The sequence below is a fragment of the Toxotes jaculatrix genome, chromosome 9 (assembly GCF_017976425.1).
Source record: "Toxotes jaculatrix isolate fToxJac2 chromosome 9, fToxJac2.pri, whole genome shotgun sequence".
Taxonomy (NCBI): Eukaryota; Metazoa; Chordata; class Actinopteri; family Toxotidae; genus Toxotes; species Toxotes jaculatrix.
Genome location: NC_054402.1, coordinates 16079225 through 16352163, shown reverse-complemented (window position 1 = coordinate 16352163; position 272939 = coordinate 16079225). Strand labels below are relative to the sequence as shown.

Genomic DNA, 272939 nt, shown 5'->3' with positions numbered 1-272939 from the left:
CTCAAAATCAGTAAATGTTTAAGGCCCCATTGCACTTAAGCTAGGAAGAATAATACCTTACAGTGACTGTGGCAGTGGTCAACAGTGATTTGCTGCACAGAGATAGTGAACGCAGACATTCAAATGCTTGTGTGGTTTACTCAAACCCCCGTAACACGAGGGAGGGTTTTGCTGTTTATAGTGCTATATAAACAGGTAAACTTCAGTGTGATTACAGACTGTATAGTCACCCAGCTTGGTTGTCACTGTGCTATGATGAGGTCATGGAGAATTGTAATGAGGTTGCCTCACACATTAATTAAGTTATTGGGCATTTTAATGAGGTCAGAGCACACAATGATGAAGTCATTAAACTCATATACACACACACATTAACTGCTTCCTGTAACACAATAAGGACATATCCTCTTGATGACTGCTGATGATGGACTCAAACTTGATTAATTCTCATTAATGCATTTTATGCAACAGCAAAGTGTATTAGTATAACACACGCCGAGATGTGAACTGAGTCCGAACAAATCAGTTCAGTCATTTACGATAAGTGAAGGAGAGGTTAAGATAAGCAGTCATCAGTTAGTACTCTGCTGTTCTTATGTACCTGCTGGTATTGCATGTTGGAGGCGACAAAACATGAGGCTTTGCCTTAGGACACAACTGTTTAGTGTTTCCTACCAACTGGCAACTTTGGTTTATTTTACCCATGACCATGATAATTCTCTAACCTTAGAGTGGTTATTATTGCAACTATGAGGATGAATATCCCTTAACCTAAACCAAGTAGAAATTTATATCCAAGCAAAAATATTTTTCTAACCTTAACTATTTATTTAAACTAAAAATATCATGTTTCCATAACTTAAAACAAGTCATTGCTGTGACTAAACCTAAACAATAAAAAACAGATCCTACAGTGGTTTGAAATGATTGTGGAGGGCACAGACAAATGATGCTGTCCTGCTGATAGGGTCAACAGATCAGAAAACACCTCTGTGTCATCACAGAGGACAGTTACTGGCCATATATACAGTACACTACATCTTGAATTGAGTATCTTAACTTATGTCATCTCACTGCCATCTTTCCACCTCACTGGTGTGGAAAATAAAAAATGCACAGAGAGCAGCATATACATGAAACACTTTCAAAACACAACAAAATAAATCAAAGCCATTTTAATTTCAACCATTAAGATGACATACAGTAGAATATCTTTTCATTTGGAATAAAAGTTACATTATTGTGGCACTTAAACCTTAAATTTCTAAATTTGATTATCAACCATGCAAAACATGAAACTGCCCCGAGGGGACTGCAGAAGCCCTGCAGTAAGCTCTAAGCTTTCTTTGCGCCCAATGAACTGTGCTAATTTAATTGAAAATTTGTTTGGTAAAGCATAATATTGACTGACTGAATGATTTAATACTGTCTTGAAGAAGGCTGCTGTGTCAAAATTTATTTTTAAATGTATAGAAAAAGAGACTAATAGGGGCCCAGCAGCTCATTTAGGCCTGGGATCCTTAGAAGTTATCACGACCCAGGTTAAAACAGGATGCCTTCAAGCTCTGAACAGACATAAAACATACATGTTACATCATCAGAGTCTGTTCCTCCAAAAGGATATTACTGAAAACACAGTATTGCATTCTTTAACATCACCATCAGCAGTGAAGGTACAAACTGAACAAACTTTTTCTTTTCTAGAGAATATGCCTTATTTCTACTCAAACAGCACCAGATAATGGCTTCACAATGCATCGGCACGCTCTCAGTAGCAAATCGCCACTGCTGCACCACATCGCAATCGTAACAAACATCTCAGCCTCATCAGACAAGACAATCAGCACACAGACAGGCAGGCGGGCCCTGACTGGCCCCTTCAGCCGCTCTCTTCAAGCAGATCTACATCACAGACAAAAGACAGATTTGATTGCTATCTCCATGTGCAGCTAGAAAGGAAAGAAGAATTGACTTGTGTTGCTGTATTGATCCCAGCAGGAGACTGTTCACTTTGTAGCATCTTGCTCAAGAACTCTTCAGAAGAACACAGCTCCCACTGTGAATGTGACCACTTGTGCAATGCTACGTCAGCCGATGTCAATCCAGTAGCACTGCAGTACCATATTTTTTTTAATCTATTTATTCTGTCTGTTTCACCTCTGCACTCCATCTCGACCATTAAATAATGCAAATTAGGGCATAAGGGATGCTGCTTTTACAGAGGAACACATGAAGCAGGTTGCTCTCGGCGACAGTTCTGATGTCTTGTTGATTTTAAAGATTAAATCTGTATTACCACCAACTCTCAGCCTGACATCACCTCCTTGACTGCAGCCTTTCTTCTTCTATTGATGGAAATGAAGTGGTAAGCTCCTAATGAAACTACAAATGGATCAAAGCAGTAGCATAGACAGAGAGAGCGAGAGAGAGACTTTCTTATAAGAGGTGTATGAGGTCCCAAGGCAGAGGGTTTTGGGTAATTTGAAATGTTTCATGTGAGGGTGAAGATAAACATCAAGAGAAGCGATCTTGCTTTGATGGCAACTCTTTGATCTTATCCAGTGTCCAAAAGCACTTAAAAGGTTTGGGGAGAAAGGTAGAGGAACATTTAAAAAAGAAAAACAAATTTCAAGACCATTTCATTATCCTGTGTTCTCTCTATTTCCTCCTGTCAGTCTGTTCATTCATCTCATGGATGGACAAAGACTGATGAAACAAGCAGGCGAACAACTGCAGTGTGACGGAAAGTGAGTGGTGGCACAGGCTCTCCATGATGGCTGATAATCCTTGCTGACTGACCACATTTAATCAGCACAGAGTAACAAGGTGTGTGTATGTAATGTGCGTGTTTTCAGGCATCTCTCTGACGGGGTCATCAGAGGCAGAAAGGCAGAGGGGTCAGTGGGACTTAAGTAAAATACAAAGAGCAAACAAATTTAACTTCACACCTGACAGTAAATACAACTGACATCTTTACTTTAGCAGCATTAAGGATGTTCTCTGTTAGACAGTGTACTCCAGTAGCTAGACAGCCCTATAGTATAATTTTGCTCTCTGAACGATACCAGCGCCATGTTCCAGCATACAAAAACATTTTCTGCTGAGCCATTAGAGAATAGAGCTTCATCCTGTTTTCTGCAACAGTGGAGACAAGCTTATGTTGCATTAGGAATTCCTGGTCAAATGTTTCCAAATTCAATTTTTTTACTCTAAAACTTAAAGGCATGGACTGAGGTGCCATTGGGAACGCTGTGATATGAATCTATAATGTCTGCTCTGCTCCAGTGGTTTTACTGACTTCATTAGATATTGAGGACACCCTGCTCTCCTCCCTTCCCACCCAGCCCCCCACCTTTTTTTTCTCTCCTTATATTATTGCTGTCGTGTCTGTTGTGTTTGGTAGTTGAGTGAAAATCTCAATGAATAATTTATGACATTTTAAAAAAAATTGTTCAAGTGATGCAACATCAACAACATTTAAAGGGTAATTCTGGATTTGGCCACCATTTCCATCAGTTAACACTGTTAAGACAGATTATCTGGCAGGTCAATACTGTTGATTAAAATTCCTCATTTGTACAGGACTGAACTGTACTCCATGTACGTGCACAACTAGCAATAACCCAGCCTAACCTGGGGTTAGGCTGGGTTATTCCACAATAGTAAAATTTAAAAACTTTATTATTGGCTGACTGCTCATACTTCATGGCCCACTTTTTAGCAGTGAAGCCAAATTCCCATCTCAATCAATTGTAACCTGAGGTACAATGTTTTTATTATTGCTTAGAAAGACCCAGTTTGTAATAAAACTGTATTGATCAGTGAGTCACTATATTTTTGCATACTATTAATTGGCATTAGGGCAAGTTTGTTCTACTACTTTCCTTCAAGCCATTATACAGTACAGATTGTTTCTCTCTGCTGAATCGCTGCCTGCTAAGTGCTGTGTGCATTCTCACACACAAGTATGTTTCAGATTCGATTTTGCCAGTGGAAATATATAGTAGGGTTTTGAGACCTATCATATTGGCCTTGTCAATAGAAAAAAAACGATTTTAAAGGAGATAGAATATTCATGAGACACAGATTATAGATTCCACTTGCTTGTCATGATGCCTATATTATATGTCTTTTTCATTGTATGTTTTTGATTACACAGCAAAAGCAAATAACAAGGTGAAAAAAGGTTAATGAGCTGTTCCACTGTCTGAAGCCATCTCCCACAACACTGACGCATGTTCTAATTCACGTCATGAGTTTTCACACATCACAGCTGTGACAAAGCTCAGTGTGTCTCAGGTGTTATATCGCACAGGCGCAACAGGACGTCTACACCATGCCGAGAACAAAAGGAATTGCAGATAGCACTTAGCATTTGCATTAACATGCTTGGAGAGACATATGGGTGGGATTTGCTACATGGGACAATTCAATGCAAAGTTTAACAGTAGATGTTAATGTTGTTAGACAAAATTCATTGCAGTTGAATGTGTTGAGACTGATGACTATCAAATAATCAGAATTATCTTTAAAAGGTGAATACAACAGATGTAAATCCAAAACTAACATTTAAGTCAGATCGGAGGAGGATGAAGGAGAGGACTTGAGGTAAGTGGGGCCAGGGGAACAGTGACTTGGGTGAGCATCACTTGTTCCGCTTTTTCATTAGGTGAAGGGAAATCAGAATGGCAGCTCAGCATCACTGAATCAGCCACGCAGCCTTTCTGGCTGTTTATGTTTTAGCTGGGCTTCTCAATGGCGCCAGGTCTCTCTGCAGTGCCTGCCAGAAAGCTTCTCTTCTAATTGATGAAACCAAGGAAAACAAGAAGAGAAAGGGGAAGAGGAGAAAATGGGAAAGGAAAATAGGAACAGGGAATTGTGCTGGCGTGTGTGTGTGTGTGTGTTAGAGTGCCAATCACTGACAGTACACCGGCAGCAGGGATTGAAACTCATCTCTCGTTGAGTAACCTCTGCTGACTCAACTACTCCATCTTGATGAGGTTTGATAACCTTCATTCCTCCATTCTCCCTCCTTTCTTCCCCTTGCATATGCACCTCCATCTGTGTGCTGTCGCATTTGTTCACATCTGACTTTACTTACGTGCTGCATAGCTGCTTTTTCTTTTTTTTAGTTGCTTATACTTTAATAAAACCCCAATCATACTGCACGTCTCTACAAACAGAGAGAGGATATTTGAATATCTTTAACAAGACAGCACGGTCAGTGGAAACAGCCTTCACTCTGCACTTACTGTGATATTTTCTGCTTGATTAATATTGAAGTCTCTTTAAACTCTGCATGTGCACAATACTAAGAGCAAATTCAGTCATTACACTAAAAGGTACTTTGTTCACTACTGCTATTTGTAATAATTACTGTGCTTTAATCACTGTAGCCCCTAACTCCTATTTTACAAATCAACAGTGCTTATATAAGCAATTATCTGTGGTTGCATTCATTTAATGCAGAATTATAAAATAATGAAATTATTATAAAATTTCATATGATGAATTACACTTAAATCAGTAACTGATTAATAGCTTATCCCTGTTTTACTTTTTAAAAAAAAAAAAGAAAAAAGAATAAAAATTAAATTAAGGTTTAGTTCAAAGCCCGTCCTCACTTTCACACACAAAATATTCCACATTTCTCTGGTTGTGCTCCTACATGGGGTAAATAAATAAATACTTGTGATGCCAGATGTGTATATGTTTTGTGAACACCATTAACTGTTTACAATTGCAGACATTCAAGATTTAATACTGCATAAAAACCCCCAAATATCTACAGATCAGAAATGTAATTTTAGATGCACAGAAGCAGTCCATAGCAACACCATCCATATCCATCCTTGAAAAATCAGTTTTCGACCTCTGGACCCAGGCATTTAAATCAGTGACCTTCTGGGAACCAGCCTCTCATATGAATGTCTGTAATACACGTTCAGGTGGCAGCCCTCGAGCTGTCTTTAACCACTTGCTTAGCAGGATCATCTGTGGATCACATGCTAAAATCAGCTCTGTAGGTTCTCAGGTTGTCAGGGAGTGACAAAGTGGCTTCAGGATGGAGGGATGGGAATGTGGAGGGGGAGGTGAGATGGTGACAGGCAAATGAGTCATCAAGAGGAATAACCTGCACGGGGCGCCTTAGAGCCTGTCAGTTTGGAAGAGTGCACCAGTGTGTGTGCGTCGTCACGGTTTGGTGTGCAACTGTGTGAGCGACAAAGCAACAGAGAGAGAGAGATGAAGGGTCTCTGTTGGTTCTGTAAAAAGCTGCTTTTTGTTGTTGCTTAGACTCGGGGAGCACCAGGTACAGTCTCCCCTTTATGTTTTGTTAATGGCTCATTATTGGCTCCAAGCTGCAGTGTGACTGTGGAAGTCTTATCAGAGTGAGACACTGGCTAAGGTGACAGACTGGATCCACTACACTGCTTTTCATTACTGCTGTATACAAGACAACAATGCAAAGGAATAGAGAGACCACTGGCTTTCCACTGCAGCCAGTGGAAAAACGATGTGGGAGGTTAAATGAAAATGTTATTGTTCAGGCTCATGGATTGCTTCTGCAGCTGCATAAAAATGGCAGGTAAATTAAAAAAGACAATAAAAATCCATGCTCATATAAAAACTTAGACACATATGTAAAGATAACATCCTATTATGATTGGAAAAAGCAAAACAACAGTACTGGTTTGTGATTTCATCTTCGGTGCGAGCGAATGGCTCCAACAGCCACCAAAAGCCCCACGGAGAAGCAAAAAGGAAAGGAGGAGGTAAAATGACGCTGGAGGGAAGGGAAGGTAGAGGGCACGGACAGATGCACTGACATTTCCCACCCATTACCATGGTCCACAGAGTGCGTGCTCACTCAGCCCGCAGACACTGCTGCTCCTGGCTGCTGTGTGCATCGGTGTGGAATATGGACAGGCTGTAAATGGGCACATGTTTGCAGAGCAACTTTACAAGACCCAGACAAAGTTTTGAAGAAATGGAAGATTCGCTTGAAGCTATTTTTAGTTGCTGCGACTGGCACCACATCATGGGTGACAGTTGGTGTTTCAATAAAGAAAAGCTCTGACAAAATAAACCATAAACCACAAAATAAATCATGTGGTAAATTTATTTATGTAAATTCACCAGGAGTGAGGAGCAGGCTGTGTAAATGCTCCACATGTTGAGCCACTGTCATCTCACCGTACATTAAAACTACAGCTTTGGTAAAATTGTTGTGTGGTAAAACTTATCCACACTTCACACTGTTCAATAAAACAGCTGAGGGGATGAGTCGGAGCTAGTTTCTTCTCAGACTAGAGGTTTTATAGGCACAATGACAAAAGTCAGTGTTTCAGAGTTAGTCAGTCCCAAAAGTCTTGCCGTTAGCCAAGTTCAACCTGCAGGAGTTTCTGAAGGCTGGCGTCATGGAGGGAATAAATTAATGACAACTTTACTGCAGAAATGGAGCAGGCCGAGCAGCCAAGAATTACAGCTGTCACGGAAGATGAGCTCAGTCTGCATGACAGACAAACTATCACCCACAACACACGGTGGCAAATGTGAGCAAAATGATTTATTTATCATTTGCCCAAGAGGTTCCTTGTTCAAATCCTCAAACCAGCAGAGGTATGAGTGTGGGAACTGAGCAGGGCTGGGCGATGTCTGCAGTAAATCATTATAATGGATGATGACATGGAGCATGGGTGTCATCTTATGGGCTACTCCTATAAAGGTACTCTATAATTTGTATTTATAAGCATTTTGTATGTATGATTAATTGTATAATTTCAATCGATTGACATCGGCTGAAATACAACAGATCAAAATCACATCCTTCCATTATTTTCCTCTGCTGTGGTTTATCCACCTCTACCTGATCGTGTTGCAGCTCCTCCCCTTTCAGACATTCGGCCCCTACTGTGCAACAACCCGCTGCATAAACCAGTGAAAATTAGTGTTTATGAATGTGAAAAATTATTTGGGCACAGCAGTGAGTGACTCTGAGTTCAGATTCAATAAGCTCTGATGCTAATAATCACTAAAGCAGTATAGGAAACATTCAGATGCTGCTGCTGCTTCTCATTTTTAGCCGGTGCAGAGCGTCGTGTTCAATAGTTAAAGACGACAAATGTCCCCGGTGGTACGTCATGTCAGCTGTCACTAATTAATGATAATTCTGTGACAGGCCTAAATTAGACTTGGCTGTTGTCAGTTTGTGCGCTCTCTGCGGGCCCCTGGCAGTCTAAGATAGTTTGTGAAGGAAGAACCTGCACTGTTGAACACTACTGTACAACAGTAAATGATCAAATGTACGGTTTCAGCAGATGCCCAGTATTAAAGGACTTGGATCAAGATTGGGGGAAAATAAACTGATCAGGATATCACTTGAAATAGATAAGAAATAAATAATAAATATATGGCTGTGAGTGAGACACTGGAATCAGAGTATGTGAATCACGATGGACCAAACTTAAAACTGAATGAATAACACTTAATCCTCCTTCAAGCACAGCTCTTCTGACAAGTGCCAGGGCACTTGCCAATCCCAATCCCAATCTCAGCCTGGCCTTTTGAGCTGCTCAGTATCATTGACTTCTTGATTACATCCTCTGTGGATGGTCCGTCTATAAATGACGATCTATAAACATCTCTTTATGGCAGCGATGTGAAAGCTGTACCGCAGGTGAGACGCCGTATGTTTTAACAGCGCCAACACGAGATTAGCATTCGAAGGGTGATATAATTGAAACCGTAGCCATCTGAGAAATGATTCTGTCTTTAGCAGCGACAGATTCTCTTTGCTTGAATTGCCTCCTGAGCCTCAGTTGCTCCTTATGGCTGCCTGTCATTTTTTTTTCCACTATCTCTCTCTCTTTCCGCACTCTTCAGTGACATACCCCCCCCCCCCCCCCCCCTCTCTGCAGCATGCTCACTGCATATTTGATAACTTAGTGTGTGTTTGATTCCACGTGCCCAGCCTGTCTGTCCTGCACTGTACTGTACTGTACTGAATAAAGAGATTTCTAAATTGGCCTATTGATTTTTGACTCCTTGAAGGTTTTCTGTATGTGGGTCCAGCTTTTCTGAGTAAAACATTACACCCAGAATGTTTGTTTTTCTCTGTATTATTTAGTCATGCTGTGTGCTCCTTTAGGAGAATTTAACTTCTTTGAATATGGATGTGAGTATGTACCTTTCAGTGTCGGTTGAGGAGGCAGAAAAGAAAAAATAAATTAGACACAGTGTAGACAGGCTAATTGTAACTGGAAGGACCTGTGTGTTTTTCAATGATCAAACTATCAGTGAGTCAGTTAATAAACAAACCCATAAATTAGTGCGGGTTTCATTTGAAGCAAGAACAAAAAACGGTTAAACATGGCTCAGTGCTTGCTGGAGGGCGACGCAACATGCAATTGCGCATTACTGATAGAATATCTAATAGTGTAAATGCTGTAATTTGCGACTGAGGATAAAATGAAAGTCACAGCGATAACTTTCCAGAGTGTATCACAGCTGGTTATTGTATTCCAAACAGCTGTGAAGTGTTTTGGTGTCTGATAAGCCTTAAAACTCATCTCATCTCATCACTTTCACTTACAATTCTTGTTGTATGCTGACACTCTGATCCCACTGAACATCGAAAGACAAAATTATCTTTGAGCTGAGGGCTGATTATATGGGCTTCAAATATGCCTGTTACTGTATTGTGTCTCTCTCTTGCCATAAGCTCAAGAAAGGCCTGAAAAAGGCCTTCAAACTTAATTTAAAGAAGAGAAAGAAAAGGAGGTAGAAAGGTAGCAAAGGAGAACTTATTTTCTATTATAGCAAAAATGAATTACCAGCTGCCCCTTGTATTTTCCAAATTGCGCTACATTGTCAGGGAGACTGCTCAAGGATCAGATTGAGGTGTGTTCTCACATCACCAAGGGTCCACTACTCAAAAAAAGATTGAGAACCACTGTTTCAAGGAACGTCCAGCAGCAGCTGAACTGAACTGATACACCACCTAATAAAGCTGGTGGTCTTTTAGCTTGTGTCTGACACTGTTATACAGTCATGCCGTCCTCTGTATCAGGGACACAAATGCTAACTGAATGACAAATCGTTCTTTTGGAGCTCTGACTCACACAAGCCCGGTGTTTGGTTCTTTGTCTATTTTTCTGTGCTCCTCTGCTTCTTTATCTCCTCTCCCACTTGTGTTTCGCTCCCAGCCCACTCTCTCAGTGGGGAGGAGGGACAGACACTGCTTAGCTAATGCTCCTGCTGGCTCGGTGTTAGTTTTAGTGTCAGTTTTTAACTTGTAACTGCAAGTTGAGTAACAAAGGGTCTTTATGAAAGAAGCAACCAGCACATCACTGGCTCACAGTGGGATATCTGGAGAACTTGACATACTGTAGCTTAACAGTTGGTCTGGAAAGGATTTGTCATCATTCAAACAAGTCAGGTTTTGCTTGAAAGGAGCTTAGCACTACTTTACTTCCATGCACTGAAGCTGCTTATGACCAGAAACTTTCTTTTGAGACGATATGGTTCCATCAGGGACAGAAAACTTCCCCTGGGTTTGAAATTTGCAAGTGCTGTTCGAGAAAACAAGTGAGAGGTGCCTCTTGCAGAAGATTGTTCAAGAAGAAAAGTTCTTGAAAACAAGAAGCCAATCAACTTATGACTTTCCTCTTTGTTAAGTTTCCTTGCCGACATGAGACGACGACAGAAGCTTAAGAAAAACTCTGCTTAAATTGCAAACTCTGCAAACAACTCAAAATAACTTACTCCTGCCAGTGAAATAAGAGGAAGAGGAAACACAGTTTTGTTTACATACCATTTTACACCACACTGCGCTGTGCATATCTTTAGGATTTAGCTAAGATGTTGAAAGCATTTTTCTACCTCATAAAACATTTGCAAAGACTTCATTGCCTTGGGGGCCTTACTGTTGCGGCGCTCCTTCTTACGGTACATTACCACCGAGTGGTGTCGATATGCGTAACTGCCCTCTGCAGTCAGCAGAAACATACACACTCACGCTCATGGTGTGCATGTGTGTCCTTGTGCACATTTCCTCTCTCCGCTGTGTGTAAAAAGAGCTGACGGGGTGAAAGTGGATATGGATGTTGTAACTGGTCTTTATCAACAAATACCTCACACAGACACACATAACACCGGGCAGACCCTTTAGATGTGCCACGCTGTTACAGTGTCTCCTTCAAAGTATAGACATTGCAGGTGCAGCATGTTATTTCTTAAGTGTTTGAACTTATGCATCTACATTTCCTGTACATTATGTGTATCCACTGTGTGTGTCTTAGTGTGAGTCTATATATCACCAAGCAAGGTGACTGTCAGTCACCTTGCTTCTCCCCTTTGAGGCTTGCATCCTTCACACCAGTGTGTCCTTTAATACGACACAAGTGCATTTCCCTTCTCAGCAGGATTCTGACCTTTCGAATAGTATTTAGACCTTCCAGCACATCACTGGTCTTAGTGAAAAGGGAAAGTGGCCAAACAGGGTGTGTGCACGAGGTGAATTTACTTAAATCATGCCACATTTTACATTTGAGACGAGACACAATAAAGCAGTAGAGGTTCGTCTGAATCTGTCTCAATCTGTGAATGGTAAACAGTGATGTTTCTGCCCATCTGCTATAGTCTATGTGGTCTGTGTTACAACTGTGACGAAAAAGTGACAATTACACTTTATACTGATCATGAACCGGGGCTTTAAGAACACCTCCTGCTAAATGAATGGTGGCGAATCGATCTGTTCAGCCAGAGTTTGACTGGGATGAACTCCCTGTCCAAGCGGGCACAGATCTGACAGAGATGGATGCATGGGTCTCATCACTGAATAAGAGTATTCAGACAGACATAATGGCCTCACATTTAGTTGAATGAGTATTTTACTCTATCTACAAATATTGAAAATAAAGTGCTTTCTTTGGTGGCCATCTCTGTGGACCAGGCTTTGAGTCTCGACCTGCATGTAGCTTGTTTAGTTCATTCCTGTTTCTGCCAGCAGAGGAACATTGCTAAACTCAAGCCCACTGTGTTCTTAACTGAGATGGAGATGACTATTCATGTATTCATTTCATCATCTCTTGAGTACTGTAAATCCTTTTTCACCTGCCTCAGCAAGACCTCCATGGATTTGCTGCCAAGCATTTGACCAAGTCCTCCAAAAAATTTCACATGACAGTTATTCTTTACACTGACATTCAGAATCCAGTTCAGGATTCTTGTGATTACATGTAGAGCCTTGCACAGCAAATGTAGGAGCTACTGCATTCCTACATCACCATTAGGAAAGGAGCAGACAAAAGGAGCCTGTGCTTTTTGAGGCTGTAGCTCCTAAACATTGGAACGCTCTCTCCCACTGGATGCACCCACTTGTTTAGATGTTTAAAAGGCGCTTTTGTTTGGTTTCACGGGCAAAGCTAAAAATAGAAAACTTGTAATTTTCATGCTGCGTTTTAAATATTTTAAACGTTTTGAATTCACCTTAGCTGATCTGGGTCCAACTGTCTGAGTCACCTCAGTTCACCAGACACATGTATGCATACACATGAACTCTTGATATGTCACACACAGACACACATTAGTTTGTTTGTAAAGATATGGTCAAATGGTTGTGTGTATATGTGTGTGTGTGTGGATGAATGGGTGGGTGAGTGTCTCTCAGTCTGATGTGGCCTGTCAGGTGCAACCATGCAGTGCCCAGTGGGAGACGACTGAGGTGACTCAGACGGACACAGTGGTCTTGTTTCTACCTCTGGAAAAGAGCGGGGTGTGGACTAGAGAGAGAGCATGAGAGACAGATGACCGAAATGGTTTGTGCGTGTGTTAGTGTGTGCGGAGAACCTGAGGGTCTCCATGCACACACTCACTCGAACGGTTCCTCTGGCTGTTGTGCTGCTGTGTCCACATTAATACAAATGCACTTCACACTTGGCTGGGCTGTTTGTTGTGTGTATCTGCTGGCAGGAGAAAAGAAAACATAACTTTGTGTTTGGCATTTGGTGTGTCTGCCCACGCCACCCGGAGCTGCAACTGTAATTAATGCGTTTTACTCCAGCTGTTAGGTGATATATTTATGTGTAAAGAGTAAGCTTATTTTTCCCCATAGTGTGGGGAAACTGTTAGCACACGTGTTTCTTTGTATATGTGTTGCAAGGCAGCAGTGGGTCTATTTTTAGCACAACCTGGTGATGTATTTATCTGCCGGTTATGGTCATGGGGCTCAAGCAGCACAGGTCCGTGAGGCACCTAGGAATAAACAAAGCCTCAGCACAATGCTCCAATCAGGGGAGAAATTGAGAACAAAAACAAAATCATCAAGGGGCATTTCTCTGCGTCGCTTTCACCTCGTCATTACACCTTGTCGATGCAGGACATGTATCAGAGGTACATTTTAGTTTTCTGTTTCATGTCCATCTGACAGAGCAGAGACATTCTTACTTTAACCAATGTATCCGCTGTTATCCATCTGTCTACGCCAGCTGCATAACAGCAGGTAGCACAAGAGTAACTTTGACCTATAGCATCTTTTTATTCTATTTTTAAAGTCTATTTTCTTCCGATTTACGCATGTAAGTATGTGATTGTGCATTGGGCTGTGACTGCTGTCAGATGCTTTGGAGCACACAGCAGTACTGCAGCTGTATGGATACAGCGTGGACACAGACAGCAGCTGTTGTGCTGATGACATGCTGCTGCTTTTGTTTTTTTTTTTGGAATGACAAACGTTTTTAGTGAGGGTCTTCCGGATCAATGAAAATAAAAATGCAATACTGTACTCAAAGCAAAGTGACCTTCACAACATGAAGCAGAATCTGCATGTCAGTGTAAATGACTACAATATTTGGGCCAGTTTAGATCAGCCAGTGTAGCCCTGCTAAGATTAATCATGTTCTTAGTTCAGCCTTACTGGACTGGATACCCAGTCTCTTTTTTGTGGTAAATGACTGACCAAAAAAAACAAGGTTAAATTCCTTTAGAAATATTACAAGTGAGAATGACTGTTGGCAGAAGAGCAAATGGCAGTTTTTAATTACTTTGCTTTGCATTATGCAAAGCTAACTAAGGGAGTCTGTCATGAGACCCCCTAGTTGGCTGCTATAAACATTAAATCATGCTTGAAAAGGCCAATGAGAGCCGTGGCAGATTTAAGGTAGCCAGATTCTGCTGCATGTTATGTTTTGGACCTAAGATGCAGCAGTGAGCGCAAACCCTACACATACATAATTATCAAATTTGCACTGATAACAACAAACAACGACAAAAGGCAGCATCTCAGTGTGGTACCAGTGTTTTGACCAAAAGGGAACATGATTTTTTTGGATACACCCATCGTCCCCTGAAGGAAGGACACCCGTAGTTTGCCCTTTTCCAGCCTGTCCTGTTCTCAGTGAACAGCAGCTGTTAAAATGAACCCCAGCAGGTCTGAGCCTCCATAAACCTGCCAGCGGTCATCAGTGTCTTCAGGCGTGACCAAAATTATCTTAATGATGAGTCAGGGACCTGTAGTTATTGCTGTAACCTTATGTCTTATGTTGTATTGAGATGTAATTGTCAAGTTGTTCTTTCAAATGTACTACAAGGTCTATAATAAAATATTTAAAATGAAAACCTTTACATTTTTTAAAAACTTTTTATACAATGTCTGATCCATTCAGATAGAGACAAACACAAACTACTCACACTAACATTTCCCCCCAATTTTTATTCATCTACACCTTCATCTCACCATTGATCCTGCCTCCCTCCTCTCTCCTGTTTGTTTTAGCCTTCTTTAATGGCCTCTCTGCATTATTTACATCTCAGAGCTATTTTCAGACACCCCGAATTATGTACATACAGCGTCTAAATGAGGCCTGCAAGCAACCAGGAAGTGTTTGATAGCTTTACTGACTCCTTGCATGTGCGTTCAATTCCATAGAGAGTACATACTTTGACAGCACAGTGTGTTTCCCGTTTGTTCTTTCTCTGGACAGATGTGTGGGGCTGGATGCATGAATAAATAGTGTGTGTAGAGTAGAGTTGATGTGTATATGCATCCAGTGTATTTCTATGTAGAGTATGTATATGTATATTTTTGTACATCTGTGTGTGTGTGTGAGTGTGTGTGTGTGTCAGTGTGCCTGGCAGCCTAATGCCATGTGTTCCAGTAATACTGTAGAGATCAATTCTCTCTGTGTCCATTAGTGAAGCAGTCTGACCCTTTGGGATAACCATGGAACCGGATGCCAGCACTATAGCGGCCTGGCATAGCATGTGTTGTCATCCATTTAATCCCTGTCTGCCCCTTTGTCTCTCTCACTCCTTCCTTCTGTTTCACCCTTTCCTCACCCTCTTACAATCTATATCACAGTGCATTTATTAAGTTGCCCCCCACCCCCTCCCGATCTCCCTCATGTGGGTACACTTCAGCCTTTTTAACTTACACATGAAAACAGTGCAATGCACAATCAATGAACAGATAAGAGTAAAAGGTCTCGCTCGTCACTTCCTAACAGGATTCAAAAAGCATGAATCACATCACTGGCACATCTGCTGTGTCAGTGAGGTTGATAAACTGAACTGAGATGCGCTGTGACACCGTGCAGCTGAAGTGGGCTATTTTTGTAACGATACAGTACATGTGCTATGTATCTTGGATTCAGCTTTGTTCAATACTTACAGAGCACAAATAAGGTTCTCTCTAAAACAAAGCTCACACGATTACTGCTGTCACATTTAAAAAAAAAATATGTAATGATACTTTGAGTAATTCTGATGAGCTTGTATCTCATATGTACATGCTTGATGTGTTGGTTTAGGTGCACTAACTCTGTCAAATAGTGGTGACACGTGTCGAGGGACATGACAAAAACCTGTGATGATTTTTTTTTTTTGGCCATAGCACAAAAAGCTGTTAACACAACACTGACACAGTATCATCTTATAAAGTTGTTACTGTGCTATTAGCAAACAGCCAACATGGAGCAACATTATCATGTATTTAGGTCAAATGCAATGCTTCTATTTATTCTCCTTTTAGCTCTCATTTTGTCTCCACCGACTCCTGAGGGAAACATCTTTAGCTGCTAAACGCTCCACTATGTTCACCAGCTAATCGCTAACTAGTCTTTTCACTGAAAACAGCAGCCTGCTGTGACTGGAAACAAGGTTGGTGAAAGCACAGAGACTAAACTAAAACAATAAAATGTCAGGTTAGAAAACCAAAACAATGACCTTGAAGACACTAAAACTCTAAAAAAAATTATTAAAGCAGCTTTAAGTAAAATGGTAACGCAGAAATTTATTTGTGATTGACAATTTTTTATTTGGGTTAGGGTTAGGTTTGTTAACACGTCGGCTTGAAAGATGGGAAGTTTGATTCCCAACTGACAAATGCAGTTGAAGGATACAGTTTTCAACTATATCCTTCAGTTGTTTTAGTGTTAGAGTGAAAAAACAAATTATTACTAGCTGCGACAGAATGGCTGATGTGATCCCATCGCAAGATGGTTTCCAGTATTTTTGTAGCTGTAGGAAACGGAGAAAGATCTAATTCAGCCTCAACTATCTTGTGCTGCATTTGCCAACATCTGCACATTCAAAGTCTCTTGAGCTTAAATGAGGTGAATACGACGACCACTTCACATGAAATCATGGTGCATTAAATTGGCTGAGTGATGAAAAGGAGACGTGTCCTGCGAGAATGTATTTTGATAATGACTGTTATTAGGTGAGAGTGAGGTACAGAGACAGGAAACGACAGACAGCATTCATTACTTGCGAGCCAAAAAGCAGCTCACAGCTGACTAACAGCTGAAACTAATCCGTACTAATGTTTAATATCACTTAAAAGCCTGTTGAGGAAAGGAAAAGTGAAAGAGAAAGATAGAGTAGGGGAGCAAAGGAGAGAATACAAATGATTAGATAGAGACAGTGATCGGAGTTGGTCCAACCCAACTGTTATTTCTGTTCTTTCCCACAAAAATTAAGCCACTGATAATGCTAAATGCCATGTGTGGAGACATACATGTAAAACTGCTGTTGAACTGAATTCATTTATTAAGGTCCGACATGACATTAAAAGCGATATGTTACAACAGACACATGCTACTAAACGTGACTGTCGTCCTCATTAGGTTCAGTCACTTTGAGCGAAAGAAGCCAACCTGTTTTTGAGTTCTGTACGGCTGCCAGAGGAAAAAATAAACATGATCATGAGCCCAACTCAACATCACATGAACCCCCCCCCCCAAATAAAAAAAAAAAATCAGTCTTTGCTCTCATTTCCCATTTCCAGCTCTTTCAAAAGCCACGTCTCCCTTTTTCTGTACCCTCGTCAAAGAGATTAATTGATTACATACTGTAGATTTGGCTCATTAGCGGGCTACTTGCCCACACATGAGGCTTAACGAGCTCTGCAGCAGGGGAGCTCAGCCAAGAGCTCGTTAAGGTTTGTCAAGGCCTGTGTTAATTGCTCCAGCACGCTGTTTGTCCAGTTTCTGTGGTGACGTGCTCCTTCATTGACTCAGCCAGGTATCACGTTGGACACTGCCTCTGTGATTTAGCTCTTTCTCTCTGTCTCTGGCCATATTCACTAAAAACATATAGGCACACATCTGCTGTATATATCTCATATATAAGATATATACATATATAGAAAGATTTATACATACATTTGAATTTATGTGCTGTGATGCACATGCATGCACACTTAAATGCACACTTTTGCAGTCATGTCACAATCACAAAGGTAACAAACAGAGCCAGCAATTAAAAGGAAGACTTGTCGGGTACAAGTTATACTTGGCTAGAAAAAGTGTTACAGGCCAAGCTAAATCAAATTCAAGCCAAAACACAAAGAACTCAGTCATACGCAAATATCTACCAATGCATAGCACACAGGTTAACATGTAACTGATGGTATGTTTATTTAAGTTGAGTCTTACAGATGTGTTTACCCTAAAAACAGCATGTGAATGCAGTGGGGTTTAGCTGGCAACTTGGATGCCCTGAACTTTGGACCTTCCAAGCAAGTGAATGCAGCAGAAGAACTCTGCCTGAAAACAAACAAACAAACAGAAAAAAACAAAAAAACAAAAACAAAACATCCAGTGGCAGAAAGCCCAGGACTGGCTCACCATCAACATCTAATCAATGATGGGATTTTTTGGCCAATGGCTATCTGTCAACTGAATTTCAGCCAGGGTTGTTGGTAGGCCTAACTTTGTAAGACAGACAATTAGGCAGGAACAAATCAGCTTCCTTTTTGAGTAACTGGTTCTTTAAAGTGACATGATGCGACCTTTTACTGAACAGCAGCCACTGTGGTTGCAAGTGGTAATTACAGGTTAATGCATGTTGAATTTCCCTACATTTCCCAAGATTCTTAAGTCAGGTGCTAAAATCACAGAAGCTCTTTTCACTGCAGGTTTTGATTTGTCATAGTTGGAAAGTCACAGGTTATTAATGTTATTAATAACATAAATAGCGACTCTGTTCAGTTCAAGTGTCCCAGTCAGTTATGACACTGTGACAATGAGCAAGCATGCACAGTACCTTGACCCTGAAACTGAAGAAGCTAAATGGAATTCAGCCATCATTAATGTATGAGGAATCCCATTTCTTCATTCAAAAGGTGCATCAGCGCTTTCACTCTAAATGTACAGCCTACTAAAATATACTGAAATGTCAAAACAAGTTTATGTTTTTTGTTCCATTTATGTGTTCAGGGAGTCAGCCGGCTCAGCCAGAGTCAGACTATGATGCGTATGTGCTTTGGGACCAAAAACATTGGCGTGAGAAGAACTTTTTTGATATATGCATCCGCTGAGCAATTTTCATGGGAATGAACGAAATGCCATCACAGAACATGGTTCTCATACAAAAACACATCCGCTACATTGTTAGTTAACCAGGAAAGGGTCTCAGTGAGATTGAAAATCAGTTTTACATGAGTGTTTGGACTTGAACTCTTGAACTGTTGGTCTGACGACTCAGTTAAGAGCAGGTTAAGCAGGCTGCAGATTGGTGATGGTGACACTGATGGTGTCTGTTGGAAGAGTATCAGCTCTACGGTCTATGTAAAATGTTGCTGTGGGGCTGAGGGATTAATCGTATTAAAACTGTGATTTTGATTCATACCTCTCAACCGTCTCATTTGTAAATGACGATTCTGCCACATTTGCATTAGTGGGGAGATCAGATGAATCAAAGCAAGCGCAGCTAATTTACGCCCAAAGCTGCATCATGACAAAATCCCACATGAGGAACTGAGGACTAATACTGTGAAAGAAGCAGCTTCAGACAAACAACTATGTCTATAAACCTGTTTTTTCTATAATTATGCAACTTGCTGTTAAACTACACAACATGTGAGCAAGGCTTTAATGTACTACATCCCTCTGGAAATTATTAAGGAGGACTACAAATTAGGGAAACATAAAATAATAAAAGGGTAAACACTTCCCAAAGTGTAGCGTATGGGCGCGGACGTGTGTGTTTTTCTAAGACAGAGTGTGGTGTGTGTGTGTGCGCGCGCACACATGTGTGTGGTTGTGCTGCAGGAAGCGAAGAGAAAACACTGGGGAGGAAGAGAGTGGAATTAAGGCTTCAGAAATGTGACATCCCTTATTACATACAAATCAGTAAGACACAAAAGCACACACAGGCGTGCACATATACACACACGCAGTCAGAGTGATAAACAGTCTAAATCCATAGATTTGCAAGTTAATTTTATGTGTATAAAAAAAAACAAAAAAAAGCAGACACAGTGGATGCCTCGAGGCTTAAGTTACTCCACTGACAGGCCAAAACACCCACAACAGCAAAGATTTGTGCAAAGCTCAGTTTGTGTGATGATACAACCACAGGTTATCAAAAAAATAAATAAATAAATAAAATAAAATAAAATCAAAACTGATGATTTCCTGCTTAAATGGGAATAATGTAACTATACATTTTCATGGTTCATCAGCTCTGAATATATTCAATACTCTGACAAATCTTTGGGGAATTTTACCCATAATTCTCAGGACATACTATCCAAATCCTAGCTTTAATACCTCAGTTACCCAATACAGGCTACAAAGGTTTGTTACTAGACATATTTCCACACAATACAAGAATAAATGTGCTGACTTTAAGCAACTGAAACCAGCTTTAAAGAGCAGTTTATGAATAAAGCAGTTTATGGCCTAAGAGAAATAAAGTTCATTTATTACATCTCCTGAGTGCAAACATTAAACATCAAGTTTCCTTTGAAAACGAGGCTTCTGGTATAAAATAACAACTTTTTTAAGACCAAAGGGGGAAGGAAAACCCAGAGGCTGATTATTAGGAGGCTGACTGTACAGCAGAGGAACAAAACCACACGTTTAATCACTGCAAACTAGAGTAAAGGCAGCATCGCTTTCTTCTAACACACCAGCACAGTGGAGGGATATCATCACACACAGGCACACACACACTGTGGAGAACACTGTTCATAGAGAAAGGGAAAAGAGCTAAATTGATTGGCCATGTTTGAAGACAGGCCCACCTATTGAAAATGTCCTGCTTCTTTTTCCCAACTGTATCAGTCTTGCCATGGTCTCTGGCCGATGAAAATAACAGTTCATTGCCACATCTTGAGCAAGTGCACCCTACAGCCATTATTCACATAACCACAATCTGAAATAAAACAGTACTTTGATATAATTTGCCCTTTCGCCACATACAGTTTCTTGGCTATAGCCCAGTGCATATGGAGGTCAAAGCATATGGTCAGCTGCACTCTAAATACTAGTATGGTCCAGGTTCTCCCTGCTCACTACACAAACCTGCTCCACCTAATTATGTTTTGGACATCTCCAGTAATGTGCTTTTGATAGTGCGCACCACACTGCGCCTTGGTCTTGGTATTAGAGCTCTAATTTGATATAGCACACTCGCCATCACCCAAAATTGCCATTTAACAGCCTTCTAGCTCTGAGCTTTTGATCTGCCACTTGATCAATTTTCTGCCCTGTCAAAAGCCATTAGCCAGTCACAGCCTCTTACATGGGCGTCAGAAACCAGAGAGGGACACTGACAGTATCACTGAACACAGATCATACGCCAGTGTAAACACATGGACAAGACAGACGCGGCATGACCAACACAGAGCCACAGACAGAGAGCAGCACAGAGGAACTCAATCTTTTTCTTTTTCTGCGTGCTGGGTATTTGAATTTTTTTTCTCTCCAATATTTGACAAAATATTTAAAAACATACTACAGTGTGGGATCTAGAAATCTTACTGCCAAAGGACCTCACATTCCCCACGATGAATGCTGGAACAGAAGGCATGAACAAGAAAATAATAAAGTAGATAAAGTGATAAAAAAGATCAAAAAAATAAAAAATCAAACACACTCTGGGAGCTGCTGCAACAGGCTGCCACGCAGCAAGGTGCCATCTCTGAATGGAAATGTCTGTTAGTTATTTCCTTAGTTGTCTGACCTAGTTTTTAACTCATGTCTGGGATTTTATTGCTTATGTTGGCTTCAGTTTATTATTGCTTTATTGCCTACAAAATATATAAATTGAGTGTAACTCTAGAAATAAAGCTGCACTTGTTAAATTTCTTGACAGTAACCCATAAAGGCAGCAGAGAGCACAGTCATTAGTTATCTTTAGATTTTGTTTATTTGGATTTAAAGTTTCTCTGATACTCCCGTGCTGAGTGACTTTTATGGGTGTAAATCCATGAAAACTATTGCATATAAACAACAAACTCAGCCACCTTGACTTTCTGTGTATATGGACACAATGCAGATAAAGTGTTGGGCATGATGCTGCATCTAACTTGTGCTGTTTCAATGGACTGTTTTCTTCAGTTTAATCTGAACCTCTTAAAGCAACACAGCTGAGCTCTGGGGGGGCTGCTCCCTTCCAGACAATGCTAGCAGTAATTGCACCCACTCTGGGTACCTAGAGTGGGTGCAATTTGTTGCGTGTTGCACTTAAGACCTTTAAGCTCTGGGCATCCTGGTGGTCTAGTGGTTAAGACGCATGCTGTGACTGCAGCGTCCATTGTTTGATTCTAGCCACAGACTTTTGTGTCATATCATTCTTCTTTTCTCTCTTCCTTTGGTTCCTGACCAAGCTTTGCTCTTCTGATGAATGAAATGTTTTAACCAAGATGATGTTGGGTATTTGTGATCATAAAAGGGGAAACTACTCAATATCAATACATTTTGAGGGGAAAAGGTGTTTAAATGATGCAAGCATCCATATTCCATGTCTTCCCACTGCCACATCTATAGGGAAATTGTTCTAGCTGTGGCAGCAAGATGAAAATTTGAATGTCACTTTGCAAAAATACACACAAAGTAAACAGTCCCTTTATGTTGGGCCTTTATACAACAGGAGCTGAAATCCTTTTCTGTGGGAGGAACACATGATAATGACAGTGTACCTAATGACGTACCTTTTCAGAGTAATGAGCAGAGAATGCTTAAGCTTTAATCAGATGGCAGTTTAATTGTCCAGTCGACCTGAAAAGACATGCGATGGAGTAACTTAATGACTCTGATGAAGACTTATTGAAGCATTAAGTGTTATCACCAACGAGGTTAGAGGACTAAAGTGGAAGGAAGTGTCACTTCTCTCTTTTTGGAACTTACCTAATTTGGTGTCATCCTTTGCTTTATTACACAAACATGAACTACTTAATGCAGATTTACTTTGCAATAAATCTAATCTGGTTGAGTTCCTCTGCGCCACATGCATGGTTAAGTCTTCTTTTTTGGTTATCCAAACACTTCAGTTTGATCATACGCTGTAACAAGGACTGAATTTAATAGCCTCACTGCAGTTTACTGCAGAGGTCACATTGGTAAAAAGTTACTAGGCTTCATCCAGACATTGAACCATTTCCTCTGCTTTCTCTCTCACTGCTAAAACCTGAGCAGCTTCAGTCCTCCTCTCTGCCTCATTATACATTCATCAGATCATTCACTCTGTCTCAAGGCAGAATGACTCTTTAATGCACAAGGCCCAAATTCTCATCAAATTTTTTGCTTCAGTAATCTTAACACTCCTATTTGATGTCACTTGTGTTGTGAATAAGCAGGTCAGATGGTCACATCATCAGCAGGCTGACGTCATAGCTTCAGGCACTTCGCCAGCTTTCTTCTTGAATTTCTTTTGTTGGTTAGTCTTTGATAATTGATTGGGTAATAGAGGGCAGAGATGTAATTTGAGAATAGTACAATCAAAGAGGTGAGCCTGAAATTAATAAGCAAGAAATAGTAGATCTCACTGATTGGTGCCTTAAATAGCCTTTTACACAGAGCTTCACAAACTTTGTGTGATGTATGGTAGCCAATGCTCACAACTTAAGATGATGATTCCTGACAGTCAACACTGGTCAACACCAAACTAACAATGAGATCACATGAGTGGAGACCACAGACCAAACTAAAGTTTCTAGTCTTCAAGACCATGTTTTAGTTTTGGCCATTAGATTTATTAATTGTAAATCTGGCTGAGGCCAGCATCAGTGCTGGACCTTTTAATGCTCTGTTGTCGCATCATGTGCAGACAATCTCGTATCTTGTTTCATGAGAAAGAAAGGAAACGTGGCACCAGCACTGTTACTTGTCAGATAATGGATCTGTAAATGATTCAGTTGCGGTACGGTATATAGGTCAGTGCATACATGTTTGTGTTTGTGTGTGTGTGTGTGTGTGTGTGTGTGTGTGTATGGTAAATCAGACGGGAGCCAGCCAAAGCCACACATTTGCATTACCCACAAATCAATAGACCTCTGTCTCCTGCTGCGAAGGTGAATGAAGTACTGATATTACTGATAGCAGAGTCTCCCCTGGATACTGACCACTGTGGTGCATATCTGTGATTTTACATGTATAAGAAACCTACACACACACACACACACACAAAGGAAATAAGTGTGTGTGTATCTGTTTTGTACCTGCGTGTCTTGTCATCTCAGTGCGTGTTAGTCAGGCTTATGGGGGTTCTGCAGAGATTGTGCATATATTCTGTATTCAGAGATGTTACAAAGGGACCTTCTCTGTCTAGCTGTTGGCTGATTATATCTGTATTGATGTTCCAGCCTCACGTGATTCCCTCTGATTCTGTTTGCATGTAGATAGCAGTAAATCATGTCAGCCTGAATTATGCCTGACTGCGAGTGAATATGGCAAATAGCTATGGCTATATTTGTACTCAGGCTGCATTATGTATGTATGTATATGTAAGTGTCTGTTTACAGAGCTGTGTGCGATGTCACGTTCATAAGTTTAAATGTACAAGAAGCAGATGGATCTCTGAGGCAGAAAAAGGCAGAAAAACTGCAGCGGGCCAGCACAGAAAACGGATTTTCCCCTTATGGCTTTTGACGCAAATAATGCGAGGTCAGTGCAGATCAAATCCATTTGGTCTCTGGAAATACTGTGTAATTAACTGCCGTAATTAGGGATGGCACAGATGACAGGTTGTAAGATGAAAGGGAAGAAGGGCAATGTGGGCGTATGGGGAGAAAGAGCCACTTAGAGAAACAACATATAGAAAAGAGTACAAGCGAGTGAAAGCAAGAAAGGAAGACAAAGACACATCTGAATAGTCGTAACATCTGATAATTATAGTGGTACATCATTTATGCTGCTTTTGTCTAAAAGCTTTAACAGTTAGATATAAATATCCATCTATATTTTATAAGTATTGCAAAATTCATGAATTTTCAAGCAGGCACATTAGAAAATGGACGTATTTAGGTGTCTCTCCCTCGCTCTCTTTCTCTCTCGCTTCCTCAACTGTTATTTGATGCCAGAGTCCCATCAATATAGGCTAGGTGATGTGGGAAAGGTGACCCTAATGGAGAAATCAAAATGTTGCCTCTGTCTGTGGAAAACAGTCATCTGACCCCTTAATGTAATTAGTCCTATCTGGCCTTGATGATTGATGGGTTGTGTAATCCGTGTTTATTTTTTCACTCTAATAATTTTATTAGAATAACTGAGTGATACATAAAGGAGAGGAAATATAAAGAAATTAGATACATAAGCATAATTTTGGGGAAAAATAAAGCAAACTTCTGGAGGAGCTTTTTATCTCCGGATCTTAGGTTTTGCCATCATGATAATCGCAACTATTATGCTCACTATATCATGCAATACTCTGCACCTGTTTCCCATAGCAGCCCATTAAACTCAGCTCAGATATTCAGATATGTGTTTCATTAAATCTGCATGGTTACATCACACTAATGCAAAGACACTGCAGTACATGCCGTGACAAGGCTCTGTGATAGGCCGGCCTATTTTCTCCACCTCAGTTTGTACATTACAGGACTTTGGTTTTGTGTTACTTTTTCATAGTGAGCCAAGACAGAAACCGTGACAAGACGCTGAAGGTTTGGAAATGCACATTTTAATTGGGTTTTAGTTTTTATGAAAAAGATATTGAAAATTAGCACGTATTTAAACAAACAGGCAAACTCTATGAGGGGAAATCTGATTATACAGTTACCATTTGCAACCCAAGCATCTATATTGTAACTGTCATGCTAATTATAAAGTAACATATAATTACTTTGAGAAATTGTGGCTGTTAGAGGAAGTTATTGTTGTGACATAAGATGATGTATAGCACACCCTGAGAATCTGTCAGATATTCGAGATTTTTCCATTCCATTTTACACTGCAATATCTATCCCTTTAACATCCCTGGATGTACTGAAGCAAGTATTATCGGTGGATGTTTTGCAATTTCTTTTATAATTAACTGATTATCAAAATCGTGGGTCAATTTAGTGGCTACAGTGTTGCACTGTACAGACAGGTATCTCTATTATTTTGTCCACACCAGTTATATCAATCAGGGTAGGCTAAATAACAGCAAGAAACAACTCTCAGTATGATGTGATATAGTTGACAAACTGCATCTACCAAAATGACTTCAAAGTTGAACCACATTGCCTCCTCCGAGCAGAGATATATATGCATAAATGGGCTGTCCTCCTTAAAGAAAGAGTCCTCTCTTCAATAAACTGGAGTGAGGTGGTGCTCCCACCAGTTAATATCCACTATAAGCTTTATTTTTATAACAACCCAGACATCAGTATGTACAGACTACTGTCATTGTTCTTCTCTCCATCAGCAGCTCCATCTGCACCACACAATAGCGTGTTATCCCAGCTAAATTACACTCTATTTACAGCTGAGAATTGTAGAGGCCTGATTACAAATACCACTGAAGCTATAAACACAAGGCTGTCGTGATTTAACTAATTTATATAAGGGTTAATAAAGCCTCCACGTTCTCTATTGTGATGACAGTGGCTCAGTTTGTGTGTCGCTTGCAAAAATGCAGAGCATGTATCCAAGATGTGTGACACAAAGAGGGAGAAAAAAAAAATGTGAAAAATGCCCTATTTCTGTATCATGGCTGACTCATCAATTGTGTGAGCCTCTAGCTAGGGAACAAAAACTGTCACTGAGATCTCCAGTGAATTTGTGCTCCACGAGGCGGGCTGACTTGAAGTGTACTTTGTGTGTATGTGCACAGTATATACTGTATGTGTGTGCATGGAAACATCAGTGTTTCTCTGCGCAGTGTGTAAGCCTGTCTCCTTTTTTCTAATCCAGGAAGTGTGATGGTCCTAGGCCACAAACAAATTGTAGGGAAGAGATCAGGAGGGATGGTCGGGCATACCAATGGCAAGACTCTGACAACAGAAATGCAGGTCTGTGATCTGAATCCCAGGTGTTCTGTTTACACTAATAAAACACTTTCTGGAAGGTTAAAAAAAAAATCATTGCTTGGTTAACGCAATACTTTTATATTTTGGGTAATATGCTATTTGCTTTCTTGGCAAGAGTTGGGATGAAGATCGATACCACTCTCAAATCTGTCGGGTAAATATGAAGCCACAGTCAGCAGTCAGTTAGCTTAGCTTTGCATAAAGACTGGAAAGACGCTTCAAAAAGTGACTGTCCCCGACCACGGGTTGAAACTTTGTTGTGACTGGCAGCACGCTCTCTTGCGCACCCCAAATGACAGGCATGCAGAGAGAGTTAAAACTATAGATATTGTGATGGTGCACCAGCCCGCTGAAGCGGCAGTGCACCGGGATTTGTCCAGCCTGACTGTGGTGGACAGACCTCAGAGAGTTGAGTTGAAAGGCATGAAGACGGATGCTGAGGTCGCTCTGTTTCTGCTTGACAGATGGATAATGTTAGCTGTAGAAGCAGGAGAGTTGTGAGTATCCCTGTCTGGAGCTGGTTTGCTGGCTCTGGGAAACTGTCTCCTCCTCTCTTCATGTTAGCTTTGCAGCAGCACCTGTAGCCACAGTTTGATGTCACATTGTTTGTTCTATTTCATGGTGTCTGTCCGTAAAACATGTGAAGGGTTTTGTAGCCACAGAGACCTAACAACACAAGTTTGCTGACACAGTAGATTGATTTGGCTGGATTCATAACTCAACATGCCAGGTGGTGTTACCTTAAGCTTAGCTACAAATCTACGGTCCTCTCTTCTGTTATTGCAGTCTTTGCTTTGCCTCAGCTGTGAGAAAGAGGATCCACTTCCATGTCTCATGAGACACTCTGGATTCCTCTGTTTGTGTCGTTGCCTTGGCAATGCGCATCCATGAATTTGGGGAGCGGAGCTTCTGAAGGAGACATGAGGACAGCAGCTATATTTGTTTGTCTGTTGAGTTCAAATATCAACAGTATTTCTCCAGAATCACTTACTCCTGCTTTAATCTCATAGTTTGACAAATGGTTTCCTTCATAGACTTGATTTTCACCACTGGTTCCAGCACAGTCTATGACTTGCTCCATTTACTATCTTCATGCACTAAAGAATGATTAGCTTTGCAAGACTGAGAACGGAGAGAGACAGACAGACAGACAGGAAGGGATCACAGACAGCAGAGAGCAGCAGATGCAGAGGGAGAAAAAGACCGAGAGCATCTGTCGACTTTGCTCCCGGCGGAAGAATGTTTGTTACCTCAAGCTGCTCAATATGAAACTAGGAGTCAATTACAGTTAATGGCAAAATGAAGCATATGCTTAGATTACATTGCTGTTCAATTCCTCCCTCAGAGGCAGAGACAGAAGCAGGGGGCGGAAATGATACTAATTTACGGTCCAGCCTGACCCATCCACACATGGCTCTGAAAGTTTACCTGCGCTGCATGGGTCACTCGGTACACTTCCCCTTTTTGGCTTGAAAAATACTCAGTAGAGCCATGAAGCATAATAATTAAGACTACTGCTGCCTGCAGGAGGAAGTACATTGACTGAATTTATGTAACTCATCAATAGCTGAAAAGCATTCAATTTTCATTTTGTATTGTCTAAGTCACACGTTTATTTGACTACAACAAGTCAGGTACTCAAGGTGGTTTGCTGTGTACTGTATGTCAACTGTTCGTTTAGAGTACAAGACAATTAGTCTAATTAATAGATTGTCAGCCTGCATATAAATACAGCAACTGCTGATTAACCTATTTACAAAACACTAATTCCCCATCAGTTACAGCCACGACAAAGTGAGCGTGAGAAGCACTACAAGACGACCAACAACCACAAGACAACGAATACATGAGCTATGCAGGCAGTCATGGAAATTATGAAGACCCCGGGTTATTAGACATTCAGACGGAGAAATTATGTAAACGCGTGCTGAGACCTCTGGTATTTCATGCATTCATAGTGTCACTTTTTCCACAGTTATGAAGTTAAACTTTTGACTCCTTAAAAAATGCCTGTTAAGGCTGTGGATGACTGTGACAGAGGGTGAATACGGTACATTTATCTTGTAGAGGTTTCAGTGTGTTGCTTTCTGTTAAAAAGGAGACCAAGTGTTGGCTGCTTCTTTTATTTTACATATCTGGATATTCAGGGTTTTAGAATCAGATGCAAAATCAAATCAAGTGTTTAATTTTTTCTGACATTCATAGAATTAGTTTGAACTTCAAGAAAAAAGTAATAGCCCTAGTACCCATACAAAACAGACATGACAGACAGGATTTGAGATTCTATCAACATCAATAGAATCCGCCATGCTAACGGCTCTCTGCAGACAGCAACGTCGGCTGGTTGATCCACCACTTTGGTCCAAACTGAAATATCTGAACAACTATCAGATGCAATGCCATGAAATTTTGTACAGACATTAACGATCAACACAGGATGTTCCTCAAGCGCCACCATACAGTTGACATTTGTGGTTTTGAGTGAAACGTCCTAACAGCCACTGGATGGTTTGCCATGAAATTTTGTACACACACGCACACACACATACACTCTCGGGATGGACTGTAATAACTCTGGTGATCCTTTACTTTTCATCCAAAGGCTTCAGGTCAAAATTTTAATTTGACTTATGACTAACTTGCAAAAAATAATCATATTCTCATCAGCCTTAGCTGTACTGATGAAGAAATGACAAACTCCATTTTACTGTCAGTCACCAAGCAGCAATGAAGCAAATGACACTACCTGTCCGTTTTGAAGACACATAGATCAGCAAACAGGATTTACACATGCTAGATGTATTAAAATGGTTGTAAATTGGTTTAACTTATTAGTGTGAATGATGAAGATATGTTTAGTGGGTCTGTTTAGAAGCACTACCATCTTGTAAAGTTATCTTGTCCAAAAAACATGTTTTAATCATGAAATTTTTTTAAAGAAAGGCAGCCTGCAATCATCTCATGGCCAGCTGACATTGTTTCACACTGAGTCTGATGATTCTTGACAGATTCTCAACACCTCACACTGCAATTTGTCACGATGAGTTGTCCAATTAAAGTCTGAACGAGGTTAAAAGAGCATAAAGAACAATTACAATCAAGAGAGTAATTTTGGTTTTGAAATGGCTGCTGATGAGAGACTGATACTGAGGCTGGTTGATGTGAAGGGGACGGTGTGACAAACAGCTATAATAGCACTGACCTTTAACTACGTAAAAAAAAAAGAAAAAAGCTGTCTTTGATGGGGAAAATTCTTATTTACAGAATTAAATTCACATAAATTAAAAACGAAAACACTTTCCAGTGACAACAGACAAATGTAATGGAGTTGATTTTTCTCTCTGCTGTGCTTTGTTTACAACCTGCAGAACAGAAACATTGTCACTTAAAGGCTTCCTGTTCAGAAAAAATGATCCATTTAGTCATGTATTACTACTGTTGGCTGTGCTGGGTTTGATTTTTGCTCCTCTTTCTCGTTCCCTCGTTCTTAATCAGAACCTCTTTATTCTCTCTTTGAGCTTCCTGTCTTCACACCAATCTTCTCCTGCTTCTCTCATCTACTGTTTTTTCTCACCTAATCATGTTTGCACTCCTCTCACCCTTCCTTCCTTATCTCCTCTTTATTATTATTATTATTATTTTTTTAAACGACTATTGTGTTTGTCACTTAAATATTGCATTTACTGTCTTCACCTGTGTGTCCTCCTCCAGCCACATACCCTCTGCTCCAGTGTGTGTGGATGTGTGCGTGTGTGTGTGTGTTGGTGCAACCCTCAACAGTACTAAGATGAATTCACACTTATTTCGCGAGTAAAAACTCTCACTTTACTTGCAATGCCATGTTTAATCCTCACAACATCCTGTGCTGCTCTTTAACATTTTTCTCTCACTACTCTCTGCTTCCAGTCATTTCACACTCACAGCTCCAGTTTTAATGCTGGATGCACAGTTTAACCCTGTGAGCCCGTACGTATCATATATGATACCCACATTTCTGGGACTCATTGCATCACCATCAAGCATAAACTTTGCATTTAACCCTTTTAGATGAACTCTTATGCTCGTATACTGACTCCTGGTGGACCCCCCTCACTTTTCCAAATGTTTTGACATGTGTGATACAAACAAAAAATATAATTAGAATTTATTTTTTTAATTATTTTTTTTTTACATTTTGTCAAAGGGACAAATAAAGAGTTCATATTTGAAAAATTAGAATTTTCTGACCATTCTTTCATAGTTCAGGTCTCACAGGGTTAAATGTTTGCAATTTTGTGGCTACATACTGCAATACCCATACTGCCTCTATGTCAGCGGTCCATCTTTATGTCTATTTTAGATTTAAGATAAGCCATTTTAAGGATATGTCAAAGTGTTGTCACTGAATATGAATTGACTTTATTACTGCAGTTTGTTTGAGCCTGCTCTTGCACACTAATCTGAGACAGGCTCAAAATAACTTCAGAGCCATTTTTTTTCCTACTTTCTTCTTTTTCCCCCAAAAATGCATAAGCTCTGTATGTGTGAGTAGGTGAGCGCTTTGAATCTCTTCCGTTTTAGTTTTTTATTTTTTTTTTTAAATTGAGCTAAAGCTTTTGATTCCAGTTAACCGTTAACTGTTTGAGCTATTAATAGTGTGTGTCTCTGGGTTATGTTAAGGGAAAGGATGGAGGCAGAGAATGGGAAGCATTAGCTGAGGATGGAGTAGCCAGATGCATTTAACATTAGAGCTTCCTCTCCCGAGGGGCCTCAGTGAAATCATACACATGGGCCGTGAAATAAGCAATCTGCAGGGGATCTTTGGAGGCTTCCAAAAAAAGATGCACCGTTTTGAGGCTGGGGTCATCCATTTTGGACCAGAAGCCAGGATAGGCTTAGATGATAACTCGTTGTTTTATGTAGCGGCTCCCCTACACAGTTACCAATCATTCGGTGTATCTGCTGTCACCCCACTTAGCCTCCCCATATGGGCCCCTCTTAGAAGTAATGAAGAAAGATAAAAAGATTCCTGTGCTGCTATTATAGCGACACAATGCTGTCTCCCTTTTTAAAGAATGCATTTTAGTGAAGAAATGAAGGTAAACAGCAGGGTTTCCACGGAGTGGATAAATATTACCCATACGCTGTATCTGTAGCTCCCTTCACTCGCGCTAGATGATGGTCTCACCTCAGGACATTCAAGACAATGTCCCCGATCTGCAGGGAGATAGCACCATTACTTGCCTACTGGGGAGAGGGAGAGGAGGAAAGAGGGGGGAAAAACAGGAATTTAATCTCCTTTTAAAGCCTGGTGAGTCACCCTCGCAAGAGTGTTTTCTTTATTCCTGAGTGAGATGCAGAATCCACTGGGAGCAAGAAAAGCCCATTCTGACCTTTCACTAAAAAGACATGCCTTTTGGTTTGCTTTCCCCTCTGGTGGACTCACACAGGCAAAATAGACCATATCCCCCAAGTCAACCCCCTCCTTCTTCTAAGGAAAAGAAATGTTTCAGAAAAAAGGACAATAAAGAAAAAGCATTTCCTTTGCCAGCTGACTGCTGTGACAGGTGGTAATTTTTTTTTTTTCTTTGCTGCCGCATGCTAATATTAGACAGGATGGGAAAACATGAAAGCTAAAGGGCTGGTGGTTAGACAGGTTGCACAAATATACATATTTAAAAAGGTAGCTAACAAATTTTACAGTCTAGAAAATATCTCAAAGTAAAAGGGAACGGATAAAAGACAATTTACGGAGGACTAAAATTAAGTCTGTCATTTGTTGCTTTCAAGTAACCGAACAATGTCCTATCACACAGCACTGATTATTTATCATTCACCAAGTGCCGCAGCCAAGCAAAGCAGAGACTTGGCAAAGGATGTAATTACCAAAATTCTCTTTCCTGTTTAGTACTTCATTCTTCACTTCCCTCAGCCACGTGTATGCCTGAAAATCCATGTGTTAAGCTCATTTATGGCAACATCCCATAAAACTGCACAAAGAAAGAGACAGGATTTAAGAGTGTGTGGTTGTGTGAGTGTGTGTGTGTGTGTGTTTGTGATGGATTAAGACTACATAAGTCAACCTCTGCTCTTGACCTGTGTTGCAGGCAAGGTAGCTTATCACCAGCAGGAAGAGCAGCTCCGGTGATCTATTGCATTGTTCACTCACCATATCAGTTTAATTAAATGCCATTGATTCCACAGACTCACCCTCTCCAGCTTTCCTTTGTGTTCAGGTCCCAGCTAAGTCCTTTTCAAACCGCACCCAGATCAAGAAGCTTCTCACCATCGGAGTCAGGGTCCTTTAGCCATTTATCCTCTACAGTTCTCTGCAATAGAACAATCAAGAGTGGGCTGGTTTAGACCTTTAGCTTAGAGCAGGACACTCTAAGGAATGATGAGGGAAAGAACTGTAAACTAGATTTAGAAGATGATTACATCTCAAACATGGTCTGACTGGCATGAAATTAGTTGTGGATAACAACGCTCCCATAAAGAAAGCTGTAGATTTTGATCATCTTTGTGATTTTGGTGCCCTTTGATGACCTTTCCCATGAAGCTACCATAACCACACACTTACATAACTGCTCCGTCTGCAACATAGCGTAATGCTGACCAAGAAGGTAAAGTATTAACTGGTGAGGATTTTAGGCATTGGCTCGGGTCTGCAGCCGATTGAGTGTTGTCTTGCTGATAAGCTGAATCTTTTACGTGTCTGAATAAGGCTACTGAAAGGAACAGGCCAAAACTTTGTGAGTGAGTCGTTTGGAGTCTTACTGGGAGTTAGACGAGAAGATCAATATTAATATTAATATCAAACACTGACTCCTTTTAACATTTGGCTTATTTATATGCAGTGTTCATCCTTTTATTCGGTAAGCCAGTCCCCAGTACATCCAAGGATCAACTGGTTTTTGTTCAGTAAAAGACAAAGTCAGTGACTCTACAATGAGTGGAAGACTTCTGAGGAGCTGGATGCAAACACCTGGCACAGCTGCTCTTGGTCAGAAAGCTGCTCACTGAAGGAACAGTTTGACATTTAAGGAAATGCTTCATTTGATTTGTACGACTGATTTGATCAGTACATACGTCAGATTTGGAGTTGTTGAAAGTCATCTTTGGCAGACTCAGGCTAGTGGTTTTTTCTCCTCCAAGAATAAACACTGGAAGTGGTTTATGCATGTTGTTACACTGTAAATAAAAGCACATTTCCTACAATGACAGGCTATAAAAGAAGATTTTGATTTATCCTCCTAGACACCCCACAAAAGTTCATTCTAAGGTTTGTAAAAGAGACAATCTCTCTCTGCTTCTTCTAAAAAGAAAACCACGAACCTTATTTCAGTCCATATCAGCAGCAGCACTCACTAACCATCTAAGCAGCACATCTGCTTAGTGAACAGGCAACAAGTGGAGCCAGTGTTGTGAAACACTTGTTCTAGCCTCCATGACCGATGCCAGAGGCGGGACGATGTCCTCCATCGAAGGGAGAGATTGAGCCGTGGTTTACAGAGATTGAGTGCACACTAGAGGCGAAATCATATATTCATGACATTTTATATTTTCCGTGTTGCCGTGTCATTTCTGCCTTTTAAACTGGTGGCAAGTCAGAAATGTTTTTTTTTTCTTCTCTCTCCTCAATCACACCGCTTTCTCCCTCCAAATGCAATTCAGACTGAGTCGTGGTTGGAGGGCATTTGAAATGAACTCCTCAGAGGCCCTGCTTAGGAAATGAAATTGCCTTGGCTATGGCCTTTTGTCACGTAGCTCCACAGTGCATATTAATGATCAGTGGCACGTGGCATAGCACTGCGCTGCAGGACTCACACAGCAGCACAAGTCTAATCAGACTCTCCACACATTTACCGTCACTGTCTGTCATTTGGCACCTCTGTCTCTTTCTTGCTTGTTTTCTTATTGGCCTGCCCTAATTCTTTTTTATTGTAAAGATCCTACAAGAGCCAGTAGCTATTAATATGGCTTTTACATTCACTTTTCCAAGAGTATGCGAATGGCACAATTATTAGAAATGTTCTACCTTTAGAAATAACATAATTTACATTTGGTGGCAACTTCACTGAAACATGCCTCCTCAAGGTTTCTTTAAATCAGCTCTACTGTGGATTAAGAGGCTTCAACATTTGCAAAATTTTATGTAAAAACAGCAAATAACCAGTGCCAAAATATCAGTGGTTGAAAGTTGCAACTCTAAAAGCTTATAAAGTAGAATATTTGCACTGACTATGGATGATGTGGGTGTTGATTCACTACTAACAGGGCCTAAAACAGTCCACATTACAGCAGCAATCAACACACCATGTTGACGTATTGCTCATATTTCATGTCATCACTACTGAGCACACCAGTAAGTAAAGCAATTTGTCAGCGTTGAAGTACACTGCAGGCAGCGAATGCAAAGCAAGCTACCTGATGTGTAACATTAAATTACCTGCCATGAGTGCACAAATAGTGAAACATAATCATCTCATTTACCAAAACTGATTTTAATAACATGACTTTAAAAAAGTAAGAAGATGACCATTATATCTGAAGCAGTCAAAATTGGTGCTGTAACTTGTCATTAGGACTACAAGTAATTACTGCTGCCAACAATGATTAATATGGTTTTTTTTTTGTTTTTGTTTGTTTGGTTTTTAAGTTAATCAATGATATAAAACAGAAAAAAAACTAATCCACACATATGAGAGGCTGGTGCAAATGTTTGGAAGTAAAACGTTAATTGATGATCAAAATTGCTGCAGATGATGAATTTTCTGTTAATTAACTTATTGGTTAATCGACTCTAATTGTCTCAGAACTGCGTGTCCCTGCACAGAGTGAAGACAAACTGTGCTGAAGTTCAGTTCTTTTCAATAATTTAAAACATGTAAAACATCCTAAAATGCCTCAATGCACAAACTAATGTCTGCATACATTAAAACTTCCAATGTTTTCTAAAATACCTGCTTTCTTGAGACTTGACAAAAAGATTCCTCCTTGCTTGACCAAACACAATCTGAGGTAAACCTCCACTGTGAGAGAACATTATTTCACCGTGCTCTCCATCCTAATGCTCCTTCGCTCCACTTAGTGTGCATGCCTCTCACAGGAGGCAGGGGAACTACACAGAGAGAGAGAGAGCACTGTGAAAAAAAAGAGTAAAAAATGAAGGGTAAATTACTGTAAACCTCAGTGTGAAATATGAAAATGATAGTATCTCTGCCTCTCTCAGTCCCACTGTGCAGGGACAGCAGCACCAAAGCTGAAGAGAAACACAAATGTTAACACACACATATAAACCATACTTTTTTTTTTAAAGTCCTCAGTGTCTTAAAAGACATAAAAAGACTACTGCATTGCATATCTGTCTCTTTTATTGCCTTTTAGAGGCTGTCTCTTAGCTAAAATGTATTATCTAGCAGATCCACGTAGGACATCAGAGCCAAGGAGAAAGTAAAAGAAGTGAACAGACCCTTAATGATGCTAATAATCCCTCACCACTCTGGAAAACCATGACTGCGTACAAGTACAGCAAGCTACAGTTGAACCAGAGAGCTGGGCTGTAAGCTCTGATGGTTTGGGTTATAAAATACTGTTCGCCTTTGATAAGTTTGACTAACCTGGGGGTTTGTTTACAGCCCGTATGATTATCTGGCTGCCTGTGTTTGCTTCCCCTGTTTGAACTTATTCTCAGAAATAGATAAATACAAAAACCCAAGTTGCAATAAAACATATTTTTTGAGTGTTTCATGTTGTTCTTGGTCTGACACGATGCTTTTTTTCTCTTAAATCATCAAAGAAAGGGCAAAGAGAAAAAAACGAAAGAAAGGGAAATTGTTTATTTTATAGTTAATGGCTCCTGCGAGGGTAACTTGTGTGTCCCTGTGGAATAACAATGACCACACATCAGTCTGTCTTGTCATCAGTCTGTCACTCTGGACAATCTCTCCTATCGTCCTGTCAGTGAAATCCGAGGCAGCTTCGGCACTGTTGACCTATGAAGCTGGCAATCACGGCAATCACTCCCCCACCCCACGTGCACACGGATACACGCACATCATGTTACACACTCACTCAATAATGTGCACATGTCCTCAAAACCCTAGAATGTGGATCCTTTGAGGTCTCGAAGCATATCGGAAGTACACAATTATATCTGACAGAAATAAATGAATTCCTTTGCTGCTATTTCACATGCAGGAGCAGCGTTACTGTTCTGCTGCTGATACATGGTTATATTCATGCCTGAGCATCACCTTTGTAACCACAACGTTGTGTCCATTGTTAGAGCTTTTCTGGTATCAACCCATGGAGCTGAGTGTTGCATACAAAGTGTGCACGCTGACAGTACCAGGGATCAGAATAACAGCTGATGTTTCTCTCCAACCAATCTGCTGCCCAGTGTGGTCTAATCAGCCTGAATCAAGCGTCCAGTGCATATTTCTACTGGCGAGTACGATATGGTTTGCACACATGGCAAAAGACAGAAAAACAGAACTGATGTCAAAATAGAAGTTATTAATTATGATACAACTTATGGTGTATTAAGATGCTCTTTCAATGTGAGAATGTAGGAAAGAATGATTGACTTAAACGACAGTTGGTAGCAAAGTAAGTAGTTTAATGGTCACAAAAACTGGTTTTCTCCATCAGCTTCTTTACTCTGAGTGATAGAGTCCTACATTAACACAAAATATTCTGCTCAGGTTGAAACAGCTTTGCTTATTTCACATGTGAGATTTCTGTCTGTGCTGTGCTCTCACTGGTGTGATGTGGGCAGGGCGCTGTTAGAAAAAGGTGAGATCATTTATTTCCATGCCAGTTATGGAGGTTTGTTGTTTTTTTTTTGTTGTTTTTTTTTTTTTTGTAATACTGCCATTATTGTCAATCAAATCTGATCAAACCACACTCACACAGTTCATAAATGAAGCAGATTAGATAAGTTTTTTTATTCTTAACAATCCCTAGCAATGGTTTTTTTAATACCTTAACCTTGATAGTTGTGCATTTGGTAATGAATATTTATGTTGTAGAAAAAATACTTAAAATCACATTTTCAAAAGCTTTGAGTGTTGATCAAGCAACACTAAACATTTGCTGCTTTTGAATTTCATATTATGATGAATCGAATGGGTTTGCTTTTGTTTTGGGATCAAACTGGAATCTTGAACTTAGTGATGGAAATAATTCACCATTTTCTTGGATTCTTCAGAATAAACAATAAAACAGATTAAACTGATGATGAAATTCATAGTAGTTACTAATCAAAGTATAAGAAAAGAGTTTAGGGAAAACAATGTTTGTGGTGCTCCTTGTATATTTGAGGTAATGTAAAACAAACGGTGCAGATTCGATGCAACTGTGGAGGGTAGACCTTAGAGGATCAGTCAATTAATTGATTATTCAAATTATAGAAATTAATCAACAACTATTTTGATTGTTTCATCTATATTCCAGTTTCTCCAGTGTGAGGATTTGCTGCTTTACTCTGTTTTATATTATTATGAACTGTATATTATTAGATTTTTAACTGCTGGTCTGATTTAAAAAAAAAAAAACAAGCAAGTCACTTTGGGAAATTAAAACATTTTACACTATTTTCTGACATTTTATGGATTAAACAGCATATGGAATGATCAGTAAAAAAAATTGAGAGATGGTTCAGTTTAGTTCGGGTTAGTTGCAGCCCTTGTGGATAGAAATAACTTTAACACATTTGCTTTCTTGGTCAGTTTCAAGCTGAGGCGACTGGTTCAGTTAAAAGTGGCTGTTTAAATAATCACTGAGCCAAAGTTACAAAGGTAACATTAGGTAAACAAGGCAGGGCCACGGACATGTCAGTAAGAAAAGAATATTTATTCCCTCTGACAGACAGGTGTCTCCTAGGTATAAGAGAGGAAAGTAAAAAGCGGGAGACAAGGTGACAGTGTGAGTGCTTTAGAGGGTCCGGTGGTGACAGAGAGAAGAGTGAGAACAGCAAAGAGTTGTGGCATGAGAAACCCCACCCACAACAATTTGGTGTCAACCTAGAGGCCGTGACCTTTCCTCATGCAATATATTTGGAAGCAGCCAGCCATGAGCAGACAGACCCCACTCTATAGCAAAAGATTAAAAATCCAATTCCATACTGCTGAAAAAGAGAGAGGCACAGAGGTAAAGACTGTGGGTGTGGGAGAGGGAGAGAAAGAAAGACGGAGTAGTGGAATAAGAGAATAAAGTGTTTCATTTATCACCAAGTGAGAAATAAAGCCCATTCATCTATAATCCATTAATCTAGGACACTTGTGAGAGCCTCGTTCGCATCTTTCTCTCACTGTCTTATGACAAACGGAGCTAATCACTGAGAGCAGAGAGGAGAAGCACAGGCAGCTCAGCCCACACTGTAAAAAATACTGTCTGCTCTCAGCTCGGACATTCAGGAGTGCAGCGTGCTCTGAAAAATGCACCATCACACGTTCCCAGAGCATACGACGATGTTTCAAATGTTTAGTTGACCCAAAACATGAAGTTAACTGAGACATAAAACTGTTAAAAACTGCAAATCCCCACATTTGAGTAGCTGAGCCCTGTAAATGGCCATGTAAATTATGGCTTTTTTTGTCATGTGGCATGAATTACAATGTTGTAAAGCAGCAAAACCACTTATGAAGGAGGTCAGGGTAGATGGATGGGTTAACAAAGCATTATGATCTGGTATAGACACCATTATTCGAATCCCATGCCATATAAATGGTGGATTCTTTTAACCATAGCCACAACCTTCATCTAAACCTGATTATACTTCTTCTTTCAAATTTTTTTTTTTTTTTTTTACCCCAAACTGCAACTACTTAACCATGAAGTTTTTGTTCCTAAACCCAACCAAACCTTTACCATCACTATCATCTACTATCATCATATTCAGAAGACGCTGACAATGTTATCTTCCCAGTGATGCCAAATCAGAAAGTTTATGCAGAAAGGCTCATCACATCCTGTCAAAACAATTCACATTTACAGAATGACACTCCTCCCTCTCCACAGATATACAAAATTTACTATCCTGTAGGAAACCACTGCACCCTATATTTGCCACATATATTCAACAACTATTCAATTGTCAAACACATCTAAAGTTTACTGGCTTTATGAATTTTGTTGTAGGTCTATTTCAGGCCAAGATGCAACTACACTAATCATGAAAATATATATTGGGACTTGTTAATGGCAGATCCTCAACATTAAATGGCACGAACAGAAGAGGGGACGTGAAAACTCTGATTTGCAGCTGGGACATCCCTAATAGGTCATTCAAAAAAGGACATCTTTAAATAAAAGCAGCATACTGTATTAATCTACATAATGAAAACTGTTTTCTTTAACCATCCCCTCACAGGGAGGTTACAGGGCACGCAGGGTTGCCCCTGGTGTTCCAGTGTCTAATTCAGGGCAGGCACCTGGCACCTTTAGTTACTGACCAGCCTCCCAACAAATTACTCAACTCCTAGCCTTTTACAACCTTACAGTATATTCCTGTTAAATACGTTTTAAAGTGAGCTCAAATTTCCATCACTTTTATCAGTGCTGGCTCCTCTGTGTGATGTAAAAAGAAAAAAATAAAAGAGATTCGGGGGAAGGTAATCGGCTGCTGGGTGATGAGCCAGGGGATCCAGGGGCTCCTTGGCCAGCTATGATAAGGCCACACTCATCCCACAACACCCACTGCTGCAGTTCAGGCTCATGCATTGGCTGCCATGTGAAAATACATTTGTTTCCACACTGAGGGACACTGCCAACTCACAAAAATCATCATTTTCACAGAAACATTCCTCTCGCCAGAGAACTGCACACACGCGCGCACACACACACACGTCCATTAGCACAGAGAGAGAAACAGAAAACTGAGACTGAAACCCAGCTCTACAACAAAGTGTCACAACATCCATTGACTGCAAAATCACATAAAGTCATATCTCTAAAGAACACTTAAAAGAAAACATGTTTCTAAGCACATTTCTGTTGAGTTTACGCTGGTGTTGAATGAGGTGGTGTGGTGTGTGTGTGTGTGTGTGGTGAGGGATCTGGTTCATGTGTAAGGCCTGGTCATTTTATATATCTTCTCCCACTGCCGCTATCAGACCCTTAAGAGGGCAAGCATCTTCTGTTTTCCTATTCTAGTGAAAAACCCACAAACAACATACATACAGTGACATCACTGTTTAGTAGTCCAACATAGGCTGTCCACGAGGCTGGTCAGTTCTCTCAGGAGAGCTGGCATTCAGCAGTAAGTTAGACCTAACTATTTCTCCTAATGGAAAGTCTTTTACTGGGCTAATTTCTTTGGCAAAGGAAGTAGACACGTAACAAGGTCCAGAACTGAGTTAAACAAAGTGAACTCTTCCAAATTTTCTCAGTGACGTGATTATTACAAGCCAAGCCAATTGGTTACCAGTTCATCCTGTTAGACATAAACACTGTTGCATAAACACTGTGCCGCAATATACACACATTTCACATTAATTACTTAGCGGGTCATGTAATTAAACAGATGATTACTGACGTGTGTGGGTAATACTACCAAACATTGTGTAAACATTGCTCCTCCGGATTAAGACTATTTAAATACATTTGCGTTACTAATTACTAACACACGCAAAAAAACTGTGCTTGAGCACTTTGAGAAATTAAATATTGAAATTTTAAGCATAGGCCTGTTGTGTCAGAACCCCATTAATGCTCATGTGACCCCAAGGTTGTCTCATTTGTTTGTGTAGGTTTGTGCACACATCTGTGCTTCATTATTATCAAGTTATCAGTTTATACATCTGATGTGCAACGCTCACAGCTTGAGCATCTTTTGTGCACAAACAACATGCAAACACTGAGTCACCACTTTGGAGTCATTTGGATGTTAATGGGCTGCTGAGGCCTTTCTGCCTTTACCTCTCTGTCGAGGGACAAATCATTTAACCAGTTAACTGTTCCAGCAAAAAAAAGACACGGCCAAATATTAAAATTACCCTTGAAAGTGGTGTGTATGCATACACACACACACACACACACACACACACACACACACACACACACACACACACACACACACACACACACACACACACACACACACACACACACACACACACACACACACACACACACACACACACACACAACACAAACACAGTGTGTCCTCTACCAAGAGCAACAGGAGATTAGCTCAGAAAACACCTGCTTATAAGGAGCAGGCTAATAGTGACACTGCAGAGGGATTTAATTAAAGGAAATCTATGGCATGTTGTAACATTTTTCAAAGGCCAGAGAAGAAAATCTCTTCAGAGTGACAGCAACAAACTGCCAACCCGAGCTCCCCCCTCTAATAGGATTACTAAATGGACACCACTCCTCCTCCACCCTCTCCCCACTCCTGTTTCTTTATGCCTCCACATCTCTTTCCTGCTTCCTCAGACACTTTCAGACTCCTTTCCTCCTTCTTATTACCCTCTCTTATCACCCTCTCTCCCAGACAACTTCTCTTTCCCTTTCCTCCGCTCCATTTCCACTTCTCCCTCCATCCCCCTCTTTTTCTCACTCTGACACACTCTCATTCTTGTCAACATGTTTCCTGTCACCTCCTGAGAGCTGATATAAAGTCACAGGCAGACAAAGGGACAGGAGCAATGACCCAGGATGAATCACCCCCATTTATGCAACAGAAATGCACAAGAGGAAATAGCAAAACCAGCGTCTACATATTGACCACATTTCTATGATGTCCTGGGTGTGGAAGGATCCCCTGAGGATTTAGGGTGTAGCAAATCCTAGAAATGCAGACAGAAAACAGGCATTTATCCCTCACTCATGTGCATTTGTTAAATTGCAAAATATAAACACAAGCCAGGCTCACGAAGTACGAGGAAACACTTTTGGTGGGTCAAACACTATATCCTTAAAATTTGTTCCTTGTAGGGCCTTTAATTTGAAAAACCTGTATATGAAATACTTTATTTTTGAATTATTGTTTGCTTCCAAACCCACCTACAGTATTACACACACACACACACACACACACACACACACAGACACAGACATAACATCCAGCTCCCTCATCGTTACTGCAAACTATCTTTGACTGACACAGGCATTAACACTGCACATTGTCGATTTAAACAAAATTAAGGCTCATGCCTCATTAGCATGCCTGGGCTGGTATCCTGTTTATTCCTGCCTGTCCAGGCGGCTGCACTCTGGAGAATGTCAGCTGTCAAACTGGTGCTCATACTGGTGAATCCCCATCACTGTCCTGACAGCATCCTGCACAACCCTAGTCCCCTCTGTACACTGTGGTGTCCCCCGGCAGGCGCACATATATTCACACACTGACACATACACAGCAAAAAACACACACAAACATATGCTGCTGACATACATGCAAGAAGGTGAAAACATGCTGTCTGCCTATCTGTAGTTGGGCATATGATGGATGGTCCCGTGAGGGACCATTTCACCTCTGAACGCTCTCTTGTCTCCACCCATGTTGCCAGGATACTGTGTTCACATTCAGACCAGATTATTGGGTTAGAAATAACACCAACCTCAGAGGATAGGTGACATATGACATTAATAACAATTTTCCTTGCACTGTGGAGATTTTGGTCAAATTCAATGAGCTGGAGTAACCTGGAATCTTATTTGTTTGCTTGCGCAGTAGGCGAGTATAGATTAACTGATACATAATAAGAAAATCAATACAGTACTCAGGGTTTCAGTCCTTCAACCATACACTGGGATCAAATTCAGGAAGAAATTTGTCAAAAAAAATCAATATGGCTCTCAAAAAATTAGCCCCTGTGCTCCTGTGACTCATGTGTGTAGATAAGTGAGACTCACTAGTCTTCCGATCACACACACCTATACTGAGCCCTTCTACCGAAAAGCTTCCACATCGATAAACAAAAAATATTTTAAAAATATATATCTACGTAGTGCACAAAAGATGCTGGACACATTGCTTATGTCAGCTTTTAATCACACCCTCCATCTTTGCCAAGGTGTTCTTGGAGCTTTCTCCTCAGCATTAAAACTCATCAAAAACTTTCTATCTACACTGTGAAAATGGACAGGAAAGGATCATGGTCTTTGTACTGCCCCGTAAAGTCTATAAATAAACACTTGTGAATGGAGGCTCGTAAGTTTTGGGTTCATTGATGGTGACACTTTCTGCCAGGAGTCTGAATAATTTAATACCAAACGTTCCCTCCTCGTGTCCAGGCTTGTGTGTGTGTGTGTGTGTTTGAGAGAGAGAGAGAGAGTGTGTGTGTGTTTGAGAGAGAGAGAGAGAGAGAGAGAGAGAGAGAGAGAGAGAGAGAGTTTGCAGTTGTAGTTCTGAGGGACAGAAGGGGAAAGAGATAAGTAAACAGAAAGAGGTGAGAGAGAAATCAGATGAGAGCATCAGTGAGTGGTAGATACACGAAAACAGTGAGAGACAAAGGCGGACAGAGATGAAAAGAGTCCTCTGTTGTTGTGCTCTGTTGTCATTATCCTCCATTGTTGAGAAAAATATGAGAGCGCTGCAGCAGGGAGCAGAAATTGGCCAGAGAGGGTGGACTGGTGATGTAGATGCCATTGTTTCCTAACTATTATTAACTCATTGTTCCTGAGATCTGCAAAGGACATTATATTACTCTGTACAGTAGCATATTATTGGCCTACTTAGTAATTTCCCTACTCTGTAATTGTGCCAGGGTGTTCATTAAGCTACTTGCACATTAGTACTTCATGTGAAGATTAGAGCAACAACTTGTTATTTAGAGAGACTGAGAGATAAAGAAAAGAAAAAACAGAGAGAGAGAGAGAGAGAGAGAGAGAGAGAGAGAGAGAGAGACAGAGCAGTTGGACAGCGAAGTAGAGATGGATTTATGAAACTGTGGGAATTACTGTGAGAATGCCTGTAACTAGGTTACACATTGTCTTCATCACTGTGTGTTGATAAAATCACCGGAAATCATTTAATATAACGTTCAATATATATTGTTTTAAATAAACGCAAAACAACAACAACAAAAAAAATTGCAAAGTCCTTTCTCCTTTTATTTAATCTGCAAGCAAAAGTGCAAAGCATTCACTAGTTCCAGCCTCATTGTGGAATAGATTTGCTGCTTTTCTTTGTCTTATCTGATAGTAAACTTAGCAACAGATACATTCAAACAAAAACAATCAATGATCACGTCAGCCTTAGTAGACTGGGGTGTGCATTTTTCACAATTTTCTTTCAGAATAGTCGATAAAGCTTTCTTTACATATGAGCAAACTTAAAGTTTTCATCCTTGTAATTTTCATGAAACAAAACCCAATTTTTAAAAATACAATTCATAAGCATGTTTTTTTAGCAAGAGTTGCAGACTACAAGCTGCACACCTCCTTAATATCACTGTTTGCTGTAGTATTAAACTGCACCTACTGTTTCCAACAATAACCACAGAACCTTAACCAACTGAAAATAACCCAGCTACAGTAGCTACAGTAACTGAGGTTACAAACTCACTGCAGCTTTCAGGTTGAGAAAGTTGCTGGCTGTTTGTTTTTTTTGTTTTTTTTTTTCCAGATCAGTACAAACAGACATTTTGCCTCTCAGTGAAACCGGGGAATTCATCCTTTCTTCAGCATTTTGACAGCCATAGATTAAGAGACGCAAGCATGAATTTTGACAGCACAAACAGCAGAGTTGAAGCCACGCACTGACAGTGATGGCTGACATACACATTAACTCGCTCAACCCCTGAGGTGAAGCATCTTTTTATCTAATAAACAAGATCATCATGTTTAAAAGCCCACATTCAGCACTCCTCCAGTGAAAGTGAAGCATTGTCACAGGAGAGCAAAAGATTTTTCAACTAATTATATAGTTGAATACAAAGTGTGACAATTCGTAGCAAAGCACATGTATTGGAAATACTGGATGTGGAAAAACCTCCTAAATTATAACGTTACTTCCCAAAACAAGAACCAGTTTGACTGTGACAAAAGTCAAAACCTGGATTTTGAGAGCAGTGCCACTTTTCTCCAGTACTGAATCAGTAGGACACAACAGGACATGCGTCTTGGGTAATAAAACTTAGTTCAACTATGAGCAGCAAATTTCAGGTTGTTGTTTAGCTGTGAGGACCATAAAGTTACAGTTTTGGTTCACTCTCACCGCTCTCATAGCATTAAGCACAAGTGAAATTTTAAGGATCTATCCGAAAGTGGATAGATGTTTTTGCATAAATGTAAATGTGAGTGTGATTTTTTTCAGACATGCATCAGACATGCAGATTTCAGACATGCATCATCACCTTGGGCTTTATTCAATCTTCCTCTGTGGACTCGGTTTCTGTGTGCACAAGCTGAAGCACTGAAGTTTTGCTAAAGCAGCAGTGAGGCAGCAAATTAAGCAATCCCCGCTTGGATAAAGATCAAAGGAACAATATTGGCAATCTGAAGTGAACAAGCTGAACCTTTGGCCTTTGGAGCTTAAATTAGAGGAACTCTTTCTCCACTTCATTTTCCCATGTTCTTGATATGTTGTGGGTGGCAAAGAAAGTTGAGTAAAGGCCAATCACAATCTTTTTCTTGCTTTCCCTCAGAAATTTCTCTCTTACTCCTTTGAGGAGAGTGAAAATATAATACTGCAAATATAATGACCTCTGTTCTCATGCGTGTGTGCTTTGTTTTGATGTAGCCCTGTTCTCTCTAATTATGCCTAATTATGCCTCTTAAGCTTGCATGATATGAGGCTGTGTAATATGACCAAAGTCTCATATCCTGATATAGGTCATTTAATATCCAGATAACAATACAAATCATTATATAGCACATTTTCTGTAAATTGCATTAATAAATAATTGTAAAATAAATAAATGTGGATTTCCTCCTTTGACTTGATACTTACAATATAAGTGTGGCAACTTGACTTGAGAGGAGAGTTTTCGACTTGGCATTGCGTGCCTTGGGTCAAGTGTTAGCACCAAATCATTTTTTGAAGTGAAAAAAAAAGAACAGACAAAAAAGGGGACTGTGTCAGTGTTTCCTCCTCTGAAGCTGCAGGAAGCCAGCTAAACCGCCTTACACTAATCCAGTTAGCTCCACCATAATTCCTCTTTGTGTTAAACAGTTACAGCAGTCATCAGCCATACAAACATTCAATCCACTCTCTGCTCAGGTTATACATCTACACTGCCAAGGTCTCTGGAAACAGGAGAGACATATTCTATGCTGTGTCCCAGTTCTATACAACATGACGACAGTATATGTAATAATTGTCATAGCAGACTGCACTTGTCTGTACTCGTAAGTAAGCTTGCACAAGCAGGAAATTATGCACTGTTATGCATTGTGCACTGATCGACATCAGTCAAATTACGACTCAGGAATGCCACTACCAATTAAAGACAAACAAAAACACTGCTCCAAACACTGACTCTACTTTTTAGCTAGCAGTGTGGCTATAGGGATGACAGTGTCGATAAGCTGTTGCTTTGGTCCAGACTGAAATAGTTCAACATGTCGTTGGTAAATTGCTATGTCATTTCATACAGACCGGCTGCCCGATTAGCTCAGTTGGTAGAGCGTGAGACTCAATCTCTCAGGGTTGTGGGTTTGAACCCCACTCCGGGTGGCACCACCCCACTCCGGGTGGCACCACCTCCCATGGGCCCACTGTCCATGGGAGGTGCTATAGGATTTCGGTGCATTGTGGACTGGGCGGCAGTCACCCCCGCGACCTGGGCCCGGACCTAGATACGCAGCAGATGGTGACATGCTACTTCCTGTGTCTTGATGCTCAAGTCTGTAACATGGAAGATTAAATAATTTCTCCCGGGCATGGTGGAAAGTGTTGTGTCGTGCAATTTGGGTGCAGAGCACAAGTGTCAATCCATCTTTTGACTACTGCCACATGCCAGCATTCATCAGTTAGAAAGAGAGACAGAAGGTGAGAGAGAGAGCACGAGTATTCAGCGTGACTGATAGCTGCTCGCATGTCTGCCGAGCTCTGAGTCAGCAAACTTAACTTGGCACTCTGCTGTGCACAGAAGCCAGAGTACTGTTAGACAACATTACAAGCGCACAGATGAAGCCCAAATATAATTTCTGACAAACAAATAAAGAGTGACTGAAAATCCATCATGGCAGGTGTACAGTGCTGGGTTAAACCTGTGCTGTGTTTTGATGTTTTTGATGTTGAGACCTTCTGAATACAGACAACAATTTATGTGTCTATGCAACCATGTAGAACCATGAGATTTGTTGTAACATATGCCAACACAGCACTCTTGTTGTGCAATAGGGATGTCAGTGAATTCAAGCTGAACATAATTGGGTTTGCCTGAATATTTTAAATTAAACCGCTGGGGTGCGAGGAGCCACTGTTGCAAGAAGAAATAAGTAATTGCAGCATTGTTCACAAAAGACCTTTGATATACACACACACACACACACAATACAAACACACAAAATAAAAAAAATGAAAGGCATATGTGCCCACCCACCATCCACATATTGTTGACATCCACAGAGGAGGTACATCAAACAGCAACAGGTATTATTACAACATGGCCAAAAGCACTCACCACACTCATGAGGGTCGATCACATCGCCTTTGTAGAGAGAGGTTACACTGCTCTCTCTCTCTTTCCTTCTTTGTAAGTGGTACGTTTTTTAAAAATCAGTCCTTTCTCTCCCGTTGTTTCTATCGCTTCAACCTCTCATTGAGGATCAGGATAGAGGGTATTTGGCTTGTGTGTGTGTGTGTGTCTTAGTGTGCCTAATCCCTGCTGAGTAGAGTGGGTGCTAGGCAGCAAATGTTCACTGGAGAGTTAGACACACAACAGGGGTTAAATTAGGATTTGTTATGTGGTGGGGGACCTGTTTTATCATGCTGGCTCCAAGGGTCCTCATTGCTTGTTAGCATTACAGAGTCATTGTGTTTTACATGTACATGTTAGGTCATTTACATAATCAAGAAATACCCCAATCTGTAGCTGTATATCCCACATTCACCACAGTCAAATTCCCTATAGGTTGATGTTACATAATTTATTTCTCTGTATGTGAGTGCAAACTTTCTAGTGAGTACTGATAATCAATAATCAATAATCACAGTATCACACAAATTTGAGAGGCAAACGTGCCCACACTTGATCATACACATTGATCACATAACTCTGTGCTTAAACTGAGCAGAGTAGGTGGCGAGGGCTGACTTATTTGAACATAAATGCAGTCTAGACGAGTGTGCATCAATTTTCATGTTACCGTGCAAGTAATGCTCCTGCAGTCTCAATAGAAAGATATGAGTTCAGTTTAGTTAGGTAATTTAATAACTGAATGTAAATATGTTAGGGCCTGGTTCTGCCTAATGACATTTTAGTTTGTGTGTATGTGCTGGACCCTAGGTAACCCTGGTCCAATTTAACCCAGCGTGTCTGTTCTGAGGACTCTAACTAGCAAATGTCAGTCAGAAACCTAAGTGATGTAAATGAGCAGTTGTTTAGAGATACAACCTGCGATTAGCCCATAGTCATTTCTAAGTGGCACTTCATGACACTTCAACAACACAACGTATTTTTTTCATTTTCTTAGACAGCCCTGAAACCTCACTTTAGCCAAAATACAATGGCAGAAGCAACAGACCTTATGGAATACATACCAAGCACATGGTTAGACAGTAGAGTAGGCCACCATGAGGTCAGACACATTATGGTAATGAAGCTAGCTGAATAAGGATGGAGCTGATTAGATGTATTTACATTTTTCACTAACAAGCTGTCTGCTGTCGGCAGTCTATCATTAACAGCCACACTTATTCTACACGTGTAAAGGACATCAACCTACAGGATGTAACCATTACTTTATTCCTTTGTCCGGTTCTCCAGGTCAAGCCATTCCTAATTAACACAAAATCTCACACTCATCCACACAGGCACACCTTAAATGTTAAAGTAGATTAGTGGGCCATATGATGAGCTCTTAACAGGAGAAGTCCTTGACACAGAGGCCAGAGGACAAGAAGCCCAAACCTTGACAAGGTGCCACACGCTACTAATGCATTTAGGGATGGTGACCTGCAGCAGCGCTGCCTTCTATACTCTACTGCCTTTAATCTGTCCTTGAATAAGGTATTTGACCTCTACATGCTTCAGCAAAATTGAACAGCAAACTGCAGCAACACTGGGGCTGAAAAAAATCCCACTTTAAAACAAAACAAAAAAAAAAAAAAACCCAAACAGGTCCAAATATGAACTGTTTTCAAAACGGTAATAACAAAATTATATGGATTGTTTTCTTTTGTCATATTTTGTTTGTATGTTTTCCCTCTGTGGGTGGACATGTAGACCTGAGGCGTTAATCAACCAATCATACTTCCCAAGAGAGTAAAGCCAGGAACTATTTCAACCCGTGTTCAACCAGGTCTGTTGACTAAGGGAAAATTCATATCAACAGCAACAACAGACTGTGAGAGCATTTGCAGTGACTGAAATGCATACACACACACAAATATCTGGGGGCTACACACTACCATCAGATAGTGTGTGATTGGCCTATGAGCAGCTGGGTTTTCAGGGCATCAGACAACTTCAGCTGCTGCCTTAAAACCCAACTTAATTTACTAGACTCACGAACGCAATCAAAACTATAGCTTCTCATTCAATTTCACCTCCTCGGGGTCTCAATATTTTCCATTCTAGAGGAGCACAAAAATTGATTGCACCTGAATGGGAGCCTGCAACCTCTCTTGCTAATGCTAATTACCGGGTCAATCAAGCAGAATGTGCTCTGCAACTTCAAACTGACCGAAGGTCAAAAAATATTCAAATAGTTATGTCAATCTGGATGTGCAGCTTGGAGTCTAGCCCTCATCTTCATAAAGCTATGCAGACATAAATCTTTCATACAGACAGAGATGTACACACACAAACACATGATATATAACCAGAGGTCGGGAAAAAGATAAATGCAGTTTCTTTTGCTGGTTTAATGGGAGTATGGCATCCAGCAATCAAGCATGAATAAATTTAGGGGCATAAAGTGTAAACACTCGACTTTGTCTATGTATTGAAGGAAACCAAAGATACTGTAAGCTCTCAGTTCTTTTTGATGTAGGCGTACATATGAAAATTCCTCCTTTCGTGGCTGAGTCAGACGATGTGCAAGTAGACTTTTCCAGTCAGCTTCTTTGCCTTGGAGGAGACATAACGACGTGTTTTCCATGTCTCAGTTCAGAGCCTAAATTCCCCTGCATCCTCTAAAATACACACAGATGTGGGTTGACTAATTGGGGATAAATGTACCTTATGTTTGTTTGTTTTATGTACCCCTTGTTTGACCAAAGAGACTGCTCTCTACACCTCTTGACTGACAATTAAATCATCGCCTGGGCCACTAGCTCACAATGGGCCCACAACGGATTATGGTACACTGGGATCTTAAAAGATACACTGGTTTTGTCTCAGTATTAAAACAAAACTTGAACAAAACAAGCCCTTTCAGACACATGTAACAAATGATGGTGGAGTTTTGTACAGTGTTTTGCATGTCTGAAGCCCTCATCTGGCAATTTGAACATGATTTGGTCACAACAAACTCTGGACGAGGACTTCCAATTTCTTCTACAAGGATATTTGCAAATTACTAAGGCAATTAGTTAAAGAGCTTGGCTAATATAAGGCATTGGCATTGCTTTTAATTTTGATAAAGATCAAAGATCAAACAAAACCCAGGTGATTCTGGGTGGATTAATGACAGCATTATCTTTACTGGCAATAGTGACTTAAGACAATAGATCATCTTTCTGAAATCTGGCTTCATCCAAAACTACAGGGACCTTCAGTCAGAGAGCCGTGTTTTTCCAAAAAGAATATAGCTAAGGGCGTTCTTATCTTATCTGGCAATCCAAATAGGAGCATGTGTCAACACAAAAGGACGTGTTGTTCTGTTTTCTGTTTTTATTCAACCTTTATCTAACCAGACAGAACAATTAAGATTTTTTTTGATATGTAATTGATCCATTCACACCAGAGACAAGCGAGTTCAAAGATGGGCTCTTTATCTCCTTTATTTGCTATAAAATAAACATGACTTTTGTCAGTCTAGGGAAGAGGAAACAGCCACACTCTGACCAAAACACTCCTTGACCCCATCATCTAATTCATCTGCCGCAGCCCTCGCCGGCAGTCTTTTTCTGTTAAAAGAACCTATCAGACATCTGTCTTCTTCTGCCTGGAGGGATGAAACACACACACACACACACAAACACACACACACACACACAGCAAGAAAAGTTAAGGGAAGGAGGGAGAAAGGCTGAGGAGAGAGAGACAATTGAATACTGAGGGAAGACGATCAGCAACACAGCAAGGCGGCTGGGCGTACAAACACATTATGCATAGTGCGCAGTAAATTAGCAGGTAGAAGCAAAGATGAAAATTAGGAACACGGTTCTCTGAACGTACTTTTTTCTGATTTTTGCGGTGCATCACGTTAACAACAATCATTTTCGGTGCTGTGGTGAAGATGAATTTTCTTCATCTGTTCAACCAGCTATAGCAAACTTGCATTTCTGATCAATTTGCCTTTCCATTTATTCCCAGCAAATCCTTATTGCATGTAGGATTTCTTGGCAAGAAAATACATAGCAGTGTACATGTGATTCGAAAAGCTTTACAAATAAGGCAAGAAATTATTCTTTTCACACAGTTTCTCAAGAAAATTCTCATACTTTAAAACTTTGTAAGGAACATGCAGATCTTAACAGTGTTATATATATATATATATATATATATTTTTTTTTTTTACAGACGTATTGTATGAAACTAAAATGTAAGGCTTTTTTTTTTAACTGCTTCATCCACAGCAGGTATATTAATTGCCTGGTTTATTGTGCATTTTCAGCCACACATTTTTAAGCGCAATTTCAGTTTGATCAATAAAAACACATCAGAAATTCAAATGAGAAGTTGCAATATTGCAAAAACATTTTACACTTGGCTGAGGGGGAAAAGTTGGAGTGAATACATCAAGATGTACATGAAGCATGAGAATTTAAAACAGCAGATTTGTATGGACTGTAATACTCCTCAGATTAATACATGAAGCAAACAAATGCTGTATTTCCATCATCGTTTGAGGTTTGATTAACTCTTTTTAAAATATGTGATCTTGTTCTGCCCTCTTCCTCTGAAGAATTAACATTAGCAACTGTTTCTTGATGTTCCCAACATGTAAACACACACCCGATGACCCATATGGTCTCAAAGTCTGCAACACCTGCCTTCCCCTCTAATTTACATTCAGCATTTAGGAGATGAAAGCAGCGTGCTACAGGTGAAGCTAATTGGATAGATAAATGGGATGGTGACTAGTGAATGGCTCCTGTGTGGGTAAATGAGAAGAGTGTTAGCCTTAGACTTAATTGTTTGGATAAGGTGAACCAGAAAGGAGGTAATTTTCAAATTTAAAACAGAAAGGATAATTTTGGAAGGCATGGTGATTTATAAAAGGGAAACTAGCATGTAGATAAGATAGGTTTTAAAGATTGGAATTTTTTTTCAGCATATCCTTTTATTTTATTTTATTTTTTTTTTATGTTTGCCCCACATCCTGGTAGCCAGTAGCAGTCACTAGTGAAGCGACATGGACCCCCATCAGCAATTGTTTTTGATGAAACACTGAGCCAAGCCCATAACACTGCAGCCAAAAACTGAAACTGGATCTCCGCCGTGGTGGACAAGTGTTTTTTTTTTTCTCCTGCACCATCCAAGCACCCCCGGTTTTAGCCCTTTTTTGTGTGCAGAAACTCTCATGCACAATTTACACTGGATATTATGAGAGCCCAGGCAAAGGGTTTGATAAATTGCTTTTTCACTCATTCACTATTATGCAAAACATCTCTTGATTGTAGGAAAATTGTGGACTTTTATCCAAATTGGACAGTTTTGGCAAAACAGGGCTCAAGGGACGTGGGCACACAGATAAAGATACAGGGAAAGAAAGAAATGCCATCAAAGTAGAGAGGCAAAGAGCAGAGGGGGAGGGAAGGAAAGACAAAAGAGGCAAAAGTGAGTGACTCACGGCAGCATCTCTGAAAATGGGGGTGAAAGAAAGGTAAACAGACCAACAGAAAGTCTATGAAATGAATCGGGGGAGAAAGAGTGAGTAACAAAGAGAAAGGTCATGGCCATAATTGGGGCCATTCATCATGGGACAGCTTTAGGAGTAGGTGTTATGTGCCATCTATCCATTGAGCTACCAGCTCTCTGAGTGGCTATTGATAAGACTGTCTGGAGCCAGGCCAGCCAGCTAATGGCGTCCGTCCATTAACTGCTGCATAAAATTTCAAAAGCGGCTCATATATTCTCACAGTAAGGACGTTTTAGCATGTGCAGCATTAGACCCCATTAACGCTTGTTATTTCAAGTGTCTCATATCCAGCTCAAAATGAGATTTAAGACACGCTTGTTTATGCTTTGCCACATATATGCGTCTCTGTAGGGCAGATCACAAACCTGACTGCAACCTACATTCGTTGTGAATATGCAAGTCTACTATGGTCTACTAATCATTTTCCAAAACTGACAATATGAAAACCATAGTATGAAAGCTGGTGCTATACAGCATGTTAAAGGTGTGAATTTGAGTAGAACATAGATATATAAGGTGTAAAGCTGAAAGCCATAACAGTTGAATATCTCTTAAAGAAGCAGAGATTTAATTAGGTACATCATTTTAATATCAGTAAAGCCTTTATCAGCAAAGGGAATGACAGGGGATGACTACAGCCAAAAACAAAAAAAAGGAAAAAACATTTTTTTTCTTTTTTAAAAAACAAACAAACAAATATCTATAAAATCTATAAAATCCGGAAGTGTGATCACTCCTTCCCTTTCTTTGTAGAACCTGAAGGCCACACTGGCAGGGTTGAGAACAGAGGGAGCTGAAGCTACTGCTGTGTCCTGTGGTGGGGCAGGTTAATAGATGAAGCTCTGAAATCCAAACGCCACATCAATCCTCCATCCCTGTTCGATGCCGCTAAGGAAACAGTGGTGAATTTTCCTCCACCGCAGACTCATACAGTAAAATAGGAGCCTCTGGAGAGACCAAGCCAAAAGGCAAATGAAGCCAGAGTATTGCTTTGGAGAGAGAAAAAGTGGATGAGAGGAGGAGGAAAAAACTGGAAAGAGAAAAAGGAAAAGAGCAGAAGGCTTTAGACAGAGGAAGGGAAGAGAAAGAGGGGGAAAAAATGGGAGTGACGAGATACAGAAGCAGAGAGATGGGAGAGAGACTGAAGCTAGAGAGTACAGGTTTTAAAAAATGTAACAGCCATTTTCTGTGTAAAATAGAGATATATAGTGTAGCAGTCGTCTTATGGGATGCTCTTTTTCCTGTTGCACTTTTTTTAGTGACAATAAGAAACTACCAGAATATTTACTTTCACAATGTACTTTGGATGTTAGATAATGGTCACACAGTGTTTCTATAACCAATGTAATTTGACAACATATTAGTATAAATTACTAATATGAATAAATAAATTATAAATAAATTACTAATACTAATATGTCATGTGACAAACTGTGTACAGGGCCATGGTAAATACCTCACAAATAACCTTGGAGGATATGATGCTGGTCAGTACAGAAACATCTGGACATAATACACTTTTAAACACACTTGTATACAGTGTAATGCAGTTTGTCTGCTCATATGGTTTAACCATGTAAGTTAAGAGTTTATATAAGGTGCCAACCTTCCTCTCCTGTTATATATAATATATTGTAATATATTATTAACAAAAATCAACACTGTGTAGCCACAGATAGCTACCTTCCTAATAACCCTAAGATTAATTAGCTCGATGGTTTACCTCAGACTGAGAGAGTAGCAGCACGAGTCTCTCGAGAAGTGATCCCCTGCAAGAAGCTTGCTGCATATGAAACAAGGTCATATGAAAGTCTATCCAGGGTATCATATAAGAGGTGGTGCATTCTATTGTAAGTACTTTACAGCAGCGTTTCCATACATTGGCTCTTCTCAGGTAGCCTGCGCAGGTAGATAAAAATCATTCAGCTTCAGCTTAAGTAGATCTCACATTAGAATGCCTTATTTTCCCCTTTTAAAACGAACTAATTTTTCGACACACGTCTGAGTTGAGCGTGCTGCAGCAACTGAGTAAAAGAGGCTTCTATTTGCATACCCGCCAGAGAGGTGTTTAGGGGATGTGTAAATTGGAGCAACAGAAAATAACCTGGGTTACACCCTCCCCCTCTAAACTGAATGAGTCTCTGCATGCATATTGGTCACACGCCATGCCACCACAAGTATATTCACAACCTGTGGGAGACACTGTTAAAGTGTATATGCATTGTGTTAGTCTACTAATGATTTAGTCACAGCCTCAAATTCCTTCATAAACTCTTCTGCAGAAAATTTGTTTTTGCTTCACAAAATTTTTGACCAGATGCAAAATCACAGATGTAAGGAGACAATTTTTCACAAGTGCATACAAACACAAAACACAAAAAGTCACATGTGTGTTTCTTTACTTTACTCAGAGAGTAAAGTACACACAGAAAATACATCAGAAAAAAAAGCCAAATCCTCTGTGGCTACTCACACGGTAAGAAAAAAGCAAAGGCAAGAGTCGATGCCAGCTGAGCATACGGTGGCGTTTGACCTTGGCAGTGGCCCTGAGTGAGTTCATGCGTGTGTAGTTTAGGCCTCCACAGTTAGGTGATGTGTCACACCCTTGAGAAAAGTGATATAGCTAACATGATAATGGGAGGGCCGTGGAGGTCATGTTAGAAACGATCCATTATGGAGGAAAACAGACACAGTGAAAGCTTACACATCATTCATGTAACTTCATCCACCCAAAAAACCCAAATATGTGAAATAGTTTTGGTTTTTCTTTCCCCTTCTCCTTACAGAAAATATTATCTGTCAACTTCTCTAATTTGTGATGCCAGTTCAGTGTTCTGTAACCGTTCTGAGTTGTCCTTGGACCTTGTAAGGCCCCTCTTAACCTTGCTGTCAGCATTCCCTGTGGCGCTGCAGTTCCAGAGGCCTTTTCACAGCAAGCCCACACTGGTCTCAGTAGAGCCAACCCAATAAAGTTTTATAACATGGGCTCAGACAAACCACTGGTGTGCACAGCATGGAGGGCAGGACTGGTCCTGCTGTTTTTGTCCTTTTAGTTCCTTTTTATTTTTGAAGCATGGAGTGGTATTGCTAAAAGTGACAAACCATAAGTAAAGTTAATTCTGTCCAAAGGGCAATTATAACTCATCAAATCAGTATTGTCACTATATGCAGGCTGCCCAGGCCTGGCAACACTCTGAAAACATTAGTTCCCCTCAACCGCACTGATACAAGTCAAAAAAACCCCACTCTGTATGTCCTACGGTCCTACAGTAGTTACTACGGCAGAAATGTCCAGTCCAATTCTTCTCATGTTAAATGAGTAGTCTGAACACACAGACAAAATGTTCCTTACACCTCTTGAAGAAGCATTTAAAGCAAACACAACATTTTCACCCACCCACCACAAAACTGATAGCGTCTTTAGGAAACTGTAAAAACAGTCAGACTCCAAAAGCAGAACTGTGACAGTCTTCTTTCTCTACTTTTGAACCCTGCAGTACATAAAGTAAGGTCTTTGTAACCTGGTGAACCGGCGTTAAATCCTTGTCAGAGCACCTGACCTCAAAGAGCAAGACATATAACACTACACTGTAACTCAGCTTTCTACCTCTAATATAATAGAGCTGTACCAGCTTGGACATGGCCCAGATTAACAAAATTCAGGTCAGATGTTAGACAACCAAGGCTATCTGAGGTACTACACGCTTGGGGAAAACAACAAAATCACAGACCAGTCAGCTTGTAAACTTAGGACAAAGCCCAGTGAGACTGTGACTGTGTATGAGACATCCTGCAAATATACAGCAATGACATCAGGAAGACATCAAGACCACAAAAGTTTAAGCAAATGCTGGCAAAGACGGCCACTTGATAAACATTGCATCAACATCCAGATTCCTCCAAACAAACTAAAGTGTCAGTTTAATAAAAAAAGAACGAGATCCCAGCGACATCAACACGCACGGCCGATCATCAGACATCCAGCTGGTAGACTAAGCTGGCTAAGAGACCAAAGGCAGGCTCTTGATATCAAGACTCTGGATCTCCTCACAATGCAAGCAGGATTTTTCATCACAAATCCAGCGCCATGAGACTCTACACCAGCCAGAAAAAAAAGGGGAACTGGAGCTTAGTGAGTGTGATGGCTGCAGTCCTGAATGAAACACAAAGCATGCAGCAGTTAAATGGCTTGAATGCTGGTTTAACTACTATACCACTAATGCTATTTCCAACAAGAATGGTCTCTTGAGACCAAGAATCTCTTTTGAGAAAGAGCTCTGGCAAAAAAAAATATCATGTATCATGAACCAACACAGAGCCAACATACAGTACAGGGAGAATTATGGAAGGAGGGAAGCATAAAAGGCACTGAGACACATTTAAAAAAGGGTGGGGGGAATGAGGAACAAAAGTAAAGCTAGGTGTATGTCACAGTTCAAAATCCCCTGAAATTAGTTTTTAAAAATTGATTTCTTCCCCTCCTGCTTCTGAAATGCTCAGGCCCTTCCTGGGGAAGCTCTCATGTATAGAGTTCCTCCCCTGCTGCTCAGCCCATGCTTATGAAAACATACAACTTTTAAAAAATTTCATACTTCCAAAATATCACTCGTAATATAAATATTTTATGTGTTCAATATTATGCAAAAAATCCATTTTGACAGTAGCAGAGCTGCATACCCATTAAATAAGCATTTCATACTGAAGCTCTTTTGCTTCAAGCTGTGGAAAGAGGGAAGGAAAATGTATTTTCTATCAAGCCAAAACAAGGCCAGGGATCTTGGGGCAAACCTACAAAGTGTACAACATAATCCCACTAAGCTATTTCTACTGTATGTATTCAATGAATTACACATTACAGGTGTTGTACAATGACATATGAATGAACAAATAATTTGCATTCATGTTTGGTTGTGTTCATTTTCTTTTTATTTCCTTCCTATGAAAACATCAAGAAGGAAAGGCGAATGAGAGAAGGGTCTCCCTGTGTGAAGGACGCACCAAAACCCCCTTTTCATTTGTGAGTGAAAATATTTAAAAATTTTTAGGTCAAGGGCGAGGTGGAATTTTGCATTTCTCTGGTGGTAACACACTGTGCCATTTTTGGAGTTTGCTTTGTGCAGTGCACAGTTATAGCAACAAAGGAATAATCTTGATTCCACACTGAGGAACACCTGTTTGTTGCTTTAAATAAATAAATACCGATCATGCTCCATTATGCATGTTTCTCTCTCTTCCTTTCTTTTATCTAAAGCAATACCAGGCAAGATTTCTAAAAATGCCTCTGGCTTAAAACCCTGAACTACAAAGTAAAGATGGGATTTAAAAAGAGTTTCCCTACCCAGCGATTTGATGCTGCGGATTTGTTCTGTTTACCAAAGGTAAATTCTAGTGGATCTTTGTAGAAGGTGAATAGGCCTTTTTAGAAGGAAATATAATAATAGCAAGACTAACAACTTATTTTTGGACTGAAAAAGCTGTCTACTTATTTCAAGGACCTTGCAGAACATGGCAGTCATCATTAAACTTTTAATTGTCAGAAACAATTAAAAAAATTCAAAACAAAAACATAAAAAAAACACGAAACAACAATTGTTTCATCTTACAAACGGAACTATTTATGTTTGTATAACCTGAACCTACAAAAGCAAAAAAATGCACAAGTGATGCAACAAAATCCAACTTGCTCTCAAAATAGAGCAGCAGCAAATAGTCTTACTGTACATGTGACGTGGATGACCTCTGCTGAGAAACCACACCGTAAAAAGCAGCCAGCAGAATTTGTTCATGTCTGATCTTTTACAGTATCATAACAAAATACAACAGTTTAACACATTTATCATTATTTTGTGTGTGAATGTTTAGAATGAGTGTTTGTGTCTTTCACTTAGAGAATTTCAGTAAACAGATTAATTATAAGGATTTAGAATATGCGTAGAGATTAAATTTGCTGTCTAGGCTCTGACCCCGTGAGAGGAGGCACCAAGCTCAGCACAGCAGAGTTGGTCATATTAGATACAGAGTGCGCAGCCAGCTATTATGTATAATCTACTATGTCTGGGGCTGGGCTCCTGCCACCATGTGGCCATTTCCAGTCTATCCATCTCCAACCATTGTGGGGAACATCCAGAGAATTAAGATCTAAAAAAAAAAAAAAAAAAAAAAAAAAAGAGGCAATCCAACTGATGTGCAAAAGCAGATTACAGCACACTTAATCGCTATTAAGCATATTAAAATCCTCAAAGTGTTATATGGCAGATGACCGTCAGCACAGCAGTGTGATTTTAAGGTTGCAGTGAGTGAGTGTAGTGTAGCCGCAGTGTAATGTTACACAGTAAAATAGGAGCTCAGCAACTTAGATGTAATTATGATACAGGTACATCAAGCAAGCTGTCACAAAAACCTGCTGATTATGAGTGAAATATTTCTCTAATGCTGTGGGGGAAATAGGAGTATGATGTCCTATGAGAGAGAAAAGCCAAGCTGACTTTCCCATGAGGACTTTTTTTTTAAGGAAACCTTTTCACAGCAGATATTTTGACATGTTATATGTCACAACTGGCTCACAAAGATTGAAAAATTGGGGAGGCCCCACATAGTCTCAACCATTTTTACCATTTTTATTGAGGAGGAATAGGTAGGTGAACACCAACAACTACCAGGCCAGCAATGTCTAGGGCAAATGCATAGGCATGGCTGCAGCAGAGCCTAGCTGCAGTCTAAGAAGGCCAGGAGGAGAGAGAGCGAGGCAAGCCTGCTGGGCCCTTATAAACCTTCTCCAACTTGCCAGCTCGGGTGTGCTGCATAAGTGCAGGATCAGCTCCACCCAGCAATCACCTGCACACACAAAGCAAAGGAAAACAGCAGCAACACAACTCCCTGAAAGGCCAACACACAGGGCCGTAACACATAGCAGAAAAAGCACAGGTGTAATCTACATTACTGATGGCTGCATCCCATTTAGGAGGAGGTCCTAGTACTGATTAGGACACCACATGGGGACTGAGGCATTGTTGACAAAATTATTTCCACCTGTGCAGCTATGATAAGTAAAAATGTCTGTTATGTGAATGGGCAGCGTGTAGAACAATACTCATGTTTACATCTGTACAAGCCAACAACATGACCTGGTAACAATACTAGAGACCTGCTAGCAATGAGTCAACAAAACAATTGGAATAGCCTAAAACCAATGAAGCCAATAATACTCATGATACTCAGCATGAAAGCATAATAATGCACATGTCAGCCAACGGAGTGCAAAGCAGACAGGAAACAAGCAGAACAATTAGCAGCCACAAACAGTAGCTTAGCCTGCAGCTGCTGGGCTACCTAGCTTGCTAACATAAACAAAGCACACAAACACAACATAACAGAGCTAAGATATTCACTCACTACGTGCATGTTAGCACAAGCAGCAGACACTTACTCTGTGTGAGTGTAGCAGTGGTCCCTTGGTATCTCATGAGTGAGTAAATCCTTAGGGAGCAGAAAAACTCCAGCTTCTGGTTTGAAGTGACTGTTTGAAGCCCACATTTGACATAAAAAAAAAAAAAAAAATAAGTAAATAAAAACCAAGAGGAGCTGGGAAGAAGGTGTGAAAACAAAATTATTCCACTGCAAAGCCACTGGAAGCAACATAATCTGCTGGAAACAGGAACTCATCAGATGCCACATGAACAGCAGAAGCTGTAACCACCATGACAGGGCGGGTCACTAAGATTTTAAATAGCCCGCCTCACTGCAAAGGGAGCGCTTGATATATATTCTCTTACGCCCTGGAGCGTAACCATAGGTGTATATATAAAGCCCTTAACTCCATTTAGTGACAAAATAAATCACTATGAATGTCACTATTAAAATTATTAGCAAAATATTTAAAATGAAATATAAAAAAAACTACTGTATTTGTTTTTATCTCAATGCTGCTGTATTTTTACCATCTTTATTTTAAATTTACAATTATATACTGTGGCTTTATCATAAAATGAGATAAAAACGTGATCTAAAAACAGGTACAGCACATTGCCATATGATTCATAGGTTTTACTTGACCTATAAAAGGAACCCAAATCATGGCAAGTAGAGATTCAGGGCTGAGCACAAAAATGGTCATACACCTCTCCACTTTCTTCAAAGTTAATCGAAAACTGTGTTATACCTAAAGGAAGTGTGGCCTTGAAAGACTTTGTCACATCAAGCTTTGATCTACATATTCTCGCCACATATTTCGGAGCTTTCTCTGAGTCTCTGGCTGCCTGAGTTTCCAGACTTTCCTTATGCACGTGGAGTTTGACAAAATGCAGAAAGACTGGTGACCTGGGGCTGTAAACTCACAAACAGTAATCAGTTGTGAGTGGTGGTAGTGAGAGTCAACAGGAGAGGGGGATGGTGACAGAGGGGTGGCGTGGGTGACGGTGCGAGCTCGTTAAAAGATGAGTAATCTGCCCTCAAGGATTGCTGGCCTTCATTAACCCTTCAGCTGAGGTCTCTCCTCTCCTGTTTTCTCTCTCTCTGTTTTCTCTCTTTCTCCGCCTCGCTCTCCATCTCCGTGTGCCTCTCTAGCTCTCAGCCTCTCTCTCTAACCATGTGGATGACTGGCCTGTCAGAAGGCTAACTGCACCACTCAGATGGAAAATGAATGGCTTTTCATGTGGTGTGCTCACTATAGTCAGGGAGGCACGCTGGCTCATTCAAACATCCCCAACAGGAAGATTCCAGCCGACAGTGGAAAGTCCACCTATGTCTCTGCTGAATGGTGGAATAAGTATAAGCCTAAAGCCAGAAACATATATTTCTAAGTGGTAGGGATAGTGTCAGGCAACATTACAACAGTCTCTTTATTTTTCTGCCCAAAGGTAATCAGAACATTAAATTAGGCCTTACCTCTCCCCACATTTATCTTGTTTTCAGCAAAAATATAACCTCTAGCAAGTTGAGGAGAAGTCTCACACCAGTATTTAACCGTGTTCAGACAGAACCAGAGCTAATTTTGGAGGCAGGGCAGTTGCCTACAGAGTCGATGTAAAGACACAAAAACATGAATTCCCCAGAGGTGATGCAAACCTATGCAAAGATGCAGCCGCCTGAGTTGAAAATGTTTGGCTTGAGTGAAAAATGGTGTCCCAGGGCTTTACGAATCTGTTTCACAAATGCACATAGACGAGAGGAACACGGAGAGAGGCTAGAGGAAAATAAATGGAGTTTCTGGTGAGCTCTGAGTTCAGTCAGAGGTTGAGCTCAACAAAAACACACAGGCAAGATCCCACAGTGAAGGTCGGTGCATCCTTTGCTAGCCAGCTTACAGCTAATGTACATTGGCTGTTCGGGGTGAATAAACACCGACAGGTCAAATTCACACAAAGTTATAGAGACAAATCAGACATGAAAATGTTCAGTCGTATCTGACTCTGTACCTTGATGTGTTTGTGTGTGCTTAATGCAACAGTGACACAGATTCACTTTAATATTGCTTTGGCTGCAGCACCTCTTCACCTGATCTGACTGATTTCTTGGACCAACTGTGTGTTTCTTGTACCTCCACATAGATGATGTGCATTAAATTATCCAGCTAGTGTCCTCACAGGAACACCTCTGCATTTATTAAATTTTATGATTTATGCTCTTACGTAAAGTAGCTTTATGCTCTTGGCTCTTTCAGTATGTCTCCTCCTTATCACCAAGCGTACCAATCTTTTCATTATGAGCGAGCAGCTGTGGATGATTTCTCTCCGGTCTATCATAGAGGATGAGTGAATGACCCTTGACACCAAGACACTGACGACAATTCAGGCACTTTAGAGTCTGATGTTCTCAGGATAGTACGACTGCGCTCAAACGTGTGTTTTTTGGATTTGTGTGAGTGAGTGTGTGTGTGAGGGAAGGATAGAGACTCACACAAAGAGAGATAGAGAAAGAGGAGTGTGAGTGATTTTTAGAGCTCGTGTTTTTCTCTGCAGACATGCCTCATATCCCATCAGCGCTTCCATTTCTTACTCTTATCAGGACCTCATAGGGCATAAAATATAAGTCTGGCCTCTGGTTCTGTAGATTTGGTACCCAGACTTTGCACAAAAACCACTAAGCATTAAAAATAAACAGAGGGAATTTTTTCTTGTGCACAGATTCAAAGTGCATGTGAGGGTAGTGACAGCCTGAGGACACTGTGAATAAAATACTTACCTGTTCATTTACATTGTCAAATCATCAGCACATTCATATTTAGAGATTGTAGTGAAATATAATGTTTTTGTATTAAACATTAAACAAACACCCTACTTCATCTATCTTTATTTAGCAATTGTTTTATGCTTGCGAGTATTCTTTTACACCTGTGTAATGTTTTCACTTTGATTGATTGATGTTAATGATATAGATCACAGACATCCTTTAGGCAGTGTGATCAGATGTAACCCTGTGACATTTTCACATTTGCTGATTTAAAGTATCTGAAAATTACTCAGTTAAGATCATCAGTAAGGTCAAATGGCTATGTGATGTTAAGATGTTAAGACGACAAATACTACATATTCTCATCTGGGGCTCAGAGGGCATACACACACACATGGTTCTGTCTAAATTTAATAGAGACCTAAGATCAGTGAAACAGCTTTTCGAGGCTTTTTGCAAGCAGTTCAGCCCTTTTAATTCCTTTTGATTGTTTCCTCATTTCATAAACGTCTAGGATAGAAGCACTTTTGTAAACTTAGACTAGACGTGATGATTTTAAGGACTGGACAGGATTTTGCATGAAACACTCTCTATATGGACTCTCTATATAAACACTCTATAGTGTTTTATATGACTATACAGTAATATTTTACTTAGCTTGACTTACTGTATTACTTTGAATATGTCAGGGACAGGGTCACGGAAGAAAAGATGAGAGTGAATAAAGCCCTGCAGCTTTAGTAGAAAATAAAAAGCTATCATGATCACATAAGACAAATGCGTCATCAAAAATACATTTGCAATTCAGCTGGAAAGCAGCCTGCCCTTCTTGTAACATATCAAAAAAAAAAAAAAAAAAACTCTCATCAGCTAGGTGTTATATCATCACTTCTCCACCAGCACTTCCTCCTGATTCAAACTGTCAACATCTTCATGTGATTTTTATTTTGCTGCTATATGAGAGTGACCTTGAGTGGTGCTGTGCTTTCGGTTCTGTAGTTTACAGAGTCTGAAAGTAAATAGCTTTACTGAAGGAGTTACAGTGCAACCTGTGTGGAGCCATTCTCAGATGAGTAATAAAATAGATAGATACTGTGAGATCCTCACTCAAAAGGCCCACACTTTTGTGATTAGACCCCCACCCCGCCCAGACACTGCATCATTTCAGGTTAACCGCCTGAAATCCATCAGTCACACTAGCTCAGTGTGAGTCAAGCAATGAATAAAACGCTGCCAGTGAAGATCAGAGATGTTGTAACTCTTAAGAATTTTTCAATGCCAGTATGCACAATGTCTTTTTTAATTTAGTTGCTAGTATATCCATCAGTGTGCTACGGTATTGTAAAACACTCAAATCATCATTTAACTCTGGGTGGACAACACTGAACTGTACAAATGAAAAGAAATTGGTTTGTTGTGGCTTGTCCTGTTTCAACAATGCTGATGTTGATGATGCTGTTTTTTAATATAGTGGTCTTTGCCTGTCTCGCTGTCATCCTGTGTTCTCCCGTCCACTGAGGACATGGACATCACAGAGTTTCTCAGACCCATGAAAACCAAACGGATTTTCCCCCGTCCTTCACCGGTGCCACCACCGTTTGAACGTGGGCCAACCGCCTGTTTTGGCCTCTGAACTCCCCAGTCTTGTTGTTTGCTCCCGCGAGGCCTGTAATGAACACAGAGGATAGGCAAGGAAATGTCAGAGCACTGATGGGGAATTGTGATGTAATCACAGAGAAAGGTCAGGATGAAGGAGGAGGGAAGCAAGGAATCCAATATTATTAAATAAGTGTAGTGAGACTGAGGAGTGGAGATTGGCTGTCAACCAAAGTAAAACTAAGGAGGGAATCACACAGACATTCTAGTCAAAGGTTATGTGATTATATTTGGCTGGGACTGCAGCCTGTCCACATTTCACCCTGTGACACCACACATTTACATACACATCCTTTTTTTTCCATAGTCATAGACTGATTTGACTTGTATCTATCATTACAGTTAACAGTTTACAGTTATCTCTATCACCATAAAATATATATTTATAGAAATTTGTTTCTTTTGTGTGAGTCCATCTGATAATACAGTGCGATTCCTAATGCTGGATTAGCTTCCCTTGAAGCTGCTGAAACCTCTCATTACCACCAGAGGTGAACAAGGTTTCCCTATTTGATGGGAGATTTGTCTTTGCCTGTACACCCTAAATTATCCACAAAGACATATTATTATTCATGAGAAAAGTCCATTTGCTTCAAGTGCTACCTCTATATTTTCCTGTCATTGTCTACTGCCCTAAAGCGGTTTCCATGCCTTATTTATTCATGTGTTGAGCGAGCTGTGGCACCTGGGGACGAATCCAAGGACAATGTCTCGTTAAATAGTCATATGTAATGTCAAGAAGACCAACTGCAACTCCTCAAGGACTCCTGCAGTTTTAGGGGTAAGAGTCTAACAATGCAATCTGTTGATCCATGACAGAGGTGTAAGAAGTGTGAAATTGTGTGTTTGAAGATACATGTTTTAGTAGATAGAGGTGGACTTAACACAGTGTCCTGACCCAGTCTGATTTCTCTGTTGGTCTTTACAGTGGGTCAAGGAACAGCAGATACTGTTACTGTCCTCAAAGTGCCCTTTAAACCACTGTTTTCAGCATGTTGGTGCAGCGTAGACGCAGCAGCACAGCGCTTTAGTGTAGGATACGTGCATATATCTCAATTTGTATATTAGAGGCTGGGATTTGAATGTATTTGCACTACTGCATGTGTTATGTACATTTTACATTTGTCATTTCTGACAAATGCGAAGGATATTTTTAAGATTCCAGTTTCACACATGCACATATGCAAAAACATACACCTCTGAAAGCTCATCCTTTAACACCAGCCCTGCCTCCCCAAGAACAGAGCTGTGGTGGGATGTGACATGTTGACAGGAAAGACTAGAAAACCCAGAGGGGGATGGAAACTAGGAACTATTTAGGCACATGCAAGCAGAACACACACAATACACATGCACACACAGATGTCCTTTAATAAAGGATAAAGATAACTGACAAGGAGTCTTGTTACAGACCCACTTGTCCTTTCTCGTGATGGAAACAGTCTTAAACTCTCCTGTTCTCCTTGGTGACTTTGACTTTGAGTTTTACCCTCCTCCTTTGAGATTTATACTTTTTAGAAAAAGTTAGAATTCACAAGAAATTAATTACCAAGTTCATTTTTATCTGCACAATAGTATTTATTGGTGTTGGGACTTCGGAAAAGGACCTATTGTAGCTCTGATGGTGGAGAATATTGCAGATCTTGAGGTTGGAGGAAATTCACCATTCAACTGCAACATTAAAACCAGTTACCAGTTTCAGTGTTGTCACAGATTGGTATGTACAGCTGGTCGGCTTAGGATGAGCCACGACCACTGAGGCTGATTAAGTGAGTCAGTGCTTCTTGGCGAGCAGCAGATGTTGCTCAAGTATGGAAAAACTGACCAAGGAAATTTTGAGATGCTCATCTGGACATGCTGAGAATAAGAGAGGAGGCCAAACAAGGCAGCCACATGGCAGGTTAACAGAGGGACTAAATGTGATGGATGAGGGTTACAAACTCAGAGCTTACTTCTTTAGTTAGAATTATGAGTTCAATTTTTATAAAACATTTATTCTAAGACAGTAAAAGTGGTAATTACTACACAGGAACTCAGCTTCTGAAAACACATCCCATTCATTTTTAAGGCTCATTGAAGGAAAAGAAGGTTTGACTGACCTAAAAAAAAAATTTAAAAAAGCCTAAATCAATAAGTATACCAGTAACAAATGAATGAAATTAATCAGTGTCATTACAATACTCTATTTGCCTTCATTAAATAAAATGAATTCTCATTTGAGTAAAATAGTATAAAATCCCATCATTAAACATCATTAAAATGATTTATGATATGAGATGTAGTGCCTACAGCAGAAAGTATATATTATAACTGTGATAAGATTATTATTATTAGTATGAGCAAACATTACATCTGCAGAGGTAAAAGGTATTTTACGATTAGATTTTGCCGTTTAACATGCCTTGTGCTAAAACTGCCATGAAGTTTGACTCAACCTTTCAAACCCAATGTGTAGAAATATTTAAACAGAAATATTTCAAATATTTCATGTCTCATTTCAAGGATCAGACATCTGATTTTATCAGTGCCACCTCAGTAATTGGAATATAGTAGATGATGAACTGAAACCATTAACATGACCAGCACCATTACACATGCATAACATATATTCAGTTTGAGATTGTCTCAAATGTCTTAGTCTTACGTGATGATCTTTATTTTGGGCCGAGGACCTTGCTCTGCCTGGTTAAGTGTCTCTCTGTTACTGGCAAATGTTCTTGAGAACCAAGTGCACACAGTTTTTAGCACAAATACAGAGAGTTTGCTGCCACAGCAATGTCAGAGATCTTCACATTTAAGTGTTTAGTTTCGCCTTTATGATGGTTTAAAGTTTAAAGACAAAGATGTTTTTAGAAAGCGAAGGTCTACAAGATAGATCAACTCCTGACTCTCTGAAACCATCACAAATGGGGCTGTTTCTCTGAATTCTCCAGTCGGTTTACAGTAAGAGCAGTAATAGGTCGAAGGAAGTAAATCAGATAGCAGATGTTGTTAAAACAGCTTGAAGGATTTTCACAGCGTTGCCTCATCAGTGTGCAGCCTGACCACTGACCTTTGATCATCTTCTCCCAGTGAGTACATACTTCTGCATCGTGTTTCTCTGGTTCAGACTGTGGCTCCAACTAAATCTACTTAGGTTTTCAAAACACAGGGCAGGGTATTTTATTTACTGCAAGTGGACATCTATTGTGTCTTTGAAGGGAGAATCCAAAGGACATGGGCATGTCTGAGTACACCAAAGCCGCTGATACTGTGAGCTATATCCTTCTGAGCCACATGGATTGCAGTTGTGTGAGCCTCAGTTCAGCTCCCAGTGTTTTGTGAGTCTTTTCAGAGACTGCAACTCTTCAGTTTTCATAGGGCATCTCTCTGTGAGGCGATCCTGTGCTTTGTGCCACTGAAACTGTGAATGTTCAGTGTGGAGCTTTAACATGAGATCGCCTACCCAAGAACTCCTGCCACCTGAGGATATGATGCGGGAAAGACGTAACATAATATCCCAGACCGCAGACTTGCTCTGTTGAGTGTGTTCATTAAGATTTTTGCAGACACCAGACAACGTCATTTCAGAATGTATTACATTAGCTAACCATAACAGAGAAAAACAGGTTTATTAAAGCCCTCTCTGGTATAACTTCATCATGCTGATGCTCAAACCAGACAAAACAGGAATTGCAGGCAGGTCTCTAATGTCTAAGAGCGAAGAATTTCCTTGGTTGTTTATTTATTTATTTCTTCTTTGGGTGAACTGCAAATGACCTCACTGAAAATACCAGTTAGCATCTATTCAATTCAATTCAATTTTATTAATATCTTTATTTATATCATCTGACAAAAACATAACTGGGACAGGGGCTCCCACATTGTCATAGTGTTGATAAAACTATAAGTGGTAACAGACCCCAGCATTGGTGAGGTGAGAAGAAGAAAAAATGATTTTGTTCATTTATATTTACTAAAGTACTGTACCTAGATACAATTTTAACCTTTCACCTTACTTTATACTTTTACTCACCAACATTACAAAAGGAATACTTTTATGTTTGATTATTTTTCATTTTTGATACTTACAGTGCATTTTGCTGCTGCTTCAAATAAATCTTTATTTTTCAAATATCCACAGTTATTCTCCAAAAGAAAAAAACAAAACAAAACAATGCCGCCATATGTGAAGCTAATAAGAGACTTCAACAGTAAGATTTGTTCAGGATTTGTAACCCTAGGACTGAAAGGGTTAGAGTGAGACTGTAATGCTCTTAAAAAAAGAAACGACACATTCTCCCTCCTCCAAAGTAAAAAATAATGTTAGCTAACATGAGCGAGCTTTGATAGATATTGCTAAATAACTGACTTTACGGAGACACTTGAAATGCTTTGTCCACTTCTGTAGATTAAACCAAAACTTACGGACTCAGTTCTGTCAGTATAGCGTAACATATGTAAGGTTTCACATGCATACCAAATCACATATTGTAAACCATCTTTAGTGTGTAACACTAATGTAGTTATGTAACTAGCAATCACAGAAAAGACCTGAGATCAGACTGCAGAGTACATTGAGAATGACAGGAGTGAGGGTCCTGAGGTTGTAAATCAAGGCTGATTTTTCTTTCAGTAGACCCCCCTCATCTAGAAAGAGTGACCTATGACCTTTTCATTCCCCATGTAGCAAAGTGAAGAGACAGGGTAATTATCCTCCATAAAGTGTGCAGACAGACGATGAGTAAGGTTATTACATCTGACTGCACTTTGCTGCTCAGCCTTGTGTTCTGACAGCAGACATCCTGTACCTGATTACAGAGGAGTCAGTGCGCATTTTGTTGTACTCTGGTTTGCTCTGGGCCAGATGGCTGTAAAATAAATGGCTGCGATGCTCCCACACAGGACCCTGTATGGCCTGTGATGCTTACAATAGCGTGTCGGCTGTATTCAGTCTTGAGTGTACGCTTGGAAGTAAACTGACCGATCACCTGAATTGTTTTCAGTGTCAGTGGACCACTCAGAAGACAGTCAAAAATAGTCAAACAATCATCGCTCACAGTGAAAGAGAAGAGGAAAGAGTTGGCGGGCCTGCTCGGTCAGACAGAGTCTTCATCAATTTCACTCACTGCTATCACCAGGGAATCTTGTCAGCACCTTATCACCTTGTTCCTTCTGAGACTTCTGAGCCAACGCCTATTTATGCACCACAGCCCTAATTGAAAATGGCATGACAGATCTTGTTGTGCAGATAATTTGAATTCAGTGGCACAACGGACAGTGAGAAGCATGAAGATGAAACCCTTTCTGACTTTGCAATCAAATGTATTGGCAATCAGATATTTTCTAAAGAGTCAAATTACTGTAATTACACTAACTTATCTGAAACCACTGATCAGAGGAAGGTTTTAAGATCCCAACCAAGTGCTGCCCAGTGAAGGCACTTCTAAACAACACACTCACCGAGCACCTAATTGGGAACACCATACTAATACTGAATAGTTCCTCCCTTTGCTGCCACACAGCTTCAGTTCTTAGTGGCTTGGATTCCACAAGATGTTGAAAAGTTTCCTTTGAGATGTTCCATGTTGACATGACTGTGTCCCATCATTTCTGCAGATTTGTCAGCGGCACATTCATGGTAACAATCGCTATCACATCCCAAAGGTGATTCATTGGATTCAGACCTGGTGACTGGGGAGGCAGCTGAACTAAACAATACTCAGATACTGCAGACTGTGTGAAACCACTGGTTTGTATTAACAGGCCCAAGGTGTGCCAAGAAAACATTTCCCACACCATTACACCACCACAAAGACTCTGAACTGTTGGCACAAGACAGGTTAGCTCCATGGATTCCAACCAGTCTGGCCTTTCTCCTCTGATCTCTCTCATCAACAAAGCATTTCCATCCATAAACCGTAGAGACTGCCATGGTTAAAGTCATATTACAGTTTTTCTCCACTCTGCTGTTTGATGTGGACAATAAGTGAAGCTGACCTGACCTGTTTCTGCATGATTTCATGCATTGCACTACTGCTACATGATAGGCTTGGACAATTGCATGAATAAGTTCAGCATGTAAGCCAGTCTATTTGCATGTGTACACACATTTTGGCAAGCTGTTGGTATATACTGTTCTTGCTGCTAACAATGAGTGTGGGTGTACATTTGTGGTATGATAATATCTTACAAGTCACACGACAGGAGGAGAGGAAATTCATGAGATAAAATGGTATCCCTGGTATCTACTGCTGTGCTGGACAGTATTTCAGTATCATATAATTTTAATTGGAAGAAAAGAATGATTATTTTGTTGGCGTGCAAACAACTAAAATAAATGTTGACTCCTTAAAACATTCTGTGTTATAATGATGACAGTTTTGTATGAATGCATGAGCCAACATTCACAGCAACCAAAACAATTGGCACTTGATACAGTACCAGAGTGCCAGTAATTTGTAAATCCTATTTTTTTCTGGTCTGATTATGATAATCACACAGTTGTTCAGTTTTGTTCCACAATTCTTCAAACAAAATTTAGTTCACTTGTATTGGATTTCTGCCTTATGTTTTGTGAGGGTTTCAAAACATATGTATTTCTTATTCAGCTGTAGGCCCATTACCCATTATTATGAAAGCAGCAGACACTGAAAACAGATCCGCTAGGACACAAAATTCAAAGGATCTCTTACATGACAGTAAATGACAACCTGGTTCCCAGTTGGTTTTTGTATAATTTCTCATTGTGACATTAGTTCTTTGTTTTATTTAATAAGCAAGTCAGCTCAAAACACTATGAATGAGATCTTCCAAAGGAAGAAATATTCAGCTGCTCTGTGCTTCATTCTTCATTCTTGCTTGATTCTGCCTTCAACATTCTGCTTCATTCAACATGCACAGGATTTCAAGTCATGGAGCATTCAGAAAACACATAAAGCCAACAGCGTAATCTCAGTTAACGTGGTCAGCTCTGCTCTAAGTCCTCCTTTCTTTGACACACAGTAGTGTGTGCATACAGTAATGCACACACTACTGTAGGCATTTAATATGCTGATCCTATCACTAATCCTTTTCTCTCTCTCTCTCTCTCTCTCACACACACACACACACACACCGTCAGATGAACCAATAACACGGTGCTGTGAGATCGACTCTGTGTTCAGAGATGTTTTGAAAAATAATCTCAATCTCCCTCTTTCCCAACAACCTTCAGAGCTTCTGGGATTCAGGATCAGACCACAAAGCCACACAGGTGGGCCGCTACTTCAGAAAGCAGAGATAAATGTCATGGCTGAAAAAGTCATTCTGCACTTTAGGGAGCCGCAGAGGCTCATGTCACTGCTTACACATGAATCTAATCTTTTTAACTTCACTTCACAACATGGCCTAAAAACTTAAGTTTATTTACATCTTTGTACATAAGTGACAGTGTTTATAATCTGGCTCCGTGCTGAATTCTGGGTTAAAAACAGGATCATGTGTAGAATTCTGACCTGCCACCATGATACGCGTTCAATGCTCAGTGATCTCATCTTTGTGCTCCTCTCAAAGGCTCTGACATGTGGGAAGGGAAGCAAATGTGAAGGGGCATCCATCCAGAAATCACGACATTTCCAATAAAGAAACCCTGTGGTGACTGAGAAGAGACTGAAACATTTCAAATATCCTCTTGGCACCTCTGTCACTTAGAGCAATTCCAAGGGATGCTATTCACACAGGCCACATTTGTGACTTTTATTAATGTCATTTTTAAAACACCCTAGTTTGAGGAAACATAAAGAGGTCACATTGTAATGAGGGATGAGGGGAACAAAGAGAAATGCTTCTGTTTCACTCTAATCTCCCATTAAAGGTCAGGTTGCCAACTATAACCAGTTCAACAATTAATACTTTTGCAAATGCTGCCATCGGAAAAAATGTAATATTCAGCATTTGTGCAGTTCAATTACTGCTATCTCGCTGAAGGCACTCCCTTCTTCAAACAGTGTGCAAGCCAGTTTGTTTTCTAAATCCTGATCTATGGTGACACCAAGTGGACAAAGTAGGTAACATTAGCTGCGTGTCCTCAAGTCTTGAGCTTTATTTAGACCTTTTTCACATAGTTGCAAAGGAAAAAGTGCTGTTTTTTTTTCAGTCATCTGTCTATTTGTGTCTGTGATCTCATTCACAACCAATGAAACTGTTTGGTCGGTTGTTTATTTTTTGAGCTGTTATTCTGGCCAAAGCTGCAGGATGTGATAGAGCTGGATTATCCAGCTCTTCCCTCAACATCTGGGTGCAAGATGCCCAACCAGATGAGCCATGTCCTCACCCCTGTCACCTATTCAGCCTGTGTCTCTACGCATGCATTCCTTTCCACTTTCTCCTACTATCCTCTACCTCTGCTCGCTGCTTCTTTCCCGCTCCTCCCATCCTCCTTTGCCAATAAATTGTCCAAATCTGTTTTTGTCTACATGCAGAATGTAGTTCTACAAAAAAGCAGACAAAGACAAGAATCTGCTGCTCACCAACACAAAGGAGTGAGACGAACTGCATAAAGCATAAGAGAATAACTGAAACTGCCTAGTTTAGTATAGCAACATAGAAAAAATTACTATGTCCGCATGCTGGTTAGCTTAGCTTAATTAGCATAAAGCTACGCCTGACAGAAACAGTCACGTAGTGAATAGGTGTTTACCAAAATGTCAAACTATTATTTTGATGTGAGAAAAACCCAACACAAAACCTTAAAATATGTGTATTTGTTGTCAGATCTCAATTCATTAGTGAAGCATTTCACTACATTTTTTTTCTTTACTTTACCCTTAATTCAGTTTCTATCTGAAACTCTAATTTTAAATGTGAAGATACAGTTATTAATTGATAAAATACACACACACACACACACACACACACACATATATATATACTATATATAATGTGGGATTTTTTTACATGTAAAACATATAAGGTAATTTACTTTAACAAAAATCCAATTAGTTGATTGTTTTTCAGTAATGTTACTTGTATCAAACAGTAACAGGTATTTAAGTAACATCAAAACAGCGCACAGTAGGACTTGAAAGACAGAGCCACTGACATTTTTCCAGGATCTGTTTTAGTTTGTTGTTCTCTCAGACTCTTATCCCTTGTTCCTGACAAACCAGCGCCTCCTGGATCACAATCCAGACATTTCCTGTCCCCCAGGGATTCAGGGCCGCCTCCCGTCTGTATTTGACTGTAGGTGCATTACAATAGCAATGTGCTTTGAATCCTTAGGGCTTAGGTTAACAGATGAGATGAGAGAGTCAGGAGTCTTAGTCTGTGATGGACGGGCGCAGAACCCCCTCCCCACCTCCCTCTTCATTCCAGTCCACATTTCATTATGACAGGAATCTTAAATCATATGAAAGCTTCGGGGACCAGTCCAACAGGAGCGATGAGAGGGATCTGGACATGATCAGAGGAAATGCTTTGTATGTCAGAAAGAATGAATCTAACTGAGGCTGTCCTCTTCATCAGTCATCCTCAGGTCTGGAAGACACATTACCCTCAATACTTCAGATTTTCAACTACTTTTCTTTCCATTATGGTAATGTTTTATTTTATGGCCCTGTAACAATTTCCCAATAGTTTCCTCTTAAGTTTCCTGGAAAAAACAAAGTCTTTTTTCAACTACAGGGAAACAGGCAGACACAAATGTGGAATTTCTGTACAAGCAAACATACAATTTAACATTTCTAAAGAATAATGTTTTCAATGATAAATCCGTACTGAATGAATATTTTCTTGGATTTCGATGGAGCAGTTGTTGCAAAGAAGTTCCTATTTATCCCATAACTAGTACAATATTGCGAAATTCTTTCCAGGAAATTATTGTGAAATTATTACAAAAATAAGGGACCCATTAAATAAAGCGTCACCCATAGTATTTCTCAATTTTGTTTTCTTTCTTAACAAATTGGTTTTGTCATCTTTCAGCAAAATGACATGTTGACTCAAGTTTTCTGTCAAGCTAAGTTTATGATTTCATTCAAAACAGTGGCATAAAGTTTTCAGAAGTTTCCTAACGTCATGATGACAGAGGTCTCATGCTAGAGTACTTTTGTGCACAAAATTGAATGTAATGGCTGTACCAAATTAGCAGTTGTTAAATATATATCTATATCAATCACTGCTAATAGAAAACGTATGCTTACTCTCACCACAAATGATTTTTGAATGTCTGAAACCTTGAATATTGTTTCACCATGTTGAACTATTTGCCTCTTTTGCAATGTAAAGCGCACTTTATCAGTCAAGCCAGGGGCAGAAAGAATGTGTACAGTTCCTGGTCCATTTCCCACATATGTTGCACACATATGTTTACAGTACTCCACCACGCTCTCTCTCCAAGAGGCCCGGGCCCCCTGCTTGGGGAGCAGCAGCAGAGGAAAACAAAAAGAGAGTAAGGCAGAGATAGTGAGTGAATACGAAGAGCCTGATCAGAAGCCAGTATTGGCACTGCTCCCCCTCCCCAGCCGAACCTCAAGCGTGTGGGCCCTTAGCGGGTGGATAGACAGGCGGTTCAGGGACTTCGAGGAGGAAGAGCAGCCAGCTGGAGCAGTAACAGAGTGGTATTATGAGCTGACTGACTGACTGACGCCTCAGTGGAGCAGAGACGCAGGCTGCCCGGGTGGCCTCTTTCTGGGCCCCACAGGGCCCCTCTGTGCTGATGCACTGCTGGAAGTGGGTCAGACAGACACAAGAGAACTGTGGAGAGCAAATCGAGAGTGTACGCTCAGAGGAGATCCAAGACAAAGAGGCATCTAAACAGTGAAGCTTGTGTACAGTGAGCTGGAAGAGAGCGGGGCAGAGGGTGTTACAAAACTTCAAGTGAAGAGATGCTTATCAGTTTTGTGGTAAAATTATCTCACATGAATGTGGTTGATGGTGGGAATAACAGAAAATGCTGCCTCTGTTCAATTTAACCATGTGTATAAAATATAGACAAAAATGAAACCTTCTCAATATACATTCATGTGTAGCACTATTTGTAGAAAATTCATCAGATTGCACAAATTCAGCCACTGCTTCCTTTTATTTTTTGAAGCCTAGATCAGCCAATGATCTAACAGCAAAACAATCTGTTTCCTTCCTGCCTTATACAAAGTAATGATTAGCATTATGAGGATTTGATTAGTCTTTGAAAAAAAAAAAAAAAGTTCAGAGCAGAAGCTGTAGCTCCTCTTGCCAGAGGGAGGCAGTGTTCTCATTCAACGCACATTAACATTCTTCACAGCATCCATTTTGCCTCCAATTCTCTGCAGCTCTTAAACTGCAAAATGATCGCCAGGCATAGAAGCAGAGAGCAGCTAGTTATCTTGTTATTGATGTGGGCACTTTGAAGAGAAAGGGGTTTGCCACAATCTGGCAGACAAGAGGCCGGAGCACAACAACACAATAAAAAAAAAAAAAAAAAAGATCTGAGGAAGTCAGAGGAATGTGAGGAATGGGAGAGTAAAAACCTCCTTCAGAAGATGGACAAAGCTGTGGCTGTGTCACACTTAAACCTGAAACATGCCTGGAAATACCATAAAGTTTATGTTTATGAGTGTTTCATGGCTTTGTGACCACACGCAGAGGAGGAGTGATTGTAGTAGAAGTGCTAAAATGCTCAAACCTGGTCACAATGCAGCATGAAAGACGCTTCAAGTATTTCAACCCCACCTACACTCAGCAATTATGATCCTATGAAAACAGAGAAAGAATAGCTTTTGTGCTATATTGTGGCTTTAAGTCGCATCCAAACATTTCTTTAAGCACACAAGACACACCAAAACAGATTTTATACCTCGAATAGTTTGCGGCAACATGTGTGTGTGTGTGTGTGGAGGATAAACCGACAGTGTGGTTACGCTTTACATCTGTCCTGGCACCCTGTCAGAGCATCATCTGGTTACCCATTCTGTTTGTTCTGAAACTGAACATGCTTTATATTTATCCTCCCACACACAGCCACAGCAGGGACTCCAGCGAGTTAAAATCAAGCAGCAGAGTTTAAAGAATAAAAACTTCTTTCAGCCAGGATCTGGTGACAGTGGGGAATCAATGACGGAGGCGACAGGAGATGTGGATTTGAAACAAAAACAGACCACACCATCACACGCTTGGTCCTGGTAAATACTTTATATGCAATTGTTTCTTGATCTTTGCAAACACTGTATAGAAAACACTTAAGTAACATTTTTCGAACATTTAAAGCGCGTCTGAGCTTTCAGACAGACATGACACAGTAATCTACAGCTTTATAAACATTCTCCCCCCCTCCCCGCCCCCTCTGTCCTGTCCACACACACCCCTCACCACACTTCTCACCACATACAATCCCTTCCAAACACACACACACACACACACACACACACACACACACACACACACACACACACACACACACAGACACACTCGCACACACATGCTCACACAGCCGCAGCTATCAGGCTCTCCACTTATTATTCACAGTAGGCTTTATAACACTGTTTCTGTATCGTATGATGTTCTCAAAGTTTGTTTTTTTTATTATTTAAAATAGCTATCAACATTTATGCTGTAATATTTGGAAAGTGATACATTTGTATTTACATAAGCTTATTGAGCGAGATTCAAATACAATGTGTGTGTACATATGTGTAGTTGTATGTAGGTGCGTATATGTGAGAGTGTGTGCTGATCAGAGCCATCTGATCGCTTTTTTTTTTTCCACTGACAGCATCCAGTCTGTTCAACACAGTCCAGTTAGAAAAGAAGACAGTGGCGAGTTTTTGCCCCACAATGATGCCTCAGTCGCTCAGGGAGCAGCAGAGGAAACTCATCACCGGCTCGCTCTGTTACAGCTGTCTGTGAGAGCATGAGGAGATTATGAGAGACTGAAGTGACTGAAGCGAGATGGCATGAGGTGCTCATAGCACGTCGGACTCATCATACATTCAGCAGAGGCCAGGACGTGCCAGTCGTGTTCTTGGACGGCTGTGATTTAAGGTTCTACAACCTCAGTGACCGGCACATTCAGACTCTCACGCTCATATTTTCATTTCACACAAGATTAAAGTAAGAAAACGTGGCAAATGGTCACAGTACCATGTCTGATTTTAAAACGCCTCCTTAAGCATCAAAAATGGATGCTTCCGGGGCGATGAGAAGTCCCCCCCTCCCCCCACCCCTTTAATCGTACTCTCTTACTATTTCTCTCTCACACACAGAGATGCAAGCACTCACGTGTACATTCATATACACAAAGTACAGAAGTAAGCAATTACACCTACACACAGAGAAACACATACACACACACACACACACACACACACACACACACACACACAAAAAGGCCAGCACACACACACATGGCCACACATACACACTGGGACCTGGGTGAGAGACCAAACTAATGTGAGAGGAAAGTGAGGCACATAATCTGACAGGCAAAATCCAGCCTGAATTTTGGTATACTCAGAACAAAAGTCAGATGTGGATGATTAAGGTGTCTGAGACAGGCCCAGGCTTTCAGCCTGGAGAGAACTTCTAAAATGTAGAATCATTTAGCACCTTTATCCTCCCAGGTGCCTTTAACATACTCAGGATCTTTAAGTACCTATTAAACGGAGACAGAGACAGAAGCTCTGGCTCCATCGCCCACATGAGAACCAGCCGTTCCGGCGAATAATTTTGGGGTTAGACTAAGGTACTATAGAGATGATGCGAGTAGTGCTTAAAGGCTGAGCTTTTCTTTCACATCCTCATTTGCTATTACCAGGGTTGAAGGCATTGTAACAGAGATCCACATAATTAAAACATTTAAAGAATTTATGTGCTTCAACAGTCTCATAAACTCTGGGTTGGGACCCAAAATAGGTCACAGGCCTATTTCTGCTGGGTCCCTACATGGCAAGAGTAGCAATAGGTTTTCATGAGATGGGGTCAGAAGAGCAGGGACTAAACTTTGTTGTTTTCCTAGATGAAAAAGCTTAAGAACCACAAACAGTGTTTCTGCTGGGTGCAGGAGTGACAGTGGTTGAAAACGGAAATGCTGAGTCAATCTCTTGAGGGCGTTTACAGAGGTGCTTAAAAGGCCCCTGCGGGTCTTGGAGGACCATTTATTCAAAGTGGCAGCACTTTGCTATCCCTGTATGTAAGTGTAGGTCTTCAGTAACTCCTTTTCCATCTACCTTCCCTTTACAGTATTTAAAAGCTACTTCATTATCCTGGGTGTGTCGGTTCACAGGGTCAGTTAATTTTATTCCAAATTGATAACAGAAAGAGAGATAGTGGGGGAGAATGAGAGAAAGCAGGTAATCTGTCCATCCTTCCAGTCACCCCTCGCTTTGTTAGGATGGGGATCAGGAGCTTAGGTGAGTTTCAGTTCAACCGTCGTCTGGGGTCGAGTCTTCAGGGGTGGATGAGTCCTCAGCAAAGTCGTCCGATGAGCCACTCTTGTGGATGCGACCATCGCTGCGCATGCTGTGGAAAGTCTTGCGGAAAGCCTCCATCATTGAGTGTGCCAGCTTCTTGGCCTCCAGCTTGCTCTCGCACTCCACGGCGTGGCAGTCCATCTGGAAGGACAGGTCGTCATTGATCTCCCTGTAGATCCAGGCAAATACGTTGGGCCTGATGCTATGGTCGGCTGTGCAGTAGGCGATCCGCGCCACCTGGTAGGTGTCCATGGTTACTGAGGCCTCGCCGTGCTCGTCCAGGTGGTGAAGGCGCACCTGGAAGGGCCGAATCTCCAGCAGAGAGTTGTCCGCGGGGCAGGTGCCCTGCTGCTGGGCCAGAGCACGACGTTCCACCAGACCGACCACTGCTGACTCTGTGCAGCCAGAAAGAAACTGGGTCCCAGAGATAGTCACCTTACCCAGGTAGGTCACCTGCAGGAAAGGAGACACACACAGTTACTATTAGACTCATCTTTTCCACAGTAACAACAAATGTAAATATGCGGTAGGCTATAAATACGCCACAGCATTTTCAGCTGCAGTTTTTCACCAGATGTAAAGAAGCTGCAAATGGAAAAACAACCGGGTGCCATCCAAAACACCTTAAAAATGCCAAAAGATCATATGTCTGCTTAAATATACACTGAGTGACTGGAATAACAGAATCACTATATGTCATACTGTCATGCTGAAAGAATCCTATTATTATGATTTATTTAAAGCCCCTTTTTTATTTTTACAAAGTGACAGAAAAACCAAGATTAAAAATCAAGTAACAACAAAAAATGTAATCATAAGAAACAGAAATAATAAAGTGCTGTGAAAAGAGCGATAAAACCAGATGAAACCTATTAAATATCCACCCAGGTTTTCTTGGACAAAAGCATTTTAAGAAGTGATTTAAGAGATGTTACAGACATAGACTGTCTACTCTCAATAGGAAAAGTGTTCCAAAGTCTGGAGGCTTTTACTATGAACATGTTGTAACAGGTTAGCAAATCAGTGAGATTTTTTCATGCGAGGCCACTGAATGCCCTAAAAGTTAGAAGTAGACTTTACGAATCAGTGCAGAATCTAACACAGAGTGTTAATCCAAGTTGTCTGGGACAGAGACAATACATTCAAATCTCTCGGTGCCAGTAAAGATCTGAGCAGCAGCGTTGTCCACCAACTGGAGCTGCTGGAGGGAAAACTGACTGATTTCACCATAAAGTGCATTACATCAGTCCAGGCAGGAAAAAATAAAAGCATGAAAACCTTTATGTAAGTCAGCAATAGGACAAGTATGGATTTTGTCGTCATTAAATTTGACATTATTGAGACAAGCAAGACGATGGTTTGACAGCTAAATTTGTTGGACAACAGCGGAACAAATAACGGTGTGCCAAGGTTTTGTCTTATCTAACTGAGGGGAAGCAGATAAATTGAAAAAAATGGTGGGACCAGAACAGACACGTGGGGAACACACAATTAAAAAAACAAAGGTCAGGAATATTTAGGTGAAATGATTTAGTGAGTGTTTAGTGATATTTTAGAATATATAGCAAAAAGCATCCACCTATTCATCTTGGAAAATTCTGCAAAGAACTGATGTCTGCATGGTCAAGTTTAACATCAAGATACTACAGGTCCCTTGTTATCAGGGTCCAACTCACGACTTAACAGGTCTTTACGTTTTTCTGATGGAGTTTATTGTCAGTGTCAACCTGAGGTAACTGAAAAACAACAGTGGACCCATTTCCATTTCAAATCACCTCAGGCGGTTTTCACTATTAAAAACATTACTACATGAAAAGTACTGAGAGCTAATCAATGTGGAGCAAATTAAAAAATAATGTTTCACTGTGAACTAATTAATTCTGTGTTCGGTTTATATCTTTAGGTTAATTAACATCAATAAAAGGGGAGCTTAAATCGCTGTATTGAGAAAGATGTTTTAAGAACCAAGAGCGGTGATGAGAGGCTTCTCTAATTTTGTGGTAAGTGCGTTGACATGCTGAAGACTGTGTATGTGTGTTATTTCACAAAGAGAAGCTGTGGTTGCAACAAGGACCATAGAATACCATAGTAATGACACTGCATACCAGGAGAGCGATAGACTGAGGAGATGGAGAGGGATAAGGGGAGAGAGAGAGTTAAGAAGTGAACAAAGCTGGAGATTTCTATGGGAATGTGGCCAATTGGAGTGCGGTCCAGGAATAATGGCTGACTTGTGTGCTTTCTCTACATGGTGTTCTTTATGGCTTTATAAAAATACACAGAGGAGGAGCCTGCTACGAGTCAAACACTCAAAGAGTTTTCACTCCTGTCTGTGTTTATACTGGGGCAGGGGGAATACTCTGCGCTCTCAAGAGTTCATTACAGCTGGCGTACATGCAGCACACATTCGACACACGGCTGCGGATAACATGAGCGCAATGATAAGTGTGAATACTAAAGGAAAGATGTGTATCATTTAACAGTCTGGAGCATTTACAGAAGGTGTGGCCTGCATTCATGGCTCAATGCACATCTGCCCAATATCAAGCCAGGCTGTGGTCTCGATAACACTACTCCCTTCAGAAATTTAAGCGAACTATTCTCTGTAAAGTCTTCTCAATTCTGAAAATGATAAGTCCATTCAGCAACAAATACCAATGCATAAAGCACGACTGACTGGCTCACATAAAGGAGCTGAAAATGATACAAAGCAGAGGCCCTGTTTTATTCATCACTTGATCTGTTTCTCTTTTTTCCACAAGTTTTGATTAGTGTGCAACCATCAAGTCTGCCTGCCCTCATTCTCTGCTGTGATTTTGACGGAACTGGATCTTTCAGAGTAAGCATGTAGAGCAGTCAGCCAGTCACTAGCCTCTCGGTTAGACAGGCAATTAGTCTTATGTAGGGTAGGTGCAGCATTTACCATAAAGGTACAAAAATGACAAAACCCACACAGCCACCAGTATCTTTGATAAGGATGCACTCAAGTTGAATAACATGAAGTGCCTTGCCAAATTCCTTTGTAAATATCACATACTTTTTTGTAATCCCAAAGCTGTGGAGCCCACAGCTGTTCTTTTCATCTAAAACATGCAAAACCCTTAATTATACACAAACACAAATATAAAAGAATTAGAAGATCCTTAAAAAAAAGAGAGGAGGAAATGGAAGTGAAAGAGACATGGAGCAGCAACAGGAGGCAGAGAAAGAGGAAGCTAGTGAGAAAATAGAAAATAATGTAATACAGAGAATGTTAAAGGATGTTTGCCATACAATTTCCTTTAATAAGAAAAGGCCAACTTATGAAAAATAATACATACAATACAAACAACTCCAAGGGTGATTTGCAGTGAACTTTATCCACATATACACAAGCAATACGATCCCACCACTCTGGTGTACTGGCCCCTGCAATACCCTGATTGCAGCGCGACACGACACTGATTTCACAGTTTCCTATAGGCAACAGTAAGAGATCCGGGCAGTGAAATCAGCTGCCTCCTCATGAATGGTTTTCATTAGCGGTGACCACAGGGTGGGACATAACAGCCTTTGCACCGGATCCATCATTCAGCTGAGTGCCACAGGTCTGCAGGAGCAGCCTGGAGTCTGGGCGGTTTGCGAGTCAACCACACTGACACCCTCTCGCAGCCAAAAGGCGGTCAGTCACTCAGCCAGCCAACAAATCCAAAGACTGAGCCAAGATACATCAACCATCCAGTGTGCTGGTTGTATGTCAAACATCAATAAAGAGTTATTTTGGACTTCTTTTCTCTGATGCTCCTATTTGGATCTTAAGTTACTTGTTTAAATTGTGATCGTTTCTACTGATTGCTTGCTTCCTAGCTGAATGGAGGCTGACTGCATTCAATTCTCTGACAGAAGTTGGGGGTAGGTCAGTGTTTACTCTTAATCTCCAGATGTCTCTGTTCTGCTTATGTGTTCGAAAATTAGGAAGTGATATAGTTAATGTGCCTAGATAAATAATGTTGGCTTGGTGAAGAGTTGCAGCTGCCTGATATTCAGACTGAATGACAAGAATGATCTATCCAGTCTGACATTCCCTTCATTTCTCCAAGGGTAAGATTTGATTTTGCCCTGACTGATCATTAGTGACTGTCGTGTCCACTACAGTTAGCTGGCTTTAAACTGTTCAATAAACACAGAAAGGTAAAAACCCTCCTCTGATAACCCAGAGGTGTTACGGAAGGAGGAAATGAGCAAGAGACTAGCATAGCAGAGAGGTCAAGAAAGGGGGAAAAGATGGAAGCCGGTTAGAGGAGAATGAGTAACTAAAGGAAAACAATCATCTTCAGTGGCAGTAGTTTAGGAGTTGAGTCCAAAAACACATTGGATTATCAGAGCAGCAACTTCACGGTCTGCATATCTGGCCAGTTTGAACAGTTTTTGCCTGAATATTAAATTTCCCTCCGCAAAGCTTATACCAGACATGAAGAGATGAATAAAAATGATATAAACATGTATAATACAACAAGTGTGTGTGTGTGTGTGAGGTGAGGAGGTCACCAGACTGAGCAAACGTTAGACTTCGTGTCTTTAAAGTCCAACCCAAACATGCAGCTGAAGAGGAAATTGTTACAGTGCAATGAGGGATAGATAGAAATAGAGAAAAATGCTGCTTAAAAAGCCGTGTTCATAAAAAAACAAATACACACTAACATTTTGGATGCACATGAATTTTTTTGGTTTGCAGTGCATGAATCACCTACTTCAACCGTGCTCACATTTTTTTCCTTCAGGCCTAAGACGACACTGAGTCCATTTACAGCGGGTATTAAAATGTGGTCTGTAGGTGAATTTAGCATCTATAGAGGGAGAGTTGAGCGTTCATTTATGTGAACTAAAGTATATTAGGTTTGCCTCCTGACAAATGGCAATGGATAGACAATATTTAAATTATTGGGTTACAACCAAAACTAAAAACAAAAAAGCCAAACAAGCACAGGTAGATTTTTGATTGAATATACAGACACCGTTCCAGCAACATATGCTCAAATTTATTTATGACTGTTGTATAAATTCAGATACAAAAAACATCTGTGGCTCATGGTTATTGTGTCACTGTGTGCATTTCGCTGAAAAATACTCTGGCAGCCAAACTTAGTGTGAAGCTTTGTGAGACTTGTGAGATTTAGCTATGGGGCAGAAACAGTATTACCTTAGGTATGAGTACCTCTGTCAGAATAATGTACATATAACAGATAATTGTGCTCCCTGGAACCAGCAATTGGAGAGAGCAGTGTAGAGTGACAGAGCTGGAAAAACTCGACAGGTGCCACTGAAACAGACACATTTATCACCACCAATATCCGTTGCCTCCAAGTTATGAATCATGGAAGACGAGATCTGCTGAAGCTGTGCGCTCACAATGCGATTCCACTTCATCCTTGACATCATCCAGTCTGTTGGACCACATGAGTACAATAAACTTTTAATTTTTTTTTTACTGTCAGTATCTGACTCAACAGGTGACAGTGATCCAGTGGAAAGTCCTGACTATCGTAAGCCCGCTTTGCAGCAATTAATCAAAATTATATGTTGCAGTATTAAAGGAAAACATTTGTTTTTCCAGTCAAAGACGCTGGAGGCAAATGACTCAACCTTTCGCAATCAAGCAGGAATTTGAGTCACGAACAATGTGATGCACTGGAGGGTAAAAGCAGCACTGCCTGCACTGCGAGTGTACTGTGCCTGTATCCTGTCATTGACAGTCAAACTGTCAATGACAGGATACAGTCACTGGTTATATAATGTATAAGAGAAATAGATAAGTTACAAATTACATTTTGTCAATGTAATCACTTCATTTAATTTCATTTTCTAGTTTTAGTTAATGCAGAAAGACAATTAGTATCTATACTTTGTTTTTTACCTTGATTACATCAAATATTTTAGCATTTTGAATTTGCAGAGAACACACATGTAAACTTTACAAATAAGCTTCCACTACCTCAAAAAAAAACTCATTTCAGGCTGAGCCATAAACTTATAAAGACAGATAATCTTGCAGACAACAACAGAAGTATGTAGCAGCCAAGATACCGGATAATAATAAATCTGTTTTAAAATGGAGAAGTTGCTTTGATACTTCCTTCTACAAATTCCATCCTTTCTTAAAAATAAGGTTCAGGCTTGAAACTACAAGCTCTGATAGAATAATACTGAACATCATTACAGCCTGAGATGCACATTGTCTGAGTCTTATGCGGGCTAAAATTAGCTGGACAGAGATCTGGATGATCAACCTAAAAATTAAAAGCACAAATTTTTATCTAACATCTGACACCAGCTGAATCCCTGAATTAAATATGAGACCTTAAAGCAACAGCATGAGGTGGTTCTGTGCACAATGTGTCTGGAAGCAAACTGCAGAGGTGGACCTGAGACAAGTTAGTGGGTGACTTTTAACAGCTAGAGTGTGTGTGTCTTTGTGAGAGTGTGCATCAGGAGAGTTTCCAAAGGTACAAATCACGGGTTATGATTGGAACAATGAAGAGACACACTGACTCAAATGATCGTAAAATTCATGGAGACGGAGGAGAGACATGAATCAGGTTGGACTCCCTGACGGAGCAGAAACGAGCTGCTTTCAGAATCTCCAAGCCAAACCATAAACGCCTGCATGAGGACTCTGTCAGTGTTTGTGCAGTGCATGAAGCAAACTACTTTAGCTTTCTACGCATCAAGCTCAGGGCAAAATTGATACGTCAGTCTGTCTGTCCTAGACCAGTGCACATCTGCTGTCCTGTGCTCTGGCAGCCTGCTCACCAGTCGTCTTTGCGCTGGCGAAGTCAGGCAGGCAGCTTAAATCATTCCAGAGATCTACAGAGTCCTCCCCTTTGTTTCAACTTTCCATGTGTTTCTCCTCTGTCTCCTCCACTCCGAAACTCTGTTGTCTCTTCTTCCTTCCACTCTCGCTTCTCTTTTTCACCCGTTTCTTCCCTGAACTCCCATCATCTGTCCCCCATTTCATCTCTCCTCTATCCTCACATCCCCTCTATTGTTCTGCACTCCCTTCTCTGGCTAATTGTTAACAGTTCTATACCGTCAAGCTAAAAATATTGATTCCATGTGAAGTAATACAGAGACAGAAATAAAGATCAGTTTCAGGAACGAAGGCCTTGGGGCTGCAGAAAAGGAATGCTACAAAGCAAACACTGACAGAAAAACAGACAGACAGCAGACGTGCAGGCTGAGGGAAGAAAGAGAAAAAAAAAATCAGGGTTTGGGAAACTATATTGATGTCAAAATGAAATTTAAAGTATCTGCTGGATTGCTGCACCAGAAAAGAAACTATATGTGTTTGTATACCTGCTTCATAGGAGAGAGATAAAAACAATGAAGTGCAGTGAGAGTGTTTGTGAGTGTGAGGGGGGAGGAGTGTGGTTAAACATTTGCATGTGTGGTGAGACATGTGGCCACCATTACTGACTCTTGGTTTATGGAGGTTATTGTCCTTTTCTATTCTTTCTCTCTCCTATGTAGAAAGACTCCTGACGAACTGCGAGACCTGCAAGCAACAGGTCAAAAGACATTCCAGAGACAGCTGAAGTCATCAGTAAGCTAGAAGTTAAAAGAATAGTTTACATTTTGGGAAATATGCTTATTCACTTCTTTGCCCAGTGTTAGATGCGAAGATTGTTACCATTCTCACATCTGTACGCTAGATATGAAGCTACAGCCAGCAGCTGGTTAGCTTAGCTTAGCCTGGAGAATGGCAGACAGGGGCAAACTGCTGGCCTGGCTATGTCCAAAGGTAAAAAAAAAAAGTTATCTACCTATCAGAGCTACTAAAGCTCAGTGATTAATACTTTATATCTTGTTAATTAGTTGACCCTGCCTAGGGGCCCATTGTGAGTCTCCCCTCTCACATTCACATCACACATATGCAGACGCGCATTAATCAGTATGCACAATCCTCCATGTGGTACCAAGATAAACTTAACTGGTCAGAAGAAGAAAGAAACGAAGAAGAAAGAACGTACATGTACAACGAGGTCCAAAAGTCTGAAACCACTTTGCCATTTACTTGAATGGGAAAGTGGTCCCAGACGTTTGGACTCTGCGGTATATATGTATGTGTGCGTATACAGGTCCATCTGTGCTAAGAGTAAAGTACAGTAATCATCAGGGAGGTTGTGCAAATGCTGGCTTATCAACTTTATCTGCATGTTTACAAAACTGCACAAGATTCTTCAGCTATTACTCATTAAAAACATACAGTATATTATAGTACATGCATGCCACCACAGTGACTCTGCCACTGCTACATGAAAGCAACAATCCTGTCTGAGTTTAAAAATGAATAAGAAAAACAGATTTTAACATTTAACACTTTTTGATGAATCACTGGATGCAAACCCAGCAATGCTTGAAAAACCACAATTATGGAGCAACAAAGGAGAAACAGACAGACATGCAGAGAGAAATTTATTGTTGTAAACAGATGGGGAGAAAAGACAAAGAAGCTGACAGAAAGTAACTGAATGCAAAGAAAGACAGGAGAAATTGAGGGATACACAGAGGGAGACAGGAAAAACATCCGCAGCCCAGCAAGCGAGCCGGTGGGAAGGAAGACAGTAACATCCTGGTCCACTCACGCACAACACACTGTCTGTGTGTGTCTGTTTCGGTCAGTGTGAGTTTGTATCTACGTGTAAGCACCCAGGCATGCATGTGTGTATGAGAGGAGCAGAGCGAAGGCAGCTGCTGCTGCTGGGGCCACAGCTGGTTCGGCTATCAGCAGAAGAAGAGGAGGAGGAGGTATGGGAAAAGGAGGAGGAGTAGGAAGGGGAAGAGAGACTTAGAGGAATCAATGAGGAGATACCTGTCCCAAAGGAGAAGCTTTGGGAACATGGAGACAGAAGAAGAAAGGGGCTGAGATGACAGGAAGAGGGGCTGAGAGCAGAACAAGGAGGCAGTTGTTGAGGAAAGCAGTTTGGTCCTGTTGGATCAGGTCTGGGAACTGGCTGTGATGTGAAGATACAAACAGTCAGCAACACTTGTGGAACTTGTCGTTTCAGCATTATTCACTTTCCCAGACACTGGTCCAAGGATAAACAGGTGCCGCAGACAAAAAACCCATCCAAATTTTTGTATTCTTTTCCTAATGGCATGAGATGAGAATGTGAAAATACAGGCATCTCATCTCATGCCAAATTTATTTTTGTTCAAACCTCACAGCTGACTATTTGGAATCATATTCGGTTTGTATGGCAGTGGTGATTTGATGTTGGCTGCCCAAAGTAAGGAAAATACCCGTTATAATAAGTGTTCAAAAGGAAGCTTGTAACTGTCAAAAAAACTGACCTTTCAGGTAAATTAGAAAAGATGGCGACAACAGGAGTATTGACATATTTTATATGTCTGCTAACGTTAGTGAGAATAAACTGCAGTATCACCAAAAACATATTTTAGGTACAGTATAGCATTAGTGAGAAAGTGAGTTTGACACAGTAATCTTAACATAAAATTTTCTAATGTAGTTAAAATGTCAAAAAAAAAATGGTAGTAAGTGGACCTTTAGTTAAGATTATTTTGTCATACTGCAAGGTATTTTTTTTTTTTTTTTAGGTAAATTAGAAATGTCAATAATAGGAAAGAAAAACAAATACTGACTATACATCGTTGTAATTTATATATTGGGCTCCAGTATCGATCAGGTTATAATCAGTACCTTGATGCTGGGACAAACACAGTTACAGAGTCACATACAGAAATGATACAGCATGTTATAAAGGTAAAACACCCCCCCCCCCCACCCCCGACTGTCGGAGACGAAGGTTACCCTGGAGTTCTCCCTCAGTAGGCCCCTGCGTCTGTTGGATCCCCCAACATAACTGGAAATCCACTGCTTGGGAACGCAGCATTCCTGAGGAGGTTGTTAACATTCCTCTAAACTTATTGAATCAGCAGAGTACAGCTGGCTCCGCTTGCCACGGCATGCAAAGATGGATGAGTTTTTTTTTTTTTTTTTTTTTGTAAAAAATGCTGTGTGTATTTGCTTGCTTGTGTTGTGTAGTCAGAAGAAGGTGCTGCTGTGTGTATATGTGTGTGTCAGTGCAAAACAGAGCCTGAGTGTTTCAATGTAAGTCAAGACAGGAGCACCTCAGTGTATATGAAAGAAGCTTTCACATTCACAGCCCCTGCCATACAGCCTACTATAGGGTAAAATTCTCCATGCTCCAATGACGGTAATAAAACTTGTCTAAGTTTTTCACTCTAGTGACACTGGAGCCAGTTACTTTTTCACTTCCTGGCCACAAAATACGGTCTCACCCACACACATTTGCAATGCAAATGCAAAACGGTATTTTGTGAACGTTTTTTCCATTTACAAACACGTGCTATTTTCTGTAACTGTAACTGTTCTGTACATGAGCCTCACACTGGGTGCATCAGGACCAGCCTACAGAGCACGCTGTGGTTCATCTAGTCCAGATTTTTGGACAAAGAGTGATTTGTACAATGCTACACAAATGTTATAGGCGGCAGAGTGTACTTTACATACGCCCAGCAGAGATATTTATCAGGTCATCATGATTCAAGTCACAACATGGTTAGCGGAGCATTTTGGTGGAAATGGTACGATTTTAATTTGCATACAGTATGTAAGAAAAATGGTTGCACCCTGGAGTGAAAATGAAGTTTCCTTTAAACAAAACAAGTGGTTCAGCCACACCCTTTAACCCAGGTTGATTTGTTTTCATGTCAATTTAAGTCCCTGACCGGAACTGATTATGGTGACTGTAACCTGTAATCAAATATCACAATATTTTTTACCTACTTGAAACTGATATGTAACAAAATGAGAAATTTATCAGTATAAGGGATATAATAACAGGTACAAGCTCTGACACCAACATTGAGGTTAATCATATGCAAGTAACCAAAATCCTAGATTATATTTAGTCTCTTATCATCCATCCATGCAAGGTCAGGGGGCAGCTGATGCATATCCCAGCTGACACTGGGCCAAAGGCAGTGTACACCATATAAATATTACAGTATATGAAGGTATAGGTCTTATATTAACAGAAAGTTTGTTTTTCCAACTGTCAGCTTAAAAACAGTCAAAGTGAGTGAGACAAAGAAAAAGATGACAACTAAATTTTTGGTCTGACTATCCAGACTTTTATCTGAGAGGAGCCAAACAGCCGGGGTCAATCAGTGGATCTGTCCTGAACTGCAGCCCAGTCTGGCTCCCCACCGGTGAGCAGCAGTGCCAGGAGAGACAACACACTAGTTAACCTGAACCAGAATCCATTCAGAGCACCTCTCTGCTCCAGTTTCTTGCACACAAACAAATAAAAAAAAAACATGCAGTGCAATACTTTAAGTGATGCTTACAACACATAAAAATGACCAACATAAACAGTGCACTGTCCAAATTCTGTTTGATCATCCCGTCATGCTTCCAGAAGATCGGCTAAGCCCTACTTAAGATCACGGGTAGCAATGACTACTCCAAATATGGTGACTGCAATAAAACTATAGACATAGAAAGGTACTGTGCAAGTTCTTTAGTTGTCGTAGTTCTCCAGCCATCTGCCCTTTTATCCATCTGCACCCCTAGAAAGATGCACACAAATATTCTGCAACCATAACCAAACTCCAACAGTAAACTGGCACTGTACTTTACACACTCTGTGAGGAGCATCGTCCTGCTGACTGTGGTCAAAGGTAGAATCCACCTCTACACAGAAACGTGCCTGCTTGCTCCCATTAGCTGAGAGATTCGGCTGCAAAATCACTGTCACTGTTAATACTGGGAGGTAAGACACAGCCCAGGAATGTTTGCACATTATGGCAGAAGACAAAGCAAGCTAATGTCCGAAAACACAAATACAGACATACACATTCATACATTCAGCAGGGAACTGGCAACCCTGGAGGTTGCTAATCATCTAAATGTCATCACTGTGCGTTCTGTTCTCTGTTCACTGGAGGAGAAGTGACGGTACATCGGCACGCTGACTGACATCAGCATAACAATTACAGAGAGACAAAAAGCCTCTCTGCCTGACAGATAAGATGAAGACATCGTAGGACCAGTCTGCCCTGGGCTGCTGGTGTGAATAACGTCAGTGTAGGAGACACACACTATCACTGGTTTGGTTTAAATAAACATAAGTGAGATTTTGCCGAGCAGAAGGAGACGAAACAGTGATAACTTGGGCTGCAATTGAAAATAGGCCCCATTTCACAGCAGACATTTTGACTTGTCATAGCAGGAAAAGCACACGTTACTGATAATGTTAACAATGGCTCTGTTTTCTTCAAGTGTCCCCATTAAATAAACAGTTTGACATTTTGGGAAATACACTCATTTCCTTTCCGAGAGTTAGATGAGAAGACTGTTGCCGCTCTCATACCTGCACGCTAAACATAGCCAGCACATGAAGCTGGTTAGCTTCGCTTATAAGAAAAGAGGTTACTGCTCCCGCCGAAGAAATAGTGTAGTTAATAAGCCCTGAGAAAGTTTAACTTCTCGTTTCTACACTTTGGTTTTTGTACAGATTAAACAAACAAAATATAACGTGCTAATTATTGAGATTTAGCGGTGTTGTCGGGAGATTTTGTTACCTTTGGACAGAGCGAGGCTAGCTGTTTCCCCCCTGTTTCCAGTGTTTGTGCTAAGCTAACTGGGTGCAGCCGTATATTTCCCAGACAGGATATGAGTGTGGTAACAATCTTCTCATCTTATTCTGGGCATGACAGTGAAAATACATATTTCCCAAAACGACTTCAGAGCACACAACATAAGACAAAGAAAAGCAGCCAATTTTCACAACTGAGAAGCTGGACCTAGAAAATACTTGGCATATTTCCTTAAAGAATGAAAAAGATTGATTAGAGAGCAATAAATAATCCAAATATTGTTGACCAGCTAATTGATTCATTGTTGCAGCTCCAGTATTAACAACTTCAACATAAATGTGATCTTTTAGCAGCACTTTGGTGGAGGAGTTTTCACTCTGCATCCACAGTAACACTTCTACAGTCTACACACTGTCTCACCACTGGGCTGTTACAAATGAAAGGCAGACCTGAACCACATACTTGTGTGCACATTTACCATAAGCAAGTCATACAAGCATAGCCAAGGGGCAGAATGGAAAAGTACACCTTTATAAAGCCTAAACTGACTGGTTAGTGTTCTGGCCTGAAAACACAGAGAGAGAAACACAGAGAGTTAAAGGTGAATACCAACTCTAACCAAACTGCATATTCCTTAGGGTGAATGTCTTGATAACTCTCTTTTTTGCTCTTTGAAAATAGGGAACAGATTAAATTCAAACACAACAAAGTCATGAGTAGGGAGCAGAGATGTATTTTGAGCGGCCTCCAAAGAAATTTCACCATTGTTGTGGAGTATGACTGTGGATCTGGCATGGCTGCAAAGTGCATTGAACTCGTTTTCTCAATGGACGTGAAGTGGACTGCTTTGACAGCAGCAGGCCAGGCAGGGCAATGAGAGGTGGCCTTTCATCCTTGCTAGCTGTTAGCTTTGGCAGGGGCACAGCAGCCCTCTGCCAGCCTCCCTGCCTGGCTGTAAACTGGGAGAGCACACCTGGGGGAGGGGTGGAGAGAGAGAGAGCGGAGTGAAGGAGAGAAGGGTGGGAAATGAAAGAGAGGGAATATAAAACAGTCCATGAGGATAATAAATTGTATCATATTGTATTGTAGCATGTAAAAGCCAAGCAGGAAGGAGGGCAGGGATTGCAAAAAAGATCACTGTTTCCTTGGTTTTCTCCCTTGAAAAGAACATAATGTCTCTTTGAGGTCTGACAGTGGAAGCAGAGGTGCTGAAGCAGGTGGGCAGACAGATATGCAGACAGGCAGGTAGTGACTCAGACAGGAAGTTACACAAGCCAATGCACAGGCCAACAGATGCAGGCGGAGAGGCAGACAGACTTGCAAATAAGGAGTTCGCAGACAGATGAGGGAAATACATTTTTTTTTTCGTGCTTGGTATTCTGCAGAATAGCTGTAGTGGTATCCATGGCAACATGGCTTTGGCATTCTCGGCAGCGCTGGAAAGATCAGCGGGTACAGACAGAGAAGCGGGCAGCGAGTGGACGCTGGTATTCACACTAGACAGAGAGGGATACCAAGTCCAGCTACGCGCAGCGCTCACCTAGGCGATATATCAATATTTATGTCCTATCACAGCAGCGATCGCCAGTTGGATGATACGAGAGGCTGCGGTGTGTCACTGTTACCCTGATTCCCACAGAAAAACTATGCATCATTACACTGCAGAGCAGTGATAAACATCTCGTCAGATCTGGACACTTCTTAATGCCATCTGACAATCAAAGCATTTTCCAAGGTCTAAGTTTAGGTTTGACATGCCAAAAAAAAAAAACATTGCCAGTGCCAATTAAGTATGACACACTGAAGCCTGGGATGCTGATGAGTCAGAAACCCGTGACACATTACCTCACTGAGTTTAGTATGGAGTAAAAAGTCTTAAAGACACAGAGAAACACAAACTACATTATCCATGCTCTTGTGTTTCTGTGTTGTGTCACATTACACGTAAGAGTATTTATAGGCAAATACTTAAAGGTCACTAAACCCCTGTTTGACACTACAGTGTTTGATGATGCATCCTGTATTTGGGGGAATATACACACATTTATCCAATCAAATGTAATTTGGAGTGACCAGCTAACCCCCAGCCATCATAAATAACCACATCAGCTTGCTACAACAACCCATATCTGTTAGCTAATGTAGCTAAAAGAGCAATATCATGGGTTTGTAAGTGTGCGTGTTATTTGGAGCAACTTGTTGTGGTCTACTTCTCCCATGTAACAACACAGATGGCTGGAGCATCTTCAAGCTAAAGATGCTGCCATTTCACTTTCAGCACAAACTGTTACGCTGCTGTGCCAACACTTAACACCTGTACATCCACTGCAGTCAGTCATCTTCAGCCTTTGTTTGTATTATGGAGAAGTATCATAAAGAGGAAGGTTGTTGGTTTTATTTCCAGTCAGGACACTGAATGTTGACCAGTTTCCATGGAGACCCAAAATTTGAAGTGAAACTGGACTGTAAGAAACTGGGCATTAACAAGAGGACAAAGTCTTGCTCGATTGGATCGGAACTGGCAGGATAACAGCTGTCTTTAAGATACATGGAGACGAGCAAGAAGCACAGTGTAACAGGTAAAAGGATTTATAGTAAATAATGCATCAGCTAACAATGTCACATCATCAAGAAAGTTTTTTTTTAAACAAAATAGATATATGTCAGCTCTCATCACAGACCTCTCATCATCTTAACTTACTCCATGAATTCTTTAATACCTCAGCCTTATTTCCACTTTTATGAGTCATGTTGTTATGTAAGATTTTATAATTCCTACAACAAAGCTCAGTGCGCGCCAAAAGGGGGTACAGGGCAATTTTTGCCACTTTTACTTGTTTATGAATCAATGAAAACCCTGCAGATTAACATGTTTTTTTTGCCATGTCTGCGTGTGTGTATCTCTAGACCAAACTTCTCTGCTCTGCCAGTAACAGCCGTCTTCCAGACTTTCACTTCATGTTCACATTTGAACTTCAGGAGCTTTTGGGAAGTGCTGATGAGGACTCAGCACTTTTGGCCTCTTAGCTGCCTCTGGAATGTTTTTTTTTTCAAGACATATATGCATAAATGCATAAAAATATATCTACAGTATATGTCTCTATGTGTTTCTATTAGCTCTTCTGTACAGGGGTCCAAGAAACACAGACAAATATCAACAGCAAACGTGGAGACTGTGTGTTCCATGTGTGTGTTTCTTGGCAATAAGTTCAAGAGGGAATTACGTTTTTACTCCACATTTTAAAGGCAATTGCCAGATATGAAATGTTTGTTTTAGTAAAGTTGGAAAATCTTCAACTCCTTATCCGACATGCTTGTAAACGGTACAGCACGGGTGACCAAACACAACATTTAAAATACAAAAACTAAATCCTCATACCTACACAGCCGCTTGAAGCTACCTCACATGTGCCCACAGTCATCTCACTTTATTTGTTATGCTTACAATGCTGTGGTACAAGGCAGGCAAATACACAAAGACGCACTCAGTTACTTGGTTGGAAGTGTTATGTGTAATAACAGAGCGTGGCTGCTATTTTAATCTGTAGCCATGTTTGTTTTCTGTTTTGAGGACAGAGAGGAGAGAATAGGCTGCGAGTCCAGCAGCTCATTGGATCAAACCCTACATCTGACACTTAGCGGAGCCAGGGAGAGGAGGAAAACAAACACACCCGTGCCAGAGCACACACACATACACGTGTGGCCACATACACACATTTAATATTGATTATTCAAAGATGTGATTCAGATGCAAAAACTTCAAAAAGTGCGTTGGGGGTGGTGCACACGGAAATGAATTTAACTCGTGTGTCCAAAAAGAAAAGGAAAAACAGTTGGATTATGATTCTATTAATGCTATTATGGTTGGATTTAGGGATTATTAGGCTCATGTGATCCTACCTTGTATCCAGCATGGGTCCTGTTCTTTGCGAGCGGTGTGGTGGAGCACAGCTCAATGGCCTCAGGCTCATGAAAGATCACCGTGGGCAACGGTTCCTTCCTCAGCGTCAGCACATTTAGCTTGGTCTTCAGCATGGTCTGAAAGTGCTGATGGAGAAAGAGAGAAGCACATTATGCTTTAGGCAAACTTACAATCAGTACCAGACAAGTGCATACTTGGGTCAACATTTGTAGTTTCCCTGTCAACACTGCTGGAAGCTCAAAAAATTGCAATCCTGACAACACAGGATTTTTTGTGTTTTTGTCATTGTCAACAGCATAATAAAGTGTAAGTCCAGAAATATACGATAAGATTTATAGCCTACTACAGCAGGAAATAAAGAAAAATGCTACTTGGTGCTACATCAAACTTTAATGAGGTTCAAAGTGTTAAAATTCTGACAAAAAAGGCATCATGATATTATTTTTTATTTATTTATTTTTTAATGCATATCAAAAAGAAAGCAGTGCAAAATTTAAGGCACATGTATTCCAATTTTATCCACAAACACACACACACATACACAACTGGAAAACTGGAGATGAAGACTGAAAGTGAGATGGTGCGAGAGGTTTATTCTGCAGAAAGTGGAATGTGAGGGGCAGAAGACGGGAGCACTGCCTTTCGCTGCCTCCGTCAAAACAAGAGTAGAGAGCTGCCTGCTCTCATACTACAGTCCACGGCCAGTGTTTCCTGAAGCGAAGCAGAGCCACATGGCCAATCTGGCCCCTGTGCTTTCCACCCTGTGGAATTTCTGGGCTTCCTCGAAACAGTCAAAGACAAAACTGAGCAGCTAATGAGATCAGGACTTTCGTAACTAAGGCAGAAAAGGCCGCCCTATGGCACGCCTGCGGGGCTGGGTGTCTGCAGTCTAACCTCTGTTATTTAACGTTGTCTAGCTCTGGCAATCTATCAGCTTAATCCTGAAGAAGCAATTCTTGTACAACATTTGAGAGGTCCACCTGCAGGTGTTTTGAATCTACTACTATTGCTATTTGTTACTTGTGTGTTTCTTTGCAGCTTCTCTGTCATGCTGCTAGAGTGGTTAAAAACCAGCAACAGAAAAGGGGCAGAGACAGATCACACTGGCACCCCCCCTACAGAAATAATGAGCCAGAAGATCACAGTGGTCCTGAACCACGTCTACACTCCCTGGACCTGTTCATCTTAGAGGCAACAAACTAAATATATCTCAAAATCATAGCTATTTTGTTACAGTTGTGGAAGGAAGGAAAGATGTTTTTTTCACACAATACTGTTGTAAAGATCTGCTGTAATATAGCATAATACACAAAAAAGAATCCTTGTGATTATGTGTGTTCCTGTACAGATTACTTTTACAAATGCTCCCATTCACATTTTCCCTTTTCTCTTTGGTGCTTCAAAATTGTGTTCCATGTTGGACCTGCACAATGTCCATTTTTTACGCAACAGATGGTCCACATTTTCAGGCGATGAAAACATTCAATCCTGCCAACACAGGCTATCATCAGTCTTCACTGTTCTGTTGGTTTGGTAAAGCCAAGTAGACCATCCTCAATCAATTTCAAGAAACAGGTTTGGTGTCCAGTTTCTAAATTCCACCAGCACCACTACATCAAATGTTAGGTGCATATATTACACATATTCAATTCTACATATGTTAGAGTATTCTAATGTATTTCCAAACATTTCCTTCCAAACACCTGTCATTTGTCTGGAAAATAATAGTATTTTTACTACATTATATTACCATTATCCTGTTAATCATAATACCGCGAGCTGCTCTTGAAAATGTTATCATCGTCGGCTTAAAGCAAATAAAATTTGGGGGTTGGCAAGCGTTGATAAAATGTTCAGAAATAATGTATGTACAAATGACACCAAAGGCCAATTTAGTGCCACTCAACTACCAGGCCTGATACTATGACTCTGTGCCCTACAGTGCAACCTGTAGGAGCAGAAACAAGACCACTGGGATCCTAGGTAGGCACACTCACCGTAACGGACCTTCATGTGGAGAAAAGAATAATAAAGAGGTGGAGGGGAGCAAAGACAAAGATAAGGCGAGAAAAGAAACACGGAGCAGATGAAGGAGAAAAGGAGAAAACGCTAGATGAAGTTGTGAAAGTAAAGCCACATGTGTGTAAACGCTCGCTGACCTCCGCGTCAGCACTTTACAGCTTCCTGACAGCGGCTCACATTCCTGTGGTTGGCCCCAGTACGGAGAGTGGTGGGGGGGCTGTGGTGGGCTCCCCAACTCCTCCGCCCCCCACCAGGAGCAAAAAGCCTGAGCTGAGGGCCGCTTGTGGAGTAAAGCTGGAATTCTATTCATAATATTTTCTCTGAATTTTAATGTTTTTTTTATTTCTCAATTCCCAACAGTGTCCTCATCAAGTTACTGCTGTTATTGATTCTATTTCGGACCAGAACTTGGATCCAAGCAGGTTTTCTGTCTCCTCCGTCAGGCCACTGTGGGTTAGACTGGTTTAAAGCTGGTTACAAGACAAAGGTCCTGTCTACACTTAAGATCTAAATGCTAAACAATGGCTGCTGTCACAAGAAAACCTATAATCTCTAAGTAATGGTCCTCTTAAGGATTATGAAAAACAGCCTTGTTTTAAGGCTCCATATGTACGAAAACCTCTATGTCAACTATTTATCTGATTGGCACACTCAAGTGAATTTTGATGTCAGACTACTAATCAGCTATTTGGCCATTAATTTAGCTATAACTCACGAGTTTAGTGGTAGCAGGTTCATCTTTGCAACAACCGACAAAAGTCACTGAGGGATCTGGAGGGGTTGCCAAAGTCCACACATATCAAACATGCAATGGTAGGGTCCTTAAAAATTTCACAACTCTTCCAGAATTTATAAGTGACACCCAACACACTGATTGGCTTTAGGTCCTCAACACCACCCCCTGTGCACTTAGGGTCCTCTCTGCAAAAGCCACCAACATCCTTGGATGACTTTCATAGTTTCATTGTGGCATGTCTCTGAAAGGTGCCCAACGATTCCCCGTCAGTGCTGATCTGCATTTTATACCTTTGTGAATTACGTACATGACCTCTGATCTCCAGTTTGATTGATTGTATTGATTGGAGCATTCGAAACAACTACTGAGATGTGACTAAGCCAATTTTAAAGCAGAAAGAGAAACACTATTTGGTTTTCACTCTACAGTCACAGTAATGCGTACTGCATTAAGAAGAGGCTGGGCTACATAGTATAAAACATGTCAGCAATGTACGCATTCATTCCTAGCTTGTAGATTTCCATTATTTATGAAAAAATATATAATATTCTATAAAGTGCATGCACATTTAAAGGTTGAATGATTTATTATGACCAGTGATTGACGAAAAAAAAAATCCATGCTTATGCTTAAAGCATCCACACTGACTCACTGCTGACTGTGCCCATGTGATTAATTTGTATTTATAGTGCAAAGAAGTTACAATAAAAAGGAACCGGACCCAACATTGCCAAAACTCAAACAGTGTGACTTTTACAATATTTCAGCTATTTATATTTTATGGCTCTCGAGGCCCATTTAATGTGTACTTGCCTAAAATCAGTACTTCTAATAAACTACATCCCACAATATTTGACATAGGCCTAACTTCTTTTTCTGAGGGAACTACTTATATTTAAGCTTTGGCGGACGACCAAGGTCAAATCTGGATCTTAGCGCCGCACAGACCCAGTGTTGCCAGCTAATTCTGAATGACTGCTCTCCAAGTATGTGGCTGATTACTGCCGGAAATCACAAGTGTCATCAGGACAAGTACACATGCTAATTTCTCGAAGAGCCTCCACGAGCAAATATCCAGGAAAAATACTTGAACAATCACGTCCATGAGAAATCAAGCAGACAGGCCTTGGAGAGTGTCTTGTGCAGTTTGCCTCCTGCAGTGATGAGCTTAACAGATCACAGATGGTAAGTTAAACTTTTGGCCCTGAGGGAGCATTCTTACAGGAAAGAGGTTCTCAGGTCAATCTCATGGTAAGACACTGCTCAACAGGGTAAAAACAGACCTCTGCCACACCCACTGAGACACACAAAATAGGGGTTGTAGGGATGTGATCACGACAACACTGCAGAAAACAGCTGGAAATGATGTTAAGAAGCCAGCAGAAGGAAAAGGGTAGATGTTCTGTGTCTAAAAAGCATGATAATCTGAAAAAATACAGCCCTTGGATACACAAATGGCTACTGGTTCATCCCAAAAACTCAAAACGTGGTCAGTGATATAAGGTATGGTTGGGAGCGTAACACAGACCTCAAGACCAAAACAGTTTGTCAACAACATTAGCTTGTCTGAGACACATCTGCACACACCAGCCCAGACGCACTTGATGAGAGAGTGTGTAGAACTCTGTACCAGATGTTGTACGTCTGTCTGGTGCTGGCACAGAGCATGACAGTAGGACATGACTGTTATCTGGTCATCTGTTCTGCATCTCGTCTTTTCATTTTCAAAGGAGAATCACCAGCCTGACATTCAAGTGTAGAGCCACACATGGTCCAGGTTCAGAATCATTTCAGTGTGCATTTACATGAGCAACAGAAAAGGCCTAGAACTGCGATATTTGGCTTTAGAATATCGCCATAAAACTGTAGGGAATCAATAAATAGTCACTAGGTTCATAAATACAGCTGTTTTGTGGTAGGAACAAATATTTGGTACATAGATTAAATTCTGTATCACTGTCACAACCCTGGCGTGTCAGTCTCAGGGTGATAACTGCAATCAGTGTTGCCCCTCATGACTCATGCCTCTCACTGCTTGTCTCAATGATAAAGTGGGACAAGGCCACTATGGAGAGAAACAACTGAAGTAGTAAGAGCATCAGGAATCTTACGTTGAACTGCACACTGATCCTCCTAAATTAGCTGACAAAACATAAAGGTGTCCTGTGGCGTTTTCTTGTAGGCAGAGTCCTGTTTACATCTAGTATTACTCCCCAAAATGAATTGTGTGTATGCTTGAGGCCTAACAAACATGCTGAATGCATTTCCTTCCTCAGGAAACATCTGAAAAGCCACATCTTTTTTTAAATATTTTGGAACCTGTGTTGTTTACATCGATCGTTTGCTTGCTAGCAGTCTTCTTCTTCCCTGCCTTTTGGTGGTGTATTCCTACATTTCTTGGCCTGTTATTCCCACCTGTTGCTCAGCAGGATACTGGGAAACCATTGGCAGGAATGTGTATTATCTCATGCATCCGTGAGTGTGTGCATGAGACACTAACCACACGGGGACAAAATTATAAAAACATTGCCCAACTGCTTTTCTGGTCCAAAACTCCCCGGGTACCTTTAAAGCAGTACCAAAATATTTTTTCTTCGAAAACAACAGACATTAAACCGACATCACCACGTCCCACACAGAAATATTTTGTCAATGGGTGAGGGTAAAATGGTTCCTTCCTTCAAATGTGCCATTTGCCAATGAGTAAACAGCACAGGAGCTAGAGTTACATGTCGAACTGTGCATGAATTTGCTCCTCAAAACAGAGCAGAGTTTAACCAACAAAACATGTCTTTCTAAACCATGACTTTACTTTGAGGCCTAACAAACCTTGAGTCATTTTCTGCTGGCAACCAGTTCTATCCTACCCTTGTTTGTACCTCAGACCCCAGTTGTACACACAAACATATCCTTCCTTCTGTAACCATACAGAAGGAATACACACTATGGTCTACAGGTAGGGCAGGAGGAGGTCCACCCAGCATGTGGTGGCAATTACTTCCTAAAGCCAGAAGGAGGATGCACCCCTCCAGTTCCCTGCATGGTAAAGGACTGGGCAGTGTAACTTTCTAAGCTGTCCCTCCATGTGTTTACAGCCTCCCCCTCTGATCCTGGCAGAGTTTATGAGAGGAAATATGTCTGAATGGGCTCAACCCTGAGAGGACTGTGGGAGGTCCCTATGTAGAGAAAACCTGTTTTTCTCAACCGTGATTGGAGCACTGGGGCGTGTAGGCGGGAGAAGGTCAATGATCGGATGTTATGACTGGTGGGTTACTTCTGCAGGAGGAAGCGGGTATTAAAGTACCCAAACCTCAGAGCCTGGGGGTGGCAATCTCCGTCTGGCAGTAAAAACATCAACAACTGTTTGACGTAAACAATGAACCCACCATAACATCTTAAATTGTCTACACAGATTCAAGGCATGTGAAAAAGACCTGCTAATGACAAAAGACATGGTCCGCTGTCAAACTCATGGTCTGGGGAGTCTAAACTTTCTCAGTCTGCCTTCTGTCCATTCATTCATCCAAACCAGACAATCTCAGACAGCATTAACTGGTTTTGGTAAGCCTTATAGTCAATCAAGAACTTTTTAAAATTGCATGTGGATACTACATCTTCGCTTCATTCACGCCACATCTAGTAGGTTATCTTAACAACACTGATCAGATTATTTTTTTGTACCAATAACTAAGGCTGTAGCTGACAATTAATGAGCTCATTACTTGTTTAAATATCAGTCTGGATAAAGTGAAAAATACTTCTATACTACTAGAATCTCACAGAGCCCAAGGTGACATTTTCCAGTTACTTATTTTATCCAACCAATGTGACAAAACTCAAAGACATTCAATTAATAATTATGAATGGTGAAGAAAAGCATCAAATTCTCAGAGCTGAAAGCTGGAACCATAAGATGTTCAATATTTCTGCTTGAAAAAGGACTCAAACTATTGATCTATTATCAAATTAGTTGCTAATTTATTGTCTGTTAATTGACATAATCGATTATTGGACTAAAATTTTGGAACTTGCTACACTTAGGCGAATGTGTACAGGGGTTGCTCTGAGACACCCCCGTGGCTTGTTCCTTTAACATGTGGATGGATTTTGAGCTTAACATTCATGTTTTTTTTCCTTACTAGATCAAATAATCAGCTTGTTTAACACTCAGGTCCACATGACACGTTGCTGAGAGTTGGGAGATGTGAGAGAGGCTCTGTAACCTATGGTTAACCATAACACACTGTGTGGACATGCAGAGATGTTTATGTGCACCGTTGCAGTGCCATAATTCCAGCCTTAGGTCTAATCTAGCAAAGACAGATCTGAACCATGCAAAAAAAATCAAGACTTTACAGGAAAAGGAAAGCAAGGCCTCAGAGTACAATCTATGGAAGTGTTCTGTATGAAACACAAATGAAAGCTAAAGAACAAAATACTAAATTATGCAGCTGAGACAGTTCCATTTTGATCAATGAAAAGGATAAAACTCTCTGTCAAATGCAAACCTAGAAAAATTATAACTCCCGGAAGCAGATCATGCCCATTCATCAAATACAAAGAGCCACACCAGTGAGCCACCAGTCATTTGTTCACAAGAGGCAAATGTGTGCTGGCTGCAAGAAAAAAAAAACTCAACCAGTTGAGGAACCATGGGAATTTTGTGCCAGTCTGCTTGTGATTTCCTGATGCCACAGTCTCAACAACATAGCTGTGGCTACAAAGCAACCTCAGACAGACAAAGAGACAGACAGACATGCAAACAAATACAGGGAGATGGATATTGAGCCACAGAAACAAATGAAGATGAACTGACAGTGGCTTCTTTTGACCATGTTTAACCTCAGTCAGCTATTTCAGCCCTGTCAGGTCCACATCTTTTTCTCTGCTCAGTCCTGTTTGTCAGTGTCATACACATTAAAGTGTCAAAAGTGGAAACCATGGCTAAATAAAGAGATGCTGACGGAGGAAAAAAATTGGTAGCTCTAAAGACATTCAAAAAGGAATTTGTGTATGTGTGTGTATGTGTGCTTAACCTGCTTGCCTTTGCATTTGAGTGTATATGCATATGTGCATTTGTGCCCAGACCACTGCATGTTGTGCAATCTGTCGTTGAACTAACGTGGCCTCTGCCTGGGGAGGAAGGGCTCCCGAAACTGACTGAGGGATGAGGTCAGCAAGAAGTTTGAGGGATGGGGAAATAGACAGAGAGAGAAGGATGGACAGAGGGAGAGGAAAACAGAGAGGCATAATGCAGCACCAATACACAGCCTTCGCAACACACACTTTGTTTCCAAAACACTTATTTTCCATGTAAACGCAGCTGGTACCGCTGGTACTGCGGAACTCCAACGCCACGACCTGCATCTCTTCACCCCCACCGCCTCCATCCATCCCCCCCCCCCCCCCTTCCAGCCTGAGCGGGAGACAAAAATGCAGCAAGACATCAGGTGTTGCTATGGCAACAGAGGACAGTACAAGTGTGGACGGATGCCATAGTGAATGAAAACAACAAAACAGAAGATAATAAACACTTAGTATATTCTACAGCAGCTACCTAACAGATTCAGCTCCAGAAAACCCCACTGTTCCCGATTCAAAAGAGGTGAAAGATACCAGCTGAATGGCCGTCGCCATGGTTACAAAGCAGGGAATAGCCAGGTATTGATATCGTTCTATAACCACTTTTAAGGGTCGTTCATTCTTTTTTATAGTGTTATTTGAAACTATAACTTTTATTTACTGATCCGAACGATCCTAGCAGCTCATGTGAACCATGACTAATTCATTATGGCTTCTGCTGTTTACCCCAAGAACAGAACAACCTGGGTACACTTTGTTAATCCCATTTCTCCTCCAAAGTCATCCATCAAGTTAAATATTGCCATTCAATGTTTCATAATTTTGAAGTGGACAGCAGAACCATGCCAAACTCCTTATCAAATCTGGGCCACAGCTGTTCTCCAGGAGGTAAGCTGACGTGAGCCAAGAGCTGCTTATCAAAACTAAGTTTTCTTTAAACACAGACTCCTACATTTTCCCTCCACCACCACTTCCAAAAAGCATGTCCCATAATGCAACTCAGAGGCATCTGTCATTCAACCGTCCCTACGTGGTAACTGTGTTCCCATCATACGGGATGGATAGGAGACATGGGACCGATTCCCATGTTAACGATTTACGAGTGCACACGTCAGCTCCTGATAGCTGAATGAATACAGAGTTGGTAAAGACAAGGCTACAGTGCACCGGCAATAAAACACAATATCCATTAAATTTGAAGTTAATCATCTTGAACAACAGCCTTTGGTTGACATGACACATCCCTGTTAGCTTAACTTTCAGGCACTTCTGCATTAGGAAACTCCAAGTCTGATTTACCAAAAAGTTTTCCAAAAAGTCTGAGTTTCCAAGTCATAATTACAATTTGGATGTTGAATGCGTGAATGCTATTTGCAAATCAGAATCTCACACAATTCCGATAACTCCTAAATGATATGAATGCAGCATGATAACATCATCATCTGAGTTGCACTCCCCAAGATGGGTAAACTAAGCCTTATGTATAAAATTGGCGAAATGCCTCTTTAGAGAATACCTCTGCCTTCTGTTTTATATGTGAATAGGTTCCATTATCTAAATCAATTCACTCTAATATGCCCACTTTACTGCTCACATTTGTCACTCTGTTTTGAGCACTAAGTATGTGGAAGCGCTGGGATGAATATGGCAGCATAAATGTCAATGTCCACTGAAGAAACAGAGGATAACTCATTGGACTGGGACATTGTGCTGGAAGCAAGTATGACTGTTACTGTCCAACACATGAGATATGTAGACTACAACCTGCATATGAACTTACATAAATTACACTTTGTGTCATTTATCATTGTGATAGAAACATAAAATAATAACTTTACCATTTCAACCTTTCACCGCATGTCTGTTCATGTGGCTGCTTTTCATATGGCGTAGTTGGCCAAGCACGCGCGTCGCATGCACTAAACCCAAATTAACTTAAGCGACAAGTCAGGGAAAATATGAGATCTATGGCGACTTTATGACACTTGTTGAGCCTGACACTGAAGCCCAGTGGCCCCGCAACAGTCTCGGTTTATCCAAGGAAAAAAAAAAACTACAGCGCAGTGTTCAATGAAGCTTTACCGACATCAGCTCATTTATAAGTTATAAAATGTCGCGTTACTAGGTGATAGCACTGAATGTGTTGCTGGGCAAGTATCACCGGCGGTCGTAACCAGTACAGTATGGATGTTTAAATTAAGTTTGTGGGGGGGTCCGTGCAGACGTGTGTTTATGGGATCATTTACAGCGGCCCCTAAGTCCACGTCTGACTGGAGGACAAACACCGGAACTCTCGGTTTTTAATAATAATTCGTGATTCCATCTTCTTGACGCCTGGGCAGAAGAGGGGATTGTGCAAGTTCACTTGGCAGGCAGTCCACAGGCCCGACATCTGGAGAGCATTACGTCTGCAGGAGACGTGAAGCCAGGCTCGGTGCGCGGCTTGCCCCTGGATATCAAACTACGTGTCATTAACGGTGTGTGTGTGTGTGTGTTTCCATTTCTTAACAGGTTACAGGCGGCAGGTTACTGGCCAGAGCCTGCTTTTTATTTCTTGGCAATTTCACACAAAAACGAGGATGAAAACGGGGTGTACGCATCCTGATGTGGCAACATGAAGGCAAAACAGTGTCAACAGGAGGAGAAAGGCCTCCAGTTGCACTCAGGTTGGATGTGAAGGTGGTGTGTTGGATCACACAGGCCTGTGGGCCAAAATAGCCATTTCATGCACTGCTGGAACAAGCTGGTCACTGACATTTTAAGAAAAATCTGGAGCGGTGGATCTGCGCAGGAATGAGGTGGAGGTTTAAATTGTTGCACGGTACCCCCGGCTTGCGTAACGTGAATATAGGTGCGTTTAAACGCAGCACCGAGAGGGAATCACACAGAGACAGAAACTGGCAGAAAACGATTTGTTTGAATGTCTAGGGCTGATTCCCGTCATTTAAAAGACGACTGCCGACAGCCAAGTGAAAGACTGTGCACACGAAACATCTGTAGATGCCCACAAATCGTAAGCAAGTCTCTCCAGGCTGGAGCCATGCACAGCCCGGCGGGTTTCTGTAACTGTTAACGCGGCTCAATCGTTTATTTACTGCTGCCCTGTCGACAATAAGCGTTTCACACACACACACACACACGCGCGCGCGTATCTTACCTGCAATCGCTCCGACGCAGGTTGCCACATATTAGCAGAATCAAAGGTTCGTCTTTAACTACAGCTTGTTCTCTTTTCGTAGTCCGGTTCACATCTGTTCGCTTTCACGGCTTGACTCCGTCCTCCTTCGATCTGGACTGGTCGGCAATGAAGGATGTGTTTGCTCCGCCTGGCTGTAGTTGTGAATCTGTCCAGCAGGTGGCGGTACGTGCCCTCTGTGTCTGCTCGGCTCCTGGTGCCGCGTTCAGGTGCTGTCGGGAAACGAGGCGCCAGGTAGACGGTGACGAGGTAGATTTGAGCAGAAACAAGCAGACATCTGTAGCTATGTTAAGATAAGCATGTTTGTCTGTTGCGGTGGAATTTAAGATTTTTGTAATGTTTGTATAATAAATGTATTTTATCAGACAATCACATTTATAATTTTCAAGTTTTCTTATAATTTTCTTAAATAAAAAAAAAATATTAAAGCTGCACTAATCAATGTGTTTATGGTAACAGTGGGCAAATGACTACAGTGTGAAAGAGTTGCACATGAACCCACAGAAAATTGCAATAGAACTCTGCAACTTGCTTTCCCCATGCACAGCAATTTAGCTCCTTTCAGCTAATTGTTTTGGTTTTATGGGTCACAAGCAGCTAGCTGGTGATTACAGTGGACCATTTAGGACTGTCTTCTCTAGTGATAGCACCCTGTCTACTGTGGCAGAAAATTCACCGCTAACATTAGCTGCTGATAATTTCTAATAAAAACATATACAAGTACACAATCTTCATATTCATCCAATGTAATGATCAGCATAAAAATGAATGATTTTTCTGCTTGACACCAAAAGGCGCCCATAATGCTATTTAGCACCATTAAAAAGAGGACTTCAAGGCCTCAGAAGATTAGCCATCCAGACCAGGGTAACCAGCCAGCACAGGAATGTAGTTAAAATGGAAATGATGATATAAAAACCAAACATAAATGGCCCGAAAGACAATTATTTCAGTGGCTGGTGGCAATAAAAATGTGGTTGGTTTAAATGTTCTGTTCTCATAATTCCTAAGTTTCACTAAGGCAGCTAAAGACAAAGTTTATGGAGGATTGTCTCATTTAGTCATGCCCACACATTTTGATCTTCTTAAGCTTCTCAAAAACAAGTTGTAACAAAAACATTCAGTCCCTCAGACTGTTTTGAATTGTGATTGGGTTGGTATGACCTTGTTATTCTCAAAGTGAGGTCTGGGAATCCACAAAAGTACCATCCATTATTTTGTGGAAACTGTTGAGTGCATTGTTTTTACTGCTGGGTAATAATTAAGTATTTATTCTTTCAAAGGGTACAGTTTTGTAATGAAACCACCGCACAACTACTGAGAGAATCTCAGTTTATTAAGGTGGAGGCTTTGAAAGCCAACAACAGCGAGTTGTGGGACCTATGTGTAGCAAAACAGCAAACAGACTGACCCTCCTGGGTCCACAGAGGGCAAAGGCCAAGCACAAGGCCTCCAAAGCAGACCATAAGCCAAGGTGAGAGCCATCAATAACATCTGGTGCTCTTGCAATGTGTGTGTATGTTTGTGTACACATGTAATATGTGTAGGTGTGTTGAGCGACATGACTCTGCAGTCCCAGTCTGTATTTAGAGATGTTTACATGGGGAACATCTGGATAAAGCCTGAGGTCACTGAGGGTGTTCGTATTACCAACACTCCATAAAAGGGATTTCCCACGGTTGACGGTTCAGTCTGGTGGGTATGACCTTGGGACATTGCAGAAAAACAGACACTCCAGGGAATTTGCTGTTTTGTTTTTCACACTTTAAAAAAAAAAACAGGATCCATGTCTCCAAAACAATTTAATCATTTCAGCCCAAATCCTATTGTGCCAGCACACTATTGTGTCATCTCATCATAGCATAAATTAAGGTAGCTACTCACTTGGTTTAAGTGGAACTGCTGTACATCCTTCCTCATCATGCTAAAATTTAAGAAACAGTCAGCGGTACCACCCAATAAATAAATAAACGGTGACTTAAATTTTCTGATATTGTCTTGTCATTTATCAATTTAAACTGATGTTGGTGTTTTAACAAGTATGACTGAAGCTGGATATCAAACCCAAATACTTTTTTCCTTAGCAACAGGAGTTGAAAACTGTCAATCAAAGGTTGCAATCCACTGTCTAGTCAGATTTTTATTATTACCAACTTAATACTGATAAGTCTAGATACTTTTTTTATGTTTTTATCTGTTTTTTTTTTAAATCTTTTTTAATGTTCAAATGCCTCAAAGGAAAAACTCTAGTTTTAGTATGAGTACTGAAGCCCAGTTATTGAGTAGTAACTTTAAAGCACCCAGCCACATATTTTACGCATGCAGTACAATCCAAATGTGCCACACAGACACTGAGAAGAAAAACAGTCCCTGGAGCTTTAGATAGTTTGCTGCACCCAACTACAGCCGAGGTCAGGAAAATCCTGCTTGCAGCTGTGATAGATTGATTGCTGATAGTTCTGCACACATGATTGGAAAAAGAACCAGATCCAGTTGTCACTGCAGGAAACAGGTTTTAGCCAGAACTCACACAAGGCACCAAAGGAGTACTGTAGATTATATTCACTTGAATCTTTATTGTTTACATCATTCAACATAGATAATAGGTAATCATGTGGTTGCTGTGTTTAAAATGAGAGAAAAAAAATCTGAGGATTAGCTGAGCTTATTGATAAAACACTGCTTGACCTCGAGCGGAACAATACAGCTGCACAGACAGAGAGTTTTCCATTGGCAGGACACACAAGCACATATATTCTGGAGTAGATACCGTCCCTCTTCCTCCTCCTGCTCCTCCTCTTCCTCCCTCTTCTCCACCCTAAAGCCAGCAAGAGGCTGCACTCTCATCCAGAAACTATTCAACACTGTCAATACTAGAGGTGAATTTGTACACTGGGATAAGCAGGTACACTGAGTAAAACCAACTATGTTGCTGTGCATTGAGAAATATACCTACCTATTATCTTAAATATCACTGAAATACATACAGTAGCATGGTAGGGTCACAGTACTCCAGTAAACCCACTTTCTTTACTATTCGTACACTTGCATGTAAAGAACAGGACGATATGTATTTTAAAAGGAAACTCCTGTGACTAGTATTTCATACATGTTTTTGATCTACCAACCACAAATTTACCCAAAGAAAATATTTGGCACAATCTTGACAGAGAGAAATACAATGCAATGAAAAAAACAAAACAAAAAAACAACCAACAACCAAATACAAAAGATTTTAAAATAATGCAGAGAGAACATCAAATCTAACCATGCACGAAGTAAGGCAACCTACTGCAGAATTTATTTTTTTTTTTGATATAGAAAAAGATACAGTGTATGCACCATGAGGAGTGCACCTATTTCTACAACACCTGTAAGAACTGTTTTTAGCACTGTCAGAGTTTACACTTAGAAATTAGGGCTCCTGGGTTGTTGGCCCCACCTACAGACAAAGGGTATTAGTAGTGTCGCCCATCTTTAATAACTTAAAATAATGCAAAGTATGCTCTTATGCTACAATAAAGCCTTATCATGGACTTTGACAGGAAAATAGATGTATCAAATTCCAGATTTGTTCTTTTTAAACTACAGCGTATGTTTTGGATTTTTTTTTTCCACTTTACATTCAGTTTTGTTTTGCTGTTTTTATTTTTTTCTTAAGAAATACTTAAAGATTTATACTGACTTTCTCTATGCATGTGTGTGTGTATGCACATGTGTACATGTGCAGTTGTACATGTGCCGCTTGCGACGGTTGTGTTTTTACAAATCCTTCGTCTTGATGAGGGTAACCAAAGGCTTGTCATCAGGGCTGTAGTCTTCATAGGCGATGGGAGTGGCATCGTACATGGCAGGCCTGGACTTCTTGCCAAATCTAATAAGAAAGCATAAACACCAGCTGTGCATCAACAGTTCATCAGAGGCAAATTTGCAATGGATCCTATCCTTTGTTGGTAGTTTTATTAGTCCAGTAATTCAGTGCTGAATTCAGTAATTCAGTGCTGAGTGCTTAAGTTAAGTGGACTCCCAAAGACAGAATATAGTAAAATAAAGACCAAATTAAAATGGACAAAATTTGTCCAGCAGAGGCCAAGATATCCTGGCTTTTAACTTGAAAAACACTGAATCCTACTCCTTCCATAATGCAGCTCAGTAGCATCTTATTGTCAGACAGTCTTGCCACACAGTCCTCACACTAAAGAACAAACGAGTACGTTGAGATTGTTTTACCAACTTAGTAAGCTGACCTTTATGTGCACAATCAGAGATCCTCTTTAAAAAAGTGCAGTGTTTAGTGAATGTAAAGCAATCATGAAATCACTTCATTTAAATACAGCCAAATAAACAACACATAATAAACGCATAAATTAAGCTTTTTAGTGGCAATTAATGTCAAACTATAATATCTGAAGTGTGACACTGCATAAGTAAACTACTCCTTAACAACAGTTTGTTAAATAGGGTTTGTGTACAAGTCACTGACCTGGCGTGGCGGATGGAGGCGATGGCGTTGCTGAACTCGCTGTCGATGCTGCGGCAGTTGTAGAACTCCTGGTATGCGTGGCGTGACGAGCCCTGGTACTCGATGCGGCTGATGCGGCAGATGCCCACGATGAGGATGATGAGCATGAGGACGAAGGCCACACACAGCGCTCCGATGATGATGTAGAGGGAGTGGCGTGGCATGTTGGTCAGGGTGTCCTCAGTGTGTGCCGGCTTCCACTGCAGGTCTGAAACACACACATACATAGAAAGGCAGAAAGCTTTCCACACGTCTCAGCTCAGATTAATAGCTGGACAGATCTTTTCTGAAAGGCGGACTTACGGATCTCACAGCTGGGCCCCACCCACCCAGGTGGGCAGTGACAGGTGAAGCCATTTGATTGGTCAATGCAAGTGCCTCCGTGGTGACAGGGGTTGCTCTCGCACTCGTTGATGTCGACTTCGCACTTCTCACCTGAGTGGACAGGTGAAGTTATATTAAGTAACAACAAGGGCAGCAAAGCAAGGAGCAGAAACTGAGGCTGACAGGTAAGAGCAACCAGAAACAGTAAAGTCTGATCTTTCTATTTTAAGGTAGTTTATTAAATGCATCATTTTCTATATAGTGACAGTGCCTTTACCATGAGTCATGAAAGTCACATTAACAGGCAGCTTGCCTACTGGTTGCCAGGCTGATTATGGTAGCGACGCTCACCCAGGTATCCAGGTGGGCAGGCACAGGAAGCGTTGAGTCCTGCACTCTCACAGCGGCCTCCGTTCTGGCAACGCAGCTTCAGACATGGATCCTTGTAGATTTCACAGTGTCTGCCTGCACACACATTTACACACATGGAGAGCAAACACGTATCTTGATGCATGTTTACTATCTACAATGAAACATGTGCCTGAAATTAAAAATGATCACACGCTTATTCACATACACAAGCACATACCTTCAAACTGTGGTGTGCAGACACACTCGTAAGCATTGATGAGATCCCTACAGGTGGCGTAGTTCTGGCAGGGGGCAGACAGACACTCGTTGTACTCCTCCTCACAGTACAAGCCATGGTAGCCTTAATCAGACACACAGATACATATGGTGTATTATAATGTTAGTGTCTTCAAAGAATGTGATTCTGCTGCATTGCCGATGCACCCCATCTGAGGATGTTTCAACCTTTTTTTGTCAAGGAGGGGTTTTGCTGAAAGTGCATATGCATTTTTAGCTGTAGTCAGCAGTTGGTATTACTCATTCTGATTCTGATGGTCAGCTGGACCCAAAAAATTCAAATAAGTTTGCTGTAGATGGGGCAATGCAGGACAAAGCTACAAAGACTGTGCAGGTTAATTTAATTAGAGACAAGCTGTAGGTTTGTAATGACAGGATTTCAGCTGTGTGATCTTGAGTGACTATTTAATGCTAACATTCATTTTTGCGCCTTCAGTCTAAGTCTCAAATCTACTTGTGGTATTGAAAACACGTTGCACCTCTCTCTCTCTCTCTCTCTCTCTCTCTCTCTCTCTCTCTGTAGATGTGTATGTAGCTTTCCGTTCATGCATAAGAAACAGAGGGAAAGTGTGTGTATTTGTGTAATGTAGCACATTATTGGCAAACACTATTAGTAGTACTGCAGCAGCAGAAGCAGCAGCAGCAAGCAGTAAACTTGGTGAATGTGGTCATAACTGAGAAGACGTTCCTAGTACTGTATAAGCACTGCAGTGTTTTATCCTCTCATTCACAATTCATACCACCACGTCACAACAGCGCAACCATAGCATGAATGTGTTGCACTAAGGAGCAAACAGTGTAGCCTCACAGTTAGTGCCTTCCTCATTTATTGTTCTTGCTCAGAGTGTCTCTAGAAGATTAAGAGATTTCAATCAGTGACCTTTTAGTCACACTTTACACTTTGTGTTACCTGTGCCTGATCTTTTATTTCCTGTACACCATACATTCAAAGAGGAATTATTTGATAGCCTGTACAGTACATAAAAATATTATATTGTGATGGAGCTCCTACGTCCATGTTTGATTCACTTCATTTGATCCACTGGAAGAAAATCAGGCAAAAATGCACAAAACAAAACACTGGCCAACAGTCAGCAACACCAAGAAACAAGTGAGTGACTGAGCTTCGATGGGACTGGGCAAAAATGGGACTGGGGTCAAATGACATGCAGTGCACTGTGTTTTCCATAGGATGGCAGCTGTGTACTGAGGCAGAATAAGCCTGCAGCATCTGAAGACATGGACAGTGCATGAGTTACAGACAATCATGCCTCTTCTCCTCCTCTTCAATAATAGAGGTTAAAAAACAAAGTGTAGAGAATGTGGTTTAGCTGATTGTATCTGTTTCACTTGCACGGCTACAGTATGTGCAGATACAGCTTTAGGAACACGGGTAAAGGACTGGAAGATGAAGTGAGTGGCAGTGTTTTTAAGTCTGTGTATGTTTTTAATACTCTCCTACAATAAAACTGGCTTTGCTGTGGATTTAAATCAGCAGTAATTAGTGTGACAAGCAGCTGTAATGTTTGTATATGGACTGATTGGATGTTTGATGTACCTTCATACCTGCTCGTGCTCCCAACTGAAGTACTGCACTTCAGAGAAATGTTCCACCATCTACAACTGAGGAACCCAAAATCACCAGAGGACCAATGTCTCTTGAGTCCTTCCATGACTAGTGTAGCAATCTGTTTTCATTAGCTCCGCTCCCACTCTGACTGACTGAATTTCTCAGCTGGGTCCCGGTGCTGACAAAATTTCAACAAACCCTCGCTGGGCCACAGCTAACGTGTGTTTGGGGAAGTAGAGAGGGGAAATTAATGAGGAGCCCAGTTAGAGCCTCTAGGGTCCTCTCTGTGAAATGCCAGTGAAATGTCAAGTGCCTTTCCAAGACTGTGTCTGCTTTCTGTGGGCTGGCAGCCTCTCATGTGAGCTGGATTACAGGAAACTGGAGGACGGATCCTTCTACATATCAGCTCCCCAGCAGCTTTCTTTCAGACAGCCAGCAGGCATTTACGCAACCCTTACACACATCCACACACGTATATAAAGCAGACCAGCAGACAAACTACATTCGTACACACACAGTGAGTTGCAAATGTTCATACCCAGCATACACACACACACACACACGTACACTCACACCTCAGACACCAGCTGGCATTCTGATGAGGTGTAGAAAAGGTCAGTTCTGGTCCAAAATGTTGAATATGTGCGTGAATATGTGTGTTCACTGTAATGTCTGGGATGCTAATTACAAATCACCAATTTCACCAATCCCATTAGACAGGGTCCTCTGAGTAGAGACATTTGATTGGATGGCAGCATCTGCCCAACCAGCATAGTCATAGACACAGACAATGGATTGGGAGCCATACGCACACACACACACACACACACACACACACACAGCTTCACCATGGCAACCAGACAACAGAAGATGAGAGGGAAATGAGGTGAGGTAAACGGCAGGAAGATAAAGACGAGGAAGGACAAAAGGACATGCAGAAGAACAAAAAAAAAGAAAGAAATGCAAAACAGAAACAAAATAAGACTGAGGATGTGGTGAAGAAAATGTAAGATATCTGAATAATTGGAAAAAAAAAAGTGGACGTCTGCTGTTTGACAGGACACTTCAAGTGAAAGCATCTGAATAAACATGAGGAATCTGAAGTATGGAGAGATTATCAACTCAAGCAATAACTCTTGTCAGTTCAGATATTTAGGAACCTGTTTGTTTCCAAGTTTGGAAAAACAAAATTTCAATGCTCAAATGTCATTCCAAATCCAAACCAATAAATGAAAGACCATCTGTGTAGCAGTTCATTTCAGTCCTGCAAGAGACTAAACTATCAAGAAATGTCAATAACATAAGCAAACAAACACAATTTCATTTCTGGATATTTTCCCGGTTAGAGCCACATAGTCATAGAAGTAGCCACACATGCTCCTGATGCAGGAGAACGAACGTAAACATCAGCTAAGAGATAAAGACTGGCTTACACATTCGACTGACAGATGGTATAAAGAGAGAGCAGCAGGGGCGGAGAGTTTGTGGACCAGTGGGACAGTCATCTACCTCACTGTCCCAGCAAGGTAATTGCAAGACAATGGATAATGATAAGTCATCATTCCACTCAATTGATTTCATCACAGAGGCATCAGCACAAGCGGCACGAACACCCAGCCTAAAAATAACTCATCATTCAGCCAGAGCATATTTACTGCTCCTCTGAGCCTGAGTCGATGCTACAAGTCCCCGTGCCTTTAGTTATCATTAACTTTTAAATGTAAGGTCAGATTTAGAGTGATGATAGAGGTGGTGTAAAGATTCAGCAGGTTTCTAATGGAAATGACATTTTTTGTACTATTTTGTGTAGTAGAGAAGAAATTTGCTGGTAAAGCACAAGGATTCATAGATGATTTTAAATTTGACATCTAACACATTCTCTTTTTAAAACTAAAATGAGGTGAGTTGTCCCACCTCTGTCTGACTTTGGCTAATATTGGCTCTGTGATGTCCACAGCGCACTGACATCAGAGGTAAGCAGCACCCCAAGTCTTTGTTAAAAGCATCCGTCCTGAGATGTCTGACACCACAACTCACCTGGGACACACAAACACCTGTAGCTGTTGCCTATGCTGCGGCAGACCCCATGGGCGCAGGGGTTGAGGGCACAGAAATCCACCAGCTGAGCACATGTAGGGCCGGTGAATCCTGCAGTGCAGCTACAGCCGAACCCGAGGGGGCCGGGGCCCTGGGCGTAGCATGTCCCGTTATTGTGGCAGGGGCTGGAGGCACACGGGTCCACCTTCTGCTCACATGTAGCACCCTGATAGCCTGTAAGAGGGGGTAAGGCAGAGTTGAGATCAGGAAACTGTAGGGCAGTGAAAGGAAATGAAAGAAGCTCTGGAAATATGGAAATGCCGCCAGTACCCTTGACGTTATTTACAACTGTTTCTCAAAATCTCATATTGTACAAGTGTCCTTATCTACAGGACAACTCTTAGAGCACAAAGCTGAGGTGTAAGTGCAGGCAGATTGCCAATTCTGCAGGCAAAAGTCAGATGGAACTCTCCTCCAGATTGGTTTCAAATGAACCCACTGGCAACGGGGGAGACGGAGGGCAGAGTGGCACAGCAGGGGTTGTGTTTATGCAAATCGGGTGTTGCAGTGTGATATGTGACATCCATTATGGCATGGAATTGCATCCACTCCTCATCCCACTAAGACCACCTCTTAATGCAAAAAAGACCACAGAGGTTTTTTTTTTTTGTGGGTTTAGTTACACACAGAGACTTCTACCTAATATATATAGTGAGTTGTGAAAGCAAATAAGCCTCTTTCTCCAAATCTTGAACTGTTACTATTACCTCATGAGTGCCCAGTTTTGTAAAAGCAGACGCTGGTAGAGTAACACCTGTGATTAAAGATAATATACTGAGTGAAAGACAGCAAGTGGTTCGAATGTGTCATCATCTACCACACAAAATCACCACCTCAAGCAGTTTCTTTCATCCTTTCCTCTTTGCTGTTAAAGACAAAGACAAACAGAGTGAAAGTCTGAACGTCTAACTATTGTGTTACACCAGTGTCTCTGGCAGAGGGAGAATGTGTTTCTGTCATGCTTTGTGTGTGATAATGCCCTGCCTTGTGTGCACTCAGTTTTCCTTTGTGGGTGACTGGCTGTGTGCTGAAGCCACTGATTTCTTCTTCACCTCCGCTCATTATCTTGTGAGCCTCTGCTACTTTCACCTATCCTTCCCATTCTAAAAATAAAGCTCTTTTCTTCACCCCCTTCCTCTCCTCCTCTGACTTCACCTCCCATGAAAACTGCCACTGTGCTGCAGAGGAAGACTCTGCGGTGTATGTACACATACCTTGCTGTGATACAGTGTGTGTGTGTGTGTGTGGTTCGCTCTGATTTACAGTAACAGTAGTAGTAAATCCCTGAGCCGGCTGTACCGGAGCACACACTCCATCGAGCTAATGAAGAGATCTCTTTCAAGCATCGATTGATCCACAAGACTTTATTTCACCGTCTGAGGAGGATATTTATCATTCAGCATCAGAGTAATCTGCAGCAGTGACGGGAAAATCTCACCCAAAGTTCTCTCTGCCTCTCTTTCTGTCCACTGCCTCGTTCCCACTCCATCTTTGCCTTTTTCATCTCTTCTTCCTTTTTCCCTTTCCTCCCATTGCAAACACACACAGATGCTAGCCCACGCACACACTCACACAGGCTCTTGCATAAATTAAATTTTATGATTTGTATTTGTTCTGTCATGCTTTCATCCCCTGCTTTCCTCTGTATTTAGCTTCTTTGCTTTGTGTAAAAACTTTTTTTTTTGAAACGCACATCCACATCCTGAGTCTTTCTCTATTTCCAACTTATTTGCTCACACATCTATCTACTGTATCTAAAGATGCACACACACACACACAGATTGTGACATGAGACCTGGCTGACATAGAGGAGTCTGTTCATTCCTGCTGCTGGCATTGAAACCTGCCAACATTAAAAAAGTGTTAACAGTTTAAATTTAGCTTGCCCGCTCACTCCCCCGCCCTGCTAGTTCTGACTGGAGGCAGTCACAGTACTGCCACTTACACTTTCCCCTCTGTCAGAGTGTGTAAGTGTGTGTGCATGTGTGAACGAGAGAAAGAAAGAGGATTATAAAGTAAACTTTATATCAGCGTGGAAAGCAAAATTCACTCGAGCACATTCATGAAATTCATTCAGGTGTGGCTTCTTCATCACTTTTCCTTTACCTGAGAGTGTGAGATTAAAAACTAGATGAGAGAAGACAACCCCCAAACCATTATGATCAATTTTTGAATATTTAGGTTTTATTCTGAAGGGGAGTGTTTATTCACAGAGCTGGCATCACAGAGTTACAACTTAGATTCAAGTCTCTGTCTCAGTCACTTTCATGATTATTGGTTAAAACCAGTGACGACCTGTGAAAAGATTTCCCAAACACCATTTTATTTGTTGCCTAGGTCACGTTCTCTCAGGAAATCTATTGGTTTTTGAGAAAAATACACAGAGAAACAAATGGGAGTGAAACTATAACCTTCTGGATTCACCTACAGGGTGAATCTATATAAATATATCTGCCTCCATAAAGACGTAGCAAATAAAAACACAGCTTGTGCTCTCATCATTGGCCAAGTGATCACAGAGCTGATGTCTCTCTGATGACAGCTGCTTCAGTTGTTGTGCCTTCAGTCATTTTATATATTGCTTGTGTCTGTGCAGGAACATTGCAATAAAATTTGGTTGTGATTTATGGGGGTGGGAGGGCTATGGAGGACACTGCTCTACAAACAGAGTCTTAATTATCATCTACTGTGAAGTATTTTCTACTTTTGTCTCTGCCTGAGACAACATAAGCAAAAAGACTGGAAAGAACTTGTGACTTCTGCTCCAAAGAAAGAGACAAGTGCTTTGTCCTGAGGGAAAGAAACGACAGAGAACAGCAGATCTAATTTTTTTTAGTTTTTAATTTTTAATTTTCTAGCTTTTTAGTCTCCTCTCTCTTTCTACTCCTCTCGTTATCGCTTCCTGTTCTACATACCGAAAGGTTTTACACAAAGGATATGTAAAGCATTACTGGGCTTGGAGTGTTAATGAAATCATTTTTTTCATGAAAGATTAAAAGTTATCCTGCACTGTAACTGGTCTCCTGTACTGTATCCATTCTGAGTGAAAAACATCTCTCCTACTTCTGATTATTTGCCCGGAGGCTGTGTATTCAAACAGGCACTGAAATCATCCTCCCCTGATATGTTCATCAGTATGGATGCACATCTCTCTTCATCTCTCAAACACACACATGCATATATACACTTAAATGGCTAACATGTCTTCCCTGGAGTCTTACTCCAACATTAACCAAAAACTGATGTTCATCTTGGAACAGACAATAAGACACAGTGGTTTCATTTAGCAGCTTCTTAAACCCTAACTTCAACCAAATCCTAACTTGTTGTAAAAAGGAGATTATTTGTTTGCAGTGTGTGCTTTCCTTGCAGAAGCGTGTGAGCATTGTTCAGCATCCTGATTCAGTTATTGATCGATCACTTGTTAAACAGTGTCTCCTATGCTGAGACATTCCTTTCTATGGATTTCCTATTTTCACCTCGCATGGGTGGAGCGCTTCTGTTTTTTTTCTGGTCAGCTACCGATTCTAACTGCAGACTATTTCTGTGTCTATTCCAAACAAACTGCTGCAATGTGAAATGCACTACCAACCTCATCTACTGACAAGTGCTTTTGTAGCATTTGTAGAGAAAAATGTGGATTATTTCTTCATCTTTTGTTATTGAATTATTTCATAAACCATGGCTTGTATATGTGATGTTGTAGTCTTTTTTCACAGCAGCTATTTTGACTTGTCTTAGTATTAACAATGGTTTTGCTCTATTCAAGTGTCTCAACAATTAAACAGAAAAACTGATCTAATGCAGCATTACAGATTGATTTACGCTGCTGCTACCTGTAAATAAATACACAAATTAGTAGTTTCTCCAAAAGTCGAAGTTTCCAGAACAAGCCCATGAAATTTTTAAAGTCACTCTCTCAACAACATCTCCTCGCACTAATTAAGAGGAGCTGGCATGGTTCTCAGTGCCGCTCTCAACACTGCTTCTCTCATTTTTATGAAAACAAACACACAAGCAGTGGATTATGAATTCCTTTCTCCAGTGGAGACCACAGGGGTTTTTTTTTTTTGTTTTTTTTTTTGGCAGCTTCAGAATAATAATACAGTCAGATGTTGCAGTGTGAGTGAGGCCTCCTCCAGTTCAACAATGAACTGACCACTGGGAGCTGTACCTGGAACAATGAAACAATCCTCCAGCCAGGTTTTACATCCATCTGCTGATTCTTTATTTATGTGGTGAGCTCCATTGTTACCTAATCTTTTCCCTGTATTCTGTGCGTGTGTCTGTGCATACACGGTCTGTATACACTGTTGTCGGCACATGGTGTGCGTTAATCGCAAACTAGTTTGTTCTTTTTGAGAAATGCTGTTTCGGCAGACGTTTTTGCAGTGGCAGATTTCCCCAGAGACGCTGATGCAGGTCATTGAGGCTATGAAGACTAATTAGAATAGAGGAGGAAGGTTTAAATTAGCATCTCGGTGGCACAGATACTGTTAAACTTGCAGCAGACATACAGAGTGCATGATAACTGGAATCAGACAGCTGAAAAACACACATACACACACACCATTTAGGGTGTTCGCGTATATTACAACCTATATGTTTCTCACTTCTTCTTTTTTACCACACATCACAATCTGTTGAAGGATAGCTGAGTAGAAACACAGGTGTAACCCAGATGGAGTTCTGTATATCTGATTTTAGTTATCATCTTGCAAAGTGTTGAATATAAATTGAATTCATATTTCAAAACAGATAGCAGACAAAACTGACGTTATATTACTGTGCAGTCCCTTCTGGCACAGGCACACAAACCATATATTTCTGGCAGCTGCACTCATTTACTGCAAACAGTAAAAACCCCCCCCAAAAAAAAACAAAAAACAAAACACACAGAGATTGGTTCCTGCATTCAGTGATGGGTTTCCTACCTTCAGGACAGTAGCACCTGGGTCCCACGAGGCTGCTGAAACAAGTGGCTCCATTTTTACAGGGCTGTGAGAGGCAGTGGTCGACCAGCAACTGGCAGTGCTCCCCTTCATAACCTGAAAAACACACTTTCAAATCTCAGACTGCTCGATTCATTACATTTGGTCAAATGCAGCTAAAAACAAACTGTTCAAGATAAAAATAGAGACTGGCAATGGTTTGTGTTAGTTGACAGCCATATTACAGCCTGCTCTAAAATACACAATATACCGTGGTGCAACATACAGAAACTGTCTTACATGGCAGGTAACTAAATGACATATTGTAACCTTGCAACCCAGAGCAACAAGTACAAGACTAATCTATAGAGCCATGAAATTATGGCATAGTTTTCCAACCACCATCACAGAGACACATAGTGAACAAAGGTTTAAAAGTTGGAATTGTGTTTGTTTTTCTTGTCTTTGAAATATGATTGATTGTGAAAGATTTTATTTTATTGATCGCATGTATTGTTTTGTGTTGTTTGATTTAAACAAGTCATCACCATGACCTGATTTAAGCCACCTAGTTAAACTAAATTTGACAATGCTGTCTATTGTCTGTTTACACCTTTTTTTCTCATTAGCCACTCAGGCAGGGCTTGTTAGCACAGTTCCCTAGAGGGATGTGATGGACCATCAGTAGTCACCTCTGACATTTACCTACCTGCCAGAGGCCCTCACTTCAAGTCCCTGTCCTAAAATAAATCTGACAAGACCAAAGGTTCAATACACACTCTGTTCTTTTTGTTCTTATTTAGAGATTTTCTCAAATAAAGAGAAAGAGGGCTTCATTCTTCACATCTGCACGGTTCTAATCAAACCAGCAGACACCCCACAAGTCTGAGATTCTTCTTGAAGCCTTAAACACATGTAAAACAGTGGATCACAGACAGTCTTGAAATAAACACATCTAAGGGCCTGACAACATTTAAAATGGCATAAATATAGACACACACACCTGGAGGGCAGCTGCATGTGAAGTTGCGTCCTTCACCCCCCTGTCTAACGTCAGTGCAGGTTCCGTTGTTGCGACAAGGTCGGTGGTGGCAGGCGTCGAATTCCTCACAGAAGATTCCAGTATAGCCGTCCTCACACTCGCAGAAGAAAGTGCTCTGCAAAACACAAACACACAAATTTCACACATCAAATCAATGAGCCTTGTAAAACAATTCAGTAACATAATGCAACAACAAGCGACTCAAGTGACTCAAGTTTGATTTTCTCAGAAAGCGAGGTGAATGATAATGAGACAGAGCTGAAAGAGAAAAAAAAAACATGAAAAGTTCTCTGTTAAAACCTCCATCTCTATACATTTGTTGATTATTTAGCAAGCAAGAGTCACACCTGCTGCATCTATTTTAGTTGGACATGTGTATGAAAGTAAGTCATCAGCTTATTCACAAACAGACCTACATGCATTTTTGACCATCAGCAGCAGATAATGAAAAAAAAAGGAAAAAAGCGCACGTTTTAATCACGTTGCACTGCTGTAATTTGTTGGCTGTGGCATTGTGTTGTGTTGTTCTGCTGTTGTGGTGTTTGTTCTTTTGTTTTCTGCTCTGCACTGTTTCTGTGAAATCCAGGGAGAATTTTTTTTTCTGCTATACATTTGTGAATAATGATCAAAAGACTCTTGCATCACTGAACACAATAATGAAGCTGCAGTGATAATGATGAGGGAAACTTTGCTTTGCTCTGCTTGTTTTGCAGGTGTGAAGAGAGTGGCTGCTGAAACCACGCTTATACAAACAGCAAAAAGAAAAATGAACATGCAGGGTATTAGTCAGTGCAAGTCTAGATGCTTCAATTTCTATTTAGATGTGTTGCCTTGCAAACAAATTTCCATGAGATGACCCCTGGTCTCTGTAAGATCTTCTATTCAGGTGGAGAATAGTACCATAGGCTTTTTCTCTTGTGTCTCTCATCTTCATTCACACTAAAGCTCAAACGTTGTCTCGATAAGAAGAATCATCCTGAGTTTAGAAGTTTATTATTCCTTTGATTTCTCACCTCAGAGGGCTGTGTGATACATTTGCCTTTCCCAGAGCACTGAGGATCACTGAAGCTGCTGCCGGGCTCCACGCAGCTGCTGGCCTTCACCGTCAGGTTGAGACGCAGGGTGACCTCTGGGGCTGTGGGGGCGCCCACACGCAGCACACCTACCGCAGAAGAGTTGAGGGCTTTATGAACTATTCATGCAGAGTTATTTTTAATAATTAATACTGAGGGTGGAAATGTGGGTCTGTGAAAAAATATCTCAAACTATCAGATAGATTGCTGTAAAATTTTTTTTTTTTTTTACAGACATTCATGGTCCCTGGAGGATGAATCCTAACGACTTGGCAAATGCCAGTTTTGGGTGAATTGTATTGACCTTCCCATCGCCCTCAGCTATACTCTGTTCAGTGCTAACAGAGACATTGCAAACCTTTCACCTGCTGAACATCAGCATGTTAACACTATCATTGTGAGCATGTTAACATCCTGTTGTTAACATTCAATATTTGGCCTGCAGCCACATGGAGCAGCTAGCATGGCTGTAGACTCTTAGACTTGTAAGCAAATGTTGTAGAACAGATTCAGCAAGGTGTACTGTTCTGCTTCTGAACAGTACACCTTGTTGCCAAAAAGACAAACAAAAAAACAATAAAGTCCCATGTGGCTAAAAGTGTTGACAAAAGAACTGATGCAGGCAGCTCTTTGTTGTGACCAAAATACAACGTGTGTCTCTCCGTCTTGTATCTCTCTGGGTCTATAAGTTCAGAACATCTTATTATATCTTCAATCAAAGCTGACAGCCACACGGCCACTTGGATAAAAATAGTCCCATAGTGAATATTAGCTGCCATTTTTAGAGCCTGATCTGAGGCCAATGAGCTGCGAGTCCACCAATGACGAGACGCTGATGATGTCAGCTCCTCAGCCAATCAGAGGGCTCTGGTAAAACAGCGCGTGCTCTACTGTCACACCTGACCAAATCATCGTCAGCCCAATGACAACGAACGTTGGACCTGCAGAGTCGCCGTTCCTTCAAAATTGTGAAAGCACATCGGCGACGCTCAGACACAGTGACGTGTGAGGAAGGAAATGCACTGTCACTGCACTGCTCCTCCCTCCTTACTGATGCTCTGCACAGATTTTCCCAGCCTGCACGCAAGGTCACACACCTTCAGGCCTACATGCCATGCGCTTGAAATTGGGTGTAAATGCAAGTTTGCGCTTGTGAACATTACTCATTAATTATCTAGCCTGACTGCAGCAGAGGCACAAAGAACAGAAACAGCAGGAAAACAACCACGTGTCTTCATCTTTCTCCTGCAGTTTGACCTTCATTCTTCCCTCCTTCTGCATCAACTGTTCCTCTGTCTTTTTCTCTAATCCCTTTCTGTCTTGTCATCTCTTCTTTCTTGTCTTTCTCATTCCTTATCTGACTGTTCCTCTCTCCCACCCTCCATTATCCTCTCTCCCCTCTGATTTAACTCCCCAATGTCATCTCCCCCTGTCTCTCTCTCTCTCTCTCCAGTGAGGCAGAAGCCGTGTTGCCACAGACATGTCAAGGTCAGCAGACAGGCAGCGTAGTGAAGACAGCATCAGGTATGTAGAGCACACTCAGAGGTCAGCTAGCCCTTCAGTCAAAGAGTGAGACTATTATCCCCCCTCCAGCCACCACTGCAGCTCTCCTGGCTCACTTGCGTGATTACTCTTATCAAATCCGTGTGTGAAGCTCAGTATGAAAATACAGATGGTAAATCAGCATAAATGCATTTTTTTTTATTTAATTTAAGATATTCTGACTCATATCTACAAATATTTCTGTGATTCTTCCTGATGAAATGTCAGCAATAAACAGACCGATCAAAGTATTAATCCTCAGATGTTTTTGGCTCAGTTGTAAATGAGCTATTTGGAGATATTTTAGGATGTTTCCTATTCGGTCTTTGTATGGTTGTTGGATAACCATCATACAAATTAAACGATAAAAGCTGAGATGAAAAAAGTACAAACTTAAAATGATACTTTCTCTTTTCTGTAAATTTCATCTAATTTAAACAGAGATATGACTGATTTTACTTGTGTAGTGGTCAATTTGTCAATTTTGGGAACCCCAATCATAGACAGGGGAGTGGAGGTGTCTTACTGAGGAAGTAGTTCTGTCCCAGCGGTAGCGAGTGGTCTGGCACCACCAGTCCATCAGGGGCCTGCAGGAACCACATCATGGTGCCGTTCACAATGGACGAACGGAGGAAACCCTCTTCATTCAAACGCCAAAGCGCTGGAGCTCCGCTGGCATTCACCACCACCCTGGATGAAGAGGCAAAGGGGAGCGCAGGGTGGAAGAGAATCAGAAACAGAATCTGATTTTACACAAGTTTTATACCAATTGCTATCAGCTGTTATTAAGCTTTGGTACTGCAGGTTTGCCATATTCACAGTGTAAATAATGCACGGTACTAGACTTTGAGTATTAGAAACAGAATCCTCATACTTCACCCATATTATGTAGTAAACAGTATTAACATGTCAACAAAATCAGCTTCAGCAAGTTAAATGACCTCATCCTCTATGTCAACGTCTCTCATTCTTCTAATCCTGATTTTAGTCAAAATAAGAAGCTTAATAATATATCATCCTCCTTTCTCCACATACGGTCATCAACAGCAGCTCAGCAGCCATGACACTGACAGTCAGTTTCATACTGATGGACACTTTGTCCCTTGTTTGAACTCAGAACTGTTGATCAAAGGACGGTTCTCCTGTTTGATGTTTCACTGTGGCATCACGTCAGGTCTGGTGAGTAATGGCTGCCAGTGGTCTGACTCAATGGGGGGACAGGTGGTTAATGTGTTGCTTCCTGTGGAAACACTGTGATCCTCGTGATGAAATACAGGCAGTGTGGTTGGTCACGTGGGGGTGATCATTCATCAGGATCAAAGACAGTTGGTCCACAAGAGAGAAAGATCAAGATGGACCACAAAAACTGAATAAAACCCAGGATTGAAGGGAGAGCCAAGAAACAAAACACAACCAATGACCAAAGATGTCCACTTAGGAGAAAACTCAAAACAAACAGGAACCTGAAGGCAACACCGGCTCTACTTGCAAAAACAACAGCAAGGAGGTAAGTCCATGAGGAAAACAAGGAGAAAACACTGGAGGCAATCGCAGGTACAAACCACAGCTACAAACCCAGGCAAGACAAGTGGAGCAAACTCTAGAACAACAACTGAGGAACTGACACCAAAACAGGGGAGCAGCAACACTTAAGTACACTGGAGGTAATTGGTAACAGGTGATACACATTATAGGGCGGGGCAGACAATCAGCAAAGGTGGGAAAAGACAATGTCACGAGGAGCTGATCACAAAAGATGGTTGAAAAACTACTAATTTGACTTATACTGGATACGTTTAAGTGAAGAAACCTTACTTATTACAAAGAAGTCATTTGTGAGACGAATGTTAAAGGGAGGAGCTATGGTAGTTAAGCGCAGAACATGCATTAGCAGAATTTTCTGAGCCTATAAGAATCAAAATCTTAAAAAACACAAGTGATTCAGGCAAAGCTAAATGGTGATGACATTCATTAAGAGGACAAACCATCTGGCTGACTTGTATTCCCGTCAACATTCCCCACATCCCTAATGATATTGTTTTCCTCTATCTGGATACCCTCTGTGACTGAGCATCATGGAGCCAGAACGAGGATCTTGAGGAGGCTCAGAGTTTTATCTGTGAACATCTGAGGGAGAAGAACAACACAGCCCATGTTTCCTGCCAGAGAAACCGAGCTCCAACAGCTCCCAGTCTGCTGAAGAGTTACGGTGAAAGAGCGACAGTGGGGCAGAGTGGAACCTGTGAGAGGGATGCTGAACGGTTTCAATGAGGCTCCTCACCAGTTAAATGCTTCTGAGCACCTCTCTAACCTCACTCCCACACCTGAAATAATCATTTTCATATTAACGAAAACAAACAAAAAAATCAGCAATTATCCTCTCAGCCCTCGCCTTTTGTGCATTTGTTCTAATGCCTGCTTGCATAACTAACAATAATTATTATCACCTCTACAGTGCTTTTCATAGAAAGAGATGCAGCTGAAAGTACTTTACAGAGAAAATGACGATTAAAAACAACAAATGTGTGATGTGGTAAACTCTTAAGTGTGTTTATTACACTTAAAAGAATCAGATAGAGGATGTCTGACAAGTAGCAACACACCAGTGCCAACTTGCCCTGTTTAAAAGAGGTATAAAGACAATCAAGAATTCTTTATTAAAAGCCAACACTTAAAAGTGACCATTGCAAAGAAAAGATCCATCGAATCAAAAACTTGACATTGCTCCTTACCTGGGCCATTTTCAGACCTACAGAAAAGACCTGGCGGGCACAATTCAGGATGTATGAGGATATATTTTAGGTTGTGTTCATGAGTTTGGCCAAATTGCAGTGTCACAAGTGGATCGACGATGAATGGATGTCCCAAAAAGGTTGAGGTGAAGAGGGAACTGAGTCTGAAGGTGAATATATGAGCAGGGACCGAAATAATAAGATGGTGGACGGTCTGCTCGCAGCTGAAATGAATTTTCCTTTGCAGGGACTCTGGGCTCATCCAGGGGGACAGCATGAGGAGCTCAGATATCTGGGGAACTACAGGTTGAAAAGAGTCCTATTTGATATGGATGGTTCAGTAAAATGATGCGTTATGTTGGTGAAAGGCTTCATTAAATTTTATTTCGTTGATATTTTTAAGTCTCTTGTTTTTTAATTGTTAAAGTTCCTGAAATGGCCAATCAGTTACAATAAACTAAATGAACTATAATTTCAAACCAATTACTATCATTAATTAATAATTTAAACATGTTCATACTCTTGTGAGTAATTTTTGTCACTGCTGTCGGCATTGTTATCTATAAAGCTGCTTGTATCCGTTACTGTTTGCATACACACTATCAGCAGCAGCTTGACAGCCGATCTCTCCAGCCTCTTTTGGGATACAAGAGCTGTATTACATTATTATCAGCCTCTCCAGATCGATTTCACTTTTGGACCACTGCTTCATTTCCAAGTGGTGCGTGTGTGTTTGCTTATGAGTGTCCTTCGCTGCCTACGTCTCGGGTGTGCGTTCAGGTGTCGTGTGTAATTATACAGTATGAAAACAAAGCAGCAGCAGTTGATTAACTTTCAGCTCGTAGCTCCCAGCCTGCGATCGTGATCAGGGGCCCTGAGTTCTGCCTGTCGTCTATAAATGAGGGGCAACGTCAAGGGCGTCTAACACTCCCCCATTGCTTCTTGCATAATTCATTGACCCCGATTTACCGAACCATCGTAATACTGTTTATGAACAAACATGCTCTGAAAAGATGGAATACACCTGGAGTGGTGTAATACAGTGTCTCCTGTGCCAGCAGTGGGTTATAAGGAGATTCAAGTGTAAGGTCATTAGTTACAAAAGCTACAAGCTGTGCTACGTTGTCAACAAAAGTTGCTGCATGGTAAGTATGTGTATAAAATGCTATGCAAGATAGTTTCTATTTTAATGGTTTCTTTACGGCTAATGGGGGCAGTTTTTAGGTTAGATTCAGGGAGTTTGTGTCCTTAGTTAACACCATGCTGAAAAACATAACCATTTCATGTCTTACCTGTCACCACACTTGTGTACACTTTCATATCATTGCAGTTAGTTCACGTAAATGTTGATTCTTAACCAAACTGTTAACAAACTTCCTTGAATAATCAATTTGCAACAGCAAAAGCAGCTAATTTGGGCTGTTTAAATGTTGTGACTGCAACACTAATTGCAGAGGTAACCGTCTTGGAATAATACATGAAAACTCCTGAGTTGCAATATGGGAGGTTTTCCTGTTCTTCCCATTCTCCTGACATTGAATGAATGCACAATAAGGCAAGAACTTCATTCTCTGGAGGTCAGCAAAAACAAGATATTCCTTTGGCATAACACTGCTTTTTACAAAAACACTGCACATCCACACAGGCATTTTTTACTTTTTTTGTGTTGAAGCTAGTGTAGCCAGACTTTCTATTTACTGTAACCATAGTATGTGTTGACATTCTGGCTGCACAGGCTGAATACACCTCTGAAGCCACATGAAGCAAGTATCTGATGAGTTTTGGTGGAGTACTCCTGGCAAGGCTGGATTACCAACAACTCTAGTTTTAATACCGGTATTAGATTTCTGTTTAATCAAAGTGACCACAAACTTAGTGTGACACAGCAAACCTGGAGCAGGAAGAGTATTCCACTGTAGTGGTACAGGTTAATTTTTTGGATCCCTGGGCAAAATATAATGAAGCTGTCATCTGTAGTACGCTGCAGCTGATACTGGGAAGTTATACTGTAGGCAACAGGATCCTGCATGAGGCAAAGATAGTGAGAGAAGCTGGGTGTAAATACAGGCCCACAGCTACATTTTCCTAAGGGCCCCGCAGACAGTTAATCCAGCCCTACTTTAAGGGTCACCAGTCAGCCATGAAAGGTACTTAAGTGTACTCTTACTTTACAGCAGTCTCTTCAGGCACCTCCAGAGACAGAGTCAGAGTTCCTGATGTCAGCTCACACAGCTCAGGACTCACACAGTGCAGACCCTCTGTCACCTGAAACACACACACCAACACACAACATATGTTTTCTTTACACGTTTTAAAAATAAACCCACAGGAGCTTAAATTTAGTGTAGAAGTTATCTCACCCTGTCTGCCTCCCACGGCACCACCAGCAGCCTCTGCCCAGGTTTGGGTTGCCATGGCTGCAGGGTGGGAGGCGCCGGCGTTGTGGTGGAGGCGACGGTGGTTGGCTGTGGTGGCTGAGTGGCAGCCGTGGTGGTGGAGGCGACGGGGGTAGCCAGTTCAGGAGCAGAGGGGGTGGCGGGGTCCCAGTCGGCGGCCGGCAGGTCCAATAGGATCTGATCGCACCTCTCCCCCTCGTAGCCTTCAGTGCACTCGCAGGTGTATGCCGGCTCCCCCTCCTCCCCGCTGTCGCTCCGGCTGCAGTTTCCATGGAGACAGGGGCTGCTGGCACACGGGTCTGTGAAAAACTGAAATAACAGAGAAAATAAATAAAAACAGGAAGAGTCAGAGAGGCAGACAGAACAAAAACGTTATTATCTAACTGTGTTTTTCATCTCTGTCATCCTGCCTGCTCTGATGTCCTGATTTCATTTATTTACATTTTTTGGGGGGTCACTTTTTGTCAGTTTTTCCAGTGGATGTCCAGAGTTGAAAGCTTCATTTTATGTGGCCTTGTGAAGAGCAAGGAAATGTATTAGTAGCCCAAACTCTCACTGATCATCTTCCTCTCTCCTGGTAGTCTTTCACTTCTTTTACTGCCCTCTGACTCAGCCTCCTCTTTTATGTCCTGCGCTCTGCTCTTTGCTTTTATTACATTTTGACTCAGTGTTCCTAATCAATTGTTGCAGGTCTGCATTTCTCCCTCTCTTGCTCCGTCTTTCCGCTCTTTAACACACACATTGATCACAGTATGAATACACACAGGCCTGCACCTGCACACACTTACATTTCGTCCCCAAACAAGCCCCCCCCCACGCAGCAGCACTGAGAAAAATGTACCCCGACGTCCTCCTTCATGCTGCTTTACCCCATCAATAATTGATCATATTTGGAAGAAAACATTTCAGTATGGATGTTGAAGGTGAAAGAGGACAAAGCCAAGCTCGCAAAGCTTCCTGCCTGACACTGTGCTGCCTTTTGCTCTGCTTTCAGAGCCTTTTTAGGCTTAAGAACGGCTATAATCCTGCTGCCTCTTATTTATGAGCAAATTCGCTGAAACAACGTCAGGTATCTGCAGCTCCAGCTGTCCGATTTAAATGTGCTCCGATAACAGTTTTATTAAAACCAGGAGAAAAAAAAAAACTTAGGCTGGAGAGAGGGCGAACAGAGGGATGGAAATGATGCTCATACCAAATCCCTCTGTGTTTACAGATGTGCATGTGAGCATGTGAATGTGTGTGCGTGTGTTCTCGTACTTCTATTTTTGTGAGGACCAGTCTGAGTTATAGACCTTTATAGAGTAAGGACATATTGGGAAAGTAAAGACATTTTGGCCGGTCCTCACTTTCTGTTTGAGGGTTATGACTTGATTTTAGGGTTCAGGCTAGAATCAGGTTTAGGTTAGGGTTAGGGTAATCGTTGGGGTTAGGCATTTACTTGTGATGGTTAAGGTTAGCGTAAAGAGCCAGGGAATGCATTATGTCAATGAGTGTCCTCACAAAGACAAAAGTAGAAGTTTGTGTATGTGTGTGTGAGAGTGAGAGAGAGAGAGACAATAAGAGGCAGAACAACACAGCATCATTAACACTCTGCTCTCTCCACGACCGAGTCACAGCTCATTAGTGTTAATCTCTCTCAGGTTTTTACTCACAATGCCTCTATCAAACTCTCTCTCTCTCTCTGCTCTGCAATCCCAACAGTCCCAGCAGGCCACTCTTCGATTCATACACAGTCTGCTGAGCTTATCTCTCGTCAAACGGCACCAGGGATTGAGTTTATCAACCTTTAGAGAACAGCAACGTTGGCTTGTCTGGGTTAGAGGAAGCATTAGAGTCCAGCTCATGACCTTTCTCATCTGTCACTCCTGATTTCTCTTCCATCCAAACAGTCTCCATCCAGGCTGCACAGAATGTGCTCCAAAGCACATAGAGGATCAGGACACGGTTCAGTGTATGACCTATAAAATCTGTACCACAATAACTTGGTATATTTGTCCTGACAGCAATCAGTGTAACAACTTTAGGAAGTTGGTCTGTTTTGTTCCAACTTTTTGAGCATTAATTAATCCATGTATTAATTATTGAGTAGTAGTTAGTGGTGTTGACAACATTATAATACCAGAATATGTTTCTAAAATTTTTCCCCCCTCATGTCTATAAATACGGTGGACAAAACACTTCACAGAACCACATGTTCAATTCAACACCACTGCAAACTATAACCTCAGTAATAAACACATTGTTGAAATAATATAATTATAATCATATTCATTGATAGTGAAAATACATTTTTGGTGCAGACCAAGATGCAGGACTTTAAGCTAATTGCTTGCTTGAATGTCTGCTTAAATGCCATAGATTTTTGTAGCTACTCTCAATTCAATAATATCAGATAAATAATATTTCTCACTTACTTCCCTGATCTGACCTCTTCTCTGGATGGTGGAGGTGGACATGTACAAAACCCTACTGACTCACATTTCCCTTAATGTTATGGTGGGATAACCTACACTTTTTTTTATTAGTCTTATTGGTACAGTATCTTGAGAGTGATCATTCAGGTTGAATGAAAACGTGTACAAATTGTCTTATCGTCCAGCCCTGACCTACATCTTAGTGATATTACTACACAGTGTAAATGCTATTTGTTATGGCTCTTGATGAAATTAGGATTCATGGATTTTTCCCTGTAATCCTGCCTCATTTTGTCTGTTACTCTTCAGCACCAAACAGCTCACAAGCCCTGGGCTCTAGCAATCAATTTCTTCTAAGCAGCTGATAATAACCCACATTAGTTCCTTTATCTATATTCTCACATTGACCAACAAACAGAACAAAGAGATCCTCTGAGGCCAAATTAATTGCTTCACAAGGTGCTGTGATCTGTTTGCTAATTTGGGATGTATGCCCTGAGGGGGGGGGGGGATCAATGACAAGACATACCACACACAAACGCATACACACACACACACACACACACACACACACACACAGATAGGTTCCTCAATGTGGTGGGTAATGTATATGTCTGCATAGTGTGTTTTAACAGAACTGAATTAAAACGGTGTGAAAGGATTGAAAAAGTCAAGCATCAGTATAAAAGGATAAAATCACTAAAGGAAGTAGGACTGTGTGGAAAGTGAGCACAGCTTCAACTGTAAGTTTATCCATCTGGCACATCATAACTTAAATATGAAACTCAGCAAACGGACAATTTAATTTTGCAGTGTAAACACGTGACCTTGCGGCCATATTATTACTTCTCAGTCTCCACGCAGGCTACACATCAATAATGTAAGTTAAAGATGAACACAAATGGCTGACTAAGCCTGGTGAGAATGCACATACATACAGTTAGTGCACAAAATGCCCCCTTTTTTTTTTTCAAAACTGCAGCTGAAAGACTTTTGTTGAGTTCAGCTGAACTCTAAACTGCTGAGTGTGAGAGATCAAGGAAACACAGCGAATAACGCCTTTTAAAGAGGCTGCTGATCTGCACACCTGACAACTTGACAGCCTCTGAGTGTTAACAAAGATGTTATGGTAATGCAGTGTCACATTTTTTATTAAGGATTTTACTGACACCTTGACAAGGAAGGGAGATGTTTATACGGTGGTGATGATGCAGCCAACAGATCTGATGTGCTGTCTCAATGGCTTGTCACTTCAGCAATAAGGAAAACAAGAAAATACATGTGGTTTGAGTTAAGGCTCGTTTTCACCCAGGAGCAGACAGCAAAAAAACAGCTAAAGTTCAACTCTGTCAACTCATTTCTGTAACACCTATAATGTTTTCTAGAAAACAAAAATATCAAATTTGGTTTAAGGGAAATGGAGAGTGTTCAGTTGACAATTGACTAAGTCCTCTTAGAGAATCAGTGCACAACATGCACAGTTAAAAATTAAAAAAATGGAAATTCATCTATAGGGAAGCAATCAAATCAACTTATATGTATGGAGAATAAAGTTTACAATAGTAAATTAATAATGAATGACTATTTATTTGGCTATGAATTAAGATTTTTTTTTTTAAATCTATTGCTTTTTTCTTTCCGGGAAACTTAAATCTTAAAAAAAACTAAAATAAAGCATTTTATATGTGAATATAGCATCACTTATATGATTTTGCCCACTGTTGTGCTAAAGTGTTTAAAGTATTAAAATCAGTCAGTTGGATGGAGTTGACAATTAATGAGACAAACCTTTAATAAGAAACACAGATAAGCCTTGAGCAAGCCATTACATTAAGTCTCAACCAGCCCAGCACATCTGAAGCTGCCCTCTGACCTCTGACAGAGAATTTCTCCACACAGATTAATAAAGTTATTATAAAACTGCCTTCTGGCTTCATTGTATCACTCCATCCAGGAGGCGAGTTGAACTGCTGAAGATTTAAGAGGCAAACTCAGCCTGATATTACCAAGTCAGTGGGTGGTGATGATAAACACATAGCATTATTGGAAAAGGTGATGTACCGAGGAAAAAACGAAGCAGCAGTGTGATGATTTATCCACAACTCAACAACTAGTGATTCAACAAACTGTCGTTGTTGGATAAAGACGTGCTGCAAGCGCCTACAAGAACTCTGAAAAAGTCTTTTTTTTTTTTTTTTTTCAGCCTGACCATGACTGAGCAGTATGTAATCCTTCAAGTAAAGCTAAAGATCAATAGCTGGAGTTATGAGGGTTTTTTTTTCCAGAGTGCACTGCCTGAAACTGCCCAGGAGAGAACTAAAAGGGTGCAGGTGCAAGAACAGCAACAAAGGTGTGTTATGCGGGTCAGTTATTTGGAGGAGGCTGCATTGTGAAGGTTAAAAGATGTCTGTCATCATTTCAATGATGATGGACCAGTATGTCGTCAAAAGTAGATCGAAAAGGGTGGCCACATACTTTTGTGTACTTATTTTCTGGGTCTGTTTTTCACAATTTGTACCAGAGGAAAATCTGCAATACTGTAATGTAGCAGCATACAACAATATTTTACACAATCTTCCAGATTTGTGGCAACAGTTCAGGATTCAAGATTCTTTTTTGTTTCAATGTGATAAGCAAGTCCATAAAGACAAAGTCTGTTGTGGAAGACCTTCACTGGTCTGCATAGAGCCCTCATCCCCATCCAACACCTGTGGTACAAACTGGAACACAAACTGTGAGCCAGACCTTATCCCCCAACATCAGTGGCTGACCTTACCAATGCTCTTGTGGCTGAATGTGAGCAAATCCCTGCAAAGAAGGAGGATAGTGCAGATATAACCCCAGCTGGGCACAGGTCTAAGAGGAGACCGTGAAGGTGAAAATTTCAGTGCATGGACCACCTCGCTTTTTCTTTTCCAGATCTCTAAAGTCACCATCCAAAGAGTTGTGGAAAGCCGTCTCGGTTGAGTAGAAGTTTTGGTTCAGTTCAACAAGCTCCTGTGAACCTCCAACCCTGACGGAGCCCGAGCTGTCAGCTGTTTCATAACAGCAGTTGAATGAGCGCTCCATTTCACCACTTTATCAGCCACTTACTGTTTATGGGTGACTCATCTGAGCAGTAGGTGATAATACTGCTGGGGTTCGCTTTAATGGTCAGATCACTCAGCTAATCACATGCACACAAAATTAGTTGGAAGGGCAGACTCAAACCACACACGAAAACTCAGCCAAAGCAAACGCGTGAGGAAACATGTCAACAAAGTTTCACACCAAAAGGAAAATCTTTTATCTTACTGTGTAAGAGTAAAGTCCAGCTTTCTTTGGACTTTACAGAGCACTCGTTGTGTAGACAAACATCTCTAGATATCTGCAAGAATACACACACAATTATAGGAATGTGTGTGTGTGTGTGTGTGTGTGTGTGTGTGTGTGTGTGTGTGTGTGTGTGTGTGTGTGTGAGAGAGAGAGAGAGACACCATGAGAAGCTGATATGGTCACGCAGCAGGTTGGCTGGAATTGTTCTAAAGCTATTTTATAATGATCAAGATGCGTTGCCATAGCTACAGCAGCTAGGGAATGTGAGAGCAATTAGCACACAGTACTTTACACAGAGAGTGTGTGTGTGTGTTGTCATGCCCCCGCTGCACCTGTTCCCTGTACGTGCACACACAGAGTCTGAATATTTGTCCAAGGAGTCCCATCATGCTGCAGAGAGAAGATCCATCTTATAATCCACTTACTTCCTAATCTGGGCTGTTTATCACCATTTTGCCTCCCTCAGTCAGGGTGACAACACTCCCCGTTGTGGAGGGAAAATTGATACAGACAGCACTTGCTTAATCACTCTGATGTAAACACTTGCTTGCAAATAAGAAAAGCATCAGAGAGGATTTATGTGTCTCCATAAAAGTTCCTCCGACAATCGACGGATCCGGGTCGTATCTGGACCACGGCAGGCACTGTGATGCAGCGATGCCACGGTACACTTGCGGCATCGGTTGGTGAAGGTTGAACCTTGACTTCACAGTGTGATCAGACACTTTGAATCTGAGCTGCAGCATAGAAATAACCAAGCACTTAACAAGATTTATGTCCAAGAATAGTCTACATTGTTCAAAGTGAAGTATAGTAGTTTGGTTGAGTGGTAGGCCACTGTGATTGAGAAAGCATTTTTTTTTAACTATATCCAACAACAAAACTGAGTGAGAACAAAGCAGGATGTTTGACTAACTGCTCTTTGGGGTACTGCTTGCTGGCCTACGCTAAAAAAAAAATCCAGTCATTAAATTGTTCCATTTATTGTGAAGTTTCATCAGTGGAACTATACATAGACTTCATCTGAATTTTGTGTCAGTTAATTTAATATTTAATATAAAATAGGTTTGTCAATCAACTGAAAATCTATCAGGCGAAGAAACCTGGAGAATCATTACTGTTCAGTACCAGTGTTTCAGGTTATGATAATGCACTGTTCTCTCTGCAGTCTGACTTGAATATCAACACCAACTTTATGTGACGTGTCTACAAGGGCCTTATATTTCATGTTTAACTAATGAGAGATGTGGTTAAAAATTCATGCCTCTGATCTAGATCCATCTTCTTTTTAAGACTGAGTGCGTGTTTGTCAAGCATTCGCTGTTTCGCCGAATTCAAGGCTACAGAGAGAAACTGGAGCATTTCTGCACTGCGTAATCTCACAGGAACAGAACAAATATCAGGAAATACAAGGCTGGAGAGAAAATACAACCCAGCAACACACAGGCCGTGGACCTCCCAACACACATCCATAACTACATTAGTTTCCACAGATCGACAGCTGTGAAACACACTGTTTTACCGCGGTGAGGGAATTACAACCAGAACTATGTGACTATAACAGCCAGGGAACAAATACCCTGTAATTATATAATCAATCACACAGCAATTAGCTAGATGAACCAAATTAAACTTTCATATAGCCAGCAGTAATTTTTATCTCAAATGTGCAGCGCATAATGAGCACCAGCAATCCAGCTAAAACAAAATATTTAATTCATGATAGTGACAAAATAATACTTGAAAATCATCCCTCAACAGAGTTATTTTACCCCGCAGTATTCTCTCCAGTTTCCTCTCATGAGGTTTGAGCCCTGGGACGTGATCTTATTATATAAAAAAAAAAACAAAAATGATCCGGAAATGAAGTAAATACATTCAGAGGACCATGAAAATTGCTGCCGGTATATTAACTGTACTAATCAAGTGAAAAATGTACTACTTTGAAAATATCAGCTTTCACATGGCCGCAGGAACGTGAGTACAGTACACAACTCTTTTAAGTTTGTATATTTGTGCCCAGACCAACAGGAAGATGTTGCAGGGTACCCTCCAGGGTATCCCTGCTTTATGAATACAGTGACTCAGGGATTCAAAAGCAGCCGATCAGGCGAAGTGGACCGAATGAAGCATAAAAAAAAACCAGAAAGACTTAAGTGTAAGGAAGCAAGAAAGCACATTAGTGTTTCAGACAGCAGGTGATGAAGACACAACAGCTTTTCAAATATAAACCAAAAGTGAAAACAGTTCAGGATACCAAACAGTTTGTACCTAAAAAGGAAGTTTTGGCTTTTGACTTTTGGCTTCAAATTAAAACAAGGAGAAAATGAAAATGTCTCATACTGTGAAATGATTACAAGATTTTTATCCTTCACAGAAAAGTGACGTGTTTTCTTCACGGGTAGTGCTGCAAAGAGATCAACAATTTGAAAATGAACAATCTAGAAGTGAGTCTAATTCTGCTCCTTTTCATAAATACAATAAGTATTTATGAAAAAATGAAACTGAAAGCCTCTGGAGAAACTATCCTAAGTGCCAGAAAAAAAAACAAAAAACTGAAAGACTTGATGAGTCACAGCCACTTTGAATATTTTAGGATCTAGCTCGTGGCTGGTGTTAATTTCAAGCCCTGTGAATAACACCTTTGCTTAGTTTTGAGGACTGTATTGTGAAAAAAACATGAACGAATGCACTGATAGTGTCAAAATACTAACTAAATATAGATAAAATACAGATATTCTGCATGTCTTGCCTCTTACTATACTGGTGATGGTTTTTAAGTGTTAGGATGAGGAATTATCTTGTAATATTTGTAATATTTTCGAAGCTTTGCAATAAAGGGTAGAAAATACAATTCAGAGGATGTTTGATTTTATGAGCATCCTCCATCTGCAGGAGACAACAATGAAATGTCAGGAAACAAACACGGTGCATGGAAAGTGAGTTAAATACACATTTCAGCACCACGTCACGTCAGGTCAGATGAACTGGAAACTCTAATTCTCTGCTCAATTCATGCTGGGACAGCAGAAGTGGACAGAAGTAGAAATAATTAAATGGCACGACAAATTTTTGTGTTTTTTTTAAGAATTTTCATAAAAAAAAGTTAATCAGCTGCCTGACCTTTGTCTTGTCACCTGTCAACAATATCAAGTTAGTAATATTCAAAGACAGACGCTGTTTTGAGCTTCTGCTTCAGCTTTTAAGCAATATCCTGTCAGTATTCCAGGTAGACATTATTGTTGTTATGATTTATTACACCCGTCAGTCAGAAAGCCACTCAGCATGAAACCCCTCATGATCCAGCCCCATCACTTCTGCTCTCAGCACAGACACAGCTTAAAGACAGCATTTTAGATACTCAGCCCAAAACGTTTTGCCATTTCTATCATGGTCATGAAGGGAGGAGCAAGTGATCAGTAGGACGCACTCACGTTGGAAAACTTTTACTACTCAGCTAATGGCCGTCACAGTCGGTGGACCTGAGACTTTATTTTTGGACAGTGAGAAAAGCACAGATGTCCTCATCTTCTCATCATTAAAACGAAACATTTTAATCTTTTAAGCCTGTGAATGAGTAAAACTGAGTAAATGTGTTACTCTCTTTGAGTCTGACCCATTAACCAATGCTCTTTATGTACAGAAACAGAACAGATCCGCGACTGGTTTTTAGGGACTGTGCCTTATTTTAAGAAACAGGATGAAAAAAAGAAAAAAGAATGTCCTGAGGCCTTTGCGTGTTTAGTAAAAAGCAGACAGACATGAATCAAATCATCAGCTGGGAGGAGAGTGACAGCTGTCGAGCGATATAAGAGCTGAGGTGCAAAGAAGGCTGTTCAGATTTTTAAAAAAAAACAAAACTTCAAGACAATCATAGTTCTTGATGAAAATACTACGACTAAATATTTTAATAAAAAACAAAAAACTTCAGTAAGGAAACATAAAACAGAACTAGATTCTTCCAGTGACCCTTTTTACACAGAGTGTGTAACAACTGAGATCACTTTAATGATTCCCACCGGGAAACTGGGGATGGAAATAGAAATTGAAAAGCTGTTTCATTTTTACTGTTGTTTTGTCAGCACGATTTGTAATATTGTAAAATAAGACGAGGAGAGTTGATTCACATGCCCAGATGTCTTCCCATGCTTCTTTCCAGAGTTTTGGGCACAGCGAGTGGGACAAGCACTCAAACGCTGTGTCCCAGTTTGTTCAGTACCCCAGCAGGAGCAACAGCAGCAGTTCCTGTGAAAATCCAGCTCTATGGCTTCAACACCATGAACTGTCAATACAATCACTCTGCTGCATTGATCTCCTTAAGTAAACACTGTATGTTTTCTTCACTTCGGTATTAAAGGAAAGTTGGTTTCTACTCAGGATCTTCACTTGTGTGTAGTTCCGAGAGGCTGCTCTCTTCACCATCTTGTTTCAACACTGATTTAATATTTGAACACGTTTTAGTTTGTAAGCCATTTTGGGTATGGCGTTAAACTGGAATGAGGAGTGTCAGCTGTCAGTCCCTCTGTGTGTGGGATGATTGACAAGGCAGAGACAGAGCTAAAGCAGGACGAGGTGGTGATCTCACTGACACCATGAACGACTGGTGTGAGAGAATGTGTCGGAAAGATAAAGCTGCACTAATCAAATGTTTTCATATTAACAATGGATATCATAACTGCTTGCATATGAAAGAGATCGTTCATAGTGACAAACCCACTGAGAATTATCGCCTGACTGCAGTTTCCCTCGGCTCTATGAAGCATTTTTGCATCTTTTAGCTCATTATTTGGGTTTTCTGATCCACAATTTTCCTCCGTGTCTGCTGGATGCATAAATAGGGAAGTGTTTGCTAAAACTATCATCATACCAACTTAATAAGGTGATAACGTGTCAAAGTTGTGTCTCTGGCTTGCTCCACTTCCCCCAGGAGGCCAAAGAGGTCAATTAATGCAACTTTGAAGCTTCATCAGTTCTTCACCTTTAAGCTGATATGGCACTAACTTGTTAGCAAACACATAGTAACATTCATTTGGAGGCATGTTTCTAGCCACCTGATAGATGTAAGTTAAAACTTACATCTCTCTTTTAACTTCGCTTTGGTCTCCACCAACTCCTGAGGGAAATGTCTGACTTCAAGGCTGCTAGATGCTCTGCTATGTTCAACAGCTAGTTGCTAATGTTTTCTGTCTGCCGTCTGATGCTGGGCAGGTAGCATACTGTGGGTTTTTAGATCCTTTTCACTGGAAACAGACTCATAAAAAACACATTATTCACAGCAAAGCCTTGGGAGAGTGCAGCAGGAGAAAGATGGATTACACTCACACACTCACTCCTAAGACCTGTCCAGTGATACCACTAAACAGCCTTGCTCAAGGGTACTTAAAGCAAACATTAACTGCTTCCAGGGGAAAAATTCCCATCCCCCAAACTGATTTTCCAGTAAATGTTTCTAACATTCAAGCTACTGCCGTTCACACTAAGCCAGTAAAGAGCCTTGTGTTGAGAGATGGACAACAGAAGACATGGAAAGACACAATACATGTTCACTACCATCATTTAATTTGGAGAAAATACACTTGTTCACTCCAGAAAGCAATAATTAACTGTTCTCAGAAGTACTGGCTCCCAGAATTTTATTGTCCCTTTATACACAGTAGGCCTACATTTTCCAAAATCACATCCCAAATCATTCTGGGATGAAGACAATCTGCAGCCATCTGCTCCATATTCATCCAAGTTGTGGGACCATCCAGTAACACAGGACGATGCCTCTGTTGTGGCCAGAAAGTGCGTTTTTGACAGCGAGCCTTTAATGTTATCTATTTCTGCACATCAAAGTGTCTGCCCCCCGCCCCCCCTCTCTCTCAAACTTCCCCATCACTTCCTGGCCCACTGGCTTCAAAGAGGAACGCCTCTTTCAAAATTTGGAGCCATGAAGCCTACACAAACATGACCAGGCACCGTTATAATTTTCAATCGTGCCTCGATATATAAAGAGATGTAAATGGAGGAGTGGAGGAAAGATATCATATGGGAAAAAATGCCCTTGAGGTGAAACAGACCTTCGTGCTCATAATTTGCTGTCCAAATAATGTATTTTCCACCACTACATATCTTTTTTTTTTAATATTTTCTATCAAACATCTGTTCTGCTATTCTGTTTCTACAAATCTTTCCTTTTTGTTGTCATGTTAATTGGAGCTTCAGATTGTTTCCATAAAATCTGTCACTCAAAAGCCAAAACACACAGCAGGAGGACACTCACTTTGGGCTGTCATCAGACAAATGGCATTAAATAACCTGCCATGATTGCCTGACATCATCCCTCAAAAGACAATTACCTCTCAACTCTGCCAAATGCCAAAACAGACAGAGACATGGAGGGGGACTGAAGCAAGAAATGAGACCAAGAAGAGGAGGAGGAGCAGAGGAGTAAGGAGAATACTAAGTGAGAGGAGAATGATTTAAGAGAGGAGGTGCTGCGAGGCTCTATTTATACCTATCCAAGTAGAGCTGGGGCTGCAGGGGACTCGGGTGTCTCTTCTCGAGGGCTGGGACACAGTTGTCTGTCTTCTTATTCTATCAGACAGGGACTAAAATGGATCAGGAGCTCTCAGGCTCTTTGTGAATTTATCAGAAGCTGCTCTTGCAGCAGATGCACTGACAGATAGAGGGTTTTTTTTGTTTGGTATCACATCTCCCATATGCAGCTTTTTCACATTACAATGACAGCCAGTCTGTCTGCTAGATAGATCATTTCTCCAGTGAGGACACTTCACAACACCACAGTTATTCTTCATTAGCTGTGACTTTAATATCAGCTCTGTGTCAGAGTTAGGACTGCAGTACTTTAGCTGTCACAACTAGAACAGACTACAACACTTGAGATAGAGGCGCTTTTACGCAGAGTAGAATATTTCATCCGTATTCAGACAATTCCTCCTCTAATTTGTCGCTTGCTGCGCATAGGACATCAACACGATGAAAAATTGGTCACCTGCAATCGCTAACAGCCCCTAACAAAGACTTATAGCTGGCTGCTGCACTTTATTTTTAAGTAAATATGCTGTAGTTCATAATTTAAACATATGAGCGATCTAACCAAATCATAAAATTAGACTTTGAACCAGTGATCCAAGTTTTGTTGTTGTTGTAAGGATGTATGCAGCATTGCCTTCACATACAATTACTAGAATGTGAGAATTGAAAGCTCAGACTGGGGACTTTCTCACATAAAAGGACACATTTAAACAGGATTTAAAAGAGTTAAATAAAATACATAGATAAAACTAAGCCAAAATAGAATAGGACAGATTAAAGGGGATCCTAAAAATGACAGTACAGTCACAGGATTACAAGATATGAGTAAATTGTCCCATTTTTAATTTAATAAAGGGCAGCAGCAAGCAGAAAAGTCATAATCCCTGATTTAAAAAAGAAAGTTGGAGTAGACCTCAAGTTTTAAGGGAGTTTGCATCAGATATTTGGTGCATGAAAACTGAGTGTTGCTTCCCCGTGTCTAACGCCTGGGGGGCCACAATCTGATCCTGCCCCAGACGACCTGAGATGAGTCTGGATGGTTTATAACAGAGCAGCAGATCAGATTTAAACCATTCACTGCTTTATAAACCAGAAGCAACATTTTCAAAATCAGTTCTTTGAAACAAACAGAAAGACAGCGTAAAGATCTGAGAACTGGACCAATATAATCCAGCTTCTTGGTCCTCTCAAGGACTCTAACAATGGGAAATCAGAGGGAGACTAGCAAAGACATTATTGAGAAATAATAGCTTTAGGTTTTAGCATTAGAGTAAGGAAAGACTGGTAAACCATAAATTACACTCCATGAATTATGTTTGCATGTGTATTAGATAGAGTCACTGTCCTGGCGATGGTTTATCACCTGTAGCAGTCTGAGAAAAATGACTCAGATTACATCTTTATTTCACTGTTGCAGACAGTTGTGGTCTGACAGTGGATGTACAGTATGTGTGTATACTGTATTTCACTCATACATTACATTTCAAGGACAGTATGGCAAGTACAGCTCTGGGTCAGCAGCAAATCAACACAGAAGACTTAATGATTTGGATGGAAGCCCTCCTCCTGGCTTTTAGACTGCCTCTCTGCGTGACATGCTGTTTCATCTCTGCTTTCTGCATAAAACGTTACTACCCACTGTTATCCTGCTGAGGAGCAGGAACATTAGTTATTATACGTTACAGTGAATTTAGCGTAACAGGTGTGATATAGGGAAAATGCAGTTTGTGTAGCAGAAGGGTGAATAATAGCACATAGAAAAACACCACAATGCAACATAATAGTTTCTCTCTCAGGCCACAGCTGGTAGCGATGCATGTCATTCTGTGCTCTGATCTGCAAGCTCGCTGTTCGCTCTGACCTACATACACAGAAGGTTCCTTGCAAAACAAGATATCCACTGCATGAAAAAAAAGGTGACACCTACCGCTGACATGATTAAACGGGCGCTGTCATGAAAGGAAAACAGATTCTGGAACCAAATCAAAGACATGAGGCTTTTGTCACTTTGGAAAACTGAGCGCATGATTTCCAGGTCACACTTTATTGTTTTAAATAGGTACGTATGAAGCAGATGATGACGAAAATCCCCCTTTGCTTCATGTCAGGTTAAAAATGAGTCTGGAAATGGTTCTGCTGCTACAGGGAATTACTCACTGAAACGCTGGAAGTGAAACAACCTCTTCCCGTTATCGCCCAAAAAATCTGATGCTTATTATCACCACTCATTTTACCTGCCTCTCAGGAAGTTGAGTAACAGTAGGGGGGCTATTGTGCGCAGGAAAAATTCTGGGAAAAAAAAAAAAAGAACTGGATCACACAAAGGTGCCACACAGAAAACATGTCATCCCTCCTACAGACTGCTCTGCGTGCTTAATGTGGGACACATGATTTGTTCTGTTCCCTTTCTGAATAAAAAAAAAAGTCCTCAACAATCAGCACAGGAAGTAGCGCTGACATTTTATGCTCGATGTTATGTGCTCTCCACCTGTTGATCTTTTGGCTCCCCTCGTCATTGCTCTGTTGCCATGGTGACCCTTCAAGAGGAATGGGGGCATAGCAATGAAAACTGGGCCTCATAGTAGGAGATGACACTGGACATGCATCATCACTCTCCTCCCACTGGCTTTGTCCCAGAGGACGAAGAAAATGTTTTTAGAAGCCACAACAGCGAAGATGCAGCTTTTCGTTCTGTTTGAGGAGCTGCGGACCATCTGACTGTGATTTGCAACACCGCCTACAGAACATGTTCAAACGATGACAGACAGAGGGATGACAGGAAGGATGATTTGAACCGACAATACCAAATATGATTCAGGGGATTTTTTTCCGGATAAAGTTGGGTTTGGTTAACTTTATAAAGGAGCACTGTTTGGTTTTATATTTTTTTTATTGTCAACAAATCTGATAACAATTTGTCCTACTGAAGGTGTTCATCTTTAAAAACAGGTCACCAATGTAAAGTTTGTTTTTCTAAAAAATGTTAAATAATTTCCTAAAACAGCTGGGTGCTGCAGATTTTAGAAAACGTTAGACAGAAGTGAATAGCACATTTGTTTGGGACTATTTTCAGCTGTGGATGAATACACATTTGGTGTTCTTGGGAGTATTTCTGGCAATAGGACGGTTAATGTGGGACTGAGTCAACTTGACTGAATGTGCTTTGATGCAGATTTTAAACTAGTTTCAAAATATTTTCTACTATTAAAAATAAATTTAATGTTGTATAAAAAGCAGTTTAAGGCCCAATGTGCATTAAAACAAGATTCAGTATGCCTGGTTAGATCAGTTGTTATTCAGTCCACTCTTCTGAGTTCAATATTTGCCAAAAACACACACGTAGCACTGAACCGCAGCTTAGTTTTTAAAAGTTTCAAAACCTTTATGTAATGCTGTACACATATATTCAAAAGCCAAAAGAGGACAATCTCATAAATGTGTAACACCCCCACTGATGAACAGCGATTGACTGCTGATCAGTGAGGTTTGATGTGATCAGAGCGGAGCTGCTGGAGGTGGATAAATCAGCAGGAGACGAAACTCCAGACAGGATCGATTGCTCCCGGCAGAGAGCTCGACTCCTTCCCCCCACAGCACGAACTCAGCTGTAGCACACATCACTGCCCTCTGGTTATCCAACACTGAATATAAGTTTGTACAGAAACTGAAAGACCAGGTTGGTTTATGTTATCCCTTAAACCATAGGGTCTCCTATTACAACATGGAGAACATTTGAGAAACCATCTGCTTTGGTGCTGAAGTTATACATTATGTTATAAAACATATGTCATAATGCTATAGATAATTTATATACTGTGCATTTAGTAAAGGCCAATTCTTTGTTTACTGTCATGACAGTTTTAACAGATTTAAAATTGATTTTTGAAGACCTTTTAATTAGACTTACATGTTGTAGTATGTCATACAAGTAAACTATATGTTGCACACTCATTAAATGAAATAAATTAATTCAAGGGTGTTCTAATAATTTCATTTTATTTCAACATGTTGAGTTTGATGTTTGTGTTACTCCCACTACAAACTCTTTCAACAAAACCCAATTTTAGATGAACTTCTTCATTATTTCAGGCTGTGTATCTACTTTTTGATGAATAAATTTCCAGCACAATCCCAGCAGACAGCCAAATTTTCCACAGCGTCTCTCCTATCAACTGGTAGACAGGCCCAGCTGTTAATACGAGCTAATCTCTGTGTGTAATGCCCGAGGCTGGTGACTGCGCCTCGCTCCTTTCCCTGTCGGAGGTGCTCTACTGGTCCTGAAGGGATTTTTTTTTTTTTTTTTTTTTTTTTTTGGATTAAGCTGCCATTTATTGTCTGCAGCTGAGAGAAGATGTTCACGACACACACCAATACACACACACGTAAACGTCAATGTGCTGGCTTGTCTCCCAGTTGGCTTCATTAAATAACATATTGTCAGATCAACTTAACTGACAAGTTGTGTGCGTCTGAGGAGGAGACAGCTCAGCAGACTCAGTTCTGCATCTGTTACTGAGTCACTGTCTCTTTTTCAGGAAAGAGGGGCAACGGACCAGAGGATCATACACACCATAACTCTGCTGTCAGTCCTCCTCTACACACTAAAACACACTCATACAGATCGGAGTCTGTGTGTCGAAGTCTGTTTCCCGATCAGTTTGTGCTTCCTCTTTTCTTCAGCCCAAACTCTAATCTGTACGATGAGTTACCATGACCTAACTGAGGTCCTAACCCAACCGTAGAGGGCGAACACTTTTCAAAGAGGGAGCAGGCTTTGACACAAGACTGGCTCTTTAATGTTGCTCATTAATTTGTGACACTGATGAGGAATCCAAGTTCCAGTCTGAGGAGGAGGTCTTGGATGTACAAAGAAAACTTGATAATATGTTTAAAGATTGTGGCCCATTCATTCCAATAAAGGAGAGCGCGCCCTAGTGTCTAGCTTTGACTCAACCAGTGTACTTCCTGATAAGTGTTAGGGGACAGTTAGAGCATTTAAAAGTACACACACACACACAAAGTGTCACAGGCACATACACACACCTCCCTCCTGCTATATACACTTACACATTAATTTGACAGCAACAACAACAAGATTAATCATTAGAAGTGACAGTACAACGATGGTGTCAGAGCAGAGGGTTATTAGTGGGGTGAATTACTGCTGACTAAGAGCTGTTTTGCCCTTTTTTTTTACATTACACAGTGGATGGCGACACGACTTGCTGCTCCATTAAAAAGACAAAAATAGCAACGAGGGCAGACAAAAAAGCAATAAAAAAACACCTACACTAAACCACTGGGAGAAATGTAATGACTTTTTTCCTCTATCCAGGACAGGGAGGGAAGTTTCACCGCCAGACACAAGGAAAATTAAAGAGCCAATGACACGGAGATAAGAGCTCTGTTCATGATGAGTGGCAGCGATAAAAAAAGAAATATACGAGCCGCAGATATGTGAGCAGTCAGGAGTGCTTGAAAAATGCTGTGACTGATTAGACTGTATTTAAGGAAACAAGAATGAAAAAAAATAAAAAACAAGAAAGAAGCCGAGATGAAACATGAGTAGTCAAACAATTTTTTTAATGTTTAAAGCATTGTTGGCAGAGCTGTGAGTACACATTGGCTTCAAAATGAATTCTGTGCTGTTCTGTAAATAACACTTTTCAGTTGCCTTCAGCTTTGCCCACTGACTGAGTACGATTAAAAATTAAACTTAAATCAATTTATTTTACAATTTAATACATACTCTTATTTTGATTTATGTGTCTTTCTTTGATAGAGGGCTGTAAGTGAGGCGACGAGTCCTACGGCACACTACTGAACAACTTCACCTGGTCAAGTACATCAAGGGAAACTAAATCATATATATGACTTTCAGCTGTCAGAGTGGACCCGCACATGACTGTCACGATCAATATGTAGAGAGTAAGTGCTCAGTGTTGAACCGCTCGTATCCACTGCAGACCATCTCCTGTATCATCCATATGTATCAGGCCTCACTAACCCATCTCAAAACCATCTCCTGGAGTACTTCTCATAGATCAAAAGGCCAGGTGATGTGTGATATGGAAATGACCAAAGTGATTGGCCTCAAGCCCTCCTTTCTAAAGGGAGCACGGCCCGCCTCGTAACATCTAAGAACATCAACATGAATAGCAGTGATAGCTCAGTGATAATACCTCAAAGGAGGCTCTTTTTTTTTTTTTTTGGCTGATAGGTAGCTGCTGTATCAAAGGTATCGGCAGGGTTATAAGCAGCCTGTTACCAAAGAAACATCCCCTGCTTTGATCAAATCATCTCTAACTAATTACATGAGGATGCATGTTTCCCTTTGCAAATGATGCAACAGTTTGGAGCAGTTTACCATCTGCAGCTACTTAACTTACGTACTAATACCACAATCTCTTTTTGAAGTTTTTAAGAGGATGAACTCTTTCTACTTTGGACATTTGATGAACTTTCTCTTGTGCCGCCCTCAGGCCAAAATGTCAACTTTGCATACCAGATAGCTTCTGATCTAAAGAGCTGATGAACTGTTTCGAATTTAACGATCTCACACCCTCAGACAAACTGGGTTACTGTTGCATGTTTGGTCCTGCTAATGGTAAATTGTCAAAAACTAATTTATATTGTGAGGTGTAATTGCAGCCTCGATAGGAGGCTAATCTATCTTTATGTAGTTTTCAGTTTCTTTAACCATGACTTCAGTTTTAGTACTGTGAGGTACTGAAATGTCCCTTTCTTCAGAAAAAGAACAAAATCAGAATCAGCTTTAATGGCCTAGTATATTTGTGCATACACAGGATGTTGACTCTGGTTTCCAGTTGCTCTCAGCTCACATACTTACATACAGTACCAATAACAATGTCCCGGGAGACACACATGGATGTACAGCAAAAACAAGCAGACAATGAAGCTGACAAGTGACATGATATACACGCTGTTGCACAATGTGAATTTTAATACATGACTGATTAACTGTTCTGAGTTCTGTAGCATCTACCAGAGGGCAGGAGTGGGAGCAGGTTGTGTCCACCATATGAGGGGTCTTCAGTGATGTTTACTGTCTGCTTCTTGATTCTGGAGGTGTACAAGTCCACGAATGTGGGCAGGTTGGCACCAGTGATCTTTTCTGCAGTCCTGGCTGTCTGTTGTAGTCTGTACTTGTCTTGTTTAGTGGCCAAGTCAAACCAGGCAGTGATGGATGTGCAGAGGACAGACTCGATAAATGCAGTGTACAACTGGATGAGCAGCTCCTGAGGCAGGTTGAACTTCCTGAGCTGGCACAAAAAGTATATCCTCTGCTGGGCCTGTTTTGATGACCGGGTTGATGTTGGATACCCATGTCAGGTCCTGGGAGATTGTGGATCCAAAAAACTTGAAGGCTTTTGCAGCCAACTCAGTGCTCTTGAGTACGATGAGAGGGGGCAGCAGGTTGGGGTGGGGGTAGGGTTGTGACTGCACCAGAGGTCAGATTTCTGGGATGATGGTGTTGAACACTGAGGTAAATTCCATAAACATGTTCCTTACACACATCCGTGGGGAGTCAAGGTGTTGACTGCATTATCCATGGACCTGTTTACCCAGTACGCAAATTTCAGGAAGTCCAGCGTAGGCTTTTTGATGTCCTTCAGGTGGGTCACCACCAGTCTCTCAAAAGACTTCATGACCACAGACATCAGGGCAACAGGTCCTTAGAGTTCTATGATGGGGCTCCAGAGATCTGTTGAAGAACAGAGTGAAGATCAGATCTGATCTTCTGTCTCTGAAAGAGCTGACACACATCCTCACATCAGGCCCTGAGTGCAGGTGTGGAGCCAGTGGGGAGGGATGAGATGATGCAGGAGGCGCGGTGGGCTGTGTGAGAGGGTGAATGTTGGTTTATCAAACCTACAGTGAAACATATCCAGATTGTCAGCAAGTCCATGGTTCTCCACAGTGTTGGGGGGTGATGTCCTGCAGGCCTCTGGATGTTTATGTTCCACCCTGATTGTCTGGTCTACCTCACTAACACAAGCCTGAGGTGGAATGTAAACGTCAACCAGAACAGAAGAGGAAAAGGTTCACAGTTTACGATGACAGTTTCTAAGTTAGGACTTTTTATTAACACCGTGACAGCAGATTCCACCTCCCCTTGTTTCCTCCAATTGCTCAGTTATGCGGTCCTCTGGGTGGAAACAAAAACCGAGCAGCTGTGACCAGCTTTCCGGGATGGGTTCACCAAGTCAGATTTCAACGAAGCATGAGGCAGCTGAATGTGAAACGTCAGACTTTTGTCCTGTTGATGAGCAGCGGTTCGTTCATTTTGTCAGCTAGAAAACAGAGATTCTCCAGACATCTTTACTCCAGAGCACTGATGAGCTTTCCCCGCCTGCTTCTACTTCAAGCCCCATGAAGAGCTCATGCTCCTTCAGCCAAAATCTCCACAAAACCCTTCTGCATTCGTGCGTTCGAAGATGGGTGAAAAATTATGTGGACAGTTGGATGTTCAGTGGTTCTTCTCTGGTTACAGTAATTGTGTTGGTTTTGCAAAAGGTGAAACAAATAAATGAGTAGAATTACTGCCTTGACCTCGAGGTGTTTCCAAGATGTTGCTTTCATGAGAATGGTATAGATGGACAGACAACCTGAAAACATGTCTCTGGCCTCGCTTCAACACAATGTGATATCTCAACATAATGACATAATGTGGTTTGTCTCGGGCCCTGCTTATTTGTCCCAGGCCATGTTATTCCCCTTATCTCTCCAGACCTGCCTTCCTCTACCTGTCCACCAGATGCCATTAGACTTCCCCTCCTTCTCTCATCACCTGACTGCCCCACTCGTCCACAGATCTGTTCCCACTTCTCATTAGTCCTACAGTCACCTGAGCTGTCCTCACTTGCATCACATTCCCTAATCTATGCTCTATTTATAGCAGTTCACTTCCTTTGTTCCTTGACAAATCATCTGTTGATTTTGAGTTTTTTCCCCATTTTCTTGCAAGTATTATCCTGTTTCCTCTACCTGCCTGTGTTACTGCCTGTCTGCTTGTCAGCCCATCTGCCTGTGAGTTTTGTTTTTCATCACTAAAGCATCTTCACCAAATCCGTCTGCCTTTGAGTCTGCATTTGGGTCCTCTCAGCCTGTGCTATTTCCATCAGCCGTGACAAAACTGTAGGAACTTTAGGAACTTTTATTCTTGGTATTCTCTACTCAAAAACAAGTCTCACTTTGGTGAATTAGAAAAGTTTAAGACCACATTTAATATCCAGATCTCCTTTCTGAACTTGGTCTGAACCTGAATCTAACAGTGTAATAGCCAATTAGAAATTCAGTGATATCACTGGCAAACTCCTGAGCAAGTTTTATGATCATTTACTTTCAGTCCCTGCTTAGGACTGCAAGCGATCAGGCAGACTATGACATGTAATTTTAGCAGCAATACTGTTTTCATTTTAGAGCTGAAACAGTTTATTGATGAGTCTATTGACAGAAAATTAATCAGCAACAGCTTTGATTATCAATTGTCACTTCTTAAGCAAAAACCTCAAACATTCCAGTGCCTCAAATGTGAGGATTTGCTACTGTTCGTCTGTTTTACATTTTAAATGCAATATTTTTTAATAAGATTAATCAATAACAATGACAATAATCATTGGTTGCAGCCCTACTTGATTTCGTAACTATTAAAAAAAAAAAACACTGTGAAACACTAGCAAAGGCCATATGGAGGATCCTCTGAACAAATGGTTCAATTCACTGATCGCTGTGTTCAACAGAATTGCTTCTGTAAATTGAGCAATAAAAAGAAGTGCCTCTGTAGCAAGAGGACAAGAGTCCACGGAGACACACACACACACACACATAAATATATGCTTCTATATATATATATATAGAAGCATATTCCTTGTGGCTTCTATCTTCCCCCTGACTAACAAGCCAGGGATATCAAAGAGACCAAAGGCTGGTGATGAGCTTTGAGCTCTGCTTAATTGGATGCAGCTCAGGCTGAATCTGTAGCAGCAGAGTGAATGGCCCTGGGAGACAAGAGCTGACCGCCGCAGACACACACGCACACACAGACACACACGCACACACTCTCCCCTTTCTCACAATTAAGATGAAACAGCTTCAGGACTCGGCTTTGTTTACTTTCCCTGAGTTCTGTCAGGAAGAGGATTTTTTTTTTATTGCAACAACTTGAGTGTGGGAGGGCTGTCACATTCAAACTGGGAAAAAAAAAATCTGTCATTACCAAATGAATGCCACTTTCTGCTTGACACGTTTTTTTAAAAAACTGGCAGGATTGCAAAGTGAAAGGATCCCAGATGTAAATAGCAAGTTTATCGCTGCATTCCCATCTTAACATCTAATTAACATCTTTAGTCCTCTACTGAATCTTGTGAAAATAATAATAAAAAAAAATCTGCATGTGAGATCATTGAACTTGTTTCCAATTCAAATCAAGTTATTTCAAGAACGAAGTGCATCTACTTCTTTGATACTGGGCGTTGTGCACTGATTTATAAATCTAGTTAAATAACTTCTACTTCTCAACTTCTCAACAAATACAAATAAGGCATCATGTTAAAGAAATGTGTTGACATTTTGGGAAAAGTGCTTATTTGCTTTCTACCTTTCTACCCACTGTTACATCTGAACAGAAAATAACTGAAAATAATAAGAAAAAAAAATTATTGACCCTTGGCAGAACCAGGCTAGTTGTTTCCACCTGTGCCCAGCCTTTATGCTAAGCTAAGCTAACACACTGCTGGCTGTAGCTTCATAGTTAATGAACAGACGTATGAGTGGGATCGACCTTCTCATCTAACTGTCGGCGATAAACTGAAAACATATTTCCCAAAATATCCAGCTCCTCCTTTAATGTGTCCATACACAGTCAAAAGGGGAAAGTGTGTGAAAATCACTCCAAGAAGCCTGAGGAGTTGAAATGATGCTTGTAAAACAGCGAAAAAGAGGAAGTAAGAGGGTTAGATGTGATGAGCAAAACTCTTTTTTTTTTTAAATCATCGTAACAAAGATCAAAAAGCTTCCAATCCACCACAGTTCCGACATGCTCTGTGTGAACTTATTAAACAGAGGCAGAGCAATCTGCTGCAGAAACAGCTAAATTACCTCTGTGCTACCTCAGATACATCACCTCTTTCATCACCTTCAGTCCCACATCCCCTCTCCAAATAACAGTAAAATAAAAGATCTGTGCTCATAATGCCAGGGCTGCAAACTTCAGTTCACTCTGCACATTCTGCTGTGATCCACTGCTTTCATTTAACTGAATGGCTGAGCAACCAAGCAAGAGCTCCTTGGACTTGCTTCATGACGGATGGTTGTTTTGCGTTGCCACAGCCCTATTGTGTTGTAGAGCGAGTTACCATATCCATCAGGATGCACAATAGGCCTTTCAATAATGAATAAGCTGGAGGCTGGGAAGCCAATAACTCACAGAAAGGCCAGTGGCAGTGAACTCCAGCAGGAGGGCTTACAAGCTGCCTTCCAAAAAAGGTGCAGGCTGATATTAAAACTCAGCTAGTTTAACAAACACAGTAGGTTTGTTTTCCTCTGGTGCCTGCTGCTGTGGTTTGCATTTGGCTGCTTTTGATTCCTGCGGTATAATAAAAAAAACAAAAAAACAAACACAAACACACACAAAGCGAGGGGAATAAAGCCACAAAGCAGGATTAGCAACTTAACCAGATTATTTTTGAAATGTTGCAAAATATACTGAAATCAACAGGTATGACCAGGTTTTAATCCTAAACCTACTAGTTTCACAGATTTGGTGCAGTTTTTGCTGTAATCCTGCTTTGTGAAACGCGCCTCAGGTTTGACACAGAATTTGCAATAAAAGAAGAGAGAGAGAGAGAGAGAGAGAGAGAGAGAGAGAGAGAGGAGGGTGAGTACATGACACGGTTATCAACAGCATGTCCTCACTAAGCTCCAACACCAAGTCTTCACTCTCTTTAAGAAATGATTCATCGTGTTCTTCCACTCGCTCTCCTCTTCGTCTCATCCTCTCTTCTTTAATCCCTCCTTCTCTAACTAATTTCTCCTCCTCCTTTGCCTTTCCCTTCATCTTTTTCTTCAATCTTTCCTCCTCTTCTTTCACCGGACCATCTGTGTTATGACGCATGCAGAGGACAGGGGATGCAAACCAGCACCGCGCTTAGCCAATCAGGTCATTTACCAAATCTCAATTGACTGCTGCTCCAGTTTCCATGGAGAAGAAACAACCAGTGAGAGGGAAGCGAGGCAAAAATCAATGACTCCCCAAGGCCCCGGCCCGGGGCCTGGGCCGGACTTGAGCTTTGGCGCATGAGAGGGATAAAGCTGGAGTGGATGTTGTTGTTGTTTCAGGATTTTACAGCAGAAGAGAACTGTGGGCTCAGAGCTCAAGGAGTGATGTTTTTTTTATTTTTCCCCCTCTTAGCATTAAAAATATGACTGAATTCTCCCCCTCGTGTGAACATGTTGTCCAGGAACAGTTCAGGTTGTGTGACAACATCGTCCTCTGTGGTTTGTGTGGGGCAAAGCGCAGTGAAGCGGGCTGCAGAGGCAACAAACTGCAGCAGCTTTCTATTCTGAGAGATGAAATGAGGACAGACAAGGAGACAGCAATCAGGTCCCAGGCTAAATGCTCCAGTAAATGACTTCAGTGCCGACTGCACGCCACCAGCATGCTCACCTGTACATATAAGGGGGAGAGGTGGGGGGGTATGGGTGCCACCTGTTGGTGATTATGCCGGTTTATCCAGTCACCTTGCAGTTTCTCTCCGTGACGCTGCAGCAGGCTCATTTATCCTCTCCGCTGCTGCGAGCGGATGCTCTCTTTGACCTCAATATGACTCACAGGCCTGGCTGCCTATTGAACTTATTGCTACTAAAGCTCAACCACAGTCTATTTATTTTAAAGCTCAAATGAATTTCATGCAATCCAACAGAAGAGCTGCTTTATGTAGAGACCAATAAAGTTCTAAATTAAAACAAAAGAGGGCCATTTCGGGACTTCAAATGTCCTTGAATTGGCAGAAGTGTAAAAACAATGCAGTAGGAAGAACAAAGGTGCGTTCAGGGACACGTAAAAGAATGTGTGACGGTGCTATATCTCTATTAAACATAACCCTTGACGTTCTTTCTTCAACACAACAGTATAAATCATTTCTCACTGATGGAAGTCGTCTTCTGATGAATTACCAAGTGCTACCAACACAGTCCACCATCTTAATATCAGCCTGCTGGAACAACTCTGCTGGAAATGTGAGGTCTCCTGATCTGATCTGACATGATACTGATACAGAACAAAGACGCATCTGAAGGAGCAGAATAAATAGCGCAGAGGTGTCCAAACTGTTCCACAAAGGGCCGTGTGGCTGCAGGTTTTTGTTCCAACCAAGCAGCAGCACACCAGACCTGACTCATTTAATCAGCTGATCTCAGTCTTCAGGCAGTTGATTGGTCAAACTGTGTGCTCATGACTGAACAGATAAATAACAAAGGATATGAAAGAACCTGCAACAGGACAGCACTTATCTTATTCATATCCAGATGCTCTAGTTGATGAATGCAGTGTGGAGACTATTATTTCACCTAATAATCCGTATCCCAGATGTTAATAGATTCACCCACACTTGAGTTTTTACCTCAGTACACATACAAAGTAGAGCATGGCATAGAAACACGTTCAACATTAACCTCACAATTTACTGTAACTTTGCTCTTCTGCTGTTTTGCAGAGAGAACTCGCACCTTGACACACAAGCAAATAGTACACACACACACACATCTACAGTTTCCGCTCGCATCTCACTCCTTCCCTCCTGTTGCCACAGCAACGCAGCACTCGTCTCCGTGTCTCAGTGACAGCACATGCTCCCATTAAAAAACCATCCGCGAACAGCAGAGAGCAAGAACGCACACTCTCACATACCGTCAGCTACGGTACGGCACGCATGCAAATCAAAGCACTCAAATATCGATGCAGGTTTATCACACACATCATCCAAGGCGAACATCCTGAGGTTTCAGCAGAGCAGAAAGATGACGGGTAGTAGTGGTGATGTTTAATACAGGACAATAATGACGATGGTTCCCAGTGACTCTAATGGGCACAATAAACAAAAAACAAACAAAAAGTCCAAAGCCAAAGTCAAATAATTCCTATTGAAATAAAAATAATAAGCAAATAAAGCTCTTTTTTCTTTGCTTTATAAAGTAATTAACACATGGAACAGAAGCCTGTTTTCTCTGCATTATACATTTCTGTCTAAAGAACAAAATGACCACACACAAACCCTTACACCAACTGATTCTTACTATCTGTGCAATCTTTTCCAAAATCCGAGGTATGACATCAGACACATACACAGACAAGCTCAATATTAATCCCGTGTTCGCACACACGTTAAAAACTGAATGTGTCCATACCTCACAGTTGCGTCCCGTGAAGCCCTGGCTGCACGTACAGGTGTACTCCCAGGTGTCCTCTGGCCTGCCGGCAGTGGGGAGGGCCAGGCAGAAGCCCCCGTTGAGGCAGGGTCGTCCTTCGCAGGGGTCCGGGCGAGGGGTGGCCTGGGTCGGGGTGGGCTCAGCCGGGGCCGGGGTGTCCGGGGCCAGCTGGAACGGGGAAGGGACAGCCCCGATGCTGCTGCCACTGCTGCTGCCACTGCTCAGGAGCAGGAGGAGGAGGAGGAGAAGCAGGGGGGATGTGAAGCGCCATACAGTCAGGCGGCAGGGGACTGCCGGCACACTGCACACACTCGTCCTCATCCTGATCCTCTTAGTCTGGTTTCGTCTTTTTTTGTTGTTGTGGTTGTTGTTGTGTGTATCTTTCTCCTCTTTGCTCAGAGCTGCTGTTCGTGCTGACTGGGCTCAGCAGCAACTGAGAGGTGTTCGAGCAACTGTGTGAGTGTGTGAAAGAGAAAGAGAGAGAGAGGAGGAGGAGGATGTGAGGATGTAGAGCCTCAGCTGTGCGCAGAGAGAATGACTGGCTGATGGTGAGGAGGCTGAGGGAGAGAACGTAGGGATGCGGGAGGAGAAGGGGAGGGGTCTCAGCTCTTTTTTGTCTTTGAGTCACAGTGACGACGATAGCTGACGACACTCACACACACACACTGCAACCACCCCCCTGAACACCACCTCCACCTTCATACACACACTCCCCTCTCTCTGTGCCTCTCTCTTTCCTGGCTTCCCTTACATACACACTGTGCAGAGTAGCAGAGAAGCTCTGCACCTTCCTCATTTAGAGTCTCATCATCCATAACCTCTCCTTGGAGCCGGGCTTCCAAGAAGGGAGAGAGGGAGGAGGCTGTAGTCGGGGAAGACAGAGGAGAAAGAGAAAGAGGAGGAGGAGGAGGAAGAGGAAAAGGAAGAGGAGGGGTGGTGGTGGTGGTAGTGGAGAAAAACCACATCAGCTTTGCCATAAGATTAGCTGCTTTCCGGTGATAACAGGCGGTATTACCACTGGGGAGATGATGAGTCCGAAAACAGCAGAATCATGCTGATGGAGTGTGAGCTTGGTCCGAGGACTTAAGGTCAGTCGAGTCCTCTGATCCTTTACAAATACAGGATGAAAGAGGGAAAGAACACATCAGCATAAAACTTCTCCATTACACGTGAAAGTCCTGCATTTAAATTTTAAATTCTATGTAAAAATAAAGAAGCACTATCAGCTAAATTTATTTGAGGTATTAGCATTTGACAGACGAATGGCTTCTGATGCTGATGTATTACAATAAAGTGCACTATCACTACTGATGCATCAAGGGTCCGAAGTGTCTCGATATATCGGAGTGGTTGCGACATTATTAATGGGACTATAAAGAAAAAAATTAAGTTTTGTTTTCATATCTTGGTCTTTTCTCTAGTCTTTGATTTTCTGTGTGTGTGTGGGGGTGAATACTACTACTTCAGGACAATCAGGAGTTTGCTCAGCTCATTAAATTAAGTTTCTGGAGAAACACGGTCAGCATATTAACAGATGTCCCACTTCATATCTTAAGTTTACTAAACTCACTCTCTATAGTTAAGTGAACTTAGCTGAGGCTGGCTCTTCATCTTCTAAACTCTTGAGATGATTTTAACTCAGAGGTGTCCAAACTGTTTCACAAAGGGCCGTGTGGCTGCAGGTTTTTGTTCCAACCAAGCAGCAGCACACCAGACTTGACTCATTTAATCAACTGATTTCAGTCTTCAGACAGTTGATTGGTCAAACTGTGTGCTCATGATTGGTTGGAAAAAAAACCTGCAGCCACACAGCCCTTTGTGGAGCACAGGAACCTGTGTCTTTAAATTGAACCAGATTAAAATAAAACTTTTATTTCATTATCATGTTACAGTTGTGAGTGATCTGGGTAAATAATGTGATGGGAAAATTTAAATCAGAATGTTATTTATGACCAGTCGAGTTTCCTAAATCACAAAAGCAAGAATTAGCTCACTTTTTATGAGCATGAATCAAAGGGTTACAGAAACATTTTGGGTTGTTTATTGGAAAGGGGGAAAACAAGCCCACATTTTCTGCTTTTACAGGGCTACATACAGCTACGATACTTGTAACAAATTCTTTTATAAGGCAGTTTTCAAGAAATGTGTGTTCAAAAAGAAAAATCAGTTTTTAGGGGTTGGATTTTGCTTTGAGCACACAAAGTCCCTAATCTTATGTAATGCCTCTTTGTTCATCCTGCAGTGGGTGGTCACATAATTATTATTATTTATTTATTTACTTACTTACTTTTACAGATCAGTGGTTTGTCAAGGACACTGAACATTAAAGGGGCATTCCACTGAATTAACACGTTAAAGCCAATACACTGGTCAAGGGGAGTACACAACATGAGATGAGGGCATTTACAAGATAGATCCAGCATTTTTGGAGCTTAACCCATACTGTGGACTTAAAGACAGGATACATTTCTCTTGCAGGTCCAAAATAAATTGCTGGAGTGAGCCTTTAATTTGTAAGAATATGTGTAATTTACTTATCACATATCCTGATGTATTTAAGCTGAAAAAAAAAAAAAAAAAGAGAGCACTGACAAATCCAATTGCACTACTTACAAAACACATACCACGTTAACTTATTTTCAACAAGAAGCAGCAGGAAGTTTTAGGAGTCCTTGACCTTGTCCTCTTTGTCTCTCTCTATTACAGTCTCGAGGGTCGGCCTGTGAGATTCGCAACCTCAATTTATTTAGTAGCCACAAGCCTCAGAGAGACGGGTGTTGTCGTTGCAGCATGCTCGGTATGCTCAATATAAAACCCTGTGGCTGATAATGAGATGTCGGCCTTACGCCCCGACCTCAACTTTTCCATTTCCATAATGAATCTTCCCACAGTGCAATAAATCCGTCACCTTACACCGCTCCAGTCAGCTCACTGAGCTGAACACAAGTACTGCAGCAGACAGTAAACTCATGGAGCTTGTTTCTGATTGTGCCAACCATTAAACCTCTCCTCATAAAAGACTGGAAATGTTTTCTGCTGTTTACGGTGGAAAGAAAACAAAACAATATCAGCCTGTCTCAGAGAGAAAAGTCATTTGGGTCATTGCAGAAAGTTTTCAGTACAGTTGATGAACAGTATTCCAGTGAAAATGGGTTGAACCACGGTTTAGTGTTGGTTATTTCCACACCCACACACACATCTTATGTAATGCCAAAACCATTGCTAATCTGTCTCGTTTCGGAGAGCTTGGGAACACAGTGGTGGGTAAAGATCCAGCTTAAGGGCCAACAGTGGTGTTAAACCATGCTGAGATCTAAAGAGCAACATTCCAGGTGAGTCAGATAATTCACCTTTGCCACCATCTCCACAGCAACTCGCCTACGCCAGTCCACAACAGAGTCCCATGGAGGACCTAAGCAACTGAAGATCTGTCCTGAAAATTTATCTTTAACCGATAAGCGAAAATCTTTAAGAGGCCCCACTGACACCTGTTCAAATCCACATGCATCCACAATGACTGTCCAAAGGGATCCATTAACAGCAATGTGGCAAAGCGATGGAGGGATGGATAAATAAAACTAACAATGAACAAAGATGAGTCAAACAGTTACTTTATTTATGTTCAGGTAAAAACATGAACCTGATGCAGTAAATTATTGCAGATCTTAGAAACCAGCACATGAACGATTGGGCCAGGAGAGCATACAGTGGCGCCCTCCCCTGGCCACAGACTGCAGGTGCACACCACGGTTTGTTCCAAGCCAGCAGTGCAAAGAAAAAAATAATAATAATCAACTACAGCAAGAAATAAAGACAATATAGAAAAATTAAAAAAAAAAAAAAAAAAAAAAGGTAAAGCAGACATTCCCACCTCAAACAGGGTGTGAAACTGCATATAAACTTTATTCCATAAATGAACTTGAAATGCTATCTGGCCATGAAACGATAAAATGAGACCAGCCAAATTTTGTGCCCAGCTACATCATGTGTTGAGGGTTGCTCAGAGCTTGGTCTACCAAGATAACCCTACACATCCGGTAGGGCCCAACAGAAAGACACTAAACTCTATCAAAATAAGAGCAAAACAAATTTACCTGATCAACACATTGGTTACAACTCTTCATTTGAGCTGAAGCTCTCTATAATAATGAGGCCAGAACGCAATCTCAACGTGGGTAGGGGAAAGGAAAAAAAAAAAAAGAAGAAGATAATATGCGCTCATCACTACCCGCATTCAACCAACTGCAACTCTCATTTCCACAACTTTAAGCAAAGACACACAGGGGGGGAAAAGCCGAACCAAAACGCAACACACAAACTGGGGGCCAATATAATACAGAACAAAATGCAAACAGACGAACTGAGGGGAAGAGACATGAGAACAAAGAGCTATTCTATCAAATGTGTAGAATGAGCAAAGTCTGCAAATTTGTCTGTACAAATGATCTTTGGAGCTAAAGTAAACCTAGCTTGCTCAATGGACCCCCCACCTCCCCCCCCCCGCCCTACCCCTCCCCTCCCCTCCCCTTCATTCCCCTTCATTCCCCAACACCCAGTGACGTTGTCCACCACTCTGGAGAGGAGACATCCCTTTTTTTTTTTTTTTTTTTTAAATATCACATAGCAATGCAATTTAAAATGTCACCCAGATGTTTTCATCTTTTTTAACATTACTCAACTACTGATATAAGTTTTACTCTCTTTTTTTTTTATATTTTAAGTTCTGTGAGTCATGGAACACCTTTCCATTTTTTTATTTTTTATATTTTTTTTCAGAGAGACAGGGGCAGCAAATATATATTTAAAGTCTTAATTTTTCTGCAAGCTGCTTTCTCTAACAAGAAGGCTGTACACATAGCCTTAATGTATGTGATTACAAAAAAACTAAGAAGGAAGTCATGATTTCATCAGTCGCTGTAGAAGGCATTTGAATGTGAGATGTGGAGAGATCAGGAAAGGTGGAAAGACTGCTGGCCCTCGCGAGCCGCAATCAACAGTTTCTCTCGCATGATCTCTATGCTGGAGTAGTCAGGCAGCTTCAGGTAGTTGACGCAGGTCATGACTGAGGGGAGGAAGTCATCCGGGTTCTCTGTTGACTCGAACGTCTTCCTCACAATCGTCAGAGGGGGATTCAGGCTCCGGAAACCTGAGAGACGAAAGCAACACCGGGGGTGAGTGTGCAGCAAATTTATAGCACAACATGCCTTCACAATACTTACATAAGCTCCGAAACTAATCCAATTTCAGCTCATGCTTTTAATGCCTTTTTTTAAAAAAATGTTTTTAAATCACTGAACTCTTTCAATAAGAATGAGTGTATGAAGAGACTCACCTCCGACAGGCAGTCTGGGGCTTCCTGTGACGAACTGCAGGAAGAGTCTCTGCTGCTCGGCATCGAAGCTGCTCAACACCTCAAACAGGAACCGAACTGCACGGCTGCAGAGAAATAAAATAAAATTCACATCAAATATCGCTGTCAGGTATCGGTTTCCAGCTTTCGATGGTGGTGAACTCATTCAACAAACCAGCAACTGACTTAGGAGGTAACAAGATGGTCACTGTTGGACAAAACTGCGGACAGGATATGGTGTTTCTGATGCGGCCGCCTCAGATGGTATAATGAACTATGAGATTCACAATATATTAGAGACAAGTTGAGTCTCATTATGGGTAAAAAATGGGCAAAAAGACTGAGGGTTATGTGACTTTGCTGCTATTCTGAAGCCGCTCTTTCTTTGTTCCCAGTTTGTCCAAGTGTCACTGGCTCGACGGTCTCACCTGTCATGTGTGTAGCCGTGGTCCGGTCGACAGCACTCCATCAGCGTCTTGACATCCCACGTCTCTGATTTACTGCCACACAGCAACTGGTCAAGCTACAGCAGGAGAGGAGAGACAATAAACAATAAGCAAATCTTGACTTCAAACATGAGTGAGCTGTAGCAAGAGCAGTGACCCTGTAAACAGCGCACACTGATTAGCCTGCCAACACATTCTACTTGGCCTTTTTCAGTACAGGATGATTGAACAAGACGATAAAAAGGAGAATAAACAACAGAAAACTTCTTACCTCCTCTGGATAGAAATACTGCAGGTGATGCAAGGGGAAGACTGACTCAAACCCTTCCCTAAATGACTCAAATTGTCTGGACACTCCTTCATTTAGAGTCCAGTACACCACCAACTACAGGGAGAGAAATAGCAAAGTGGTTAAAAAAAAAAAAAAAAAAAGAGGATTAATGTTAAGAAAAACAATAACAACAGTGGCAATAAGTCTGAAACAGAGAAATTCACAAACCCTGAGGTACTCCTCCAGGTTGTAGATTGTAACTGGGACATCTTTGCCGCCCTTTTTCAGCTCAATGTTCGGGAATCCTGGGAGGGTGAAGTCCAAACCCAGGTCCTCCACTGAGCAGCCGTTCATGTTCAGGCTCTCCAGTGCCTGCTGCAGTGTCTCCCTTGTCTGACACAGACACACAAAGACAAACACAGGTTAACAAAGAGACAGCTGGAGAAACAGTGATGGAGAATTACCTTGAATGTGAACGCATTACTGGATTGCCACAGTAATACGTTGAGGAGGGTGTGCTTTACCTGTGATCGGTCCTGTTCCAGTCTCTTCTTCTGGCGGATAATATCTTCCAGGTGCTGGATGGACTTGGCCACACTGGGGTCAATGTTCACAAGGTCATGGGAGCTTATAGACATCTCATGCCGCAGCATCCACTTGTAAAATGGCAGCCCCAGGGGCAGGTCCAGCTGGGAAAAGGAGCAGGAGGAGGGTGGTTTGTGAAGTCAGTTAAAACAAAAACACATTTGAACAAGTGTGTGATGTGATCAAATGCGGCAACATGTACTGGATGACAGCTCAAACACAGTCTGCTTGGTGTTTGCCTGGAAATACAGTGAACTACATAAGCTGCAAAAATGGACACACTTCGGCTCTGATGAAACAAACCAATGACCAGAGCTTGAAATAATAAAAACATATAAAGCTTTCATCAAGCAGGCACTCTGAGTATGCCTCACAGCTCTTACTACTGTGTGTCTAAATAAGATTAATTTAGCACTGGCAGCAGAGCATTCCTAAATGCCTATGCTCAGTTGAAAATATGAGTCTATTAGCAAAGACAGGAGTCATTACCAGTCTGAAGTCCATAATGGCTTTGGCCATTAGCTTTCCTAAGAAACGGAACTTCATTTTGATTTTGGCTATGTGTGCTGGTTTGGTTGTTCTGCCAAAGGGAACGGCAAACAGTCCTCTGGAGCTGAACATGTACTTTGTTCCTTCTTGGCTTCCTGTCGGGCAGAGACAGAAGTACAGTCAGAGTAACTCAGGTAAAAGTCCTACATATACCATCACATTTAAACACAAAAATACAAACATTTCTATTTACATTCAGTGCAACTGTATTAAGAGTGAAGTCATCAGTCAGTACTAAAATGTAAATTTGAGCGTCACGTAATTTTAGTAATGTCTGACCACTAAGCACACAAAACAAAACTCAGCATTATAATTTCACTGTGCTGAAAATAAGTAAAAGCCAATGTGACGTGCTGTTTGTCATTTCAGCATAAGGTGGTACCTTTAGGATTGGCCAGAGTGACCTCTTCGCCCCTCCACAGACCGAGGTCGGCCCGCTGGAGCTCTTGAGACACAAGAGCGTAGAACTCCAGAGTCGGGCCAAGACCTGTGCCGACCTGAAAGTAGATTAAAAATTAATCTTCGAAAAGCTTGCATCAAAGTACACATCTCGGCATGATTCAGATATCAGATACTAAAAGGTACCTCGTTCTCATACTGAATCTCCAACATTGCCCTGGAGCTGCCAAGGTCCTGCATCACAGACTCTGCCTGTTTGAGCAGCTCATCACGGTTTATCGTCCTCTGAAAACGCAAGAGGTTAAGTCAGACCACGCAAACAGGTACCAAAAACTTCACAGAGCAAATCACAAATACCAAATAACTGAAAAACAGAAAATGATTAAAGCATGCATTTCATATTCCATTCAGACACAATGGAAACTGATGTCAGATACACTGAAGACCCTGTGTAACTGGTGCATTCCATTAAATGTTTCAACACTTAAATGTGGCAACACACGGCACCTTTTTCCTGTCAAGACGTGGTGCAACTCTGCTGTCCTGAGAATCTGACTGGTTGATCTCAGGGTTTGTGTCCAGTAGGCGTTGCATGGCTCTGTCACGATCAAAGGCAGTTACATAGAATAACATCTGCCGGGTGTCGAAGGGGAAGAAGAAAGGACTGAGGAGAGAGAGAGTGGGAGAGAGAAATGTATGTAAGTACCAACAGATATTAGCCAATCATATCAACATCTGTTTCATAGTTCAGCTGTACAAAAACAGGTGAACGATCGGTTTCTTATTCCTCCTTTAGGTCAATCATATGACACACTTACCAAGTCTTTCCGAGCTCGATGAGCCAAGTAGGGATGTTCCCCGTCATGATGACCAGCGGGTCTTGTAGCTGACGGTTGGCTTTGGCTGTCAGCTTACTGTTAATGAACTCACTGGTAGGGATGATTTCCTTACACACAGCATTCTGCAAAACAAGCAAAAACAGTCACATTAGTTGTATATTTCAATGTTAAACAATATGAAAATGTATCTTTAGACATGTATATTCACTCGACTATCCTGTCTGATGTAGTGTTTACAACTAAACTCCATAAGCAGTTTTCAAAGAGAGATAAAAAGGCATCTTGGACAGAAACAAACAGGCTATCAGTGACTGCTTTATTCTTGAAATTCTCTGGGAAGGAGACTTACATCATACAAGTAGAACCAGTATCTACTGATGGAGTGCAGGACCCTCAGCAGCAGGTTGACCTCTAAAGAGGGGTCATCAAAGGTTATGGTCTCTGGTGGCTCCGAAGTGAGGTATGTCTCTAAGGGATTAATGACGCTGGGACACACACCATCTGGAAGTGATGGGAATCAACAGTAGGAATTAAGTGCACTGTGAAAACTCAGGCTTGTCAGAAGATTCTGATATCGCCTTCTTCATCTGCTTTCTAAAAATTACATCTGTAAAAATAACGTTGCAGAGCCCTTAACCCTGACAACCTGAAACCTGAGCTATTAAACACTTAAAATACAGCTGTTCATAAACGACCAATCAAAGGAAAGAAGCAGCTGCACTGGACCTGCAGCTGTAATCTTTCTGCGCTGAAACTATTTTTGAGAAACTCGTCACTACGAGGTATTTCAGATTCTCACCATGCCACAGCTCATCCTGCTTCTTGGCGTTGCGAGGTGAGGTTTTGGTGGGAGCAGTCTGGGCTCGGCCCCTCTTTCCACCCACAGCATCTTTGCTGCCGTCCTCGTCCTCTCTCACAGGCTTATACCTGTCAGGAAACAAGACAGGATATTTTGTCTCTGGATGCTCTCATTAGCACCCACATTTCAAGTTTCGAGCCACATCGTACTTTCTAAATATAATAAATGAAAAATATTTAAAAAGAGGCCTATCTACAGTGTTGCAAGTCCTTGTGAAACAGAAAGTTATGGAAAGTGTTTTGAGATTCAGAATGTGGAAATAAGAGATGTGTGTGTGTTTCAGACACTGATCATTTGAACTCTTTACCTTTGTGAAAGTACTTTGGGTATCTGAACATTTTAAGGACTAACTGCACTAAGGTAAGTAACCTTTTGCAATTCCAACCTGTGGTGAGTACATGTGCCTATGTCACCCCGTGTAATCCAACACTTCACATTGCAATGTAGAGAAAACTTGGCAAAGAAAACTGCATTTATTTGACTGACCATTCAAGGACTGACTAATGAGATCCAAACATCCAAATACCCCCCTAAAAAGTTGCCCTTTGGTTTCAAAATTGACAGTGAAGGTTGAGAAAGTTGCCACATGCATACTAGAAAAGGCACAAGACCTCTTCTGTCACGAAACAAAACCATCTGTATAGATAAAGAAGCAGTTAAGATTTTTTCAGGAAAGCATTTTTACCATATTGTGTGCGTTTTGGTCCAGATGCCAGCTCTCCCAAGTGGGTTTGCCTCATCGTCTGTCGACTCCCTTTCTTCTTCTGCCTGAAGACTGTACTGTCGTACAGCTTGGTATACTGTCATGTTGTATGGTAGCAGGTGGTCACCAATGTAAAACTGTAGTCTGTGACGCACACTGCCAGAATTCAGGAACTGCGCCGCCTGGGGGACCCAAGAAATTACATATCATGTAGTTAGTTATTAAAGTTCTCCAACGCTATGGACGGATTGGCTTTTTGGTTGAGCTACTCCACAGAACCAAGCCCATCTCCATATATGTTTGACATTTTTATCCATCTCCAATACATTGGAGCCTTCCCTCAGTAAAAGTGTGTCCATACCTGCGTCAGGAATCACTTGGTGGTGTGATTTCTAAATCTCTAATACCCCCTTCCCCTTACTTTTCCCCCATTTGGATCTACACTGATTTCATACATGGTCTCTCTAGAATCCAATGTTGCAGCGACGGGCAATTTTTGTATGTTAATAAAGTTATAACTAAAGTTATAGCTAGAATAAGTTCAATCCACATTTTCACACAGGATTGTCTGCTTACACAGACCTCACATACCAGTGATTCGTCTATTTCATCATCTGAACCGTCGTCATCACTGTCTTCGTCTTCTTCTCTGATTCGGCCGTACCCTGTACGGACAAGATTTCAAGTTAGCAACCAAATGAGCAGCAAACCATAAACAAACATAACAGTTAAAAGGACAACTTTTTGGCATCTGGACAATGTGAAAGTAAAAAAGGTGACTCCTGAGATTTAAACTGAGGAAAGGGTCTGTATGAACATTAAATCAAGCTGCACATTTCTGGTCTAAATGTTCCCCATCTGAAGGGGTCAGTGGTGATACAACCTGCATTAAAAAAAAAAGAGATGTGGCAGTCTCTACAACCTCTCCAAAGCTATGTGAGCAGTCCCTCACCTCTGACAACAAGATATCTTTCAATGGCTTGCACCAGTGCCAAGGGGTCGATCTTCACAGGGCCGCCTTTCCACTGTTTAACATTAGTGCAATCGGGGTGTCTCTGCAGCTGACACTTGAGCTGATGCGTGTTGAAGAACTTCAGTGCCTGAGAGCCCCTGGAGAGAGAAATTCATTCAATTAAACAAGTGTACCAAACAGTATAACTTAAAGTGATTAGATATACAGTTATAAGTAAGGCCACAGACCTGCTGCCATTGCCGTTGCCACTGGGGAAGTCGTGCACTTTGACAGGGAACTGCTCCATTTGGCTCAGACAGCTGTTCATCTTGTGCACCAGTGCCAGGTAAGGCCCATTCTCTGTTGGGTCTAGACGACCTACAGGCTCCATTCCTGGAACCTACAAACCACATTGTTAAGGATACACTGACAGGGTCAGTGTATGACAACATGACACACTACTGTGTACCAAATACCAACTTTAACTTTTTACTTTAACTTTAAGGGTCAGGCGGTCTAAATGTTTAAATAGTCTAAATAGCAATATGTGTTGTCTCTTACCGGACAGCCAGCGAACACATGGAGGAACCTCTTGAGCCGCACGTCACGACTCAGCAAGTCCCTGTCGGTGCTGGAGGTCAGGTAGACCAAGAGCTGCTTCACCAGCCCACTGTGCTGGATCTCAAAAGACGACACATCCGATTCTGATACAATACTGGAGATCTCTAGCAGGCACTCCATACCACCATCCACCTGGGAAAAGGGAACATAACACGGAGGAAAAATGTCTCAGTAATGGAATGTAACAGTATAGTACGCAGTGAATTTTAGCTAAATCAATACACCTTCTTTGTCCAGCTTACATTAACAGGTCTTACTAAAGGTTTGTAAGGTACAAATTTTATCAGTTTTACCAATTTCTACAGCTTTATCAACTTTAGGAACAATCTCTAAAACAGCATGGCCTTGCATTTGTTGGGAATTTTGTTATTTTATGTTTGCAGTTCAGTAAAGGGGGTGAGTGTATGTTTTACCTGCAGGCTGAGCTGCTCGGTGGCTGTGCAAAGTCTCTGGAGTACATTCAGTGCAGGGTTGCTGCCATCCACATTTTCAGAGTTGAAGTAGCGCTCCACAAACTTAGTCGCCTGTTCTTTGATCCAGGCCTTTATTTTGTCTCTGCAAAGAAAAAAAAAAAAAATCACTTATTACATTCAGTAGTCCACACATTATACCCCCACAGTCAATGTCTGATCATTTATACTTTACTTTGGATAAATATAGAAATGGAAAAAAGCGTAACTTTCTCGAATATCTCTCATCATCGTACCTGTTATTTGAAATTGAGTCCTTGGGAGGTGCCCTTGCCAGGCCACTCACCCCCGCTGTGCGTGAGGGCTCTGAGTTGGCATTGTTGGTCTGGGCACCCAGCTTGCCCCAGGTCTTGGGATTGAGACTGGCCAAGAATGACGATTTGGGTGACTGAGTACTGGTAGGGCTCTTGGCTGTTAAGAAACCAAAAGGTGGATCAGAAGGAGTTCTCTATGAGTTAAGATTATAACCAAGACCACAAAATGCCATTTTAGCTCATGTCTACTCAAATGTGCTTCAAGGAATCATCGACAACCCTGCCAGAGCTGAAACATTCGATCTGCCACAACTTAGTGAACACCAACAGAATTTGCTGTCAACCTTGTAGTCACAACATTAGAAGTCCATAGTCCATAGTTCATAGCTCATGCAGATGTAAGCTGGACGGTAAAACTGAATGATACGTATCTACAGATCAGTGATATAAAGTACGTGCAATACTTTATATCACAATAATTTTCTCATGCAATAATTTTCTCATGTTACTCCTTTGAGATGTGTTTTGGATAAAAAGTGGTCCTATATCGGCATATTCAAAGATTCTGTTATACATTTAAACAAAGTAGATGTGCTTTAAAGCCTGTCTCAATAGTAGTAAACATTGCACACACTGTGGCAGTAACACCTTCACTTACCCTGATTGTCTACTTTATCATCATCTCTTGGGGGAGAGTATTTGGGCCTTCTAGGCCCTCTTTTAGGTAGTCGTTTCCTCTTTAGGACATCACTTAACCGCCTTGGTGGAGGAGAAAATAATTAATATAATGCTCTTGGGGGTAAAGAGAAGATCTGTTTGTCCATTCATTAACAACTGATAAAAATACATATGTTGGCACACATCGATATAGTAGCATACATGAATCATTGAATAAACACACTGACTAACATGCTTAAATTCACAAACTCCAATAGAATTTGTTGATGAAATTAGGTCAAAGTGACGCAAGTGCGATTTGTGTTTATGGGTTATTGTTATAGTTTCCAGTGTGACACTGAATTTGAGCCTTTGCTAGAAACATATTTTCAAAATATATCTGTAAACAGCCAAACCAAAGCCACACAAGGCCACAGACTTACCCCTGTGGGCTGAGGTCAAGCGAGTCATCCATGCTGTGCTGGAAGCTGGGCGAGCCCAGGTCTGGAGTTGCATTATTAGCAGACGTGGTGGATGCGGTGCTGATGGTGGTAGTGCACAGACTGGCAGTACCACTAGGACAAGCCTTAGGGGGACTAGTAACTAGAAAGCTCTCAGACTCTGCCAGGTTCTTTACCTGGTGCATTACACCTGGAAGAGAAAGGAGAAAGAGAGGTGCTGCAAACTGTCTAAAGAATTAAAAAAAAAAAAAAAAAACAGCACTCAACTCATAGCAATTTCTTGCCAATTTGGCAAGAGTCACTTGAATCTGTCTAAGGACTGTGGTTCAAGGTGAAATGCAGGCAACACAAGGAATGATGTACTGGAAAGGAAACGCAAACGACAACACCGCGAGCAACGCATTTCACTGTCAAGATAAAATGTTAAACTGCATGAAACCACTTGCCTCATGTACTGTTAAGCTTTAGATGGTGCAAAAAAAAATATCTACTGGGGAATGGGATCTCTAGAAGAACAGAAATAATGCTTTTTATTTTTTGGGTGGATCTCAACCACTACAGCCTAAGCCAAATATGGCCTGATACAAAACAAGTGACAGGGTTATAACAACTGCACAATACTGTTCAGAACTCTTCAAAACATGTTTGTCATGCAGTTTAGGCTAACACTCTTTAAACTTTAAAGCACTGTAGCTCATCTATTCTGGTGAGCAGACAAGGTGGCACATACGTTTTACATGGGATTATACACTACCTTCTCTTCTGAAATAGACACTGAAGACATCAGGCAGCTTCTGCATGAGGATCTCAGCCATCTGCAGAGAACCCACTACAATCTTCAGGTCCTGGCTAGACAGCATGGAGGCAATGTGACTGTAGAAATAAGCACAGACAAACAGATAAAAGTCAGATTACTTTCACACAAAGGGCACATTTGGTCAGTGCAGTGGTAGTAGCGCGCGGCCCTGACACTGTTACCTGGACACAGCATGGTTCCTCAGCACATCCTTCAGCAGCTCTGCATCAGCAAAGTAGATGATCCTGAGGATGGCTCTAAGGCACTTGTGTCTGACAGCAGGGCCAGCCGATGAGCTGTACACCTCATATAAGACCCCAAACAGAGTTTTGATAAAGCACTTTGCCAGTTCAGGGTCCTCCTTCATCAACTGGGCTCGTGCGTCTTCTCGACGAACCTCTTGGTGACTCCCTAGAGATAGAAGGAACAGGTTAATTTTTTTTTTGCCTTCATACATCTGGTGCAGTGTCCACACATGGACAAAACACAGCAACAGACTGACTTTTTTTTTTGTCATGAAACTTGGTCACTGTACAGAGTAGCTGTAAACTGGTTAAGCTGTTAAACTGGTTAAGCCACCTTCTTATAACAAATATCCGCAATTTGCCAAGACCTGCATTACCTGTATTGGGGTTGGCAAGAGGATTTGGTTTCCTCTGGATACCGCGTGCTGTTCCTGTGTCTTCGTTTATCTGCTGCATAGAGTTGAAGTCAATTGTATACACACGGCCCAGAGTTGACAAGCTGATCTCATCCTCTCCATTCTGGTGTGCTGTCTGTACAGCCAGAGAATCACCAAATACACCCAACGTCAGTATCGCACATGGATCAGCCCCGTATAGTTGTGTGTGTAAGTGTGACATCATGTCATATACTGCAACATTTTCAGTGATTCAATCCATTATTCAATCATCAGTGAGATATACAAAACAAATAGCACAACTTATCTCTTCAGTAATGATGATTTTATCACAGATTTTCACATTTTCAAAGACACAGTTTGTTTCTGGTGCATTTATACCTCAATGATGCGGCTGTCAATGCGGTTGTAAGGATGCCATAGTCCTCGGTCATCCCTCCATTGCCAGATCGCGCCTTCGGTCGTCTGGGCACTACCCTTCTTGAGCATTACATCAACTGCAAAGATGCCCTCTCTAGGCAGGCAAGGCATCAGCTCACTGCAAGCAGAAGAGTAGTTTCAGAGAGCTACAACATTCTGTTTAATCTAAATTCAGTTTAACTGCCATCAAGTGAAATGGGCTTCATTTATCTTTAGACATCTTTACTGAAAGGACAAGACTTGCTGTTTTATAACAAACTTTCTTGTGGTATGCCTTAGTAAGTGTGCCAACAGTAGTGGCTTGAGTGAAAAGTGACAAATTTTCTGTTCTGTGGATTAATCTATATGTTCAAATTTGGAAAAACAACCTTTGCCTGATGATGTGTCCTTGATGCAAACTGCTCAAAATAATGTTGGCTACAGGTAGACACCTCTAAAACATTTTAGTGTTTTAGTTAATACATTTATCTAGCAAATTTAGCACTCCAGAATATAGAAAGACTTAACATAAATTTATACAAATAGCCACTGACCTTGACTTATTAATGTCAACTGATTTCTGTGGCAATACAATTGTATCTGTGATTCAAAGTTTAGAAAAGGTAGTGGCCTACAGTTGTAGGACCAATTTTAGTGTCACTAATTATATTTGAGTTTCGGTAAATTGTGCAGGGGACAACGTGACAACATTTTACTGAGTGAAACTTAAGCTATACAATGCTGGACAGAAGGCAGGCAAACAGATGTTACCATATGAGGGAGGTCAGTTCATAGAGCTCCTGGGGGCTCCGGGGTACCAGTTCAATCTGTTCCTGGCAGCTGCCATTTGATGCACCACACAAGAGGAAGCGCAGTGTTTCTGCTATGTCTGTTTAGAAAAAGTGAAACAGAGACATTTCTGTTGTTTGTGTCCTGTTGCATCTTCAACATGGAATATTCCATCACTACTGCTATAGTCTGTTTCGGCTGAATGTAAAGCAAATTCGGTATGACTGTACATAAATACGCACAACAGTAATGACAGGGGGAGAAGTAATGAATGAGTTACAAGGGTGTGACCCATTGCTCTGTGCAGGTTACTCACTCTGTTTCATAAGCTGGACTGCCAGACAGGGGCAGTTAGAGCACATTAGGGAAAACATGCGCACAACCATGATGAACATCCCCGAGCTGAGCACAGGAGGGGTCACTACCAGCAGCTGCTGAATGTTGGTCAACAGGTCCCGTGATGCCACCTCTTGCAGCAGGTTCTGTTGATTTAAACACAGACACACACACATGCACATTAGCTGGGGAGTCGAAAGGCAAACAAGGAAGATGATACACAAACAGCAAACATGGTGTTAAGTCTTAAAAAAAACAAGTACAGGTACAAACCTCTTCATGTTGGAAGTTGTCCACCAGTCTGGCGAAACAGAGACAAGTGCTTTCGACGGATTTTTTATCCTGAAAGAGTGTTAAATGAATACAGGCATTAGTGAATGTTTACAATAGGCTACACTGAAAGAAATTACTGAAATTAATACTATTTCAAGCATCAGTATATGGAGTTTATGATACAGAGGAGGGTAAACACTGAAGTATTAAAGTGAACTCAAGGTAGTCCTTACTATGAAGGCTGGCAAAACTACATTTTTGTGCCAATAAAAAAAAATAATAAAAATTAGACTGTATGACTTATAGTCTGTTTCTGCATCAATAACCTAGTGCTGTGCTACAATGCAAATATGGCAACAGATGCACTTCAGACAACTTTTCCAAATTCAGCCAAAATAATAATAATGCAGTGTCTTTGTTACCAGAGAACAAGTAACATTTACTGGCTACCACTGCTGATGTAATTCCTCGCAAAAAGTACAACCATGACCTCCTGTTTTAATGCCTGAACAGCACAATAAAAGAAACGGTACAACTTATTATCAACTTAAGTGATAAGACAACGTGTCACTAGTTAACACGCTCACTGACTGACTAGCATCACCAAGTACCACCTGACCCAAAATCCTGCAGTCGTGGTGTTGCATTTTGTAGTCCATTGTTGTCTGACATGGGAAAAACGTACCTGGTGTGTGAGTCTCTGAGTCAACAGTGGCAGAGAATCAGCAACAAAGTGGAACTCATCTGGAGTAATGCTCTGGCAGCAGTTGGCTGCAATGGCCAAGGCATTCCTCTGAGCATTGATGCTAAAGAACTCTAGGTAGAGGAGGCAGTCAGCGAGCCCACCCTGTGAGGGATAAAATTATAACATTATTGTGATCTATAATTGTGGCAAAAAGAGGGAGGATGGCTTAAGCTTTTTACACAAATAGAATGCAATACTTACAGCCTGCAAAATGGCTTTGCTGTGTCGCCTTGACAACATCTCCAAGGCAGTCAGGGCCTGCTCTGCTACGTCAATGAACTGGATCACCTGAAGCTGCATGCAAGAAGGTGGAACATGGAATTAGCATATCAAAAGACCACCATTGCAAATTAACAAGCGATTAGGGACAGATAGAAAGCATGGTGTCTTACCTTCTCCAGGAAGACAGGAATAGCATCGACCACCACAGCAGAGGATCGAGGCAGCGCCTCCATCATATATGTGAGTGCACGAGAGGCATGATTCATCTGTGTACATAGATCAAAGGTTTAGAGCACAAACCCAGTGGCATTAAAAAAAAAAATAGAAGAATCAAACCAAAAGACAACTACATGTACAGCAAGAGAAGTTAATCATACTTACAATATCAAAGTTATGCTCCATTTGTAACAGTGTAATCTGTGAAAGAAAGTTGCGTATGAATTTGAAATTAGATTAGTGAAATCAAATATTACACAGACATTTTCTAGGAATTGATTTTCATACTGCACCAAGCTACATGGAAACTAGTCTACCCAGCAAATTAAAGTCTAGACGAGGCATAGCTGCAAAACATACAGGAAAAGACGAAAAGGTTAAATGCTGAGCAGAAAAAGGCTCACCAAAGCGGGCACCACACTCTTCACAGGGAATCCACCAAGTGTCTCCTCATTACCCATCACCAGCAGCTGGCACATCTCAATAGCAGCTTGGAGCTGCTGAGACTCATCACCTGTGGCCTGCAGACCCTGCAGTAGCTGCTGAGCCTTGGAGCCTGGAAATGGGGGGGCAGAATTTCTCAAGTTATTTAGAGCGTTCCAGACGTGACGGACACTGATGTAGGGGAAAGAGGGTTGCACTCACTTGCTCCACTGCCTATGGTCCTGTGAAACAGCTGCGACATGCGGGGTCCCAGGGGCCCGAAAAGATGTGGGGGGAGGCCTCTGGCCTCCAGTAAGGCTATAAGAACAAAAACAGCAAAGTTTAAAGACCAACTATACAAAAAGTAAAACTGACAGGAATGTTTACAACGTCTTTATACCTGAAGCTAAACCAATAAAAAAAAAAAAATCAGGCATATGTGTGTTGTTTGTTTTTTTTTTTGTTATTTTTTGCTTATAATATAGTGACATGGTCTACATATGATTTTTAGCAGGGACTGACTGGAAAATCTGTGGGGGGGGGGGGGGTTAACATACCTTGAAGCCTTCCCATTTCAGAGTCATCAGACTCACTCTCTCCAGAGGTGGTCATGCCAACTGCTCCAGCAACTGAGCTTGAAGCTGCACACAGAAACAGTGTAAAAGTAAAATTCACAGCAAAAGTTATGTCTTTCAAGATGGTGGCTTTAGATGCTGCAAGGAAAAAGCCTAAAACTAAAAATCTTTGGTTGTCCTAAGGATCAACTTCCCACTGCCAAACAAGAATTGAAAAAAGTGACATGATATATACCTGAAGCGCCTTGTGATGCCTCATCAGTGCGAGCGGCTGACGAGTTGGCCCCATCCTGGTTGTTGTCGGAGTCGGCCATTTTCTCCTGTCGGCGAGCGTCGGCTGCCCCGCGCTTTCCTAGGCCTGAGCCCCGCCGACTATGGTAAGAGTAAAAACAGATCAACAATGAGTGATAGTCAAGTAATCACAAAGCAGAGTGTTACCACTCCCAGTCACATAAATACACAGCAGTGATGCACCTGGATATTTTTTTTTTCATGCTTTATATTGATGATTGTTTTTGTAATTACTGCAAATCTAGTATGAGAATCAAAACTGAGATGCAGTAAGACTCTAGCAGATCCTTTGTTTTTAATAAATGATCAGCCTCGGTAGCCAAAGCTTTCAAAGTTTAAGATGTTGGAAGTTTGAACTCTGTGCTGGCGGGCACACCGTCAGTCATGTGAGATAGGAAAACCCCAACTCATGTTCAAGACAACTGCAGGAATCAAAACAATAAATGGATTGGTGTGAATGTGTTTCCCGTAAACATCCAGGTTTGTACCTGTTCTGATGGACACTGCCAATTTATAATCCTATACATCTTCCTGTGTGTATCTGAAGTCACTGTTTACACAGATGATATGTTCAGTAAAGGATTATGTTTTGTAGACAATGATCATGACAGCTAGGTCAATCCAAAGCTCTCCACAGCAGCTGAACATGGTTAGTGAAGTAAATGTGAGTAAAACAATACCCTCCAGTTATTTTGTTTAGTGAAATAGTTCGCTACTATTCTGCAATGTTTGCTGGGTTTATCTGGAGTGGGGTTCTGCACAGAAAGCAATAGGTGAATTGCTCACATCCTATAAAAAACAAATAAGGGCTAATTTTGCATCGCACAGCTTTAACTGTGTCCTCACCATCAATAAAGGCTACTGCCGTTGGGCCACACAAAACTTATTTTCGCTCAATTCAATGTTTACTTGATTTGGATAAGATAACATGGGAGAAGCTTAGTTTAACATCACCATCTGAAGTAGCAGCAATCGAAAACATCAGTGTTTGACAATCAACTGTTAAGTACTGTGTTTAAATATGAGATCACACCACATATCAACATAAAAATAACATTAAAAAGACTCTGATTGGACAAAATAACTTAAAAAATGTAAACAATCTATTAAGACATCACAAAGTAATGTCTAATGGATGTTTCTAATGGTTATAACAATACTTTGTTTTGTACAAGAGACAAATGTCTCCTCCAAAATAAAATACCAGTGTCATTTTATTAGTGCTATGAATGCCATATTGCTTCTACTATGAATACTTCTAACATTTAGTCTAGGCACACTGATGTGTGCAAATTGTGAGACGAATGACTCGCACATTTCTGTACTTTTTTTAGGCATCCATATTTACACTACAGTCTACACTGTAGTCACTGTGATTTGTACCTGGTGCTGGCACAGGAGCCCGTGGTCTTCAGGCGTGTGCTCCGCCGGGAGCTGGGGAGCTCTGCTGGAGGAGACTCGCTGCGCTTCTTAGGTTTCCTCAAACCTAAGTTGAAAAAAAGCACCAAGACTGGTATTTTTCACTGGAATACATTCTATAAACAACCTAAATCAAAACCAGATTTATAGGGTGATATGAAACATTGGTTATCTAGCTATCAAAACTATCACAGGAATCCTAAAGAAGTTTCACCTTGTATTGGACTTGAATTATTAAACAACACGAGTCTTTGATGTATCATTTGGATGTGGTGCCACAACAGAAAACATTCCTCCTTATCATAATTATTGCTCTCAAGTCTGTGAAAAGTGGTGGTCAATAAAGCTGTTAGGGCACAGATTGATAGTGAGTGTTACTTTTCAATACAGTAAAGGCTCTAGTGTCGCCTGTTTAGAGCCCTGTACCACTGACTAGAAGGGTATTAATAGTAACTCAACCATGGCTCTATGACAGGACAACCTTCATGCTGGATCTATGACTCATAATTCAGAAGTTTAAAAATAAACATTTAAAAAATGAAGACCAAATGAATTAAAGATATAAGAACTATTAATTACTTATTTTCTGTACTTAATTTAACCATACTTTGTGTCCCACTGACTACTGAATTATACCTGGTCAAATAGTAATAACTGACACACATTTCTAGACAAGTTTCACAAAGATTCCTAACGAATCGACGAAATTATCTAAAGCCAGCGCAATCATAAATACTTCCCTACTGTTGATGCTGCAGTAACATTAGCAACACAACATGGTCAAAATGTCATTGTGCAATGGAAAGTCAAACAGATTCAATGGAACACATGCAATAACATTATATATGCTTACTCACCATTACAGCCGAAATTACCAGAACCTGTGTGTTAAAAGTTATTACAGGCCGACAGATGAAAATATTCCAAGGGAGATTAGGTTCTTTCCTTTTGACAGAAACGACTTCTGAGCCCTTCCCTGCCCTCAAACATACCCCTAGTCAGCTGGTGGGCCAACACTCCAAAGCCAACTTAGGAGGGGTCTCTCCATTTGGGCCCAGGGCCCATGGCACAGAGCCCACCCCAGTTTCTATCCTTTCACCTACCTAGAACAACCTGACCCCACAATGACCTGACAGCTTAGACTCACTTCACCACACACACCAAATTTCTACTATAACATCTCTGTCTGTTCATTTAATTTTTGCTTACTGGTAATTATCAGGAACCACAAGTTAGTTTTGTTTCCTCAGGTCAGATATTACCTTATTTAAATCAATGTTTAGTTGACTGTCTACTGTATGTATTTATGTACTTATTTAGAGTGCTTGAAACACATTTAATATACAGTTGATGAATCTCATAAGTTTGACTTATTTTATTAAATAGCCTTTCTTTTTTTTACCTGAAGAAAGAGTGTTTTTACTGAGCAAATATATCTGGCCAAATATATTTGGTATTGGTGCTAGAGCCCAGCCAATAAATGGCCCAGGTGATATTTGACCAATTTTAGTTAATGACAGACATACTGGTTTATATGTCAGCCGATAAGCAACATAAAACTGTAGTCCACAATAACATCTTAATATGCTAATTTAGAAACGCTTGCCAATACATGGTTTGTCTATCAGAGAGCACTGAGAAAAATGTAAAATCTGAAATTAGGTTGTGTTTTTATGTTGAAAAACAAGAATCAGACAAATTTTACTATAGGATTCAAACTCTCATATATCACCTTGGCGGCATCCTAAAAATCTTGTATCGAATTAGCTATAAATGGTACCAAGTCTCAGATGTTATACTGCTGTAGTTATAGAATATTTTCAAACAACAACGACCCAAATTCATGAAGACAGTAAAAAACCTAAATGGAAATTCAAACCCGACAGCCTAGCTACCAGTACAGTCCCAAAGAATCAGAACATATCTTAATGAGATCAACATGCCATCTCAACACCTTATGAGAGCATCAAAAGAAAATAACTGCACTGCTCATATTATAACTCTACATTCACAGAATTCATGAGTACAGCCTATGAGTAATGATCAAGTCACAAGACTACACTACTGGCCCAAAGTTTTAAAAGCGCCTCAATTTTTCCAGTTGTTACTGAAATTTACATAACGTAATAACCTCTGTGTTTCTGAAATTAAAGTATATGACTTTGCTTTCACCTTCTGTCCCCCTCATCCCAAACCAGCTCCATAGGGTTTAGTCTGGAGACTATGCTAGTCTTCATCATGTGAAGCCACCGTGGTTCTTTTCTTCAAATATTTTGGGTCATTCTTGCCGCAGGATGAACAACTGACCAACCAGTCTGTCTTCCTTTGTCACTTGCCTTTTCCTCACCATTCTGACAGCAGTATACAGAACTTCCTACAGTACTGTGTCCTAATAATGTGAGGGTTTGTAAGTGAGCAAAAAAAGTTGTGGCACCCGTAGGGAAAGTTTGTATCAACCTTCAAGATTTCAATTATTCTACTGTTGCAGGAAAACTGTAAATTAACCAATCTCTTAATCAGTGAAAAAGGCCCATTTTCTATTAAATTTAACAGATTTTTTAGTTTTTGGTGACCTAGACTTTTTTTTTAACCTTGTGCAGTTTACTGCATACCTTTGTTCTAGTCAAGGTTATTCACTGCACTTGAACTACATAAATTTCAATAAAAACTGGAAAAACTGGGTATTCTAAAACTTTTGACCAGTAATGTAAATACCACCATAAATACTATTTTACTTAAAAAAATAAAGTAAATAGAAGCCTTCTGAATTTGACCCTTACCATACCTGTAAAATCGTAAGTTTGCTCCACACTGAAAATTGAGTGACCAGCAGTATTTATGTATTTAGCTAGTCTCCAGTTTCAGGCTACGGGTACTTAAGTCTGAAATCTGAGCCAGTTCACCAGCTCAGTAAAGTCCACACTCACCACATGTGAACTAGATATGCTAGTTAAGACACACAGACACACACACACTTTATTGTGTGCAGTATGTCAATGTCCCCAGCTGAATTTAAACATATGTGTACATCATGAGTCATACACATATATGGATAAAGACCTTGTGAAATGTTATCCCTGTGTGTAAACCAACAATGTATACTAATTTTTATCGGAGATTAAGAATTTGTCTGTATGGTTTACCTCTGTAGTGTATGTGTGTTGTTATGCGTCTCAAAGGGGCGGCTGTTACACCAAATATATTTGCTCCCAGCAGCTAAGAAGTGAGGTTTTGTAACTGATGCTGTGACACTGCTCGGATCACAGGTCCTGTGACATTTAATCCCAGAGGTGTAACCTCCAACCAAGCACATGAGAGTATGTGCTGACCCTCAAAAAGTCAAACATTACCCTGTTTAAATCCCTCTATCTTTTCATGCAACTACAAAGCCATTAAAGCAAACCCTCACATAAAATTCCCTCCACAATACTCAAACCCCCTCATCAGGAGAAAAGAGGTAAATTAACTCAAACATGAAACACTATCAAATATTCCTGCAACGATACTAAATTGTACGGAAATGCTCTCTTAACAAAAAGCAGTAAACAAGAGATTTACAGTTGAGACAGTGGATAAAATGAGCAGATATACCATGAACACAGGGGATCCACACACAGTTAATGTGACTCACTTGCTAATTTAGCTTGTAATCCTGATGGCCCAGGTTTGGAGGTCTCAGTTTTGGAGGATCCGGGCAAGGACAGTTTGGGTTTTGGCAGGTTGACTTTGGGGTTGAAGCGTGCTGCCCACTCAAATTTTGAAGAGCTGGCAGATTTGGCCTGCTCCTTGTCACGGGTACTACGGCGTGGGGAGGGGCTTGAGGCTGAGCGAGAGCGACGTGCCTTGGTCTGATCTTTTCCCTGTTTGACTCGGGCACCCTGTGTGGCGGCGCTGTTGGTGCCTGTGGTGGAGGAAGAGGAAGAGGTGGAGGCAGAGGAGGAGGAGTCTGTCACGTTGCTACACCCAGCTTTGGCTGAGGCGGCCGATTTAGACGCCAGCTTGGTGGGTTTTGCAGTTCTGCCCTCGGTACGATTGGGGAGGGACCCAGCGGTGCTACTTAGACCGGGGAGAGAGTCTGTTTTCTTCCGTTTCTGGATTGGTGAGGCCCCAGCGGGCCCGCTCTTCTTGCTCTGACCTCGACCTGACGATGCAGGTGGTTCTGAGGCAAGTGCTCTCTTCTTGGACTTAGCTGGGCCTTTCTTGGTCTCTGAGGTATTGTCACGGGGTGGAGGAAGGGATTTGGGCTTCTTGGCAGGGGTCGGTCCAAAGGTACTAATTTGGTCAGGAGCTTCGCTTCGCTTTAGCCCTCGGGTGCCTTCGCTCTTTGACTGGTGGCCTGGTCGCTCTTGTTCGGATGTCCCTGCAGCCTCTGGGTCGTCTTGCAACACAAATGAAGCCACGGACAGAGTAAGACCACTTCTGCCAGGGAGCAAGAGGGACAACAACACACCATCTTAGGAAATGCCTGAAACTGTGAAAGGTGATGAATTACAATGCCACATTCATTGTACTCATTAAGATTTAGAACAAAACCCAAAGGTGTACAATAAGTGTGATGTTATTCAATAAAGTATAAACCCTACATACACACACGCACACACATTAAGCACCAAGTAGAGAGGAGGGGTACCTTCTTGAGCTGTGCCCTCTGGACTGGCCAGTGGCTGTGCTGGCTGTGGCTTTGGAAGCCTTAGAATTAGGTCTTCTACTTTCAGGTGGGGAATTTGCTTTATGTTTTACCTGCTCTGACTGCAACCTGTAAGGTTGGAAATTAAAGAGCAAGTGACACCATGGGTTTCTGTAATTAAGCCACATAAAAGAGAGACCTGATCAATCCCCAAATCAATTTGCCTGATTGCGTCTGCATATCCTCTGATCATTAACACCTCAGGAGTAGCATGAAAGACAGATTTAATCACCATTTAACTATGATAAAAGAACACAAGATAAGCTTCCACTTTGATCACAGAGGCCAATATAAGCATTTTTGTTTAAATTCCATTTAACTACACAAAAAACATTACCCATGCCACCCATGAACTAAGTATAAACACCCCTCTATCAGTGCTCTCTGACAGACAAACCACCCCTCTAAACAGCCCTCTTTCATTGCCCCCTTTGATTAAAAACCCCAAGTGATGCTCCCCATAAACTGTGATTACTGCCTCTTACATTGGACTGAGATTTTAACAAAAACCTGACAGAATATGTGGAGGTAGACTCACCTTCCCGCGACTGTGTGGTCTTGTGGCTGGGCCGCAGCAGTGTTCCTCTGTGAACGGCGCAGTGACCCCCCTGGATTGGAATTAGGCCGGTTGGACATTGGCACCTCTCTCCTGAAGGGACATACCCTTTCTAGACACTACCATTCACTGCAAACAAAGAGAGAAAGAAACCACATAAGAATACAGACAAAATACAATGATAGGCCTTGTGTAAAGGATCTCCTACAACATCTGGTTGCGGTTCCAAACATGTTGCTCTGCTGTAGGTGACAGCTATTCTAGAGCTATTGCTGCAGCGCTGTCAAGATCACACACCTAGGCCATTTGAGATGATGAGGGGCAAAAATGTCTCATCACTTTTACCAGGACTGTGCATCTCAAGATACAAACTGACACTGCCATTTGTGCAGGGGCAGAAACCTGGTGCCAGAGAGACCGCAAGGAAGGAGCTAGGCAACTCACTGTTGACAGGATCAAAAACAATGGGCTAAGACTTTAGCCCACAATTATTTTATAAATTTTATATACAGTAGATTTATTTGATCATAGAGTCAGTAATATGCTTTCTTCTAAAGAGAAAAAAAAGTAGCACACTTTCCCTACTCTGCAAGCAGTCCCCCAATAATGGTCACAACATAATTTATACTTATGTGGACCACTTACAGTAAGCCACTAAACATTAACCTAACTCTTATGGTCTGTATCAAATTAAAACATAATAGCTTTTAGACACAACACTTCAAACAGTTTTGCCATCATATATTATGAATATAGATTGGCCTATACCGAAAAGCTATTACTTAGTTTCCTCCTAACCCCAGGTATACTTGATTTGTTTTTTTTTTCCCCATACATTTGTACTTTTACTTTCAATCCTTTCACATTCATTCATCCAATAAACACAATAATCATGATCATGTCCATCACTTTCAAATATTAATACAGCATGGGATTCCGCTAAATAATAACGAGCAAGATCACAGACAAATCTAAATAAACCTACCATGGGGAAGACTGCAAAACAAACTAACCACAGAAGAAGTTATCTTTTAAAACACTTTTTCAAACACTTTTATATAGAATATTACCAGTAGTCAATGTTTTTAAAATGGTCATAACATTCTATAACATCTAGGTACCTAACCAACAGAGCTAGTGGTTAAGGAAGTTGTAGTAATCATTTTAGACAGGATGTGAAAGGAAAGGTGTTTCACACATGAAGAACTATAATTTATATGTATTTCTCATGAGTCAGTGACAGTAAGGTACTGATAACAGAAGTGACTGATATATTTTGAACACACACACACAGAGCAGCATGATTTTATCAACTGATTTACAGAGACTGAATTACAACCTAAATACTTTTTGCCATCTTTAAAAGGAGGATTATTAATTAACCCATTTAGTTAAGGTTTAAATCATAATATCATTGATCATAAAAATACGCCACACTTGGCAAGCTCACAGGGCCATTTTAGGCCTGCACTGACAGTGCATCCTAGTCTTTGTTTATTCGTCCATTCTGACAACTGGTGCACCACACTCGCGCATAATGTGATAAGTTAAGGACATCAAATGATCAGCAGCTTAAAACGCTCGCCGGCACAAAGTTTCTTGTACCACACCACTAAACAAGCACGACAGTGTCCAATTTTTATGCCCATGATTTACAGAGGCCTGTATTTCTGACGTAGTTGTCTACCACCGCCGACTAACGTTAGCATGTTTAGCCACTCATATCCTAGCCAGTCCCATACATCTTGACAGTAGCTCAGTCGCATCTGTACATTTCGGAAAAACTATCACATCCCAAAAGCGAAGCTTGTAACCACTGGATACTGAACATAATGGCAAGAAAACGCACCAAGGCCAGTAATTACATACCAGAAACTCGTTAGTTAAAGTTACGTTGGCTAACGTAGCAGTGGCTCCATGGAAATGCGTAGTTGGCGTACCGGTGTGTCAACCTATTTAGCTGCCTTACTAAACGCACTGCCAAAATCAAACTGCTACGTTGTTTGTACCTTGTTTATGGTATGAAACGGCGAATTTCTAACTGAATAGACAAGACGGGCCCCTTACGAGGCAAATAACGATTACGTTCACCTGAGATTAGCAACACATCGAAAATGGCAGCATCGGCTGGACCGTCTTTCGAAAGCGGTTTAATGTAACATAGCTAGCAGGCTACGAACGTAAACCAACGTAAGCTAACTTGGTATTCCCACAGCCATGACACACTGCTCTGTGTCTGGCAGACGATCAAGTTTAAAGAAAAAATATACATGTCTCGCACGCAAGTTAGCTCACCTTCTGTACTGTTTGACGGGGTGATCAAATCAAAAATACACAGCTGTCAAGTCGACAGGTAAACAGGCAGATCCAATATCACTCTCTTAGGAACTGTCAACGCGAATGTAGAGTACACAAGTAGAGCTAACTAATGTTAGCTGGCTATAAGGATCACTGTTTTCTAAGCTGACTTAAGGCCAATGTCTGCCTCTCACTAAAGCGCTGGCTACCACTTAGGCTAACGCTTACCAGTCAGAGACAAGTTAGCTACTAACAAGTAACGTGTCAACAAAGAACACACTTCCTACTTAGAGTTTAGGTGAAGGGACAAAATAACGTCGAGCATCTCATTTAGCTCGCGTTAGGACCAGAGTGACAAGTATGAAGGCTAATTATTAGCAAGCTAACGCTAGTTTAGCTAAGTAAGATAGCGAGTGTTTCTTCATTGACCGTTCACTCGCCAACAATAAGTGGACAAAAATAAACACTTGACTGTTAGATATAAACGCGACTGTTCCTGGTTGATATTAATTAATTTAGTTGTCCGGGTGACAACAAACCCCCGACCTTATCAATACCGAATTAGCTACTGCAGGGCAGTCACGTAGCTGACGTTTAGCGTTGTCAAATCAAACAAGAGGGTTATAGCTATTGCCAGCTAACCTTAGCATGCAAGCTAATTCATATTAGCAAGCCTTGTTTTCTCTGTATAACACTTGCCACCTCCACGGGATAATTATGGGATTTCTTTTACAAACGACACTTTCGGTACAACTCACGAATTCGGTCTTTTGGGAACACGCTGTCAAATTGTGTTAAAATGTACAAGTTGTCTCGCTAGCGGCTAGCACGTTAGCAAAAAGAAATGGCCTCTGATACCCATTAGACACAAAAAACAGGAAAGCAAGAACGGGATTCGAGATATTTTCGCAACACTGAATCATAATTCATCCATTGTATTTCGACATTGAATAACCTATAAGGTCCGAGAGACCGTTGGCTGACATGTCACTGAAAATTTCTACCTTTTGTATAATGTTGTTACCTATTTGTTCCAGTGTTGTAGTTGTAACAGACAGTGCACCAGCTCCTCTTTTCTCTCTCTACCCCTGCTACTTTCACATCAGCTGAGGGGCCTACAACTGCAGTATACATCCGCGTGATTCATCCGCTCAGGCACTACTTACGTCTGATGTTCGGCATCTACTTGTTTTGAGCCAGCGACACAACACTGGATGTGTTGCCCTGTAAATACACAGATATAACGTCTTTAGACAAAAAATATACCTAGATATATTTTGCCCGTACTCAAAGGTAGTCACTGCAGCACTGAAGTCATTAGGAACATTACCTTGTCACAAATATGAAGTATCAATCCGCTGGGTCGTGACCCCCCCACTCCCCCTTAATACACATATAAAACATTAATCTCTATAAATGAATGCGATATCCTGCATTGCCTTTTGTAAGCATTGCACATTAATGTAACATAACATCCATCAAACAACACATTCCTCTGCTGTTAAGTAAATATTGTTATTTCAATTGCCTTCCAGTTGTCATGGTGACAATCTGCGTCCAAAATGGCGTCCTTGCTGGGGGAGCAACTGTTTCAACTTACCTGTCAAGGTCCACCTCCTACAAAAGATTTCTTCCAACTTGTGATTACGAAAAATGAGGTCAAGCATTTGCATGAGTTTATGCGTTTATAAAAAAAAAAAAAAACACTGCATATGGAACTGAGAGCTTAGTTTCCACCTACAAAGTTCAACTAGCTAGCTTTAATAATACCTTGCTGGGCTATAATTATAGAGTTTAAACGATACTTTATGGCAAATTGAAAAAATACTTCCTTACCATTCAACAAAAGTTTTATATCTTAAGTTTAATTCATTGATTTAATAACAAAATGTTCATAGCATAAAATCAATAGCCATGTAGTCACTGTGGGTTAAAATAATTTATATGTTATTACAGATATTATTATTATACATGAAATGTTTTTTTTTTATTCACGTGGCTGTCAGTGCATCACAGGACATAATATCTTGAGTCTGTCCTCACTGTTTAGGTTTTTTTTTTTTTGTTTTTTTTGTTTTTGTTTTTTTCTAACTTTAGGTAATATGGAGATCATGGAAGATTTCTTTGCAACTTGGTTACCGGGGCGCTCCACCCGAAGAGCTGAAGAGCTCCCATCATGATTTCCTAGAAAGGAAAATTCTACAGCGTAAGGTTTCTTCATCAGTGCTCAGTAGCCTTATACTACGGTCATGACACTGGAAACCTTTTTCAACTCTTATGTAAGTTTTCAAGGGTCTGACATCCAGGCTGTCCTTTGCCACTTCTCATCTGTAGAAAATGTTGGTGTTATCTTTGGGCAGAGGATCCTGGAATACACAATTTCACTTTGTCAAGGAAAGTTTGATTACCTTGAGCGCTTACCGGATGACATTATGCTCCGAATCATGTCCTACCTACAGCTGAAAGAGACAACACTTCTGGCACAAGTTTCACATAGATTCAGAAAGGTGAGAGCCTCTTAAAATAATAGGTTCACAACAGTCCATTAGTGTCTTTATTAGATGAAGCAAATGTGGTGTGTTAGTGTCTGTTTTCCTTTTCCCCAGCATGTATGTTTGTGCTCATATGTATTTGTACATGGATAGCAGTACCTGTAAATCAAATCTGTATTATGTTTTATGTGATCAGCTCTGCAATTCTGAGAAGTTCTGGGAGCACACTCTGAGGAATCGCTGTGATGGGTTTACCAATGACATGGAGAACATAGCCAATGCCATGGGCTGGAGGTGGACCTTTTTTACCTATTTCCACCACAGTGGCAGCAAGTTGCAGCAGTGAAGCAACTGAACAGTTTCATTACTGTTCTGAAACATCTGCAATAAAATTCCTAACAGTGCATGAATAACCAATATTAATTTTGCACTTGGTGAAACAAGAGGCAGTGTTTTTATTAAGGTTTAGTAAGTATTCTTAAGTTTCAGATTTGGTGTTGAGATGTGTAATCTAAAATATATATATATTTTCCGTTGGTTTAAAAGTGCCAAATACTTTTCGAAACAAATCAATATTTTTATGTTGCAAATTTCTTGTTGTTCTTTGGATGACAACAACTACCACTAGTATTCAATGGATAGATGAAGCTACTTACAAGTTATGTATGTTGCAAAGAGTTCACATTGTGTAATATTACTGGTAAGTTAAATTAGCATACTATTGTAATTACTGAATGATAAACTGATAAAACATGTTTTAGCAGCTACAGCCATGCTGACATTATATGAAGGTCAGCGGTCAACTTCACCCAATACTTCTGGTTTACATTTGCTACTGAAGTTTTTTGCGCCCTCTGCTGAAGGCCTTTGGCAGTCAGTGTTGTCTCTGCCTACAGAAAACCCTGTTTGTGTATGGTCTCTGTGCTGTGTTCACTCATGTAGCCAGCAGAGGGAGCAATGGCAATGGAAATGAAAACTAGAGTGAGATGATGGTAGGAGGAGGATCAAGCAAATAAACCCTTGGGTAACGTGTGCAAAACAAGTGCTGTAATGCTGGTTACCACATCCAGGCCTAAAGACTATAACACACTTATTCTGGATTGAAACCTTGTACAATTACGTCTGTAAGAGCATCTGCCACACCGATCCAACCTCACCTGAATCCTGTACAAGCAATCTACAGTAATGTAAGACAAAGGTATGCACAGTTTTTTTCTGTTTCTAACCGGTACCTTAGGGGATCAGAGACAACATATGGTATAACAAAATGTAAACAAAAACAGCAACACACTAAATTAATGTTCTTATTTCTTATAGTCACAAAGGATTGACAAAATAGCAACAAAAAACCTAAGGTATTCCATTGCCCTGTGTTATGGGACTACAAGAGGGATGTGTTGTTTTACAGGGCATTAAAATGCAAGTTGTTTTCCATAAACGACAAAGCACCCGATTATAGCTTGAAGTTGGAATGATCTGACGTGACCGCATACAACCCTGACTGGTAGGTACTATGGCCTATTATTAGCCTCTGAACACTGGATACCGCCTTCTCAGCTGAGTCTGGTCTAGGAGAAAAAATATTCATTACGTAACAATAAAGGATCTGTCTCCCAGACCCACTTCCTGAATACCACAGCAGCAACTAGGCCCCAAACTGAGGCAGAGCGGAAGCTTCATCCATTTGTTTGCTGGAGCAGTGCAGAGCAGTGCCAGTTGTTTTCTGCTTATCCCTTGCCTCCACACATTCACCACGCCACCCCTCCTTCTCAGCTCCTCTTTGTGGGTCAGTGATGCAGCGGGAGTGACGCAGCAGTGGCAGCAGCCTTCAGAAGGCAAATATACACAGCAGGAACAGGGAACCTCTGCTAGAACAGACAACAGTGAAGAAGGAAGATGGTGAAGGCCTGATCTAGGCCAAAGGGAGAACGGGAGCCGGGTAGTCACTCTGCTTTCCTCCTCGTAAGCAAACACCAGAGAGACTTCCACGGCGGCAGAGACAGGCCCAGCAAGACCTTCTACACAGAAACATTTTTGGTAGGCAACTCAAAGTATGAGTGCTTGTTACGGCAGCAACATAAGTGCTACCAGGGGTGAATGTCTTTGTATGCTAAGAGTGTGAATGCTTTGAGAATGAGGATGAGGCCTACTCAGCCTTGTACTGCGGTCTGTGCCTCCCTGCTGATCAGCGTCCCTACAGGCCGCAGCTGAGCTTACTGAGCATCAGAGGCACAGAGGCCTGTATTCTTTGTCCTGTGGTTTTGAACACATCCTAGCTGTGATATCAAGAGTTGGTGACAAGGTGATTATTACAAAGTACTTCATGGGATCCACCATATGTAGTAATATGTAAGCGCTTTAAGTAAGGGCAATGGAATTTTTTTCAGATCCAATCCTGATTGAACTTCAGATCAGTTTGAATGTGAATTTATAGTTGACAGAAATTTCCCAATTTTTAATATAATAATAAATTTTTAATATAAATATTGATTCACAACCCTGTAAACTGCATAACAAGTTTTCCCAGTTATTGTAAAATATTAAGGATGGCCTTCACAGTTAAAAAATGGTGCCAAAGTCAAAACTGGTCCACTATGGAATGATGTTTTGGAATTAAACAAAATTTAAAAATAGTGATGCTATTGGCTTACCACAGATGCATTTCAGCCTACTTGCATTCTTCAGGCATACTGTACGTACTGTACATATAAATGAGTCATTCTTTAATGTTAGAAGGACAATAAGAAGGCTGCGAGATGGACTGGATCGCGCAAAGAAGCAGGTGATTAGAACAATTAGTCTGCCCACCATCAGCACCTGCATTCATTCCATGTCACTGGAGTAACTGAGGAAGACCTGATATGAGGACACAAACTAAAACTGCTCAATAGCCAAAAAAAAAACAAAACTGTATATTCTCTTTAAATGCCAAAGATCTTCCTGGCCTGTATCTTAGATGTTGGCTCAGAGAAAAAAAAATCCCAAATATAATGCAGTCAACAGAAAACCTTCAACTTCTCTCTTTAAATGTGATTCGTCCACAGGAAGTCAGGGTCTTAACTGTTAATTTGACTTCTTCGAATGTGTGTCTTAGCTGTGAAGTTGAGAACGAGAGTTGGGAACGAGAATTCTGTTAAGAACTGTCAAGTTACTGACAGTGCTCTCAGTAAATCAGTTGCAATTACTGCCGTGTACACATCCCCCTTCAGCTCCAACCAAGCCACCCCACCCCCCCCCCACAAGCTTCCCAAATATAGATTTTCTGGCGCCAGTACCAGAAGTGGCACTGAAGCAACTTTTTGATGTGACACTCTCCCCCTCACCAGTGCCGAGTGGACAAACCAAACCAACAGGTGGCTGCTATGAATGGCCAGAACTATGATACCAGGAATAAAATAAATACCCTGAAAAGGTAAGGGGCATCAGAGTTAGGGATGATACATTCAGTCAGAAAGTGAGGCTAAGGTTTAAATTGAGGTTATATGTCACTTGACACCTTGTCATACTAAACACTAAAAGTAGATGCCTTGTTCTGTTTTAAAGAAGGATTTATCAGTTTGACCAAAATCACAAGGTTTTCAAAGGATATTCTTCTTGCCTGTGGACAAATTTGTAAACAACAACAAAAAAAAAATCTCAACACAACACAAGCTTAGAAAGTATTGTTTATGTTGTTTCTCTCCTTGTTAGCCTCTAGCAGTTTGTACGCTTATGCCTGAGTTATTTCTGTGCTGTTCAGTTGATTACACAACAATTCTTTATAATTTTACTAGTGTTTTCCTTTTTTTTTTCCATACGTGAAAGCATATTGACAGACTGAACTCTGCATGTTTGCCACTCTGGAGGGAGTGACCCTGGTGACCTCTGCAGACAGTAGCGTCACATGAATACCCTCCACTAGACAGCAGCAACCAATAAGCAAAAATCCAAACTTATAAATGTCCTCCAGAAACACAAGTGACATGACAAATTCATGAATTTGTTAAAAATACAGACATACATGAATGAAAATACATGAATTAATTTCTTACTCTATTGATAGATTGTATATGATGCTATAAATGCCTTCATGGCATCTATTGCTACATTGGTCATGTAGCTGCTGCTGAACAACATTTTTTGCCCCAGACAGACTGCCGGCACATGGTGCGTGCTGTTATTGTTTCTTAAATGCAGCATTTATGTTTATAAACCTTGATGAAGGCTGAAGTGCACTGTTGCAAAGTCAATAAAATAAAATGATGTACTCTCAAATCGCAGCTACTGCAGTGCTAAATGGAAGCAATTTTCAACAAACCTTGCTCTTACTGTGGTGCTTCAAGAGCACCTTTTTTGCTTGTTTGTTTAGCCTGATTTTGCCTTTTAAATTCATATTTGTATCTTATATTGTATAACTGTTGCGTTAGTTTAAGATGTATTTCTTTACGCTGAACTATTAAAAGTAAATTTGGGTTGTAAGGATCAACCCATGATCTTAGTGTAAGTGAAAAGGTGGCCCTTCTACCAAAAGTCAAAACAAAGGACTGGGACCTTCAGTCACATGCAAATTTCTGAGACAGTTAATAGAATTAATAATAATATAATTAGATAAAAACTAAATCCAGGTTAATAAATGTTTTTGATACTGGTACAAATGTATTTATTCAGTAAAACGCAAAGGATGAAAATCTGAGAAAAAACCTGAAAGGCTGACACACAGGCTGCCTCGCTGAGTAATGTAGAGGTCTTCAAGGAAGCAGGTCTTGCTGTCAGCACCAAAAAAAGAAATAGAATAATGAGCCTGTGGTTACTTGTGTATTTGTGGAACTACAGTGAAATTATGTACTGAACACAGAAATGGGAACTAGGCAGTACAGCAGCTAAGATTAAGTGTGATCATCAAGTGTATTTTAAGAGACAAAAGCACAAACATTAAGCGAATAGGGCGTCTCTCTCCTTGAGGGCAATGAGTGAGTGCATGCATAATAATAAGACACCTGCTACTTTGTCTTTTGAAGTCAACAGTTCATAAAATGAAATGGCTTGGCTTTGAAACTGGTTTTAGAGGGTTGCAGACAACATGAGGAGGGGACCTAGACAGCTACAGGACTCTACACTCAGTTATGTAAATAAAAGAGCTGCTTCCGTCCTCAGAGGCTAGAGAGAGGCTCACAGTACCATGTCGGGTTCAGCTTCCTCCCCTCCCCCTCGTCTGCAGTGCTGACGCATCTGCTGCTTTTGCATCAATCAGCAGCCTCTATATAGGTATACCCAGAGTCCCCCGCTGATAGCAGGACTCTCTTTTTCCCTCAGCCTTGCATTTAGTTTGCACGATCACCGCGACTGTGAGAAAAGGCATCGATGAACATCTGTCCTGTGGCTGCTGCGGCACACAAAAGGACAGTAGTCACTGCCATCCTCTCTCGATTTCTGCATTACCTAACCACAGTGACTGCGTAAGCACAGACGAACGGCTTTGGTGTAATATACTGCTGCACAGACAGAGACAAGGAGTGCACAAGCATGAAACAGATGGTGTAGCGTTATGCATTCAAGGCGCATGTTTCTACGAGGGCTACCTATTATTTTGTTTCAAATTATTTTGTTTTTGTGCAAAGGAGATTTTTCCTTCTGGTCGTCATCGAGATGCATCAGGATTTAGCTGGTGTTGTGCTGGGGAGATTTAATACGGCATTTGTTGTGCAGCAGAGGACCTCTCACTCTACCAGCAATGCAGCTGAGCGTTCTCCCTGAGTGTAGCATCGAGTACAGAGCTGATGTGTGATGTAGCACCCAGCATCTCTCCGCTCTCCCCACAGCCCTCTGCCATGCTTAATAAAAGTTGCCGTTTCCTGCTCAGTGGCTACAGTGCGAACGCTTCATTTGCCCAGCTAACACGAAGGCAGACCCATATTCCGGTTTAGCTATATGCTGAATAAACTGAGAGTTATTCCTATAGCTGTAGCAGAGGACAGAAGAGGGACAGTCAGAGGAGGGCAGGGTAGATCTAGCCCAGGACCTGGGCTGCATGGATAGAGGCGAAGGACGTTGGAGCTGGAGTCATCTGCACACAGAGAGGGAGGGAGAGGAAGAAAGACGTCAGAAAAAGCTCTGCTTCTGACAACACCACTGTTCAGCGACCATCATAGAAAAAAAACTACTTTCGCCTTGCTCTCACGAAACTGTTTTTCATGTATAGTTGGTTATCCTGAGGGCTGTACGAAAGGGATACTGCATGACACTGTTTCCTGTTCGCCCTGCATCATTTTCTCTGATTTACTAAGGTATGTTTTGCATGGTTTCCCTCAATTTGTAACCTGTTCTTTTGCGGAAGTACGCTTTGCAGAGGTGCGTAAAGTGGCTTTTGCTTTGACATTTCGCTCTTTGTTTGACAACACTGTATACTACACTGTCATTTCTTGGTTTGTGGTTTGGCATATGGGGTTTTTTTATTCTACAGGTTGAGACATGAAAAATTATTTCACATAAGCTTTGAAGATAAAGTAAGGTTGGGTGTGGCAGAATCATGAGCACAAATTCAAAATTTCCGCTCAGCATGTGGTGGTAGTAAGCCACAACAATTGGTACAAGCTGTGAAAAATGAAAGTGTTAAAGTAAAATAGCAACCTAGAAGAAATGATGAAACTGTTTCTGTGAGCAGCACAAACTGAGAAATTAGTATAAACGCCGTGGCACATCACTTGCTGTAATCAGATGAGAAAGTCCTTTGGGTAGCATTTCTGCTGCAGACAAAGACACACAGATGAATACACACAAATAAAGTATAATCAAGCGGAGACAAAGGCGAACATCGATTGCTCTGTGGACTGCTGTGTGTTGCAGGTTCTCAGACAGGGCAGGATATTTGTGGGAGTGAGGGGACCTAATACCCGGACAGCTAATATAGTCACTTGCCATCCAGCTGAATCCCAATAAGTGCTGCGCCATAGCATGTTGCCATGACAACGGAGGCCTGTCTGAGAAAGAGGGCAGGAGGCTGGTTGTGTTTTCAGCCGTCTGAGAGGCTTTGAAGAACGGCGGCCATATTGCATTTAATGCTTGAACGCAAAATCGGAAAGGAATTTAAAAAATGAAAAAAGAGCAACTAAAATCACATTAGTGATAATTGACGGAACCCCCCCAGGAGGAAACGAAAGCTGCTGCAACTTTATTAAATTTAAATAAAATGTTTTAACACATTTCCAAATGTTGCACAATGACCAAGACAAAAATTAGCAAAACGTAAAATTAGACATAAGATATAATTGAACTTCCTGTCAATTGCGCAATCACCATATTACTTTCCCTGCAGCTGTAAGTGAAAATGAAAAAATAGTAACAATGGGAAGTACTAACTTCTTTCTTAGCTTAAGTTGGAAGTTTAAATAGCACTGATCCAGGTGTGATGATTCATCTTTTACAAGAGCAGGCTGTGTGCGTCTTAGCAGGTACTCTGCTCATCACTCTACGTAAGACATGCTAAATGACTCAGTATAGACTCAAACCACACTGACTCTGATATGAATAGGCCATAGATAGAGAATCATGCTGGTTGACACATCATCATTCAAAGTGAAAATGAATGAACTTTAACTTCCTCTAAGAGCTCCACATCATTTTAGTTTAATGCCAAAATCAAACTAACCCACAAATACTGCTTTGTCACTTTACAAAAGCTATGTCTATGCCTGTCTGACCAGAAATGCCTGTCTGAAAAGAAAACTGAAGACTAAGATATATGTCCCTAAGATACAGTACTAAAATATTATTATAATATTACAGCTATATTGAATAGGGCAAAAAAGTTAATGTTTCTACTTTTTGTAGTAGCGATTTCTGTACTTTTCTGCTACATTATATTGTATTGGCCCTTCCTGGCTGCCATTTCCTTCACGAGGTATTGATTAACTGTTCCCTGAAGTTAGAGTTGACAACAACTGTATGTGACACAAGTGAAAAGATGGCTCCACTGCCAACTGACGGACAACTGAAGAAGGGAACATATGACTCATCAGTGCATAACTATCCGTATGTCATTTTCATATTAAAAAGAATAGGACTTTCATGACAACTAAACCAGCCCGGGTGCAGAGAGATGGTAGCACATTGAATAGATTACCGCCCAAACTGAATTATCATGAGTTATTATGACGATAAATCCAAGACCGAATGAGTCACGGGACATTTCACCATGTGCAGACCTTGATGTCATTGCATTTCAGGTACTGTTGTTTTTGGAAAGACGAGCCCTAAAGTCTTTGCATGACTTTGTTTTGCTTAACCAACTTTACTTGCTCATGACATGCAAGTTCCATTTTTGAAAAACAAAGTTACACTTCAGGAAAACGACAATGGAACAGATAGGAAATTAGCGAGCAGACCAGAAGTAGTTGCATTTAGGAGGTAATAAAGAGAGCACTGTATATTAGGTCACTTAGGAGGACTTTTATTTAATCGCAACCATCACAGTACTATTCCCAGTGTCAGTGGCAACAGTTTTGGCACATATGTAGTCATGTCCTTTGACATTCTCATGGTATATGTAAGCGGCTGCATGATACATCCTCACTTGCTCTAGTGCTAACTGTAGACCACTAAGCAGTTAAACAACGTGCTTTTGGGAGTTCAATGGTTTGCTCACAGGCATGCTGACAGTAGTTTAAGGGACACTGCTGCTTTCTCTCCTGCTTATTTTCTGACAGCTGGGATCTGAAGTACTACCCTCAATCATAAACCCATTGCTCAAAACAATCAGTGGCCCCCATCTTAGCAGTGAAAAAAGGTTAACAGATTGCTGTAAGTGAAATATCAAAACTAATGTATTGTTATTACAGTATTACATCAGTGAGGTCTTCCCCTATTATACCACGCTGATGCAGTCTTTTAAATGTGTCTCACTGAGCTTTTATTTATAGCCCGGTAAGATTAGGGATTTTATCTTCAAAAGTGAAACAAGAATACAAAAAGGGAAGGCAAGAGATTTCTGATAGTAGTAATTCAGTAAAAGCATTCACCATACAACAGATTATCATTTAACGTCTGATTGAACGGCCTGATAGGATGCCTTAAAGATTGAAAGTTTGTGCAAGGTGCAGGGTTTACACAATTAGGACAGGAGATATGATATCATACGATGACTTGAGTCACCAGAACTGTTGACCAGACTGTTACCACTGGAGCTCATCTGTCAGGACATCACTGCCATCTAGTGCCACTAGAAGAGCAAAATTATTTTGCAAATACAAAATGTACACATCAATCTTCAGGATCTTTTTAACAATATCAGAACAGTCAGATCCTTGATTTTTTTTTTTAAATAATCAGAATTATTAATTACTTCTTCTCTTTTTTAGATGACAGTGGTGTCTCCATGCACTCAGAACCTGATGGATAGTGCTCACCCTCACACCGTGCTTAGCAAGCTTAATGAGCAGCGCTTGCAAGGCCTCTTCTGTGATGTTACCATTGTGGTGGAGGACGTTAAGTTTCGGGCCCACAAGAACATCCTGGCAGCCTGCAGTGGGTACTTCAGGAATGCTCTGACAGCTCATGAGACATGTAGCTCTAACCAAGTGCTGGAGCTGATAGACCTCAAGTCAGAGGTGTTCGCCAGCATCCTCAACTTCATCTACTGCTCAAAAGTGACATCCCCTGGTGCAGAGGACACAGGGGGACTAGTGGCAGCTGGAAAAAGACTTGGAATTCCATTTTTAGAGAAGCTTGCAGAACAAGAAAAGCAGGATGAATGTGTTAAATCCACAGACTCCAGCACAGCCACAGTGTCTAAAAAAACAAAGAAGGAAGCTCCCAGGCCCGAGGAGATAGACAGTGCCACAGGGCCACGCATCACCAACGCTTTCTCTATCACTGAAGTGTGCCCTGGGAACAATCCTTTCACCCCTCTGGTTCAAACCAGTGGAGAGAGGCAGTCACCAGATTGTGGACAGCTCCCATCAAGTTGTCCTACAACATCCTGCCTCAGTGGGAACAGTGAGACCACCCACGCCCTCTCTGAGCACTCATATGCAGTAAGCAAATCTACTGAAAGCAAAGATAGCAGTCAGTCAGACAACAAGAAGGTCTGTAAGCCAGCAATATCACAGCCAAAGCAACTCATGTACAGGAACACAGGCCCACTTAAAAAACGCCACAGGTTGAGAGGCATTGTGGGTAAAACAATACTTCCAACACCAGCTGAACCACAAACAGACAAACCAAATACAGTGACCCCCGCATTAGCTGATGGTGTTCCTGCAGAACCTGTTGCAGTCATGACCCCACCTCCACTTTTTTCGCAAGTAGAAACAGAAAATAGTGCAGACTCAGGGCTACCCACAGCCACTGACAATGCTCCAGTGGAACTGGGTCCACCAACCCTTTCCCCCCACACAGAGGACAGCATCTCGATCTACGGATGTGAGCATTGTCCAGAGATATTCACAAATAAAGCTCTTCTCACCGTTCACTCTGAAGTACACAAGAAGCGTTTTGTCAGTCATTTGTTTTGCAAGTTTTGCCACAGAAAGTTCATACACCTCAAACGGCTGCGCAACCATGAGCAGGTCTGTCCAAAGGCCATAAGAGACCCACCTAAACTAGATGCTTCTGACGTACCAGCCAAAGAGGTGGCCCTCGGTTCAGATGACATGCCGAACATTGAGGGCATCACAGCACAGCATCCTTCTAACGACCTTCCCACCCTTTACGCCCCAGAGCCTCTTCAAGTTGACCAATCAGTGCCTCCACAGGATGAGAAGGCAGTGAGGCAAGTTGGCAGTCAGAGGAGATACAACTGCAGTGTGTGTAAACGGGTCTATGTCACCCTATCCAGTCTGAAGCGGCATGAGAATGTACATTCCTGGCAGAGGGCCTATCCCTGTCATTATTGTAATAAAGTGTTTGCTTTGGCAGAGTACCGTACAAAGCATGAAATCTGGCACACAGGTGAACGACGCTATCAGTGCATTTTCTGCCTGGAGACATTTATGACCTACTATATCTTAAAGAACCATCAGAAGTCTTTTCACGGCATTGACCCCAGTCTAGCTGTCAAGAAAAAATCTGCCAACGGTGGGCTGAAAGCTAGTGTTTACCCAATCAAACTCTACAGGCTTCTGCCTATGAAGTTTAGAAAAAGACAGTACAAGACATACAGTCAGACATATTCAGACAGTGTTGAAAGAGGTGACCAAGCTCCACTAGACAGCAACTCTCTTATCCCTCCATTTGAAGAAAATGGTCTGATCAGCCACCCTGATACTGTGTCATTCCCCCTGACATTCATGGCAACGACAAAGACGGTGGCCCCTGTCATTCCTTGCATCAGCTTTGAGAAGCCATGTGACCAAGATATTGACCAAAGGCTGAACAGTGAATTGGAAACCCAGAGAAGCACAAGAAAAGAGGCTGAAAATAGAGATTCACCCTTTATTAACTACAACAGTCCTTTCTCTTTGCAACCCGACACAGAGAGTTACAAAGATGATCCTCCAATGCAAAAAAAATCAGAGTACATCAGTCATAATGTGCCATTCCTAAACTCTTTCAACACTGTTAAAAAGTTAGGGGAGCTATCTGCTTCTGCAAAAAGAGTTGAGGATATGACGAAGGAGGTACTTCAGTCATGCACAGAGAATCTCGTTCGTGATAAAACGGTGGGGGCCAAGACAGAAACATACATTGCCAAACCTGCATGCCCAGGTCCATCTGTGGATGGTGATGCCATGCCACTCTGTCAGATTACAGTGAAAATAGGCAATGAAGCCATCATCCGCCGCCGCATCAAAGGATCTAAGCTCTTCCCCAGAAAGAAAAAGAGAGTCAGAGAATTGAGTGAGGAGGAAAGTCCAAGTCAGTGCCCTCCAACGAGGGAAAGCTCAGAGAGCCCCAGGCTCCGCCTCAGACCAGAAGTCACTGCCACTGCAGAGCCAGAGACATATGATGATCCCAATGACTGTGACACAGCTGATAAGCTTTGGCGTCCCTACTATTCTTACAAAGCTAAAAAGAAAAGGAAGAAGCTGAGATTCAAGCACAGAGGGTCTTTGTTTAACCATTACCCTGAAGCACCTGTAGACAGAACTGCTGCCACTGAGGCCCACATTGACAGAAGCAGTAGGCTGACGGAGGAGAACATCTCAGGTGGCAGTGCAGAGGTGAAACGCAGTCTTAGCAGGAACTGCAGCCCAAGGGCCACCTACAACTGTGACATCTGTGACAGCTCTTTTATCACAGAGACCGGTCTGAGAGCTCATGTTATTGGTTCCCACCCATGTTTCTGCCGGACTTGTGGTAAACAGGGTCCCCCTGGTGAGGCACCTGCCGGTGGGGATTACATCTGCAACAGCTGTATGGAAAACGGCTCCTGCTTTGACAATACACCCCGGAGTCCCAACCCAGAGAAGAAGTATCGCTGTTCTTTCTGCCCCCAGCGTTTCCTCTATCTTGCCACCAAGAGAAGCCATGAGAAAAAACACCAAGAGACAAATGAAGAGGGATATAATTATGACAAATTCGCACCATGTTCTAAATATCTAAGTGAAGACAATAAACAAGACACCATCAAAACAGAAGATAGTGACAATCAAGACATAAAAAGTGAAAGGGGGGAAGGTGGGCATTTTTCCATCGATAAAATTAAACCCAAAATCGAGGATACAACTGACTTTATGTCTTTGACTACATACCAGGACATGTCATATTCCAACATTAAAAGCCCATTATCACCCTGCATTGACCCACTGTTTTCCCTGACATCCTCAAAGGTGAAACATAAAATGGTGAAAAAAAGGATCAATGCACTGCATTCTATGCATCTCATCTCAAAAAAGCAAGCCCGCGACAGGGACTGTGACAGCAACAAGGACATTTTGATGGGCCCAAGAACAAACAGTCACAATGATCGCGAGAAGTACTGTAAACTGTTTAGGAGGAATGACTCTGAGTCCAAAAGTACCCACATTTCTATACACAAGCCAGAGAAATGGGTCTGCAAAGAGGAGCCCTTTTTTTAAGGATTGTTGTGGACCGCAACCAACCATAGGCAAAAGAGAAAGTGAATGAAATCTGACTTTGAGCCACTGCTCTGGTTAGGAAATGTAAAATCTGTAATGTTGCATTTGCAGCTGAGCTCAATAAAATGTTACGAATGGACATCACCAAACACAAGGATCTAATATCAGTGTGGGCTGTAATTGCTTCCCTCCTAAACTCAGCAACTGAGTGATTTTTCACCTTTGTAGAAGACATTTTTTTTGAATAATGTAGGATCTTCTGACACAGGCTGTAATTTGTCCATTGTCTATGCATATAAGGCAGACTCATTGACATGACTGTAACCTCGAGAAAGAAATTAATCTTGGTCACATTTCTTCAAACAGTGTGCAATTTCAGAACACGGGTGGGATGTGTTGGACAACTGAAAAGCTACTTAGTGTGGCGACATCTTCACTTTTTAAAATAAGTCTCGGGAAAACAATTTTACAACTGTCAGATTTCTGAATCTCCCGTTCAGTTAACTGGGCATGGCGAGTTGCACTTTACTATAGTTTGACTATGCTAATCTGTTGATTAAATACTTTGATAAATCAATTTAAAATCTAAGCACCATTGATATACTTCTAATTTCTAATTAACACGTGGCACCATTGAGTTACTACTTTTGTGTGTTTAATATGTATAAAACATGTAAAACTATTTAAATAAATGTTACTATTCTAAAGAGTTACATCCTGTCCTCCTTCAGCCTTGTTAGAGATTCAACAAGTGCTTGAATATTACTTCACAATATTCAGTGACCACTGATCAACAGTGCAGTTAAAGTGTGGCAATTTTTAAAGAGAATTTTAAATAGCAAGCTTTAAACAGTCATATTAATACAAAACCTGCTCCACAGCAAACAATGTCCTACTCGTGGTTTCTGGTCCTTCAGGGACCTGCAGTCCATCTGAGAAATTCATTCCCTTCTTCTTCCACACAAACTGCATCAGCATTTAGAGTTGGGCCTCAAAACACAATTTCCAGATGTTTCTAAATTCTTTGCTTCTTTCTAAGACTGGTCTTGTGATGTAACAGATGGATCACAAGCTTGCGGTATACGGCACTGCTCAACACACTGATTATGACATGGAGCGACCACTTTCTCTGTCCCAGTGTAATCTGTCATTTAATAGAGGATAATTTCCTGTAATAGCAACAATTTATGTTGTTATTTATGTTATTCCAAACTAAATGTGAACAGCATTTTGATTTTACTTTCCATTTAGAATCTGTAAGCATAGCTAATTGCATCAAGAGCAATGGCAGTTTGAGATAAATAAAGATTAGTTGTGCCACTGTAAATGAAAATCATCATATTGAAGTAGTATAGTAAGGACCATATGTTTGTAATCATTGTAATGTACAGATGAAAAGGACACATGGTCACTGTATTGTACAATAGCTACCACCTTACATTCACCACTAAATCCAACATACACTTAGTTCTAGTGTACAGCCCTTATCAATCCTCATTTAATTGGGGGTGAGGGGCTAATTTAAGGGTTGTCAAATATAAAGATTCTAATTATTTTACTAAATGAGTATATAAAAAAATGATCTGACAAAGACAAAGTATTTTAAATCAATAGTCTTGATGTCAATAAACTCTGGCAGTGCAGTTTAAAAGCTGTCACATACCTCTGAGTTAATAAGTGTATGCCATATTTATAACATCTGGATTAGGTGGTCAGTTAAACAGTAGGTATTGTGACCTAATGTGTTCTACATGTTAGTAGGAGACTAAGATCATACTTAGAAATTGGTTCTAAAAGTTATAAAGTATACCTGACTGCCTTTTCAGGCTCCCTGCAAGGAGGAGGATCAGTGTTTTCCCTCAACCGAAAGCAACATTACCTTGAAAGAGAGGAAGAGAACACGACATTCGTCATCTTTTTTTCAAAAGTAGATATAGAAATGAGATTAGCCAGATAAAAGTGAGTAAATTATATTTGCAAATCCTGAAATATTAGATTTTGGGAAAACTGTCCAAAACGTTTACAACTGTGTACTGCTAACTCAATTAAACTGACACTTGAAATAAGTACTCACAGCATTGACACAGCGATCATCTTAGCTATTTTCAGTATCTTGCTAAAAACTGCAAGTCAGGTAAGAAACCACAGTCATATATCATAGTCTGTTCAATGCAAGTGCCACAGAGAGCAAAACATTACAGGATGTTCTTCACACAAATGTGCGGGAAACTTATGTCCAATATGTTTCAAATGATATTTGCAATGGATACTGACATCTTTGTTAGTAGCATGATACCCCATCTATTCTCAAACTAGTCTGAGAGGCACATAAACTTCCTATCAGAATTTACTATTAACATGCTAACTTTTTAGTTGCGTTCGAGACAAATACTAGAGTAGCTAGCTGTTATGTGTGAATTTAAATGTGTTTTCAGACATTTTAATGTATTTTTGTGTATTTTTTCGGATTAATCTCCAGGTTTTCAAGCCTAGACTGTTCAAAGTAAAAATGTTTCACTTGAAGCTGCGGTGAGTAGACTATTAATCAATTAACTGATCAACAGATAATTAATCAATAGTTAATTTGTTAACAATCATTTTATAAGCAAAAATGTGTGTAGCTTCTCATGAATGAGGAATTGGAGCTTTTCCTTGTCACTCAATAGAAAACTGAATATCTTAGGGTTTTGGACTGTTTGTCAGACTAAACGAAACACATGAGGAGGTTACTTTTGACTCTGGGGTATATTTAAATTTTCTAACAAATTACAAACAGAACGATTTGTCGATTAATCAAGAAAATATTCGGCATATCTATTGATAATGAAAAGTGATCGCTAATAATTAGTTTAAATCAATTATTCTTTCAATTTTCCCCCGTCCTAAAACTGAGTGCCTCAGAAATTAGTTCTAGATCAGTGTTGATTCATTTACACCCAATGTACAAATTTGTCTCACACAAGCATGCTGTCTACGGACAGGGTTAACCTCAAGCACTGTCATCCAAGATTATCTAACTACAGAGCTATAGTCAAACTATGTGTGCTCTATAAGCGTTGCATAATGAACAACGCTACAGAGACACCTCAAATCCCCTTTAAAGCTCCTACCATCTCCAGATTGAAGTACTTAAATCAACATCGTGGATGCCAACTGCCCTAAAACCTCGCCGAAGAAGAAGAAGATTGAAGTACTGGCCAAATCGAGGCGCTCGACTTTTGAGGAAGCTCGATATTTCTCCAGGCGTTTTAAGACATCAGTGTGTACGGGACCTGACGTGACGCGGCAGTGGGGCTGTCTTTCCTCCGCTCTGCCTGCATTCATAAACGGATATGATAACCCAGCGCTGAAAGCACCGGAGCAGCGACAACAGTCAGCTCTGACCATGGCGGAAGAGGACGACGCAAGAATTCGGATTTTACAGAGCCTGCGGGGTAAAATATGTAAGTTTGACTGGCGAGCCGGTGTTTTGTGTCTCTTACAGTTGGGTGGGGGCGTGGGGTTGGGGAGAGGTCGGTAGAACCAGCGAGCGGCGAGAGGGGAAGCCGGAGGGGCGCGGCGTGCTATCGGCAGTCGACAGTGTGGAGGCAGAGACAGCCAGTTCATCTGGTCGGTCTGCTGGTTAACGTCAAGTTAGCCCCAGCGCGCTAGCAGCAGCTACTAGCTTGTTGTGAATGATTTCATTCATCGAGCAGCGCCTCGCCACCCTCGGCTAAGCTGTTCGAGCTAATCCGGTGTTTTATGAGTTTTAGAAATAGAAACGTATTTTTAAAAGAGGGAGTTTTGTGTAGACTTGCCTCGGTAAGCTAACTTAACGTTGATGGCAAAGCAGGCTAGCTACTGCCAAGCATTTCAGCCCATCGTCACTAACCCATTGAGCTGTAACGTTACTCACTGCAGGCATCTGGCAGCCAGGTAACTCACCTAATGTTAGGTAATAACAAACATGTCAGCGACAACACAAAGGTTTGACGCATCAAATAACGTCTTAAAGAGAAAAGTAGTGGTTACTCAACGTTAGCTACTGAAGACACCTGACGCGAAATACCAACGACAACCCAGTAACGTTAACTAAAACTACAACTTACGAGTGCCAAGCATTGTATCACACTGGTTTGATGACTGAGGAGTTCAACTCCTGTCTCGACACACAGAGTTTCTTTTAGCAGGTATCAGAATCTGACCAGCATGTGGAGGCAGTTACGAAGAAACATCTGAATCATCATATGTTATCATTTGCCACTGCATTAGTTAGTAAAACAAACATGGGAGTGACTTAGTTGTCTTGCCTGCAGCACCGAATAATCTACTTTGCAAGCTAATAGCACCAGTGTAGTTATTATAATATTACAATAGTCTTGCATGTAATAACAACCCAAATCAGAAACACTGGCTCCGGAGTCAAATGCCTCACACGGCAGTTTCCTCATCCTAATTCACAGGCAGGGCTGGTCCAGGGGAGTACCTGCCAAGAGGCTGTGCGCCTGTTTGAATGTGTAATTGTGGTTTTTGTCAAATTACTCAAGTCCAAGATGCGTATCTCAGGTTTCAGCCATAACTAACATTTTCAGATTCAAATTACACAAGCTGCACTGATTCCCATAATACACCTTTCCTCGTGGATAACAGGGTGTTACATATGTTGCAGCAGATTTGATTATTCTCACTTTTAACACACATCCATTAGTCTACATCCACTGCTGCACCATGCTCTCTGTTTTGGTGTTTGAGGTAATTGATCATGGTTAGGATTAAATTTGCCCCAGTGGTGTTTTGCCTCATCTGAATGAAGAAAATAAAATTCAGTGCGGTCGATCCTCTGAAGAACTTAAAATATTAAATTAAATATATTTAAAATAAGCTGGCATTAAACCAGAGTTTTTCTTTAACATTATTATTGTTATTATCTTATCTCTATAATATCTTATGTGTTTTGCAAAACATTATTTTTAATATGCCCTTGGGAGACATTTTGTGTTTCTGAAGTAGGTGTAGACCATGTCGTGACTAGCTAAAAACTGAGTTAACTGTATGTATTTACTGTAAGGTAACAATAGGTTAACTAGTATGTAAGACTTGTGCATAGGCACACAATAGGAAGACAAATGTCAGTTTCACTACTATGAATTAATGAGAAAACGGTTAGCAGAACAAAATAGAGGAACTATCATGGCATGTAACTCACTTTGCAGTCTTACGAAACTCCATTCTTCCTCGTTCACACTTTGTCCTTTTTCCTTTAGCCTACATCAATGGAGGTGGCATTCTGTGAAGATGTATTCTTATAACAGTATTTAGATGGCCAGTGCACTGGCATATGCAGTTCAGGAAAAGACCAGTTGTTAAAAGGACTAAGCAGTTTTCATCTAAGACAGGTATTTTTTAGGCACACTCTCTGACCTTTAGATCACGGTTTTGACAGGGTGACATGCTTCTGTTTTAGTGGAAATGTTATTGAAGAGAAGAGATAGTAGTACAGTTGCTGGGTCAAGTATACTGTGTGTGTTTGTGTCTGTGTGCGTGTGTGCCCTACTCCCATCCGGTCATCCTGGTTCAAGCTTAGTGACAACTTGGCTGTTTTTACTGGCCATTCCTAAGATTAGCCATAGAGCTTTATTAATAGCCTGTTTAAAAAGCTGATCTCACTGGTGGCTTTTCTTAATTAGGTCCCCATCTGGGCTTAGGGTACCTATCCAAAGCCAGAGGATCAATTTAGACTACTGTCTTTGCCCCTGTAATCCACCAGTCTAAATCTGACTCATTGTGAAGTTATTGATCATTTGAGTGACTTCTGTTTAGATGTTCTAACAATTCAGGTTCAACTTATGTGGCTTTGATTTGGTGCATTTTTTGTGCGTGTGTTGCACAAAACCTCATGCCATGTAATGGAAGTGTGCGCAAGTGTGTGTTACAAAGGTGTTTGTCATTTGTGAATCAGCGCTGTACCGTCACCATTGGTTATGCTGAGGAAGTCAGTGTTTCATGTTTTTAACCACATATGAGCCTCAAGTCTACTTCAGCTACATCCGCTCTGCAGCTTGCCCTGGCAACTGGCAAGAGCCAGAGCCCCCATATGAAGCTGAAGATGTTGAATACAAAGCCTATTTTCTAATGTACTGTGTGTGATTACAATCACATGTCCTTATATTGATTAAGATTAGCTTGTACTAGGGCAGTGTCACGGAAGTTAACCCTTACTTTTATTCAAGGACTTTTTAAAAAAAAAATTAAGATTAAAAGTAGGAACTCGCTAATCCAAAGACAGGTTGTTTTGTTTTTTTTTTTAGTATATGACTACTACCTGTGTAGTGCACTGAGTTGGCAGAGTAGAGCTTTTTTAAGATCTGAAACCTAAATGCATATGTTTTCAGAACCTGTTGAAGGTATAGAGTACATCTGCTGAAATGTAATTTGTTCACTTCTCTGTTGAGCAAACTCTTGTTTAATGTAAAATTAATATTGATAACTGTACACTGGAAAAAAGGTATAGAAACAGAGAATTGTTATTAAATGACATGGGTTGTCTAAAACCTGTATAAGCAATGTGCCAAATACACTGTCCATGCAATACAAGTGCATGTGTTTTTCCAACGAATTTGTAAATTGTAAGTTTTTAATTTAATTTGGTAAAGACTTGTTGTTTTGTTGCCATTTGAGATAGTAATGATGTTCTTCTCTTGGTGCTGCAGGTGAAGCTAAGAACCTGGGTCCAGTCTCAGGTCCAAATCGACAAAGGGATCTCTGTACCTTTTGCACCATAAGTTTGGATCAGGAGGAGGTGTTTCGCACCAAGGTGATTGACAAAAGCGTCAGGTAAGCAGGATAACCCTGTAACTTATAACATGCATTTCCAGTTAGGGGTGCAGCTATTATTCGACAGGTGTTTAATCATGTTACTGTTATGGTAAACTTTCAAACATTACACTTTTAGTACATTTCATAAATATCAAGGTACACCATGAAGACTTTGGTTATATCAGATGCTGGATCACGCGATAGATAAAGATGTGCAAAAGTCCTTGGCTGATTAGACTGATTCAACAAAGGCCTACATTTTCATTTTAATGTAGCCTATCTGGGCTCATTACTCTTTGCTCTGATGTTGAGCACGGACTACCTATCTTGTTCTAGTTTACAATGTTTACATGTTGACACATTATAGATGAATAATGTAGTTTTAATGAACAGAGCTTTCCTTTGTCTTTCTAAAAATCAGTAGGATGGTAGTATTTGGCAAATAAAGATCAGTAAAAAAAGACGGCAACAAAATATAAAATCTTACTGGCTAACATACCATAGTATAAGTAGTATAAAGTGTGAAATTGCCTCTAGTAATGTAGTGTAAAAGATACAATGCCATACTTGGAGTAAGCAACATAAGTAACATGTCGATATCATGAGTTGAAAGTATTCAGTGATTTGTTTCCTGGTCAGAGCGACATAAAAAAAAAAATACTCCTAAAATACTTCATCCTCTGTAGGGGAAACAATTGCAGTTGTGTAAATAACATTTTGGTGTCTGGGGTTTTATCATGTCAAGTCATTGCACACCTCATCTATATCAAGTAATGTTGGCTACACAAGAAACAAACATCCTTCTGTTTATATATGGGCAGAGGTTTTGGGTTTAGTCTTATTTGTTCCATATCCGCTTCAAGTAAATCTTTCGACTTGGTAGGAAACCTTTGTGTATGCAGGCCAGTGTGAAAAATGTCAGATCTTCACAGCTTTACAAATGTGAGGATTCACTTCACTTCTACTTTACATTATTATACATTGTATATCCTTTGGCCTTTGACTGCTCATCATAGAATTTGAGAGGTCATTTACTTCAGAGTTATTTGTTTCAGCCCCAGTAATTTTAATGTACAGTTATGTCCATCAGTTCATGTAGTGTACCAGCTATGTATTTAAAGTATACACATCCATTTCTGGGATAAAGCTTTTGAGTATAGTATTAAGTGACTTTGCATTTGAACTGGGCACATATTCTTCTGGAAGTAAGACACAGCTAACTCAAGTTAAACTTAGTCCATGGCATGGCTTAGAACTTTTTGGAACATTACTGTTTGCTGCTGTTAGTCTTTGTAGTTAGTCTCCAGTTTTCAGTTTGTTTTAAGAATTGAAGTCAAAACAAAGCTAAAAAAGAAAAAAAAATTGAAATATCTTGTTGAGCAAAATCTCTCATGTGGAAACAGTTAAGCTAAACTCTGGACTCATTGTTTGTCATAGGCCCATCATGGGAAAAATATCCGGTTTGAAATGCAGTCATTTGATTACATCTTAGAAACTGTCAATACGTGGCTCAGAGCTGTATGTGTGTGTGGTACCTTTTGAGCTGGGAAACATGAAGTGATCCTGACTGAAATGAGCTATTTTACCAACAGCTACACGCTCACAAGCGGTTCAGCTTGTGAGCGTGTAGCGAGAGATGGGAAATCTTTTAGGTTTCTATCTACATTATTGCACATCTCACTGTAAACAGGGGCCTGCCTTCTCTAGGTATTTCACAACAGCTCTTTTTTTCTCTCTCCTGATTTCGGTGCTGTTCAAAAGGATTTTACAGTCTCTGAGGAAGTGTGTCCTCCCACGCTCTCCCCTGCCTTTCTCTCTGTGTCACTCTCAACTAACTTAGCCTCTGTTTAGCACGTCTTAATAATCACTCAAATTTGGCCCTCTGTTTATTTGATGGTGCTTGACTCATGTGTGTTGTACGGGCTCCTGTTTCTAATGGTTTAAAGGCTGTACGGAAGCTCTAATTGCAGCTAATCCCCAGGATAAAGCAGGCATGTAAAAACAGCTGTGGTCAAGTGGTGCTACCTAGCATTCTCACATTATTTAGAATCTAGGATAACAACAGTAGGGAAGGTGGTATAGTGGGTGTATGTTTGAGTGTGTACAGAATAGGGAGGTTACAAGTGCATAATTCCATGTGATGTTGAGGAGTGTGTGTGGGTGTATACTGGATGAGTTGGCCAAACCTAGTGTGGAAATGTCAGGAAAAGATATTTCTCCATCCAAGATGCATAAATTGTAGAGGGAAGCATCAGTGCAGGGATTAAAAAGCTATATAACCAGGATCCCTCAATACAAGGGGTGAGTATTTATACCCATATGCCTGTTTACCAGGCTACTTTCCAGGCTCCAATTCAGTTTTTATACAGGATAAAATGGAACTGTAAAATATAATTCATTAAGGCACAGAAAATCCCATAAACTCTAGTAATGTTTGACAGGGAAACACATTTCTGAGTGGCACTAGTTTGGGTTATTTCTTCTGAAAAACTAGCATATGTACACACAAAGCAAATGTCTGCCAAGTTGTTTACATGCCAATTTAATTTTTGTCAACTTACCTCACCTAAGATGATTTATGAGAAAATTTTAAAACACAGAAATTGCAGTTTTACATAAACACATGAACAGTTAATCCAGGACAACTGTCTGAGTACTGTTCAGTCTGTTTGGGACAGGTGGTCCATCTGCAGGCAGCACGTACGTCGAGGTAGTGCTTAACCTACAATTGGCTATGTCAGATCAAGCTGTCTTGCTCGCGGTCTTGGTCGTGAGGTAGTTATGTTGGCAGGACTGAGTGGCACAGATGCCTGGGCCCTCTGTGTTTCTACCAGCTCCTACAGGGCAGTCAGGCCTCTGCTGAAAACAAGAGATGTAACCACGTTGCAGCTTGGCTAGGTTATACAGTGTTACAGCACATTCTGTTTAATGATGGGATTGTATGTTCTCCTTGTGTCTCCATGGGTTTCTTCCGGGTGCTCAGGTTTCCTCCCACAGTCTAAAGACCTGCAGGTTAGGTGGACTGGAAACTGTAAATTTGCCCATAGGTGTGATTGTGTTGTCTGTTTATGTGAGTTAGTTGTGCAGTGGACTAGCAACCAGTCCACGGTGATAACGTCTTGAATATTTTTGTATTTTGTAGACAGTAATTTTAGCTCTAACTGTTTGAAGCTTTAAACATCAACCAACATGCATCATGGTGTCAGTTTAGGTGGTCAGGAAGTCTCTAAAATTTGGTGAACATGGCAGAAACCCTGATACTGAATTATCACACAGCATGCTGGGATAGCCACTAACCCAACCCAGTCCTGTACGGTGTCAGTAGGTATAGTGGTCTAGATATTTTTGTCATTTTCTTTCAGCAGTCCTGGTGCTAGCTGTTTTGTTTGTTTTTTTTTTTTGTTTTTTTTTGGTGACCAAAGTTTTTTTTTCACTTCATTTTTCCTTTTTTATTTGATGTACACTGTCAGACTGCACATTAAGGAAATGATAAGAAAGGTTATGGAGTACATGGATGGCAAAAGTGACAGATTTAAACCTCCGACATGGCATGAACATTCCCCCCAACCCTGATGAGTCATACGGGCACCCTGTGTTGTCCACCTTCTGCTCTGTGCTTGTGATAGTGATGCTCCAATATGATACTGTTATTACACTTAAGCTGATGCACTGCATACATTCTACATAATCCAGGGCCATAAACGCAACCACCTTGTATCACAGTAATTATTATAACCCAACCGCAGTGCATCACATGAGGAAGTTCTCATACTGATTTCACAGTATAGAATTAGCTTTAATACCAGTTGCCTTGTGGGCATATGGAAGGAGGAAGCATATGTGTGTTTTTAATCTAACACAGGAATACAGAGTAATGATAATAAGATCAAAAAGGTCGATCAAAATAAACCTAATCTGCAGTATTTTGAAAATTGATTAATTGTTTTTCACTCATTGTGGCGGTTTTCACTTGTTGACATTTCATAGACTAAACGAATAATCCATTAATCGAGAAAATAGTGGGCAGATTAATCAACAAGAAAATGATTGTTGGTTGCAGCCCTGCTGGTTTTGTACAGAGTCAAGAATCAAGCATCAGGCTTTACAAATCAGTAATTAAGCCTGTGTGGCACGGCTTGAATAAGATAATTAGGCTAGAGCCACTAATCTGATCACATTACACCACCTACCAAAGACACTCTGACACACTGCCCCCCCAAAAAGATGCAACGTTGTTTACTGATTTAAACCTCTGTCTTTATTTACAGCCCCTTCTATGGAGAGGACTTCTACTTTGAGATCCCTCGTCCATTTCAGTGTTTATCCTTCTATGTTTATGCCAAGAGCGTTTTCCAAAGGGACCCACCTGTTGGTAAGTTGCATTAAGACGCTTACACAAGTATATGTTCTCATCTGAATGGATGAGTTGTAGTTTAATTTGTGTGTGTGTATGTGTGTCTGTGTGTGTCTTTTCAGGCAAGGTATCAATCCGGAAGGATGACCTGTGTAAATACAGTGGAAAGGAGCACTGGTTTAGCCTTCAGCCAGTAGATCCTAACTCAGAAGTCCAGGTAATTTCTAGGAAGAAGTTCAATGTTTTAAAGGAAGACTTGCAAATATAATTTCAGAATTTGGCACTTAATTTAGAGAATATCTCTTCCTAATTATGATTTAACACATTTCAGTTTTGACTTTGAATTGCTCGTGCTTTGAAGTTGGCACAGAAGTTATCAATAATGAGCCTGCACTACTCACCTCAGGCTCAGGGGATGCATGCTTTCGCAACATGCTTTTGCAACCCCCCCCCAATATAATATGCAGGAAATCCACTTGCATGTGGTCTAAAATTTGCATACAGATAAGATCATTTCCATATCAAAATAAGGTTTAATAGTCTCTGTCCAAACTGTCATGTTTTCACAGTTTGAAAACCAAGGACAGTCTCTATCCTGTTTACTGATATGCCGCTGCTGTCAGCCCACACTCAGTAACACATCAGCATAGTCTGGTTGCAGAAAAATGAAATGCAGTATGCAAGACTCGGGTTTCGAATGTTTTCGGAAAACTCTTAATGCCATGACAGTATAACCATTGGCACACTGTATACACTTTAGTGTTTATCTTGAAAATATCACCACAAACCTGTGGAAGATGAGATTTTGACATCTCTGGAGAAATACCACTTCTGCAAATATTGTTTTCAGCCGTTTAGCGTGTTTTTTTTTTTGTTTGTTTGTTTGTTTTGTTTAGATTTTGATCAAATTATTTGTGCCACCTGCAAGATTTAAATGTAACCAAATTAAGATCTAAACCTTGACTTTAGCATGGTGTTTCAAAAGTCTGGATAAAATTCATGAAGTATTTGTCTCCAACTCACTCACATCTTTTTCTTGTGATGCAAATGTAACTGGACTGTTGTTATGACTGCATGCAAGATGGTTACTTAGAATTTGCATACTGCCTAAATCCAGGTAGTCATTGTTTTATACCTCCATGTTTCCAAAGCTGACAACTAATGCTGCTGAGTGTTTATGAATTATTTGATAGACAAATTTGCAGTCAAAATGAAGACAAAGACTTTTTTTGTAAAATTGGTTTCAGCTGGTTAAAGCCGTTAGCTCGCTGTACCGCTAATGATTATGATACTGTAGCTTGTGTATAATCTTGACTAATGAGGCATTTTCTGTCCACTGTGTTTTTATGTGTTGAAACTTTTTTTTACCCCCTTTTAGCGTTCTATTGATAATTTCTTCAGCGGTGTCGTTCTAATTCTTATCACATTTAGGGCATGTGTGTGGGTTGTTCTGTTTTGTCAGATAGTTTTCATGGTCTGGTTGCGCTGGGTGAAACTACAGCACACTAGCACTTCTGTGCTGCTGTATCTAACGTATTGACTCTAGCTGCCATTAGCCCACGCCAGACTATTCTGGGCATGTGCTGCTACACTGATTCACTCACAAGTAGACACTTTCAACTGCAAAGTTACATTAGTGAGTGATGGAGGTGTTATTGCAATTCCTCTCCGGCTTGGTTTTGTAGTCAAACAGGTTCTGTGTATGTACCCTGTGAGTAGTGTCAACTCATATTCTAGGGAACTTGCTCAGTTAATAAAGAAAATTCTAATGGTAGGACAAATGATTTTTTTTTGTTTTTTTTACCTTATTCGTTACCCAAAAGGGAGGACATGGAGTTGTAATGTAAGTGTTAATTTGCTGGTGATATTGGCTCATTCACAGCCTTGCAAAGTAGTTAGTGTCATTTTGGCTTAAAGGCCTATCTTGCATCAGAAAGAACTACTCGCCATCTCAGCCAAGTGCTGAATTGCAGAGACAGAGTGCAAGTGTGTGGGCGTTTTGTTTAGCTCTCTCTCTCTGTTGCTCACTCTCTCGCTCTCTCTCTCTCTCTCTGACACTTCCGAAGGCAAGACCGGCAGCCTTCACCACATCCGACCCGTAAAGATCCTTTTGAGTGATGACAAAATTCACAGCTGTTGTGGCTCTTGTAATACGTTACCTCCATTAATCTAAAACACCATGAAACATGGGGTGGAGCTGGGCCACAGGTCAGGGACTTTGATCAGAGAATAACAATACTTTTCATTGCATTGAAACAAAATGCAAGGAAAGTATTTTTACATGTCGTTAGTAAAATAAATATTAGGCTTAGTGATTAGGCAGGCTTAGGGATTTGGCAGCTGGTCATTTTCTCGCATGCACATACAACAGCCCACACTTTTATCTTGTTTTAAAACCCACATATTAACTTGGGATTTGGCTTGAAACTTTTGACTTGTGCCCTGATGTAAGACTGAAATCTCATGACTTGAATAATTTGTTACTTCTCACTGGTCACTCTCCTCTCCTCATGTTCAACAGGGTAAGGTTCATCTTGAGATGCGATTGAATGAAGTGATCACAGAAAACGGCTCAGTAGGTCAGCACTTACTAGTCCGGTGAGTACCAAGATTCCCTTGTTGCCAGGCAAGTGTGGCCTGATTCAGTTGGTTGCCTTATGAATTGGGAAAGTTTGCAGGGAATTTGAAATCAAGCTAGAATTTAAAAGCTGCGCACTGAACCAAAAGATGAAAGATCTAACCCTGACAGTGGTGTGTTCAAGTTTATTTATACAGCAGAAGAAATGATATTTATTTTTTATCAGGTTTTTAAGTTGTGTGGTTTGATGGGGGAACACACTGCCTCACTGTCCTGAACACACTAAAAGGTTAGGGATTCTTTGACCACACTATTCCTAAAACAAACAAAAGGTGTATTGCAGCACTGTTTCACAGGCAGTAACAGTAATGAGAGCTTGTTGCCTCAACAACTCTTCCTCTTCCCTTCAGAGCTGCAGAGCTACAGCCAGTGAAATTATTCTCAGCTTTATGCATTTTCTCAGTGATTATAAGCATACGTTTAAAACATCTAAATATCCAAATGTGAAAACTATAACTTTTTATACAGTTTACTCTGTATCCAAACTGGAAACATCTCTTAATAGTTCAGACAGAGGTACTGTATAGCAGAAAGAAAAGAGAAATCTTTTGAAGCTGTTATCAAAAAGTCACCGTCCTAGATGAGATGATATCAATTGGCCGTTTTAGCGCTTAGTGGGTGGTTTTAGTTTTTGTGTGTGTCACAATATCACTTCATCGATCACCCTTATGTCTCAGCTGTACATTTGACATCAAAAAAGTAGCTATAAGCACAAAGTGTTCCCAGATAATGACATGGGAGGATCAAAAGAAAGAGCTCATTGAAGGATTGAGTGTGCGTACAAATCTACGTGTGTATGTCAGGCCTCATGCCATTTACGTGTGATGTTTTGCACCCCCCATTCATACTTGAAGAGCAGGGTAATGAGGAGGAAGTGATGGCATCTGAGCAGGAAGCCTGCGCTTCTCACACTGCAACCGCTGTGGTTTTCTGCTGCCGTCATTCACTCTGTCACTCAGATTGTTTGCTTAAACTGTAACTGCTCACTGTCAGCTCTCGCCATATGTGCACACTTTCAGTCATCTGTGTCTGCATACCACCCTGCTGCAGTGTGATTAGCCACCAGAGATGGTCAGAGCAGAGCGAGAAGGGGTTGAGTTAAGAACGCGATGCAAAGGAGAGACTACAGGGAATATTGTCATGACACCCGGGAAGATGATACACAAACATCCTGACATTTGCTTAGCATGGCTTCTCCCTCTGGCCTCACTTAGTGATGAGCTGAATTCATTCTTATTCTCTGGTGACTCCTGCTTAGCAGCCACATCCTGTTTAGAGTGCCGACAGTGTCTGTTTGTTGTCACCTGAAACACCTGTGAAAAAAGCAGCTGTCCCTGTGAGACAGGAGCCAAACATGAGGGCACAATCCTACTTCTAAATGACTGTACGACTGTAACACCACGGTATCAGTGCGAATCGCTGTTTTATATAGGTGACAGCTTTACTCTCCACCTCCATGTCTGTTTGAGGATTGGGGGCTAGGCAGCAGTGTCATTTTTAAGTAGAGATCTTGACAACTGATGGCAAAAGATTAAGTGAGCCTGAAATCTGATAAGCTGGACAAAACTAAAAGAGAAAATAATTTTTAATTGCACCTAAATTCATAGCAGGATGTTAGCCCAGATATCATTACCGTTTTTGTTTTTTGTTTTTTTCTTTTTTTAACAAATACAACTTTATGATATGGGTCAGTGCTGCTGTTGTTGTTATTTATATTCATAAGTATTCATAAGTTAAGCCTGATAATTAAATTTTAATTTGGGTGAAAAGCAAGTAATGCGGCATATATGTTTTATTTACATCTAACTTAATTGTGCGTGTGTGTGTTTGTGTTTGTGTTTGTATGTGCTGATGATGATGATGCCATGAAATTACATTCTTATCTTTTAATGGGTTGTTACTGCCTTTACCATAGTTCCATAGTGTTACATGTATATTACCTGAAGACGTCAATACAAAACGTGTTTTTATGATTAGATGTTTGTTTTAAAAGTCAAAGATTTCCATTGAGCTGGTGTTTGGAAACATCCTGTTTTTCTGAAATAGTATTTTTCATTGTGGTACCTCACTGTAAACTCCAAAATTACCAAAAACAACAACAAAAAAGCTTTTTAATTATTCATAACTGTCCTGTTTTATGTAAGCCTCTTTGTTTTTTGACTCAGTGCTGTGATATTCAGACCATAGAGGGTTAATAGTAATAGCATTTCCACTGAGGCATCTGTTGAACCAACAAGAAATTGTTTACCATTTATGAAGCTAATCTCTCCCAAGGTCTGGGTCACTTTAGAGTCTGGAAGTATTGAAAGTTTGCTGGAAATATTGAAAATTTTGTTGAAGATGATCAGCTCCAAAGTAGCAGTTGGAAGGGTGGATTGACACTCCCCTGCTGCTAATCTGAAACCATGTAAAAGAATTTTTTTAAGTCCTTGAAGTCATAATAATAATAGAAATTTCCATGTGACTTTCTTTAGAATAATAGAGTGCCAGGAGCTGCCTCTGATCAGTGGGCAGAACTGTGACCCCTATGCCACCGTGTCACTCGTCGGACCTGCCAGGTAACTCTGTGAACGCCACACAGATACTAGAGGAAGCTAAGGTTTCCTAAGAACAGACAAATATGGTCATATTCTTTGCATTTTCTAAGTAGAGAAGCAGCTCGTTACCTCCTTTTTAACTTGCTGGTTTCAAATTAATGATACTACTTACTGTAAATGCGTGCTGTAATTTCCACATTAAAAGTTCAAAGACTAAAGAGAGGAAAATGTGCAGAAATAAAACTTAACTGGAAAATGAGTCCCATTATTTTTACTTAAAATATTAAAGAAATAATAAATAAAATATTCAGAAGGTAAAAATCACTATACTTCAGAAAATAATGTTATCCTGTTTGACCTGTCTGACAAGGTATAAACTCAGCTTTTTAAAACAAACATATTTAAAAGAGATTTAAATGAATTTATAGAGCTGGTCTCTTGTTGTAAATGTCTGCTCGCCTTTTGCCACTAACCTGGACCTTGTTTCAACTAGTAAGAACACATATGAGGATCTTAATGTACTTCCTGGCATATACAGGGTCAAAAGCTTGGCAATGTAACCAGGAACCTGAGCATGTGGAGCCTTAACTGTAAAGAATAAAATGTTAAAACAGACTTAGGCAGTGGACAAGAGCTGCTATCACTGATCCATTTACACAAACTGTAGTTGCTAAAGGAAACTGTACCATAATGATTTGCAATTATCCAATCCCATGAAATCAGATGAAGGCAGATGATAGCAACTTCATTTAAATCACTAATGGCTGTAATCTTGCTGCAAAGGAATAAAAACAGAAGTTAAAAACGTAAATTGTCATGGAAATTGTAGCGTTTGTGATGCTCAGCAGGGAAAGTTTTTAAAATGTGAGTATCAGAGTCTCTGTAATGTATCTCCTCAGGTCTGACCAAAAGAAGACAAAGGTAAAGAAGAAAACCAGCAACCCTCATTTTGAAGAGACCTTCTTCTTTGAGGTAAATATAATATTGCTCATGTTGCTGTCAAACCACATTATGGTTAAAAATGATCCACTGCTTACGTTAATGTTAGATTACTTGAAAAAAAAAACCAGAAGCATAAAAGTCAGTGTTTTTTACAAGTAAACCTGTAAGTAAGCCTTGACATGCTCATCCTCAGGTCACACGATCCAGCAGCTACTCTAAAAAGTCTCACTTCCAAGTGGAGGAGGAGGACATCGAAAAACTTGAGATCAAGTGAGTTGTGTGTCTGTGCATTTGTCTGTCTCTCTCTCTCTCTCTCTCCTCTTGTTTCCTCTCTATAGTCTTGACAGAAGAAAAATAATTTCTTAACAACTTGAGGACAAAAAAGTGAATTTGGATCTGGTGTGTTCTGACCACTGATAGAGAGCCTTGGTTTCTGGTTAAGGAAATGTGGGGCTTCGATCACAGTGGACTCATAGCTCACTGGGTAAGACTAGACAAAGTCAAAGGTAAACACTCATGCATGGTTTTGAGGTTTGGATTTGAGGTGGTGTCATTGCACGGGTATTGTATTGGAGTTTATGCACCAAGCAGGTGAGCACCACTCGGTAGTGGCATTTATTTTGTCCCCTTTTGCCATATTGGAATTGAGTGGTTATGTGTTTGTGCGGAACACACACACACACAGCAACAAAAGTTGTGTACATGTGGTTTGATGTTGCTTGATGCCTTATATTCATAGATGAAATGCGTTGTTTCAGTTCTCACCCTCCACCTTTGCAGAGTTGATTTGTGGAACAATGAGAATCTGGCTCAGGATGTGTTTCTGGGGGAGACGCGGGTCCCCGTCAAGATCCTGCGAAATAACCACATCCACAAAGCCTGGTAAGGACTGGACAGAAGAAATGTCTTTTTTTTTCTTCCTACCATCGGCCAGCCACAAGGCATGTCAACAAATATAAATGCATAATTTAGGTATGAACATATGAAACAGCAGATAAAAACAGCATCCATATTGCTTCATTAATGTTTTTTTTCTCCTGTCACGAGTTACACAGTTTTCTGCAAACATCATCCATCTTCTTTCCCAGAGTCATAACTCGGTCAAGTCAAAACACAGACTTTAAACACACACACACACACACTGCAACAATCTGCAGAAGTAACACTTTACACTGGTGGATCTCCAGTGTCCATCAAAATTCATTAAATCCATTTAGAAAATGATAAAAAACTCTTCTTGTGACTCCAGACCTGGGTCACATCTGATTCAGTGAGCTCCTCTGACTTCTGACCATCCAGACCATTATTAGTTGCACAGCTTTTATTTAGATTTGTTTCAGAATTTGTTTTTGAAGGAATGGTTCAAATATAAATCATGCATTATTATTTGATTATTTTAAGCACATAGTTGAAATATTGTTTTATTCTGTGTATTTTTTTGTGAGCAGCTATATAAATGTGCGGAATACAAATGAAAGCAGAAAACTAAGTCAGAACATTTAGCTGGCGAGACAGTTTCTCAGCTGTCTAAACACAACACAATAGATATTTTTACAAAGGTACAGATAGTAGAATTTCACTACACTCCTATTATCTATTATCTTAACATCAGTCTAGCATGTTTAAAATTGATTTAGCAGAACCAAATCATTTTGTTTAATGTGTACTTGTTTTCCGACTGCCAGACGGCCACACTCTTCAATTGTACTTCAGCTACATGCTGTCAAATCTTTTCTCATACATAGACCTGTTGTTCTGTCCTGAAGGCTTTCATGTACTACCAGGGCTGAAAATGAATAGGCCCATTTTAGATTTCCGGGGAAGATAATATGAAACTGCAAGACCTGTGTTGCAGACGTACACCACTCCTGGCTCAAGTTAATAACTACCAGAGAAGCAATGATTTTTTTTTCTTTTTTTTTTTTTTTTTTGTGGTTTCATTTAGTTTTTTGTTTCAGTTCAGACAGGCTCACTTGTCTCCATCTTGGTAGAAATTATTAGACAGTGGAAACATTAAGAAGAGACGATGATGAAAATAAGTCTTTATCATCGTGTCAGTGACTAAGTCTGATGTGTCTGTTTCTTTAAAAATGCATTAGATTGTTGTCATTAAACAAAACCTGGCAGAGACTGTCACTGACGTCATGAACCGGTCACCTTCCTCTGAACTAGATCAGGTTTTCATGGGAGGGGAGCTTCATGCTTTGGAGTCTTTCTCTTCAGGAGCTACGTCCTGTTTGTCTGTTTTGACAACTTGTACAGTTAGGTTTTCCGTGCTATTAAAAGGTGATTTGAAAATCTTCCTCGATTTCTCAGTGTTCAGCAGTTTTTCCATTGTGTGGGTGTTTCCTTGCTTTGCGTCAGTGTAGGTGATTTGGGATTATGCCAGATAGCAATCTGTTGGTACATGAGGGTTGTGAGTTGAGTGCGTGGGTGGCTTTTTGCATGGTGGCAGTACCTCATGTCTTGTGTTTATGCTGGAAACCAGGGATGCTGCACACATAAGAAATGTTCAGCTTTCTAAAATCAGCACAGGTGACTTTTTTAGAGAAACGTCTCTGTGCCTGTTATTACAAATCAAGCAGCTTATGGACGACCCTGTAGTACATAGTTGCAGCTTTTGAAGCACTGCAGTTCAACTCCACATTTAATCGTTTTGTGATTTGCTCCACCTGTTGGTTTATAGGGAGAGGTGCATGCAGCAGAGACATGAGAAATATTATTTTTAAACTGCTATTTAAGAAATCTTTTACATTTCTAGGCTCTACCAGAGTGGTTAAAACAGCTGGAAAAATAAGAAGTAGATGGTAAATACAGCTGTCTGATTTATATGGCGTGTACAGGAGGGCATTAGCTTTATTAAGTAGTACTTAGAAACCCCTTTACGAGGAGGCTGAGCTGCAACAGTAGCTACAGTAAAACATCCTCTAGGTGTATTAATGTAATCCCTAATCACCTGTTGTGCATACATTATAGATTATACACTAATGTAATTGACAACATCCATAACTGACCGTTTATGGATGCACTGTTTGGTTTTGTTTTCTGTTTTATCAGTTTATTAGGAGCTCGTTGCTTAAACCCCTAAAAGCTTTGTGATGCTAATTTCTTTCTAAATGCAGCATTGCCCCAGATATAAAACAATGGCATGTAAGCTCTGTCATATAAATATTACCACCTATACTGCAGAATTCCTCATATTCACTATTACAGTATGTGGCGGTGTCCAGTCTGTGGGGAAAGTGACATCAACATGTTCACTTGTTCTCCTCTAACTGTTCACCTCTGCTTTTGCTGAGGTTACGTTGCAAAAATACACCTGTTTCCATAACGGCCTGGTTAATTATGACGATGTACAGTACAGGTTCCTCACAGCACAGCATGCTAAGACAGCTTGTCTCCCTGCGGTCTAACAGGTATCTCCTCCAGCCTAAAGGGAACGGCAACAAGTCCAAGTCTGACGATTTAGGATCCTTACGTTTGAAGCTGACCTATATAGAAGACACAGTGCTGCCATCTGCCTGCTACACACCACTCCGCAACCTGCTGCTCAAATCCCCAGATGTGAAGGTAAGGCAATAGCACAAGTTACATTAAATCCTAAGATGGAGGGAAAACCTTTAAAAGAATGTACATAATTGTACATTTCTAGGTTCAGGCCATATCAGAATCTCTCTTCTGAGGCTCCAATAAGAGATAATTCATGTATGTGTAGCCTTTCTTTGTGTAACTCAGTCACCTCAGTCTTCTGTTGCTGCAATATATTGAAACTGTGTTATAATCATGGAATTGATCAGTTGCATATTGTTTTCTTTCCGTGTTACTTCCTTCTCTCTTCAACTCCTGTATTTCCCCTTTTTTTTTTCCCACCCTCTAACCTCCCACTTTGTCTCTTTGCCTGCTTCAGCCCATCTCAGCGTCAGCAGCACACATCTTGGGGGACATCTACAGAGAGCGGTACGAGGCTGTTCTGCCGATGGTTCGACTGCTGCTCCACCACAATCGCTTTGTGCCTTTTGTCTCTGCTGTGGCAGCGCTAGAGCTGGACAACACTCAGTGAGTTCTCACACATTCATAACTCACAGTACAGGTACACACTTGTAGGTAGGACATGCGAACTGATAAATGTCATGACCACATTGTTACTTCTCGTATTCTTAAAACCTTAAAGTTAAGTTCCTGTTTTTTGACAGCCTGGGTGTGACTTTTGTAGTTTCTGCCATCATTTCTTGTGGCCGTCATAAAACCAAAATTAAGTTGGAAACAGGAAGCAGCTCTGGGAAATGATAGACATTTAAAACTGGATTTTCATGTTGGCTTTATTTTCACTTTGATAAACTTGTAAGGCATAGGATGGTGGATAAAATGTCATACCCAGATGCTAAAAGCTGAAACAGGAATGATGCTACTACAAAAATAAGACCTAGGTCATAAAAACACAGATTTTTTTTTTCCTTTAAATAACTAGGCTGGTCTGTCGAATTTCTCTATACTGAAACACACAGGGTACTTTAATGATGATTATCTCATGTGAAGAAATGATCTTTTGTCAAGAAATGTGGTCAAAAATAAAAATGGTTATAATGTCTTTTTGATGTTGGTGGAATATTTCTGTGCCCGTACAGGGAGGCTAACACTATATTCCGTGGCAACTCGCTGGCAACTCGCTGCATTGATGACATGATGAAGATTGTGGGAAAGAACTACCTGGCGGTTACCCTGAAGCCTGTAATAGATGAGGTATGACTAACAAGGAAACACACACACACACACACACACACACACCCAGATGCCAGAATAGCCATGAGTCACTGAGGTCAATATGGAAAACTCTACTTGAACAGATGCCTTTCCACTGCAAGTGAGCAGATGTGCAGATGTAATTGTTAGGTTTGGAGTTCTTACAGATTACTGCATCAACCCCTTTTTGAAACTTTATTTCAATAATTTCCCTCTAATGACTCACATTAATGAGAATAAAATGATAGTTTTTTGATCTATTGTCACTTTTTGGCTTTTTTATACTCTGTGCCATATTGTGTTTTTGGTTGTCTTCACATTTTGACTCATATCTGGGACTTAGTATTGCTGTTTATCAAATGGCTTATTTAATACAAATTTGTTCCTTCACGTGTGTAGAAAAAAAAAGCAAAGGTGGTATTCTGAATGTGTGCGGTACTCGTACTCATCATCTCCTGTCCTTCTACTTTTGAGAAAGTAGGAATTAATCTGTAGTTCCATTCAACACAAACTCTCAGACTTTGTTCATTTCTCACTAATACATTTGGCCTGAACCTAATTGTTTGTTGTGTTTTTTGTCCTTTTAACTTTATATAGATTTGTGAATCCAACAAAACATGTGAGATAGACCCTGTTAAACTAAAGGAAGGTGACAACGTAGAGGTCAACAAGGTAAATACACTTGTCTCTCACAAACCACAGACAAGCAGAATATCCTTTGAAATTCTTCAGATTTTGAGCATGCTGATATGTATCATGATTTTAATTTCCTTTACTTTATAAAGATATATGTCTGTTTTCCTCTCTGTATTGTGTGTATATATGGAGAGAGTAGAACTAATTTTCTTATTAACTCTGCAGGAGAACCTACAGGGTTATGTGCAGAAGGTCTTTTCCTCCATCACCCAGTCCAGTTCGAGCTGTCCCCCACTCATGTGTGATGTCTTCAGGTCACTGAGACACTTGGCCTGCAAACGTTTCCCAGGTAAAAGCCAGAGCCTGAATAAGAGGCTGCCACTTAGTCAGAGAAACTGTCATTCAGACAAATGAAAGAAACTTCAAAAGAAGATCAAAACCCACCCAGAACACCACAGACATGTGCTCATAAGTACAGGAAGATCAGTGTGTATCTGTCATCATTTTACTAAAGAAAATGTGTTATCTCTACATGTTTATTCCCCAGAAATTGTTAATCAGTTCAGCAGGTTTATTGTCCCAGTGACGGTAAATACTGTATGTAAACAGTCCCCAATACCAGACCTAATTACCTTTATTGGCTCTTTTCTAAATATGTTCTCTATTTATTTTTCTGATGTTAATTTCAATGTGTGCTGCAGTATTTAGTATGGATATAAGTTATGTAAGTAATATAACTATATAATATAATTAAATCACTGAGCTTTTACAGTGTGTTAGTTAATGTCGACCATAAGGTGGAGCCAAATCTCTATGTTTAGCAGGAGTTAAATTCTTAGTAGTTTTTTTTTTCTGTGCTCTTCCTGTACATGTTAGAAACATTCATAGTGAACTGATGATAATGAAGGTCAGCCTCAGTATTTTTCTTTATGCCTTCTGAGATTTGCTCATCTCTTAGCTGAACATGTAAGCCATTTCTCACAGGTTCTTTCTCTCTCCACAGCTGACCCACACGTTCAGTACTCAGCTGTTAGCAGCTTTGTGTTCCTGCGGTTCTTTGCTGTTGCCGTTCTTTCTCCACACTCCTTCCAGCTCCGTTCCCATCATCCTGTAAGTGCACGGCCCCTCGGCACCACAACTGGCCACTTAACAAAAACTGACCAAACTTGACACGCAGATTATACTGTACATTGTTGTTTATTGTCATGTTTTCTTTAACTTTAGGATCCTGAGATTTCCCGCACACTCACGCTCATCTCAAAAACCATCCAGACTCTGGGCAGCTGGGGTAGTTTGTCAAAAAAATTGGTAAGATTAACAGTAGTTAAATAACAGTGAGAAGGAAGGAATCATTATTGTATAAATTAAGTTTCGTGTGACACTGAGGATACTTAAGTCTGAGCAAAGTATACAGCTTTTTGTTTGGAAGAATGCTGAATAATGTGAAAGATATTGTGAGTCAATGGTAATGAATAGGACCTGGTGTTTTTTATTGTATAATTGTCCTAAAACATTATCGAATCAGTTTTACAGTATATATCACATGTTCATTTGAGTCTTTATTTTTTCTTTTCAGTCTAGTTTCAAAGAAACCTACATGTATGACTTCTTCAAATCATTCCAAGAGGACAAGTGTATCGAAAAAGTTAAAAAGGTATTTTTTGGATTTACTCAGAGGTGAATGTTTGTGTATTTGCTTATCATTTTAAATGGTTAGCACTGACATCATTATTGATTCTGTTCCCCAGTTTCTTGACGAGATCTCGTCGAATGTCAGTAAGGAGTCTAGTGGGCTGGAGGATGCGGTGGTACTCAAGGAAGGGTGAGTGTTCATGAGGAACTTAACCAGGAGGAGATGGAGCCAGATTTAAGATAGAGAGAAAAGGTCATGGCTGCTTCTTCTTTAACCATTCTCGCCTACAAAATTTAAGTCATCTGCTTTAATCATGAAGCGGGTGACTAAAGTAATTGGTTAAATAAACAGACACTGGTAATACCTCAGTGTGGCCTCAAGTAGAGCAGATGAGAAAGCAGTTAGCCTGTAGTAATACGGACTGAGAATAATGAGGGAGAAACACTATCTAGCCGGAAGTTAGGACTCGTTTTTCTCCCTTCAGTAGAAGTCAGTCATTATTACATGTAAAAGTACGAAAACCAACCTCCTATACTGCCTTGGCAGTTTCCCTGAGCTATATAATCCATCAGAGTGAACATGAGGCACAAAAAAGGGGACTGCAGCAATTTAGTATTTCATTTTCATAAAGCTGAGGGGCTTGCTAGAGGCACATTAAAAAGGAACGATAGTTAGTCCTTTAGTATGGGTCAAGTAAAAATGCTAGCTCCTAGATTTCCCATAATTCAACTGAGACTCAGGCATGGGTCGCCATAAATTGACTGTGACACTGTAATAAACTTTGTTGCTTTAAGATTTAATTTAGATTCTGACTGGAGCCTTGTTCCAGCATTTTTGCATCAAATCAGATTCTAGATTTGTGTGTGTGTGTGTTGGGTTGTACAGTTTTGTTTAAACAAAACATGAAAATAAAATGCTAAAAAACAAACAAAAAAAAAAACAATTAATCTTACTTATTTGCTTGCTTTAAGAAAAACATGGCTTAGTTTTTGAACCTCAATCTTGTGTGTGTCTTTGATAGGGAAGTACAGAAACGTGCCCAGGGGAGAAAACGCCTTGGAAAGAAAAACTTCAAAAAGAGATGGCTCAGAGTGACCAACAGGGAGCTCACCTACCACAAACATAAAGGTGAGGCCTTTAGGGTCACAAGTATGTTAACAGTGTGCTTATTCTGCCTTAACTGATTGGATCATTATCTCACACAGTGAAGTTTTTAAAGCTTTTTAAAGTAAATAAAACCCTCTCAGGGGGTTTAAGGAAAGGGTCAAGAGTGGTATGCTGTAGCATAATGTATTGAGGGAGCAGGTCATGATAAATTAGAGTAGTAATTTTCTGTATCTGACTCACTTGTGGTGTCAAGGTGTGTCAGGATGGACGTGGGAGGCAACTGACTGAATGTAAATTTCAACAGAAAGAAAAAGCTGTTTTTACTCTGAGGAATCTGAGACTCTTTCAGAAACTGACAAAAATAAATAAATAAATCTTGAGCTTGCATTATTAATGGGCTCATTGAAAGGTATGAAATCACATTGTTTAACAACAACAAACTAAAGGTGGTTAACACTTCTGACTGTCTTTGTGTATTGCTCTTGACATAAAGTTGACAGAATGACTTCTGCTTTCCAGGGAAAGAGGCCCTCTGCATCATCAATGTCAAAAACATCCGGGCGGTGGAGAAACTGGATGAAAGTGCCTTTAACCGCAAAAATGTAAGCCAATTCCCCTCAGATGCCCAGTCATCACCTCTCAAATGTGGCCCCCTTATAATGGAAATTTTAGTCCCAGTGCCAGTTCCCCAAGTTAAAATAAACAAATGATGAAATCTTGATTTGGTATCTCATGAGTTTTTGTTGAGACTCTGCTAAATGAGTGGACATGATTTCTACGTTTTGACGTCAGTGTTATTTCAAAGACGTCAAAGTTGTTTTCACTTTTCACCCTGTGAAACTAAATTACTCTCAGGTTGTTACAGGTGTAATTTTATCAAACATCTAAGGGCTGCTCTTTTGTTCCATAGACCAACCTGTTACTGTTTTACATGAGACTGTTAAAATGTTGTGGAAATTTCCTGGAAATGATTTCTTTAAAGGAGTGGAAACACAGTCCTGGTTTGGCTCTTAAACTGCTCTGTTTCTCTCTTGTGTCAGATGTTTCAGGTGGTCCACTCTGAGAAGCCTCTGTACGTGCAAGCAGGAAACTGTGTAGAGGCCAGTGAGTGGTTGGAGGTCCTAGGCCAGGTCAGTCGCTGCAACGAGGGACGCCTGGCCACCTACCACCCGTCAAATTACACTGGTGGAGCCTGGCAGTGCTGCAAAAACCAGAGTAACAACGCATCAGGCTGCAAGCCCTGCACAGCGTGAGTCTTTCCTCCGCATTGTCATCAGCATTACCACCAGCAAGATGAGAAATATATGGTCTATAAAATATTCAGTATTCCTGCAGCTCTTTTGTGGGACACGTGTTGTAGATCACAGTAAACACTTCATAAAATTCCTCACTGCCATTTTGAAACCCCGCCACTGGTGGTAAATTTGACCAACCTACATCTCAGTCCAAGAGTAGAGCTGTGAAGAATGAAAACAGTCATGTTTTGTAGAAAGAGCAAATTTGAGAGCAAAAAATAAAAGACAAATCCAAAATTTCCACAGTTTTCCACAGCCAGTGGGCTGTTTTACAACAGCTGCAAAAAGCTCGCTGTCTGTTGCCATAAACGGATCAGTTTTTCATGTGGGGATCGACACACATGGAAAACTAAAAACAACCCTCTCAACAGAGCATGATGCTTAAGTTTGAAATATTTGACAAATAGCCCTTTTCCACCTCAGGAACTGCCACGTCCAGGAACCTTTGTCGGATCTAAGCCAAACTTTATTTGATAAATATTTAAGTGCAGTTTTGTGCTTAAAAAATAAAATAACCTTGGAAAAGCTCACTGGCCCTCACTACAGTGGAGACAGGCACGTGGCCTTTCATACCTCTGCACATCTCCTTTACAGCAGCCATTCAGACAACATACCAACATTATGATGCCTCATGTACCTGTTTTACCCCACTAAATATCCAGTTTAGTCCCAAATCTGAGAAAAAGCAGCCACATTTTCATATTCTGTCCAGACAGCATAGTTAAATCTGAATCACATGTTCATGTTTTGATTTCTGAATTGACATCTGTCTCTTTTTTTCTGTTTTTGTTGTAAGTTGTTTAATAGATAGAGTCCACAGAAACACAGGCCTTGGTTGGACTTGTATTTTTTTTTTATTTAAACAAATCAAAATAGTGTTCCCTCTGCTATCCATTCCTGAAAAGAACTTCTAACACTTTTTTTTCCCTCTCCTGTTTCAGCACCATCCTGGCCAACCTGCAGCTCGACATAGACTGTGACCGGGAAACAGAGAGAATTTTCTCCCTTCTATCATCAAATGATAGCAAACTCCAGGACATGGAGGGTCAGTGCCTGTTCATAAAACACTAAGTCAGGTTTTGATGGTTACACTTGTTGTACAATGTCACAGAAACCGCCCCAGAGCATTATGGGATTCTTGGAGCATTACATGATTGGTAGAGATCGGCCAGACTGAAGGAAAAAAGACAGCCAAACTGTCAAGATGTGTAGATGGAAGGTCATATTACAGACCCGGCTTATGTTTACTCTTTCAATGACTTTATTTTCCCTAAAACTGGAGGGGATCATTTATAAAAATGGCTACATGTTTATCTGATATGGATGTTAACACTCTCAAATTATAGGGGGAGACAACATGAGCACAGTTCCTCTCGCTCATTTTGACACATTTGACCAGTCAAAACAATGTGTTGGCCACAGGTATGACAAAATGTCATACCTGTGGCCAACACATGAGAATTCAAGAACCCTGTTGGACTCTCAAATTATTAGGATGAATAATTTATAAGACATGATGCCACAACCATTTACAGTCTGTGTGTAAGAAGTCCTCACAGGCTCCTAGAGTACAGAGCACAACACACACGTATTACCGTCCTAATACTTTAGCAGCCAGTATACAGAATTGCTCTCCACATGGCCTAATGTGTTTGGAAATCTCCTCCCCCAACACCTTTCCCAACGTCGAATTAGGGGAGACTGTGTCTGATCACTTCTGTAACTTTTCAAAACCCACAATTCAACATTCTTACACACACACACACACACACACACACGTGTGAACTAGTTCTGACCCGACGCTTCGGCTGCACTCTGTAATGTTTTGCTCTCTCCGCAGATGCATGTGCCAGTATGGCGGTGTACCAGGGCCCTCAGCGGGAGCAGGAGGAATACTCCAAGTTCACCATTCAGGAACCAAAAGAGACCTTTCAGACACTCAAACAGCTCCGCAACATCATGGAGGAACTTCAGAAGCAGCACAACATCAGGAACTACACCACAGCGCAGTACGGCAGCCTGTAAGTCTGCACTGCTGTTACTACATTTGTACTGTAATACATACATGTAACATGTATGTTTGTGTGCATGACTTTGTGTGTGTGTGTAACTTTTCTTTTTTTTTTTTTACTTGTAATTTGATAAATGTTATATAAATTACTGCTGCGACCATTCAGACTTAGCCGCACGTCCCCACAGCAGTAAAATAACACTCATCTTTGTTATTCTGTTTCAGGGCGAACCCGATAGTGGGGAAAACCTCCTAACCAGGAAGGGCAGGTGTGGCCTGAGACGGCCATACCAGCAGGTGTGAATATACCACAAAGATCACCATAGTGACACACTGGCGTCTTAAAAGGAGCCCCGGGAACTGTCCCACCCAGAACGGCTGCTGCATGACCAGGAGAAGAAATATTGCTACACCCTGACCTCCAGACACCATGAGTCCACTACAGCAACAGGAAGTGGATGGATTGTGAGCTTTTCCAGGATCTCTCCTTGTGTCCTCGTGCCTCACCCCACCCCCATCCCCTCCTCTCCACTGCAGGTCCCTTACGTAGAGACTCTCTCCTTGTCTGATTTTATGTCTCCAGCTGTATGAAAAAGGCACCATTAGATGGAGTGTGAATAGGCTGCTATTATTTTTTTGTATTCACCCAGTTTTAGATCAACAGCTGTGATGATACTCTCCCAATCTTAACATTTTGCTCGGACATCTCTCTTTGGAGCTGATTGATAATCGTGTCCTCTACTTGTGCCCCAGTACACTTAAATCTTTCTCCATTCTTAGTGTCCTTTCTCCTCTGAACAAATGTATATATATTTTCAGAGTCCAGTTAAGTAGATGAAACCGATCTGCCTTACTTTGATGGATGTTTCTTTCGCATTAAATGCTGAGGGAATAATGCAGAAGCACTTTAAATATTTGGAGAACTCCAAATGAAAAACGATTAGATACTTGGTATCAGCTTCCCCCCTTTTTGATCAGTTACATGATCTCGAGTACATTTTTGTTTTTTTTCTGTACAATAACATTGATAGCTTGTAGTTTTTAAGATATTTTTCTTGACCAAAGACAGTTTCATAGGTTTGACTTGAAAAAAAATTTATGTATTTTGAATACAAATGTTTTAAACTTGGAGACAAATTATATCTATCTATCTATATATATATGTATATATAGATATCTCTCTCTCTCTATATATATATAGAGAGAGATATATCTATATATATATATTTGGTTTATGTGTACGTTTTTTTGCTAACATATCCTTTACTGTTTTGGTGACTTTAGGCAAGCAGATTGCATGCGTTCAGTTTTGAGTCCTGATAGCACATGACCGTGTTGTAGAGTTGTGTTTCGCTGTGATCGTGAGTCGTATTGGTACGGTGTACATCAGAACTGTGCTGTCACGTCGAGAGCATCGCGACATACCCGTAGTGCTTTATGTATGAAACGATGGAGGAAATGCAGAGGGGAATCAGTGAGAGTAACAAATGAGCCCTGTTATCCCAAAATTAGTCCCGACAATCACGGCAACCAACAAACACATAATGTCCTCTTTTCATCTGTGCATTTTTCAGACCAGCAGTGCTGCACAGCTCCAGCTGTTGCGCTTTATGGTTTTTTGTTTTTTTTTTTAGAGAATTTGTTTGAAATGCGACACTCTGTGGCTTCGAGTTTAAAGTTGTGCTTTTGACTTTTACACAGCTGTAGGTCGCAGCGCTCCACTGCCAGAACAGTCAAGAAAAGATTGTGTAGTCAACAAGTAAAGAAAAAAAAAAGAGAGAAGACACATTCACTGATGATGATACGCATTATGGCATTCTTAGAGTGAATCATATCCCAGACAGGTTTTTATCCTAACTATCACATGTTGCAGAGGTAGCACTGCATCTGATCAACACAGTGATTGGTTGATTTTCGATCAGTTTATTAGACAGTATGGAACGGATATTATAAGATATGATACCGATACTGAGACCAAAACCTCAAAATTTTAGGTTGCAACTTTTTAAACATTTTTACTGTTTTTCTATCAGTCAGCTTATCGATTAATCAACAAATCATCTTTGCGCTGGAGAAAACTGATGAAAAAAAAAAAAAATCAAACTTTGATTCAGTCCTGGTTTTGTCTTTTTGTTTCCTGTAACGTTTTTCATCATTTGCCCATTTGAACAATGAAGTGTTGAAAAGATACAAAAGAAACTTGAATTTATTTTAGCAACAAAAGTTGAAGATTTAATGCTGATGATACAGGGTTAACCGTGTTTGTTTTGGTTTTTTTCTTTTTTTTCTTTTTCTTTGCTTGTGGAAATAAGTTGTTTTGTCTTTGGTCCGTCATTTATTTCTAACATGCATGTCTTGTATATTTAACAATATATTTTTATAGGAAAATGTTTTTGTATCTTTTGTTTTTTTTTTTTAAACACTGATTTAATGTGTTTGCTTTACTGGTACACCTAGGGAACATACCTTGTTCCTCGTCTGCAGCGCTCCTCTGAGGCTGGCCGCTTTTTTTGTTTTTGTCCCTTTACTGACTGTATGTGGTTGTAGCTGCTGCCGAACCTCCACTTGTCGATAGCTTAATGCGGAGTTACTGAAGTGAAAATTGTGTGTGTGTGTGTGTGTGAGACGTCCCCACCGAGCTGCAGCTGGCACTGACTGAGTTCACATGCAGGTTGTGAGTGAGTGAACTGCCTAATCAGAGCCAAAATACAAATGTAAAATGATTGATTTAAAGAAATTGATCACTGGATTTTGAACTTTGCCTATGCTTGTGAAAAGTTTTCAGTTGGACATGGTTAAAAAAACAAAACAAAAAAAAAACAAACTACCAAATTTCAGCAACAAGATCTGAATCTGAACTAATCAGAGCAGAAAGCTACTGTTATATTCTGTATAAGCTTGCATGTCAACTTTCATGTGAAGGTGAACATGTGTTGGGTTTTTATTTCCACTCACTTGGTTATTGAATTATTCTTTTATCTGCTTTTAATAAGGGAATTATTTTCTCCATTTGTTTTCCCATGTCAGTGCGTTGTCCTGAAATAAAAATGTTTTTTTGTGAGTTTATGGATGAGATGCGTGTGGAAACCCAGGCAGCAGCCTGGTAGGAGTTGAAGTGCATTAGCACAGCAGCCTTCTTGACTTTCACAGGCTGGACTTTGGCCAGAAGTCATATCATAGCCGAAAGGGAAATATTCATTTTTGCTTTGAACTATCAGATGAATAACATCATTCAAGGCAGTAGCCAGCTCGTCTGTCTGATTTCTGAGCTCTTCATATTAATTATGGAAATGAAAAAAGTCCCAGTTTTATTGAAGAACAAAAACTAATTTCAGGGTCTTTAAGTACGCCAACGATCTATACATTTATTTTCAAATACAGACATAAAATTACAAAACAAGATATATATATATATTTTTTTTCTACCAATCAACTTAGCAGGGTGTGAGTACAAAAGAGCAGTTTGAAGCCTTTATAGGATTTTTTTTAAATGTAAAAGCTTCTTTTTGTCCAGTGTACAGTCAGTAATCACAGAAAGCAGAGGGTACCTTCACATCTTCAACTCTTCTGAATGTCTCCATACCGCTTTAGCACGGTGTCTGTTCTTTTTATACACAAGACGTTTTATTTTCCGTACATGGTCTTTTCTGTGTCCATCTGAAACGATTTACAATAAACACTTTGCCAATGTTTCTCCTGTTTGTGAAGTGTCTGTACTTGCGTTAAAGGAAAAAAAAGGCCAAATATCAGTGAAGTGCTCCTGAACATTGTGAGGGCTGATACATGAGGTGCGTGAGCTAGCTGTTACCTGCTGGGTTTTGTGTTTTATCTGATAGGTTTTATGAAAACCATAAGGCCTGAGAGTGATGGATTTTGTGCTGCAATATGATGTTGTAGTATCTTTTCTGTGGTAGGAATCTGGTTTATCTCTGGGCAATGAAATCAAGCTGCTCACATCATCACACAAGTTGATTTGAATCAAAAACCACATGTACCCCCCATAACAGTTTATCTTTCTTATAAAGAACAAAGTATTAGCAGAAGGAAAGGAAGGAACGTTATTGGGTTTGGCAACAGCTGAACATCCCAGAGAGCTCTTTAAAGTTTTGCTTTTGTTCATGTTAACCCCTTTCATCCTGAAAACGGCCCCTAAATTCCTCCAACACAAGCAGATTCAGAGTGACACTGACCTGCTTCACAAATGCGTACGAGTGAGAGAAGCATAAATGACTCTGTTTGACCGCTGGCTTTACTTCACTCCAACTCAACTGTTTTAAAACAAACCTGAATTCACTTCAAAGTGAAAAGCTGTGCATACTTACAGAACATGTAACATGTAGGAATGAACATTGTGGAGGTTTAATTGGAAGTCAAATAACCAGCTGTGAAAATATTGCCCTATGATCTTAAAATCCTTTAAGCTTTTATAGATCATCTAACTTTTGATCTTCCATAGGAAACTACAGTACACGTCTAATCTAACACGTTTTATAGATGAGGGCTCACACGTTTTCATTTATAGATTTCATCATTAGGTTTCATCACATATTTAACAGCTGTAATCTGATCCTCTGAACAACACAAGAATGAATACAAATATTTTTTTGGTCACCTCCTGTCATGGACAGATTCTGAGAAAAAGGGCCCCTGGGTACACACGTGTATTAGGCCCCCAGCTCTCCTACATAGGAGTTAAAGTCACAGACTGAAAGACACACAGAACAATGTCAAAAGACACATTGCTTGTGGTCGTTTTGCATCCTTTCTTGTAGTCATTTCTCTCTCTTTATGGTTTTCTTGTGTCTCTTTGTGGCTCTGAGTAGCTTTGAAGTAATTTGTCTCTCTGAAGTTGTTTTGTGTCTCATTGGGGTTGTTTTGTGGTCTTTTTGAGTCTGTTTGTGGTCAAGAAATGTTAATAGTCATTTCAAGCAAAGGCCCTGGCCCAAGGGCCCCCTGATCCCATGGGCCCCTGGTCCCATGGGCCCCTGGGCCCCTGGGCCCCTGGGCCTGCGCCCCCACTAGATTTGTTCAGTAATCCATCCATGCCTACAATAAATAGACAACATGGAAGCATCACTTAAAGACTATGAAGCTGAGAAAGAACCAGAAACAGTTCTGTGATCCAGTCATTATTAAAGCGATAATCAGTCCATATTTTTTATAAGCAGCAGTGGTTGGAGGAAATTTTGGGTTTGGCTCTGTGTTTTCCCATGTTTTTCTTCCCAGCTTTGGTTCTAATGCAGGTTACAGGCATCTCTTCACTGATGATGAAATAATACCAGTCACTGAGCCAAAATTACCATTAAAAGTTTTTTTTTTACTTTTAGATGAAACGACCTGATTTAATTTTCAGCCTGTGTTAGAGCAAACTAAGTCATACGTTTAACATTCCTGTTTTCTGTTTTAGTTTAAACGTACATGCCACAGGCCACATGTGCCTCATCTTCAACTGACTGAGAGGATGTGACAGTCTCTTCTGAACCCTCACAAAAACAATGAACACACTGAAAAAAAAAAAAGGTTTCAAGATTCCACATTTGTTGGTAACCAACATCCGGTGATTGGCTTTGTTTTTGTGATTTTATAATAGTTTAATGGTGCAGACAGCACCGTTTGCACCATCTTTAGCTCATGCTTCCTGCAGCAAAATACCTTGTTTTGCATACAGGATGTACCACAATGCCAATCTGTTAAATCAACACACATTTTTTCTCTGTTTGTTTTCAGGGTGAATACTGATACTTCAGTGTTTCTGATTAGAAACTTGCTGGCAAACTATTTTTTTTATACTGTAGTTTGAAGCCAACTGAACATTGTAGTGTCAGAAGCTAAACCGCCACATGAAAAAAAATAAAAATAAAAAATAAAAATGGATTATTTTATTCTCTATGACAAGCCACCCGAGCTGATTACAATTCCTTGTGTTCACTGCAGCTGTTTCCTTGGCTTTTCAAACTCGCCCCCTCCCCCAGAAAGACTCTGCGGGTGGAGGCCGACTGCTGCATTTGTGTAAAAAGCTACAGAGCATGCAGCTCATTAAGCTACGTATGCTCTTGAAGAATCTCATTTCTCATGTGTGGACGTGTTTTTCTTTTTCCTCATTTCAACAGTAATATCAGCCTATGACCATGACAAGTAAGGCAGGGCCATATGGAAAACAGAGATCAGTTTAAGGTTTTAACTCCTTGTGTAACCAAAAATACCTGCATATACAGTCAAGTATTAAGAGGGTTGAGGGTTTTTTGTTGTCTGCCTCTGTTCTCCAGCACCTTGGATTTAAAACAAAGCAATGTTGAACATAAATATTAAATATTAATATTATATTATATTAATATACAGTCTGCTACAGTCTTTTGATCTGGTATTATCACATATCAGTGCTGTGCTGTCAGGACAAGCAAGGACAGCAGTGCGTGACCAGTTAAAGCTAGACATGATACCAGAGTGGAGGTGATATCTCTCCGTACAACTCGACCTTCTGTCCCATAAAGGATCTGATATTTCCTGTTTGCATCCATCTTGTAATTTACTGCCCTCTGTCGTCTATGAAAGCTCTGTTGACTACCAGCAGTTGCATCTATCACTTCTATCATTTCTGTGGCCATGTCCCATTGACAAAAGCTGAGTCTAGCAGAGGGTGGCTAGACACATTTTTGTTTTTTTGTTTTTTAGGTATTTGCACATTGTGGATAATCCTGGGATCTTTGACAGCAGGCGAGTGTGCTTTGTCGAGCTGTCCTTGACTAAGCTTCCACTGTTCTGAGATCAGTTATGATGTTGCCTGCATTGTTATACACATGGTCAGATGCATGTGGAAACTTAAGTTGCACATTAGAGAGTTGTTTCAACAGACTTTTCTTCATGAGCGTTAAGAGGTGGCAGTTGGTAAGTAAATGAGCAAATTACACTGTGATTTATTGACTCAAATTGATATAAGTTGTTGTACTGATCACCAAGACAGAAGCCTATTGAGATCTCAGGGATATATGTTCTGTCAGAAACACCTGAAAAATTACATACAGTCTGTGTAATACACTGTCAGATCTAGAAAAACAACTGTACAGACAGTGTCTCTACAATACAAAACATATTTCAGAATTATTGCTTTTTTTGAAAAAATCCAAATTCTGTTTTTGTGAAAGACCTTAAACCAAGCTATCGATTTCCTGAGTTCACACAATTATTACAGTATTGAACATTGCATTTAACTCTTTCCTCTATATATCAAACTGATGGACATGAGTTTCGACAGTTTGTTGATGTTGGAGGTGGTGGTTGCAAACATGTGGGTAATACAGCACAGTACATGCTATATGATAGGTTAAGGACAACCCCCACAGTTTGTTTGACATCTATAAGTTGTTATGGAAGGAAGATATTAAACGTCAAATATCCACAGAGAAGATGTTTGTTATGTTCCTGATGCAACCCGGCGCTTGGGGGAGTAACCCACACCTTCTTTTGTCCATATTTCATTTTATCCTTTTTCAGTTTATTTTGTTTTCCTTCTGGTAGCTTCTCTTGTGTTATTTTAATGCATTTTATGCCTCATGCAACCTCCTTTCAATCTCTTCTCTGTTTAAAAAGGTACTACACAAATAAACTTGCTGTGCCTTCAGGGAGACTCCTGATTAAATTTCTACCCTGTCAGAGGGCAGCAGACGGGATCTCTACCAGAAGGGGGTGGGGTGGGGGGTGGTGGTGGGGGTGGGGTGGGGGTTGGTGGTGGGGGTGGGGGGTTGTTGAAGGGGAAATGCCACTAATGAGAGGGTCGGGGCTCAAACTTTAACCTTGGCTTTGTTCCCATCCATCACTGCTGGCACTGTCATATGTGACAGCACTCGGGCCCACAAGCTGTCTTCACTTTTATTAGAAGGGAATCCGGCTTTGAAAGTAAAGGAAAATATTTTTGTTTTAAGGGTCAAATTTATAGCATAACATCCAATGCTTTCGCATTACAAAAGTACAAAGCTTCATCTGTGAAGGAAAACAGACACTCAGAAATGGGTATTAAATGTTCAATGCAGGATAAATACAGTACAGACAGGAGCGATGTGGCTGAAAAGTTTGTTGTAAATGAGGTGCGTGTGCCTGAATACAGGAAAAATGTCACTTTCACAGCGGTACAGGAAACATACCCAGGCAAAATGAGACAGACAAGAGGAGTGAAAGGAAGATTATTTTTTTCTCCACAGTGTAGCAGCAACCTCCCCTCGCCTTTTGCTTGTACAAATAAACAAGTAGGGCTTTCTTAGCAAGCCCAAAAAGCTGGTGTTGTCAGCCACATGAATTCTTCAAACACAGTGGAGGTCCTAACATACAGACAGTGTATACTTTGTACATGTAGAGCGACCACAACAGTGAACAGATGTATTGTACACAAACAGGCCAGCATCAAGGCTTTTATTACATTCCTCACAGTAATTGTGTTTACCATTGGGTAAACCTGCACCCCCTGGGTACAGCTCAGAGGAGACCTGCCAACTCGGTGACTCCCAGAACCCCAGCTTGGAGCACATCCTTACTGGCTGCAAGGCAGCATTGATTCATGGCTGGTATGGATGGACCCACCACCAGGTTCTGTGTGAGCTAGCTGAAATCCTGGAAGCATCCAGGCTGGAAACAAAAAGGGTCAATCTGGAAACATCACAGCAAGTGATCCAATTTATTAGGCTCAGAGCAGCACCACCAGGATGTGGTCCCTCCTGTCACCCAGAGGTGAACACGGTCTAGAGCTGGCCCCGATCACCGGTGAAGTTCCCCACAAGAGATCACCACAATCTCCCTACAGCCCGACATCGTGCTCTGGTCCACCTCTGCTAGTGAGGTCATCAGGGCTGCACTGATAAGAAAATGGAAAGGAGGCTGCCTTTGAGACAAAGATGGAAAAGTGCACAGAGCTGCCAGCTGTGTGTTCACCTATCCAGTGGAAGTGGACTGCAGAGGCTACACTGGAACAACTGGTGGTTCATGAGGTCTCTTGGGATCACAAGCTCCGAGCCGAGGAAGGTTCTCAAAGACCTGGCTGAGGAGACACGACAAGGGAGGTTCTGGCTCGGGCTCCAAGGAAAGGACCACAACATACAACAAAATGCTGCATGGTTTATGACTTGAAATGTTTGAACTGAGCTGAATGAAACGTTCTACATAGAAGTGTAGAACAAGAAAAGACAGGGTCCCAGAAATAGATTACCCAGAGTCTACTGTAAACTCAGGGCTCTCTGCTCTGTGACTTAATCATTTTGGGCCATTTCTCACAGTCTTCATATTCACAGTGAAACCACAAGCATATTTTGACTTTCATAATATGCTGATTGTGAGACTGACTGACCCTCTTTGAGAGGACTGTCAGGCCCCTGTCAGTCTGGCTGTTCTTAATGTGAGATCACTAGATTTCTCTGTTGAAATTTGACCTAAACTTTGTAATTACCTCTTTTATGTTTTACTGGAAGCCAGTGAAGATGAGGTGAATATACCCATCCAAGTCTATACTGAAAACTATGTAGTCCCTTTTCTGTGGTCAGTTTTCACCCCCAAACCGAATGTTACTGTCAGATGCAGTACATGTTAAATCTTGTGGCTTTTTGTTTTGTCGTAAGCTCCGTTCTGCTCCTTAGTTTGTTTCCATTGTGGGATCATCGTATTCTTGGGGTTTACAGATTAAATCCAATTACTGTGCAGATTTGACAAATCTGGCTTCATATGGTGACTGACATGTGGTACTGGCTTCAAAGCTGTGTGGCGTTTAAATACAACTGTACAGCAGCCTCCTCTTATGCGTTTTGCCTTCCATGACCATGAGAGAGATTAAAAAAAACAAAAACAAATTTGTTTTCAGTCTTGATGACTGAGTTTACTGAGGATGATTTTCATGCTTTAAATGTGTGCAACCTCTGTAGTGATGCACAAGTTCTGAAATATTATACTTTCAGCACAACCCATGTGGTCCGAACTCTGCCCTCTTCACCAATATACAAGTCATTTTCAGCATCACTCTGGGACTGACTTTTCTGAGGGGGCCAAGTTTGTCAAGTTATTTAGGCTGAAACAGAGATCAGCCTCATATGTCATTTATTTTCTTTTACACCTAATTATTGAGAGGGGACTGCAAGCTTTTCTATTTTTTATTAGCCATGCCAGTGGTATGGCTCTGTTGATGGCAATGTCTGTCAGTTGGTTTGGTCCAGAAATATCTCAACAACTACTGGATGGATGGTCAGTTTTTATGCAGATTCATGGTCCAGCAAAGATCAACTGTAATAGCTGTGATGATTCTCTGACTTTTCATCACGCACCATCGTCAGGCCTCAACTGTACTTTGTCTTTGGAGCTAATGAGCAAATTCTAGCATGCTAACATGCTGAGCTAAGATGGTGAACACAGCAAACACCATGCCTGCTGAACATCGGCATGTTAACATTTTCATTTGTGAATATATTAGCGTGCTAATATTTGCATGTAGCTCAAAGCACTGCTGTGCCTCACAGAGCTGCTAGATTGGCTGTAGACTTTGCCTGAGCTCTTCATAATTAAGCAGCCATATGAAATGCATCTTCATATCATTAATTTAATTCCTTTCTTGTCAAATGTACAGTTTCCAGGAACTGTTTTGATGTTTCTCCTTTCCTTTGCCTTTCTTCTTTTCCTTTTTCCAAAACGGTCTGATGACTGTCAGGTGTTATTTTCACTGCTGACTCGCCATATATACACTGTAATGTATATTTCTGCTGTTTGGACGTATGGATCTACCTCTGCCAAAAACTGCACTGTACTTTGTGACAATTTCCATAAATTCCTCACCATCGTTGACTGGAAGTGCGAAGAGTGTTTTACAGAGGAAAATTACCCTGTAAACCCTGGAGCTGGCGTACTCTGAGTCTTTGTTTTTACCCCAACATCTTGTTGCCAGACCTACCTCACACTACATAGACCATGTATTGCTTTGTACCTCATGCTTCAATATTAACATGAAGCGAACTGTGCAGTAGAAATTAAATTAAATAAATGAAAAACATCTTTCATTTATGAAGATGGCACATGTGCGTTAATCCAGCACTGTAACAAAAGTAGTGATTGATGTGAGCTGCCCTTCGCTCAGACAGTATTTTCTAAATATGACTAATCAAAACATCACTTTCAGTTAAAGCTCAGCAACCTACATTAAATTATTTCAGCCAAAAAGGATTCCAGTTCCAGTTTTCACTAACCTTCTCTCATAAGACACAGACACAAATAACCAAGATGACTTCTACGTGTGTCTCAAGTTCTTACAACTGGTTTCTAGCCACCACATAATGATTTAATGCTACGATCTCAAATCAAGAAACTGACTGAAATGCAGGGGACCACACAGAACGTAAGAGTTCACAATCAAGGACTGTGAAGTTCATACAAAGGTTGTCACATAGCATGGCAAAAAAAAAAAAATAAATAAATAATCCAAACATGACAAATGCTCAATGAGGAAATAACAACTGGACAGCTTGAATACCCAGTAGCACAAAGACAACCAGGCAACTGAAAAGGGAGGCTAGGGCGACAAGGCTATATATACACAGAGGAGTAATTGGCTGATGAGACACAGGTGACACAGAAAACTGGCGGGAAAAACACAAAGGCAGGAAATAAAAAGTGATTTCAAAATAAAACAGAAAATAACTATAAAAGACTCCAGGGCAATCTCTTTTGACAAATCACTTATTTAATCAAAATTTTCACAGATTAATTCCTTATAATGTATAACAATGTTTGTGTGTGTGTGTCACTAAGATCGGATTCAAGTTACACTGTCCTCATTTCAGTTAAGTGGCAGCACACTCCGTTTATCTCTTTGGTGACTGAATGATCCGCTCAATCATCAAGTCACCAGCCTAATACTGTTACCCACGACCAGTATTAATTTTGTCAGTGGAAAGTATAACAAAGAATATATCTGTTTTTCACAATAAAAACAAAACTAAAACTACAGAAAAGTAACCTTGGAAACGAGAACAGTTTTTGCCAATGTAATAAAACTAAGCAATAACATAAAACACAGACAAATTCACAAGTTTTAATGTAAAGTCTCATTTAGCAGCCTGCATCTGTGGAATCACACACTGTAGCTCCTAATTAGTAAAACAGTTTCCTCTGCTGCCCAATTATCTCTTGTTCAGAGGATGAGTTACCTGCTTGAGCTGTTGCACTACTACCTACAATCCTACTGAGAATTAGGCAAGAGGCGCCACAAAACAGCTGAGACGAACTACAAAAACATGCTGGCAGCACATCGACTGTTATAAAAAGGTAAGCTAATGTAACAATGAAGTGCTGTGGATATGGAGGTAACATTAAAGTTATTTTCACTCGGCTAACTTTAGTATTGCTTTCAGGAGGAGTGAGCAAGTTACAGGATTAATGTTGATGGTCCATCTACATCATGCTCTACCTGTTCACTAAACAAAGATCACAGTATTTATGTTATGTGACAATATACTGTCTCCTCTCAAAATATCAGTAACATATGATATACACTTAGCATACAGTTGAAAATAGCATGAGGCACTTTCCATGAAACTTACCCCGTCTGCTTTTCGATGTTTTGGAAACAGAATCTTTATATTTCTGCATAATATTCAGACCAGCATATCTTCCTTGTAGTCGTTCCAGCTTCCCTTCCTTACAACACTGACAAAGGTTAATGATAACCATAATAATAATAACAATAATAAAAATAATGAAGCATCTGTTTGTCCCCTTTCTGGATGTGGTATTTGGTCATTTTCTGATGAAAAGCTGCTGATGGAGTTCAGGCAGAGAGGCCAGAGAGGCAGCATGCTGGTCAGCGGGGTGACGGGAGAAGGACTGGACTCTGAGCGAGGAGTTGACGACTAAGGAAAATTCTGCGAGGCAGCTGTCATTTCTGCTCGAGGGAAATACATCGAGGTTCCCTGGATGAGGAGGACAGGACAAAGGAAAGAGAAGAAGGAAACAAAGAAAGAAGCTGATCGGAGAGTTCAAGTCATATGTCTTGTGCGTGTGCTGAACGCTGCAAATTGTGATATGTGTTTATTAAATTCAAAGGTAAAACTTGTTCTACCAAAAACACTGATGACTCGAGACCTACTTAGAAGCTTTTTACAAGCTTTCACCCACATATGGGTGTTTTTGTCAAACTGCTGTTTTGGAATAAAATCGAACTTTCATTTTTACGCTTTACTGATGTCAATTCCAGTAAAACAGCCGTACTGAAGTTTAGAAAGACTGGACTCTTGTTCTGATGAAAATGCAGCATTCCCGGGGATAAACACATGGGTTTATTACACAGATCAAAGCTAAAATACCACAATCAATGAGCTGATCAAATGTGGGTGGTCAAGTGCAGCAACCTCAACAGTGTTTTTCCACAGCTTCTGTTAGAGGAAAACTGCTGATGAATTAAAGGGACTACATGAAGCTTTTATTTAGACAGTGATTTACTGTGTTGTGTAAGATGTAAGAAACACATTAATCCTTGACTTGGCAACACTTGTGGTTACTGCTGCTAACAAGTGCAGTTTAATGCTACAGCAATCTCTCATTGGGAAGCTGTTTTATCTGTTTATAATACAACCAAACAAGCTCTTGTTCTTTTAATAGTCCCAGTACAAGCAGTTTTCCACAAAAACTACTTTCTTAAGTTGCTTTTTTGATGAAATATTGTGGTCAGCGCTAACCTCAGAGGGAAATACACTGAATTTCCAGTGGCTGCTCAAAGCTTTTAATGTCAAGCAGCAGCAGCAGTAGAAAATGTTTTTGGTTGGCAGCCAAAATACAGCACTAATCTGTTGTTAGGAGGGCGAACGAGGTTGATATCAATGAGATAAAATTACAAACAGGACTGTTCAATTACATGCTGCATCATTTCCTTGCGAATCCCTCCTGTGTAAGCAATTATCCAGCACTGGAATGGCAGACCCCACCACTAACAGTAAACTACACAGAGAGGAAATTCCATCCATCCTTCCATTCATTTTCTATACCGCTTGATGCTTCAGGGTTGCAGGGGAGCTGACTACTATCCCAGCTGACTACGAGCAAGAGGCGGGGTACACCCTGGACTGGTTGCCAGCCAATCACAGGGAGGACATTACAAAATGTAAACACATTCAACTACTGCTGAAAAAAATGTTGACCAAATAGGTGAGTTTCCAAGTGATATCAGTGACATGTGCACATACATGACAGGTAAAAAATAAACCAGAATGACAAACTTATTAGAAGAAGATTATCATGGTGAGATGTTTTGCATGAAAAAGGCTGTTGGCTGGAACATGTCAGATCCATGGATTGTATATTGTGCTGAAAGATGGTGGACAGTTTCTCATGAGACCATCTTACGGTGGTCAACAAGGGCAAACACGCTGCAGTGGCCCAAAAAATTTCCATTAGGAGAAACGTGCTGTAAATTCAGAAACGATGCCAATTCAAAAACACATGTGAAATTACAAAACAAATACTACAATAGAAATGTACGGCAAATGATATGCTGCAGGAAGCCAAAACAAATACGTTAACAGCAAACATAAATAAAGAAAATAAAATGTAAATAAAGAAACAATACAAAACCAAAAACACACAAACCTCGAAAACAAACGCAACACAAAAAACGCTGCAGTCAACACCTCTAGGGGGAGCACTATGTTTGTGCTTCCACCTGGGAGACAGAGACCTATGAACGAGAGAGTGCGTGGGAAGGAAGGGGGGAGGAAAGGTGAAGTGACAAGGTGACATAAAAAGGTACCTTTCTATGTCGTCTCTTAACTTCACCTCATCCAAAATTCCACGTGGAAATCACAGAATAAAGATGGAGATAAGGATGAGATGGTGGAGATGAGGATTTGTCATGCCATTTGCATGACTCCAAGATGCTTAGTCTTGCGAGCAAAAAACATTAGGAGAAACTAGGGTGTGTGTGTGCGTGCGTGCGTGCGTGCGTGCGTGCGTGCGTTGACCTTACACTGACTGGGTGGAGCTGGGGAACAGTGTGTGTGTTGGCATCCATCAGCAGAGGAGCTGTAGGGGAAGGTGCTTTGCTCTCAGAGGGCTCAGTCACAGGGCTGCTACTCCTCTGACGCACAGAAAAAAAAGAGAAACACACACACACACACACACACACACACACACACACAATGTTATTAGAAGTACAAGGAACCAGAAATACTCAAATACTTTCGCAGCCCTTTAAAGACCATCAACCATTAATATTTCATCATAACATAAACATAAATGTCACATATGCTCAAATGAAAAAAAATTAAACAGTCACATTCAAACATTAGAAATAAAATGATATACTGCAGCTGATTAAAACTATCTGATAAGTCTAAAGCCAGTCTAAAGGCACTGATTACAGCAAGTTTCAGCCCTGATCTTGGAAAGTCTGCAGACAGTCAGTATTATTTATCATGTTTATGTGTCAAATATCTCATATCCCAAATGAGAATCAGGTTAGTTGGGCCCATCACAATTCAACAGTTCTTGGATTTATAACATTTGTGATGCGATACGCAACTTTCCCTGCAAAAACCTGTGATAACTCTGGGCCTTGCTTTGGTCTCCATATGGGTGGTCTGTCTGCAGCAGGACTTGACATTACATCCAAAACTGCTGGCGACTGCAAATCTATAAATTTTTACAAACTGTTAGTTTCCCTGTCCTTTTCCCTGTTCCCTGAACCTATTGAGTAATCTACTGCAGCCATATAGAGGAGAAAAAAAAACATCTGCAAAGCCATCAATGTAAATATTATTTCAGGACAAATAATCATCTCATTGGTATGTGGAAAATATGGGATGGACCGTTCCAGTGAACAAGCCACCACTCCCACAGTTCTTGGACTTTCTGTTTTTATTAAAAGTTTTAGGCACAGAACGCTCATAACATTTTGTCTCATAAACAGAAGTTTATTTTAAGTATGTAAAAGCCATGAACATGTAAACACGGGATGTGGAATGTAAGACAGCAACTGACGCATCAATGATTTAAGTACTGAAGTCTATCAAATTTAAGAACATAAGGAAAAATATCTGAATGCATTCCTACAGTGAAAAAACAGACTAACAACTGATGTAAAGATAACTGAGAGAACTATGACAGTTGATGGAGTCCACTTCCTAAATTGTAGCAGATGATGTTACTCATTGAAAGAATACTTTCTGCATGATATATAGAAAAGATAGCAGGTTTGGCAGCACAGAGCTCAGTGAGCTTCCTAAAGACCAAAAACAAATCACTAAATCTGTGTTTTAAGCAGATTTAGGACAGGCCACATCTTTTAGTGGGATAAAGGAGGCTACCAGTCAGATGGTGGTTGTTGTTTTGGTTGGTTGTAGCCAGTCAGCAGAGTGTGCGCATTGTACTCAGGCCACACTGCAGAGGTTGAGATTGATATCAGTTTGGTGTCAACCAGGCTGGAATTGCGCACTCAGCCTGGGCTGCAACTAGAGTTTTATAATTATCAGTTCATCTGCTATTTTATCCTGTATTTGCATTTTATTTTTTGTCTCTAATTGTTAGAAAATATTAAAAAATGCCAATCACCGTTTCCAAGATAATGTTTTGAAATAGTTGCTTTGCCAGTCCGAGAATACAAAGCCTTGTGTCACGATCTGCCCGACTCTGTGCTCCCTTTTTTTTGTTCTTTTTTTTTTTTGTTTGTTTGTTTGTTTTTAAATCATTTATCTGTTGTGTTTTTGGTTGTTTTACTCCCTGTTTGTGCTTTTCATTTTCCCACCTGTGTGATTGCCTGCGCCATCCCAATTAGTTTCACCTGTTCCCTATTAACCCCTTTGCCTCTGTCTCTGTGTTCCTTTCAGTCTTTGTTAGTTCATCTGTTGAGCTCCCTTGTGTTATATCATTCTTCTCTTTGTTTTCCTGTTCATGTTCCTGAGGTTTCGTGTCCTGTCAGCCTAGACTCCAAGTTTTTCCACTCATCAGTTTATAAGCCAGTTTTGTTCACTACAGACTATTTCACAGCATCAGCCTGCTTTAATTTTTTTTCACCTAAGTTCTTGGCTCTACTGTGAAACCAGCAACTATTTACTTAGCAACTATTTATTTGAGAAACAGAATTTTTGCTGTATAAATAAGCCATAAAAATAAAAAATAAAAAGACTCAAAGTTCTTGTTCATTCTTTCTCTTCACTCTGTTCTCTAAACAATCAGATCAGTTGTCGTTGAAACCAGGGACAGTGACCTTTGTCATGGTGGAAAGCCTCAAGACAAACCTCTGCAATCAAATCATTTTATAGTTAAATATCTGGTATGAATTCCCAGATATTATTCTGAGAGCGATTCCCCCAGAACTGTCAAAACAAACACAGCATATCAAGAACAGTGGAAACCAAACTTTTGTTGACACTAGCTTTTGCTCCTCTCGTAAACACTCTAATCTCCTTTCAAACCGTAAACCACAGCAACGTGATGAGCACATAAACTGTCTTCTAAGCTTTAGGGAGGGTTTGATGGGGAAAAGCAACAGGAGTGATAGAATGCCTCTAGTAAACCTCTCTGGGGCTTAGTACCCACAGACAGTCCTGGTTAACCCTGCTGATACAACTATCATTGTTCATCACGTTTTATTAGCTTTCACGCTTCGGCCATTTCCTCAACCTTATACCCTGTCTAGTTCTTTTACTGCTGCTACTGTGCTAAGGAGAGGAAGAGAGTCAGAAAAGACAGAGCTCTGGCTGCAGCAGTGACAGACTGACCACACGCACCACAGGTACATGTACAGTTCATACAGGTACATGAGCTGATCTCAATAAGCTTTTCTCTCTCTGCAGACTTAGTGAATTTTGAACTGTATTTCTGTTTTTCACAGTGTACTGTTTCATGTTTGTCTGGCTCTAAAAATAATTTTTTAATAGAAATAAAACACAATTATTGATTCATTTAAAGCCATAAAGGCCTCAGAATATTTCACATGGCATTTCTGACACCGTAGCGTTGTTGAAACACAACAGCATCTGGACAGATGTGGACTTGAATGAACATGCGAACCTATTAGTGTTTACCAGTTTAGTGTTTATGATTTGGCAGTGTCGGTTTTCCAGCCATCTAACCACAGCATGCGAGACTCATTCACACTCTCGAACTGAAATAAAGCAGACTAATTTTCTTTCCCCCAAATGCAGTAAGTGGTCTCGGGAACGTCTGGCTGAATGTTGGTATGCTATTGAAGCAGAACCACATTTAGCAAATTAGATGTAAATACAATTAAAGCCCATGTCACGGATGAAGAACCATCTATGTTTTCCCACCAGAAAAAAATGGAACCAAGTCTGAATATTACAGCACAGTACAGCCCTCCAATTTGCCTCTGTTCTCCATCTACTATCTGGATTGTATTGTTCAGAGATAATTTTTTTTAATGGATGATTAAAGTTGAGTTCCTGCTAAGGGATATGCTGTAAATTTTAATGTTTGAAGTAACAACTCAGACATCAAGTTATTCCAGTTTTAAAGCTGTACAGGGTAAAGGTTTTGTTGCTATGTAACCATCTCTGAAATCTCTGTAATGAACTCCAGGCCTCTCCTTAAACCCACAGCTTAACTTGTATTTTAAGTGTAACTGTCATCAGCTAATGATGGTGGAATAATACTGACAGGTCTGGAGATTTGGTTTACATCATACCCTGAGTTAGATAAAATCTGTGCACAATGAGGTCAGGAGGGTTAAGGCTTAACCCTGTGGTTAGATGTGGTTGGATCAGTTTTCTCTGTCATGGCAGGCTTTATGCCAAAGGTCTTCTTTGTGGTACAGATGGCTGGATACGACCTACCATAGACTTTTTGGCTGCCATTTTAATTCGAAATGCAACTTGGCAAACTATACAATAATGTCCTGCAAGTAAAAGAATCTGTTACGATCTGATCCCGCCTTCTTCACCTCGTGCAGAGTTCGATTTTACTAAACGCTGAAGAAATTAGTCCCTGTGCCAAATCTGCTGTGACTACAGCATTAAGATTCAGACTGACTGCACAGTGAACATTAAAGGACGTCACAGCTCAGGTACAGGAGGATTCAGCAGCACAACTCTGAGACACTGGGACAATATGTGTTCAAATCCAAACACACAGCTCTTACTATGATAATGCTCTGCTGTATACCCACGCTAGCTAACAGTCAAGTGAGGGGAGCCAGCAAATATTTCTGTATGTTTTATAGGAAGGGAAAAGAGAGGGATTTTTTTTTTTTTTTTTACACACAAAGAATATAACAGATAAATGAAAAGTTGACACAGGATCAGAATTTTGAAAATGTATTTTTTTTCATTTCACTGTATCTTTAAAGTCCAACCAAAGTTTGTAAACTTTGTTCACTCTTTAAGGTTGAAAATCATGTAAAAGCAACTTTTCAATTTATTGTTAACAGTGTTTTAGTGCCATAATGAAATAAAAATACATGAAAAAGCCTAACTTTGCTTTAACTCAGCTTAAATGAACCACCACATATAATCTGGACTTTCATGAAGTTCTGTCAGTGTGTGTGCATCTTACCAAGTCCTTGATGCTGCCGAGCACAGCCATGGTCAGTATCCCTGCGAAAAGCGCCACAAGGTTCAGGCCAGAGAGGGTCCAGATTAAAATGTAGAGAGTGAAAACTTCCTCGCAGCTTTGTACTCCAACAAACTCGTAGTAGTTGCTGAGGTAGCCTCCACTGTAGAACAAAACAACAGCTCTGTTTAATACAGATCATTTTTAAATTGTTAGACAAGAAAATTAATTAATGACAAGACAAAGCCTGTGAGTTTGGTGACAATTCAGAAATGATGGTCAGGATATTTTAGCAGATATTGGGAGTTAGAGCGTTTAAACTGTGATGATATGGCAGTGGTAACAATACACTGAGATAACATTGTAGGATGATGATGCACTGTCTCACTTGGCGCAGTCGTACAGGTCGCAGCAGTAGCAGGTCCCACTTCGTACTGTCATGGTACAAGACTCCTTCAGATTCCAACACGACACCTGAAAAGGAAAACACAAGTTCAAAATGTTGTCACCGTTTACCGGTAAATACAGCACAGAAAAGTCCAACACAACTTCAGCAGAATACTACATATATTTTCCTTGTATTCATCTGTATATTTCTACTCACAGAGGTGTAGAAATTCTCATAGATGTAGCTGTTGCTGCTGTAATACTGGCATCTCTCTGCTTTCAGTGGACGCATGTCCTGGCAAAAGATAACATATGAAGAAACATCATCAACACAACCACTATCAATATTAATGAAGAATAAATTAAACTGACATTTATCAGACAAGATATCTCTGTGTGTACAGAATGACTAAAACACATCTGAGGACCCAGGGATGGGACATTGTTGGGGCAGCCGTGGCGCAGCAAGTTAAGAGTGCAGCTTTGGACCGCCAGTTCGATTCCTCAACCAAGCACAATGGATATGCACAACAGATATGGGTGCCCCTGAGCAAGGCACCGATCCACCCCAGCTCCCTGGGCACCTTACTAGGCAGCCCCCTGCCGTGCATGTCCATGCTTGTGTGTGTGTTTCATTCACTTGGAGTGGGTTAAATACAGAGAATAAATTTCCCCAACTTGAGGGATCAGTAAAGTAATAAACTTAAACTTAAAACTTTAAGAGTCAACAGTGTCGAGTTTAGTGTCAGTTTGTGATAAACTGAAGAGTCCACTCTGACCAAAATGTTTTTTATGATGCTTTTAAATTGTAAAGTAAGGTGGAAGTCAGAGTGCTATCTTGAAGATGTCACTATTCTGCCTTTGTAGTGTAGTTCTGAATTTTATTGTGCTCACATGCAACTTCTCTTTCTGAGGTGTGGCCTAATGGTTCTCAAGAACACGCTGACACTATAAAATTCGTGGAGGGAACCAAGAGCCATCCTGAACCTTTTGTACTTTCAAATAAATATCATATTTTTAAGGGCTAAGCTCCATCTGAATAAAGTGCCAGCATCTGTTCTAAAGAAAACATACATTATGTTGTCAAACCTTATTTGAAATTAACATCCACCCCAGCCTGGATTCATTTTACTGTTTGGCACAAAAAGATAAACACAAAGATTTTCAAAACCAAAATGGGCAGGCTTGTATAATGTGTGGTATTTACAGTATTTTGATCATTGCGACAGCAGTGTCCGTGGTGGCCGTCATGAGATTTCACATGTGAACGGAGGCCATGTCACTTCACCTTGACATTATTGCGCAATGCTTTGAGACCATTCATGTATCAACAAAGTTGCTGTCAACCAAACCTAAATCAACCAAAAGTTCATATTGTCAAACATGTACAGGAGAACCCACAAATCAGAAGCAACTCCTGGCCTCAAAGGATGAGCCAAAAAAAAAAAAAAGGTGTAATTGTACGGAATAGTTTGCCAAGAGTTAGATGACAGGATCAGCACTGCTCTTGTCAGTGCACTAAGTATGAAGCTGAAGCCTGCAACCAGTTAGTTTAGCTTAGAATAAAGACTGTAAAGCATCAGTGAGAGCAACTGTAAATTAGGTATGAAAAGAGAAACGTTGTTGAAAGCAATGGTTATCTCTCTCTGAGGTCCAGCAGATCTACATTAAACAAAATGTGCTTTGCTTTTTTTTTAACCTGTTGAATGTTCTTTTAGGGCGGCAGCTCACTCTTTATCACAGCAACATCCATCACATTCAGTAACTGTCTCTGATAATTCTCAGTCATCCAGATCATCAGATGTTTGGACATATTAGGCCAAAAACAAATTCTTTCAGTTCTTCTGCTCTGGACTTAGAAAAAACATAGTCTCCAGGTCTCATATTATGCTTTCACAGCTGGGCATTTACATGGTCAAAAAACCAAAAAACACAGCTGTTATTGTGTTGAACAAAAACTGAGCTACATTTTGTGGGAACTCCTTTCATGGATAAAATTGTATAAATATTACCAACAGAATGATGTTGGCACACACTGCGAGCCGAGAGGGTGCCCAGGTGGATCGGTGGCTAACCAGCACAGTGGTTTATTATTTCTTCTTGGTCTACAGTTACCACTTTGTTTCATCCCCCCAATACAGTCATCTCTAGTGTTACAGTATACACATGCAAGTGCAGGTAACTCACCATGTTTAAGACAATACAGGCGCCATCGATCACCAGGCACAGAAAAGAGGTGATGATCCCAAAACTGAGGAAGACGATCGCAGCCGTCAGCTTGAGGAGGAACAAAGGAAAAATGATTTAAATTGTTTGTAGAAGTAAGGCTCACCGCAAATGTTTTTCCCACAGTTAACCTGTGGTCAGCACTAGTCAGCCTCTGAAAACAAAGCTTTAAAAGTTTGATATCAGTCTCAAAACAAAGCTCTTTAAAATCATAATATTATCCCTGCCTACCTGATAGAGAATAAAGCAGGATAAATGAGCTAACGTGGCGTAACTTACAGCCACTCACTCTGCAGAGCTGAGACGGTCAACAGATTCTATCTCTCCTTCATTCCTGCTCTTCATTAATCACAATCTCAATTTACCACATTCCAGAAAAATGTCAATGCTTATTTAAACTGAAAATGGAAAACAAAGTTCTGCTATCAATCATTATCCTACACTGAATCGGTTTCCTGTCTCCTCTGATACTTCAGGTTCTTATCGCAAAACTTATCTCACCAGTGAAAAGGATGAAAACATGAAACCATATCCAAGCAAAACCAGCTCCATCCAAAAACTCCAGCAATGAAAGCCTTGTCCGCAAATGCCCTTTTTGACCTTTGTGGATTGCCTGATGTGCTGTTTTTGACATTTTTGACATAAACCGGTTTTATTTATGATTTGTTTGTTTATTTATTGTTGTTATTTATACCACATCAGGTAAGGATGAAGACATGAGCATGACTAAATGAAGTTTTTATTTTATTTATAGTCTATTAATTCATCTTATTTGTCAACTAATTAACTTTATGTCAAATTTATCCAGTAGAAAGACAATGGTGTCACTAAAATCAAAAGGGTTTAAAAAAAAAAAAAAGAGGCCACATTAAATTCAATCTGACTCAATGTTCTAAAACACTGAATCAAATCAGAGTGAATACTTTTTTTAGACACTGTATAATTCACTCTACACCAAACAGACATCAGACAACTGACCATGGAAACCACTGCTAACAGGGGAACAATGATTGACTATATACATCTGCACGTGTGGAATCACGTGGAAAAGGTATGTAATAAATATCAGCGCTAGCCCACCTCAGAACCATAAATATTTGACCCAGACGTGACATCTGATACACGGAGGAAGAACTAATTAACTTTTGGACAATTTACTGGGGGAACATTTTCAAATAACAGAATTACAGCGAGCTAGTGCTGTTACAGCAACATGGTCTACATGGTTCTTTCTTAAATAAATTACATTACCTTATTTCCTGTTCTCATAGTGTAAACAGCTGTATGTTAGTTGTGACAAACTAATGTACCTGATCTCAGGACTACACCTCTTTAAACTGTTTTCATTTCGCAAAATGACGCTGTTGAAAAAAGGCAGGTAAGAATGATCAGGCCAAAGTAACACTGGGAATAGTTGTCTCATCTAAGAGCTGTAGTTTAGTGAAAGGAATGTGTGTTGAAGGACTGGAGGGTAGATTAGCATCTAGGTCTGTTTTATAATTTATTGCTACTGCAGTAAATTATAGTACACACGAAAGAGCAGCAGCGTACAGATTAATATCTTTTACAAATAATAATAAAAAATGCTGCAGTTTGTTAAATAATATAACACAAATAACCACTACATTCAGAGGCTGACACAATGAATACCTGATGTTAGATTCTCCTAATGTGGCTCCTTTGTGTGATAGCTGTCAGTTATTTGCATCTGAGAATATTTAATTAATCAAGAACAGATTAAAAATGTCAACATTTTTGAAAGCTTCTGGCCCAATATATATACTTGGGTCCATGGCCCAAGTCTGGCCCATTCATATGTCCACATCTGGGCTGATTCCAGCTGTTCCTCCAGTGTTGGCCGACAGCCAGGACGCACCAGAATTGGCGTCCGACAGTCAGCCAAGGAACCAGGCATATATCGAGAGAAAACTGTAACAGATGTGTGTAGACTATGCGTGCATGTTTGTGTTTGTATGTGTGCGTATGTGTGTTTGTGCGTGTGTGTCAGATAAAGAGACACAGGAGGAGGAGCAAAAGATCATACCAGCTGCTTGCGGTTTTCCTCCAGGCAGAGTCCCAGAAGTCCTAGGAACGATCCAAGGGTCAGCTGCAGAGAACATAATATGATATAATGAACACAGTAAGTGTTACACCAAAAAAAAAAAAAAAAAAAAAAAGAAAGAGAAATGTGTTTCATTTTCAGTGGACACTGCGGAACTTTGTTATGGTTTGGTTCTCTTCCAAGGTAAGAAAAAATCAGTAAAATGAAGACTGACACTCCAGTATTAGCACTTAACAGGTACATGGAAATTGCTTGCAACTTTGAAAGCATACAGTGCGTTTTATGTTAGTTTTCTGTTGTAAAAGGTGTTAAAGATATGAAATTATGCATGACGGAGGAGCAAGGTTGCTCAAATCTCACCCCAGATTCATCCGGAAAGTGACTTTGGAAATTTGACAACGCTTACAGAAGACCTTTTATGTTGTTCCAGTTTGAAAATGGGAAAAAAACTTGAATGCCAGCCAAGTGCATGTCTAATCACCGCAGGAAGCGCTCGTGCTGACTGAGTCACAAAACTGTCCATCATCATATTCACGGCCTACCTAAAATTGTTTCTGTCTCAAGCGAACGCCTCTTGGCCAGTGGTACGAGACTACAGGATCGCAGCTTTAATTTCATAATGGATATCACATGCTGGAGGATGTTTTTATAGGTTTCAAAGCCTCCAGCTGATTTCCTGGTAGGTACAAACTTAAAACATGACATTTCTGAGTTTTTTTTTTTTTTTTAACTATATAAATCTGTCAACTCGCTGTTTCACGCTGAATAAATCATGATGGGGGAATTGCCGAGGGACAAATAAAGAACAACTTACAATAACTCCTGAGGTGTAGCCGGTCACATTCAGGCTCTCTGTTCGGGTGGTTATGTAGACTCCCAGCACCACCAGCAGCAGGGACAGACTGAGCATGCCCAGCACCAGCCACAGAGCTCTCCTGACCCTCACCGTCATTTCTGAGAGAGAAACCCTCAGTCCTATTATTTGGCACAGTGCAGGACAAAGAAAACACAATGAACTATACCCCTACCTGAATATTTCTAGTGTACCTTCAAGGTCAGCACACTTAATTTGATTTGATGCAGTTTAATTTAATTTAATCTAATTCTAGAAATAATGATATGAGTCAAACCCCATTTCTCCATCTTGTCTGGCTCAAGTGTCATGTTTAGAATGAAAGTAGGAGAATTAATTCGATTGCTTCTGAAAACTCAGTGTAACTGTAACATACAAACCTTCTCGGCCTTGTACAAATAAACATCAACTCTTAACCCTATTTTTATTACACCAACAATCAAATGTTCCATATTACTAAGAATAATTGAAGGTCCTACAGAGAGGTCAACATACAGGGAAATAAGTCCACACCAGGGTTGGACTGGACCCCTCTGCTGGGATTAACTTGTGGGGAGGGGGGTTCACACAACAGCTGAAACCTCTTTGTCTCTAATTTTGTACAAATTGTTGTAGACAACTGTAAATTACTGTATTCATTATACACCCATTAAGTTGCTGCCAAATATAAAACCATTTATACTATTTTGAACTGATTTGGAAATGAGCAAATCGACAGCTGTCAGCAGCACTGCATTTTTGTCACCTCGTCTTCATCCTAAGCAAATCTATCAGCAGTCTATACTGTCGTCAATCCACCAGAGTACTTTGTACAATCTACAATGTTTTTCTTTTCTTCTTTCTTTAATGAAAGAAAGGAAAGAACATTCGTTATTTCCTATGTGCCTCTACTAGAATGAACTTCTAATCTTTAAATACACTTTGCTGAGAAAACAAAAACAAAACATCAACACATTGGCCATAAAGCCTTCATTTAATCTGAGAAAAATAGTTTGAATTTCTCTGATTCTTTAGGTTCTATAGCAGAAATACAAATTGAAATGCATATTAAAAACAAAGAGCCTATCCTCCATTCTAAGGCTCATATTATAAAACACACCTGTTTGTAGTGAAACAAAGCTGAAACAAACCATGCCTCATTACTTGATTTCTTTTAGATTGTAAATTTAAAAAACTTTTAGTCGTGGGTCATTTTGGTAAAAATGTCTTTTAGATCTTGAGTTGACCACCGTCACTTCAGTGATGACTGCGCCCCTACCATTATTGTTACTGTAAGAGTTTTTAAATCTGTTTTACACAATATTAATCTGTTTTAATGCCAAATGCAACTGCATGTGAAGTTAACAATCACAGCTATGTACAAAAACATCAATATATACGCTAACATGAACCAAACGATGGTTAATTACTCTATCAATCTATGTTACTGGGGCCCCCATCAAATTAAAAACTATTTGAAAAGCAGTGAAGTCAGTGAATAAAGTGATTTAGGTAAAACATATGTTTAATGCAGGTGCCCCTGTCACTATGTGCTACACCTGATAGGTGCATTGGTGCACCATCACATCACCATCCACGCTCCCGGTAAATTACCTGTTGCTCCGCTCTTTGGTGCTGGTTTGTCGCGGCCCGCTGCTCCCTGGATTCTTGCAGTCATGATGGATAAAAAGTTTCCCCCCTCTGACAGTCTCTAAGTTCAGATCCGCTAGTTTCTGTGCAGGTTCGTAAACTTTCTCTCGATGCTTAATGAAGCCCTGAGCAACACAATCTGCTGAGTGGCTGCAGGTCTATTTCAGTGCGGCTCCGTGCTCACAGACGCATGACTCGCCAGCCTCTGCTGCATTCAAGTACGGTCGGGAACTTGGCCGTCTGCTTCTGTTAAGGTGCAGAAAAGCGAGCGCTCTTCAAAAAAAAAATTTTTCCTTTAGTTTTAAATCAACAGTCCATTTGTTGGTTAGAAGTCTAATGCAGCAGAGTGCAGCAGAGTGAGGAGGAGAACATGAGTGAACCTGTGCAAAAGAGAAACTCATCAGTGGGAGTTTACCTGTTGGCATGGGCGGATAAACCTCCTGTAGGGGAACAGGGAGCACTACTTGCTGCAGCAAGTTAGAAAGGGGGGCCCTTCCTAAGAAAACATGGAAGAGGAGGAAAAAGCCCTTTATATAAATAAAGTTTAGGTTTATAGCATTATTTTACTTTTCTGCTGTTCATTATACGATTTTATTTAAAATTTTGCACATAGTATTTAGTTATTTGAAAGTATACTAAATGTAAGAACTGCTATTTTTCTTTTGGTTTTATAGATGTGCTACCAGGTGATGTATGTTTTTTATTTTATATTTTTGGATGTTTGACATCAATGTCTTGTAAGAACATGTAGGATGGGATTAGTGTTAATGCTAATGTGAGTTCAGTGTTTATCTCTGAACATTGAACTCACACTACATTCCAGCAAAGGATTCATCATATGAAGGTATGACATTCAGAACCCGCCACTCTCAACCTCAGCTACCGTGTTCGGCATTCCTGTACGGATCACTAATCAGTTTAACCCTTGTAAACACCACCAGCCTATTCCTAGTTCGAGTTATAATCCTAAACATTTAATAATCATAAAACCCAAACAAACATGAGTCTGAGGTTTTCTTACATAACTATAACTTGTACAGAATAGACTGTGAGTTGGATGAGGGGGTGGTGTGGCTGTATATGCTCTTGCTATACCTCTCAGTTTATTGCTTTGAAAGTTAACTTATCTGATAATAACTCAATTAATGTGGTGGGTGTGTACAGACCACCCTCGGCTGTCTCCAGTGCATACTCACTAAATTAGCAAACAACCGTAAATGTTTATGTGGGTGATCAGGCTGTCTTATTGTCTGTCCTGGGTTATGGTGATGTTATCTAAAGACACGCCTCTGCCTCCACTCTTAAACCTCTAGATTGAGTTTATCACTCCACCCTAAGATTCATTACTGCTGACAGTTATTCAGTTATACAGTTACATCTTGTATGAAAAGGCTGGGTGGGCATCTCTAACAGTAACATGTGACAGGAACTTGAATTGGGAAACATTTATCACACATTACTTCCTTATTAAACCGGTTTCATAGTCATTATTTGTAACTGTATTGTATTTTTTCATTATATAGGCTGCAAGTCGACTGATAAACGTCTGCATGCTTTGGAGTTTATCTTCAGGCATTTGACTTTTCCGTACTCAGATTTCTTGCATTAAACTTGCAGCCATCATTGCTTGGACACTGCTTCTTTGCTCAACTCTTGGTCTCTTGTGTGAAAAAACACTGTCAGCCTTGATACCCAGATCAATTACAAGAGAATTACAAGAGGAGGAACTTGCTGTTTTTTCCAGCTTATAAATAACTCACTTTTTTATTTTCAAAAATAATTTCAGTGAACACTTATGATTATTTATCCTCTGGGAGAGAAATAAATCTAATTCACACATATGAGAGAGAGTTTATCCTTTTCTCTATGACAGCCCAATCGTCATGGTAGTAAGTCAAATCATATAACAGCCAGCTGGACATATAACAGTAGTTACAAAAAACTGTCCATGTTTTTAGCCATATATTGAGTAATAAATAATTTTTATGAAGCAGACAGACAATGTATGAAGGTTGGCAGAACAGTCAGTGCAACTTAACCAGGTTCCAGATGTCCAAATCACCGCCCATAACCGCCTATACCTCACACTCTGCATCCATTGATTTAACAGCTAAAGACATGACCCTGCAACATCAAGTTGAAATATTTTACTGTATAAATGGTAGAATTGGGGGTGGCACAGTGCAGTGGTTAGCACTGTCGCCTCACAGCAAGGGGGTTCCAGGTTTGAACCGCGGTCTGGGCTCTTTTGTGCGGAGTTGGATGGATGCATGTTCTCCCTACGTGGTGCGATTGACGACCAGTCCAGGGTGTACCCCGCCTCTCGCCCATAGTCAGCTGGGATAGGCTCCAGCTCCCCCGTGATCCTGACGGATTAAGATAGATAGATATACTTTATTCAACCCTCAGAGGGAAATTGTTATGTTACAGCAGCAAGTAAAACAGTCACAAAAAGAAAGGAAGGACAAGTTGACAGCTAACTGGCAGCGGTATAGAAAATGGATGGATGGTAGAATTTGGACTGTATACTACATTCATGACAGTTTGCCTAAAAGAGCTTAAATCAAGGTTAAACACTGGCAACTGAAACCTTAATTCAGAAAAGCATCTCAGAAACAAGAACATATCAGACCTTAAGGTGTTTGGAGCTACAACAGCGGAGTTGACTATACCATCTGCATCCTCAGCAGACATCCAGATTAATCAGAACCAGGCTTGACAGGCTCCAGACTGTACAGTTTTGGTGAGTCTGTGGCCACTGTGTTAGATGGTATAGTCAGAATTCGGCATCGACAGCATCAATCCATAGACACAACCTGTCTTGTGTAAATAGTCCAGGCTGGTGGTCATGGCAGTGGCGTAATAGTGTGGGAAATGTTTTCTTGGCACACCTTGGGCCCCTTAAAACCAATCAATCAATCAATCACCACAGCCAACACCACACCCAAGAGTATCCACCCAACAGCCAACAGTATCTGAGCATGGCTGCTAACCACATGTGTCTTTTTAAGGGCATAATTTAGCCTCATCTTCTAATGACTGCTTCCAGCATAGTACTGCACCATGTCACAGAGTTCAAAGTACTTCCATGGCCTCCCCAGTCTCCGGATCTGAATCCAATAAAACACATTTGGGATGAATGTGCAGTTGACAAATCTGCAGAAATGATGGGATGCAGCCATGTCAGCATGGAGCATCTCAAAGGAATGTTTCCAACATCTTGTTGAACTCAAGCCACGAAGAACAGAGGCTGTTTAAAGGGCAAAGGGAGCAACTACCCTCCTGATAAGTGCTCGGTGAGTGTACATGAAGTTTTTTTATAACGCTTATCCTGGAAAACAGCGCCCTCTCCTGTTGTTATGAAGACAGGGCGGTTGCTACCTCAGCTAGCATTACAGAGCCGCTTCGTCCATTTTGTTTAGCTCAGCTAGCCCGGCTAACGTTACCTTGTGTACTGCGCAGCAGAGATGGATGACGGTGACGAGCCGGGTCTAGTCCTCTCTCACAACACTTCTTCAGGCTCCAAGTCGGGCGGGGACAAGATGTTTTCCCTGAAGAAGTGGAATGCTGTAGCGATGTGGAGCTGGGACGTTGAATGTGACACCTGTGCCATCTGTCGGGTACAGGTGATGGGTGAGTGTTAGCGTTAGACGGCTAGTTTAGCTTAGCACTGATACCGGCTAATGTAGCTAGCGCTGCTAAATAGCGTTTAATTCGATTATAATGATGGCGAACTGCGTTTTTCTTGATTTGCAGACGCTTGTCTCCGATGCCAGGCGGAAAACAAACAGGAGGATTGTGTTGGTAAGACCATGTCAACACTACAACACAGCCCGGCTGATACTAGCTGGTCTGGCGCAGCTGCCACAGTGGTTCGCCAAGCCCAGCTCTCTGTATTCAGCTTTAACCAGCTGTTTTATTTCAGACTAAAGCGTAACATGGTCCCGAGGCTGCACAGATAACAGGTGTCATTGTTTTCTTTATGAAACACCAGTGGCTGAAAAGTAACTAAGTACATTTACTCACTGCACTTCAGTACAATTTGATGTACTTGTACCTGAGTACCTGTCATTTTCTGCGACTTCATACCTCAAGTCCACTACAATTCAGAGAGAAATATTGTACATTTTACTCTACTACAGTTCATGTTTCTTGCAATTTTGTAATTTATATTTACAAAACAAGATATAATTATCAAATAATAAACATCGTTCACCACAGTCAAACACACCTTTTAATATAGGTGTTTCACTAAAATTGCTTAATTGTTTAGTCAGCTTTTCAGACCATACTCATACTCACATTCAGAAAAGGCTGAAACAAATGTGAATCAGCTTTATTTACCGTTAAATGAAATTTGGTTATGCCACTGTGATCTGTGTGACCCTCATGCTCTGATGCTCATACACTGCCTCACTCCCTATGTCCCTTTCTCTCACTCTCTCTTGCGTTCTCCTCTTCTGTCTTTCAGTCGTATGGGGAGAGTGCAACCACTCCTTCCATAACTGCTGCATGTCCCTTTGGGTGAAGCAGAACAACCGCTGTCCCCTCTGCCAACAGGACTGGGTGGTTCAGAGAATTGGCAAATAAGCTCCGCACCTAGGCGTTCTGACTCTCAAACGACACTTGTATGCACCCAATAGTGGTGACAGACTTGACAACGATCACTGCAGCATCCTGCGCAAAGCCACTGACACCAACAACTGTCCTCCTACCTATGATTGCATGTTCCTGTCATCTCGGTGTCAAAGGAGGACAATGGACAAAATTAAAGCAGCGCAGGCTCGTTGGTTGATGTGGCCGGAGCGATCAAGAGTCATGAAGGATGAAACTTGTTGCAGTGCGTGGTCACACATTAGCTTTACATTATTGTCTGTGGTGGTGTTCGGCACATCTTGAATATGTGACTGTCTTTTTAAAAATAAAGAATTGTGAATAACTGTAAACATGTATTCTTTCATCTAATAATTTGAATATGCTCAATATATAGTTCCTACAAACAAGTAAAATTATGATAATATAATATTTAGTTCTACAACAAACAGATTAGATTCAGGAATTTGTATTGAATTTGTATTGGCATACAATTTACATACATACAAAATGTATGGATGTAGTTATTGTCAATTCAAACTGTAATTCAAACAATAATTCACTCTTGTGTTTAGACAACATTCATCATTTACTTATTCTCTAATCAGACAGTTTCTGATTGAAATAACAAAGGTTGGCTTTTTTGTGCACTGAAAAAAGGGTTTTGAGGAAAAAACATTTATTCTTCAACGTATCAAAAATATAAAATGGTGATCAATTAACCATTTGAGTACCAAGACTTGAGACTCTTTTGAGATATGAAATATTTATTAGGAAAGGGTGCTACCTGTTACTTGCCCCTTTTACCCCACAACCACCCCTTAATCAGCTAGTGATCTCTTGCTATGACTAATGCTCACAATGTTCCCTTCAGTCAGATGTGAAGCTTCACACTATACAGTAACCAGAGGACCTCTTAATCCAGTTAAGACAGCCTTAATGTGCATCTGTTCCTACTCTATATATGTAAGAGGGGATTTAGCTTGCAGCCCTGCAGAGAGGGGGTCAGAGCATGGCATCAGATCTTGAACATCATCTACCGAGCTGACAGAGATTTAGGAATCACCAAACAGTTCCTAATCATGGAAGTGATGTGTTAACAGATGAACTCAAACCTGTAAGTTGTGTGCTGCCATACTTTGGCAGACGAAGTTTCTTAGCATTGTTCCAGAATAAAGGATGCATCAACACGATAAACATGTTTTGTGCTTTGATGTAAAACAGCTCATTGTTCCCTCTCAAAAAAAGTTTCCTTTTCAAGGAATATTATAAGTAGGGAAGACTGATAGAGGTAATCAACTTAGACATGAACTAATGACTGGAAGGTCATTGCTTTAACCTTGTTGACCATGAGGGGGAAGTGAACAGGAGGCGCTCCCTGGCTCAGTGTCTTTCAGCAAATTTTAAACTGATATTTTACTGGTATTAACAATTTGGAGTTATTAAATTATAGAAACTTATAGAAATGCCTGTACAGATACAGAAAGCCAGAAATCCAATGCACTTTTAACTCATGTTGCTTGATCCTTGAATAAGGTCTACATTTGTAAAGCTTATATAATGTTGAATTGTTTTAATTTGTGACAGAGGTAAGGTTGCATATAAAAAAAAATTAAACTTTCCAACATGCTACATTGCATTTCACTACACTTCTGCATGTGACAAACCTTTGAATCACTGAATCTTACAGCATGATGCAGACTTACACAACAGCACCACAAACAGTGGACTCAAAAGATAATGCAGAGTTGAGTCAGCGTTCCCCTGACAGAATCATTTAAAACATCTTAGACTTTGCCACAGCAATATACATTGCGAGTCTGCTGTATTGAATTGCATCAGTCTGAGCAGGCGTTCGTGTTATTTTGTCCACACTGAACAGATGGGAGTGTGACAACAGGTAGTCCAATGTTGCTGATGAAAGATCCAGAATAGAAACTAACTGGACCTTGAGGTGAGATGTTTTGTCAGCTGCTGTTTTTAAGCTCAAGAATGAACATTGAGGCTCAACATAAGACTAGTTGAGTGTTAGTGCACAGCCTTCACTCTCCTGACTGCCACCTCAGTGATCTGTCATGAAAATCAATTTCTTAGTCTGTTTACTTAACCTATTAGTGCTAAATTACTTGTGTCCTCATTCTTTCTCCTATAACAAGTCATAAAGTGTGCATAATTTATTTCATATGGTGCATATTACACACACACACACATAGCTCTCTCAGTAGCTTCTTGATCTCATAACAAGCTACAATCAACCGTAACTTGTTAACGTGAGGATCTGCCACCTCAGCAAGTCATGCTGGCTGCCCAATTACTGAACACAAGCAATTTGCATCTCCTAAAAATAGACCAGCCTAAAGCCTCTTAAGTTCAAACCGTATAAGTTGCTTTCCCTGAGGGCCGTCTACGAATGAGCATGCAAAGACACTTAGCTACCAACAAATCCCTGAGAACAGCGGTACTTCTAATACTCAAAGAGGCATGGTACAAGGGGTGGTTGGATGAGCAGGATGCAGGTGCCTGAGGCACTCAGTTGTGCCTGGAACCTTCAGATGATTGAACTCTCATGTTACAGTTCTCAGCTGCCCACTGGTACGCCATAGAATACATCCAGCATGGCTGACCTGGTGGAACTGGACACCCTGGTGGTCAACACTGCCTACCTGAGGGCTCAGCAGATAGATCTCAATGAGCTGAGAAAGCAGAGGCTCAGCCTGACGCTGCCCAAACCAAAGAAGACCTCTGCTCTCCGGGAGGCTGTAGGGAAGAGCTACGAGTCACTGTGTGAACAACAGCCTATTGGAAGGAAGTTATTCCAGCAGTTTCTCCTGTCCTCCAACAAGTATGTGGCCACTGCTGAGTTCCTGGAGGCACTGAGTGACTGGAGGTTTGCTGAGGATGAAACCAGAGAAAAGGCCAAACAGAGCATCCTCGCTAAGTTCTGTCGACCTGAGTCCAGAAGTTTTCTCTCCTACCTTACAGGAGAGGATGCTTGGCGATGCAAGGAATTATCAGACAAGAACTTTGATGAGATGGTGATGGACCAGATAAGAGAAGCCACACGGGACTTCCTGAAGGGAAAACCTTTCGCTGAGTACCTGAAAAGTCCCTTCTTTTATAGGTTCTTGCAGTGGAAGGAGTATGAGGCGCAGAACATCAGTGACAAATACTTTTATGAGTTTAGGACTTTGGGAAAAGGTGGCTTTGGTGAGGTAGGTACCAGAAGTCCCAGCATCAGAATAGAAATGTCAATCTATGTCTGGGTTAATGTCAGACCACATTGTGCTGCTACAGGCTCATTTGGTCTGGTATGACCAGTTGATTATGGACGCTAACGTTAGCTTATATTAGCAAACATCTATGCAATACACCTCAGTGAGTGCAATGATTGGTGCTACTGAGTTGTGGTTTAGCATCTAATATTAACCTGTAATTGTCACATGTCAATACAATGGCCACCATTCAGTAAAAGTTGCAGAGTCTCGCTTTAAAGCCTCAGCAAAAAGTAGAAGAAATATATTTCAGGAAGAGACAAAAGAGTAACAACCAATAAATAAAAGTGTTATAAACTAAAACTAAAGTAGTGTTGCTCTGTCTGGCAGGTGTGTGCGGTGCAGGTGAAACACACAGGTCAAATGTACGCCTGCAAGAAGCTGGACAAGCGGCGTCTGAAGAAGAAAGGTGGGGAGAGGCTGGCCCTTCTGGAGAAGAAGATCCTGGAAAAGGTCAACAGCCCCTTCATCGTAAACCTGGCTTACGCTTACGCCAACAAGACCCACCTGTGCCTGGTCATGGACCTCATGAATGGAGGAGACCTCAAGTTTCATATCTATGAGCTTGGGGAGCGGGGTATCCGTATGGAGCGTGTTGTTTACTACACGGCCCAGATAACCGCTGGGATCCTCCACTTGCACTCTATGGACATTGTGTACCGAGATATGAAGCCTGAGAACGTGCTGCTGGACGGTAAAGGACAGTGTCGGCTGTCAGACCTTGGATTGGCCGTGGAGCTGCCAAAGGGCAAAATGATCTGCCAGAGGGTTAGTGTGGTGACCTGTCCCTAGATTAACCTACAGCGCTCTGTGCACAGACTTCTGATTGTTATGCTCACATATAAAAAAAAATAGCTTGGTTATTACAATTCATAGTCAATATTCAATCTTTTTTTGGTCTTTTTCCTCTGTAACACAGACAATCAGTGACATGAACAATAATTTGATGTCTCTTTATTGCCAGTACACAGTACATTTGCTCACCCACCACTATAAGTAGCTTACCAGGAATAGATACAAAGGCTCTCAGTCCTGCTCTGACAGACAACACAAGAGAGGAGAACCCTGCGTGAGCCAAATTAATCTAATTAAAAGGTGTCCCTTCAGTTGGAGGCTGCACCGGTGGAGAAACGTATGGAAGACTGACCAGAGCCTGTTAGCTTTAGCTGTTTGAACTTTGCTTTACTAATACCAGATACTACTTCCACAAGTCTGTCTGAGGATATGAGTCAGGAGGTTCACAGCAGGGCTTCTCTCACTAGAGATGGGATACAGAGTGAACAATAACATCTAATTGCTCAGCTGACCAGCGTGATAGGGGGAAGTTAAAGCTGTATTTTTCGCTGCAACAGTGTTTTATTGTCAGTTTCTCATCTCAGTCTTGTGTCTGTGTTTGTGTTTCATGATTTAATTTTGTTTTCATCATGTGGAGGCTGGTTAAGATAGTCTGTTGCAGATAAACAAAACACATTTTGGAGACTAGACTAGATTATTTTGTCTTGTCTCAAAGATGTCTGTCCTGCTCTGAGAAGAGAGTACATCATACTGGTTTTGCAGCAAAAATAATAATAACAATAATGATTAAAATAAATAAATAATAATAATCCTTTAGCAGTATTTACAGTAGTGTGTAACTTTGTCTTTCAGTGCCTCTATCGTTCTACAGTTTATAGCAGTGGTTACCAAACTTTCAGACCAGAACTTAACCAGACCTGAATATGATTGTTGAAACAATACCCCAGTAGTCTTATGTCTCTTTGACTTATTCCTCATCCTGCTCTCCTTGTCCCCTTTGTGTCTTGTCAGGCCGGTACGACAGGCTACATGGCTCCTGAGATTCTGAGACAGGAGTATTACCACGCGTCTGTGGACTGGTGGGCTCTGGGCTGCAGCATCTATGAGATGGTGGCTGCCCGTCTGCCTTTCAGAGACTTCAGAGAAAGGGTGCAGAAAGAGGAGGTGACTCGCCGGACTCTGGAGGACGAGTGCAAGTTTGAACACAAATGCTTTGATGCTCCCACCAAAGATATCATCAGCCACTTTCTCAAGAAGAAGGTGGTGAATCGCCTTGGGTGTCGGTACGTAAAAACTTGTCTCAAAGATTGTCACATGTGGTTGTGATGTGAGTGTCATGGAACAAATCTTCCATCAAGGAAATATATAACTTCCTTTGTACCTGTACTTGTCCTGCAACACAAAAATGTTGTTGCAGTTGTTTCACTTCCTCAGGATTTCTAAACATTACTTAAATGTGACAATCTGAGTAGACATTGCTTCATTTTTCAGGGTCATAAGCCAGAAATGTCAGGAACTACTAGTATGGCCAAAAACATTCAGTGTGCTGAAGCACTACATTCCTGCCAGCACATGGGGGTGCTGCATTCATTAAGAAAACAAATTAATACATTTAAGAAAACAAATGAGCAACTGAATCAAATGCAACTAGCTCAATATATATATATATATATATATATATATATATATATATATATATATATATATATATATATATATATATATAGATATAGATATAGATATATATATATATAGATATATATAGATATATATAGATATAATCTCTTATTGCCCTGTTTAATTATTTCTCCTTCCACCTGCTTTCATATCATAACTTTTAATCTCAGTCCAGTCATTAAACATCTGTATTGTGTCTTTCTATTATCATTAGAGGTGCTGACCCACGAAACCACGCGTTTTTCAAGAGCATCAATTTCCATCGTCTGGAGGCGGGGTTAGTGGAGCCCCCCTGGGTGCCAAAGTCCAACATGGTCTACGCCAAGGACATGGACCAGTTCAGGGACACCTCTGAGGTCCAGGACATTGAGTTTGATGCCAAGGATGAGAAATTTTTCAAGGAGTTCAGCACAGGCGCGGTCCCCATACAGTGGCAGAAGGAGATGATTGACAGCGGAGTGTTCGACGAGCTCAACAAGCTCAAACTGAACGGACAAGCCTGTGAGACTGTGTGGAAATCCAGGATGTGCGTCATCCTGTGACTGACCAGCAGAGATGGACCAAACAACAGCCCTTTGGAACACATCAAAATACACAGTTGAAGTGAAGTGCCTGGTTTATAATACTGCATACAGCACCTCAGGAACCTTAAGCCCTTAAAACACCTTCCTTGCTAAAGAGGAATCATCAGAAAATTATATCATGCTGCAGCCAAACATGATGGGAACATGTGCTGTCTCAGTGGCACAATAAAACCACAGTTTTTGTTTTCAGTATTATGCCTGGATGGAAACACACTCTGACACTGTGCTGCAACCCCTGCTTTATACTTTTCCCTCTATTCCTGGTGAGACAGCAGATCCCAGAGCATTCATAGTTTCCATTACATCACTCAGCCATTTTGGCAGGCTTAAGTGTTTACATGTTTGTAAACAAGCTAAATAATGGTTGTGTGTCACTATAATAGCAGAGGGATTATTATCAGTATTTGATTTGATTATTAACAGGCTGAAGTGTCACATCAATGCCACGAGTGCCTTTTGCTCACACGAGTGGACAGTGTCGTGCGACCTCAGCACCACAGACTGATGGGAAGTCTCTCAGTAGCACACCTTCACCACTAAGTGCCGCCAGACACCCATGAAGTACATTCAACCTCCCGCAGCGCTCTTCATCATCCCCATTGTCCTGGCTGTGCTGCTCTGGTATTTACGAGCACTGGATGACTCGTTCAGCTTTAACAAGGGGATGCTGGGAGACAAATTGTCTTTACACATAGTTTTTCCACTAAAACAAACAAAAAAACAACAAATAAATAAAAAAAAAAACATGTTAACATAGAATGTTTGGCACTAACAAGGCAACGCCAACCCCCTTTATTACCCCCCAAAATCACCCTCTGTTTACAAGCCATGTACAACCTAAGTAAGAGACGCTAAGCACTTACGACTTAGAAACTTAGAAACAACACACAACATAGCCTGTTTATGAAAATCTATCTCTTCAGTCTCAGTTCTTGTTTTCACATACAGTATGGATTTCTTTTCCAACTGCATGAAAGGCTCAGGTGGAGAGAGATCCATATCCTATTGTTGTTAAAATGTATTGTTTAATTTTAGATATTTCCCGAGATGGATGAGAGTGACTCTTTTAACTTTAACTTGAGAAACTAAGAGAAATTCTTTTAGGTGTATCTGCCTTTATTTGACAGGGAGCAGAGAGAGGAAATTAAGGGAGAGAGAGGTGAAATGAACAGACTTGAACGAGGGATTTTACAATTACATGGTCGCCGTCTTAGATCTCCAGGAGTCTTATTTATGACTTAAATTACTAATTTTACCTCTGTTTTACTTTGTTTCATGCCCTGAAGTCTTAAATGAAGATGTACTGTTTAAGGTAATGCATATCTTTTTACTAGTTTTACTCATTGCACAAATAAAGAGCTGCATCGTCTGTACATAACAGTGCCAATAATATTTTGTAATATTTAAATGTAATTTAAATACAAGTGTCAAGAAAGTGTCATAAACACATGACACTTTCTAATGTATTAAAGAGATATTTTGCCTTGTAATGATTTCTGTACTGTTTTTTGTGATACTTTTCCCATGAATTTGAATTTGAAATGTTTTTGACCACAGTGTTTTCTGCTACTTTTTTTATTAAACGTTCAAGTTATGTGACGATAGTTTTGAGATGTGTCTCCTTTACACTGTATCTGCACTGCGAGAAGTCTTCAGAGTGATGACACTGAATTGCAGCAGGTTAACAGTTATGCAGTTTATCTTGTTGCTCATCTCAAGGCACAGATATTATCTATCATCATCCTGCCCAAACAGCCAGGATCAGTCTGAAAAACAGGGGGCTGTTTGTTTGTCTCTTCAAAACATTACAGATATCACTGTACATTCATGATTGCAATGGATCGTCACTACAGTATTTGATTCAGAGTGTATCATCCGTCACTCAGTGATTTGATTATTAACAGGTTGAAGTGTCTCCAAAACCTCAGACGCATTTAGATAATGAGGGACACATAAACATGTGTTGTGCTAATTCCTGCGAGGGGGGTGACCTTACAGGGCTGAGAGGTGTTTCCGTTCATGCTCGACTGCCATGAGATTAGAGGGTGGTTCAGATGGAAATCCAAGACGCAACCTGATCATCATCGGCTGTGAAGGCAGAGTGGGGAGTCCACTGTGGACGACGTGACGACAAGACAAACTCGGCAGAAGGTCTCCAGGAACATGTTTTTACCAGGCGCCTACAAGCCTCTGCCAGGGTTTAGTTCCCCACGGTCCGACGCTGTAAGGCTGAACATGCACTGCATGTGTCATTGCTCATTTGCACTCACGCACACACACACGCACACGCACATTTGTGTATCTTTATATATTTGTGATACGTTTTATCATGCAGGCAAAGATGTACACAAACCACACACACATCTAAATAAACACTTTCACACACACACCCTGATACACACCCACTTACACACACACACACACACACAATCGTATTACCTCTGTAGAAGCAGGCATGGGGTTTTAGAGATCAAAGCAGGACAGGGTGTAATTTGGTATCTGTTACATGCCCATGCTCTGGATTCACATCAAAGGCATGTGCCACACTTCAGCTCTGCCCTGGCATCCTCAGGATGGTATCACACCACTGATATTGCTGTTTTTTCCCCTTCTTTGGCTGTGAGTGTGTGTCTGTATCCGTGTGCATATGCATGTATGTGTGTGTGTCTCCATAGATGTAAAAATGAAAACTGCATACTGATTTGTAACTATATGTGCATTTGGGCATGTCTGCGAGAGTGTGTGTGAGTATTTAGGATAGGTGAGAAAGTGGTTAAACAGTTGAAACAGAGGGGCCATTGTCTGCTGAGGGAAAGTGAGAGCCAGCCATGTGGGAGAGAGATCGACGGAGGACAAGGGTTGTTGCTCTCTGTCTCATATTCATGGCTCTGAGGTCTTTAATTTTGGGGTTTAAAATTGTTTTTAAACGGTTGAAATCTTCTTTTTTTTTCCCCCCGAGACAATTTTTTATGCCATTTTATTTCACAACAATGTAGATAATCAAAATCAAGAATCAGGAATTGAATCAGGCCCAAGATCTTTATTGTACTGAACCACCAGGCTGACCCCACTACTGCTCAGGAAGTGTTTAGTTTTTGGTTAACGTTCAGTTTTCTAAGCTTCATTGCTTGAATTCTTAACATTTCCACAAATAAGTGAATTCCTGCAGGGCGGTCCAACAGAAACAGAGCGTGTGTGTGTGTGTGTGTACGCATGATGTTCTTCCCCACTGAGGCCCAATGGGCAGTTTCCAAGGCGCCCAGACCTCAGACCCCTTCCACTGCCAGGGGCTGGACAACGTCATGGATAGAGCCCAATCAGACACACACACAAACACACACTAATATGCACTTGTAGACAGTCCCACACTCTTAACCCTCGTCCTATCTCCGCACCACGTTTGGTTCCTTTACTGCCTTTACTTCCTTTACAAAAATCATCCGTCTATGTCATTTAATCTAATGTTCAGGCTTCAATATTTATTTTTAATGAGAAAAAAATGTGCTGCCAGTGGGGCCAACTAATGCCACCAGTTCCCTGTATAGACCCATGTTTTGGGAATTTTCTAGAAGAGAGTATCAGTGTCCTGAACCATAACTGCACAGCATGAGAATCAAGAAAGTGACACTCATGAAACAAGTTGATTTGTATTGTAAGCAGTGAAAATGATCTCACCACATTAACAGATTGTTTTCACTTGATTCATGAAAATGGAATTTTATGGCTCAGTAGTAGATGGAAATGTCTTTTTTTTTTTTTTTTACCGGGGAGAGGAGGGGTGCATGGGTTTTTTGGCAGGAGAATTTGTTGATTCTCCGAAAAAAGACTAACTGCTGAAAAAAATGACATTTTTGCTTAATAAATGAAAAATAAATATTTGGCTTGTGAGACTGGATCACCAACTGGTCCCAGAAGCCCCAGGTTTATCCCACATCAGCTGGTTGAACATACAATGAATTGATTAATTACAGTGTGAAGTACAATATCTACTAACACAGTTCCTTTATTTTTTAATATTGAGGCCTCCATCTTTTCGAGCAAACCTGTGCCAAACTCTACTCTTTCAAGCTTGTTACTTTTAGGTTAACTACTTCAATCAAGCTAGTTTACTCATTTCATGTTCTCTCAATCACAATTTTGTGTTTTTACAGCTGACTTAAAACGTAGATTTATTTTTTTTTAAATGAAGTCATAATTTCATTTTTTTTTTTCTTCTGAGATTAGTTGAGCTGCTGCACAGGAGGAGTATACAGAGTATAGGCCTAAGCTAGTCTGGTTCCAGACCTCAGAATCATTAAAGTTCAAACAGATTATTAGACTGAGATTGCACCAAACTTATTAAACCTTTATCCTACTTCTTAACTTTCTGAGTTTATTTCCCTGGTCAGCACTCTGCCACATCTCTCCGGTCACCTGTCACTGGGAATAAAGTTCCCTCCCACAAGCAGAAAATCCCAAGGAAACAGCTTAAAGTTCAAAAAGTTGCAGCATCCTGAAACCCGAGCTGGCCGGAGTGTCGAGCTTTCTGATGTTCCTCACCCCTCCACTGCAGGGTGACTGAAGATCAGCACATCAAACGAAGGGAGAGGGATACAGTGATACGGAAAACTGTATCAGGGAAACACTTTATAGCCCCTCGCTCTGAACTGTGGAAAGGAAAGAAACACTTGTGGTGCATGTGTTAATGCACTTTAATTACAGTACAACATGTTGCCTCAGGGGTCACTGACCGAGCGCGTTTTGGCATCTGTGTTTGTGTGGACATCTCTGCCTGCCCACAAGTCTGTGTGTGTGTGTGTGTGTGTGTGTGTGTGTGTGTTAGTGAATGAGGGAAGTGCTTAAAAGCAGGTATAACAGTAATCGATTCCACAGTGTTGGATGACGGTGCCACAAAAACAGAAATCTAAGCCGTGAGGTGGTATTAGTTCCTAAGAGTGTATCCAGTTTGATTTAATTAGCTGGTACTTATTGCATTCTTTGTTAGCGGTGTAATATGACTGACAGTTGGCGCAGCAGGCAGTCTGGACTGAGTCCAAGTCCATCTCCGCTGTTAGTGTATATGTTCCCTGGACTCTGGGACCTGCCTCTTCCAGTCTGTCACTGTGTTTCAAACTGGCAGTCTCACTTTGTGCTGGCGTGTATCACTAAATTCACTCCTATCTCACTGTCCCTGAACATCTGGGGTGTGTCAGTACACAGCTGCCAATGGATAAAATTCTGTTTCTGTAATAAAGACTAGCGTAGGATGTGTGTAAGCTGGCCTGGTTTTGTTGAAAGACAAAGGTCAGATCTGTTCAGTATTAAATGAGACAACTACTCCCCATGCTATGACCAAACTGTGTGGTATTTCCTCACAGGTACTCCTCATACCATGACTCATTTGGTCCTGAGCAGGAAGAGGAGGAGGAAGAGGTATATTCAGATTGTTGGTTTAGACTCCTGAATAGATGCACCTAGTCCAATTTTCTCATTCATTATGTACAGGATGTCCGTCTGCCACTTTGGTGACAGTTGCCTGGCACCTTCGGTGTTTTCAGATGATGTCATGTTTTTGGCTCATAAGTCATAGAAATGAAATGGTCCCATCCAGTTGAGAGAGAGAGAAGCAGCTGTCCCAAGTGTAAGAGTTTAGATATGGTATCTCTGGATAGTTAAGATTAGACGTATAAGAGACTGAACATTGGTTCGTAGCATTAGTTTAAAAAAAAAAAAAAAAAGTCTTTCTTGAAGTTGCACTGAAGGACTGTGGATTTCCAGACTTTGTGCTGTGGCCCCAAGAAGTTAAGATGATATTTCAGTGCCAAGAGACGGGATTTGGAA

The 272939-nt window shown here is 40.8% G+C and overlaps 9 protein-coding genes across 15 annotated transcripts; 5 read left to right on the top strand and 4 right to left on the bottom strand.

The window, feature by feature from the left end:
- Window positions 1-78182: 78182 nt before the first annotated feature.
- Window positions 78183-107777, bottom strand: pid1 (phosphotyrosine interaction domain containing 1). Its single transcript, XM_041047199.1, has 3 exons — window positions 107638-107777; window positions 96619-96765; window positions 78183-80550 (listed from the first exon to the last, which is right to left on the bottom strand). Exons 1-3 carry the CDS (start codon window positions 107665-107667, stop codon window positions 80050-80052), a joined length of 678 nt encoding a protein of 225 aa, XP_040903133.1. The 5' UTR covers window positions 107668-107777; the 3' UTR covers window positions 78183-80049.
- Window positions 107778-110374: 2597 nt separating this feature from the next.
- On the bottom strand, window positions 110375-157591 carry dner (delta/notch-like EGF repeat containing). Its single transcript, XM_041046778.1, has 13 exons — window positions 157250-157591; window positions 130518-130862; window positions 130325-130422; window positions 125952-126115; window positions 123824-123972; window positions 122772-122925; window positions 121772-121885; window positions 116778-117011; window positions 113112-113234; window positions 112874-112987; window positions 112502-112633; window positions 112160-112406; window positions 110375-111550 (listed from the first exon to the last, which is right to left on the bottom strand). The coding sequence occupies exons 1-13, from the start codon at window positions 157589-157591 to the stop codon at window positions 111439-111441; spliced, it is 2328 nt and encodes a 775-aa protein (XP_040902712.1). The 3' UTR covers window positions 110375-111438.
- Window positions 157592-161947: 4356 nt separating this feature from the next.
- On the bottom strand, window positions 161948-186490 carry trip12 (thyroid hormone receptor interactor 12). 6 transcript variants are annotated; one of them, XM_041045814.1, is made up of 42 exons: window positions 186376-186490; window positions 183036-183182; window positions 182441-182566; window positions 181442-182229; window positions 177775-177877; window positions 176336-176472; window positions 176083-176166; window positions 175748-175843; window positions 175507-175658; window positions 175268-175303; window positions 175057-175152; window positions 174866-174958; window positions 174605-174766; window positions 173920-173988; window positions 173627-173792; window positions 173293-173410; window positions 172504-172660; window positions 172105-172258; window positions 171665-171893; window positions 171441-171559; window positions 170669-170876; window positions 170227-170327; window positions 169551-169725; window positions 169258-169399; window positions 168785-168976; window positions 168472-168623; window positions 168224-168381; window positions 167863-167936; window positions 167254-167453; window positions 166509-166636; window positions 166059-166210; window positions 165689-165831; window positions 165378-165534; window positions 165057-165155; window positions 164854-164968; window positions 164412-164566; window positions 163862-164026; window positions 163566-163730; window positions 163338-163451; window positions 163049-163143; window positions 162603-162706; window positions 161948-162416 (listed from the first exon to the last, which is right to left on the bottom strand). In XM_041045814.1, exons 2-42 carry the CDS (start codon window positions 183131-183133, stop codon window positions 162220-162222), a joined length of 6174 nt encoding a protein of 2057 aa, XP_040901748.1. In that variant the 5' UTR covers window positions 183134-183182; window positions 186376-186490; the 3' UTR covers window positions 161948-162219. The 6 variants fall into 6 exon arrangements, with proteins under 6 accessions (XP_040901748.1, XP_040901749.1, XP_040901750.1 ...); XM_041045815.1 differs by lacking the exon at window positions 186376-186490 and having other exon boundaries at window positions 172105-172177; XM_041045816.1 differs by lacking the exon at window positions 186376-186490 and having other exon boundaries at window positions 172105-172174.
- Window positions 185319-188242, top strand: fbxo36a (F-box protein 36a). Its single transcript, XM_041045821.1, has 5 exons — window positions 185319-185406; window positions 186887-187009; window positions 187449-187557; window positions 187686-187858; window positions 188040-188242. Exons 2-5 carry the CDS (start codon window positions 186914-186916, stop codon window positions 188187-188189), a joined length of 528 nt encoding a protein of 175 aa, XP_040901755.1. The 5' UTR covers window positions 185319-185406; window positions 186887-186913; the 3' UTR covers window positions 188190-188242.
- Window positions 188243-189517: 1275 nt separating this feature from the next.
- Window positions 189518-201520, top strand: zbtb38 (zinc finger and BTB domain containing 38). Of its 2 annotated transcripts, none has more exons than XM_041045727.1 (2): window positions 189518-189880; window positions 197176-201520. In XM_041045727.1, exon 2 carries the CDS (start codon window positions 197176-197178, stop codon window positions 200833-200835), a length of 3660 nt encoding a protein of 1219 aa, XP_040901661.1. In that variant the 5' UTR covers window positions 189518-189880; the 3' UTR covers window positions 200836-201520. The 2 variants fall into 2 exon arrangements, with proteins under 2 accessions (XP_040901661.1, XP_040901660.1); XM_041045726.1 differs by lacking the exon at window positions 189518-189880 and adding an exon at window positions 193424-194106.
- A 2625-nt stretch (window positions 201521-204145) lies between these two features.
- Window positions 204146-232584, top strand: rasa2 (RAS p21 protein activator 2). Its single transcript, XM_041045728.1, has 24 exons — window positions 204146-204278; window positions 207525-207648; window positions 211899-212002; window positions 212107-212201; window positions 214506-214582; window positions 217097-217180; window positions 218059-218131; window positions 218295-218371; window positions 218882-218983; window positions 221518-221671; window positions 222009-222157; window positions 222727-222841; window positions 223439-223513; window positions 223703-223826; window positions 224481-224587; window positions 224702-224785; window positions 225054-225131; window positions 225226-225299; window positions 226132-226238; window positions 226737-226819; window positions 227258-227466; window positions 228454-228557; window positions 229353-229533; window positions 229749-232584. Exons 1-24 carry the CDS (start codon window positions 204221-204223, stop codon window positions 229777-229779), a joined length of 2469 nt encoding a protein of 822 aa, XP_040901662.1. The 5' UTR covers window positions 204146-204220; the 3' UTR covers window positions 229780-232584.
- Window positions 232585-241319: 8735 nt separating this feature from the next.
- Window positions 241320-256258, bottom strand: LOC121187523 (transmembrane protein 255B). Its single transcript, XM_041046798.1, has 9 exons — window positions 256163-256258; window positions 254531-254670; window positions 253699-253761; window positions 251616-251705; window positions 249646-249723; window positions 249430-249515; window positions 249045-249204; window positions 244501-244611; window positions 241320-242452 (listed from the first exon to the last, which is right to left on the bottom strand). The coding sequence occupies exons 1-9, from the start codon at window positions 256224-256226 to the stop codon at window positions 242393-242395; spliced, it is 852 nt and encodes a 283-aa protein (XP_040902732.1). The 5' UTR covers window positions 256227-256258; the 3' UTR covers window positions 241320-242392.
- A 3347-nt stretch (window positions 256259-259605) lies between these two features.
- rnf7 (ring finger protein 7) lies at window positions 259606-261144 on the top strand. The gene is made up of 3 exons (XM_041045523.1): window positions 259606-259831; window positions 259955-260002; window positions 260670-261144. The coding sequence occupies exons 1-3, from the start codon at window positions 259666-259668 to the stop codon at window positions 260786-260788; spliced, it is 333 nt and encodes a 110-aa protein (XP_040901457.1). The 5' UTR covers window positions 259606-259665; the 3' UTR covers window positions 260789-261144.
- Window positions 261145-263400: 2256 nt separating this feature from the next.
- On the top strand, window positions 263401-267077 carry grk7b (G protein-coupled receptor kinase 7b). Its single transcript, XM_041046334.1, has 4 exons — window positions 263401-264003; window positions 264394-264831; window positions 265870-266141; window positions 266750-267077. Exons 1-4 carry the CDS (start codon window positions 263407-263409, stop codon window positions 267075-267077), a joined length of 1635 nt encoding a protein of 544 aa, XP_040902268.1. The 5' UTR covers window positions 263401-263406.
- The last annotated feature ends 5862 nt before the right edge of the window (window positions 267078-272939 follow it).

What these genes read in the sequence shown, in the direction of transcription:
- pid1 (XM_041047199.1), bottom strand. Translation starts at nt 107,667, where the DNA reads ATGTGGCAACCTGCGTCGGAGCGATTGCAG. An exon ending in CTGCGTCGGAGCGATTGCAG is followed by an intron (nt 96,766 to 107,637) that starts GTAAGATACGCG and finishes TTTCTCCATCAG; the next exon opens with CACTTTCAGACCATGCTGAA. An exon ending in GGACCCATGCTGGATACAAG is followed by an intron (nt 80,551 to 96,618) that starts GTAGGATCACAT and finishes CCTTTCCTGCAG; the next exon opens with GTGACCTACCTGGGTAAGGT.
- dner (XM_041046778.1), bottom strand. Translation starts at nt 157,591, where the DNA reads ATGAGGACGAGTGTGTGCAGTGTGCCGGCAGTCCCCTGCCGCCTGACT. An exon ending in TCACGGGACGCAACTGTGAG is followed by an intron (nt 130,863 to 157,249) that starts GTATGGACACAT and finishes CTGTTATTTCAG; the next exon opens with TTTTTCACAGACCCGTGTGC. An exon ending in CCTGAAGAGACTGCTGTAAA is followed by an intron (nt 126,116 to 130,324) that starts GTAAGAGTACAC and finishes CTCTTCATCCAG; the next exon opens with GGTGGTGGTGAATGCCAGCG.
- trip12 (XM_041045814.1), bottom strand. Translation starts at nt 183,133, where the DNA reads ATGTCCAACCGGCCTAATTCCAATCCAGGGGGGTCACTGCGCCGTTCA. An exon ending in GCAAAGCCATTTTGCAGGCT is followed by an intron (nt 174,767 to 174,865) that starts GTAAGTATTGCA and finishes TATCCCTCACAG; the next exon opens with GGTGGGCTCGCTGACTGCCT. An exon ending in GGCAACGGCAATGGCAGCAG is followed by an intron (nt 168,382 to 168,471) that starts GTCTGTGGCCTT and finishes TTCTCTCTCCAG; the next exon opens with GGGCTCTCAGGCACTGAAGT.
- fbxo36a (XM_041045821.1), top strand. Translation starts at nt 186,914, where the DNA reads ATGGCGTCCTTGCTGGGGGAGCAACTGTTTCAACTTACCTGTCAAGGT. An exon ending in TTGTGATTACGAAAAATGAG is followed by an intron (nt 187,010 to 187,448) that starts GTCAAGCATTTG and finishes TTCTAACTTTAG; the next exon opens with GTAATATGGAGATCATGGAA. An exon ending in AGAAAGGAAAATTCTACAGC is followed by an intron (nt 187,558 to 187,685) that starts GTAAGGTTTCTT and finishes TCTCATCTGTAG; the next exon opens with AAAATGTTGGTGTTATCTTT.
- zbtb38 (XM_041045727.1), top strand. Translation starts at nt 197,176, where the DNA reads ATGACAGTGGTGTCTCCATGCACTCAGAACCTGATGGATAGTGCTCAC.
- rasa2 (XM_041045728.1), top strand. Translation starts at nt 204,221, where the DNA reads ATGGCGGAAGAGGACGACGCAAGAATTCGGATTTTACAGAGCCTGCGG. An exon ending in TCACTCGTCGGACCTGCCAG is followed by an intron (nt 217,181 to 218,058) that starts GTAACTCTGTGA and finishes GTATCTCCTCAG; the next exon opens with GTCTGACCAAAAGAAGACAA. An exon ending in GTAGTTTGTCAAAAAAATTG is followed by an intron (nt 224,786 to 225,053) that starts GTAAGATTAACA and finishes TTTTCTTTTCAG; the next exon opens with TCTAGTTTCAAAGAAACCTA.
- LOC121187523 (XM_041046798.1), bottom strand. Translation starts at nt 256,226, where the DNA reads ATGACTGCAAGAATCCAGGGAGCAGCGGGCCGCGACAAACCAGCACCA. An exon ending in ACCAAAGAGCGGAGCAACAG is followed by an intron (nt 254,671 to 256,162) that starts GTAATTTACCGG and finishes TTTCTCTCTCAG; the next exon opens with AAATGACGGTGAGGGTCAGG. An exon ending in AGGAAAACCGCAAGCAGCTG is followed by an intron (nt 251,706 to 253,698) that starts GTATGATCTTTT and finishes TTCCTCCTCAAG; the next exon opens with CTGACGGCTGCGATCGTCTT.
- rnf7 (XM_041045523.1), top strand. Translation starts at nt 259,666, where the DNA reads ATGGATGACGGTGACGAGCCGGGTCTAGTCCTCTCTCACAACACTTCT. An exon ending in CTGTCGGGTACAGGTGATGG is followed by an intron (nt 259,832 to 259,954) that starts GTGAGTGTTAGC and finishes CTTGATTTGCAG; the next exon opens with ACGCTTGTCTCCGATGCCAG. An exon ending in CAAACAGGAGGATTGTGTTG is followed by an intron (nt 260,003 to 260,669) that starts GTAAGACCATGT and finishes TCTGTCTTTCAG; the next exon opens with TCGTATGGGGAGAGTGCAAC.
- grk7b (XM_041046334.1), top strand. Translation starts at nt 263,407, where the DNA reads ATGGCTGACCTGGTGGAACTGGACACCCTGGTGGTCAACACTGCCTAC. An exon ending in GCAAAATGATCTGCCAGAGG is followed by an intron (nt 264,832 to 265,869) that starts GTTAGTGTGGTG and finishes GTGTCTTGTCAG; the next exon opens with GCCGGTACGACAGGCTACAT. An exon ending in GTGAATCGCCTTGGGTGTCG is followed by an intron (nt 266,142 to 266,749) that starts GTACGTAAAAAC and finishes TATTATCATTAG; the next exon opens with AGGTGCTGACCCACGAAACC.